Source organism: the organism of the source record quoted next, unplaced genomic scaffold (genome assembly GCF_019419815.1).
Source record: "Pyrus x bretschneideri cultivar Hongxiangsu unplaced genomic scaffold, Pyrus_bretschneideri_v1 Contig22, whole genome shotgun sequence".
Lineage (NCBI taxonomy): Eukaryota > Viridiplantae > Streptophyta > Magnoliopsida > Rosales > Rosaceae > Pyrus > Pyrus x bretschneideri.
Window position 1 is genome coordinate 6219755 of NW_025999524.1, and position 215246 is coordinate 6435000.

Genomic DNA, 215246 nt, shown 5'->3' on the forward strand with positions numbered 1-215246 from the left:
TTCTTCCTCCTCCTCCTCCTCCTTCTCCTTCTTGTTCTTCCGCAGGGGGTTGTTGGGTTTTCAAATTTTTTTTTATTTTTTTTATTTTTTTGGGTTTGCAGGTGGGGGGAAGAAAATGAAGATGGGGAGAAGAGAGAGGAGGGGGAGGGGGAGGGGAGGGACGAACTGATGGTTTTTTTTTTCTTTTTTTTCTCTCTGCTTTTTATTATTATTTTAATATTTTAAAAATATTAAATAATTGTTTTTTAGTTTTTAATAATTTTTTAATAGAAAGTATGTTCCGAATCAAGCCACGTCAGTACTTAACAGAAAAACTGACGAAGGTATGACATTGTCACAAATTCGTAAGATGCGGTATGACATTGTCAATTTCAAAAGATGAGGTATGAAATTGTCCTGATCCCAATAGTTGAGGTAGTTTTTTGTACTTTACCCCTTTTGTTTTTAATTTTACTTTTATTTATTATTTTAATATTTAAAAAATATTAAATATTTTTTTTAGTTTTTAATAATTTTTTAATAGAAAATGGTCCCCGTCTCTTGCCACGTCAGCATTTAACAGAAAAACTAACAGAAAAATTGACGGAGATATGACATTGTCACAAATTTGTAAGATGCGGTATGACATTGTCAATTTTAAAAGATGAGGTATGAAACTGTCGTGACCCCAATAGTTGAGGTAGTTTTTTGTACTTTACTCATTAATTAAAAAAAATCCATTTTAATGTGAGTGATTCTAATTTTATAAGAATCGGAACTTAAAATCTGTATTCACCAAAAAAGGTAGGTTTACTCAGCCGACAAAAAAAGAACTTCCAATTTAATGCGAGCGATTCTAATTTTATAAGAATCGGAACTTAAAAGTTGTGTTCACTGAGAAAGGTAGGTTTATTGACTTAGCCAGTCAGAGCATGTCCATGTTTATTGACTCATAATATGTACATATTTATCGACTGAGTATAAGATAAACAACCTTCCTATAGTTATTTAATGGACTCTCTAAACATCTCATTTAATCTACACGAGAAAACGAGGGATTCCCTCATGGAACTCTAAACTAAATCTGCAGTGATTAAATATAGATATGTGATAAGGCGTGCCTTTCATTTTCGTTATTTGCAACTAATTAATACCCAACATTTTTCAACAATCTAACCCAATCAAATACTTCATTTTCTTTTACTTTGCATCAATCTTCAAGCCAATGGAAAAATTGAAAGTGTTCTTGCTCTCATTTACTTGACACTTCCTTAAATATGTTAATTAGGTTAAAGCTAGTTCATATTGAATCATGCACAACTTAATTATTTGTGAAGTTTGCATGTTTGAAGATCTGAAGATGTAACAAGACTTTATCTAAGCGGCTGTTTGATAATCATTTATTTTTAGTTTTTACTAATTAATGTTGAAGTTGTTCATGGATTAATGAACTAGATATTAGATATACAGAGAGGCTGTAGTTGTAGTAGGTACCTGGTGTGGCATATTTTGCTTTGGAATTGAATATAAACGGCCCCAGCGAATTGATATTTTTGAGTTGCCGACTGCATTTATATATCAAGAGCTTGTGGCAGGAGTTAAGGGTGGCTCCACCTAAACGGGTTGATATAGATAGGTAACTAAGTTTGGGCTTGGACCGAAAATGTTTTTAAATAAAATATTTGTGAGTTTTAAAAGCACTTGAAATGATTTTTGCAACAAGGATCAGTTATGTGTTTCTAACCAAAATCGTTTTTATTCATTTTAAAGCAAAATTTTTATTTGAACCCATTTGTTTTATCTCTACACTCAACTTAACAACTTTGTCCAACAAACTCTCAAATTTGCCCTTAATAAATAAGAAAAAGAAAATAAAAATGGGTGTTTTTCTGTCTACACCCAATAGCCCTAAACCCACCTGATCATTATTTCCGGCGAATCCAAATCAAACTTATGCCAAAATTTATCCCCAAGTCATCAACAACTGTCAGCTCCTTCCATTCTTTTTCTTCTTTTTCCCTGCCTCCCTCGTATCACAACCGTGAGAAGAATATGAACCATCATTTCCTTTTGGTGCCATCGGTGGCATCGAACATGACTCCGCACTTCTCCGTCAACACTAATTCACACCCGCCTTTCTTTCCTGATTGATTAGACCCAAGTTCGCATAGAGAAACAAAAAAGAGATAAAAGGAGAGCATTAATTGGATTGTTGGAGCTTCAGTTGTGATTGCTGGAAAAAAGGGATGTCGTGGCTTGTCGGGGAGTGTGAAAGCCTCCCCTTGTTTCCCGATGGGGTTGGCTGGAGCATATACAGGTTCTAATTGTTTTGAAATTCTCTCTATTTATTTCAGGGCACATTTGGAATTTTATTAAATAAGTTTTTAAGTTGGGTGTAAAGATAAGATAAACGAGTTCAAATAAAATTTCTTTTTAAAAACACTTCCAAACAAGCCATTAATACATAGCTTGACCATCAAACACAAAGAATGTAGAAAATGCATGCATGCATTACATGGACATGAATTTGAACTTGAGTGAGTATAAAAGAGTACACTCCACTAACTAACACGAGTTCTGCTCTCTTAATGAAGGTCTTCATTTGAGAACCTGTGAGGACCAAATGCATATTAACCACAAAATTATATTAGTTTAGATCCAAAGGATTAAAATATTTGACAACTTAATAAAACAAAACCAACTTATATCCATAAACTATTGGAAAACTCATTTTGCTTGTTTTGTTTTATTAAGTTGTCAAATATTTTAAGTCTTTTAGATAGAGACTTATATAATCTTATAGCTAATATACACTTGGTCCTCCGTCCTCAAAATAAGAACCTTAAAAGAGCAAAACTGAACTAAAAACCACGTCAAAATTAAGTACTCAAAGCCAAATCATAAACATTTTTCATGCCGAGACTCTAGCATAATCTTTAGGAGTGATTGGCACATTCACATACAATGAATAATATTCAAGGGACACCGTATTACTCATTTCTTTTAATGATTGCGTGATATTATTTCTCTTTCTTCATCGTGTATATAAAAATTAATTCGATTAGAGACCATTTAATCTCTAATTAATATGAATAAAAAAATTTGAAGTGAAGGAAATTATAGTTACTGGCCTAATGCCACACAAGCATGTGGCAATTTTTTATTGGGGTGTGATATCCACACACTTCTTTTTACTTCTCATACACCTTTTTAATTTTCGGCCGTCAGATTAAATGAATTAAAGAAGATCAACGAATATAAATTAACAAAAAGTGTGTGAAAAGTGAAAAGGGGTGTGTGGATAGCACACCCCTTTTTTATTTTACATCTTATGCCTCATTATTTATTTGTAATTTTTATTTATGTTTTGTTTGAATTATTTTTAATTTAAGTTGTTTTATTTTAGGATCTTAATTAGGTTGAAATTTTAAATTAAGTTGTTTTATTTTCATTTCATCCCTTTCCGTTATTCACTCCATTATTCAGATTTTGTTTGTCTATAATTTTCACCTCCAAAATAACAGTTAATCTAGAAACAGCGACGGTGAGAAAGGCGAAGAAGCTGGTGGAGGAGGCCTTTATTAATCTATACTTTACTTTTCTTGGTCGACAGATAGAAGTGGCTGCACTTCTCCATGATATAGGTCAGTTAGGGTTAACAACCTAACTCTATAGCATATTTTGTGTGCTTGCTTATAAATGGATGCCGGTAGCCACCGATGCTTTAGGCATTTACATATGGGTGGATATGGATTTTAAGGGGAGGATTCATACTGCGAAACACAGCACCCGTTCTTTTTAAATGTCTACTTTTATCTTCTTGTTCCATGCATGTAACGTGCTGAAACATGCAGTAGTGCGTACTTCTATGTGGCTTTCATTCTATTTTTCTTCCTGCATCTTTTCAGCATTGCTTTTATTTTCTTATTCTGATTCGGTTGGAACGTAGAGATCCCTCAGAGGAAAAATTTGTTGAGAACTTTCTCGATGAGGAGGGCATAGAGGAGACCAAAAAAATCAAGATTATAATGTATCAAGGGAATGGGTGAGCAGGTCGCTGCTCCTCCTGCCACGTTATTTCTTCCCTGTTATGCTTGCATAAATTTCAATGCATTTGAGTTTGATGCTATAATCTGTCAGAACTTCATAATGCCGAGATGTACTTGCCATGTCTCTTTCCCACATAGGAAAATGTTGTATATTTCAACACATGCACTAATATGTGCAGCCTCTATTTTCTCCATTGACAGTTTATGCCACTTAATAACGCCTTTTTGAAATTTCATTCTGTGTTCAATATATATGCAGTTCCGATCTTTGTGCAGTCTCCTTGTAGACATTATTGTGGTTGTTAACCCTTTGCAACTGTTGAGCTCTGATATACAAGCACATAGTTTATAGTTAGCGAAGCTTTGATGAGTATTATATGACTTATTGCTAGGCTAAGTACTGAAGCCTAAGTAATCAATTTTATGAGAACAAGCTCTGCATTTAGGATTCTTTTCTACGATGAGATCTGTGGATGGAAGTTACGTCCTATACCAATTATATATCCACGGATGGTCAGAGTCAACTTTCAAACAGGAAAAGCTAAAAACGGAACAGAAAAACCGACTGCAAACCTGCAGGGATGGATGTTTAGGTCATGAGTTGCTCGCCAAACTTGCCTTTACTTTTGCGGTCGACCAGCGAAGCTTTAGTAATTGAAATGCCTTGGAAGTTGAGAAAATTGAAGAAATCCAGTAAGGGCTTGTTGAATTCAAGTGTTTATCAAATGCTTTACGAAACGACCAATAGATTTAGAATCTGTTCTTTTTTGCCCATTTATAAGTACCATACATTGGGGATGGGGTAGGGGCCATAGGGCCTAGGGGCAGCTTTGAGGCTAAAGAAGTTAAAATGATGCATAATAATATCTTTGTCATAGAATGGAGAGATTCTACCATGTAACTGCTATTTTATCACTTTATGTCTATCTCATACATCATGTGATTCACCTGTTTCACCTGGTATTTGCTTATATAACAAGGTTCATGGTCCGAACACAGCATGCATTGGAAAATCAAGTAAGATAGCATCTATGCATCAGAGTGGCTACTATATTTGTGCATGGAGTAGTAGTCATGTTTGCAAATTGGTGGTTAAGTATAGCTTTGGTTAGGTTAAAGAGAGAGAGAGTAACACATTGATTTTATGGATTATTAAAATATTGAAATACATATATGATGATAAAATCCAAATTATGAACAATCCAAGCTTACACAATTACTAGATCGATTATTCAAATGCATATAGATCCCTCCTAGCAGGCTAGCCCTACCAGCTCACTCTAAAGATTTTCAATCATCTTCCCATGTATTCATGTATGGCAATACCACCATTTATCTGTATACGACAACAATATCATAAACAACAAAAAAGAAGGCCAAACACACGATATATGTACTATATATTAATACCAAACTATATATTTAGCAATTTTTGACGCTCAGCACGGTCACGCTTTTGGAGAGTGACCTTCAACCCATGCTTCATGTACATCGTCAGTGCCAGCCTTGGCTCCACCGGATGGTTTTCGACCACCTTGACGCGGTAACGGTAGATGATGGAGGCAGCGACGAACTTCATTTGGTAATAAGCGAAGTCTTTGCCCAAGCACAGGCGAGGACCACCGTTGAAAGCCGTAAATTTGTATGCAGACTCACTCATGAAGCGGCCGTCCGATGATCGTAGCCATCTCTCGGGCTTGTACTCCCTGCAGTCCTTCCCCCAAATCGCCTCCATTCGCCCCATGCTGTAGATTGCGTATATCACTTTTGTTCCCTTCTTCAATATTGTTCCATCTGGAAATATATCATCTTCAACTGCCTACGTATATTCAATTGATCAGTTAAGTTCAACTCAATTAGAAAACTTAATTAATTACCAATCAAATTGTATATTTTATTTTTGGGATTATTATAGTTACAAAGTAGCTAGCTTAGACCTGGTTTGGTATTGAGGTGATTCTGAAAAAAGCTGGTATCAAAAAAAGCTAGGAGCTGTTTTTATGTTTGGTAAACATTCAGCTTCAGCTTTTTTTCACAGTTTTGGGTGAAAAAAAAAGCCAAAAACAAGAAGCTGCAAAACTCAGCTTTGAAAAACCGGCTTTTTTTCACATCTGTTTTACATAAAAGTTTACCAAACACTATAATACTACTTTTTTTTTTTTACAAAAGCACTTTTACAAATATCAAACACTCTGCTGCTTTATTTCACAGCTGCTTATTCTCCCAGCACAGCAGAAGCAGCTTTTTTTTAAAGCACAGCAATACCAAACCAGCCCTAGTCTCTGCAATCTTCCTAACACGCAACAATTGTTCCAATGAATATGTGTAGACAGAGTTGGCCAAGGGAATTGTTATTAGCACTTCAAAAATCTCATTTGGCACTCCAAACTTTCTATAATTAGAAAGAAAAATACATTTGTGAGGAGTGTAGAAGGAGATTTTTGGAATGCTAATAATAGTTCCCTTGGCCAATTAGGTAAACAAGAATCTCATAAATTAATTAAGACCCCTCTAGGTAGTCATTGCTGACCAAAATTACGAGTAATGCTATTTTTACACCACTCTAACGTAAGTATTGATATTCTCTAATATATGTGAGTTCCACATACATTTGTATTTCTTAAAAAGTATGTCAATTTTTTGCGTCAAAATAAAATTATTAGAAGTTACATATCAATACATTACAAGATTCATACGAATTGGAGAACAATTTTTATCCCACTATTATATCATGATAAGCTTATAATTATATGATTAGTTGATGAATGTGTGAGGCATGACAAGGCCCCATAACATGGCAGGCATGCATGCACTTAAAAATGGTTAATTTGAGTAAATTACTAATTATAAAACAGAAAATAAATAATTAAAGTGCATATGATTTAATAAACTGAACTTACCTCCTTGTGATCTAGTGGAACTGAAGGGTACAACCTTAGAGCCTCTGATAGAGCTGCATGAAGATACTCCATCTTCTTTATCTCTTCTGGCTTGAATACTACTGCTTCATCGTCGTCGCCATTATTTTTACTTTCATGATCATGATCGCGATCGGATGATGTTCTTCCGCCCACAATCCGGCATACTTCTTGAAGAATCTTGTGCTCCACCTCCGGATTCTGATGAAGCAGCCAGAAGAACCAGCTCATTGCCACCGATGACGTGTCTCGCCCTGCAAGTATGAAGTTGACGCATATATCCCTCAGGAACTTGTCCGAAAACGCCTCCCCCCTCTCGTCTTTCAAACCCATAAAAACCGTTAACAAGTCTGATCTAATATGCTTGTTCTTCTTATCATCATCATTAGAAGCATTAGAATTATTGGTGGAAGAAAGTAGTAGTGGGAGCTCTTTCTTCCTTGTCCGAATGACGTCATCCGCAAACTCATCCACTTCTCTTATGGACCTCTTGAGCTTCCTCTCTGCACCCAAGTTTAAGTACCTCATGGTCTTCCACAAGCACGTTGGGGTCACAAAGCGCAAAAGTGTTGCTTCTGTCGCGTCCTCAAAGGCCTGAGCAAATGGTATTTTGGGTAACCCGGGCTGCAAGCAACCAGGGTCGACCCCAAACGCGATCATGCAAACGTTGTCAAAAGTTAACCTCAAAAGAATGTCTTGGAGGTCGATTGCGGCCGAGTGTTTGATGGAGTCCTCCAAGACGGGCAAAAGCCTAGCGTGGACAAGTTCAAACAACGAATCGGTCGTCAGTTGCCGGAACTTAGCCGAGTGGAACTCGATGCTAGCCGTCTTCCTTTGTCGCTGCCATGTCGCGTCGTTTGCGTTGAATATGCCATCCCCGAGAAGATCTAGAAGTGAGTCTCGGAAATAAGGGCCTTTGGGGAAATTGGAGAACTTGGTCTTGAGAAGGTGCTCCAAGTTACGAGGGTCGGAAGTGATGACAGAAAAGAGGCTGCTAAACCAAGGGCCTTGGAATAGAAACGTGCCGTTTTGGCGGTAAAGAACTTGGGAAAGCCACTCATATAGGTTGGTTTGGAGCCCAAGTACGGCAAAAGAGAGAGAGGGTAGCATACCAAGCACCGGCCAAATGGGTAGGCCATGGTGCTTCTTCTGCCTCAACGAGTGTATGGTAATGAAAACACATAGAGCCAGAAAGAGCTCCAAGATTTGGATGTGGTGAAGGAAAAAGAGTTGCCGCGAATCAAAGATTTTGGCCACGAAAGTCTCGGAGAAGGAGGGGGAGAGGAGGGAGGTGAGATTATTGGTGGGATGAGGAGGGTGAGGAGGAGTGGTGATCATGTTGTTGGAATTAGAGGAGAGCCTATGTGATGAGAGTGTGTGGTTTATTAATATTGGTTTAATTAGGTTGAGGAGTGGCACGGTGGAGGTCATGTGTTATATGGGTGGAGGAAGGTCATGATTCATGATCTGTGTTTTCTTGGCGTGCATGTTTTCTACTTTTTTACCCAATAGGTTTCGGTTTGGTGAGCTGAAATGTATTCTGGGCATCAGACGTAGTTGCCACCCTTTCATTTGAGCCGATTTCCATTCAAGGAAAAAAAAAAATGTTCTTACCACATTTGTGTCATTTTTCTAATTGATATGGGATTCACATGTGTTGGCAGACTCTATCTCTATTAAATAAGTGATACAAATATAGTATAGAAAACGTGATAAGTGTAGCATTACTCTTTACGAAATATTCTTTTAGGGCGTTATACACAATGTATTTTGAAATCAAATCTTCTGCACCTATTATTGATTGACATGTATTAATAAACCTAACCCTCTTTAACTTTGTTGCAATGAACTTAACAGGTGTCAATCAATGATAGAAGACACAAAGATGTCACACACAAAATTGGTGCGTAAGGTTTGATCTCACGTATAGTAGTGATTCAAAAACTACATATCCACATTAGGAAATATGCAAAATTTCTATCTAGGTAGTGTGAATATAGATTTATTACTAGCTGGTGTGAATTTGGAGAATATGGTATATATCTCTCGTCTCTTGAAGACTTGAGGTTTAAAGCAAAGAATGTAGGTCGGTCTGTGTGTTTTGTTTATTTAGTGGGGTAAGAAATCAAATAAAAAGGTCGACGCGTTTCCAGTGCGGCCAAAGGGAAGATAACTTTTGGTTTTGGAGTGGAGATCATCCAGTGTGGAGGTTGAGAAGTGGATGCGGCAGATAACCTAAGATGCAACTATATCTAATTTTCTACAGTTTTCGTTTCTCAAGTCTCCTATTTTTTTATACTACGTAATTTCTAATTAATTAGTGGGAAAATTGCACACGCATACGTGGGGAAAGCAGACCACTTATATTTCAAAATTGTGTGTTGGCTCTGTTCGATGATGGGTTAGTTAACTTATAACTTAACCTAAATTAACATATATTTTGAAAACTAATTTTTATAGTTATAAACATAACTATTAAAACTGGGTTAGGGACTGGTTGATGTAGCTAGGTCGCTTCATCAACCTTAATCCTAAGAGTAGTTTTTTGTAAAGTTAAATTTCGTCTGTGGACACCATTTTGTTTAGAAGTAAAAAGGCCATTATACTCATATATAAAGTTGCCACAAAGAGCTTAGCAATTTTTAAGGAAAATAAATTTTTTTTTTTTTTAACACAAGTAGGATTTTGTAACAAAAAACGTGGTAACCAACGACTAAAGAATTTCGCGACTATTCAATTTCACTTTATCGTGCTCATCCAAATTTCACAACTGTTCCTCATATTGCTTTTGGTTATAGTCCAAATTTTACTTCATAAAATAAAGTCACACGTAGAACAAAAAATTATGCTATCAGCAGGAATTTCCAAATTGAAAAGAAAACCATTAAACAAGAAAAATGGGTGTAAAAGAATAAAATAAAAATGAATGTTTAGAGAACACTAATTAATCAATGGTGACACAGCAGTGGGCTTCAAGGCTAGGGTTTTCGTAACCCAAATGTAAGTGCGTATTTGGGTGGACACATAAATTTTGGGCTAAATACCATCACCAAGAAAATTTTGAGGCCCAACATATTGAATATTGCTAAGGAGCCCGAATAAATCCTAATACTCTCAAATGGTAGTTTTCCCAACCGACCATGATCATCTAGCTAATCAAGATCCGCCATATCATAAGGTAAATGTTTTTGGTCAATAGAGGTCAATCGGTTTCTCTATTAAACTAATGAAAATAATTTTAAAACTTTCACTTTTTAGTCAAAAACTTTGTTTGATGATAAGGACAAGCAAATCATAAAAAAAAAAAAAAAAAAAGAAAAAGAAACGTAAGCAAAAAGAGTGTGCAATTGCACCTATGTCGCTTCTGATCCGCAGCTAAGCTGCTTCCTTTGTTATTTGATCAAACGATACAAAGAATTTGCCGTCAAGTTCTTTTTCCGTGACCAATGACCCACCAAGCGTCTCATGCTATTCATGCGTAAAGAAAAAAATTGGTTCAAATATCCCTTTGCTAAAAACAAGTGCCGGTCCAGCGCGTCAGTTGTTTATTATTTTTTTTATTATATTGAACTTTTGTCTTTTTCACTAAAATTTTTGTATTTTTTATTAAATTTTAAGTCATTTTCATTAAATGAAGTTGTAGGATAGTTTTTTGTTAAAATAAACTTATCCCATACTATTTTCATCAAAGCTCCCTTCTTTAATTTGTGTGTATATAAGTCAATCTCCAAAAATTCTTTCGTATAGATAAGGCAAAGCTAAAAAATACCCGTAATTAATTGGTTTTTTTTCATCGTTTACAGTAAAATATTTATTTTACAGTCATTCCTACGTTCTTCAAGATTTTGATTAATTTGGTCGTGATTTTTGTAATCTTTCTGATATCACAATTACTTTGATTCCACGGTTTCTAAATTTCCATTAATTCAACGGGAAATCATATAGGGTATGGATAGCCTGGACTGGTCGCAAAAAAAGGTTCAATGTTGATTAACTAAGCCGCGTGCATTATTTGTGTAGAGGGTAGAGTTGTTCTTTACACAGAAATCAGAATAGTATGCATGAAGAGTTAGTCATGACTCGTAATAGAAATCAGCTGCTCCTCCGAGTTGGAGTTGTTGTTTGATGATCACGGCCATGTTTTAACAGGAAAAGCGGCGGCAGCAGCAAGCAGCATTTGGTCAAACAAAACCTAGTTGCTCGGATACATGTGGCAATCTTAGCATTCCTTACCCTTTTGGCGCAACTCTTGATTGTTCCTTCCACGAGTCGTTTCTTATTGCCTGCAACAACACTCAAACAACAAATACTAATGGTACTGATAATAATGAACGAAAATATGACTTCACTCTCTCATATTCAATTTAATTATTATGGTTAGTCATTGTTAGAAAAAAATAAATAAAACATTTAAATAAAGAAAAGAAAAAGGATATTGCAAAAACGAAAGGAAAAAGGGAACTAAAGAAAAGCACAAGTAGTGAGAAATCAAATGTAATTACCAAGATGGGATGTCCCCAAAGCCCGCCACCCCTTCCCCCAAGTCCCCCCACTTGATTGGCCCTTGGCCATTCCTTTTTAAATATATAAAAAGCTGTCTGTCTGATCGAACGGACACAAACTGCATTCTACTTTTTATCCCATTCAAGATTCAGCCCTCTCTCTCTTTCGGTCTTCCCCCCTCGGAGTCGGAGTCTCAATCACACAAAAAGCACCCAAATTAATTAGAACAATATTAATATATATACAATCAGTGGACAGCAGTAGTAGTTGCTAGCAGTCTCTGTCTCTGTGTGTCTGAGTGTGTTGTGCTGAGATTCTCCAATGGCTCTTAATCCTAATCTGTTGAACATAGTTATGATATTGTGTCTAGTACTACTCTTTCCTGTGATCAATGCTGTGAAACATGAAGAATTTGAAGTGCAGAGACTACTGGGAGAAGGTGACAGGGTCACCAACTTGCCCGGACAGCCGCCGGTTTCATTCCCGCACTACGCCGGCTACGTCCGACTTCCCAATTCGGGGAAGGCCTTGTTCTACTGGTTTTTTCAAGCCCAAGAGAATGCATCTCGAAAACCGCTCGTCCTTTGGCTTAATGGAGGTCTGTTCCCTCTCTTCCAATCAAATTTGTTTTTTATTTTGGATTTTGCTAGGGCCGATATACATTTCTGTATGAATATATGAGACACATTGATATTTTGAGCAGTTAGATTAAGATTGTCAAAACACAATAATACAAATTTAATCATCTAATGTACTTGTGCTATGCCTTATAGAATTTAAAAAAAATAAAATGATAAGATAGAGGATGTTTTAAAAATGTTTTTTCTTTTTAATATAATTATTTTTCATGTGCATTTCATTGGGTTGGATGAGGTTACACTTTTTCCTTTCATATTTTTTTCATTTGATTTTCTTTATCTTCTTTTTGAATTGTGTGTTGGCGTCTGTTGAGTTGAGAGGCACAATTTGTTCGTGTGCCAAATTACAAGAGTTTTAAGACAAAATAGGCGTAAGAAATCAGAAAAAAGCATTAGATTTTAGAATGGTGACTTTTTCCGTTATCCTTGACGGCGAGAGCCGGTTTGCCGTGATCTCTCTCCACTCTGAGTCTGAGCACACCAGACGGGCAAAGTACCATCTGTTCTGTCCAGTAACGGACTTGATTCTCTGGTCGTCTCTGGGTCTGGAGTCTCTGGAGTCTCTGGAGCATAGCAGAGCAGAGAACAGAACAGAGGGCAGGGAGCATCCCATCCCATCAAACTTCCAACAAAGTCAAAAACTTTTTACAGTAAGGAATACTTGCCGCCCCGCCGTTACCTTTAACGGCCGTCCTGCGAGTACCCAACCCAAGAAGTGCATTCCCCCGGGTCCTAATACGTGATAATTATACAGGAAGGAAGCAGTCTTTGGCCTCAATTTTCACTTGGGAAGATTTTAAGTAAAATCACATGGTTGAATCATGATAAATAGCGCAGTTACGCTAATATATATATATATATATATATATATATATTATTTTAGTGTATAACAAAATTATGCGTGTTAAACAGTAAAATTTAGCCATTCATAAAAAGCAGTGTCAACTGATTCACCGGTGTACCCTACGAAGAAGTTGTGAGTCTAGTCTTTATTTTATAAAAGAGCTGCCCTCTTGAAGCAGATAGAGATGCCCATCACATGTGGCTCTCAAATATTATTGGCAATGGCATGGCATGCAAATGGGATATTATTGCCTGGCCTGCCTGTGCCCATCACCGATTCACTGCCAGGCCTCTGCTCCTATTATTATTAAATGTTATATTTCTTTTGGCCGAAATTATTTTACAGAACCGAGAGAAATCTAATGTTTGGGTTTAATATAGTATATTAAAACAACATGTGATAAAAAATTTGTGTCATGCGAATTGCTCTGTAACTAATGAGTCGTGTTGGGAGCCCATTATTCTCCCGTGTGCTCTAATTCATCGTCCAATTTAATAGCAATATACCCTTTTTATTCATTATTCTTTCTTTTTCGGTTTCCACCCCCACCACCACTTCAATTTGTTTGTTTCTTTGTTACAGTGGCAAGCCTGGTTCTGGAAGGCTATGCGCATGCAAATGCAATACTCAATGCCCTATTTTAGTCATCTATCCCTACTCACCAGTCACTGCCGGACAATTTGATTCGTTTTACTAATTTCGGCATGCAATTAAAATTAAGATTATTAAAGTCCCCTCTTCTCTTTGTTTCTTCGCATTTTTGTGCTTTTACTGAAATTGAGAGAGAGCTAGGTCATCTAGCCTTTTGAATTTTAGGCAGTTTTTTACCCTTTTTGCTTGATTAATAATGGTCCATGACAATGATATATTGGTCCAATAATACTAATTTTGTAGTATAACTTATATTTACACACCTTGGTTCGTGTGTATTACAAACAGTGTATTGTGAGTGTGACGCCATCTTCCATCATCCAATTATCATCTATCTCTGATCTGTGTCAATGATTTATTTACCAGGAAAAAAAAATTAAGATATGCTCTAATTTAATTAATTATAATTATGTATATTTCAGGACCTGGGTGCTCATCTGTAGCTTATGGAGCTGCACAAGAACTGGGCCCCTTTCTTGTTCGAAGCAATGGAACCCTAATTCTTAACGATTTCTCCTGGAACAAAGGTTTATATTAATTAAATAATTAATGTCATCAAATTAATTAATATTGCATAATAAGCTTGATTTCTTGAATACTTATGATGGTGATGATCAGTTGCCAATGTGCTGTTCCTGGAGTCACCTGTTGGAGTAGGGTTTTCTTACACAAACAACTCCAAGGATCTGCGTACGCTGGGCGATGGAATCACAGCAGCTGATACGTATGCTTTCCTGGTGGAATGGTTTAAGAGGTTCCCAACCTTCAAACCCCACGATTTCTACATTTCTGGGGAGAGCTATGCTGGCCATTACGTTCCCCAGCTTGCTGACCTCATCTACGACCGAAACAATCGAACCACCAGATCATCATCCCCATCAGACTCCTCGTCTTTCATAAATCTCAAGGTTTCATGGTGAGCCAGCCTGCATGAACCCTAACCCTACATACATAGTTAACTCATTTCTTTATCTAGCTATAATTAATCATTCCATCGCATGATAACTAATTATTGAATTAGATTGGGAATGCTGTGATCAATGGACCGACAGACAACAGTGGGATGTTTGATTATGCATGGAGTCATGCCATAATCTCGGACACGCTATACGACAATTTAGTCAAGAAGTGTGATGTCGTACACGATGACAACCAAACAGAAGAGTGCAATGATCACGTTCGAGCCTTCTTACAAAATTATTCTCAAATTGACATCTACGGTATTTATGCACCCCTCTGCCTCACTGATCCATCTCCATCTACTACTACTTCTCCCAAACCAACAAGGATTAATAATTTCATGAAAAATGTTGCACCTCGGCTGCTTACTCAACATGTAAGTCATCAATCATTGTCGAACGAGTTTATCTAATCTATTCATTAGATAACCAGTAATTAGTGACACTAATAAATTAAATTGTTATGTAATTTTGGTGTGGTTAATTAATTATGTAAAATGTGTGTGTGTGTGTGTGTGTGTGTGTGTGTGTGTAGGAGCTTTGGCAGAGGCTACCATCAGGGTATGATCCCTGCATAGAGGATTACGTTGAGCAATATTTCAACAGAAAGGATGTTCAGAAGGCCCTACATGCAAATGTTACTAACCTTTCCTATCCTTACTCCCCGTGCAGGTAACTATTATCTACATATGTAATTTGATTCATGCATGTATGTATATACCATTTATCTTTCTCTCGATCCCTCTGGAATTTAGGGGGAGAGAGATCAGAGAGGTAGCTGAAAGTTAATTTCAAGAATTGACTAGAAGAAACATGCACGTTGAGAAATCAACGAACTGGAGCTTTCTTTCTGTTTCCACACTGCCACAAGGCCCGGATCATAATTAATGAAATATATCTTACATTAACATTTATCCTTTTGTTTTCTTTTCTCCCCAATAAAACACAAAAAATTAAAATATTTGATAAATATTAATAAGACAGATAGATATCTAGAAGATTACAAATTGTCGACACGTCGTTTTCAATTCCTTAACCATGGTTGTACCCTTCCCACCTAAAACCAGTCAGGCTAGCTGTTATGTTTTGCCTCCATATTTGTCTCTTTTATATATTAGTCAGAACAAATTAATCATCTGATACCAAAGCAAGAAAGCTGGTACCGGCACCGGTACTGGTAGGGATGTGTGCCTGTGGTGATAGTAATTTGTCAAAACTCTAAATAACAAACACAAAGTTGCATGCAGCCGGAGGACCCTCCTTTACAACTCTAGCTAGGGTGGGGATTGGTTTCCAGTATGGGATCGCAGTTATTATAACATTCTCGAATTTCACTTGCTTTTTTAATTTCCCACCTCAAATTAGGCATTGTTTATTCCCGCAACATATTGAGTGTTTGATATGTTATGCAAGAAACCCTAATACCTAAATTGTAGATAGATATGTGTGCATGTGGACAGGAACAGAGCTAGAAACTTTATCTAGTGGGAGCGACCTTAACCTTCAAACTTTAGAAAGAAAAAAAAATAATTATAGTAAAGTATATAATTTAAGTGTTTTACTTTTCTTGCCAACTTGTAGACATTTTTTCATAATAATAACTTATTATACATCTTATTTAAAAATTTCAACTAATAAGTATTTAAATATGATAAATTCGAATTCTTTATAAGCATCTTGATTTTTACACAAAAGTCAATGAGGCAATTTGCCTCCAGTGGGCCTTAACTGCCTAGCTCAGTCCTTGCATGTGGGGTAATTTTCTCAAGTTACCTTGAAAAATGCAATGCATTAGAAATTAAGATGATGCATGTTGAAGTAATTCTTTACGTAACATATAATATATGGTATCTAATTTGTTGCTTCTTGTGGCATGCAGTGGCGTCATAAAGGAATGGAAGGACTCGCCTGACACTGTACTGCCAATCATTCAGAAGCTCTTGAAAGCTGGCTTGCGTATTTGGATTTATAGGTAATGAACTTAATTAATGATAATTGCAGTAATAACTTGTGATTTGTGATAAATAATAATTAAAAACCTAATGAATTACATGCATGCAGCGGTGACACGGATGGGAGGGTGCCGGTAACATCAACGAGGTACAGCATAAAGAAGATGGGTTTAAGAGTAAAGCAACCATGGAAAGCATGGTTTGATAAGGGTCAAGTGGCCGGGTGGGCGGAGACGTACGAGGGCGGCCTGACATTTGCGACGGTGAGGGGCGCAGGGCACCAAGTCCCGGTGTTTGGACCTCGTCAGTCTCTTTCTCTATTTACCCATTTCCTCCATCCCAATCCCAACACTACCCACGGCCTCCCTTCTTCTCGCTTTTAGGCTTTGAGCTAAGAATAGGATGCTACTGGCTAGCTAGGGATCCTCGCATCTGCAGGTTTACAGCCAACAAGGTGTAATATGACTCATAATTAAGTTTATTAATAATACGTAGTGTGTTTTTCATCAAATGAATTATTAACTAAAGCCAATATATATACAGGTACAAGCAGTATATGTCTATCAATGTATCAAGGCTTTAATTTATACATGCATAATAAATTCACCAATTTAATTCATATATGAAATGTGTAAAGGGTAAAAGAATTATACATCTCCCTTTTTGCCAAGAACACGCACAGAAGGATCATATAACGCACACAACCTTATATGTGGTTCGACTCTCCCGAGATTGGAGATTTGTAAGCCGTCCTCCCGAGAACTTAACACAAGGAAAATAATTCAACCCCCCCTCCCCACAAGAAAAAAAGAACCGATCTAGTCTGTTTAATGTGGCCCATTCATTTGAAGAATTTTACACAGGAATCCTTGTCCAGTTCAATTTCCATTGGTTAATGTTAGCCCACCTTAATCTTATTCTTTAGGGCTGGCCCAGTTCAATTGAGTGTTCTTCTTCTTCTTTTTTTTTTTTTTTTTTTTTTTTTTTTTTCTTCTTCTTCTAGTACGTCGATATTTTTACACTAAGAGAGGAGGAAATTCTAACTAAGCTACACTAATAGGCAGCTTAATTTGGAATCGAATTCACCATCCATGAGATTCGAACCTAAGACCTCTCACTTCTAAACGAAGAGGATACCATCAGATCGTAACACTGAAGAACTCAATTTAGTGTTATTTGGTTTGGTTGGTTTTTTTGGTTTTGTTGGATCGAAATTAGGAGTTGGCAGCAGCTTCGGAGTTCGGAGCTTCCTTCCTCCGTCGTCTGGTCTGCTATGTGTCTGTCTACTAATGACTGACTTGTACTGAGAGTGGAAGTATTCATCCCAATCAATTCTATCCAAATGGCGTTCCTTTTCCTTACTAGTTGTTTGTTAAGGAACTAACTTTACGATTTGAGGTTCCTAACATCCCTTGTCAAGGAATGGCATTAGATATGCTCATGCCGAGGTCAGGTTGTCCCACAGAGGGTCTACAGTTGGATTTGCTGTCGGAATTTGGTCTCCATGGACTTCCAAATGGGCTACCGCACTCCGCCATGCTATATGTGAAAATTAACGCTGTGTTGTTTTTATTTTCAGGGTGTGAAAACTAGCTCTTGCTAAACAACCCATGTTTAATAGGAATCCAAGGCAACAGCAGTTTGAGGCAGATATGAATCGCCTCTTTCTATATTCCAGGTTGCTCTCACATTATCATCTTCCCATATGAAAACAAAACTACTAATTTTTGCTCCACTAAAGCCCTTCCGCTTCCAAAGAAATACATTTAGATTGACTTCTTGTTGGAGCTACCTTTCTCACTCGTATACTGTGCATGCTGCGCTACTTTTTGTTTTGAATATATTGGATGTTGCCAGCTACAATCGCTTGGGAAGGGATGCGGATGAGGCAGATGTGGACGAGATCATTGACATGGCTAATAAAGCCTCCATTGCTGATCAACAGATACAAGTCCAAGAAAACATTCGTCTCCAAATTAAAGACTTCTGCGCGTCTATGGATGAAGTTCTTTTCCCTGATGTTAAGAAGATAAATGAGGGAACCGAATCACCTAAACAATCAAATGCTGCTACTTGACGAAGTGGTCTTAGTTTTGCTATTGGTAGGAGTGGTCCACCAGTTAAACATCATGGTGAGCTTTTTTTTTTGGCTTCTTATTCCTCTGTTCTCAGCAATTTTTCGGAACATTGACTACTAGCTTAAACTTGCGTTTATGCTGATAGTTATGATTTTCAGTACAGAGGTGCCCGAGACATGGCCATTAGAGCGCACTGATGTTTCTCAAAAGTTGTAAGATCTCATTGGCTACACGCTTGGTATCAAGCCTTCTCAAATACCCCACAAGGAAGCCGGACAAGGGTTATTTCTAAATGGTGAATGTGATGTTGGTGCTGTGGTGGCCGTGTACCCTGGTGTAGTATATTCCCCAGCGTATTACCGCTACATTCCTGGATACCCAAGGGTTAATGCACAAAACTCATATTTGATCACAAGGTATGATGGAACTGTGATCAATGCTCAACCTTGGGGTTATGGGGTTGAAACCCGTGACTTTTGGGATGGTTTAACCGTACCAGAAACCAGGCCTAGTAAGCAGGGAGATGAGAAAGGTCGAGATTGGATCTGGAGAGTCCTAAGTAAGCCTTTGGATCAGAGGAAATTGGGAAAAAGTGGCGACGTAATAGAGCGGAGGAACCCATTAGCTTTGGCTCATTTTGCAACCATCCGGCAAAGGATATGTCTCCAAATGTTATGGTTTGCCCTTATGACTTCCCACTGAGCGAAAAAGAAATAAGGGTCTATATTCCAAATGTAATATTTGGAGATGCAGAAGAAGTAAAGATGAAAAGATGTGGAAGCTTATGGTTCAAGCTTGGAGGTTCGAAAAATAGCGGCTCAGATGTTCCTGTTTTGAAGAGTCTTGTCCTGGTGGCTACAAGGGCACTTTGTGATGAAGAAATGCTTCTGAACTATAGGTTGAGCAACTCTAACGTCGGCCAGAGTGGTATACTCCTGTTGATGAGGAGGAAGACAGAAGACGGTGGAGCTAAGTTTTGTTAAAGTTGGCATCTTGTGTTTTATGTATTGGGTTCAAAGGTTCTTTCCTGACCATGAGTGACTTTTGGTTCTTGCTTGGTATGGAAATTTTCTCTCTTTTGATATTAAAGATCTGATAGGCTGAAGGTTATCCAGACTTGCATAGTTGCATTACCTGATGAATATTACTTCTCTTATTTATTGAAATCATGATGCTCAAAGTTAAGGCTTTGGCTCCGTCAATTTCACCGCATGCTCACATGTGACAGGTCCAACCATACAAAGTGTTCGTTTATGTTTTGGTTGCGATGGTCTTTCCCATTTGTTTTCGTTTGATTTAGATGTGATGGTCTTTCTTTGAGTAAAAACCAAGCAAAACGATGTGAGCAGGTTGTTGAGCTTTTAGAACTGGTACTGTTTGCTTGTTTGGATGCAACACACGCTCGCACGCACAGAGACAATGTGGGCGGCTTCATCTGTATGTTTATGTGCATTCAACGATGAGAACAATAACATTGTAATTCCACCCCGAAAGTGTACATAACAAGCATCAATCTATTTGGGGTTCCGGAGACCTCAACAAGGTAAGCACTGAACAAGCTTGGCCTAAACATCACTGAGGATTGGACCCCATGGGACAACCATGGTCCATAGAGAGATAATTGATTTCTTTTATCGTAAAATGCCAAAAATGCCGATGAAGGAAGAAAAGGAAAGAACAAACGTGTAAGATAAATAAATAAATAGTTGGATTTATCTGAAATCAGTGTCTAAATTGAACGTCTAACTGTTTATATAAAAGGATTGGATAAAATAAAAGATCAAACCATTCAAAGGAAGAAATTTGTAAGCTTTATGATTTTTATTTGCTTTCCTTGGAATATTCCTAGGTCTACCTACTGCATATCTCTTTCCTTCTCTTTTTGGGTAAATTGTTCCTACTTCATATTATTTTCTTTGGATGAATCACACGCATTCGATAGGATAGAAAATTGGAAAATAAAGTTAAACGCATTAAAAGTCTAAAATAATATCAAACTTTTGATCACTAATTGGAGATTAGTTGGGTTACTAACAATGATTTAGAAATAACAAAATTGAATGTATGTAATATGGGGTAATGTTAAGGAGATCATTTAGTTAAACTATATTCTGTAAATCACATGACATAGTTGTTAATGATTGAATTATTATTTAAGTGTTGATTAACGTACTTATTTTCTATTAATGGCACATTGCATAATTTGTAAATATATTCTAAAATATTAGTTTATCCTGGTTGGATGATGGAGTATGGAGAATAAGGGGTTGACTTTCCTAACGATGAGAGGAGGAGGAGGCCATCAAAGTTCCCACACTTCATTTTCCTCCGAGGCGTTCTCTCCAGATCAGCATTTTTTGGCTAACCATAAGCTGCCATCTGTCGCATTTTGATACGCTCTGATATGCTCGTTGTGTATTGTGTTTAATTCTCTGATCGGTACAAGTGCAATTATGCATGGAGAGCCTTTTACTTTTGGAATTAGGAATCCTACATATTTGTCCAAATATATATTAAAATTTGAGCTAGCCAATGCAAGTTGCCAATTAACATTGCTACACCTAATTTGATTGTGAGATATATGTTAGTATGCCAATGCCATGCACAAATGTAATTACTTCGTCATCATTAAATTGAGGAAATCGGTTTATATAAAATAAAATTATAGTTAAATAAATAGACAAGTGATTGACGACATATTCAGTAGTCTCTAAACAAAACTCTTCACATACACCTCTAACATCAATAAATATAGAGATATAAAAACAAGTTTTCACAACTCACTTGGCCTCTATAAAATTGTTTGACCTCTATTATTCTTTTTCTCGTTATTTTTTCTTTTGAGAATAAATATAAATTTTAGTTCACCTTGAGCTCTTGGCCATTTGAATATTGCTACATTAATAGCTGTCGACTACGTAGGTCTCAAGTATATATGTACAGATAAATGTATTCATGAAACAAAACAATATACAGATAATATGTGATCTCAGGATCAGAAAATGAGGTTACAATTCAAAGCATTTGACTGAGGCAAACCGCAAATCTCTCCATCGTGATATACTAATATTGCACAGATCACATCAAGGACAGCAATATGGTGTCAAATTTGAACCTTGTATTTAGGAATAGCTTTTAGATTTTGTGCATGTAAAATAAAGGACATCTTCAACTTGAAGGTATATCCACGTGACGTTAATTCCTTTGAAATATTTGTGCGTTTAATACAAATGACAAGTTATATCACTTAGTATTACGGTCTAGTGATATTTCTCTTAATTAGTGAGAGGTTTTAGATTCGATTCTTGTCAAATGTGATTTTGAACTACATTATTGCTAGCCGATTGTGAGACTAAGTTCACTCTCTCACCTCTTTAGTGTAATTGTTTGTTCAAAAAAATATATATATGACAAGTCCCAAAGAGTCCCTTTGGTTTAAGTCTAAAAAAGCAAGCAAACAAAAAAAAAATAAAAAAAATCAAATACGCAATGACAATTTATACCATATATTATTAGTATATTAATGCATTGGCATACTCCCTCAAAGTTACGATACAATTGACATATATAATAATATCATAACTTGTTCCAGCCAAGAAAAAAAAAGCTCAATGCTAATAAATGATCATGAGAGATTATTTATAAAATGGCTCCATTGAGTCATGTATCGCTTATAGAAGCAATTTCCTATAAATATGAAAATTTTGGTTTGATAATTTTTAATGTAAGAAAGCTTCACTTGTAAAATAAATCATTTATTTAGACATCAGGTGAATCAAATAATTTATCATATTTTTCATAATTAATCAACTTCTAGATTGACTCATGCGATAGAGCCGAGATACTTTAATTTCTTATATCTTCAAAAACATATTTCATACGTAGTGTAGAATCATAGTAATTATAATTATTGAATATTAGAATTTATATGATTAATACTACTTACTCACAAAACTCTGCAAGGTAACTGTTGTATTATGACATGGTTATTCGGTGTTGTACTGCAACATAAGCCACTATAATAATAATGATTCTGTACACATTGCTTCTAATTCTAGCCCTTGATTTGTTCAATATCCAACGGTTAAATTACAATTTACATATAGTACTTCCAAGACACCTAGAGGTGAAGAAAAATGAAGTGTAAAAATCATTTGCCTAAAAATAATAATGCCAAATGAAATCATATTTTTGTTTTTGTAATTTCAATAGCAACAATAGGAAAGACTAGCATTCTTATCTGTCTTTGGACCACCCGGACTTACTATATAAACCACACGCCTAGACGATCTGGGTTTCATTCTATATGAATGAATGATCTGTACGTCTTGCCTTACCATTTTGGATTTTGGACTATTCCGACTCTTAGGATTACTACTAGTCTACTACCTACAATTGTGCTGTTGAAGCGCCTCATAAAAAGGATATTTCTGCAGATATTAGAGAGATAGATAGAGAGAAGCAAGTCTAAGTTCCAACTTAAATGGCTTTTTCTTCTTCATTTCGTTTGAATATTCTTCTTCTTTATTTGCTTGCCTTTAGCATATGTTGTGCTACTCAGACCCAAGGCGCTAGACTGCATCATCGTCATGATCCTCTGAGACAGCAAAAGGCAGACCAGGTGATTGAACTCCCCGGTCAGCCTCCAGTGAGCTTCAAGCATTACACGGGATATGTTACCGTCAACCACACTCACGGAAGAGCACTCTTCTATTGGTTCTTTGAAGCCACCAACAACCCTCAAGATAAACCCCTCCTCCTTTGGCTTAACGGAGGTACGTCGGTCACTGCCACTCATGACTTCATTTCCACACCACTCTTTCTTACCAGTTAACACACAATTCCTCCTTAAACAACTGTCGTAATTATTCTTCAAATGTTCACTCACAAATTTCTCTTTTTTGGTAGAAAATTTTCGCTCAAAAATATTTTCGCATACATATATATTTCTCATGATCACCTAGGTTATTAGTTTTAAAGTCCAACTTTATTCGTTTCTTGCCATTTATCACTAAAATATATATATGGTCATGCTAGCTAAAGAGAATATGACATTTTCATCCTTTTCTTGTGCATTCGATTGTCATCCATTCTCTCCCTGTCATCATTTTTATTTTCTTATTTTCCATATTTAAATATACTAGTGAGCTTAATTATGTTTTTGTTTCTATGGATGGGTTCAATTAGAAGGAGACTTTCAAATTAAAAAATTCTTCTAAATCTCATCTGAACGTGATTAAACACATAAAATATAATAGAGGCGGAGTTCTTAGGATGGATATATCATATATTAGAAAATCAGGATACCATGCATGCACATGAAAAGAATAATATATGTACAGGCATGCGTGTAACTTCCATATCCTCATCGGACCATCGGAGGAGCTGTCAAACCCTACAATGATGGATTACATATATTCCTAATTCCTTGAATAATATATATTTTCAAGTTTCAACCCCAAGTGTGATTTCTGAATTTGGTTATGGAGCTGTCTATATGTGTATTACTAAATACTGGTATTCTATCTGTCTTCTTTTACCTAATTGATAGTATCTGCAATTGCATCACAGATTTATTCATAGACTTAGAGAGGGAATTTTTCTTCTTATATTCTGTCAAGTGTATGTATTTATACGCAAGGAGTAGGGTTGGACCATATACCATATATCCCAGCCTAAAGCAATTGCCCATTTGGTTATGTTTAGCCTTCTAGCTATGTCATATATGCATTCTTCTTTCGCCGTTTGATATATTAATGAAAAATGAATGAACGCCCTAAAAGTTCTAATATGGACCGGGTAAATGAACGGCTGGATGTAGCTTTCGTCACATACTATACGCTCCAGTCTATACACAACAACACTAAACTGTCTATCTAGTCTTCAGCAATTAGATTAATTGATAAAATAAAATAAAAATTATGACGCGGATGCAGGGCCAGGATGTTCATCAATTGGATACGGTGCCACAGAGGAGTTAGGCCCTTTCTTCCCTCAAAATAGCACCGACCCCAAGCTCAAGTTCAACCCTTACACCTGGAACAATGGTAATTTAATTGCTCCCAACTTAACTGCAACTTTCGAATGAAAGACAATATTGCATTTAGATTTAGTAAAATTACAATCTATTGTTTTTGGAGTCTGAATGATTAACCATGCACGCGTATTGTTGTTCGTAATTCATTTCAGCTGCCAATCTGTTGTTTTTGGAGTCTCCCGTTGGAGTCGGATTTTCTTACACCAATACTAGTCAAGATATCGAGGAACTTGACGATAAAATTACAGGTATCTGATAGATTAATGCGTCTGTCTATCAATTTTTCATTTTCTTATGAATCTGCAAGTTATGACTCATCCATTTTCTTTCTTAAAATGCCTGCCAGCTGAGGATTCATACAATTTTCTTATCAACTGGTTTAAACGGTTTCCACAGTACAAGTCCCATGACTTCTACATTTCTGGAGAGAGCTATGCAGGTACATATACATACATATAAATAATAATATAATATATGTATGTGTCATCATGCATCTTTGATTAACTATATATCTTAGTCTTCTGTATGTGCATGTCCTTTTTACAGGGCATTATGCTCCACAGCTTTCTGAGCTCGTTTTTGACAGATCCAAGGAGAATCATATCAACCTCAAGGGATTCATGGTAGTTTTTATCTAGCTGCTTATTGCTCATCATATAAATATTTTGTTTAATCGATTTTCTGTGTCCCAATAACAAACTAACTATGCGTATATATGATGTGTTAGTGTTTTGTATGAATGGAAGAAGAAGAAAAGAAGGCACTGAGAATGAAAATGATTGCTATGCTCTCTGCAAGTCACAGAGGAAGCTTTCTTCTTTTCTGTAAAGTATATTTCTCACTCTGCACACACAATCGTGCAAAAGGAATAATTCTGTTAACAATGCTTAGCTGGATCTTTTCCTTCTAGATAAAACGATCACAGCCACTCATCTAGCAATAGCTAGGATCATCACACATGGCACTCATGGCCTTACATATTTAGATCTTACACTTGGCAATTTCTAAGCACAAGTGAATACACAATTAAAAACAGGATTATTCTCAAATACTAATCAGCTCATGGCTTATAGTTCAACACTCCCCTTTAAGCTTTGAGCTGATTTGACTCCAAGCAAACCTCTGAGATAGCTGAATCGATCCTTTGCCAGTGGTTTTGTGAAGATATCGGCTAACTGCTCTTTTGTAGGACAGTAAACTAGATCAATGATTCCTTCTTGCAGAGCATCTTTGATAAAATGATATCTTCGATCAATATGTTTAGTCTTCTGGTGAAACACTGGATTCTTTGTGATAGCAATTGCAGATGTGTTGTCACACTGTAATGGAGTGGCTTCAGTTTGAAGTTCCCCAAAGTCTTCCAGTACGAACCTCAGCCAGATTGCTTGTGCAGTTGCCTCTGAAGCACTGATGTATTCTGCTTCAGCAATTGAAAGTGCTACACATGTTTGTTTAACTGATGCCCAAGAGAAAATCCCACTGCCAAAAGAGAAGGCATATCCTGAAGTGCTCTTGCTATCATCCACTGATCCTCCCCAGTCACTGTCACAGAAGCCAATCACCATAGAGTTTGTACCTTTCACATACTCCAGACCATAGTCTAATGTGCCCTTAATGTATCTGAGCACCCTTTTGGCAGTTCCATAGTGTTTGTTTGTGGGAGAATGCATAAACCTGGCAAGTAAACTTGCTGCATACATTATGTCAGGTCTTGTAGCTGTAAGATACAGTAAGCTCCCCACAATCTTTCTGTACTGTTCTTCATTTGCTGGACCACTTCCATCATTCTTACTGAGTTTTTCAGCTGAAATCAGTGGTGTAGACACAGGCTTGCATTCATTCAACCCAAATTTATTCAACAAAGAAAAAGCATACTTCTTTTGATGAATAAAAATGCTGGAATTAGTTTGAATGACACCCATTCCCAGAAAATGATGGAGTAGACCCAGATCAGTCATCTCATATTTCATCATCATATCCTCTTTGAATTCGTCCAACATTTCATTGCTGCTACCTGTGTAGACAATATCATCTACATAGATAGACACAATTATAATATCCTTTTCTCCCCTTGACTTGATATAGTGTTGGTTCACTAAGACTTCTTTGAAAACCACACTGGGAGAAGTATGCATCAATTTCTCCATACCAGGCTCGAGGTGCCTGTTTCAGTCCATAGAGAGCTTTATGAAGCCTATACACTTTATCTTCCTTGCCTTGCACTGTGAATCCTTCTGGTTGGTCTACATATACTTCTTCCTGCAGTACACCATTCAGGAAAGCCGATTTAACATCGAGTTGGTACAATCTCCAGCTCTTTTGGGCAGCTAATGCAATGAGAGTTCTGATAGTGTCCAGTCTAGCCACTGGAGCATAGGTTTCGTTATAGTCAAAACCAGGTTTCTGAGCATAACCTTTGGCAACCAACCTTGCCTTATTTTTCAAGACTGTGCCATCCAGATTCAATTTAGTTTTATAGACCCATTTAACCCCAATGACAGGCTGCATTGTTGGTCTATCTACTAATTCCCATGTACCATTCTTCTCAATCATAGTCAACTCATCCTGCATTGCTTTTAACCATGATTCATCTTGAGCTGCATCTGCATATCTTTCAGGCTCCATAACACACAGATTACATTGAGCAAAAATATCATCAAGATTTCTCCATTTTAGAGGTGTGTGGTCAAAAGTTTCTGACAGCTTTCCAATTTCAGGAGTGCAACTTACTTGTTCTTGTGTATGAGAAGAAGAACTAGAACTGTGAGAACTTCCTTCAATCACACTCATCTCATATGAATTCACACCAACTACATTCTCAGGTTGATCCTGAATGTAAGTTGCAGCAGCTGAACTTTGTGAACTTTCTTTCCAATTCCAGGTCATAGATTCATCAAAAATCACATCTCTTGACAAGATTAACTTGTTAGTACACGGATCAAATATTCTATATCCCTTCTCACATGTAGCATAACCCACAAATACGCCTTTAACACTTTTAGCATCTAGCTTCTGTCTTGTCTCAGTAGGTATATGAACATAGCACAGGGAACCAAAAATCTTGAGATGTGCAAGACCTGGTTTTCTGCCACTATAGGCTTCAAAAGGAGTTGTATTTCCAAGTGCCTTCGTAGGACACCTATTTAGAATATATACAGCTGTGTGTACAGCTTCAGCCCAAAGAACATATGGCATACCTCTATCATGAAGCATAGTCTTTGCCATTTCAACCACAGTTCGATTTTTTCTCTCCACCACTCCATTCTGTTGAGGAGTATAAGCCATGGTGAGTTGCCTTTGAATGCCTTCAGTTTCACAGAATTTAGTAAACTCAGAAGATAGGAATTCCCCACCCCTGTCACTCCTTAGACTTTTAATTTTGAAACCACTTTGCAGCTCTACCATTAACTTGAATTTTTTGAAATAATTGAATGCATCAGATTTGTATCTGAGAAAGTACACCCAAATCATCCTTGTACAATCATCAATGAATAGCATGAAATATTTGTTTCCAGCCAGGGATGGATTCTGCATAGGACCACACAGATCAACATGGATAAGTTCCAGGGGACAGTTTGCCCTCCAGGATTGTTTCTTTGGAAACCAGTCTCTATGTTGCTTTCCAAACTGACATCCTTGACATACATCTTTGATTTCTTCTAGATATGGAAGACCATGCACCATATTTTTCTCACTGAGTTGTTGCAACCCTCTGAAGTTCAAATGACCTAGTCTTCTGTGCCAAGTCCGAGTAGAGTGTTCTATGCTTGCTTTCAGAACCAGCTGATTGTCAGGCAATAGGGAAAGAGGATAGCAACGATTTTCTTTCTTCTTGACCTTGATGACAAGATTGTCAAGTGAAGGTCCATCAAATACACTACACAAACCTCCTCCAAACACTAGATAGTAGCCATGCTCATCCATTTGACCTACACTCAACAAATTCTCCTTCAATCCTGGCAAGTGCATGACCTCTCTGATGTACTTCTTCCCTTTGTTAGTATCAATTTCCAATGAACCCATTCCAGCAACATCTACTAACACCCCAGTAGGCATTTGCACCTTTCCAGCAACATTTGTTCTTATATCGACAAGGAGATCAGCATTCCCTGTCATGTGGTTACTACAACCACTGTCAATGTACCAATTTCCATTGACATTTTTCTCTGAGATTGCACTATTAGCATAGAACAGATTTCCTGTCACTTCCACCTGATTTGCAGAATTTGCCTTTTGTACACTCTTCCCTACAGTGCATTCTCTAGCCCAGTGACCAAACCTATCACAATTATAACACTTAGGCTTCCCCTTATATCGACATTCACCAAAATGATACTTAGAACACACTCTACACAGTGGTTTGACAGTCTCTTGACTCATTGACTGTGACTGATATGAATTTGGTGCAGGACTAGTGAAAGGTTTCTGTTGGAATCGAGATTTCGAATCCCATTTCTTTCCCTTAGCATTCCAATTCTTTTGGAATTTTGATGAGCCAGATTGGACTCCACTTCTATTTTGCCCCTTTGGACTCACTGAGAATGATGCAAAAGCCTTCTCAGTGGTATCAACATTATGCAAGTCAAATCGTTGCTCTTGACTCTTCAGAATGGCAACCACTTCTTGCAGCTCAACAGACTCTAGACACTTTGTGTTTTCTATAACTAAACAGATGGAATCATAAGGTTTACTTAGACTAATCAGAACCTTCTGCACAAGTCTCTCATTAGAAAGGGATTCACCAAATGTTCTCATCTGATTAATTAAATCATTCAATCTTGTAAGATAACTAGATAAGGATTCATCATCTCGCATTCTAGCATACTCAAATTCTCTTCTAAGATTCTGAAGTTTTACAGATCTAACCTGATCACCTCCATGATATTCTCCATACAGTAGATCCCACGCCATCTTGGCTGAGTCTGCGTTTGCAATCCGAGGAAAAATCTGATCAGAGACTGCGTTTTGTATGATTCCCAGAGCCTTTGCATCTCTCATTAGCACGGTCATCATTTCATCATCGCGATCGACTTCCGATGACCCTTCAGCTTCCTTCTTCTTCGTCTTCGAGTCAGGTGTTGACACTCCCTTTTCTACCAGGTTCCATAACCCGAGAGATTTGAAGATTGTAACCATTTTGATTCTCCAGAACTCGTAGTTCTCACCGGAGAAGATTGGAGTCCTCACTTCCGAGCCTCCAGATCCAGACATAATTTTGATCTGAATCGACAACCTTCACAGATTTTCAGGGGAGCTCCGATTGAGCTCGATAGCTTCACAGATTTACGCCCAGATTGTTAAATCCAACCTGGCTCTGATACCATGTTAGTGTTTTGTATGAATGGAAGAAGAAGAAAAGAAGGCACTGAGAATGAAAATGATTGCTATGCTCTCTGCAAGTCACAGAGGAAGCTTTCTTCTTTTCTGTAAAGTATATTTCTCACTCTGCACACACAATCGTGCAAAAGGAATAATTCTGTTAACAATGCTTAGCTGGATCTTTTCCTTCTAGATAAAACGATCACAGCCACTCATCTAGCAATAGCTAGGATCATCACACATGGCACTCATGGCCTTACATATTTAGATCTTACACTTGGCAATTTCTAAGCACAAGTGAATACACAATTAAAAACAGGATTATTCTCAAATACTAATCAGCTCATGGCTTATAGTTCAACATGATGATGCAGATTGGTAACGCAGCAATAGATGATGAATCAGATCAGAAGGGATTGATTGATTACGCTTGGGATCACGCGGTGATCTCTGATCGCTTGTACCATGATATTCAGAAGGAATGCGACTTCGGCCAAAACATATCAGAACAGTGTAACACGCTGCTGGAAGAGTACTATAATGTGTACAATATCACAGACATGTACAGCTTGTACACCCCTATGTGCCTTAGTAACACCAGCAGCAGCGGGCAATCCCATACGATCCAAGGCGCTTCCACTCTGTTTTCCAGAACTGTAAGTAGTTCCCCACTAATTATAACGACTCATCATGTTATTAGAGCAAACAAAGTTGATTAAAATATTTGTGGTGCGCAGGATGTACGGCACAAGAGACCTGCAGGATATGACCCTTGTACATCAGATTACAGTTATGTGTATTTGAACAGGCCTGACGTTCAAAAGGCACTTCATGCCAATGTCACCAAAATCTCCTATCCATGGTCTCACTGCAAGTACCACCTCTAACCTATTACTTCTTAACTAACCAAATAAATTAACTAATGATGCAAGAACTATGTAGTCATATGTGTTTATATATATGAATGTGATTACTCATCAGGACAATGTATCGTCCAAATACAGCGATAACATCTTCTGGAATGCACCATCATCAATGCTTCCTGTAATTGGAAAGCTTGTAGCTGGGGGTCTTCGGGTTTGGATTTACAGGTACTTAAATAAATGATTCATTATTCATGAAATGATGGATAGCTAATTACCAAATCTTTTCAGTGGTTGAAGTTGTGCGATCATGACTACCCTCATTAACTGTATAGAACTGTTTTCTGACATGATATTGCAGCGGGGATACTGATGGGAGAGTTCCAGTAACATCAACTAGGTACGCGTTGAGAAAGCTCAGGTTGAAGATAAATGAAGATTGGACTCCTTGGTACAACAAGAAGCAGGTGCTCCCTCACCAGTCACTCCTTCTTAGTATCCTCTTAGAATTTATGATGTTATGTTGGGGTGGTTTGGTTGATCATCCTGTTTTTAATCAATTAATTAACTGTAAATTTGATATGATAGGTTGGCGGGTGGAGAGTTGTGTACGACGGGCTTATGTTTGTGACAATTAGAGCGGCAGGCCATGAAGTTCCGGTGTTTGCACCAAGGCAGTCGCTCCTCCTAGTTGAACACTTCTTGGCTAATCGGAAACTCCTTTCCAAACCTTTCTAGCATTCCCCGTCTTCTTCTTCTTCTCGATGTCAATAAGTAAATCAATTTTACGATTCTTTGGAATTTGTAAAGCTTCGTTAGTCTCTGGCATCAATTGTACCAGTCAGATTTCCAAGTCTTAATTGGTGGAATCTTTGCAACTTCGAAGCAGTTGCGCAAAAAGATTAAAAAAAAAAAACAGAGAAATTGTTTTTGGTGAACTTACACGGGTTTTGATTTCTGCAATCCCTGTGCACATATTTTTAGTGGATAACAAAAGAGAAAATAGCAAGCCTGATCCTGCCTCCTTGGAAGTCAATCATAGAGGAAAACTAACCGCGCGGATGTAAGATCAGGCGTCGCTATTTTTTCTACAGTTAATTTTCGTTTAATTGCATCCCTGATCAGGCAGCCATCATAAACGAAAACCAACTGTAGATCATAATAAACTACCATCCATTTCCAACCATTACAGAGAGAGAGAGAGAGAGAGAGTCGCAAAACCTTGGCTACTAAATGAACTGAGATGACAACAATCAAAGCCTATCGTGTGACTGAATTGTCTTCTAAATGCTAATATACAATCAATGAATCGACTATCCTTAAAAATGCAACAGACGCTCTTTCTAGCAACAAAAACAGAACAAATACTAATGTAACAAGTTACAACAGACAGCTCAAAGGCTGATAAATAAACTCATTGGTTGCAACCACCAAAATTTGCACGAGGAAGGGAGGCTGCATTAACTTCCGCAGCTTTCCCTATTAGTAAGGCTCACATTAAATACCGAAAAAACCTGGACCTGCACGTGACAGAAGTTCCTGGCCTGCATCCTTACCCATGTCGATCATATCTTGAGAAGCATATGGGCCTTTCCTAGAAGTTTCAAGTACTGAAAATAGACACACAGAAAACATAATTAGTGGCAAAGATTAATTACTTTTCTTTCCTTTTTAAGTTTACAGTGGAGAACCAGGAAATAAAACTGAATGAATATTCCTTAAGCTATGTTTGGATGTGGCTTTCCGAGTCCCAAGAGACTGATGCTAAGTTATGAAGTAATGGATCACAAAATGTTATATAGAATCCTCCACAAGGATTACAAAGGCATGTGAGAGGGACTTGTAGATGACACCTCCCAATTAGATATTAGCAAATCCCTCTCACATATCTATGTAATGCTCATAGAGGGTTTTTATTATCCCCTCTATGTTGCATTTTGCGGTCCATTCCTTAATTACTTGGCATCAATCCCTTGGAACTTGGACAACCTCATCCAAATATAGCCTTACAGTATGAGCATGAGCATACCACGGGTTCCATCAGGGGAAGCCACCAACCCTTTGAATATGCAATTACCATCCTCATCTTTGCTAGCATATCCAGCAATAGGAGTTCGACAAGACCCATCCAGGGTCAGAAGGAACGACCTCTCGCATGCAACTGCTAGTCTTGTTTCCTCATGATTCAATGAATCTATGTAATTAGCCTGCAAGGAAAAGACCAACCAAAAATTAAATAATATTTTGGAGAGGCAAAAGCAGAGCTTAGCAGTTAGCGGGCAACAACTTCTATATAAATATTACACAAGGTTTTTGTACTAACCCAGAAATAATGTGTGTGTGTGCGTGTGTGTGTCAATCACCTTAGGAAAGTTCAGAAGTATTCGCATTCACAAGTCCAGATGGATCTAAAGATCCAATTTTTTGCATAAATTTTACCGATGCATGATTTTCTAGCCACTAGCTCAAGCTAAAATAGCTTAGAATTGCTTCCCTTTAGCTATTGTAGAACACTCCTGCCAAATACCCAAGTGTGTGTTCATGGGGCCAATTCAATGATATCAACTAGTGCAAAAGTATAATATCATTCAATATGTTATCTTGCGAATGGAAATGTAAAGATTTAAACACACCATTTTATCGTCATTGGTTCGGCAGGCAATTCCAATCGCCCCTTGGGCAACTGCCGGAAGCATTTCATCTAGTGAAAGAATTGAAGTCACATTTTCTGTCATATCTAAGCGTTTGAGTCCAGCTAATGCTAATAAGGTTGCTTCGACCACCTTTTCATTAAGCTTTTTCAACCGTGTCTGGACGTTACCCCGAAAATTCTCCTGCACCTGCAAGATGAAATTAACCACAACATGAAACAAGCAACAGAACAATGTCAGAAATCTAAGAAATGGCACGCAATAGTGGTGGCAGGGAGAGAGTTACAAACACACAGGGATAGAGAGTTATAAAAAGGAAACAAGAAAAGAGTCATGCTTCAATCATATTCAGGAAGGGGCAGGCGCATCGCCCTATGAATTATTCTGACAAGCCACAATCAAAAGGCATGCATGTCATGGATATGAACATCTAGTGCCACTTCAAATCCAGCCTAAACATTTTCTCATAAAGACAATTGGCTAGGAAGGAACTAAAGTCACGATCATTTAGCCTTTTCATTCAGATAAACGAACATCTACAACTGATCTTCAACCCAACCCTACTTCACGCTAACACATACACAACTCATTCTAGAACAAGATTTTTCCACCGGGATACCATTGGAATGAAGTAAATGGACCAACGGATATCCGTTCAATGGCCCAGGCAAAATACAAACCCCATGACTTTTGAAATCTAACACATAGCTAGAAACAGTTGGCTCCCTCCAGACTCCATTAAATGATCCCAAAAGCCAATGCAAACTTTAAATTAAGCTATATCAAATGAACTAGCATACAATCTCCAACATATCGAACAAGCAAAAGTCAGATATACACGTGACACCAAAGAATATGGTAGCTTACATTGAGTGTTGGAAACCTATGGAGTATCTGTGACTTTCTTCTAAGTGAAGCAGTACCAACAGTGCTTCCAGCTGGCAGATCTGCAAGAGAAGATGCAGTTAAGGATATAAATGCATCTCGGACATCCTCTCGTGGAAGGTTGCAAGGCAGAACTGTCTGCTCGGGTAAGTAGGTAGGCACGTCTTTCATTGAGTGGACAGCAATGTCAATATCACCATTGATGAGTGCCTCATCTATTTCCTTGGTGAACAAACCCTTCCCGCCAATGTCAGCAAGGGGCTGACTCAGTATTTTATCACCGGTAGTTTTTATGATTACAATCTGAATTGCGCCCTCTTCAGCTAGCTCGGGGTGCGATGCCATGAGTTTCTCTCTTGTCTCGTAAGCCTGAGCAAGTGCTAATGGGCTATCCTATATCCAGAAAGAGTATCAATAACTCACGAAAAAAAGACATAAAATACAAGATTTTGAAAAGAAACCCATCATTATAATTCATCTAGGAATTCATAGATAATAGGGATAATTGGAGTAATGAGCTAAAATCAGATTACATTTTCAAATAGGAGGAAACCAAAAGTTAAAAATGGGGGGAAAACATGAAAAGAGTACCTTCCTCGGGTGCCAATTTTGATTAGGGCAACTTTGGACTTCTGGATCTGCTGCTCAACAGCGACGGAGGCCATTGGGATCCCAATTAGACTGTGTTTTCTGATGGAGTTGGGAAAAGCTCGAGTCTTGAGGGAGGGCATGGAGGAGCGGAGGACTGAGACGGAGCCAACTCCTGCTGCGAAGTTGATTGAAGAGCATGAAGGAAGCGCCTGCTTGGTCAAAAGAGACGAGGAGCAGGAAGAAGAAGAACAAAGGGCCTCCATTGCACTTGTAGAGAGAGATAGAGAGGGAGGGAGAGGAAGAAGTAGGAGACGGCGATTGGGAGTGTGGGAGTTTGAAGGGATTGTCTGAGGATGGATGTTGGATAGGATAATTTGGGATTGCAGTACAGGATATGGAAGGGTGCCTCCTCCAATACGCTTCTTCTTATCGTCCGGTTCCTTATCAACTTCACATGTTTGATCTCAGCTAAATCCAACTACTGCCTTGCCACGTTGGCTTTATTTTGTCACTTTTTTGTGGAACAGATCCTCTCCGGATTCGAACTATCCGGATCCTACGGACCTCCCTACCATCACTCACCTCCCCCTCATCCTCCCACTCGAATTCCCACTACAAATTTCCTCGACCTTCAACCCTTTTGCATTTTCTTTTTCTTCTTCTTCTTTCTTTCTTTCTCAATTATTTGATCATCGTCAAAGAAAAAGGCAACAATGTTAAGGAGAAAGAGAAAAGGTGAGAAAGTTGAAGAGGAAGAGTGATCTTATAGATCCATATGGTTTGGATTTGGAAATGATCATATTCTACTTTAGGAATTGGAACCCTCTCCAGCTCCGCTTTTACACAAACCAAATTTGGATCCTTTAATCTAACTTTATGCATAATTGTGGCCATGCTGCCATAGTTATGAGAATATAGCTTCGCTAACGTTGGCCTAAGTCTTAAACCTTCATGCTGGTTCTCTATACTTAAAAATGCTTCTTCTTTTTTTTTCCTATAATACATGCTATTTGGAATATGCAACTTCTTTTTTCTAATTATGCAGGAAGTCCAAATAATATTACTGAGATCTTTTTCAATAAAACTTTATACTCAGACTATTACTTCAACATGTTTTGGACTTCATTTATTGGGCTTGAATTTACTTTCTTAATTGAATTTTCTTAAAAATACTAACTTCATATTAAAATGTTAAAAAAAAAAAAAAGACTGAGTCTTTCAAAAGATGTGTTTACTCAAAGTGAAAAAGGTTTATCAAATTGTTTGGGCCCAAAACAATATTTTGGGCCGAGCTTAGAATTGTTCTCGACCCAGTAACATTGATCTAGAATCTTGTGATGGGCTGTCCAGTCAAGGTCGGCTAAATCATGTTGTGAGGATAATTAGTTTAGATAAGGGTGAAGTAGTCGAACCCTAGTGCAAAAAGGAATCTTAAAGCTGAAGACGCTTAGAATTAGTGGATGAATCTGGTTCGTTAAGGAGTTTGGTTCAAAGTCCTATAGGGGTTACAATTGGCCGAAACCTGATTAGATTAGGTTGATGAGTTCTAATTCGAGTACACTTCTAGTTCGGTCATAAGGGGGTTCGTTGCTATAAATAGAGAAGAAAGTGCATTATTCAAGGCCCCCTTCAAATTAACACACAAATTGCTCTACACAAAGCTTATCAACAACCTTGAAAATTTTTCCTTTCCCCATTTCTTCCTGCCAACACATCTTCAGTTTGGATAGAAAGCACTGTGAAGGCAACTAGTGACATCTTCAGTTTGGATAGACAGCACTGGAGCCGTAAAATCAGCCGATCGAGAAGCATCTTCAATTTGGATAGACAACACTGCTTCGAGATCAACTGGTTATTTATCCAAGTCTCAATCAACAAGGATTTATGAGTCCTTCTTGGTAGAGGTCATCTCATTAGCTTTCTCAGTGAAGTGAGGTGTTACCAGGTTACTAGGCTCGACACATTGAAAGTCGAGTTTTATTTTGTGATTGGATATTCACAAGTACATTTTAGAGTTCGGCATTCCGACGGTCGAATCACATTTAGGATCAAGACATTTATCTCTTTCGAGTATTTGTGTCCATATAGCTTGGTATTAGTTCGGTGTACTTATACTCTTACGAATATAATTGCTGAGATCGAACTCGGCGCTGGTGTTTTGTGAACTTCGAAGAAACTAGCAGCCTTGTTTTTTAGGTTATAAAACCTGAAGACCGAGACGTGTTCCTTCTTCGACCGCAGCTGCAAGATTGAGAAATCAATAGCACCCAATGCCACATCGACATATTTTACTCCCTGGCCGAACTCGACTGACGAGTTGGCACGCCCCACACACAACCTAATAACATAGTTAGCTTATTAGTTACTCGTCCTGCGCGCCACGTAGGCTTGGTAATTTTTAGGATCAACACAAATTGTAGTGCAAGCATAATTTTGATCAGATTGACTAGAGCAAATGTACTCTCTTATGAATATAAATTTGAATCCCAATTCCAACCGTTTTCGTTAACTTGAAGCACAATATTACTTGTATAAGAAAAACATAATTGAATGTAACAAATATGTGATCAAGGTTACTTGTACCATACTTCACTATCGTGCGAATTTCACAAACTTAAACACTTTATATTGTTTAAAAATCTCACTAATTTTGTACATGAACAAGGGTACATGCCCACCCTAAAGTTAGAGTGACTAAACAATATTTAATGTAATACGTACATGAACAAGGGTACATGCCCACCCTAAAGTTAGAGTGAATTTTCAACCATGAACTCGATTGCACCACTCTTGTTTTTAAATCCGGATTACTAAACAATATTTTATGCAATACGTACTGATAACTAAAACCGTATCCAACTAGATTGATTTAACATAAATAATACAAACTATTGCATTAGTAAATGTATGATACCACCTAGGTACCTAATTATTCCATGACCACAAAATACACATGAGAAAACAAGCTGCACTGCACAACACAAACAATAAGGCCTTTTACTAATTCAACCGCGAAAGGTTAATTTCTGATTATGTCCCCGGAAAAAAGGCCGTCCTCAAGCCTCTTGCAATCCACCAAGTAGGCAAACCCATAAGCCATGTTTTTCAAGGTCGCCTCATGCAGCTCCCGATCCGACGTCGCAGTCGCGTCCGTGGAGAAAAACACTCTATACCCCCTTATGAACGCTTCACGCGCCGTCGTTTCGCAGCACAGGTTGGTCATGACGCCGGTCACGATCACCTCCTCCACCCCCTTCTCCTTCAGGTATTCCTCGAGGCCCGTGTTCCTGAACGCGCTGTACGTGTTCTTGTCGAACACGCGGTCCTCGTCGGGTCCCCTCCGGTCGAGCTCCGGCATGAGCTGCGATTCGGGAGTGCCGTCGTAGACGAGATCGCCGTTCCACCACTCGTCCAGCATGCCGTAGTCGGAGGGAGACTTGTGGGCGTGGCGCGTGAAGATGACGGGGATGGAAGCCCGTCGGCAGAGGCGGATGGTGGTGAGGAGGTTTTGAAGGATGGGTCGGGCCATGGCGGAGAAGTAGTTCTGCACGTCGATGACTAGAAGGGCCGCCGCTTTTGGGTTCGGGTTTCGTTTCCTGATCTCGTATTTTGTGTATGAGGAGGAGAAGGAGGAGGCGGAGGCCATAGCCAAACGATTCAGAACTGAGATTGACTGATTGAGCAGTTCAGGATGAGGATTGGGGAGAGTGTGTCGGGTGATTCATTATCAATTGTCTCTATACGAAGGGAATATATATATCAGAGAACTTTAAAAAAAAGTTTTAGGTACTCATTGTTTAAAGAAATATCATATTTTTTTATTAAAAATTAATTTTAGTATTATTTATTTTACTTTTTATTTTGTTTTTATCGTTAAAATTTAAAATTTTCATTAATTTTCCTTATATATTAAGGAAGAAGGAAAAATCGGTGACTAATAAGTTTATTATCTTTTAAAAGGATAATGTTACACTATGTTTGGACGAGAGAAATAAACTTGAAATTTGGATAAAAATCAGAATTTATAAATTAACATGCACCAATTCTCTTGTTTGAATTCATAAACATACAAATTTACAATTTCCACGTAGAGAAAAAACATGGAATTTGGGTCCTCCAATTCCTAAGTTTAAATTTTATGTAAATAAGTGTCATTTCCCAATTTATATGATTGTGAATTTAAAAATAACAAATTATGCATTCAATTTCATTGTTCTTTTAAGTTAATTAAACAAGAAAATTCACAAATTTTAAAAAATAAAATCCCTTCACTTCAATTTTGGTCATTTTAAAAATACTTAATAATCTTAAATTTCTTCGTCCAAATACAATGTTAGGAAGATCAAATGATAATTGATAGTTGAATTATTTTGATTAATGTGCTTTTTTGTTTTTGTTTTTAGACACACGTTATCTAATTTATAAATTTAACTTACAAATTTAGCATACATAGCATTACTCTTTTTAAAATATTCTTATAAAAAACAATAACGACTAAGAGTTTGCTACCAGTTTGTAAGAAATTAAAGGCAATGTTAGAGAGAGTTTACTTCTATTTTATTGTTGTATATTTATGTGATAGTTTTAGCATTATCTTTAAAAGGCTCTTTGGCATCATAAGAATTGTCATCTTGACTTGATTTAGTTATGGTGTTTCATAATTTAGGAATACGTTTGAGAATTGCCACATGCGAGATGACCATTCTCAAACATTTGATAGTTATTTCATTTTTATTTTTTATTTTTTATTTTACACTTTTCAAAAACTGAAAATTTGGATAATAATTACTTCTAATTATAAAAAAAAAGTAATTAAAATTAAAAACAAACTTGTTATCAAACGGCTCATAATTATTTTGTGGTTGAATGTGACTAGTAGTCTCAGGCACATTCCAAGTTACAACAATTTTTTATTACTTGTTTTATGATTATTAAAAGAAAAAGGAGAAAGGTCAAGATCGTTCTGGAGGGTTCCTGAATCCTAAGAGCAACTCTAACGTTGGAGCCCTCCCCCCAGGCTATGCACTATTCAATCCACTTTTATGAACAGTAACTGTCATTAATGAACAGTAATAGCCCTGGCAATAGTATTTGCATATCCACCATTACACTTCAATAGCCCTGACAATAGGCAATAAAATATTATTATTTTATTTATTTATAAAATAATACAAAATAATTTTAATTGTAATTTCGGATAAGATTTTTAATCGTTCTCGTTGCGTCACGTGTCATTATCCCAAGTATTATTAAATAATACAAAATAATTTTATTTGTAATTTCGGATAAGATTTTAATCGTTGTCGTTGCACCACTTGTCATAAAATCCGAAAAGACAATTATTGGGGATGGATTTCTGATAAATTTTTTAATCGTACTCGTTATGCCACGTGTCATTATCCGAAAATACAATTATTGGTGATGGATTTCTGATAAGATTATTAACCAATCACGTCGCGCCACGTGTCATAATCTGTTTACAATCTTTGGGGATAGATTTCCATCAGATTTTTAACGAATGACGGCATGCCACGTGGCATTATGTACAACCTAATCCTTTCTGAATCCTCCATATAATCCACCATCCATCCTCACAAATTTCACACCAATTTTCTCAAGATCTTTATCATTATTCATAGTTTCTGCTTTCTTCTTCACAAAAATCTGTATCATTATTCATAGTTTCTGCTTCTTTCTTATAATGTCTTCTTCTTCTTCAAGGACGATGTGGGAACTCGATCACAAAGAGGAAGAATTGTTTAACCAATCAGAAGCAATGTTCAATCACCAGGGGGAAAAATGAGAGGGAAGAGGATGAGGAGCGTAGAAGGAGAGATGACGAAGTAAGAATGGGCAAGGCCTCACATTCTCGTCGAGTCATCCAAGCTGTGGCTTAGATCTGCAGGCCCAGCCGTTCCGGAAACCTTGATAGAAGCATGCAACGACGAGGTATGGAATTCTTGGATGATTATTTTGTCCCTAATAGTGCATTCCCTGATACGTACTTTAGACGTCGTTTTAGAATGGAACGACATTTGTTCAACAAAATCATGATTGCTGTTTGCAACCATGATTCTTACTCTGTGCAAAAGAATGATGCTTTTGGTGCTATGGGTCTCCTACCTGAGCAAAAAATTACTGCTACCTTGCGGATGCTTGCATATGGAGCATCTGCAGACCAAGTGGATGAGATAACGAGGATTAGGAAATCAACCATTCTTGAGTTCCTGATAAGGTTTTGCGAAGCAATCGAATCTATCTACACCGCTGAGTACCTTCGCAAACCTACAAACATGGACTTGGAACGGCTGTTGAAGAAGGCCGAGATGCGTGGTTTTCCTAGGATGATTGGAAGAATTGATTGTATGCACTGGACGTGGAAAAATTGTCAAGGCGCTTATGGGGACAAAAAATGAGCAAAAAGTATCATTCTGAAGGCGGTGGCATCTTTTGATACATGGATTTGACACGCCTTTTTTGGAGTCCCGGGAGCTCAAAATGACATCAACGTCCTTACCCAATCCCCAGTGTTCAACAATGTTCTGCAAGGAAAGGCACCAAAAGTCACGTATGAGGTCAACGGACGTATGTACGACGGGCCATACTACCTAGCTGACGACATTTACCCGCGATGATCAATATTTGTCAAAACAGTGCCACGTCTGCGAAGTGCAAAGGAAAAACATTTTGCAAGCTGTCAAGAGGGGTGCAGGAAGGATGTGGAGCGTTGTTTCAGTATCCTCCAAGCTCGCTGGGCGATCATCAGGGGTGCTGCCATATTGTTTGATGTAGAGTCGCTTCGATCCATCATGATGACGTGCATCATTCTTCACAACATGATTGTGGAAGATGAGTACGATTATGAAGCCGTTAATGAATATGAGCCAGGCACGATGAACAATTCAAGAACACGTATATATTGTGCTCATGACGCCACCGATGATGCCGTGCAACATGAGCCATTACAAAGGGATGGACGTTACAATGAAAGGCTCATTCAACGATATACTGCATTTCAAATGCCAGACATGCACAATGCCCATCAAATTGACTTGATAGAGCACTAGTGGGCATTGAAACAAACTGAAGATAATTAAGTTCATTTAGTGTGTTTTTTTGAATTTGGTATGTTTATGTTATTTTATTTGGTGTGTTTTATTATTTGGTATGTTTATGTAATTTTTTTAGTGAGTTTTTTATTATTTGGTATGCTTATGTAATTTTATTTGGTGTGTTTTTGTCATTTCAATAAATATTCTCTTAGTATAAATAACTTACCAAATTAATTTGAATAAATATTCAATAAATTGGAAACAACATAAATAATACAAACAATAAATAATAAATTACAGCCCAAAGTGATTGGAAAATTATGGGCTCCGATTACAAAAACTACTCTATTCATCATCACTTAACCAATTTGTGGTGCTAGGATGATCTTCTCTTGTGGTGCTAGGACCATATTGGCTTGCTCTCGCTTCTCTTACATGCCTCATTCGCACGTCCGCTTTCTTTGACTTCCAAAAAAATTTAGAATTTGGAAACTTCCCTTCTAAAGGCGTGTTCATAATCTCACGATCTCGTTGAGCCCGTCTTTCTTCTTTAACATGTTCCCTTTCTTGCCTAAGTAGCACTCTTTCTCTCTCATTAGCCTGAAATTCTCTCTCAATAGTTGCAGCTTTTGCATCCTCTATAGCCTTATCAGCCTCATATTTCGCCAGTTCCCTCGCCAAAGTCAATTCACCTTGGCGAGTAAGTTCTTCCATAAACTTTGCATAATCATTCTTAGAAGCACTCCCTTTTCTTTTTTGAAGCCTTCTTACCTTGAAACCTAATTGGATAACGGGTTGAACCAAACGCTTGTTCAGGGATGGGCGTTTCAGACACTTCTTCTGAATCATCTTCATGAACATGCGAGACATGATCGGGTGTAGAGTGTAGAGGGGTGTTGTTCATGTGCACTTTTGGACCGACTGGCACAACTCTAAATTTAGGACAATCTTTGACAATATTCCAACATTCTCACGGTTGAATGATTTATTTTTGCTTTTGGTTTTGGCAGCATACCAAGCTTGTGCTTGAAGTTCCTACACAATGCGGGAGAAGAAATAATTATAATGAAAATAAGTAACAAATAAATAATACAAACAACATAATTATAATGTAAAAGTAGGTAACAAATAAATAATGCAAACAAATAATTATAATGTAAGTAGGTAACAAATAAATAATACAAACAAATAATTATAATGTAAGTACGTAACAAATAAATAATACAAACAAATAATTATAATGTAAATTTGGGTATCGAATAAATAATATATTGTTACCTGATCCGAGTAATTTTCCCCACTTCGAATATTACTACTAGCTTGTGCCAATGCGTCTCTCCACGTACTAAACGATTGGCTAAGTAATTTCCAACGACTGGACATCGATTCTTTGGTTCTTTTCCCACCAATTTTCTCAAGATAATTGGTATGAATAAGACTTCACATTTCTCGCAACTGCATCTCATTACCCGTAAGCGAACTATGAGTAACTTCAACCCAGCTAGTACACAACGCAACATCTTCAAGAAGCGACCACTTCATACCTGCACCGGTGGTCATTTTGTTGAAAAAAAATGGATTGAAACTTTGAGACAAAGAAAGGAATGTGATTGAAAGTAGTTGAGAAAATATGAAATTGTTGTGTAAGGTAGATGATAATGAGAAGGTATTTATAGAAAAGTAAAAACAATTTTTTTTAAAAAAATTTCAGATTTTATTTTGAATTTTTTACAATTTTTTTTAATTTTTATTCAACTAATTAATCTCTGCCGTTGGATATAAAAAAATTTGAATTCCAACACTTCAGATTGTGCCACATGTCACAACGGTAACTTTTCTTAATTTTAAAACTATTTTTTCTTTTATTTTTTTATTTATAAAGCATATTAATATCCACTGTTGATCTCAGATCGAACGGTGGATATTAAATAAGACTTTTTTTTTTTACCGTTGAGATCGAACGGACCGTGGGAAGCCACATGGCTTCCTAACGGTAACTGAAAAAGCAAATTTTTTTTTATTTTGTGTCGGTGACGAGTCCCCACGTACGAGTGAGGTGCACGCGCCTGACAGAAAAAAATTAAAAAAAGCCTGATGCCAGGTTGATGTCAGCGCTGGCAATTCTCCACGGGCCCGGAGCTCGGGCCTCCACCTCTACTCGAGCTCTCTAACGCTGGAGCTGGTCCACAGGGCCTCGAACCCCTTTTCTCTCGCCCATCCCCCGAGCAACCAGCAATGCTGGGCTTGCTCTAACTAGTCAGTACCATTGATGACGCCATGTCATTTCCTGCGAATTATTATGCATTAGGAAATTTAGACGTGAGGCTGAGAGTGATCAGGATAAACAAGTTACTAGAAATCACAGTTTGAAATACAGAAGAAATTAATTAGATCCATCATCAATAATAATGTCCTACTTGCTACCGCACCTGCACTCGGGGTGGGCCGTCGACCAGGCCATTCTTGCCGAGGAAGAGCGCGTCGTCATCATCCGATGCGGCCATGACTGGGATGACACTTGCATGCAGGTAATTTTTCCATTTAATTAATTAATTGACTTTCTTTCGCCCTTTTTCTCTCTCTATTTATCAATACAATTGCTTCGTTCAAATTTCATAGCTTGATTTCATGTTTTATACGAGTCATGTTCGAGGTGGAGAAGATTCGAATTTACAATTTCAGATAATAAGGTTAAATGCTTTTAACCAATTGACACACGAGTTGTGGCGAGAACTGAATTCTTGTTTGTTTCAATATTGATTCACATCAATATTATTATCTCGAGTTCACCCGATTGCTGTTTTCTTTTTTATTTTTTTGATTTTGAAAAAATAAAATTGGACGAGAAACAAACAGTTGCAGAACCAAATCCAAGATGCTCGGAAACCGGGTTCCATTTCGGGCCAATACGGGTGCAGTCAGTTGGCTTTCTCAAGTTTTGATCTTGACCGTTCGTTTCATCCAACGGTCAAAAATATTACTCGTAAAAGTCCACCGACTACACGTTGTATATTTAGCGGGGGCGCATATTATCCATTTTTCTTTCATAAAAATTTGCTGATTAATTTTTAGACCTTTCTGAGAGCGAGGGAAAAGCTTGGGAGAGTGACGGGAAGAGGGTCGACGAAAAACGATGTCGTATCTGCTGCCGCACCTCCACTCAGGATGGGCCGTCGATCAAGCCATCCTCGCCGAGGAGGAGCGTCTTGTCCTCATTCGATTCGGCCACGATTGGGATGAGACCTGTATGCAGGTTCGAATTCCTTTTTGGCAACTTTTGTTAACCCTAAATCCTCAGTTCTTTAATTTCTTTTTTCCTTTCTGTTTCTTAATTTTGATTGAAAAAGTTGATTTGATTACATGCTAAAATCCTAATGTTTAAGAGAGAGACGACATCAGGAATTTCTGTTTAGCAACTGAGTAGGTGTGGCTGTGGCTGACTTTTTCTTGGGTTTTATTTCATTTATGCATATGGTAAGTGTCCTTAAAAGTTTTGGTGTATGTAAATCTGTCATATTTTGTAGTTCACATTTTTACTACACACACCTCTTCCAGTTCCGGCCTTCATCGAATGAATTGAAGAAGGTCAACGGCCACAATGAAGTTGCTTTAAACTAATGTAGGATAATATTACTAAGAAGCAGTTGTGAAATTTCACTAATCTCATATTTTGATATTCCAAACTGACTCTCAAGCAAGCCAAATTATCAACTAGTTTCATAGTGAATTGTGATTGTCACTCCAAGAATCTAATTGTGCTAATTTTCTTTCTAAATATAGAAACTTTGGAGTGCACAATTAGAGTTTTGGAGTGCCAATAATAGATCCCATTTTGTAGATTTTTGATCTTGTAAACCGTTTCCTGTGTTCTATGGAATTCGCTCGGCTTTACAGGGCCTGTTCCGTGTTCACTGTGGTGATTAGCTTTTGTGCATACGGATCATTTCTTTGTTGTATGTAAACCTTATAAGTTAGATGGCTGCGTGCATGAAAAGTAATACAAAAGATAATGAACTTTTCACCATGTATATGAAGCCTCTTAGCCCTATTTCATTTTATCAATGCTTTCTGTAGATTGAATATATTTATTAATCGCGATTTGAATGCTGCTGATTAACTTGTGGTCTGTTATTGTGTTCGATTTGCTAGATGGATGAGGTGCTGGCTTCTGTTGCTGAGACAATAAAAAACTTTGCTGTGATTTACCTCGTGGACATCACGGAGGTTCCTGATTTCAACACAATGTATGAGCTCTACGATCCATCAACGGTCATGTTCTTTTTCAGAAACAAGCACATTATGATTGATCTTGGCACGGGGAACAACAACAAGATCAACTGGGCTCTCAAGGACAAGCAAGAGTTCATTGACATTGTTGAGACAGTGTACCGCGGGGCAAGGAAGGGACGCGGTCTGGTCATTGCTCCCAAGGATTACTCCACCAAGTACCGCTACTAAGCCCTGCAGACATTGTAATTCATTTCGGGGGAATATCTTGTAATTTGGAATTGGATGGAGTTGCATTGAACTCTAGTAGTTGACTTGTAGACACAAAACAAGTTTTGTGTATGTAGATTGCAGAATGCATCTCAATTTGTTTCTTATGCAGCAGCATAAATGTGTGGAATTGCTTAATAACGTCTCGTGCTTGTGATTGCTTCTTATGGTTTGATTAAGCTTTGCTAACGAACAACTTTTAATCACTTTTTATGCCATGGCATCAAAGAAAGAAGAAAAAGATAAGAAAAAACATATCTAAAGCTTATCCTTCCTGTTGATTAAATGATGATTACACTTAATAGCATTTGGATATTCGTATTCGACACCTGTGAAGTTGGGTTCGTCTCCCTGAGAGAAGGGGTGGCGGCCAAGTCAATGGGTGTGTTATTATGGCGAAGGGAGATGGTCGCGATTGAGACACGGATGTGAGAAATTTAAAAAAGCGAGCTTGAGAAAAATGAGAAAAAGCAAGCTGCCCCCATGCAGGATCGAACTACAGACCTTCAGTTTACAAGACTGACGCTCTACCACTGAGCTATAGGGGCCACTTGACAGCAATGTTATGAAATTTTGATATTTATTTTATTAAAGAATCATGGTCTATACTCTCTAGTATAAACTGCAGTGTACAAGAGTAGGGAGAGAAGACAGGGCGGGGCATAGTCGCATAAGAGAATTTGTTTTGAGATTCGATCAGAAGAGAGAGAGAGATGGAGAAGGCCGTGAGCGTGAACGTGAAAGCGGAGATGGAGAAGCTGAGCCCTGAGCAGTTGAAGGCTGTCAAAGAACAAACCGATATGGAAGTCAATCTTCTCCAGGACTCCCTCAACAACATCCGCACTGCCACCGCCCGCCTCGAGGTCGCCTCCTCCGCCCTCCACGACCTCTCCCTCCGCCCTCAGGGAAAGAAGATGCTCGTCCCGCTTACGGCGTCGCTTTATGTCCCCGGAACCCTCCACGACGCCCACCAAGTCCTGGTCGACGTCGGCACCGGCTACTTCATCGAGAAAACCATGCCTCAGGCCAAAGATTACTGCGACCGTAAAATCAACTTGCTCAAATCTAATTTTGACCAACTTGTCGAGGTATGTTCAACTTTTTCATTTTTTGTTATTATTATTATTAGAGATTAATGAACTTGTAATTTTGCAAAAAGTTATATTTCAATCTTGATTAATTTCCATTGATTTTGGTAGTGCTAGCCTGCTAGGGTTTGGGGATTTATTCTGTTACGCATTGCGAACTCATAGTAGGAACAGTTTAGCTTGTTTGGATGATTTGACTGTGTATACTTGGTTTCACTTGTAATTTAGTTGAATAGCTCTTGTAGGAAGAAGGATGTTACCTTTGTGGATTGAGGAATGAATCGAATAAGGCGGAATATGAAAGGGGAAGTGATTTCCGCTTTGTGCACACTGCACACCTCCTGTTTGTTTCTAGCCTGAATAAATCAATGATAATTAATAGAAAAACAAGTAGGGTTTGTATAAAAGGAGAAACCGCTTGTGCGGAAATCATTTCCCTGAAGTAGAAAAGCCAATTTTATCTCTTACGTACTCATAAGGGATTGAATCCTTTGGTTGCAAAATTCTTCAACTTTGATTGCTAGTTTGCTGGAGATGATCCTTTGTTCTGCGTTTTGTATTGCTATTATCATCCATTTAAGAGAGAGAAATCTTGAATTCAATGTGATGTGCAGGTTGCTTCTAAGAAGAAAAGCATCGCAGATGAAGCCGGGGCAGTTTTGCAAGCCAAAGTGAAGCAGTTGGCTGCTACAACGTCATAGGGGTGGATGATTTCGCTTATGGTGGTTATGATATTATTCAAAGATGATGTTAAAATGTACTAGATTTCGAGTGCGAACGAGCGTTTGTTTTTTTGCCCATTTAGATTTCTAGGTTTGATTTCCCATATGCCATATGGGACTCTGAGAAACGCGAATGCTGTTGTGTAGCAGGACAGAACTACTTGATAATTGATTGTTTCAAATTTTATCAGATTTCAGCCGTTTGAGTTTAACTTGAAGGACGATAAGTGCTATCGTTCATCTTCTTTTTGTTCGGAGGAAAGCTTATAAATTAAACATTAAGCTTGTTCTAAACAATACGGTGATTTGCAGCCTAGTTGAGTGATCAACTCATTCAAGTTATCAAAACTAGAGAAAAATTTATCTAAAAAAGTTCAAAAGTTGATAAATATCATTGATATTCATTGTTTTTCTTAAATCTCGCCAATGTAGGATGAAGTTTATAATTTCATCCATTTTTTTCATATCGATCCGTGGTTTTTTGAATATTTCGATGATAATTTTGACAATAAAAGGACTTGAAAGAAATTTGGCTCAAACGTGGGGACGAGAACGTAATTTGATCGTATTAGAGTTGAGGAGTGAGGACTGACTCGAACGAGGGCTTTGATGGAAAGAAAAACCATACATGAAAAAAGCTTCTTCCTTGATCTTGAACTGGATTTGGTAAGCTCGCTCACCCACAACCACAAATTGAACACCACGGTGACTGTAGATCCCCTGCAAACGCAAACAGATTAGTACCTATCAGAATATCAGTATCAATTATCATCAGGTAATCTTTCTCTAACACTATTTTTTTTTTTTTTTTTTTTTTGTGGTAGTTGAATTGGAAATAATTAGAATGCCAATATATTCGAAATAATCCTCCTTTTGTTTTTAAGATTATATGCGTTTTTGTTTTTTTCAAATTTCATGGGTTTAATTAGATCTCAGGTTCGACGCTTTTTGCTAAGTTGCGGGTCGTAATTTGTTAGTCGTGAATTGAAATTAGAAATCAGAAAATTGGAATATTGAAATTTGATTGATTTTGTGTTTTAATTTCCATGTAAGTGGGCTGTCAGATTGTTTGTTGCATTTGTGTAATTGAAAAGAGAATGGTTTTCAAATTCTAGAGGGCTTGAACCAGTTGTTGGCCTAATTTAAAACTTACCTGGGACGAAAATCCAACTTTGATATTTAGTCTTCCGTAATTCTGTTGGGCGAGGGGAGTTTGCGGTTTCGCAGAGGGCTCTACTGGGAATAATTCGATGAGATTTGATTGTTTTGCTCAAAATCTGCACGTATGGTTTCATAGTTGATGTTCATTAAGATCTTTGGCATATCAGCATCCTAGTAATTTCCTGGAAATTTGAACTGTTCTCAACCTTCTTGATCTTGTTTTGTGCAGGATATGTCCGTGTTGAAGCATATTTGGGGTGATGTCAAAGGACATTTTTTGGCTTCAACATCATGTAGTGGTTCATCTTTTCCAGGTCTGAAGTAAACCCCATAACCTTTATTTATTTCTTCAATTAGAGATTTTGGACAAAGATTGCTACAACCTCATCCTCTTAGGTCTCACTACAGTAAATCAGAGCCAAATATTGATTCGCTCTATTGTACCAAACATGGCGCATCTCTTCAGTTACACGGCCTGCAGACAGTTGTCTCAGATGTTCCTGGCAGTAATCTTTTTTCATGGTTCTGAATACATTTTAGCGGTTGGCATTCACGGGAAATCAAACGTTACTCTTAAGTCTCTTCTGATCAGCAAAAGCTATCTTCTTGCCATGGTTTTTTCCTTGCTGGAGTACTGTGTTGAAATTATTTTGTTCCCTGGTCTGAAGGAACACTGGTGGGTCAGCAACTTAGGCCTTGCAATGGTCATAATAGGCGAAATCATACGGAAGATGGCAATAATTACGGCCTGGTCAGTCCTTCACACATCTTATAAGGACTCATCCCTCAGAGCATCACCGATTGATTACGAATGGAGTTTATAGAGTTGTTCGTCATCCTGGTTACTGTGGTTTCTTCATATGGTCGGTGGGTACTCAGATAATGCTCTGTAATCCCATATCAACAATTGCATTTGTACTTGTAGTTTGGCGCTTCTTTGCGCAAAGGATTCCGTATGAAGAGTATTTCTTGAGGCAGTTTTTTGGGTCGCAGTACGAGGAATATGGCCGACGGATTCCTTCCGGGGTGCCTTTTGTAAAGTGAAGATCCTAATCCTTGGTATTTAGGCATGGATGAGTTTCTCTTGCCACACTTGATCAAGAATAGTGTCGTCTTGTTGAACTGATAAATGGGTTACAAGGGAGACGGATTGCTTCATTGCCTCCTGCAGCTTAGTGGTTGCTTGGAGGCTTGGAGCGGCTCATATTCGGTGAAAGCATTGGTGAGAGAATGCATCCATCCCTGATTCCTGTTGTACCATTTATTTACAGAATTTATCAACCAATTTATAAGGCTTTAATTTGGAGGAAACGGAAAATTCCCAACTTTAGTAATTTGTCTATTTTTAAGCCAATCAGGTTTTGGAGATTATTAGGGCGGAATACATATAATCATAAGTCATTACATGACCTGAAACTGCATCATGCGACTAGTACAATAATCTCCAGTTGTAGTCAATATTATCTATATTAAGGGGTGATGGAGTGGGTTAAGCCTCATAATAGGCTAACAGTAATGTGGTTCTAATTGGCTTTTAGTGAGAATTGAACTTAAGATCTCTCATTTATAAGTGAAAAAGAATATCATTAGATTGCAATACTAAGTAACGAATGCTCCTTAGTTAAACAACAACAAAAAAAAAAAAAGGCACAATAAACCACTGTGGGCCAACTCAAGGCACCTTTTGGTAAGTGTAAAAGTTGAGCACTCGCATCACACATGGCCCAATCCCAAACCCAAGCCCAAATTGAGAAACATAAACAAAAAGCGACAGGGAGCATAGAGAGAGAGAGAGAGAGAGAAAGATCAGCAACGTCTCCATTCCATTGTCCGCCACAGGCTTCTTCTTTAGGTGAGGCACCGGCCACCAAACCATCTCCTCCTCCTCCTCCCTCCATCTCTTAATTTTATATTTAATTATTAAATTCATGTTTTGACGTCGACAGTGAATCTATATATTTAGTTGTTCGGAAAAGTTGATGACGGATTTCATCTGTTTTTTTGTATCTTGAGTTGCATTACTCTAATCGTAAGCAGATGTTCATGTTCAATTCAAACCAGTGATGCGTAATTGATTTTGTAAACTAGGTGGTTATGCTGTAAATGTTAATTGGGTGGCGTATTTTTCTCTTCATTTCATGCAATCGTGGCAGCAATTTAATAAGTGTTCTTGATGCATGCTCTATTTCCCCCTCCTCCTTTCTGTTCCTGAGCGATTTGGGGTGATTTACGAACCCAGGATGTTAAAGAATTCAAATCTCCCACTTGAATTAGGTTTGCTTGATAACTTGATATTCAATTGCTTAAACATCTATCTGAAATAAATTTGCAACCTTTTTCTCCCTCTTCTTTGCGCGGAGAGTTCCGTTTCTTGTCTTCTTAATGTCAAAATATAAAAAAATAAACTGTTATTTGTATATAAAGGATTTACCAACGAGAACAGATTTTGCATCAGTTACTCAATTCACAATAGGTTTTGTTTTTTTGGGACTGCCAAACATCGCAATTTTGGCACTTCATCTCTGACACTCTTGCAATTTATACACAGTGCCTGTTTTGGTAATAGGCACTTTATAAGTAATGTTATTTGAATATTTGGTAACCGTATAAAGTTCTCATGCTCTCCCTCTCGCTAATGGTTTCTGTTTACGGCCCTTTACTTCCTTACTTACTCTCTCTTTTGAATAATCAGTTGAATTAAGTACGTCAAAGTGCAGTCTGGCAACCCTACCTGATAATAAAATCTGTCTCAATACCCGAGTGGTGAGAATTTAGGGTGTTGCAATTAATGGCAAACCGGCCCCAGTCACTTTCATTAAATGTTCCATTCGGAGGTCCAAGCGTTTCAGCACCAAGCATTGCTGGAGCTCAAGCAAACAAAGATCGTAAAATGGCATCAGCAGAGCGCTTGGTGCTTGACTTGAGTAATCCTGATCTTCGAGAAAACGCGCTTCTTGAACTTTCAAAGGTAACTTTTGCAAGTTTTCATTGTCACTTCCTATATCAAGAGTGAAGCACCGAGTCATAGGCTTGTAATTTTGGATGTAATTGACTGTTATTTATGTCATTTCCTTATTTACTTGTCTCATTTTTATAACTAACAAGAGGAGGAAAAGTGCATTTATTTTCTGTAGCGAGAAACTCGATTCGGAAGCGTGACTGTTGCATCAGTATAAGTGGGCATTCAAAATTTTACCCTTTTCTTTATTACATAGGACCCATAAGCCACTTGGAGCATCTTGATAGATACACTATATGTTTTCAACAAATATATGTTATATGTTTATGATTACAGGGAAGCTTGCGTAGGTTTCTTTTACAGCAGATTTTATAGTTAATTATTTGTGCCTGTGACTTTTCCTATAGGTGGTTATGCAATGTATATTACAACACTGATATGCTTCTATATAAACTCTGTGTGCCTTTGGTTTCATTTTTTAGAACAAGGAATTATTTCAAGATTTGGCTCCTTTCGTGTGGAATTCTTTTGGTACTATTGCTGCACTCATCCAGGTACTTGTGTTTCCTTCTGTTTTTACTTTTAGACGAGAGAATTATTTCAAGATTTGGCTCCTGTATTGTGGAATTCTTTTGGTACTATTGCTGCACTTTTACAGGTACGTTGTTTAAGTGGGTAGCTTGGGATAGTACATGATGCATGGTTATCATACATTGTCCATCTCATTTTTTCAACTAAGTTCATTGAAGGAAGTTCCTTAACAGTTTTTCACTCATTGATGACTTTTTGCTACCTTGCTTTACTCACTTAGCACAACTTTTAGATTAAATTTAGGAGTGTGATTTTCATATGTTAAGGTTTTTTGACATTTCATTTTTTATGGATGCTTATTGGGACTATTCTCTGATGTCGGTTTCTTTTATATTTGCAGGAGATAGTTTCAATATACCCTGTTCTATCACCACCAAATCTGACTCCGGCACAATCCAATCGAGTTTGCAATGCTCTTGCTCTTCTTCAGGTCACATGCTTTCCTGTTTCAAGTATCAATTTTATGTTATATTACTAGCTGTATACTTATGTTATTTATTTATTTTTTTTTATACTTATGATTTTGTAAATCATCCGTATGAGAAGCACATTCTGACTTCTCTTTTACGGTTTCTTTTTTAACTAACTTGGGGACTGAGTTTTAAGCTTGAGTATTTGAATTCTGTTTAGAAGGCCCATGTTTACGATAAGAAAAGGGCCCGCATTTATGTCAATCAAAATCGGAGAAGTCGTGTTTATCTTTTGAAATTTGGATATGATGATTATGCAAATAGTTTTATTTTCTTTACCATGGATATTGCTTAGATTCAAAGATCAATTATGTTTTCCTTGGTAAATCGATTCTGATAATGTTGTGCTATGCTTTATATTTTCTTGCAGTGCGTAGCTTCCCACCCAGATACAAGAATGTTGTTCCTCAATGGTAATTTGTTCTTTTATTTTTATAGTATGTAAAGTAAAGTTACCTACCCGTTCAATATGATGCTATATAGCTTATATTGTTTTGCTTAAGAATGTTGTTCCTCAGTAACTGTTATTTTCTCTACAACATCTTCATTATAATGTTTTTGCAAGCTAAAAAATGGAAGTTTTTAATTCTTATGTTCTTAGAAGATTTGTTTTCCCCAAAGAAGTTCATGTCTACTTAGAAACATCAGTGTATTAAAAAGTTTGATTTATTCTCATGAAGCACGGATATGGATATGCAGTGTATGACAGCATAACACTGAATAAGATAATTTTAACCTAGATATAATATGGTACATATATCTTTGTTTAAAATTTGAAGTTCTGGTTGCAATCACTTTGATGCCTTGATTTCAGGTTGAATGTCACCTCCCTTGTTTTCTCTTATAGCCTTGTTATAAGTGTTTCTACCCTCTGAGCATGTTCTTCTTTGCTTGGTATGCATACCTTACAAACAAAGTATATGGTTGCATGGGTGTTGGTTGCTTGACATGGTATTAGGTACTTAATCACTACTGACCAAGCCCCATGATATAAAGGGAGGTGTCAAGTCCATCCACTGGCATTTCATTGTCTTTTTTTCTGATTTATGTTAGAAATTAATGTCTTCCCCTTTTTCTTTGTTGCTTAAGTGTGCATTTCATGATAAGTTGTTATGTTTGTCATGCGCTTTTTTGTGTAACTCTCCTTGTGCGTATTGCTTATGAAAAGGAATATTTATGGCTGGCAGCTTAATGCAGATGCTAATACTTACATTAACTTATTCACCTCTAAGTTATTCTTCCTATTGAACTTTTCTATTGCAGCTCATATACCTTTATATCTGTATCCTTTTCTCAATACATCAAGCAAGGCAAGACCATTTGAGTACTTAAGGCTTACGAGTTTAGGAGTCATTGGTGCCCTGGTGAAGGTACTTTTTATCGGATAACTTCTCTTGACCATTTTATTTATTGATGTTATAAACTTGAGTGCTCTGATGAATTTTTAATTAACACAAGGGAATAGCTGATTCCCTGTCATATTACTGTTACAACCACATTCTCCATCCCTCTTATGACATTAATAGTTTTATATTGTTATTTTTGTTTCATTTCTTCCCTTTTGCCAGGTTGATGATACTGAAGTTATTAGTTTCCTTCTGTCAACAGAAATAATTCCACTGTGCCTTCGCACTATGGAATTGGGCAGTGAACTCTCAAAAACAGTTGAGTGTCCTGATTATTTGATTAAATTTCTGTTTGGAATGCTTTCTATCTGATATCTAATTTTTTTGCAGAAGAACCGTATTCTTAAAGGATGTCATTTTCCTTTTTAGAAGGCCCCTCTCTCTGATGCATGGGGATGGTTTAAAAGTTCTTAGTTATCTGACAAGGGGTCTTGTTATGGCAGGTAGCCACATTTATAGTTCAGAAGATTTTGTTGGATGATATGGGCTTGGACTATATTTGTACTACAGCAGAACGGTTTTTTGCCGTAGGTCGAGTTTTGGGGACCATGGTTACAGCACTGGCTGATCAACCCTCATCACGCCTTTTGAAACACATCATTCGTTGCTATCTTCGATTGTCAGATAATCCAAGGTTGGATTATGCTATCTTTGATGCAATCATTTGATTCTTCTCCACAGCCTTGGCTTTTTCTCTTTCATTGGGTTGGGTTCATATTTTCATTAGTACTCTAAACTTGTTCTTTGGTCGTTTATTGTGCAGGGCTTGTGATGCTTTAAGAAGTTGCCTGCCAGATGTGTTACGAGAGGCTAGCTTTAACAATTTCCTTTGTGTAAGTATATCTGCTTTTGGATTCGTGTTGTTTCCTCATAAAATATTTTTTTGGATAGGGGCAATAGTTCTGGGATACATAATCCTTAGCATGAGCTTTATTAGTAATAGTGTCCTGTTTGAGGATTTTGCCGCCCGCTAGCCCATGAATTTATGGTTTCAAACTAGGTAGGCGGTTTTGTTAATTTAGCCTCTGTCTGTTTTGCTGATTTCATTTTGTTGATTGTATTATGCATACAGGAAGATCCAACTACTAGGAGGTGGCTGCAACAACTGCTGCAAAATGTTGGAGTGAGCCGGATTCCTGCACTGCAAGGTGGGGGAGGATTTGATCACGTGATGGTGAGTTGAGTGGAGAAGTGTACTTGCCTTTGGAGACGGGCACCTGTTGTATTGATGGAGATGTTGAGAGCAGAGACGCTGTTTTATTAGCTTATAAATGTTCATCTTATTCTCTTGTTGCCAAATGACATAAACGGAATTAGATTTTCTTTCTATCTAAAGATAGATTTACCGGGGCGGAGGACTCAGCAGTTCTTATACATACACATATGGTTATAGTAGAGGTAACCTCTGTTTTGGAGTAATTATTTTGTTTATAGGGTTTTGATGTAGATTATAGATTGCTATTGTTATAGTTAAATTATGAAATTGCAATACTTTCATTGGCTGTGCGCACTCTGTATTGTGATGGTCTGTCTTCCCCTCCCTCTCTTATGAGTAATGAGATGAGCCCACCAAACCAAAGCAGTGAGTGTTGTAATGCTCCAACCTCTTGCCAAATAAACGGGGGATTTAACTCTAAAACCTTAGGAAAACTACTGAAAATGGTTTGAAAACTTTAAGTTTTAACAATAAGGACAAAATAAAGGGTAAAGTGAATAGTACCAGGATTGACTTCTTAGTGTAAAAATGTGGTTTCTTAAAATTAAAACAAAAAGGGTGAATAATATCAGGAGTTTTTCGCTAAAGTTCCCTAAAACCTTTACCCTATAAGAAACCTTACTTTGATTGCCAATTTCTCTGTAAATTAACTAATAATTAACTAATAATTACTTTGGTGGCGTGTGCAACTTGTCTTGCAAAGCAAAGGTGCGCGTTCCTGAGGCTTCGGAAATGTGTATGGAAGGTGGAAAGAAAACTTTTTAACAAGTCTCTTTTCATAATTCATAGTTCATAATTCATAATTGATGGTCGTTCTCAACACGGAAAAAGGCATCCACTCTTCACCTTTATTTGGTATTATTTATGGTTACAAGTCGAGTCGAGCTCAAGCTAGCTTCTTTAATTATGGAAGGGCATGTGATAATGATATGCCAGGCTGACAGTCCTGCCCCCACCCGACCCGACCTAACCCGACCCGCCATCTTTATGTATTTATTTATTTGTTTGTTTGTTTTTCTCATTTGGATGATGGATCGATCCATTCGCTTTCTATCTGCTTCTGCTATATACATATCGATCAGTGTGGCTATCAGTTGGGAAGCTAATTGAGAAGTACAAACGAACACATGTATTATTGTTTAAACTTTGAAGATGGATGGATGGATGGATGGATGATGATGCGGGTACCTGTCAATTGTTGTGGACACTCCATCAATCGGCATTCCAATCTTCTCCTTCTTCTTCTTCCTCTTCCTATGAACACAGAACATATATCTTTACGTATTCTTCTTCTTATTCCTAGGCTACACCAACACACGACTTTTGGTCCCCACAGGTTCAGGGCCTATCCACTACTTAAGGGGAATGCATGAATAATCTCAATCCTACTGCTATTTGCTAGCTACCTTCCTACCTTCATCCAACTGATAGAAAAGAAGTGCACGATGACTTTCGTAGTTGTCAATTCACTTGTGACTTAGGACTTAGGAGAGGATAACCACTTCCACTCGACATCAATCCACCTTTAGCAAACATAATAACATGGCAGGCCTGCCCGGGCAGACCGTGCAAATAATTATATATGCTTCATTTTGGTTTCATGTATAATTATAATTCATTAAATTCCTACTTGACGTTTTGGACGAGTATTTTCAAAACCTCAGTTCCCTACCATTAAGAGAACTTCTTAGATCGCCGCTTTGAGTCTTAAGCCGATGGAAGGCAGTATATATAATTAAGCAACATGGCATGGCAAATTGGCAATGACAGGCCACACAAATTGGTTTCATCAATATACAGCCTTGTGTTTTAATATATAATTGTAAAACATATAATATTACACCTCCGAGTATGGACTTGATTAAGAAGATGATCGATGTTCATGCGAATGTTATAAGTTATATATATATAATAATCTAACGACAAGTTATTTGCTTTTCTGCTATGAGCATTGCCTCCCTCCCTTTTCCTTCCTTTTTTCGTATGAGTTTGTTTGTGTCCATGGAGATGGAGTGCACCATGATCGATGCATATATATACGCAAGTAGTGGGAAACAACCTTTTCAATTCTTTTTTGCTGCACCCAATCTCTCCTGTTGCACACGCACACCTCGATTGACCCATCTCCTAATAAATATTTAAATTAAAATTAAGAAAGAGTTAAAAGTTATAATAACTTCAGCCGTTGGATCAAATTTCAATAACACAGATTTTTGATTTGATGGATTAGGGGAAAGGATCAAGAGAGTATCCCTTTCCACAACAAGGTTAGGCTAATTCCTTAATTTTAGATGAGTAGTAACGGAAAAAGGCTAAAATAAAATTTCACAATATATATATATATATATATAATGTGCATGCATGCACGGGTTTTTTAGACCTAGACGTAACCACGTACGGATGAGTATATATACCGAACGTACGTACCGAATCAAATTAGGAATGCATGCCTGAAATTTTTTTGTCATGAGCATCTTCGTCTCATTAGATGACCGAATTTAATTAATTAGAGAGGAGCTTCTTGTACAAATTTGTAACCATTAATTTCTTTCTACTACTTGACTCGGCCTTCCCCCTTCCCAGATGAAATTAATGATACGCTGCTGGGTATTGGGACAATTTACATTACACCCAAACCAAACCTAATTATTCGTATTTGGTTGGTACGTGCTCGTGCTTCATCAGATGGATCTATGATATTAACATCCAACAATCTCACATATTTTCTTGTGGCAGAATTAAACAAACAAATTTGTTGATTAATCATGCAACAAAATTCTATCTTTTCGCATTAATTTCAGCTCAAGTTAGCTGCTGATTGCATATATATATATATAACAACGTTGGTACTTATACATTTTATATTCGCGCACGTTATATATTATATGTGCTTTGTAAATTATAAGCTCATTACAACCTATATCATATGATATCAAAAGCAAAGATAAAGTGTAATTTGGATTTGATCATTATTTTTTTTTTTTTGACAGAGAAAAAAACATTGGAGCTTTACGAATAATTTGGGTTTAATCTTAACTTCGCAATGCAAGTGAAGTGCTGTATATGTTGGTAAATTTCACCAAGACAAGAAACTACACTACAGTTTTCACCAAGATAGCCCAAAGATTTAATGAAACCAAATTTTCATTACTCTTTTAATTACTTTATAGGTGAAATTAAATACATTAGAAACACCAATATTTGACACAGACTATATATATATATATATAGATGGTACGTCCAACTCCATTATTTTCTCATCATCAAAAGCCACAGCAAAAATGTGGCTGGACCACTTAACATGTATAATTCCTGTTAATTTAGAAGAATTAAGGATACGGTTGGGTCGCTTTGAAAAAACAAGTGTATATTATTGGCTACTAACATTATCATTTTATATTTTTAACTTTGAAGTTCCTACACAATCCTTATGGTAATTTTCGTTTCATGCTCTCATTTGATTACCTCGTATGAGAACCAGTTTGTTTTTAAATTTTACTTTTCAGTGTAGTGATAAAGAAAAATTACATAAAAGAAATGATGGATAAAGAGTGGAGGAATAATAATGTGAGAAACTTATAAAAAGAATGTACAAGAAATAAAAAAAAAAAAAAAAAGCTATTTTAAATTATTTTCACTTTTAAAACTATTTAAAAAACGTATAAGATTTTTCGTATTTTCTGATCATCTATCTCGCATCATCATTCTCCAACACTGCTATACTTTCCTCCTTGCTAAACCATAGTTTTAGTGGAAATCTTAATTAGTTGAGTAAAATGTTTAAAATAAAGAAAAGAAAGACTTGAAGAAAGTGGATTGTGTGGCTAGTCAAGATCGAAGAGGGGGGACAGTAAGGTGAGGATCTGTCTAATGATTCTAATCTTAATCTAATCTAATGGTAATGTTTGCTTGTTGAGTATCGACTATTTCTTCTTTTGAAATTTGGAACAAAAATGTGTTTTTCTACGTGTGTGTTCATGTTCTCTAATCACATACTTTCACTCTCACATTAACATCAGCTCTCGTTGTCTCTTCGCCCTCCAATCCCTATTCCTTACCCAATTAGTAATCTAGTTGGTTTGAAGGGACTATTTACATCTTGAAAAGCACACCCCCAAAGCCCAAACTACATATATTTTTTAAATACAATCCACACACATTAACAGATCCTACTTCTATTTAAATAATGATATAAATAATAGTACAAGAACATGATAAGTGTAGCATTACTTATTTTTTTGTGCACATTCGAAAATCCACAATTTATTTTCTCTATCCCCTTAAAATTACGTATGTCAATCTATTACTTTAAAGATTTTAAAGCTAATCAATACATTAATAATAAACTCTTTACTCGTTCCAACAACCAGATTGCCCTCTCAACTCACCAGCGATCCCATCCATTCCATGACATTGACATTTTCTTTCTACTGTTCTCTCCTTTTTTTTCTTTCTTTTTTTTCTTTCCCTTTAAACAGAAATTCGCGCTCCGTTTGTAGACCTTGGTTTGAACAAAAAGAACCCTCTAATGGCAAACAAATTGTGGAATCTTCAGTTTTGGATTTCGTCGCCATTGTAGCAAATGAAAGGGCTAAGACCGTCAATTCACCTCCAAGTGCCCGAACCGTTAAAATCATGGTTTTTAAATTTGGTTGGTGCCAAACCCCCGAAACTTAAACACCATTAAAATAAAATTTTAATACCATTTAAAATTCAAATTTTAAAAATTCCGATTTTTCTTTTATCAGGGATTCATGTGGAGCAGTGAAAAACGAGCCAAAAAAGCTGCTTCCTCTCCAGTCTCCACAAGCCTTTGCATTGTCTCTCCTTTTCTCTTCTCACTTTCTCACAATCCAAACACATAATGTCGCCTCGCATTCGACAGTTTGCCCCCTCAAATTATTAGGGTTTTCCTGAAAGGAATCTATCTTCCTCCTCACATTCTCTCAAATTATTAGGCTTTTTGCCTTGAACTTTTGGCTGAGCTCTGAGTCTCTGACCACATTTTTAGGGTATTCGACGATTGATCGGAGGGTTTCGGTCGAATTCCCAAGTGGGTTCACTTTTTCGGCGAGGTAAGTGGATCAGTTCGAGTTTGAGTAATTCTGTGTGTTTTAAACTTGAATTTGGTGGTTACCTTCCTAGTAGATGAATGAAGTAAACAAAAGGGTAATCTTAGTTTCCTGTATGTTAAAATTTTGCTTCTTTGTGTTATTATTTGAAAGCTTGAATTCATTGAGTTGACTAAGTCAAGACGATTTGTTGCGACTCGACCATACTTTGTTATTTTATTCAATTTCTCAGCAACCAAACGGTGCATGGAAGAAAAGATCTGTTATTTCCTAAAAGGCATTGCTCCAAGATTCAGTTATTTATTTACAAAGTGTTGAAAGATGAGATTGTATTAGGGTTCTTCAGATAAACTCTGCTTAGATTAATTTTCTGGATATTTGGTACCATTATCAGTTTGAGTTTCTTTGAGGATCCTACCAAACATCATTTGGGTTGGACATGCGATTGGTGGCTGATAAGAGAAAAGTAGTGTAGTCTGTATCTTGGATTATGGTCCCCTCCATTGAGATCGTTGGATAAGTCATCCCGTGGGACCTTGCTAAAGTTCGATATGCCTATTTTCTTTGTTGAAAAAGTAAGCCTCTTGATCTCAGTATTATTTGGTTTTCAATCTTGAAGGTTGCAGAAACTCTATAGAGGAAATGTTGCAGAAAACCAGGGCCCCACCTTCCTTCCAGTCAATCAAATCATTGCCCGGAGATTTTAGGTTCTCAGGTCTACCAGCTTCTGATCGATTTGGAAAATCTGATGATGGGAAATTGGGAAATAGCAATGTCATCTCCTCAAGTATTCCAGAAAATGGTGGTTTTGAGGGGGTTGAAGGGAGTAGCGGGCCTTTTGGCGACTTGGAACAGGTAGATGATTCACCATATGGCAGGAACACAATCTCCATCGAAGACAGGCCCTTAAGGGGTGATGAAGACTTGGATTATGTTGCTCCATCTATGCCTTCAATATCTTCATCCCATAGGGAAAGTAGGTGGGGTGACGCCAATCCTTATGCTGTGAAGAAGGTATTTAGTCATGCACTTGAAATTCGAGCTAAATTTGCTTCTTGGTAGAATGAAAGAAAAAGAATCTTCACCTTCTTGCTCATATGCTGCAAAATCAGGGTTCTTATTTGCCCTTTTTCTTTTGTTAGTTTGCATATACTTTCTTATGGATATTCATATAATCATCTATGCATACACACAATCATGTAAATGCATATGTGCTGTATTATTATACCTATGTCCTTTAGTTTCTTATTTGAATGTCTGTATGTATATAGGAATTTATGGTGTGTGCCTGAAGGTGTAGAACAAACTAGTATCCCATTTGTATTGTAATTCATATTTCATTATTTCTGTATGTCCATGAAAGCATATGTAATTCTATTCTGAATCTGTTGACAGCATATAAGGCCATGGGATTATGAAAAATTAGCTGTAATTATTTGATAACGGTTTGAGTTGATTTTGATAGCTTATTACAATTTTTGTTTCAGAAGCTTCAATCTTGGTTCCAACTGCCAAATGGGAATTGGGAACTGGGGAGAATATTGTCGACCTCAGGCGTTCAATCTGTTATATCACTCCCTAACGATAAAGTAAGACACCTTTTGAAAACTATGGAAGTACGATGTGATACTAGTTTGATTTTTGAGTTAATTTAAAGTTTTCTTATTCACGTGTAGGTTGTAACAGTAAAAACTGAAGATTTGGTTTCAGCTAATCCAGATATCCTTGATGGTGTGGATGATCTCATGCAACTTAGTTACCTAAATGAGCCATCAGTGTTGTACAATCTTCAGTATAGATACAATCAAGATATGATTTATGTAAGTGTGTATATGGTATTTCTACTTTGAAATCTACTTCCGAGTTTTCCTTCTTTTAATAAATGCTTTTGTGGGTATACTTGTCTATTTCAGACAAAAGCGGGACCAGTGTTGGTTGCTGTCAATCCCTTTAGGAGAGTTTCTTTATATGGGAATGAATACATTGAAGCATACAAGCGTAAAGCCGTTGAAAATCCACATGTGTATGCCATTGCAGACACAGCCATTCGGGAAATGGTTCGAGGTGGATTTACTATTTCACAATTTATATGATGGAATTTTCAGCAGTTCAAAACACATTTGCTTAGTGTCATTAACTTGTAGATTCTAACCTTCTCTTATTTTTCTTTTAGATGAAGTAAATCAGTCTATAATCATAAGGTTAGTAAAGTGTGACATTTTCATTTCTGTATTCAATTGTTCCATTTAACATTGTATTTTAAATGAGTGAATTTGATCCAAACTACATGCTAGCTGCACCACAGTTAAGGACATCATAAGAAAAGACATATTAATGAAATCACTCCAACAAACATACAAAATAACACAAACAAATAAGGCAGTAAGAAGAATAAAATTGTCAAATGAATCAGATGGTTCAAGCACGGGCCTTTTATTGTTGACAGAATCATCAATTGTCTAAAATACAGCTTTCCTCATCTTGCTTAAGGTGTATAAAAGAACCTTTTGTTAGGAAATCAACTCTTATTCCCTTAAGTAATATCATTTTTAACATTCATGATGTAGCACCTGAGATATCTAATGTTACTGTGGCGTCCCTAATGAATTCTTTATCTCCATATATGATATGTATAGAAATTATGTATAGAATTGGCCTCTTTGACATCCAATCATCTATTTTTCATGTCCATACAGTGGGGAAAGTGGAGCAGGAAAAACTGAAACTGCAAAGATAGCAATGCAATATCTGGCTGCACTTGGAGGTGGAAGTGGAATAGAGCATGAAATTTTGAAAACTAATCCTATACTGGAAGCCTTTGGTAATGCGAAAACACTGAGAAATGACAACTCAAGTCGCTTTGTAAGCTCTCAGTTTTTCACATGAATGCTCTTTCTATTTGTTTCATTTCTTTCTACTTTTATTAATTAATAGAAAGAAATTAAATTAAGAAAAACGAACCCTTTCTAGTCTGGCCATGGTGCAGAGGAAAAACCTCCATGCCATGGCCATGGCCGGTGCAGCTGGGAGAGAGAAGTGGGAGGAGGAGAGGCAGGGAGAGGGGGATGAGGAGGAGAGATAGGGAGAAGGGACAAGGATGGAACGGCGGGAAGACAGATGTTTGGTGTATATTTAATTACCCTTCACATAGCAATACTGATAACTCTCAGCAAAAATGTTGCAGGGAAAATTGATTGAAATCCACTTCAGTGAAACTGGAAAAATTTCTGGTGCCAATATTCAAACTTGTAAGTTCAGTCATACTGCTAAGGTTCCGGAGTGAATTCTATTTGCGTATATGTTTCTTTTTTAAAACCATATCTGGACTGACTCTTTATTGTGTCTGTTTCCCCTGTATGACACAGTTTTGCTTGAAAAGGTAATCATTCCTTCCTCTGATCCTTGTTTGTAGCTTGTTCAGTTTTTCATACAAGTGCATTGTCTAATTGAAACTTTTAACAGTCTAGAGTGGTCCAATGCACTGAAGGAGAAAGGTCCTATCATATATTTTATCAGCTTTGTGCTGGAGCTCCACCTGCTCTTAGAGGTTAATAATTCTGATTACCTTTTCTATTTTCTTCATATATCACTTAACATTATACAAGATACGGTATAATATATTATATTAGAGGCAATTTTGTATTAACTCATATTGGCCATTATGTCTTCTTCTTATAGCTTCAGCTAAAACCTTATGGCTGATGACTCTCATGCGTGCTTTGTATATAAATGAGAATCACAAAGACCCCTCAACCCACAAACTCATAATGCTAATTGGGGTCTACGTATGTTTTGCTTGTGTGTGATTCAATATATTGTTTCTTTGGCTGTCTGTCACAGAGATGCTGAACTTGAAGAGTGCAGATGAGTATCAATATCTGAAGCAAAGCAATTGTTATTCCATTACTGGGGTTAATGATGCTGAAGAATTCAGTGTGGTGAAGGTACTATTTCCTATTTTATGCAACAAATACCTATTTGTAGTGTAGACATCTATTTTGTCATTTCACCATTATGAAATATCATGTGCACGTGAACTCACTATGGATCTTACCATTTTCAGGAAGCTCTAGATGTTGTCCATATAAACAAGGAAGACCAACAAAGTGTATTTGCAATGCTTGCTGCAGTTTTGTGGCTGGGAAACATCTCATTTAGTGTGATTGATAACGAAAATCATGTTGAACCTGTAGAAGATGAAGGTAACAATCTTCGAGCGAATAGAATGAAAGAAATATATGGCTTAGCTAAGTGTAATACTTGTGGTGTTATCATGAAGCATTGATATATGGCTTCAATATCCCTATCAATGCTTTGTGCTGTTATTTACATTTTAAAGGATTTTCAAGGCAGATTGCCTGGAAGTTTTGTGATTTGTTGTATTCTAGTGATTCCTTTTGAAAGAGAGGATTTTTATTTTTTTGTGCAATGAGAAAACTATTTGAGAGGTGTGAGAGATAAATATGGCTGTGGTTGTGATGTATTTTTTTCTGACTCTAGTTTATTTTGTCTTGGTTTTCATTGGTTCAATGAGTTTCATGAAGTCAATAATGATTCAAGTTTCATTTTCAGGTCTGTTCAATGTTGCAAAATTGATTGGATGTGGTGTGGATGAACTTAAGCTTGCTTTATCGACTCGAAAAATGAGAGTTGGTAATGACAGTATCGTCCAGAAGCTAACGCAATCACAGGTAAGAAATCTTTCAAAGAGAGTTAATACTTATCTTGTAGGTTGTATAAATCATACATACAACATAGGATTGGAGAGTCAATCCCTGAAGTAGGAAGAACTTAAATCACGACCTTCCTCTATATATGTCCTTCAAATGACATTTATTGTGATTGACCTATTGTAATTTAATTTTCCAATTGGATCATGGACCAGTTCCCTGAAAATAAAAAAGATCCCGAGCTAATTTACCGTCAATAGTTATCGACTTGTCAAGTTCTTTTTAAAATTATGTTCCAACCTGCTCAGGCAAACTTTTGGAAGAAAAATGACTCTCTTTCTCTCAGATCACTTGTACAAAAGAATTCAGATGATTAGTGTTTGGTTCCGTAATGACTGGGCAGGTTTCATTCATTGTTGACTAAACCATACTAAGCATAGTGATATAATTTTCATGTCCTCCCTTTAAATCCTGTCTTTGCATTTTTCAGGCCATCGACACAAGAGATGCTTTGTCAAAGTCAATTTATGCATGTTTGTTTGAGTGGTTGGTTGAACAAATTAACAAATCACTTGCAGTAGGAAAACGGCGTACTGGCAGATCTATCAGCATTCTTGATATCTATGGTTTTGAATCATTTGATGTATGTTTTCTTTATGCTTTAATTGGATCTCTTTTTGTGTATTATATTTTTTTAACTGAACATTTGTTCTTTTTTTTTTTCCCTGTAGAGAAATAGTTTTGAACAGTTCTGCATTAATTATGCAAATGAGAGATTGCAACAACACTTCAATCGTCACTTATTCAAGTTAGAGCAGGATGTAAGTTTCCCATTCTTATCATTCTAACTGTGAATTTAATAAAGACTTGTTTATTCTTTGCTTCCTCTGTTCCACAGGGTTTCATCAAGTTCTAATTAGATATTTATTGCTTCCACAGAATTTCATTAGACTAGAAAACCATGATTCGCAGTGCCAGTGCCTATTTAAAAGCAACCATGCCATCACAATTATATTTACCACTTTAGTTCATCAAGTAATAATTTAAAGCAAACAAGATATAGGGAGGTGAAGGAACCAAGATACGTTATTAAACCAATGATAAGTACATAATGCTTGCCCTGCGTGAACCAAATTCTTAAATGATTCCTAATTTATCGGTACATTTGTGCTTGGACTGAATTAATTGCATGAAGAGTTAATTAGAGCAGAACGCATGCTTTATTTATTGACTACTATCTATTCCTGTCAGGAATATATCCAAGACGGAATTGATTGGAGAAAAGTTGAATTTGAAGACAACCAAGATTGTCTTGGTCTTTTCGAAAAGGTACTGAGCCTTTTCCCTTTCCTTCTGTTTACAGTTGTCTCTTGTTTAATGATGATAACCAATAAAGTTAGTGATGCTTGGGACCCTTGTCCCAATTAGTATATAGAACTAAATTTACAGTATGTGTGTCCCTGAACTTCTTGTGACATAAATGCAGAGACCGTTGGGATTACTGTCTCTGTTAGATGAGGAGTCCACCTTCCCAAATGGTACTGATTTGACCTTTGCCAACAAGCTCAAGCAACATCTGAGCTCTAATTCTTGTTTCAAAGGAGAACGAGGCAAATTGTTTGCTGTCAGTCATTACGCAGGAGAGGTACTCCTTTTGATTAATTGATTTTCGTTGTTTTATATTCTCGTTAATTGCTAGAGTGCAATAATATTTTAATCTTTTTTCTTCATAATTTCTACTGATTATATTAAAGCACAACTGGTAAAGAAAATGTCAGTGTACATTTCCAAGCCCAACCCACCCCTTTAACTCTGAATCAAGGCTCGGGTGCTAACAATTCTTCTATGCATTATCTCATAGTACTGAAAAAAGAATAAAGTAAAAGCTTTCTATTTTAACTTTTTCTTGCTGGCCTGACTGTTGATTGTTCGACTTGCTCCTCCACTCAGGTTTCATATGACACAACAGGATTTTTGGAAAAGAACAGGGACTTGCTGCATTTAGATTCTATTCAGCTTCTTTCCTCATGCTCATGCCACCTTCCTCAGATATTTGCATCTAGTATGCTTAATCGACCTGAGAAGCCTTTAGTTGGTCCCTTGTATAAAGTAAGTGGTGGAGTAGACTCCCAGAAGCTGAGTGTTGCAACAAAATTTAAGGTATGCTGCTTTCCTGTTTTTAAGAACATGACTTTGAATTTAACAAAGATTATAATTGTGATAAGATACAGAAGTAACTATCTGCTAACTGTATTCTTTCAATTAACTTATTTGTGTTGGTATTTAGAGTCAATTGTTCCTATTGATGAAACGTCTAGAAAACACCACTCCACATTTCATACGTTGTATCAAGCCCAACAATCTTCAATCCCCTGGACTATATGAGCAAGGACTTGTACTGCAGCAGCTGAGATGTTGTGGAGTTCTAGAAGTGGTTCGAATATCAAGATCTGGCTTTCCTACCAGAATGTCACACCAGAAGTTTGCAAGAAGGCAACACAATATATCTTTACTTCTGTTTCGTCTTTCAAATACCTTATACCTGTCTCGAGTATCTTATCATTTTTGTTTGCTTTGTCATTGTTGAACCTTGCATCAGATATGGTTTTCTTCTGCTGGAGAATGTTGCATCGCAGGATCCTCTTAGTGTTTCAGTTGCTATTCTTCATCAGTTCAACATATTACCAGAGATGTATCAAGTGGGCTATACAAAGTTATTTTTCCGAACTGGACAGGTAAATTGATGTATTGCGTTTGAGGAAAGGAAAATGAATATGCTACCTGTTTGGGACAGTCAAACTAGTGCATTTGGGTAGAGATAAGACTATTGTATGGCTATGCTTTTATCATGCCTAGGTTCCAACACTTTTAATGCATATATTTGAATATTGTCCACTGTTAGACATTTTGATGTGTTTAAATCTACATACAAGATTTGACCAATCTAAAAACCTGACTAAAATCATTGGTTGTGTCAGCTGTTGGGAACATCTTTCATACATGTTAATCTTTACTGAGATCAAAGTGGTGGAAATTTGATGCAGATTGGGGTGCTTGAGGACACCAGAAACCGTACACTCCATGGTATTTTACGTGTTCAAAGCTGCTTTAGAGGACACCAAGCTCGGTGTTACCTCAAGGAGCTGAGGAGAGGAATCACCACTCTCCAGTCATGTATTAACCTGCTCATTGTTTATTTTGGTGAACTATCAAATTTTATCAAGAAGCATTTGGGTATTTATTGTAATTTACTTAATGCAGTTATCAGGGGACAGAAAACCAGGAAGGAGTACTCAATATTACTAGAGAGGCATAGAGCTGCTGTTGTCATACAAAAGCAGGTGAAAAGCAGGTTTGCAAGGAAGAAATTCAACAACATTTATGATGCATCAATCGTGATACAATCAGGTATAATAGCTTGGTTCTTCAATCCTGTTGAACTTGTGCAGACTTTGTGAACATGTTAAAGGTTAAGCAGTCCATACTACGCAACATCTATATATTTGATAATTTTGTCTAAGTTTAAGCTATCTTTGCAGTTCTTCGTGGCTGGTTGGTCAGAAGATGCTCAGGAAGTATAGGATTGTTGAAGCCCGGAAGCACGAAGGTAGTCCTATACACTTCTGTTTATTCTAGCTTCTCATTACCTCATTATGGCCTTTGCACCTACATTATAATGTTTGTATCTTTCAAATTTTTGGTATTGCCCATCTTATATGGATTTTATTTGCACGCTGTCCGGTAATGAGCCTCATAATAGCTTTCATCAGGTTCAATTACTGCTGTGTGGTGTGAGTGCCATAAATGTTGTTTGAGAATTTGTGTTGTTTGTGCAAGCACTATCACCAATTCGTACTATATTTTCTGTTTGATGGCACGGAATCCACCATTTGTTTATGGGAATAATTAACTGTTAGAATCTGAAACAGGCTAACGAGTCAGATGATGTGCTGGTAAAGGCATCTTTCCTTGCTGAATTACAGCGCCGCGTTCTTAAGGCTGAAGCTGGCCTGCGAGAGAAGGAAGAGGAGAATGACATCCTCCACCAACGTCTCCAACAGTATGAGAGCCGTTGGTCGGAATATGAGCTGAAAATGAAATCCATGGAAGAAGTATGGCAGAAACAAATGAGATCCCTACAATCCAGCCTCTCAATTGCAAAGAAGAGCTTAGCCATTGATGATTCCGAGAGAAATTCTGATGCATCAGTGAATGCAAGTGATGACCGTGAGTACAGTTGGGATACAGGAAGTAACCATAGAGGCCAAGATAGCAATGGGGTGAGACCAATGAGTGCAGGTTTGAGCGTCATAAGCCGGTTAACTGAAGAGTTTGATCAGAGGAGTCAAGTTTTTGGCGACGATGCCAAGTTCTTGGTGGAGGTAAAGTCTGGTCAAGTGGAAGCGAGTCTGAATCCAGACCGAGAGCTAAGAAGGTTGAAGCAGATGTTTGAGGCTTGGAAGAAGGATTACGGGACAAGACTAAGGGAGACAAAGGTGATTTTGCATAAGATTGGAAATGAAGAGGGAGGCAGTGCTGACAGGGTGAAAAAGAAGTGGTGGGGAAGGCGGAACAGCTCGAGGATTAATTAAGTAATAGAATTATTCTGTTGGTGTTGGGTTAGCTGTGTTGTTGTTTATGGTAAACCCCCTTCTTTTTTATCGGCGAGGAATGGGTTGCTGCATGGAAACTGTGACAAAGGTTTTGCTGTTGCAAGGGATTTGGTGCTTAGTTAATTTGTAGGGCTGGGCTGAGCTGCTAGTTACTCCAATATGTATGTTACGAGTATGTATATGTTTTCTTATTTATAGTGCAGGTTCGATTTTCTACATTAACGAACGAACGAATCGAATGAATTCAATCTTTGATATTGCCACAATGTATGGAATGTTGTTATTCTTATAGGAACTTTATATGGCAGACTATGTAAAGGCAATAGAGAGAGAGAGAGAGAGAGAGAGTGTTCCTTGCACTCTGGGATACCACTGGACCAATGATACAATGTTATGTGGGGAATTTAACACATTACATTGTTTCATTGGTTTGAATATCACAGTAGCATTCCAGGGTGTAGGAAAGTCTCCTCCCGAAAAGAGCAGGGACGGAGAGGCCATGGCTGGCTGCTAAAACCAAAGGAACTAGTCCAAATTTTGATGACAACGTACAGGTCGACAAAGTAAGTCTCCTTCCTTGCGTCTTGCTCCACTTCCTTACCAACAAACGCCACGTTTTCGTCCCAAGAAAATTAACCAGCGAATTCAGAAGAGGAGAGGAAATAAATTCAATTAGAACCTGACCGCAGGATTTTAATCAAACGGCCAAGATGACTTGGTCCGCAGGATCCTGAGACACAGATCCGGAGACGATCTGAATCCGGAAAGCCCAACACAAGTAACAAAGACAGAGGAGGCTTGTTTTGCGTGTGGGTGAGTTGTGAGGCTGCGTCGGCAAATAATGTTGAGTGGTGGTGGTGGCTGCTCTCGTCTTTCCACTCGACTTCGAGACTCCAACATCAACCGGCTCCACCTCAACCTCCACCGCCCGCAGCTTGGCTTCGGCTTCGGCTTCGTCTTTGTCTTGGGCTTAGGGTCTTACAACACCAGAATCGCCCACCGCCGCCGCTGCCCCTGCCCTCCACCTCTCAAACCCCTATCCTTATCGTCTGCCGTCCCTCACTCTCACTCTCACACACAGACTCACACAAGGGGGTTTCCTTTTTCCTCCATCCTTCCTTGTTCTAAGTTGTCCTCCTCCAACATTACCGCCCTCTCCCATTGTTTTAGGTACTCCACTCTCCTCAACTACTTGTCCCTCCCCTTTCCCGTTTGTTTTATTTCTCCTTTGGGTTTAGTTATAAATCCATTCAATTATGCAATTCAGCGTTCATTGTACTTGTGATTGAATTTGTCTTATTCCTTTATTTTCCATTTGATTGCCTTATCGTTTTCCTGCTACAACTTGATCGTATGTTAAAATCTTATATTGTCATCATTCATTTTGGTTTAGAATTACACTGCAGGAATTAACATGAGTGAATTGATTCAATTTTTCTTATGATGGTTTCAATGTTGATTACTTTAGCCAACGAGAAGATGAACGCGAGCTTCCCCACGAAGGATTGCCCTCTGTCGCAGGTTTCATCCCACCTCTACTCTCCCTTTTTTGCTTTCTCAGCAACATTTTCTTATCACGTTATATATACAAGCTTGTTCCTTAGTTTGGCATTTGTATGCAATATATAATTCTTTAATATCCATAAGAATTTTGTTAGCATCTTATGTGCCAGAATTCCTTTCAGCTGCTTCTTCAAGCACCAATGCGGTATATTGCGATTTGTGATTCTTCTACACTGTGACACGTCTTTTAGTGTATCTGGTGAGCTAGCTGCTTTAGAGATACCGATTTTCAAGAGGAGAGCAAACCTTCTAAGACAACCAGTCATTTAAACAACTTCTGAGCAAACTAGGGGAAAGAAACTGTCCACAAAATTGGAAAAGCTAATTTCCTATACTGACATTGAACACTTATAGTTTATAGTTTATGGATTAAGAAAACTTCCAAGTTCCTTTATTGGGTCTTCCCTCACAGGTTATGAATCTGTACCTTTAGTTGTTTTCTGCATATCACCTAGTATCCTCCTGCACAAGGCTTTCCGTTTGTTCTTTATATATTAACTTATTTGGTGCACTGTCTGTATTAATCTTAAGATACACAACTTAGTTCTCTTTTGTTATCATTCCCAGGAGGAATAGTCGCACTGGGAAAATTCGATGCCCTTCACATTGGTCATCGAGAACTTGCGATTCAAGCATCCAAAGTCGGACCTCCGTTCCTTTTGTCATTTGTTGGAATGGCTGAAGTACTGGGTTGGGAACCAAGGTATTGTCATTTGTTGTTGTGATATGAGCTGCACATTGGAACTCAATTTCCTTGTTTGGGTGGTTATAGTTTCAAATAGAAATTCAAGCTTTGTTAAATGAACCTAATTATATTCTTGTAAAAAAAACCAATTGAACAGAGCTCCCATAGTTGCGAAATGTGATCGCAAACGGGTTCTTTCCTCTTGGGCCCCGTACTGTGGTGACATGGCACCTGCAGAGTTTCAGATTGAATTTTCAAGTGTTCGACGTCTAACACCAAGGCAATTTGTTGAGAAATTAGTGAAAGAGCTTGGAGTGCGTGGGGTTGTTGCAGGTAAGTTAATTTAACGAAATCCATTATGTTTCTTGGTATGAGTCAAAAACACACCCTTGATCATATATTTTGAAGTTTGAAATGGATTTTGCAATGACTGATTGTGGCAGGTGAAAACTACCGATTTGGATACAAAGCTGCGGGTGATGCGACAGAGCTGGTGAGGTTGTGTGAAGAGTATGGCATTGAGGCATATATCATAAATTCTGTTATGGACAAGAACGAATACTCCATAAATATACAGTCGAGTGATTTGAAAGACAGAGGACAAGTCTCCTCTACTCGCGTTCGCCGTGCCCTAGCTGTGGGAGATATGAAGTATGTCTCACAACTGTTGGGTCGGCAGCATCGTCTGATAATGAGTACTGCAAAGGACCAGGAAGGATTTGCTGGCAGCAAACACAAGTTGTCAGTTCCAAAGTCTGGTTTGTTAAATCTGGCTCCAAAGGAGGGTCTATACGAGAAGTGTTATCTTTGTAGTGGGGAGGATGATGACCTAGCATCATCCTGCAGGGTGGTGGTTGACACGGGGTACGTCCATATAGAAATGGATGATGAGGTAGACGTAGGCGTATGTAATAGAGTTGGTACACAGGACTTGAGGCTCTTACGTATTGAATTTGGTGATTCGCAATCTTGAGTATGTTTAAATGATTTGATTTTCATTTCGTCTCTTTTAAAAGAAGTTGGCTGAAATATTTCATCCTTGTCCGAAAAAGAGTGAATGGCAAACACATGATGAGAGAGAATAATACGGGGATATATGTGCAGCTTTACAATGTATCATTTTTACGTTAAGGTATGGGGCTCGAGGTTGAGGATTGGGTACAGAAAGGTTTTACATTTCTGGTTGTGCTACATCATGATGGATTCATTGATGATGGGTGTACATGTGGTGCAACGAGAATGACTCGAATTTTGGCTTATAATGATTCTTATACAAATTCTCAAAATCAATTGGGAAATGTGGGTTATAACTCACAGCTTTTGTGAAAAGAAAAAAAAATTGAGATTTTTAGTTTTAGAAAATATTTTGCGTGGGAGTTAGGGGAAATATTGCAAGACTTTTGAAGGTTCAAATTAATTTTAAGTAACATATGATGCAACGAGAAGGACTCGAATTTTTGCTTACATGGGTTATAACTCACTTTTTGTGAAAAAATTGAAATTTTTAGTTTTAGGAAATATTTTGCGTGGAAATTAAGGAAAATATTGCAACACTTCTAAATGTGATTCTACCATATATCAGGGTCCGAAACTATTTTTTATTGATTCTTAAAGTCAAAAAAAAGAAAAATAAATATAATTTAATAGAGCGCCCCCACCCGAATATATTTTTATGTGTTTTGAATGTAGTAAAATTAATTTTAAGAAACATACAATGTGACAAGAAGGACTCGAATTTTCACTTATAATGATTCTTGTAAAAACTCCCAAATATATTGGAAAACGTGGGTTACAACTCACAATTTTTATGAAAAAATTAAAATTTTTAGTTTTAGGAAATATTTTTCGTGGAAGTTAAGGAAAATGTTGCAAGACGTTTGATTGTGATTCTACCATCATTTAGGTCCCGAAACTACTTTTTATTGATTTTAAAGCTAAAAAATTTAAAATTTAAAAATTTAAAACTAAAAATTTAAAATTTAAAATTAAATATAAACTAATAGAGCGCCCCCAGTTCCGAATATATTTTTTTGGGTCGACAATGTTAAGAATGTCCTAAAATTAATTTTAGGAAACATATTATGGGACTAGAATGTGATATCCCGTCCCGAAAATATCGAAACGTACATGTGAAATGACCACTTTGCCCCTTAGTTAGTTCGTTTATGTTATTGGTTGTTTGTATGCCTTGTTGGCATGTTTGGAATCACACACACACCCACAGCCATACACTCCACCTGCTCCTGTCCCTTTCCCTGTCTCTCTTTCTCCCGAGTCCTCTATCTTTCTTCTTCTTCCTTCACACTCGTACGGACACACACACAACTACAACAATCGTCACAGATCAAGGAAACCAAGGGCATAGTCGTGATCGTGAGGTCGAGGGGAACACGATCATAGCATTTTCAGGTGAGAAACCAGTCGTTTTCACGTCGATTTCGCAAGCTCCAATTTGAGCACTATTCATGCAAACTTATTCTAGCATGTTTTTGGACTTTTGAAGTTTGTAGATGTGTTGGTGAGGTCCCAAGGAGCTTGGGAGTGTATCGTTGGACGGAAGTGGACGTCAGAATAGCCTGGTTCGAGTTTGGCCGGTTATGGAATTTTCGGACAGGTATAATCTTATAGTTCTAGACCTTAAAACTTGTTGGGACATGTTCTACTAGTTCTAAGGTTTAATTTGGTGCAAGAAACGTGAAAAATGGTGGAAAAACGAGCGAGAAAACGTCGATTGCAGGTTTTCCAGTTTCCGGTGCCGGCGACGGCGCCGGAGATTGATCGGAGAAGGAGACGGAATATTCCGTCAATTCTGACGGAATATTCCTGACGCCGTTAACGGAATCTGTTAACTTTGACGGAATATTCCTGACGGCGTCAGTTGACGCCGTCAGCGTGCAAGGCACGTGCCTGCGCGTGGCCGGCGCGTGCGGCGGTGGAAATTTTTTCTAAAAATATGGTTGTGATCCTGAGATTGTGTAGAGCACGTGGGTATATTCAATTGTCCATTTTGAGCAATGTATGAGAAGTTATTTTGAACGGAAGGTTAGGTGCTTTAAAATTAACGTTTTTATAGTATTTTCGCATATATGTGACACGTATCCCGAGGACGAGCGTGCTCGCGCGAGGCAGGGGGGCTACGACCCTTCCACGTACCAGTGAGTGGGCTTTTGTTTTCCGTATATACCTATATACTTATAATTCCCAGAAATTTTATATAAATGCTTACCAGTTATATGCCATTCCTTTTACGTTATTGGTTGATATGCATGGTTAGTGGCATGTATGATGGTTTACATATTCATTCATATGTCATATATATATATATATTGGTGCTGTGGAGGCACAGGTAAGTGCCAGGTAAGTATTATTTAACATTTGCATTAAATAGTGATTAGAGGTGCTTAGAGAGCTCATAACTTACACCCCTGGTGTTAGTGCTCCCGCCCAGAGTAGGGCACAGTCCTTCACGTGTCGTTCACCTCCCGCACCATACACTCAGCTTGGATCCAAGTTAGGTGCACAGTCTTGTCGTACAGACCACTATAGGTGGTTCCGACTCGTAGGTGACTCGCGATTATTCGCACAGCCTTCACGTGATTGTAGCACTAGAACGTTTATATGTATTACACCCAGGCCTGTCGTACAGACCACTAAAGGTGGTTCCGACTCGTGGGCAGGTTGAGTTATTGAGATTGAGATTTGAGCTCTAAATGCAGCCGTACAGGTCACGTTAGGTGACTCCGGCTGCCAGACTATATATTATTGATACGGTTTATAACTGAGCACTTGCATATCGTTATGAGGTTCCGATATGGCATATTCTTAAGCATGATTGGCATATTTATACCTACGTACATATGTTTATTTTCTGGGAAGTATACAGGTTTTACGGCGAGGGGTTAGAATATTGTTTTTGAAAAGATTTTCGAAAAGCTTTGTTTTTGCCCACTCACACTTTTGTTTTGCGCCCCTCCAGGTTTTAGTGAGCTAGCAGGTTCGGTGGTTTCCCAGAGGGCTTTCCGGCGATTCTGACAGACACGCACCAATGTAGGGTCACCTCGGGTGCACTGTTATCGTATTATGTTAATTTGGACTGCTGTAGACTCAATGCTCTGAACTTAGCGGTTCACTCGCACTAGCACTCTTTACTTTGACCTTATGTATGCTGGTTTTTAATTAATCGTACTTTTATATCATTACCTTTTTAGCTTCCGCACTGTGCACATGGCTACGTCACTTGCACGTGACGGCCAGCACGCCCAGATCTCGGTCGGGGTGTGTCATAGAAAGACTCGAATTTTCACATATAATGACCCTTGTAAAAATTCTCAAATCGATTGGAAAACATGAGTTATAGGAAATATTTTGCATGGAAGTGAAGGAAAGCGTTGCATGATTTATGAATGTGATTCTACCATCAATAAGGCTCCAAAACTATTTTTTATTGATTTTAAAAGTTAAAAAATAGAAAAAATAAATATAGGTTGATAGACCACCCCTACCCCCCCCCCCCCAACTCCCCCCAAAAAAAAAACAAATATATTTGTATGTGTCGAAAATATTCTGAATGTCCTAAAATTAATTTTATGAAACATATGATGGGACAAAAATGACTCAAATTTTCACTTTGAATGATTCTTCGAAAAAAAATTCAAAATCTATTGGAGAACGTGGGCTCACAATGTTTGTGAAAAAAATTGAATTTTTTTGTTTTAGAAAATATTTTGTGTGGAAGTTAAGGAAAATGTCCAATACTTATAAATGTGATTCTACCATCTATCAAGATCCAAAACTATTTTTATTGATTTTTAAAGTTAAAAAATAGAAAAATGAATATAATTTAATAGAGCGCCCATGCTTGAATATATTTTTATGTATTGAAAATGTTCAAAATATACTAAAAGTAATTTTAAGAAACATAAAATCGACGAGAAAAACTTGAAATTTGATTTATAATGATTTTGTAAAAATTCCCAAATTGATTGGAACTCAGTTTTTGGAAATATTTTGTGTGGAAGTTAAGGAAAAAGTTGCAAGACTTTTGAATGTGATTCTACCACCTATTAAGTCCCGAAACTATAAAGTTAAAAAATTAAAAAATAAATATAAACTAATAGAGCGCCCCCCCACCCCGCCAAAAATATATTTTATGTGTCAAGAATGTTAAAAATGTCCTAAAATTAATTTTAGGAAATATATGATGCGACGAGAAGGACGTGAATTTTCACTTATAATGACTCTTGTAAAAATTCCCAAATCGATTGGAAAATGTGGGTTATAACTCCTTGTTTTTGTGAAAAAAAAAAAAAAGAAATTTTTAGTTTTAGGAAATATTTTGCATGGAAGTTAAGGAAAAAGTTGCAAGACTTATGAATGTGATTCGACCATATATCAAGGTTCGAAACTATTTTTTATTGATTTTCAAAGTTAAAAAATAATATATATATATATATATATATAATTCAATATAGTGCCCCCTCCCGAATATATGTTTATGTGTTGAAAATGTTCAGAATGTACTAAAATTAATTTTAAGAAACATATGATGCAAAGAGAAGGACTTGAATTTTCACTTATAGTGATTTTGTTAAAAATTCTCAAATCGATTGGAAAATGTGGGTTATAACTCACAATTTATGTGAAAAAATTGAAATTTTAGTTTTAGGAAATATTTTTCATGGAAGTTAAGGAAAATATTGCAATACTTTTGATTGCGATTCTACTATCTACTATGTCCCGAAACTATTTTTTATTGATTTTTAATGTTAAAAAAATGTATACATAAAAACTAATAGAGCACCCCTTTTCGAATATATTTTTATGTGTTGAAAATGTCCATAATATACTAAAATTAAATTTAGAAACATATGATGCGACGAGAATGACTCGAATTTTCACTTATGATGATTCTTGTAAAAATTCCTAAATATATTGGAAAAGTGGGTTATAACTCATACTTTTTGTGAAAAATTTGAAATTTTTAGTTATAGGAAATATTTTGCATGGAAGTTAAGGAAGTTGTTGCAAGACTTTTAATTGTGATCCTACCAGCCATAAGTCCCGAAACAATTTTTATTGAAATTTCAATTAAAAAAATATATAATAGAGTCCCCCATCTAAAAAGACACTTAGACACTTAAGTTAAAACGTGCAAGACTTTTGAATGTGATTCTACCACATATTAGTTTCGAAACTATTTTGTATTGATTTTTAAAGTTAAAAAAATTAAAAAATAAATATAAACTAATAGAGCACCCCCTCAAAATATATTTTTGTGTCAAAAATGTTTAAAATGTCCTAAAATTAATTTTAGGAAACATATGATGCGATGAGAAGGACGTGAATTTTCACTTATAATGACTCTTGTAAAAATTCTCAAATCGATTGGAAAACGTGGGTTATAACTCCCTGTTTTTGTGAAGAAAAAAAAAATTAGTTTTAGGAAATATTTTGCGTGGATGTTAAGGAAAATGTTGCAACACTTATGAATGTGATTCGACCATATATTAGGGTCATAAATTAATTTTTATTGATTTTCAAAGTTAAATTTTTTTTAAAAAAATTAATTCCCCTCCCGAATATATGTTTATGTGTCAAAAATGTTCAGAATGTACTAAAATTAATTTTAAGAAACATATGATGCAAAGAGAAGGGCTAGAATTTTCACTTATAATGATTATGTTAAAAATTCTCAAGTCTATTGGAAAATGTGGGTTATAACTCATAGTTTCTGTGAAAAAATTGAATTTTTGGCTTTAGGAAATATTTTGTGTGGAAGTTAAGGAAAATATTGCAAGACTTTTGATTGCGATTCTACTATATACTAGGTCCCAAAACTATTTTTTATTTATTTTTAAAGTTAAAAAAGTATAAACTAATAAAGCGCCCCTTCCCGAATATATTTTTTTGTGTCAAAAATGTCCATAGAGTACTAAAATTAAATTTAGGAAACATATGATGTGACGAGAAGGACTCAAATTTTCACTTATGATGATTCTAGTAAAAATACCCAAATCGATTGGAAAACGTATTGGTCTGCTGAGTTTCCTGTGTGGCTCGTCAAGAGCTGTTTGGGTTTGTTGTGCAAATTATCTGTTTTTTGAGTTTTTCTGGGTTCCTGGTTTTTTCGTTACAATCTTAGATGATTAGTGTTTGGATGAGTATGTTATCTAATTATTGACCTTGTGTAGGTCTGGGCTTCTGGTTTTTCTGCAGCCTTTCTGAAAAAGCGTAGTGTAGCGGCAAAAGGAACCGTAGACTCAAATGAGTCAGGGATGGATGCTTTGGTTGGCAGCAATATTGGAGTAGTGGCACCCAAACCTGCAGTAACTGAAGCAGCTTTGCTAGTAGTTTTGGAGAAGTTCTTTGGGGTGGTTTTGAAGCTTCCTACAGTGAACAGGTTGTCTATTTTCTTCATCCTCGCCCTTTTATTTTTGTAGAATTATCCGAGGTGGTTGTGAATCTTGTTGCACCTTCCTATGCTACACATTTCCCCTTATACTTGAATTCATTCACCTCACCTGTGTTTTATAATCCTAGAAGAACATTTGTAGAAGCAAGCAATATGTGAAATTAGTATTGGGAAGAGTTTTTCTCTCCTTGTATGAAAAGTAGTATTATATGGATCTTATTGTTGGTATTGTAGGAGGCTTTCTGATGTGTTGAGCCTATTGTCAGCGCGACAACCAAGTTGTCCGCAATTGTATATCTACAGCTCTGCAGACAGGGCGATTCCTGCCGGGTCGGTGGAATCATTTATAAAGGAGCAAAGGAGGGCTGGACATGGGGTAAGGGCTTGCAACTTTGTGTCGACGCCTCATGTTGATCATTTCAGAAACGACCCGAAACTGTACAGTTGTGAGCTAACCCAGTTTCTGGAGGACTGCGTGCTTACTTGTTACAAACAGTTGCGTTGATTGATGTAATGTTTTTAGTCGTGTGTTTACACAGCATATCTGATTAATTGATTGGTGTAGAGGTTGTTGGATGCAAGAGGGTTTTAGACCACTCATTTTTCTGTCGAAGGTTGTTGACATCACATGTTACGGACAAATATACAATCAGATTAGCCATATGTCAATGTGCATGGAAGACTTGCACGTGAAACAACCACCAAAACAAGGAGACAAAATTATGATCGAAACATGGTTAATCTCTCGTACTAAAGCTATTCTCTATTCGATGAGTGTTGTTAGGGTTGTAGGCATGGCTATTTCAGCAATGGTAAAAGGATGAATAAATTCCTAAATGAAAAAGTGAGTGTGTTTAGTTAAGTTTAAACTTGTGAGTATTTTTAATTTTAGTATGTAAATATTGAGTATGAAGTGAAATAATCATCGGGTGTGTTTTGTAATCGTCATATACCATTAAAATTTAAGAGAAAATTTTATAAAACGATAATAAGATCAACGATGCTTTACAAAATGTTGGACACATGCGAAAAATAGTGTAGTGAAGATAAGAATGCTTTGCTAAATGTGTGAGATAGGATTAAGAGGTAAATCTCAGTTTACTATCCTCAAATTTCGTGGTTTTCAACATTTAGTACATGAAGTTTTTGTGGTCCCAGAGTCAAACCTAAATGTTAATTTTGAAACAATCTTTCAAAAACTATTAAAATAATTAATTAAATAAAAGTGTAAAAAAACAAAAAAGAGCGCAGAACCCCTTCGTCTTCCCCATGTCCCCCACCGCCACCCTTAATTTCAACCTCAACCATCACGATGCTGTTGACCCCAACGAATCAGACTAGCTCCAGTTCCCAAGCAGCACACAGAGAAGTACTTCCTGCTCGGCAATGGCGACTTGGGCCTTTTGTTGAGTTTCGAGGACGACTCGGACCTCTTAGGGAGAGCTTAACCTGCGAAACGTACATCCACTGGACCAAGGAGAAGGCGGTGCTGATCACTGCGCATAGCGGAATCAAAATCTCCGCCCCGAGACCTGGGAGTATCGTTGCCCCCATAGCTTTGAGATCTCCGCCCCGAGATCTGAGAGTATCACCGCACACAGTTGATCACCGCTCCTTCGAGCTCATGGGGCCGTCGAAGAGGATGAGGGTTGAGTAGGTGGAGTCGAAGAGGGAGGGGGAAGGATGGATGTGCAGAGGTTGGGTAGGTGCAGAGGAGAGGAGAGGGAGGGGGGTCAGGGGTTTGAGGAAGAAGACTTTTTTTTTTTTTTTTTTTTACGTGGAACCTTTATTGACATGTGACGCTCAGTCAATGTCTATATAGGTGCGACTGAGACTTAACAGCCAGACTAACGAATGTATGAGATTGTTATAAAATTAACATTTTAGGCATGATTTTAGGATAAAAAAACTTTATGTACTAAATGTTAAAAACCGCAAAACTTAAGGATAGTAAATTAAAATTTACCCTACTACTATATTACATGTAGGTACTTATTATCAAATTTTAAAGCTGGTAAATTGAAAAGTCAATTTAAAATACTAACCCGGTCTAGAAAATCACTCAAATTCCACATTTTATTAATTAAAAGTAAATCAATAACAAAATATAATTAAAGAGGATTTTGATTTTGATTTTGATTTCGATTTCGATTTTTGTCTATACGAAAGAGGCCACGTGGTTTTCAAAGAAAAGAGAATTTTCTCATTAATCAGAAAGAAAGAAAGAGAACAATATTTATACATGGTTAGTTAACGGTCTTGAGCTCCTCCTCCCCCTCCTCCTCCTCCTCCTCTCCTAGCTTAATTTGCATAACTAATTACAACTTGATAACGTGTACGTAATTAGTTAAGCTTGAGATGAAATATTAATAGCCTGCTGGAGATATTTCAAAGTTTTCTGGTAATTCAAGAACCCCATAAACCAGAAGTCAAAATCATCCGCAGTAACTATTTCTACGTACTTTTGCGACGGCTTCTTCGTGTTCTCGCTCTGGTTGACCGCCTTGATCTTCTTCACTGGGATCACCACCTTGTAGTGGACTCTGCTGACCAGCTGTTGTCCGTCTGAATCTGACGATGGAAGTTTGATCGATCTCTCGCTGCAAAACGCAATCTTGTCGGTCGAGATGAAGAGGAGGCCTGCCATAGGACCCGCCGTGGTCGACAGATAACACTGGGATGCCTTGAGCAGCTTCTCTCCTGCCTTAACGCTGAATGCGTGCTTGAACACCTCTAACGTCCCTCCTGCTTTTACAATCTTAGCCCCCAGCCTCAGCTTCCCCTTCACTGTCTCTGTGATCTTGGGCCCTAGTCTCACTTCACAGTGAATCAAATAATAATAATTATGTGACTCAACTTCTCTTAATTTCTCAATTAGTATAAACAGCGAGGTGCAATAAAGTTATTTAGTGAAATTGAATCAGAAGTCGTCTGCGCTGCTCACCATGTTCTTTGACTCCATGGGCAAAACTGTCAGCCTTGTTGGTAAGCTTGTTCATCCTGTTAAGCACTGAATACAGTCTGCTTTGTCTGATAAGCTTTGAAGGTTCAGTAGCATCACTAGGAGCCGGTGCTGGAATATTATGATGATATTGGATAGCAGCACCATGATCTGCACTCTTAAACGCGTACGCAGCTGCGGAGTTGATTGGAATTCCTATAACTTGTCCTTGAAGTGAGGCCTTCATATTTGATGATGATGAGTAACTATCTAGCTAGGATTAATTGTAAGTCAATTAGAATAAGAAGAACAATTGATGAGCCTGCCTATGAGGAGATGGATGGAGACTTAATTGGTGATTCTTGTGGTTGTGTGAGCATTATATTATGTTATATATATAACGGGGTGGAAAATAGTAATAGGTGGGTGGGGGCTCGGGCCCTCGGGGTGGGGGTGAATGAATCTTTAACTTTTGGTTGCATGAGTCATGTATGGCTCATCAGTGAGAACAAAGGCACGACTACACGCACGCAGAGAGTCGACCGACTCTTTTTTAAAGATATAAATCATCTCTTCATTTTTAAAAGATAATGGCATTGGCATGTTATCTTCGATCGGCTGTTTGCTTTAAGAAAAGACATTTTAGCAATAAGATTAATATATATATATATATATATGTATGTATGTATGTTGTGCATACGACTCCAAAAAACTTGAAAGAAATAAGATTGTTTGTTGTCTGGTCCACCTTGTTTGTCTGAGTTGTTGTATATTTTGCTATATTTCCAAATCAGCACAAGCATTACAACAAGCAGGAAAAGGAAGACAGAGAAAGTGAGAAAGACTAAAGAATAAAAACAAGCATAGATTAACACGCATCTATCATCCATGCCCGATGCATTTGCCGTCGTTTTTAGTTATTTAACTTTGCTCAAATATGATATTAATATAATATTGTAACCAACTGTATGAGGAGGAAGAGGAATTCAGATGTGTCAATGAGACCTTTTGAGCTGGACCTTTAGCTTTCTAATGCCAATGCCATTGCCATTTGCCACCCCCACACCCTGATTTCCTTTCCTCTCCTCTCCTTTCCTCTTCTAATATACAAATACACTACCTACCTACTACTAATACTACTAATTAAGTTAAGATGACGAAAAAGAAGGAAAAAAGCATTAGACTCTTGGTCACCAAATATGTACATGAGCCAAATCACATGGTATAAGACCAAGACTAAGGGACAAGTTGTCTCTTTCTAAGGTGTGTGATTCTACTATTAGTGATCGATGTTGGAGAATAATTCATCACTTTGTCCCCATCTATTAGAGATTACATCAAACTATTTATGCAAACGCATTGACTAGGTCAGTTTGTTAAAACAATTTTCTCATAACAGATTCATCAAAACTACCTCTCAAACCCAATTTCCTCAACGTGTATGTGTGTTATTTTCATCCCAAACCCAAGGGAACTCACAAAAATTGCAGTTGCAAGAAGAAGGTGGCTGGCGGCAGTTGGATAAGAGAAGCAAGAGGACCATCCACGTTGCACATATTCCATATTTAGTCAAGCGTTTGACTTGTGTAAAAGAGATATACAATGTCATGTCACTCGGACTCTGCTGATCGTGTAGTATCACAAATCGCATCTCCATCGACATGACAACTACAACTGTATAGCTGTGCAAGTGCTTATCTGGACGGACTTTGATGAATCGTCATCACCACCATGGCCAATTTGACATTTCTTTTCCTTTTAATCTAATTCAAAGACACCTTTTTTTTTTAATTTAATTTAATTTTATTTATCTTTGAACCGAAGCTTCTAATTCATTGGTCAATTCCCAGCAAAAATAAATTAAATAAAATAAAAGAGAGAACCGTGTGCTAGCTAAGCAATGGTCCAATCCATCCCCCGTTAGCAAAACAGTGTCCGTGTGGCCTAGGGACAAGTGGTTACTCTACCTTTTGTGCTTGTGATCTAAATCCATCATAACAAAGAAAAAAGGGGATGCACACGTCAAACACACATCACCTCCCCTTCTCTTTCCCCACATGTCCATTCTACTCTCCACTTTGGACTTATTTATATTAACCTTTTTGCACGCGGTACCGCATGTGAGCATGTGAGAAATACTTTTTACCTAAATGGCATAACAAATCTAATTTTACTATCCAATTGCTACCTCTTTTGGAGATTATCTGACTCCCATTTCACAAACTTTGGGCAATCACCATCACTAATTTATTTATGAATCCGGATCCTTGCCGGATCCTCTTTATGAGGATTATGAGGATATGTAAATCATATCTGTTATCGTACATCGTGTGGTCAGAAATCATTTTAAATATTTTTATTTAAAATTAAATACAAACAATACGGGATAAAAATTAACCACACAATGTACGATGAACAGATATAATTTACAAATCTCTAAAATTCTTACCGAAAGGATGAGAGAATCCTGTTGGTTTATTCGCGTAGCCATATCTGGCGCGGGCAGGACGATCTTGAACACAGTAAAAAGAAGACATTAAATAAACAAGTTTTTATAACAAAGACAATGCTAACATGTAAAAAGGGTTGCTGCCTAGAATGCTAACTAACTATTTCCATCATCAAATGTTTATGACCGACTGACCGACTGACTACTACACTTGTAGCTGCCCAATTGCCGATAAATAAAAGAGCATTGCTTTGCTACATCTCTTTCAGAATTTGCCTGTACAGAGATTCATCTCATTCTTCCCCCATCAAATAAATGGCTTATTCCAACAAGTATGGACAAGTAAGGACGAACCATTCAACGACCACTTCAACTTGTGCTTTGCTAATAACTAAAACATTCAGCCTCGCAGCTATATCATCCTAATTTAACCCAACCAACAACACAATCTAAACGGTCTCTCTCCTCTTTGTACACCACATGATTCTGATTCCTGAAGCTGCTGCTGCTCGATATCACACTACCTATGCGAACTGTGAGGCATTGGATATGTCATTGGAACCATGTTCATTGGTGCACCAGGAACAACTCCAGGTACTGGGGCGCTCACACCATATGCCAAGTGCGGGGGAGCAGGGAGATTCACAGGGGTGCCAACAGCTGAGACAAGGGGTCCTCCAATTGGTTGCCCTATACTTAGTGCACTGCCGTACATTCCAACACCTGGGGCCCCAGCAGGAGATTGTTTGGTGGACTTACCAGAGGAACCTACTGCAGCACCATTTGCTTGACCAGTGATTGGCCCTTGAGCTGCCGAAATTTCTCCATTGTTGACACTGGTTATGTCATGAATGCTTGATCGCCTCCTGTCCTTGTTCATTGAATTCAAGCGTATGAAGTACTTTTGTGCATGGCTTGCCACTTGCGTAGGGGTTCTTGTTACCACAAAGTTCCGGGATATACTTCGCCAATCGCCTTTCCCATATTTTTCCAAACCAAGAAGAAATAGCCTGTCATGGTACAAAAACAGAAAGAAAAAACCATAAGCAATGGGCATTATTTTGAAATCTCACAAAAGCAGAGTCAGAGACATTGCAAGGTTGGTCTAAGATAACAGTACCTAGGACGTGTTAAAGGACCATAAAAACCTTGTAAGCAATGAATTCAACAGCCACCAAACTTCTAAACACAGACAACTTAGAACTATATAAAAGAAATGGTACTCCATAGGGACAATATGGTTTTGGGATTTGGAATCAGTTTGAGATTCTCTGCGTTGGAGGCTCACAAAATTGCAAAAAGCCCTCACCAAAAAACTAGTAAGTCGGTGATATTTAACCTAGACTAAGAACCCAGGTGACGACACAGGATGGATACTGCCAAAACGCCTACTCAAAGAATTAAGAAAAGAAAATCCATCAAACATACAAGAAAAGGAATATGATGTACATATAATTCAAGCATACACTGTTGGACAGATTCATTTAAAGAGAGATAAATGGCAGCTGGTATACAAGAACTTAATGCATACCAAACACTGTACTATCAAGCCACAAGTCTGATAACGTGATCAGCTGGTATCTTTTGTAAATATAAGAAATGACTATGAACAAAATTGGTCTTAAATTTTTTGTTACAGATGTTTCATGTTTTCTTAAAAACCTCACGTTTTGGAGTTCCCATAATCCTTTCCATCTTTGTCAGCTGAATGCAACTCTATAAGTACTATATGCAGATTATTAGAAACACTTCCGCATACTTTCAGTTGGCACCCCTTAACAGTAATACAGCAGGAATTTCCCTCACAATTTCATACAACCTGGTTCTATATCTAAAAGCAGAGTCTCTACTCTCTAGAAATAGGTTTTCACCATGGGATTGTTGACTGGGGGGCCTTACTAGTTCTTTCATGGTGACGAGACAGAGCTATTTCATGTCTCGTCATTTTGATCCACTTTCCTATAAAACGGTTATGTGCATGCTACATACCTTAGCTCTATTCTTCCATAAACAAACCAGTTTTCATGATAACAGTTACTGTTCAAATCTGCCTTACAAAAATACTGTTCAAATCTAAATCTACAGATCACATATATTCCTACTAAAACAATTACCAGCTAATCACAATTTGAGTAAAGCAGGTGTGGCAGTTCCCAGTTACTTCTTACCAGTGCCAAATTGAGAAACAAAGGTTTCTTAGCCCAATGCAGTAGTGCAGTATGCCAAAAGCTGAGGTAAGGCATATACCAAAATCATTATATCAGGATAGGGTGTTCCATGCGTAAACACCAAATCCCACAGAAAAATTACAATTAAGGAACCTAGATACATAACTAAAAGGCTCTCATTTCAGACAAACTATCCTAAAGGTTGTGCTACACTTCGATAGTTTCTCCTACAATGCCGTTTTCTTTCTTATCCAAATTTTCACGTTTTCAGATTTAACTAATAGTCTACGAGGGCAACCCGGTGACAAATATATCCATAAAGCCTTAACAGTCTTTCATACAAAAATAAAAGAACTATTCAAATGAAGCCTAACCAAATCGTGCATCAATATAGAAAAGTTGAATGAGGAGAAACCAACTGCCATGTTAGGAATGTGTTTAAATATGAAAATACCAAGTTTTCTTTACTTATTCCATTATAGTTCAACAATATTGTACAAAAGTATAACCCAAGGGCCATGAGCTTGATACTTAATAGAAACAACGTAAAAGGAATATTCTGGATATGGAAGTTCTTCAAAAGGTAAAGCTCGATATAGTTAATAGCTTAACCAACTATCATCACCCTAAGCTTTAGGGCCTAAAGCAACTTCATAAAACTTATTGTTGGACAAAAAAACTTAAGATCTTAAAGTTGAACCAGGGACAAAACTCCTGGTAAAAATTTGCTAAGAATAACCAATCTTTAGCTTTATTTAGATACTCCAACAAATGTCACCTATCATAAGGGCAAGAAAATCATTAAACTCAACCATAATATATACTAACCTGTGTTCATCCTCTGTCCAAGCAATTCCCTTTCGGCGTTCCTGATCTGCCCTTGAAGCCTTACTTCCATGATTAGATTCATTGCTATAGTTTCCAGAATGTCCCCCTTTCTTATTGGTTCCTTCATCACTGGCGTGGCTAGTTGAACCCTCTGAAGAAGAATTGTAGCAAGGCAGAGGCACAACACCAGCTTCGATCTGGGATATATCCTCAAGTAAGAGGTCATAATGATGTTTAATCTCCTCTAGGGTTTTCCCTTGTACATCAGCTGCAATTTTCTCCCACCGATCTGAAGAATCCTCAGGATAAATTGCGAGGGCATTCTCAAATGCCTTATCCTGCTCTCGAGTCCACAAGGAGCTACAGCCCGCTTCCTCCACAGTCATCTGTGTAATCTTTGTTTGACTCCACTATCCAAATATTTCACACTGGAAGAAGAGGAGAGTAATTTAGCAACCTGCTTGGCAATTTATGCTACACCAGGTCTGGGATTATCAAGTATCTAGAATTGTTCTTGGGAATTGGATCTAAATTATTTCAATAGTTGGTTACAACATATAGCTAACAACTTCTTGCGGGCTAAATTATGGGAAAAGGATGCTTAAGACCACAGAGGTAACTGAAGATTTCAGCGGCGATTAGCTCCACAATTCAAGAATTGGAGTCTTCTGAATTGCTGACCTATTGATGAACGAAAAGGCAACAAACTTCAGTTAGAGCATGAGAAACCTCTGAAAATCATAATATCAAAGATGCAACAAATGGCAGTTATAAAAAGGGAAATATCACTAATTACAAACATAAATTTAGTAAATTTAGTAGTAGAATGGTAATTAGGGTTTTACTCTGTGAAATATGAAAGAGACCACGAAATAACCAAACAGAGAAGAAAAAACCCCAAGCCTTTGAATTCTAAGGAAAAAAAATCCCAGTTTCAGAGCAGCTGCCCCACCCCATTCCCACCCCCACTGATAGGGATATCAACAGTTTTAACAGCGCAGGCCCACTCTTTTCACACTCAATTTTCACAGCTTCCTTATCCCACTAACACCATAATCCATATCCTCACTCATTCCCCAATCCCTAATCATATGCAGAATTCAAAATTGGGAGATTCAGACAAGAATTAAAATTTCAAAATTCGGCAAAAAAATAAAGAAAAACCTTACCCGCTGTGAATTCATTGCCCAACTAAACTACATATATGGAATGGAGGAGGAGAATCCCATCCAAAATTACCCACCTAAAGCAAAAAAAGATGAAAATTTTCAATCATTGTTAAGTAAATGCACCTACTTGTACATCCTTTTCCAATCATTGATCAACACACAACAGCGACTCTAGCAACCAACAAAATGCGGTTAAACCTAATCAGGGAGAGGGAGAGGGATTGAAGTAAACTATCAAATTATGGCAGTTTAATCAACAAGCAAAGGAGTTAACTTTGAGAAGCAGTAGTGTCACAACTCACAAGCAAGATTGTATTTTTAGGAAAGCAAAACCCAACCCTCGAGTACGCGAGACACCTAGCTTGCTTCACCTCCTCTCCTCCCCTTCTGTGCGTGCGTGTTTGCATTTGTCAGTATTTTACCAAAAAGTGAAAATTGACCAAAAAAGGTATACAAGGGGAAATTACTCTGATTGCATATTTTACTGCGGAGTTGACATCAGCATAGACAGAAATAGAAGAAGCCTAATAAAAACAAACAAACCGGAAGAGAGAGAGAGAAAGCATCAAGACCAGAAATTTAGATAAACCCAAAAGAGAAATAAAATAAAAGTTAAAACCATCAACCAGAAGAAAACAAAAGGTCAAAAAGGCCAGAAAAAGAGTTGGAATTTACAAAGCAATAAATAAAATAATGGATGATGTGGATGGATTACCCTGAATCGAAATATCCAGAGAGGCAACTGCAGGAGGAGGAATCCATCAGACTCAGAAGTCAGGATGGTCCACTCCACTGGGTCCCATCATCACCCAACATCTACTCTCTGATTACTTTACACATTCATCCACACCACACCACAGCTCGGATTGATAACTGATTGAAACGTACACATTTACATACAGACGATCTCAACTCTCCAACTCAACTTGCAATTTCACACACATACAATTCCCTATTTCCCATTCCCATTAATGCATCAGCTCGCACATAATAAAACCGCCACCATCAAACAAACAAACAAACAAAACCATTTGCAGTTGCAGAGCAAAACATAATATATACATAAATTGCAAAAAAGTGACATAAGAAGGATTAAGGAGGAGGGAGGAATTGGGTTTTTGAGATTGAAAGCAATAGGCTTCACCTGTATTCCTTGGAAAAGTGATCAAAGTTTCCTTCAATCTTTTGGTAACCTTCTCATTTCTTTGCACTTGCAGACTTGCACTTGTCAAGACTGACTCCTGTTTTGTTGCACACAACATCAACACCATCACAAGAGTCAAGTAGGCAGCCTATCCTATATTAATATCGGATTCGGAGGCACACTTCCTTCTTTTGGTTTTGGGTCCTACTTCCTACTCCCTACTACCCTAATTTGTTAATAATATCATTTTACAGATTTATCCTCTTTCTAATTTTTGGATAAATATCTCTCATCCCACAATCTAAGTTTCCTTTGATGGCAAAAAATCACCCAACTTTTTTTACCAAAAAAATAAAAATAAAAATCACCCAACTTTCCCTTTTTTCCCAACTTCACAATCGCTTAAAATGATATATTACTTTCGCTCTTTCCCTTTTTCTATTTTTTTTTGTGCCCCCTGTGACTCTGTCTGCTCCATCTGATTGGGATCTTGTTTTCCTTGTAGGAGAGATCGGCAAGCACATATACTACTACGGTAAAATACCATAGTAGACACAAGAAAACAGCTTGAAAGTTGAAAAGTTAAGCAAGCACATGATTTTAATTGAGACCCACCCAATGTGGCCCCTTGCTCTCAATTTTGCAAATCATAAATTGCGGCGGTTGTATAAAGCACAGCAGAGGACATCTTTGGCCCTGGCATGGCCCCCCGCTTCAACTTTGTGGTCAATTTTAGACAACAAATTGTTCAATTCTGCATTTTACGTAGATGTAGGTTTTCCCAAGAGAAATAATCTGACGCACGTATATATATACCTTCTTTTATTTTCTTTTGGTAAACAAACACTATCCAGATAGATACATGTGCAACGTATTGGGCCAAGTGTCATGGGGTGGGCCGTTAAGCATTTCCCACGGGAAAAAAAATAGAGAAATTGTCAAAAAATCAGAGCCATGAATGTGATATGGGTAGAAAACTTCCCCTAAGCATTTTGACTACAAAGAAGAATGTGATAAATTACACGTCACCAATTTGCTTTACAGGCCCAAAAATTGATAGCCAGTTTAGTTTAACTTCCCCTGCAACTAGTAGTAGGAGTAGGTGCACCTCCATCCTAAACAGAATGGCAGCTGTAAAACCAAAACAATCAAGTGAATATCATTACAAATCAATTAATACGAGTTGGCACCAATGATAACATGAACACCAGCCACCAAAATCTTCTCTCCGTATTTTGTGTAATTTACACCCCCGACGAAGGCGTCCGGTTTATCCTCTGTGCGCCCAATTTTGGAGCAGCAGGTTTCGCTCCTCGGCCTTTGGCTACTGATAGAGGCTTTGCCTTGGTAGAGGGTGGGGGAGCGGCAATCGCAGCCCATGGATCATCATCATCAACTGCTGCACTTGCTTTCACATTCATTGGTTTTGAAACTGTTCTTGGTGCAGGGGCGGCAATCGAGCCCCATGAATCATCATCTTCGTTTGTTCTTGGTGCCTTGGCTGTGTTTTTCGATCTCAAACTTGTTGCTACAAATTAATACAAAAACCTTCCAGTTAATTAACACCACAATTATATTACTGAATGAGCGATTAACGAAGACGGACTGCATACAAACTTAGATGAACTAGAAAAGGAAAAAACGTAAAAGCAATATTAAACTTCTACCAATGTTGACACTTTGTAGGCCATTGTGGAGGCATGCAATATAATCAGCAAATACTTCATTCTAAAAAAAGATATATGATTTATCCACCACAAGACAATTATCATCGGTTTAGGTACATTCGAAATTCAAAACAGTACACTGCATTTTTACTCTTTTATTGTAACCAGTAACTTTTACACATTTCTGCAATATTTTACATTCATTCAGATGTAAATGCATAACAGCAGAAGCTAAAAAAATGCCATTTTTGATACATAATTTCAATTACCTTGTTTAGGCTGCAAAGCAGCTTGTGAGACCGGCCGCTTTTGAGCTGCTTGAATACTCGCAAGAACAGGAGATGGTTTTGGCTCTTCCAGGGGTTCAACATCATCCCACCCATCCTTGTCACTTTCATTCTCTTCGTGGGTTCCATTTTCAAGTTCTCCCCAGCCATCTGTAGATGTTGGGGAATCAGGTATACGTTGATCGGCAAAATCTGTTGTCGAACTTATGTGGGCAGGGCGCCGTGCTTGGAGTATCCACCACTAGGATTTCAAGATAATAACAATGTAAGAAGTGGAACCCAAAAAAGTATTATTGGCCTGTCTATCCATTTTTTTAATAAGAAATTGTTCTGATCTCTTATGTAGTTGAGGTAGAAACAAAATAGATATGGAAACCAACAAACGAACACAATTCCCTCTCCTTCCACCCACACCCCCCTTTTATTATTGGATCTCCAGCATTCAACATTCTTAGCATGGTTGTTGATTCTCCAACAAGCTAAACACATTTAAAGAATCCAAGTTATCAATATGTGTACCTGAGCTTGCATTAGAAGTTGTTTTAGTAAGAGATGCACTGGTATTTACAGGAGCAAGTGGAGCTTGTTCAGAAGGTTTACCCTTGAGAGTCAAGGAGCTCATTGCCCATCTGCATGATAATTTAAACATACGTTAAGACTAAGCTCTCAGAAAGAACCTTTTTCTTTCTATTCAGCTTCATTTGGTTCAATCCCCATAAACTAATTGTAAATCATAATATGCTGAAAAGTTTCCTAAGCAACTCACCCCAGTAAACTAGCATTTCCTGGTAGTGATGAGATTCCAACACCGGCAGTATCTCCTGCATCAGTCTACATTGACCACAAAAGAGCACAAAAATTAACAGATTATCAATATGACACAGTATTGACAAACACGAAGATATGGAGCATCAGGCTTCTGAAACTTCCTCTGAGCCTTATCCTCTAATGATTCTGCTATCATACATACTTATTTGCCTTTGCAAATAATATTTATTCACTGATACAAATAAGCACCATGAAAACCACACAAGACGATGGCATACGATAACAAGTGATGAAATTATGATGGAACACCAAAAATTGTAGCAAGGTCAACATCACACACCACATGTTGGATCATATGTGGCATGTGAACAGAAAAATGATAACTCAATTCATGAGAAATTTGCAAACGTCATATACACAAGGTAATTCCAACACACCTTTTCATAGGATTGCTTCACTATTTGTAAAAATTGATCAACTGCTTGAAATGCCTTTGATCGAACATCACTGCACCAAAGGGAAAAAAAGGTATAATTCCTGTTACAAGGATTCCATTAATAAAGTATGACAGTACAAAATGCAATCTAAATTTCTCTTTTCCCCTCAAGCTTTTCCTTTTTTTTTTTGGCCCCTTAAGATTTATCAACAAAATTCTTGGTGATACACAAATATTCGGTGCACAATTGATCCCATCCCACTCTGAGTGCATCATATGCTGATCCAAGTGTTGTACAAGTGATATTGTAAACTTGTCTAAAAAGTCTACTTAGATCACACAACACACAGGCATTCACCCAAGCAATGACTAGACCCTGTAATTGGCTTAACAATAGGGAAGGAAAAGCAAAGTTTCTTAAGGAAATATCTCCTTGGTATTCCAATATATAGACAAATTATTACTTGCTACTCAAAAAAGTAATAGGAATATACAGTTATTCAGAACAAAAGACTAAAGAAACTGTCCAAAGATAATTATGAATACTAACATTAATAAGAAGATGACCTTAAAATATCTTTGTGACAAGAAACAGAATCTTACAAGATTCTGTTATAACTGCAAATGTTATTTCAATGTTTTTTAAATACAGCAAACGCCTACCTCAGAGTAGTTAAATGTGATTTCAAAACAACCCAGATCAAGAGAAGATTTTGTAAGGTACATATAAGGTATCAATATGTACAGACTGTTAGCATGCCATAGAACATGAAAACACCCTCAATAATAACATAAAGCATGCTTCAAAAAAATCCAGAGAGAGAAATAATGTACAAATCATCTGCAGCATACTTACTTATCAGGATCAATGGTAAGAATAACAACATTTGGGAGAATCCGAGTTGCAATCTCAGTGATATCATAATAAGAACTGGTAGCACACAAAGCCATTATACCTGCCACAATTTTCACATTGATCATAGAATCCAAGTGTTGACACATGTACAAAACAGAGGAAAAGAACAAGTTTAATATGAGGAAAAACTAAAACATGATTCAAAAAAGAATGTAGTAAAAAAAGGCATGGAAAAATTGAAAATTCTAGTACCTGCTCCTCGGGCAGGTGAGAAAGTATCACGTAATGCACGGGCAGTAAAAGCATTAATCAACACTCTTTTCCTTGTCTGCATTTAAATATGAACCCAATCATCTTAGGACAAGCAAATATTTTATCAAAATCTGTTGAAAAATTAGAAATTAACCAATAGGACCATTCTATCACTGAAGAGAAGAAAAAAAATTAGAAACAGTAAATGTGGCAAATAGATGACACTAACCCCATCATTCAGGTGGGATGCAATGTTCCCTAGTAATATAGTGGTGTTCGTTCTAATTGCTGGTTCTTCATCAACCTACAAAACAGGAAGAAATTAAAAGAATAAAATACTTAATGTCAGAGAATGGCTATATTCTACATTCTAAACACATGCACTCACAAAAATAATCTTCAAAATAATCGACTTGAAGAGACATAGTGTGAAAATAAACGCTGCAAACATTCATTTCAATGGCAAGTCAAGGTTATTAGTTCAGAAGTTAATACCTGTAACTTTGAAAGATACTTCAACAAGGACCCTGAAATGGTGCGTTGAGAAAGCTACAAAGTAGAAAGACAAACCGATTAGATGAGAATAATCACATAATTTGAAACTAGAATGACCTCTAAACCTAGGCTCCACACAAAGATTGACCTATATCTTTAAAATGGTATGGAGTAAACCATTCTATATAAAATACTAACACTTAAGCACCGTGTTTTTGAGATTCAAATCATATTAACAGTGGCTTTTGAGAATATAAATTATACAAAGTGAGAATCATACAACCATAAAATTAGGTGCACTAACCTTAGGAGCTAGAACAAGCATCGACTTCAAAGTCAGTTCCCGGAGAAAAGCAGATGTGTCAGTGAACCCAGTAGCAACGTGGGGGTAAACCTAATTTCAAGCATCACATGCAAATTTAGAACCTGCAAACTAGGAATGAATCAATCTAAATCTACCAGTCTTTAATAAAATCCAACTATCATTGACTGCATACTTGCTCATCAACAATTTGTGCTGATAATGATTCTCCAAACTGATCAATATGTTGCAAAAGTCCAACTCGAATAGCTCGGTCATTGGAAGCAAACAGCTTCACAATTGTTGGCAGCACCTAAATGTATAGGCAAGACATAAACCCAAGTCAGATGATTACAACTGTAAAAATAAAAACAACTAACAAAGGATAAACGAAGCTTCCACATTCAAGTAGAAATTTAAGTAAACAACATTCATGAAATATAGGTCAACGCAGAATACTGAAACAGTAACCTTCACACTGAATTCTTCGGTTGAAAGCCAGGAACCCATTTTCAACAAAGCCGTCAAAGCAGGTGCAGCAGCTGAACCAAATTCAAGGGCAGAAGCCAATAAAGGAAGCAACTGTAGAAACCAGAAGGTAGGATTATAATTTGATAACAAAAAGGTTTGTTATATATTTTGAAGTTCAAAATCATATAATAATTCGGAAAACACACCTTTTTCAGCACAATCTGGCGAGGTAGCTGCTCCGCTAAATTTGGAAGCTTGCGGAAGAAGGTATCCTTCTCAACACTATCTTTCAGATTTAGAATTTCCATGAAATGTATTGTATCCACTAGCTTATTTTGAAAATATTCTGCCAGTACATTTGTTGCAACAGTTAGTGAAATATACGTGAACAAAAACACTATGAGACATAAGATTGTTAAACCACCAATGTATAAACAATAGAAGGAGCAAAGATCATAGTTTCATAAATGCCAATCAGTCCTCAGACCACGAAGGAGACTGACATTCTCAAGAGTCAAGACTATAAATTCCCACAAACATTAAAAGAAATTAACTTGAGTTGAGAAAGAAAGATCACCACTATTTTCTACAAGCTTCGATGTATTCAACCTACGAGAAGGCGTGGAACTCAAGAGCCGCTGATAATCTGGAAGCAGAGACTGTGAGACAAGAAAATAGAGAGATGCAAATGAAAATGAATCTTCAAAAAGATTAAGCCCATGGAAACAAACAGATGTCAGGCACTTGCAAAATCTTTAGTTAACATGGTGGTGTTCATGAGAGATTGAAAAGATCAACCACATTTTACCCCTATGGTTTGGGGTTGTCTTCAAAATGGGCCATGACATTTCCGTTTTAGTAATTTATTTACAAATGATATTAAATTGATGATGTGGGAACTGCGTACCCCTTTTTGTGCTTTTAAAATACTTGTTTACTATATTTATTCCCCAGGTCTGCATAAAAATGGGTCCCAAAAGTGCCACATCACCAATTGAACGGAAAACAAACAGTTTTCCTGACAGGAAGTTTTAAAATGATGTCATTTTATAACTTCAGGGTGCAAATTGCCAAATTCATAACTCGTGGGCAGCCTTCTGGGCATCAATTAGTTACTTGTAAATAGATCTACTTGAGAGGTCTTAGCTAGTTTTGCTAGATGGTGGATTTCTTATCCACTTTTTTATAATTCATGTTATGCTTTAATCAAATTTTATCGTTCTTCTGAAAAGAAAAAAAAATTTGAAAACCACTACCAAACCTTAGGGGTTAAAATTAAGTTGATCCCTAAAAAGAATAAGGTCATCGTTGACTCATGCTGACAGTAGAAGACTACGAACCTTTGGAATAGAAGCCGTGTTGCGTAGTTCCTCTGTTTTGCTTAATTTCAGACCGGAGAAGAGCTCGTATATAAGGCAGCCTATCAGTTCAATTAAAGAATTTAGATTTTCAAGATTAGTGTATTCCACTGGCAGTTCAGCAACAAAACATCACATGATTCAACATATTTTACTATAAATATATTAACTATATTAAGATAAACCAACCAGCATTCACTGAAAATATAATCAAAGCCAATACACGAAAACATTAGCAGTACAACATCAGCAAATTAGAAAACAAAAAGCCTTCAAACTCTAATTGACTAAACATGTATCAGCCTTCCAATCCAAGTTAAGATAATAAGATGGAATATATCAAAATTCAATATATACCAAAGAAAATAAAAAGAGACAAAATTCCCCACGACAATCCACTTCCTTCCACCTTCTGCCAAAAAAAACCTCCCAATCGTTTCCAACTAAACAACCCAAAATATTGTCCTTTGGCAACACATTAAAAACCCACACTAGCCTTTTTCTCTCCACCAAAAGCACAAAATACCTCCATAAACAAAAATTCACAAGACCGAACTCGGCCTTGCTTTCCAGTACAATCCATACCTTATCGTCAAACAATGGGACAATGAAGAAAAACAAGGATGAACCTTCTACGAGGGGCTCAAATTCATTCTACATCCCCACGAAAGAATCAATTAAGTTCAACATTAAGAGGTCAAGTGGAACTAACAAACCAATAATCATGTTTTGAGAAACAGATAGCAGCAGACTTACCCAAGCCCCAAGAATCAATAGCCCATGGTGGAGACTTTCTGATTGCAGCCCAATCAGACTTAAGTAACTCCATGGGTTTGTATTGTGGTCCAACAAGCCAGGCAAATTGCTGACGGAAGATAAGAACTAATGAGAAACATATCGAACTTCTTACTATTCCTAAGAATTTTTTAGCACAAATATCCACAAGAAATTATCTTAGTGGAAACAAACACCATTTCATCCATAGCTATTCAAACAAGAAAAAAAGATATAACCAAAGTTTAAAAATGTAAGCCCTCCCATATCGGTGAAGCAGGTAAACTTTAAAACAATAGTTAAAGAAACAAAAGCGGGGAGAATTCAATAAAATTTAACAAGGAAATAAGTTGAATTAATCAGGCTCTACAATGATGAATCACAATGGAAGACATGCATACCAGCATTTGTCCGGCAGAAGCCTCATTGCCGCCATCAAACTCAGATAGTACATCAAAAGCATGTAGCTTCCAGTCCAAAGTTTGAGTTACAACGACACTGGCCAAGCAAACGTTGGCATGAACCTGTATTGTCCAAAAGCTAGTCAAACAGTATTACTACAACTGAAAATCATATATGAGAATTAGCTATATGGTGCACTCCACATTCAAAATACTAGTAATGCCAATTACAAAAACTTACAAGTTTACAATCATTATTCAAGAAACTGACAGCCTTCGCTATCTGGTGCAGTCCGCATGCGAAATACTCATCCCTAACATCAAGGAAAAAAATGATGAAGTGAATTCTAGCGACAATTTCAGCATCCATTTTCTATGATTTGCATCTGCAATAATGTAAAGAAATAAAAAGATTTTCGTAGTGAAACAAATTGAACAAGTAGACGGGAAAAAGAGCGGATAGATTATGTTTGGAAATACCTTTGGATACCTTGTAAATTGAGCTCCTTGATCTTATCAGAGAGGGGCATAACAGGCTCGGTAACGATATAGATAATTTGCTTGGTGGCAGAAGAAGCATCCACAGTTTCAGCCTCAATACTGTGAAGAAATGATAAGATGTTTGGGTGTCTGACCTGAAAGTAGACAAGCAAATCAGCAAAATGAAATGAACAATTGCTGCTGCATTTGCAATTTTGCATATGAAATTGTGAAGAGCAAAACGAAAGAGAAACTCACAGTGCGGAGACGCTTGACGCCATTGCGAGCAGCGGCCAAATGGCCATCCTGAGCATTACTTCCAGATATAGAGAATATGGAAACCGGAGACCCATCGTCCTGGACAGTTTACAACAAACAATTGGAAGAAAAAAAAAAAAATGATTTCATTCGAATTTCTTCGTCCCAAATAAACAATCACCCTCCCTCAGATCCAGTCATGACTCGTCCACATCCACCGTTGGAATCATGAAATTTTGTTTGTATATACACACACATAGAGAGAGAGAGAGAGAGAGAGAGAGAGGAGTGAGAGAAGCAGACCTTGGAGGTGCCTCGGAAGTGAGTCCAAGAGCCCCAAGCACAGGGGTAAGGATCGCCGATGTTGTAGGGCAGATCTTTGGGTCCAGTCCCCGATCCGCCCACCACTCCCTTCAAGAATTTCAGCATCCCTCCTTCCCTTCGCTCTTCGCTCTTCTTCTTTCGCTGCAACCAAACGGCGTCGATTAGACTCCACTAGTTTCCGTTAGATCCTCTCATTCCAAGCTTCCGTCACTTCCTCTCCTCCTCCTTTCTTGTCTTAAACTTATTTTTTTAATTTCTTTTCTTTTTGTTTAAAGAAAATAAAAAATAATAATAATGATCCCAGATCCCCAGTCGGAATTCTGCTGGGTTGGAATTGGATCTGTCTGGTTTGGGTTGGGCTTCATCGTCCAGGAACACCAGGAAATACTTATAGGCTTGGTTATATGAGTTTTATTAAAGTAAACAGTATCGCGAGTTTTCGTTAAAATTTCCTTATTAATAATTAAAATTGCAAGCGATCTTTTTACAAGGTAACGGAAAGATGTTGCGTGACGATTTTGTTTCAAACTCGATCGATTGCTAATTTAACACCTAATTTATTAACGCTATAACTTGATAAAATAAAATAAAATAATAATTAAAACTTCGAGTGGGAGGGATGGTAGGCTGGGTTGCGTGGCGGCAGACGGGCAGAGGCAGACCAGATCCGCAAGTTCATTCATTCATTTGAATAAATAATTAAATTGAATCAGTCTTGTCCTCCTCTTCTCCGATTCTCTTGTCTTCTCTCCAGATTCTTCTCCCAGTCTAGTCCATATGATATACTAGTCAGTCAAATTTCCAAATACTAGTGGTGCACTCACAGTGAGCGATTCGTTCCAATTTCACCGTCAGAGTTCCAATGGTGAGGGCGTCCGTCTCAGTAATCATATACATAGCAATTGCATTCCTTGTCCTCTTGCTCATCTCCCACTCCCCAAAGAAACCCGGCAACCACCGCCACCGCCGCCTCAAGCTCCGCTCCAACTTCACCTTTGCTCCCCCCCTCCACCACCATAACCCGATCCCCTTCGACCCCCTCGTCGCTGACATTGAGCGCCGCCGCGAGGACCGTAAGTGGGAGCAGCAGCACTTCGATCATGCCTTCAACGCCTCCCACGACTCCGCACCCGCCGCCGAGTCTCAGCCCGAGTGGGAAGACTACATGGACGCTGAGGATTACTTGAACAATGAGGACAGGTTCAACGTCACCAACAGGTTGCTTTTGTTGTTTCCAAAGGTTGATGTCGACCCGGCTGATGGATTCGTCACCGAGGACGAGTTGACTCAGTGGAACTTGAACCAGGCTCAGAGGGAAGTCTTGCATCGAACTCAGAGGGATATGGAGCTTCACGACAAGAATCGTGATGGCTTTGTTTCCTTTGCCGAGTATCAGCCCCCCAGTTGGGTTCAGAATGCAGGTTTTGTCTTTGCAAGTTGTTGCATATGTTTGGTTATTTCTCATATCTTGTTCTGTTACATTGGCTTTATTAATTGCTGAAAAGCGAAATTCAATCCATGGCTATGCTATATGGAATTTGTGGTTTTTGGTTTTCGGTAGAAACAGCTTGAATTTAAGTAAAACTAGTGTGTCATTCTGTAATGTGTTGGAATGTTGTTCAGTTCCTAGTACTAATGCTCCAACGGCGGTAATATGGGTGGGAAGAAGGAAAGTTGTATCTGGTGAAACAGGGTGGTCAATTGTTATCTAGGAGTAGGTCATCCTCAACTAGATATTTGTATGTTTTCATATTCTCCTTGTCACTGATTCAATTCATGTTCCATGCGCCAGATAACATCTCCTTTGGCTATGATATGGGTTGGTGGAAAGAGGAACATTTTAATGCATCCGATGCGAATGGAGATGGTCTTCTTAATATAACTGAGTTCAATGAGTGAGCTTCTACCTGTCTCTCAACTTCCTTGTACATAATATCCTTTCGAATACCTTCTTTAACTTGATGTTGGTGCTTTTTCTCTTCGTCCTTTTCTAGCTTTCTACACCCAGCTGATAGCAAAAACCCGAAGCTACTTAAGTGGTTGTGCAAGGAGGAAGTAAGGTAGTATTGATTTCCCATCTCTGAAATTCTGGTTGTCCATATCCATATGAGCAATATCTATTTCTAGGATATCAGTTTGTAGGTCAGAGGTAGGCACCCTGACAAGGAAGTTTGCAAGCAACGGACTGAAGTTTCTCTTACTTCGATTTTTATAATTTTGGGTTTCTCCTGGACTAAAATCATCTGATATCAGAACCAAAAAGAGAAAAAGAAACATCTACTGATGTGGGAAGTTAGGAACCAGGGACTGACTAGTTGAGATGGATGGTTCCTTTTTACCAGCTTTTTTTTTTTTTTTTTTATAGTATTTTATCATTTTCCCTTGCACATCATCTTATTTGTCATTGCGTGATGTCATTCTAACATGGTTGCTTAGCTTCTCTAGTTGTCTGAATGCTCCTTTACCTCCTTAGGGAAAGGGACACTGACAAAGATGAAAAGATTAACTTCAAAGAATTCTTCCATGGCCTCTTTGATTTGGTGAGGAACTATGATGAACAAAATCACAATTCCACCCATCAGTCTGATGATTTGGAGTCCCCAGCCAAAAATTTGTTTGCTCAGCTTGACAAAGATGGCGACGGGTACTTTTAAGCTGCTTTTATTTGTGTAATTATCAGAGGGTTTCCCTTTTCATGATGATTTTACTTGTTTCCATCTTGCATATCCACAGGTATTTGTCAGATGAGGAAATACTCCCTATTATTGGAAAGATACATCCATCAGAACATTACTATGCAAAACAACAAGCAGATTACATTATATCACAGGTATTCATTTTTACAATGAAAAGTATTTTCTTTTCTAGTTGCCCTCTTTTTGTGGAACCTGGTCTCCTCCCACCGTGTAGCAAGGGCTTCCTATTCCTTTCCTTGCCTAATAAGATGAGTTAATAATTTCAAAACAATAAATTAAGGTTTGTGAATTTATACATAACAGTGTTGAGAGCTGATCACTTTCTTTATTCTATCAGAGCATCTTCAAGTGTCAAAGTCTGTTGATTTATCTTGCACTAGAAGAGGCAATTTGGAGATCAACTTTTAAAATTGCTTGTAGATTATAGACTGGGCATGATCTCTATATGTTGGTATTCGGATTCTCTAGTCACGTATTGTCATCATGCTCGTAGAAATTTACCTTATAAGAGGGTGGAATTATCAGCCGATTAGCAAGTAGGCATTAATTTGCAATCTTGCCATTCTTCTGTCACTGAAGACATCAAATGAAGTTTGATAGTAAATATCTTGTGCTGCCCTTAATCGACAAATTTGTGAACTGCAGGCTGATACAGATAAAGACGGGCGACTAACGCTGGGAGAGATGATAGAGAACCCATATGTATTTTATAGCGCTATTTTCAATGACGATGAGGAAGAGGACTATTACCATGATGAGTTCCGTTAATCTCATTAGTGATTCTCTTGTCTTATTGTTTTAATAACATTATAGTTGCAGGATGCGGTAGAGTTCAAAATCTTCGTTGGTTTTGTTATTGTTTGTTGATATGATGGAGCTAGAGTATGAAAGAGACTGATTCAACCCAAACACGAGAAGGGGGGGGTGGGGGGTGGGGTGGGTTTGGGTGGGTGTGGTGTGGTGGGGTGGGTTTGGTGCCCTTCCAAAATATGAAAATACATTCCATAGTGCATGCTCCCGCGATCCCATGGCTGGCTCGGTTGGTTATCTGGAGCCATTTTGAAGGAGGATTTATTTATTTTATAGAGCTGCTTGACAATTAAACGCAAATGTAATGGACAGACTAGTGAAGGAAGACATTTTTATGATTGTTATTTTTTATTTTTTCCTTGTCTTTGGTACTTCACATACATCATTGTCTTTGTTGGTTTTGTCGATTACTGCTTTCTTTCACAAAGAAGAACAACGTCGTATCGCATGCACTAATGTCAGATTCGTATGTTTCATTTGCAACCAACAATGTTTCATTTATTCATACATATGTATGTATCAATTCAATTCAAACAGCGGACCAACACAAAACAAAAAATTTATTTACAAACGGGTCCTATCCGATTCCCCTTCCTATTGTTGCCGTCGCTGTCGGAGTCAGATTCAGACTTGTCCTGGTCGTCATCGGAATCAGAAGGTGGAGAAGGGTCGAGGCGAGCGGCGTCCTTGGCCCAACGCATCAACTTTTCAACTTCATCCTCCGGCGATGGTGGTACAGAAGGAGGAGGGCGTTGCAGGGGCCGTTGGCAATGAAGACTTGAGAGCGGCGTATCTGGCGGAAAGGTCGTCGCCGAGGACTGCCTTTAGTTCCTCATCCCCTTGAATGGAATTGGAATTGGTCCGATTAGATTTGGATTTGGATTTGGAGGCGGCAGCAACTCCACTGGTATTTTGAGTTTGAGGGCATGAAAGCGACATTGGATATCGTCGTCGAGAGAAACACGGCGGTGGGACATGTGAGAGTCGACGGACAGATTCAGGAGCAAATGGTCCTCTGCCGCTTGCAGCATCTCTTCAACTTCATCCTTCTCTGCTGCTGCTGTTGCTTTCTTCGCCTTGGTATTCCTGTAATTCCCCCGCTTCATCTCTCTCTCGCTCTCTCTCTCTTATACGTTCCAAGTTCCAACTCCAAGGCTGTTTGCTTTGATGCCCTCGATTTCTAATTAAAACTAAGCCCTTGCCCTTATAAATGCAGTGATGTACCAGTACCAAACGCACTCCGCCCTCCCAATTTTTTTATGTGACTAAATTGTACTTATTATTACGGTTAAGTACACTAATCTGTGCATTGAATTTACAAAGTTGCACCACTCTATAAGAAGAGGATGTAAATCAATTTGAAACAACTCGAGCTTATATCGGGTTTGACCTTTGTTTGGCTTAGACCATCTCCAACAATGGGCTAAATGCCAAATTTCCCCCCCAAACCATCTCCAACCCATGCTAAAACATTGGGCTAAATGCCAAATGTTAAAGTTGGGCCAAATTCCCCCCAGATTCCATCCCCCCCCCGCGCGACTAGACTCGCTGGCCCAAAGGCCAGTCTCGGCCCGCTCACTCTCGTACGCGCCCCACGCGGAGCGCTTGCAGACCGTGCCCGACAGGGTGGGCCCCGTTGTCAGCGGGTTGTCGGCCACCCAGCTGAAGTCCAACGGCTATTTTTGCAATCCAACGGTCCAAATTCAAATTTGATTTTTTAAAATATGTTATTTTAAAATACATTGAATCCAACGGCTGAAATCAAATATAATCAAATCTAACGGTAAAAAAAAGATCTAACGCCCCAAATTTAAATCTAACAGTTAAAATAATTAAAAAAAATTATTTAACTCAAAATTCACCCAAAAACTCTATAAATACCTATGTATTTGTTCAAACATCCACACAAAACTCAAATTTCTCTTACAATTCTTCCAATTTATCTTTCTACCATTTCTTTCCATTTCCAAATTGTTCAACATGGCAAGAGAGCATATTAGAGGTCGTAATTGGACTTGTGAGGAAGATGTTGCTCTATGCTTGGCATGGGTTTCTGTTAGCGAAGATGGTGCAGTTGGCACTAATCAAAATAAGAAGGTTTTGTGGGATAAAATCATTGCAAAGTTTCAAGAAAACTGCAATGGTAGCAGGCGGGATGGTGGTGGTGTTTATGATCGGTGGAAGACTATCAACAAAGCATGCACTTTATGGAAGGGAAGCTTGGAGAGAGCCGTGGTTGGCATGGCTAGTGGGAGGAGCGCCATAGAAATTGTGAGTTTTGTTCTTGATATTTTATTTGTCATGTACATAATATTATGTTGCAACTAATTATTTTTATGTATTTTTTGCATAGGGTGACAAAGCAATGGAAATTTACAAGACAAGAGTAACACCAAAAAATCAAGTTTTTAAGTTGCAACATGCTTGGGACATCCTCAAGGATTGTCCAAGGTGGGGAACCGATGCGGACCAACAATGGGGAAGATTATTTCAACGTGAAACTGCACAGACAAATGCCGGAGATGAAGGTGTTGCTGAAGGTGTCGATGAAATGACCCCATCTCCTTCTTTTGCAAGGCCCCCAGGAAGAGATAAGCAAAATGAAGCAAAGAGAAAAGGGAAGTCCCAAGATCTGATGAGTGGACACTTTGATACCGGAATGGCAAAATTGAACGAGACTCATAGCGCTCGCCAAGAAGAAGCGGCTCGAATGCGTTTGCAAATGAAGGAAATCTCGGATAGGGAGGAAAATAGGTTTGAAATTGAATTCATGATGAAGGACCTCAACCAATACACTCCATAGAGGAAGAAGTACTTACGTGGTAAGCAAAAGGAAATTATGCGAAAGTCTGCCTCAAGGAGTATGTTTCAAGATGATGAATCTTCTCAACCCTATATCCCAACATTTCAACGAAGTCCATCACCAAGTGAAGATAGTGGATATGATTGTTAAGTTTATGTAGTGTATGAATTATGTGCTTTATTAATTATGTGCTTTATTAATTAAGTTTATTAATCATGTGCTTTATTAATTAAGTTTATTAATTATGTACTTTATTAATTAAGTTTATTAATTGTGGTTTGTGAATTATAATTTATGTCTTATTAATTATCCAATAATTTATGTCTTATTATTCCCCACTTTGATGTAGAATAGATGCCTTCAATAATTCAACCTCCATTTTATCATTTATCCAACGTACTAGACAAAATACTTTGCACAAAAAGACACTTAAATTTATTACTAGAAAATAACAACATAGTACACTTAAAATTATTACATAAATGCATAACCAACATCATCAACGTTCACCTTCTCGGCGCCATACATGCTCAACCAAATCTTTACGGAGTGTGTCATGACATTGAGGAACTTGAATTCTATTTAAACGTCTCATATACTCACTCAAGGTGACCCTATCCTGTCGGGTCTCATATGTGGTTGGAGCGAGATATTCAACATCTCTTGCAATAGCTCTTGCATGTGTTGGTTGGTCATCATTCACATCTTCGTCTGAATCTTCTTCAATTTCAATGTACTCATCTTCCACAATCATGTTGTGCAAAATTATGCACGTCATCATGATTGAATGGAGGTCTTCGGACTGCCAAAATCGTGCAGGCCCTCTAACAATGGCCCATCGAGCTTGTTGAATCCCAAACGCTATCTCCACATCCTTCCTGTAAGACTCTTGCCTCTGCGAATATAATTTCTTCTTTGCACTATTGGGATGAGAAAAACTTTTGACAAAAGTAGACCAACTAGGATAAATACCATCAGTTAGGTAGTAACCTAGCTCATACCTATTACCATTTACCTTGTACCGAAATTCTGGTGCCCATCCATTGACAACATTATCGAATAAAGGAGAAGACCAAAGAACGTTGATATCGTTGTTTGATCCAAGATCGCCGAAGACAGCATGCCAAATCCATGTGTCGTAAGACGCCACAGCCTCGAGCACGATGGTTGGCTTGTCATGACGGCCCTTGAATTAACCAGCCCAACCAGTAGGACAATTCTTCCACTCCCAATGCATACAATCGAGACTTCCTATCATGCCAGGGAAGCCTCTTTTTTCTGCCTTGCGTAGAAGCCTCTTCAAGTCTGCACGATTTGGGTTGCGGAGGTATGTGGCTCCATATATGCCTTCAATTGCCTTATAGAAACGCTTCAGGTTCTCAATAGCAGTACTTTCTGCAAGGCGGCAATACTCGTCAGTTGAGTCTGCAGAGCATCCATTAGCTAGCATGCGAAAAGCAGATGTGAGCTTCTGATGAGGTGATAGACCTTGTCGGCCTGTGGCATCTACCCTCCGTTCAAAGTAGTGGTCATGATTGACAACTGCATTCAAGATGCTTTCAAAAAGCTCTCTCCTCATCCGAAACCGCCTCCGAAAATCATGAGCAGGAAATCTCGGACGCTCGATGAAATAATCTTTCATCATTCGATCATGACACTCTTCTCTATCACGCTGCACATATGAACACCCCGTGACAGAACCACGATGGCTAGATTCGCCATTGTGCTCAGATTGCATAAACGAGTTGAATAGTTCAACTTCAGCATTGAACAATTCTGCATCCTCAATCTCCATCCTTGCTTGGTATTGTGCCATCTGCATTGCCATACTACGCCTTCTTCTATCACCCATTGATGAGATATTGAGGATTTTTAGGAAACAAAAACTCTTTGAAAGTTGAAATATGAGTGAATATAAAGGATGATTGAAGGTTGAAAGGTTGTGTGATCAACAAATATTGGACATATGCTTATATAGAGGATGATTTCTGAAAGTTTGGTGGTGAATGGTTGGTTGAAAGTTTGGTGTTTATATAGTTGGTGAAAGTTGAAAGTGTGGTGTTCAACGGTTGGTGAATTGAAAATTTGGTGTTCAAAGTTTGGTGAATTGAAAGTTAGCCCAGGGTTAAAAGATTGGTAAAAGTTGACGGCTTGCTTTGTGGGAAATTTAGTGATTTTTCAATATTTATCGGAATTTAAATTTTTTTAGATTAAAATGTTCATAAAATTAATTTACGATAGTCTACATATTTATTTTTTTTAAAAAAATTAATTTAACAAAAAAAATAGCATAAGTTCATTCTTTAATAATCCCAGGCTAAAATTTTAGGCCAGAACGGTTGGAGCAGAAAAGTTGTTTCTGGGCTAAAAGCTAAATTTTCCGGGCTAAAAAATTTGGCTTTTAGCCCAACCATTGGAGATGGTCTTATAAGCTCAACTCATGAATACATAAGGCAAGATTATATTTATAAAGCAACTTCAGATAAACATTTTGAAATTTATAGTACACATCTTTGAAAGTATGATTCTCTTTCATCTCCCAAGTCAATATCATTTTGTGTGGACATTAAAAATCTATATGGACATTTATAACACTACCAATGTTTTTAATACTACATTCAACATTGTCAATATTTTCAACATTTCAATCATTTTAAAAACACAGCCCATAAAAAAATTTGCCTAAGTTTGAATGGAGACTCTCAGTAAAATTAGATAAAAAGAAAAAGAAAATTATATTTGGCGCAAAATGCAAAACGTCAAACGGCCCTTTCTTTCTTTCTCACGTAGATTGGGTTTTGGGAGCGAGCGAGCGACGAGCGAGCGACGAGCGAGCAGGCGAGTTGAAACCAAAACAATGAACTTGACCCCGGCTTACAGTAACGGCTACCACAACCAGCAGCAACAACAGCCACAGGGGATGAGCCAGAGGGATAGAGTCCGCCGGGGAACACGTGCCAGGTCACGTGAGCTCAGAGACAACTTCGGCAGTGGTGGTAATTTTGGCGGGCTTAGGGTTTCTGAGCCCAATAAGCAGCAACAGCAGGGAGTGCCTTCTACGGACTTCGACATGGCCTATTTCCACACTTACGCGCACGTCGACATCCACGAAGAAATGATCAAGGTGCATTATCCTGCACGTATGTGGTTGTTTTCTTGCTAGTTTTCCATCTGCTTTTTCAGAATCGATTGCGATTAAATGTCTCAAGTGTTAGTGTTTAGGTAGTCATTCTGTTTTTACTGCCGTTCGATTTTCCGGTGGCCGCCGAGGATATGAAATTAGCTTGGTGGGATGTTCCATTGTTGTTACTTGTATTGCTTTTCGTCTTTTAAAGGAAGCCATCTGAACTGGGAATGCGAATATGAATTTCAGAATATGAACCTGTGTAAATGATTTGGCCGTAACATCATTATGTGTTGTCTAAGGTTCCCTTTGTATTTTCAAATTTCAAGGTAATCGTTTATGCTCTATCGTGGAAATGCATTGCTATGGGTTTTCTTTTACAATTGGGTTGTCATAAAAATTATTGACTGACGTGGCAATCTGTCATCATTCAGGATCGTGTGCGCACTGAATCTTATAGGGTGGCAATCATGCAGCACCAGAGTTCTATAGCAGGCAAAGTAATGCAGCTACAATTGTAGTTAAGAAATGATGTGTTTTCTATTTGGTACTTCTTTCTGTAACTGTAAATACCTGCTCTGAAATATTTATAAGACATATCTTATGCATATGAACTTAACGTACTGGGGAATCATGTTCTCACATGTCCCGAACATGTCTACTCTACTCAGTTTGCAGGAGAAGGGTTGTTTCTGCAGTCAGTTGCTCATTTTTAATTCTTGATTGAACGATGCTTGCAGGTTGTAGTGGATATTGGCTGTGGCACAGGCATTCTTTCTATATTCTGTGCTCAGGCTGGTGCAAAACGTGTAAGCTGTTTTTTCAGTGATATTTTATAAATTTGCATATAAGATATTGAACAAATTGTATGTTTTTAGCTGCAATAATTATCCTTTTGACATGGGGAAAAGTGTTCTTTGGAAGGATGGTCTGCATTTTATTTAACTGCAGGTTTATGTAGTGTCAAATCACTACTTCCATCTAATGATTCAAAATATGACGCAGCCATCTTTGCTCGTTCTCTTCAGTGTGATATCTGATGAATAAAATTGGACATTCCTCCCCTGATTTTATTGTTTGTAGTTTGGTTAAGTTACTTCTATGTTGTGTCCCATCCTGGTGTTATTTTACATTCTGTATTGCATATTCTTGTGTGTTTTGTTACAACCTACCAGGTATATGCAGTTGATGCAAGTGACATTGCAGTGCAGGTAAGTTCTTGTAGTAATGCTGATTACTTTATCTGCATGTGATTTAATTCTGTATTCATTCTTCTCAGTGTCTTTGCTTGAATGTAAAATGTCTCATTCCCCTTAAGCTATGATTCAGGAAGTAGCTGAGTAAAAATTACCCTTGTGTATCTGTAGCTTGAACTTTTGTGCATGATGTATCTGGAAAAAAAAAAGTTCATTCTCATGAAGATGAAATATGTAAGAAGTGAAGCTTAGGATTGGGTTTGTAATTTTGATTAATCTTGTTCATTTTTAAGCAGGCAAATGAAGTTGTGAAAGCAAACAATCTATCCGAAACCATCATCATACTACATGGGTGAGTTGAGGTATGCTTGCACAACCAGGAGGTCCAAGACAAGTTGTTGACTTTTCTTTTGGTTATTATAACAATTATGCTTACAAATTAAGAAGCTAGCATGAGATTCCTATGTTTCTTACGGGATGGACGCATTTAGTTCTTTGGTTGTGGCCTGTGAGTATGTGTAACTAATTGCGGCACTTACAGAAGCTAGTCCAGGGGAAAATTTTCCAAGAACAGTGTCCATTCAGCAACTCTACTCCGCTTGGATAAAAACAAAGTAGTTTGGGCGGGCATTTGTATATGCCAGTCTTTGTGTGCGTTAGTGTGAGAGTGAAAACGTGTCAATACTGCATTAGTGCTCCATCATCCACTAGATCCCCCGAAAAAAACCAAAGAACCTTTTCTGTATTATCATATAAGCTTCCTTTCCCCTTGCACCAAATTATTGATCTGAAATACAAGTTACAAGCCAACCATATCTATTGCTAAAAATGATAGTTCTGCAGGATGTCAATATTGACGGGGAGGTTGATGTTATAATTTCAGAATGGATGGGCTACATGCTTCTGTATGAGGTAGCTGTTAACATATCTGTATTCATGATTGTATAGTTAAATATTGTATTTAGAATTGTACCTCAGAATACTTATACTCGTGCTGTTTTATTGTTTGCAGCTTTATGATATATCCATTTCTTTTGTTGGCATGCTTGCTTTTTTTGTTTTTTATTGTAGAGTATCCCGGGAAGTGTGATCACAGCAAGAGATTGCTGGCTAAAACCCGGAGGTCTAATACTTCCTTCAAGTGCGACAGTATCGTTTCTTTTTGTTTTTCTGTCTTTCAGTTACTGTCACATCTGTATCTTTAATTCTGAAATCTGTTACTCTGGTGCTGGCTTCATATCATTGAATTGTCTGTCATGCCATATTTATTATGTGCCAGCTACATATGTTGCCAACTTGAGTGTTATCAATTTGTGTGGTGGGGATGTAGCGTTATCAAGCTCAAGTTTGTACAATGTAGCAGCTGTTGATGAATGAATTTGTTTCTGTCGTGCTGATTTTTAGGTTGTATGATTGCAGTTGTACATGGCACCCATCACACATTCTAATGGATACAGTGAATGCATAGATTTCTGGCGCAATGTTTATGGAATTGACAGTGAGTATACATCATATATAATAACATGATCTCAATTGTCATCGCCCTATATTGGATTTGTACCACATTAGATTATTTGAACTTATAACACACGGTGCATGCCTTGCCCGGAATTGGTTATTTATTGGGTCGTTGAAGACAATGCTTAATGCCATTTAACACTTTTCAATTAGTATTTTCAACCTTAGTCAAATTTTACCAGCATCTATGGGATTGTTGCTAGGGCATAGTTAGTAGTGGCACCCATTCTAAAGAGGAGCTCTTGAAAATATGTGAATGTAAAATATGCTGTAGGTGCAACTCCTACACTCCAGTGCAGGAGTTTTTTCGGGGAGTGCGACCCTTCTCACAAAACTGAAAATTGACTATCAAGAAGCTCACTTAAACTTTATGTTTTTTCACATTTTTTTTAAGCTTATGTTAAAGATAATCCTTACTTGAGCTTAGTATCAGCATTTATTTAAATACCATTCCATTTGTATACTCTATAAAAGTTTATTGCTTGGGGGTCATAATTATTTTCTTCCATTGGACTGTTTGCAGTGTCTGCCATGTTGCCATTGGCAAAACAGTGTGCGTTTGAAGAGCCATCTGTTGAGACGATTGTGGGTGAGAATGTTTTGACATGGCCACATGTGGTGAGTTCTCTCAGTATAGTTCTTATGGGTTGTCTTGATTATAATAACCTTTGCCACCAAATGACCATTTCCTTCTCTGCTTTCTTGTTTGTTTTGTTTCTTTCTTTGCTACCAAATAGATCAATCTTGAGCTACTTCTTTGACGTTATTGGCAGAGAACTGTTGGTTCCCTCTTGTTATGGCTACTGGATTCATTTATGCATGCTCTCCTTTTATAGATTTATTTTCCCCAGTCAAACAAAAAGTTTGATTTTGCTTGTGGTCCAATATTATTTATGATGCATGACTTTCTTTCTTCATTACCACTTTAAATGGAGGGTTCAGAACCTACAAAAAATAGTTAGGCTATTTTGTTCTTCTGAACATACTTCAGGAAGTTTTCACCTTGGAAAGGTTAATGGCTTGTTTGTTTACAGTGTCCTTCCTTTTTGTTTTCTTTTCTTATCCAAAATTAATATTAGAAAACAGAAAACAAGCTTTGGTCTTTTAAATTTCTACATTGGATAAGTTTGGATAGGATGCAATAGTTAAAGCTTTAGGAAAATTGGAAGAGTATGAAGGAAGATGTATTTGATTACCATTTACAGGTACTGTGGTAGAAGTCATCAATTCTCAATGCATGCTTTCTTATCCTGGTGAATATGCTTCATTCGAACAGCTTCTTAGATGTCTGTTTTGGGAAGTTGAGGTCATTAAAGAGGTGCTTGAGGTATTCTGTTTAAGCGGCCTTGTACCTCCATTTGATGCCCTTTATACCATGATCCTGAATCATTGTCTTTTTTGTTTGTCTCTACTCTGTAGAAAGTATGTAATCTAAGGCATCATGCTGTTACTGATTGGTTGTAGGTTAAGCATGTGGACTGCCATACAGTTATGCATCATGAGTTAGAATCTGTTACGACAAACTACAAGTTCAAATCAATGATGCGAGGTCTCTCTCTCTCTCTCTCTCTCTCTCTCTCTCTCTCATATGTCTCGGTTCTTCTGTCTCGTTATTGTTTTCACTGCATATTTTTTGTAACGTTAAATTTTTTGTGAGCGGGCTTGTGCATTGAATGAACTTTTTATTTTTGTTAGAGGAGGAAGTTCTTATTGTATTAATTTCATTTACTTCAGTAGACGCTGTTGAGGTTGTAATTAGTTCTTGATTTACAGCTCCACTTCATGGGTTTGCATTTTGGTCTGATGTCGAATTCTGTGGACCTACATTAGCTCCTACAAATAATCAGGCTCCATCCTTGCTTATAAACAATCTTCCAGTGGAGGGTCAGCAGAGGAAGAAACAAGCAAATCCCAATGAAGCGTTGGTGCTGTCCACCGCACCTGAGGACCCTCCAACTCATTGGCAACAGGTACAGACTACAGTATCTTGAAAATTTTTGAACTCGCACCTTTTGGCTAGCTAGCTAGGTGATAACATGCCTAGTTAAGGTTTTTTATGCTTAAAACATTATCAGTATAAAAAGGCATTCAGTTTTTTTCCTGGAAACAGAAATCATTCAGTGTCATCATAACTTGATAAGTATTGTGTAGTTATCCCCTTGCTCAGATCTTTCATTCATATTTTAGTGTGAACTTTTCTTCGGTCCGTCTAATGAATTAGCATTACAGAATGTGCTATACTTTTATGAGCCTATAGAGCTGGAGCAAGATCAACTCATTGAAGGTTGTGTAAATTACGACTATGCACAATTTGTTTCTCTCCATTCATACAAGTTTTCGGAAGTTGTCATGCCCTCCACGTTTTCTTCTTCTTTTATCTTCTCTCCGGAATTCCCTTCGTTCGGAAAAAAAAATTCGGCGGCTCTCTGCTCCCAGAAAGTCGTTATGTGATCTCTCTCTATTTTTTGGTTGAATGTAGGTTTTATTGTACTTTCATGATATAGTTTTTTTCTGTTTTTGGTGGTCTTGTTAATATTATATTTTGTTATAATCCACAACAGACAAGTGTTATAACGTATATGTGATGCTTTCAATAAACCTCTCACTTTTCAAACGCAAATTTGCTTACTTTACAATTTTGCACTTAAAACACTACTATTTTCAATATTTTGTTATTTTCATGGGACCTAGTGCGTGAATTTCATAGGAAATTTGGAAACAAAAGTTTGCGAGGACTTTAGATACTACCAGTTCACTATTATTGTGGTGTTCTAGTTCAATAATAAGATGTCATGTGAAACTTTTTTTAATATTACATTGAATTATGAGATTGAAACGTCAAATGACGGTGAACGCATTTCATATAAGTTGCCCTCAAAGCATAAAACTTGTATATGGGTACAAAATACCTGTTTCGCACTATTAATTCCTATATAGCTGAAAATTTTATAACTTTGAATTCCTAAATGTTTTAGGATTCCAACCTGATTTTAATTTTTGAGTTCAAAATTCCGAGGGTTTGACTCTAATTTTTTTTTTTTTTTTTTTTAACAGATGATAGTGTTAGTGCATTAAATTGTTAGTGTAAGGGGGAGAGGGATCGAACATGCACTAAAGTATATATATACAAAATTGTTTTTCGCCACTGCGATAAGCGTCATTTGCGTTTGACTCTCTAATTTGATTACATTTTTTTTGTTGAACAAACGATACCATCTAAGAGAGGGATTTGATTACATTTTTTTTAAACAAATGATATCATCTACAGCAAGGGAGAGAGAGTGGGTTTAATTTCATAATGGGCTAGCAATTACTAGGCATATCTTATATTGGAATTTTTTTTTTATTATTGTTTATTTTGGGTTTACTACTAGGTTTAGGAGACTTGGAGAGTAAGGCATTAAGTACGATTGGAGGAAGACGATAAAGGGAAAAATAAAATCAAATAAATATAGAAAAAGGAACCAAATCCAATAAGGAAAGGATTCACCGAAATTAATTTGCGGTGTGATTTACAAGCAATTAGGAAGAATATATTGTGTAAATTGTGTGTGGATGGTACGGCTCTCTCCTTTGTGGGAGAATTAACCCTAATTTTCTCCTGCTACTGCTAGTCTTCTCTTTTCTTGTGTGCAAGCAAGGCTTCTTAATTATATACTCTTTCTTGCTAATCAAACCCGTCTTTCAATCCGTACTGGTGCTGCTGCAGTTGCGACCTCTATCCAGAGACTTCAGAAAAGGTTGCAAGGACTCCGTGCATATATATATTATTGCTTGTGGAATTTTCTTAATTTACCTTTATTTTGCGTTCTTGAAACTCTAATTGACCATCTCTATATAATATATAGACATATTTATGTCTGTTGATATATAACACCATGAGTTAGTATCAGACCCTGTTGATAAAACTGTAACATACAGATTTATATTGCCTAGGGGGTGGGTAGGATTCCTTATTTCATAAGTATTGTAATTATTTGTAATTTAGGTTTCTTTTCTTCCAAGGAATCCTAATCCTTGAAGCCCGAGATTCGCGATGTACATAAAAAGGGGTTTACCATATGAATTATATCAATCCATTCAATTCAGTATTTTGGCAGGGAACCAAGTGGTCTACCTGACCTAACTGTATATGCCTTGTATCAATATACATTGTTACAAGTTTTCAAATTTGATTTGAATCCTATTTAGTGTGCATGTTTGTATGCTTAATCTTTAGTCAGTTTCCATCACTTTTGATTCCGTGGTTGGTAATTTGATGTTTGTTAGTTAGCTCAATTTCCTACTGCTTGAGTTGCAGCAGAGGCAGAGCTCATCGCGCGATTCTAATGAAAACATTGATGGATCAAAGGGAGGAGGCGTTGAGCTATGGTGGGGTTGTACTGAGAAGGTCTGACTTGGATCTGCTTAAAGGCCCGCATTTTTTGAATGATTGCCTCATTGAATTCTACTTCAACTATCTTTCCAATAATTCCCACCACCAGTTAGGCGATGATAAGCATCACTCATCCTTGTCGAAAGATGACATCCTTCTGGTTCCGCCTACGCTGTCATTTTGGCTGGCAAATTCCGAGGATTCCGAGAGTTTGAAGGAGTTTGAGGAGTCTAATGAGGTGCTCAAAAAGCAAGTTGTCATCTTCACGGTCAATAACAATCGGAACGTGGGAGAGAATGACGGCGGAACTCACTGGAGCTTGCTGGTATTTTACAGAAAATCAAACACATTTGTGCATTACGACAGCTTGGGGAGTATGAATCGTTCTGATGCCTGGAAACTCTATAAAGCAGTTAAGAAACATGTTGGAATGATTGAAACACCAGATAGCGCCTCTGCCTCTGCCTCGGCCTCTTCTGCTTCCACTACTATTACTAGCGAAGATCATCCATCATCTACCAGTAGTTCTAGTACCACTAGTCCACCCCCAAAAATGGACAGCTGCTGCATGAGATTTAGAGATGAGAGTAAAGGTAGTAAGAGGGCTAGGATGCTGATGATGCACAGGTATCCATATTATCATTACAATCGTTGGTTTACCCCTCCCCCTCCTCCGCCTCCTCCAGCAGGCCACAGTGACGATGAAATGGAACCAACAGATGCCGATGACAAAAAGAAACCAGCAGACGACAAGGCGCTAGGCGATGATGAAATGAGGCCAGCAGATGACGATTACAAAAAGAAGCCAGAAGAAGACAATGGCGATGATGAAATGCGACCAGCAGACGACGATGACACAAAGAAGCCAGCAGAAGACAATGGCGATGATGAAATGAGATCAGCAAACGAGAATGACAAAAAGAAGCCACCAGACGACAATGACGATGATGAGCAAATGTTCCACAACCCTTGGGGGTTAAATAATGATGACTACCCTTGGGGGTTACATCATGATGAAATGTTTCACCACTACCCTTATCGTTGGGTACACCATGATCATCATCTTGACTACTACAGTCGTCGTCAACTCTACTTGAACCATCATGGCGCACATACTAATGATGACTCGTCATCATCGTCTAGGTCTAGATGGGGGGTTGATAATATGAATGATGACCCTTGTTTTAAACAATTGCCAACGCCACGGCAGACCAACTACTATGATTGTGGTTTATATGTCATGGCCGTTGCTAGAGTCATCTGCCAATGGTACTATTGTGCCGCCGCTGCCTCCTCCTCTAGCCCTACTACTGCTAGTACTAGTACTACTAGCAGTAACAGTGCAGATGAAGAAGATAAGGTTGTTGTTGATGACAAGGGTAGTGCAGATGATCAGATACAAAGAAATGATGACGGTGATCGATTTCCAGATATCATGAAGCATATTGATACTTCTTTGGAATCCACGATGCGTTCTGAGCTGCTGGCCCTCATTCAACAACTCACTTGCCATTCTACTGGTTTTGAAGATTTTGATCATCAACCCCAGCCTCAGCCGAACCCGAGCCCAAATCCCGGCAGCCCCAGCCGGAGCCCGAGCCCAAGTCCCAGCAGGCCCAGCCCAAACCAATCATCAAAGAGCTAGAAAACTGATTAAAGCGAGAAAGCGCGACGCTGATCTTAATTTATTCGATATAGTTCCGAAAAGGATATTTTTTAATTTATTTTATTCCCACAGCACTTAGTAGCTAGCACTGAAACTTTGTTGGTTTTCTTTCTCAGTTCCAACAACCAACCAGCTGTTTAATTTGATGCATATATAATTAAGCTTATAAAAAATCTCTGTCGACAAGCTACCCTAGCTGGATTTGACTCATTAATTGTTAATATACAGGAATTACATGATCAGTTTTTGGTTATAAGTGCGTGCGTGTTCTCATTAAGTTGTATCTCTGCATGTTGTTATGTTCATCTTCCATGAAAAATAAGAAATGGAACTCAGAATTCACTTCTTAATTCATTTATGTGTGTGTGTATGTTGCATGTCAGTTACATTACATGTATAGACGAACGAGAAAAAATACAAAATCATATGTATTGCGATGCCATCGTCAATTTTCCATCCACATTAATTACAGAAACAGAATGATAAGAATATTATGTGGAGCAAGTGCATGTCTACGTGTTTCATAATATCAAGTGAGTGAGAGTCAGAGAGAAAAGAGATATAAGAGACAGAGACTACTTAATTAAAGAATGATAGAGACTTGCATTAATTTATTAAAAATAAGAACCACTTTTAGGTGCTATAATTGTACAATTATTGGAATGTCCGTCCATGGTGCTCTCATACCTTTAAATAATCTACTCCCAACTCATTCATTTTTTTATTTTCTGTGACGTTCCCACTTATTTTTGTTTCCTAATTTTCTATGCTATCACTTTGGTTGGTCTTTGTCGTATTAATTCATTATTTTCATTTGAATATATAATTAACCCTCCATGTATGTATCTTAATCTCTTTGGGAATCCGCAACCTCCCTCTGGATGGCATGGGATGGGATGGATGAAGCTATGGAAGTGGGATATCATCGATATTAGCTAGTGGAGAAATGCTAGTCGCTTCTGTCATTTATTTTTATAACATTACGTTTTGATTATTTTTTTTGTGATTTTAAATAAAGCCATATTATTGCTCTATATCAAGATTGATCTGTTTGATCGATCGAGGTAGATCTTTACATCAAAATGTTGATTGTCAACATATCCAAATCCATTGGAATTTCTAGCTATAACTCCAAAAGCAATTGAATATAAAAAATGCTACTCTTATCATATATTTGTACCATCATTTGTATTATCTCTTATTATCTCTAATATAGATGGACCCACATGCGTTCGTGGGTTCTTTATTAGAGAAATGATACAAATGATGGTAGAAATAGATGGTAAGTCTAGCATTACTCATTGAATATACTTTACTCGGTTATGAAATTATTATTATTGATGCTAGATTGCCCCTGCTAGTTCGGTTATGAAATTATTATTATTGATGCTAGATTGCCCCTGCTAGGCAGCTATCATCGATTGATTTTCTTTTTAGAGCGATGGTAGAGAGATCATCTTTTTAAACTATATATTTATAGATTACATGATATAATTGTATTGCTTATTTAATGAATTAAAGAAAAAATCCAACTATCAACCATTACACTATATAATCTACAAAATATAATTTTTCTAGTATTTTTTTCATTCAATTTATTCAAGTCTTATTAGATGAAATCATAGACTAAAAAGTATTCATTTAGCAAATTCTGCCAAAAGAGTGAGCTCAGCCACCATTATAGGGACAAAAAATTGGATTATAAGCAATCTTTGCTTTTAAACTAACAATGCACTCATTGACGGAGAAAGGTGGTGGCGATTTTATATTAGTTTTCATACACTAATATTCTTTATCCTACGTTAATTTCACTTCAATTAAATGTTAAACCAATTGCTCCAAAAAAAAAAAAAAAAAAAAAAAAAAGCTCTACTTTTCTAAGGTACGTACGTACCTATTGATCGTACATGTATGCAAATAACAAAATTAAGCTGAGCTATTGAAAGTTGAAACTAAATGCCTTGTCAAGCTTGCATGCCGTTCAAATGAACCATATGTATTTGTCTGTGGGAATTAGGGTTTACGGTTGCATACAACTCTCTCTCTCTCTCTCTCTCTCTCTCTCTCTCTCTCTCTCTCTCAGAATCTACATTTTGGGGGTCCCAATATTAAATACAAATTTTTTAGATAGGAACAAAGCGCGAAACGAGTAAAAGAAAAATCTGTATATTTACTTGATAGGTTTGTTGTGTACATGTTAACAGATATCAACATATATATGTCAAAGTAATCTAATGAGTGATATAGAAAGAACTCATTGAGTGATGTTGACGTAAAATGTCTAGATATGCCTAGTATGCATTTCATCGAATATTGAATAAGCACAAAATAAACTCATACCAAATATTGACGCTCAAATGAATATTTTCCAGACTCAATTGATTATGGGACAACCTTGGTTCCTATTTCCCTCTGCCCCTGATTGTTTGTGCATCCATGCTTGTTAATTGTGCGATGGAAAAGTATATGGGTAGGCTTGTCCTTCTGTGCATGGGCCCTGGCCCTGTGGGATCTGGATGAAGTACTCAACAACGTACTCATGCGCGCATGTTGATCATGTTGTGCAATCATCTTATGCGCGCGCGCGCCCGCGCCCGCGCCCCCACACACACACAGATATGGGCAAACTGTCTGACAAATAATGTGCTCGGAATGCAAGTAGGGTATGCTATATGTTATTATATAAGTGAAGGAATTTTTTATTTTTTTTCAAGTCTTCCTCCATTTGTATAATGACATATGACGTATGTATCCGTGTTCAAGATAGATTGAAAATTCTCTCTCGTTTGTACCCTTGAACTATTATCACAGTTGAAAACGATCCCTGAACTATTTTTTGGAAAATTAACCTCTCAAACTATTTGAAAGTAGTCAATTAACCTATCACCGTTAGATTCGGTAAAACTTCATCTATTTTGCCGTCAAATATTAACATGGCTTTACATTCAAGAGTGAATCACTTTGATTCGATAAATACTAGCATGTCAGATTTGATAAATATTGTATTGTGGATGATAATGACTTCCTTTTAAAGCATGCGTCTAAAGTTTATAATCGAAAAGTGTTTGAAAGGTTGAAGGAAGAATGGATAAATGTCAAACGGGCTCAAAGTTGAAGAAAGGGGAAGTGACAATTAATTTCCTATGTATGTGGTCATGAAAAAAAATTGGTGATGTTGAGAGATTTTTAGTTAAGTTCAATCTACAAACCTATGAGGGCACATACGAGTGTCAAAAATTTTAGTTCGTTGGAACTCTTTGTCAACATATTATTAAAATTCTTATTCATCTAGACATTGATGTCATACAATCCCACTATAGAAAGATGGAAGCAAGGAGCAAACAAGTTTAGGGTTATGGTGGAACAAGCAGAGGCATTGAGACTTAGCCATATGTGTCGTAGAGCTATTAAATAAGCTTGTTGTGCATCGTCTTCAAATGAGGCATACACAATTTACATGGAAGCTTTAAATGAACACAAATTACATGACAATTCAAAAAACATGAACACAGAAACTTTCAATTCGGCTTTCTATAACCTACGATTCCATGCGCCAGCTTTAATCTTCCATCAAGAGTCGATACTAATTCTTCGACTGAGATGCAAAAACTTTACGCAAGAACAAAGTACATGGGTTTGGATTTCAGTTTATGATCATCTTGTTAAGGAAGTCAACTTTCTCAGAAAAGTATTCCATCAATTCATCCTTGGTTACCTAGACAAAATCCTCGCACTTCCCAATGCCAAACGTTGATTGCAATTGTAATCACTTCACACTTGAAAAAATTTCAAGAATTGTTGAAAAAATTGGGTGGGGGAAATGAAATTGTGATTAATACACATGATCGACAAGCAACGCCAAAATACATTTTAACATTTGTCGTGGGTTTCACTTTTTATTTTATTTTAAATACATTGCAAACTGGATTGTTGATAAATTTGTGGCTGTAGGAATCTCAAACAAGCTTGGCTTGATAGGGTTTTGCTATGGAGGTAGCGAAGTGTGAATGAGTTGCAGGAAGAATTTATATCCAAGGGGAATTGGAGACATCATCGGCAAAAGACGGGAAGTATTTTTTCAGGTTTTAGTTTATTTTTTTATGTTGGATATTCCAACATTTGATTTTTTTTTTCTTTTTTCTTTTTTGGTCCCTTAATCCTATTTCATTATAAGAGATAAGCTCTACATCACTCATAATCAAGACTATTGGATATTGTACTAGAACATGTATTCAGTGTTTGTGTTAAAAGAAAGAAACATAATATAATAGTGCCTACTTATTTTAACACTACTGAGTACATTATATATCATAGAAATTTTGTTGTTTATAATAATACACATTCTATCACACTTTTAAACCTCCAATGGTGTCTATCTAAAGCTTATGGAAAAGGCTAACTATATATATAAGGAAAATAAATATTTGTAGCAAGATACACTTAATTGTGATCATGCATCTTTGTTGTGAAAGTGTTATCTCTCGCAATACAATATTCTATTATTTGTCAAAAATAAAAAACAGAATTGTTTTCTCATTTAATTTTTAATTTTTTTTCCATCATTTTCCCTTCTTTTTCTGAAAAAATGTTTATATCTATATCTTATATGTGCGTGAATGATATCCGTCCAACATTATTGGCATAACATGGACACAAAATAAGCTAGAATATGTTAGTCTAATATGAAACTCTCAATAAATGAGAAAACTTGAGTCCATAGATGGAATGATATGATACAACTTTATATCACACTAAAGGTTGCTTATATAGGGCCCCTTAGCCACGCACCATTTACAAATAGGAAACAGATTAAAGAAGTAACAAAACACGGAAAACACTTAAAATTTTTAACGTCTCGTTTTGGACTAGTAAACAATGGAATTCGGCCAAAGTTGTCACTACATCATGACAAAACGGTGAGCCTTCTTTGCGTTGCCGTTCTCTTTGAAACGGTGGGTCACAAACCAAATCAAACACCGAAACCCAAATCTTTATATATACTACAATGCTTGAGCTTTGCTGTGGATTTTACGCATTCTTAAACTTCCATTCGATCGTCTCAGCCGTCTATTATACATCAATTACAACTTGATGGATGGCATCCTGTGGTGAAGCTGTCACTCAATTAATCCAAAAGGAAAAAGAACTGAGAAAGTAAAGTTGAAGAAACGTCGCTATAGCTACCAGCTAACCTAGAACATGAGTCAAGATAGTAGACTTCCCTCTCATGTCATCAATTAATCGAAAATGGAATATGAAAACAAAAGAGACCCGAGCCCATCGATCATGGGCAAATGGGGAATCACACAATTATTCCATCTCACCTTTTCGATCTCTCTCCCTCTATATATGCGATTGCATATACAAATCCCAAACCAAATAATCCTACAACCCATCTCCCAACTATTTCAAACCCAAATTGCAAGAAAGGAATAGCTTTTTATACTTAATACAGTACGTAGGAGTTAGGAGTAGGCTTAAAGACAAGCCATGGCAGCCGTACGCGTGAAAGCAGCAGTAACACTATTACTACTGCTAACGGTGGCCGCTCTCCTCCTCCTAATTAGCAGCTGCGCCGCCGCCGCCGCCGCCACCATCACCACCATCACCAATTCTACAACTGCTTACCCAACGTACCCTGATTTTCAAGAGCTGAACGTGAAAGAAACAGTCATGACGATTCAAATAAATAGCAGGGCACCTAGGGCTGCATACAACGTCACCAGAAGTACCACCACCGGCAGCAAATTAAATGATGATGATGATAAAGATGAATTAGATCATGAAGAAGAAGAAGAAGAAGAAGATGAAAGAAGGACTAATGGCGGATCCGGAGGAGAAAAATGGAAGTTGAAGGTGGTTCACAGAGATAAGATGTCGTCGCAATATTCAAACAGGAATGGGAATGGCGGCAGCCATACGTCTCATAGCCACCTTTTCCGTGCACGCATGAAAAGGGATGCCAAAAGGGTTGCTAGCCTCACGAGGCGCCTCCTCAACGACTCAAACTCAGAGTTAGAGTCGTTGGATTTTGGGTCGGGGGTGGTGTCGGGTATGGAGCAAGGGAGCGGAGAATACTTCGTGAGGATAGGAGTGGGGAGCCCGCCACGAAACCAATACATGGTTATTGACTCCGGCAGTGACATCGTGTGGGTTCAGTGCCAGCCTTGTACCGAGTGTTACCACCAGTCCGACCCTATCTTTGACCCCGCCCGCTCTGCTTCCTATTCTGGCGTCTCCTGCGACTCCTCCCTCTGCGGCCGCCTCCAGAACCCCGGTTGCCACTCCGGTCGATGCCGCTACGAGGCCTCCTACGGCGACGGATCCTACACCCAGGGCACGCTTGCCCTGGAAACTCTTACCTTGGGCCGCGCCCTCATCCGAAACGTCGCCATCGGCTGCGGCCACATGAATCGCGGCATGTTTGTGGGAGCTGCTGGTCTCTTGGGCCTTGGAGGCGGGCCCATGTCTTTTGTCGGTCAGCTCGCCGGCCTGACCGGAGGTGCCTTCACTTACTGTTTAGTCAGCCGTGGCGGCCGCTCTAGTACTACAAGTACTAACGTAGCCGGCGGAGGAGGAGGAGGGTCCCTGGAGTTCGGTCGTGGGGCGATGCCCGTGGGTGCTTCGTGGGTCCCGCTGATCCGGAACCCGCAGGCCCCGAGTTTCTATCTTGTGGGGCTGGCGGGTCTAGGAGTTGGAGGGATGCGGGTACCCATATCCGGAGATGTATTCGGCCAAACCGAGATGGGGTACGGAGGGGTTGTGATGGACACGGGTACCGCCGTGACGAGGTTCCCTACGTTGGCTTACGAGGCCTTCCGCGATACCTTTCTTCAGCAGACGGCCAGCCTCCCTCGGCTGTCGTCGGGAGTGTCCATTTTTGACACATGCTATGACCTGAACGGCTTCGTGTCGGTTAGGGTGCCGACCGTGTCGTTTTATTTTTCGGGTGGGCCCATCCTGACGCTTCCAGCGAGCAATTTTCTGATTCCGGTGGACGACAAAGGCACTTTTTGCTTTGCATTTGCTCCTTCGCCCTCCGGACTTTCCATAATAGGCAACATCCAGCAAGAGGGCATCCAAATTTCATTTGATGGAGCCAATGGTTTTGTAGGTTTTGGACCTAATGTCTGCTAAACTATCTATTTGTTATATTTGGTACCTAGCAGCTCCTTTTTCTCCTTTCTTTTTTTTTTTCCTTTTAATTTTGATGTTGTGCTAGAACATATGCTTAAATTCAAGTTCAACTATATAGTATTTGGACAAAACGTATATATATTGATTTCAATGAAGTGAGCTTTAGTAGATAGTCTTTTAGTTAATCTTGTCCTAAGAGGTTCTTAGGTGAAACTTTTTAAAATATGTTCGTGTGGCTTTTGTTCTTTTGAAGTGACTACATATAAAATATTGTAAATGGAGTAGTGTTTTTTTAGTGTTATTAATAAGCAAAAATGAGAGAATTTTTGCTAAAGATTGTAGTAGAACGAGATTAATGTATCGTTATGTTTATTTCTTTACTGATATTAGTCGAAAATGAGCATAGAAAAGATAGGCAATAATCTTGAGGAAAATAGTAGTCTTCTTTTCTTGTATTTATTTTTTATTTTTTATCATACATTGCATGCTCTTTATATAGAACTCTTAACGTGCAAAAGTCTACAATACAAATTAATGCATGGCAAAAGTTTACACACCAAAATTGTAAAAATCAAACTTCCACTATTTAAGCCATATAAGGCTTCTACTCTTTCATCTTTCATCTCCACACGCTTGTTTTATGTGGTCATCCACACCTATTTCATAGCACTCTCCTTGGATGCCCATATATCTATATCAGACTATCAATTACATGTTAAAACCTTGCTAGGAAAAATCTAGTAGGAAAAATCGTCGCGAAGGAAAAAGAGTACAACTTTGCTTGGATTATTGATATAGTGTTGATTATGCTTATGTTGACTCATTAAAACCTTGTCCGGAAAAAACCTATGTGAAAAATCCTTGTTGAAGGAAAAAGAGTACAGCATGTATGTGTCCTGGATGCTCCCCCTAATGTGTATCACCTCCTAATTTTGCATTCTTCACCTGGCTGATTAATAATTTGGCGCAATATGATACCATGAACTAGCTTCTGAAAGCTAGGTAACCGTATCAATTTCTCTCATTTTCTCTTTCATGTTTTTCTCTCAAATAAATAAACTTTTAATAACGAAATAGTTCTCGAGAAACAGTTGCTAAATAAATGAACAACCTCTTTAGCAACGAAAATTCGTTTAAAGGTTGTCAACAAAAAGTTTTAACGAGTCAAAATAAGCACGAATTAAAATTCTTTTGTTGCTAAATAAAAGGAACTTGAGATGACCGATGATATAAACGAATCAAACATTTCAAAAGTCAAGAAAATGAAGAGAGTCAAAAAAGAGGAAACTTCACGTTTGTGTGTCAAAAAAGAGGAAACTTCACGTTTTTGTGTGTGTGTGTGTGTAGTATGAACTAAACAAGTAAAGATGAGGAATAAATATAATAGACTATTAATAATGAGGAATGAGGATCTAAGAGACCAACAGGATCCTCTCCAGACCGTAAATCGTGTTTGTGATCAGTTTTTGTTAAGTTTTATTTGTATTTAATTTTAAATAAAAGTATCTAAAATAATTTTTTACTGCGCGATGTACGATGAACATATATAATTTACGGATCCCCAAATCCTTATAAAGAAAATCCGGATTCTCGAAGAGAAGCCCTCTTATAGTCAATATTCGCTGACCAAAAACATAGATGATCAATTGATCGTACATTTTCTAAAACATTGCCCCAATGCCAAAGGTAAAACAATAATTAACCAACAACACGACAGCTTTCTCATCCCTCTTTATCTCCTTTATCTCTTTTATCTCTCTCCCTCTTTCTCTTTGATTCAATCGATCGAGCAAGGCCGAGGCTGAGATGGAATCATGAGCTTACTTTGGCCTTTGGGAGGGAAGCAACCCCACCACCGTTTTCGTTTTGGACGTGCATGTCATGTGATACCAAGCCAACACACAGTAAGTAGTATTCACTGACTACTCACTCGAGGGTTTTCAGTTCTGGCCTACCCCACCCCAACCCAAGTTGGAGTGCATTCAAGCAATCACTTTTATAAAGGCATTCACTTTTTCATATTTTCTGTAGACATCTGAGACTCAATTACATCACTTTTGGCCCCCTTTCCCTCCTTTTTCATATTAGCAAGAAAATCACTTGTAACTATTTCGCTTTCAATTTTTGTTTTTATTTTCAGTTTTTAAAACAATGAAACTTAAATTTAGTAAAAACTAAAATGATAATCAAACAGACTTTTGATAATGTGTTTGAATACCATAAAGATTTAAGACTTACTGAATACAAGTAGTGATTTTGTTATTCTTGTTTTCTCTTTTAATTTATTCGATCAAGGTTAGAGATAAAAAAAGGAGTAGCGGAAGGCCCTAGTTTTATCAAGTATCAACAATCCTTGGGTTGGGAATGTATCATGATGACGACTTTTATAAAAAGTCGGAATTTGTTGGTGAAAATTGCGAAAAAAATATAAGGAATAGAGGTTTTACTTTAACATTGATTGGCAATATGAGGTTGTATAAACACATACAAATTTCTTTTCTTTTTCGAGGTGAGATTGGTACTATTAACACACCTCCTCACGTGTGGCTAATTTTCTAACCTAGCACAAACCGGGTAACATGGAGCACGTGTAGCAACTTGGCTTCATACGCGGGATAATGTGCTTTGATACCATGAAGAAAGTTGATGTTCCACCAAAAACTAATTAACAATATGAAAAATAGTCTAGTTACTTATAAGTTCATACAAAGTCAATTATTATTTTTATGTGAGATTGATGCTCTGAACATAATCAATAAAAGTAATATATGACTAAATGACTCACTCGTCGATTGTAAGTTTAGCTTAGCTTTGCTCGTTTGGGATATGCAATACAACTTTCAATTTTCCTTGCAGGTCGACCAGTACTGCTCAACATTTTACTGGAGACTGGAGAGTGGAATTAAAGAGCTCAAGACATCAACTTTTCCTCACTAGGACTAGGTTCTTCTTCTCATCATAATATTGTTAATTGAATGTGATGTATTTTGTATGTAACAGGAACTTTCTTGGATACTCTTGATATTTTAGCCATTATATCTTTATTTGATAATATACTTGAGTACTGGATACTCCGAAGCACCCAAGAATTTTTTATATAACCCATGTTCCTTTTGTTGCTTAATTCTTCAGATGTATAACAACCCAGAAACAAATAGTTACCCAAGTTCGGATAATAATACAATAATTGACTTCACACAAATCAAATAGCAAACACAAAATTAAAAGATTTTACCAGACTGTTTGGGCCCGAAATAATATTGTTGGGCCGAGCAGAAGGTTGTGCTCGCCCCAAGGCTATGTCAAATGCTATGAGCCGAATGATGAATTCCAGGCCGGTTAACAAGGTCGGTCGAGTCCTACCCTAAGAAGGAGTAGTCCAGTTGAACAGAGGGGGTCGAGGAAGTCCTGGTGCAACCAGGATATCCTGCCGGCAGAGAACAAAGCCTCAGAAAAGGGAAAAAATCAAAGTCCTAGTGGGAGTAGGTCTGTTCGAAGTAGAGTTGGAACGGGACAAGGACTCCCAATCCGGATAAGGGTGCGATTCGATCTCAAGGAATGGGGGCTATAAATACAAAAAAATCATGCAATACAGAGGACCTTCGATTCAACAGACAATTGCCCTGCGCAAAGCCTCTCATACTTCTTGAGATTTTTCCTTTTCTTTTTCACCAACACACCTTCAATTTGGATAAACAGCACTGTGGAGGCACCCGACGAACACCTTCAGTTTGGATAAACAACACTGTCACCGTAGAATCAACCGACCGAGGAGCATCTTCAGTTTGGATAAACAGCACTGCGTCGAAGCCGACTGGTTAGCTATCCAAGTCTCGGCCGAGAAGAGTTTTCGAATCCTTGTTGGCAGGGGTCACCTTGTTAGCTCTCTTGGCGTAGCAAGGTGTCACGAGTTCGTTATTCGGTGTGCTGGACGCCGAATGATTTTATGATTGGATACTCACAAGTGAGTTTCAGAGTTCGGCATTCTGATGGCCGAACTACATTCACCATCAAGACCTACATCACCTTTGAGTACTTGTGTCAATTCGACGTGCTTATACTCTTACGAATATAATCACAGTGATCGAATCGGGCGCCGACGATTTGTGAACTTCGCAGAACTGGCAGCCTTGTCTTCAGGCTCTAGAACCCAAAGACAAAGAGTGTTCCTTCCTCGGTCGCAGTCGCAAGATAAAGAACTCAACAACGCGCTCGACGCGACATCAACGAATTTTACTTCTCGACCGAGCTCGGCCGACGAGTTGACACGCCCCACATTCAACCGAAGGACGTAGTTAGCTTACAGGTTTTTGTAATTTTTAGGGTCAACACAGACTTAATAGAGTATTATGCTTCTGGTGTGAAACCAAGAGCTGCTACCAAATTCAGATTCCGGATATAGTCGCAAATATTATCACATAAAACAACATTTATCATGTTATTAACAAAAATAAAACGAAGGAAGGCATACTACTAGTACAGTCTTTTTGTATAATAAAATAGATTAGAAAATATTCACAGTCAGTCACCCTAGCCCTATGCTCGCTCGCTCCTCACCACTTAATGGGAACAAAAATGCCGTCTTCGGCCCGGGAAGTTAAAAAAAAAAAACAGATGCAGGTTCGGATGCAAATCATCCATTAGTCCCATAAGAGCCTACATTATCGGGCACTACTACTACAACTGCTACTGCTACAATTCTCAAAAACTTTGTTTCCTGATCAGCTTTTCTTTGAGACAGCAAAGATACCCAAGCCAAAAGCACGATTGTGAATCGCTTGGTTGTGTTCTAGACCATAAATAGGTACCTCAGATCCTCGACAGTCAGACGTGTAGCAGAGCCCCCACCATGATCTTCACCAAAAGCAGATGCCACCATTTTTCTCTTTTCTTCCTGCAAAACATGGTAGTCAATGACACAATATGACGACTTAGATCTGACATAAGTTCCGTTTGGATATTTCATGTGAGCCTAAAAGATACATATTTCCTAAATATAACAGAAAAAACAGTAACCTTTTCTCTTTACAAATCAGAACTAGGCGGAAAAGAAAACCAAAAGAAAAAGTACATCGGCACAGCAAATCGAATATGGAAGGCAGAAATAGTAAATGCAAGATCATACCTGTAAAGCTAATATCCTGTCCTCCACTGTATCCTTAATTGTGAAACGTGTTACAGTAACAGGTCGGGTCTGTCCAATTCTATGTGCCCGATCAATAGCTTGATCTTCAGTAGTTGGATTCCACCACAGGTCCAAAAGGATAACATGACATGCAGCAACCATGTTGAGACCAAGGTTTCCAGCCTTTAGTGACATGAGCATAACAATGATCTACAAAATATTTCAACCATTAAAGATGTTAAAATCAATGACCAGATTGAGGTAGGAAAAGGGTTAACCATGTAAAAATGAACAACTAAAGTAGAAGCAGTTCTGCATTATTTGAGCAATTTATCAAGACAAGGACCAAAACCTCAGGATCAGTGTTAAAATCTTTGACAGCCCTGTCTCTTGATGCCAGACTCATTGTACCATCAAGCCTTCTGTACTGTATACAATACTCGTTCAATGATGCCTCAACTAAATCCAACATGCCAGTCCACTGGGAGAAAATAATCGTTTTGATTGGTCCATTATTTGGTGAGCTTGAAAAGCCAGAATATATACTATCTGTGATTTCGGTTCCAAAAGCAGGGTCTCCATTGCTTCCAGTAGAGTTATGTTCCAAATGTGACTGCAAAATCTCAATAATAGCTCTGACTTTAGATGAACTATACTCATTTTGTAACACAATTGATTTCTCGCCCAACTCAGAATTCATCGGAGTACCATCAAGATTATTGGAGAGGCAACTTATGAGAGTGGATTTGGAGAAAACAACATCAGAACCAACTTGTTCTTTACATCCAGCATCAGGGCATGTACTGTCATCACCCGTCAAGTGTTCTGAAACACACTGATAGCAGAATACATGGCCACACATAGTAACAACAGGGCCTTCAGGTGGATCCTGCCAAAAGCATCAAATACTAGGAAGAATTAAAAAGGCCCACCCAATGTTCTTTTAATAATCTGACACTTACAATTCGCAAAGAGAATCTTCAGCACAAAAATTTCCTAGTTAAGTGCATCGAGATTCCTCCCAACTCCCCAAAACCAGTTTTTTTTTTTTTTTTTTTTTTTCTTTTTCTTTCAAACGTCCCAAAACCAGTTAAGCGTGACTATACTTTTCTTTCAACGTTTTAAAGTCATTTTGGCTTAAAACAATGTGTTAGACACACAAGAAAGACTTCTACAATTCAGGAGAGATAAATGCTTAAGTATATAATAATTAACAAGAGCTAAGAAAGGAAGTCAATGGTTTCAATCTTAAGCATCATGATGCAAAGGAATTATTTATTATAAGGTTTCATTGCAATCATGCACAGTATACTGGGAAAATTAGAAAAGGAGACACTGACCTTCTCTAGGTCCCGTGCTACTAACAGCTATAAAACCTAATTGTCTCAAATAACATATTTTCAGATAGGAGAAATAAATCGAGAAAATGACAAAAGAAAACAAATTGCTTTGCTTTAAACTAATCGAAATGCAGACACCAATTTCACATAGTAAGTACAAGCACTATATCTCCTACAATTGGCTGAGCCCTTAACTAAAAGCATATAGTATTTATACTATATCATAGCAGAACAAAGATTTATAGGAACTATCCTAAACAGGAAGTGCAAAGAGTAGAAACACTCTGCATTTAATATTGGAACAGGCAGTCATCAAAGCCTTCCACGTGTGCACGACGAAGCTGAACGGTTCCAAAACAGTTGTTTTCATATTAACTTAACATAATTTTTTTTTTTTTTAAGTCTACAAAGATTTACAAGCCTTTATAAGCTACAAGGGAAATATGTTGGGAAGGGTTTCAAGAAAGCTCACTTTGCATACACGACAAATGGCCAATGAAGTTTCCAGAAGATGCAAAAGATGGGAAATCATATCCTTTGGGAGTCGCCTTGCCATTTGCACAGAATCTTTCCCGACACAGTCAGAGTCATATGCTTTAACAAGCTGAGGGTGGTCACAAGCTTGCCGGAGGCGCAAAAGCATCAAAAGAATATTTGCATAGTTTTGATTCACTGTGCCAGCAGCGGCATATGCCTGCAAGACACTCACACAATACATATCAGCATACGAATATCTATAAACCCAAATTAAATCTTCATGAGATCACAAACGAATCTTCCTCAAAACTGCAGGTTTCCACAAACTGCAGGTTGTAAATATTATAGCATGGAATTCCTACCTGTACCAGTCTGCAATTTAATCTACCTCAAAAAATCCAACTAAGTAGCATGTATAGGGTCCATTAGAACAGCGCAGATCTATTTCCCATTAATAAATCCACCAGCAGTATTTGTCACTTACATCTCAAATTACTCAAAAGAAATATCAGATGTCTCAAGTAGAATAAAAAGAAAGAAACGGAATGCACCTTGAACTTAGTGCGTGAATCAGCTTCTAGCTTGGTATAGAAAGCACGCTCCTCAGATGAGAACTCCACTTTACTCAAGTTTATTGTTTTTGGTGGTAACTCAATTATAGGTTGCCCATCGATCAATGTTCCTGCATAAAATAAATAATTATGAAAAGCACCAATGAGTTTAAGTCAAAATTACTCCAAATTGTCAAACTAGACGAGCACAACCACAACTGCATTAGTTCACAGAGTCAAACAATAACAGACTTTATTAATAACCTACATACACGGTGACAAACAATTTCTAGTAACATGTTTGTCCAAACAGTATGTAAAGAACTAGAATAAATTGATCAGATAAACTACCACATCACAAAATAAACTTGAACAGAAATGCACAATAGTAAATCAGAACTAGTTAAGAATATTTTCATAAAAAAATAAACAACAAAATACCATAACGTAATTGGGCACACAACTGAAACAACTGAATAATGAAACAAAAGATGTTTTAAGCAAGTCCAAATTACAAAGCATGGCTTAAGACCATACTATTTTTGCCAATATTTCTCAGCCAGAAAATATCCCCTTTCTCAATATGGAATTCTGAAACTCACAGAAAGTGGTTGCCTAGTTCAATATGAGAAAGCAAAGCCTCATGTGTAAGACATCCAACTTGATGGATTAGTAAAAGTGCACAAATATAAACATCCACCAACTATCAAGCAAATCAAATAACCTGAACAGTATATTCACCTTTTGTTCGGCGCAACATTATAGCCCTCAGAACTGCCTGGAGCTTCTTATATCCTTGGATCGAATTTCTCGATATTGGAACCTTAATGGTACTGTAAAATGACTTATATACAGCATAGGGGTCATATCTAAGAAATCTAAAGTAACTGTATAAATCATCAATTGTATTTTGTATAGGAGTACCAGACAAACACCACCTTCTTTTTGCTCGAAGGCTACAACACGCTCTAGCCACTTGAGTTCTGTGATTCTTAATCGTCTGAGCTTCATCTAGTATCACCCTAAACCAACCCACTTTTGCAAGTGCACCAGAACCGCAATCAATAGATGAACTGTCAATTCCTTTTTTGCCCCTCTTTCTCTTCTTATTAACAACCGAAGCCTTTTTTCTCTTCTTATCACTTGAAAAATCGGAATGTACTCCATAAGTTTCCCCATTTTTCTCATCAGGTTCATCGTCATCAACTAAAGGTTGTTTTGGGACTTCATTGGTTACAATAGCATATGTTGTGAGAATCACGTCATAGCTAGCCAGTTCTTCAGGATTCTTCGTCCGGCTGCCTCCATGATAAATAAGGACACGCAGCTTTGCTTCCTCTGCAACCTTTTCATCCAGCTCCCTAGCCCACTGTCGAAGAACACTTGCTGGACACACAACCAATGTACCCGCTGCTGGCCTCTGCTTTCTGATTGACCGTGAAGATGTACTAACTTCTGGAATTGATCGAAGATGATCAGGTTGCTCAGTTTTATTCAATTTATCCAAACCACCGTTGGGATTGTCCTCATCGTCATCCAAATTTAAAGCTTCAGTTTTCTGATTGCCTAACTCTCTAGATTTTGATTTTGAATCCAAATACTTCTGCATTTGTATAAGGGAAATCATTGAAATGGTCTTACCAAGGCCCTGTAAGATAAAAGCATTATGAATACAAGTAGCGCATAAATATGTACATTAAGCTTAGATTTTGAGGTCAGAAGTTATTGAATAACCTGATCATCTGCTAAGATTCCACCTAGACAATGCAGACTTCTAGTTTCCTTTTGAAGCATCCATGCCAGAGCAATTTTCTATGGGCATAAACTTAACTTGAGTTCATGAAAATGATGAATTCAAGAGAATGATGAAAGCAATAATTATAAAAAGAGAGAAAAACCTGATGTCGTAGAAGAGGGACAGACAGAAGACCATCAGGTAAAGTAGCTTCAACTTTTGGTTGATTGAGATCCTGCAAGAACCAAACTTCCTTTAACGAGGATTCCTTGTTCTGCAAGATTGCAACTAAGACAACAATATCTAGGACCAATCCTGTTAAGATTTTAATTGCTACACCCTGGTACAATCGCAATTAATGAGATCTGTCTTACCCATAAATTCCTCAACAACTTTAAGAAATAGCATAAACCCACCATCTCTCTGTATAATTACGACAACATGGAAGGAAAGATGACGATAGATATTTTTTATTACTAGCACAACATGAGAAAGGGACATACTTGTTCCCTTTCAAACTGGTTTTGGCCCCAAAGATTCGTACCTTGAAATTAATTCTTTCTTACCAAAAGACTACTGAACAAAATTCATTTTGCACAATACATGGTTTTGGCCCCTTTTGGGTTTCTGATCGTGTTAAGGTTTCTTCACAAATGTTCAATCCCTGATAATTTTTCTTTTACTGAACCTCACAAAGAAATCAAGACTAAATTGCATACTGCACCAATAATAGCAATGGAACAATGTCAGAAATGGTACGGAAATACCTCTAATGCTGCTTGATATATCAGTCTCTCATCACTGCCAGCCACCCTATCGTCACCTGTCCCACCATGGTATGCAGGGTCACTTGAACTAGCAAACTGTGAAGTGGAAAATGACTTTCCATGCATGAAAGAGGGAGGCTGGCCCCTACTCCCACTGCTCTCAGACCTATTAAATTCATTGTCATAGCCCCTACTTGAATAGTCTCTCATAAGGCCCTTGCCATTAGTTGCATAAGTACTTGGTGCCGATAGCTGCATAGACGGCGGAAGGGTCCTCTTATGAGCTTCATAGTCCTTAACAGAAATATTATAAATTTGTGAATGATTACTTTGAGGCCGTTCTGCATAACCATTATGTGCTCGAGCAGCATGTCGATTTGAGGTTCTTATATCATCACTTGAACTGGGATTAAAATTCTGTTTCACCTGTGTGTGCTGATTAATATTAGGAGAGTTGCCATTAGAAGCATATGCTCTTCTAGGAGAAGGCACGTTTCTAGACTGCCCAAAATAATCTGCAAATTTCACCGATTGTCATGTAATTAATGGTACCTACAACTTATTCTAAACATAGGGAGGCCATTAAAATACAAAACCCAATCTAACCTCTACTCCTTGGATTTGAGCCAGGTCCAGATAGCGAGCTTGGAAGAACTCTGCTGTTGCCATATTCCCTTTCTTCTATCTCTAATTCACTATCCGATGAACTAATATCTATAAATTCCCTTTGAGCCATGGAGGTTGAAAATTGAGTTTCCCTTTCTTCAGCCAACTTAGAAAGTGAATTCCTTGCAGGTAACCAAATCTGAAATTGTGAAGTATTTTTAATATCTCTTGGTGCAGCAATATAAACAGAGGAGCAACAGGTTTTACTAAAATTTAAAAGTGACTCACCACGTCTGTGCAGTATTTTGAGATTAAACTGCCAATCCATCCACTTAAAAAAGAGCAATGCCTCCAAGTTGAATCAAAGAAATCATAAAGATGATCCGCATGACCAAACATCTAAGGAAAGGGCATCCCCCCTTCTTCAAAAAACACAAGATTTATAAGTTGAGCAGATTATTTTGAAGTGCACAAAAAAAAAGAGGCAAAAAGGAAGGTTCATAAACTTTTCTGGGAATTGAAATACATTTTATATATACAATAACTACAGTACAAAACAAAAGCATATAACAAAAGTAGGTTGATTTTTCTGATTAAGGATGAAAAAGATTTCACCGAACAATGCAAGCCAGTGAAAAAGAATTTATCGCTTGACTTCATATGGGTATAACGTATACCAAGGTATATGTGCTAGGACTTAGGCAGTCGACATGAGTAATTTGATTGACCCTTGATAATCATCGAGTTTAACTGATCATTTGATTGATCATCATAAAATTTAAGTAAATTTTTCAGCATTATCTCGGGGTGAAGTTTCCAAGCAGGAACTCAGCAAAAGAGGTGGTAGACTGCTCGCTAGCTAGGGAACCCTGATGTTAATAGTAAACCTAAACCAAAAGGATAAAGCTTTTCTATTGAAACTTGATGTTGCTAGTAAATCTAACCTCAAAAGCACAAAACTTTGGAATCGTATCATCACAATTCGCAAAGACCTGATTAACTTGACCCTGTCGTCTCCAAATAGGATTTTGCTTACAAAATTCTCATAACATCCTACCAAATTATAAAAAATAAATAAAAATCTCCATAGAAACCTTTGAAAATTTGAACGACTGGAACAAATTTGGAAGAGACGAAAGGTAGCCAACAAGAATATTTAAGTTAAACCCAGAAGAAAAGGACGAATTGCAAAGATGGAACATGCAGTGGGTGGCAGCTCCAGTGGGTCAATTCGTCATCAAGTTCAAAACTTTACTCATTAAAAGGAGAAATCGTACCTTCAAAAGCTACAATGGCCGATTGTCACTGCACTTGTCATACACTCGTTTATAGGGTTTGCAGCGCAGGCGAGGGGAGAATACGATAGGCGGAGACAGAGAGAGTAGTGTTGCGTCTAGAACAACGGACAATGGAAGAGATCTTGAATTAGAACTAGGAGAGTCTCAACCCCAAAATTAAAATGTAAATTAAAATAAAAGTAGGAAATTAATAAATTTAACTAATATAAAAAAGGAGGAATCTTCACTTCAACACATTTGCAAATTCATTTACTGTGGAGGATAATTAGCTTTGTATTCTTGTAACATCTCAATTTGTTTAATTAATTTTACAAGGACAAAGGGGTCATGGTATTCGATTAATAATTTTTAGTAACAAAAATTTAGTTGAACAACTGAAAACACGTGGAAGGAGAAGTTTTTGTCAGACTCGTTTTTAAAGTAAGTCTTACTAGCATTTCTCTGAGGATAATAAGTGGGGCATTTCTTGTGCTCTGGAATTTGGAGTAATTATCATGCAATGCCACCTTCTTTCTTCTTTCATCTCACTTCTTCTTGTACGAGTACGAGAGACGGTTGGATGGAGAGTGGACAAGTACAACCATGTTTGCTTGGTTCCTTCCTTGGAACAAGGAAATACATTGAGTCACAACACAACTAACACGAAACTGTCCACACGGTCGGATAAGCCTCAGAATTGGGCCAGGTCTTGGTTTCAATCGAAAGGCCCAGGCCAGCTTGCTTGGACTCCGATCCTGCCATTTGGGAGGATGGTCGAGCTCCGGTCGGGCTTAACTGCGGGCCAAACTGTGAGCCCAATATAAAAAGAGAATGGGCTGAATAAAGAAACCACTAATGAAGCTGAGAACACGGGGGTACATGTACTGATGTACATACATATCAGAAAGCACAAGAGACTCGACCAAAAAAAGAAGGCACAAGAGGCGTTAAATCTAGACCGTCAAAAATTGGGGAAAGTTACAGGGAACAAACATGGATGATAACGAAATCTGGCGGGCGGGGATTCTAAAATTTTCCCTCGTATTTTCATCAAAGTTCAAACTCAAACATTTTTATATGAATATATATTAGTATTCGTTCCGCTCAGTTCCTTTCATAATTTCATTTTATTTTCATAGAAGAAGAAAAATAAAAAGAAGAGAGAAATGGGAGGAGGGTCAATGAAATCGAACCCGACCAAGGCAAGGAAGAGAGTGGAGGCCACTGAGACTGAGGAGAACTCCTTGTCAATGTCAACAGCACCACCACCTTCTCTCGTTCGCGTCAAGGATGGCAGTGCCTTTGCCCGATGGTTTGCTACCCTGAACCCCTCCCCATCCTTCTGTTTTTTCTTTTTTCCTTTGTTAAATTCTTCTGGATTTAGGGTCTATCCATTAGTCGAATAGATGTGTAGTGTTTGTGTTGAATAATTGAGTTAAATGTGCGTGATAAATTGCAGCGATGAGTGCAACAAGGACGTGCCAGTGGCACTCATCACCATGCACAGCTGTAGCCTCGATGCCAAAATCAAGCTCAATCTCAGTGCGTAATTGGTTGCTGCTTTTTTTTTCTTTTTTTGCCTTGCTTATCTTGTGTAATTTCTATTCTACTTATTTTGAGAAATGAGAGTAGCATATCTGATTTTCCTTTGTTTGGGAATTGGGAATTGGGAAATGGGATGAATTTCCAGAGGCTCAAGTTGTGGAAAGGCCCCCTGAATTGAAAAAGAAGCCTCCCACTGAGACTGAGAGGTAATTACTTCTCATTCTCCTCTTCCGTTGCACTTGTCACTCTGTTGTGAGATTTATGTATCACATCTTTCTTTCAATTTTTTATATTTGCAGAAAGAGATCCACTACCGCCACATCACATCCAAAGATGTCAAAGAGAGCCAAGAAGGACAAAGATCCAAATGCACCCAAGCGCCCTCTCACTGCCTTCTTCCTCTTCCTGTATCTCTCCTCTCACCTGTTGTTTCTGTTTCTCTGACCTGTTATCAATGATGTAAAACTGCTGTATCTGCTGCGTATTTGAATGATGTCCGTTTTGTGTGAGATGCTGTTTGAGGTCAATTGGGGATTTTGTATGTTGCAGGGATGATTTCAGGAAATCCTACAAGGAAGCTAATCCTGATTCCAAAGGTGTTAAGACGGTCTATAGTGTTATCAACTTCAGCACTCCATTATTGTATAATATGCTATGATTTGATGAGTTTGTGCAACCTCGAATGCCGTAGCTTTAAAATGGAATTTCAGGTTACAAGGGAGGGTGGTGAGAAGTGGAAGTCTATGACTGATGAGGTTTGTATTTGCATTCATTTGTCTTTTCTTCTTTATGGTTTTGGTCGTGACCTTCAATCTAATCCTGTGGACAGGAAATGGTAATTAGACTCTGTCTGATCCTATTTTCTTCTTGTGTCTGATGTAAAATGTGTTCAGGAGAAGAAGCCCTATGTGGATAAAGCTGCTGAGCTTAAACAAGAGTACAAAAGAGCACTGGAGAGTGGCATTGCAGGAGATGGCGATGTAAGACTTATTCATTGTAGTTGTCGAATGTGTTATTATTATTGTTGTTATTTTAGCTCTTGCTAAATATTGGTTTTTCTTTGTGGTAATTCAGGGTGGAACAGCTGAAGGGGTTTTGGAGAAAGAAGTTTCAGAGAAGGAAGGGAAGGAAGAAATATCTGATGGTGATGAGGAGTAGTACTAGCGTACTAGTTTTAGTCTAGTTTGACAAACCTTTTCATAGAAAGTTGTATGTTCCTCTCTGTTTGGAGGGAATGAGTCTGATGCATGTTTCTAGATTCTTGTAAATTCTGAGGCTGGTTGTATCTGAGCTATCTACGGCTTTCCTGAAACTAGTTATAATATATATCGTTCTTCATTGATTCACGAGCATCCTTTTTTCTTGGTGGACTTGTGAATGCAAATCTAGTAGTTGAGCATTTCAATTCCATTTGTGTTTTTGTGTTATAATTGGTTGGCGTATGTTGAAACATGAATTGCCTAGTGCTTACTTGCAGTATCATTTCAAATTACAAAGTGCATTGAAAATAAGTCGGTTGTCATCATTTGATTCATTCCACTTCTTATTCTGCAATCTTGGTGGTCTCAATTCTTGTTTCCGTTGTGAGGCACTTTCTGAAGCAAATGATTCTCTGTAATTTGAATGTGTAAGCATAAGCTTGACATAGGAAAGAACGTACATTTTCTATTCTAGGTATGTAAATAGATGAGGCTTCTTAAGTTAAAAGTGAATATGATAAATAGATAATAAGTTACTATCTTTTATGGATCTTGGATGGATCTTGGCTCTTCCAGGAGATTGTCCTACGTGCTGTTTTGTATATTACATGTAATATCAATGAAAATGCTCATGTTTTCTCAAGTCTGAGTCAGCCTCTTACTGGCTCATCATATTTGCTTCTTGTTTCTTTCCCCTGCCCCTGCAAGGTGGCATTGGCTTGCCACATAAGCACAAATTGTGCACGTAAGCAGCTGCAGGGAAAATGTTGAATGGTCTCCCTTGTGGGATCTCTCCGCATAACCTGTTTGCCCTGAAGCTTGCGTGTCTGAGCCCTTCAATCCCCAATAGGCTATTTGGAATCCTTCCTGTGAGCCCATTGACGGACACGTCGAGCCATTTCAGTTTCACCAGCAACCCCAAACTTGTAGGGATGGTGCCTGTCATCTGGTTCCTTGATACATCAAACCTTTCAAGTTGAGTCAGGTTTGAAACTGAATTGGGGATGTGACCGGAAATCTTGTTGCCTCCCATGTGGAGCACTTTGAGCCTCAAGCCTGCCTTAAACTCTGGAATTTCACCTGAAATTTGGTTATGGGAGACATCCAAAAACTCCAAAAAACTGCTTGTCCTATCGTTTAAGATTCTTGAGAGAGATCCCACGAGCTGGTTTGAGTGCACATCAACGGAAGAAATTGCGTCAGGCAATTTGATTTCTGAAAGATTCGACTTCAATTGGTTGTTGGAGAGATTGAGGCTCTGCAAGCTTGTCACGTTGGTGAGGAGCTCTGAGATTCCACCGGTAAAATGATTGTGAGAGAGGTCAATAGAGGTCAAGGAATCAGGCATTGTAAATGTTGGGAGGGATCCTCTCAATTGACAGCCAGCAAGATGAACATCTCTGAGTTGTCTACTTCTGATCCAATATGGAACGCTGTCTAAACCGAGATTGTTGTAAGACAAATCTATGGACAAGAGAGAAGGAATGCCCCTGGCAAGGGTCTGAGGCAAAGCATCTGAAAACCCGTTCCTGGATAAATTGAGGTACCAAAGGTTGTTTAATCTTGAAATGGATACCGGAATACGTCCTGTAAGTCGATTGGCGCTCAACGAAAGAGTGGTGAGAGATTTGAGTCCGGCAACCTGAACAGGGATGATGCCAGTCAGTTGGTTGTGGTTCAAGGACAGGTCCAAAAGCTTGGACAAGCTGAAGAGGGAAATGGGCATCTGACCAGATAACTGGTTATTGGAGAGATCAATGTAAGTAAGGTTTTGCAGCTGGCGACCTACGAAATCTGGAATGGGGCCGGACAAGGCATTGAAGCTCAAATCAAGGTACTGCAGAGCATGGAAATTTAGAAAGGTGGGTGGGATAGGACCTGTGAGGGAGTTTCTTGCTAAACCTAGTTGGAGAAGATGGAGAAGATGGCCTAGGCTTGGGGGAATGTGGCCGCTGAAACGGTTGCCGCTGAGGGAGAGGCTCTGGAGGGAGGACAAACGGCCTAGACCGGAAGGAATGGGGCCAGAGAGGGAGTTGTCTTCGAGGGCGAGTTGGGTGAGGTGGATGAGATTGGAGAAGGTCTGAGGAATTGGACCTGTAATTAGTTTCAGCCCACTGATAACGAGTACCTCCAAGAAATTCAAGTTGGCAAGAGAAGGGGCGAGAGACCCCTTCATGTAATCAGGTCCGGAAGCTGGGCGCTGCAACTGCAAGACAGTAACCCTACCACCTGGGTTGCACTCAACACCTTCCCAGCCTCCGGCGCAGCAGTCTCTGCCCGTCCACGAAGACAGCATTTGTGTTGTGTCCTTGAAAATTCTGGATTTGAAGCTGAGAAGGGAGGCTCTATCTGCTTCTGAGCAAACAGCCGGAGATGACGACGACACTGAGGATGTAGAACACAGCAGGATTGATAAAAACATGAGCAATGATAGGTTGGAATTGGAAATACGAACCCATCTCCATCGCCATCTCCATGTGAGGAGGAGGAGGAGGAGGACCGGCATTCTCATTTTGGGGGGAGGAGGAGGAGGAGGTCTAAGTCAGAGCATAAAAAATGTGAACAATGATAAATATATTTAAAAGGAGAAAGTGAGAATAAGTGAAAGCTGGAAAGCAGGCAGTAGCAGCAGGAGAGGAGGGTGGAGGAGCTTGAGGAGGGGGACTTTGCCCTGCTTGCCGTAGACACTTAGACAGCAAGTATGTAATTAATTAATACTTAATAGCTAGCTAGGATGAATAACGAAAAAAATGGAATTACAAAAAGTGCGTGTGTGTGTGCGAGAGAGAGAGAGAGAGAGAATACGCATGTAATAATTTGGTTTGGAGGAGGAGGAGACATAATGCATGTCTGAAACTCTCAAGTGTCTGCGTCTCTTACTTATAGTAACCAAAACAAAAGAAAAGAGGTGAGGTCGGCTCTCGGGGAGTAAATGGAACTTGTATCTCGCTTCCTCACATGTAATGTGACCGTTTGATGATCACGAGGATCCTTCTCCAGTTTGAACGTTGGAGCGCACTAGATTCAAATTCCGCAACCAAATCAACCAGCTTTTTTTTCACTTTTACAAATTAACCCCTATATTAAAAAATAAAATAAAAATTAGGGAATTAAGTTAACCCCTCCCCTTCCCTTCCCTTGTATTTCGTGGCGCAATGCTCGTTATCGTTGCCATCCACAGGTCCCTCCCACAATCTTTTCTTGTGCCAAACAAAAGGCCTTATCATTTCTCCTCCTGTCTTTCCATTCCAATTGTAATTAATTGGTGTGGACTCTTCGAATATCACTTGTCACTTCTCAAGGCAAAGGACAATACTTAAGAGTTTTCTTAATGTAGTCCAATCCAATCACACGGGCTAATAATTACAACACAAGTTCTCTTTTTCTTTTCTTTTTTAAATCTTTAAGACTCACTCAATAACACGATACTACTATAACATTTTCTTTATTTTTCTTTTTAAACATGAGTAGTATGTGCCTTGAATTATTATTATTATTATTATTGAGGCAAAAAAACTAGCATGAGTTAACCAAACACTTTAGACGAGTGAACCCTATTTTTTTTGTAACGCTTCCAAGTCTAAGCTCGAATGCATTACAAGATTAACGTTGATCGATCAGGTTATCTTTCAGTATCAAGTCTCAATTAATTATTGCCAACTAAACTGGAGAAAGAAATTAACCACTCAATTGCATCTCTTTTAATTAAATAGTATGAAATGACAATCTTGAATATAATCAACATTAATCAAAATTAATTAGAAAAATAAAAAGGGTTCTGACTACTGATGATGATGATGGTGATAATATTAAAAAAAAAAGAGGATGAGTGGATGGTTCAGATTGAGCTAATTATATTAACTCCAAGAGCTTGCTTAATTGTTGATTGCTCATGATTATTCACTTTTCCTAATTTGGAAGGAAGACTATTGTAAATTTGCCGATCGGTTCCATATGTGATGCTTGTTTATACTACACTTACCATATTTTCATACCATATTTGTATTACCTCTCTAATAAAAGTAGAATTCACTAACATATGTAGGTTTCATCTCTATTAGAAAAGTTTACAACATATATAGTATAAAAGCAAGAATAGCATTTTTGGTCATGAAAATGCGTTTGCAAAATTTGTACTGAGACAAATGTTTTTTAGTAGCATGTCATGTACGTATATTTGTGTGTAATTTTGTAATATTAGTCAGAAAGTGGTTGAACATTCGGAGAAATTTGTCAAACTATCGTTCCTCAATTTTAACTTATTTTGTTCCCTTATATATATATATCAAAAGTGAATGATGAAACATCAGCTGGATTAGACAGGTTGCGTTAATTGCGCTAGCTTTAGAGTGAAATGATACATCAGACATTCAAAGAAGTGGGTAACCATTAGAGAATTAGACCATAAAATTAAAGTGCAGTAGTAATAAAGCAATCCGTATTCCTTAGTCCTTACTGGAAGTAATGGCTTGATTATATGGACTACCATCTTCCTTGTTGAGCAAGATCCTCAATCTCCCTATTTGCATGAAATCGCCTACCGACAAAGAGTTCCAAAACTGGCAGCGGGAATTCTTTTATTTAATTATTGAATATAGATTTAGCCGAAGTCCTCTTCCTCTTAGTGTAAAAATATCGATGTATTCAAAAAAAAAAATTATTGAATGTAGATATGCCGTGGTTAAGCTTGGCGATGGCGATGGATCCTCGGCCTACCTGACAAGGCCCAAGTTGACGATGCCCCAGGAAGTTTGTGGCCAGCTTCTGTCCTTTGCCTTCATGAGGAGCACCCTTGCCCAAGCAATCCATCCTTCCCAAGTCATCCTCTTGTCCCAAGCACTCCCCCATTCCAGCATCCGGGTTAGCCCTCTCTTTGCCTCCCTCTCCGCCTCCTCAAACCTTGCTTCTGTCAAATACACCTGACCCAACACCACATGCGGCTCCCCAAGGAAAGGGTTCTTCTCAACACACCTCAACAGCAACTCTTCAGCTCTGTCCTCTCCTTTCTTTCCCTGTTTTTGAGACACATCACATACAGCTTCCCAGTTCAATTCCCTTGCAGCCAAATGCTCTTCCGCATCCAGAACCCTTGTGCATTTGTCAAACACTGGTGGCACCACCTGCTCGATGTCTTCATCTCTACATTTGTCCGCCCCGGCATTCTCACCCCCTCCACTTCCAGCAGTAGCAGTACTAATAGTTTTCTTCTCTTGGATAAACATCTCCTCCTCTCTCACTATCAAATTGTATATTGCAGCCATCCTTGATATGGAATTCATCCAAAGCCCTGGCATGCCATCGCGGGGCCACAGAGCTCCCTAGTTGTTGCCCCTAAACTCGAGGCGGCCATCTTTGTTATCAAAGAGCTCGTCCTGGAAACCAAAGAGTTGATCACTGAAATCTGCCATGGTCATCAGGACAAACACTGCAACCACCCTCCTCGATACCAACACATCTTCCCCGGTCTTTATGTGCTTTACTGTATCCCCATTTGCTGGAACAAGACTCTGCAACTTGTTCCTCCAACTACAATTCGGGCTTGCGGCTTCCGATTGGTTCTGCAGCTGCTGCAGCGACATCTCTGATTGTTTGAGATGCTCCACGAGCTCCGCGTCGGTGAAGTGGCACAAAAGGTCGTCGTGGATGAGAGGCTGTCTGGGGACAATGCAGAACAAGTGAATCAAGCGTTCCGCAGCCTCCCCGACATGGGCACGAACGGCTTCGCGGCCTGTGGAAGGATCAAAGATGGCAAGGTTGACATAGGATAGGAATTGGAATAAGCGGAGTGAAAGAGGCCGCAGAGCAGAGGCAGACAGAGTCAGGGGCCTTCCATATCTTGAGAATGCGGTAGATGTCAACGAGGTGTTCGAGAAAGGTGCCGTGCTTGTGCCAGCACTCGCCAGCTCCAACTGAGCGCAGCACGGCCACCAGAGAAGGCAGATTTTTGTCAACGGACTCCAGCTCACCCCTGAGGAAGGGGCGGGTCGAGTTCAAGAGGCTTTGGAAGTAGGTGCCGCCGTGGCTGCTCTCCAACGACGGTGTTGGTGTCTGTCTTGGATGGCATCGATTTGATTGATTATAGCTGGCTGGCGGTGTTTGGTTTTTGTACCTAAAATCTAAATAGTAAACTCAAATATAAGAGAGAGAGGAGAAGGAACAAGAGATGGAGTAGGATTATCTTCCCCTTTTTTTCCCTCTCTTTCCTTCCTCTTATATTTACACTGTGAAGATTAAATCACGTCAATATATTAGATAAATTTTACATAGAAAGAGAAAGACAAAATAGTGAATGTGAGAGGAGGAAAGAAAATGGGATGAAAAAAGGAAGAGAAAGAATCCAAGTTGTGTGGTGTGGTGTGGGAGGGTAGTCCGTGCGAGAGTGCGATCGAAACTGACGAAACTAGTGGGTGGCAGTGGAGGAGAAGACGTAATCAACTGTGGTTATCAGCCTGATTCTGTTGCGAGGATGGAGACAAGGATTTATTTTGTTGGAAATTGTTATTAGTACTCTAAAAATCTTATTTACACTCAAAATTTTTTATATTAGGAAAGATAAATACATTTGTGAGAAGTGTAGAATAAGATTTTTGAAATGCCAATAACACTTCCCATTTTGTTTTGTTTTGTTTGTTATGTCGCAATCAGGATTTACGCAAAACGGTGTTGACATCCCATCCATCCATCCATCCATCCATCCATCCATCTCCAATGCCGATTTAAAGATAAAAACACCCAACTACCCCAAGCAAACCAAACCAATAATAAACAACTTGCAAGAAAAGAAACACAAAAAAGCCAACTCGAATAGAAACACTTTAAGTCAGAGAATCTCCGTATTCCTTACTAGGTTATTTCTACTGCAAATCTGAAATCAACACTAGTCTCGTTTTGTTATGGTTTTCCTCTAATTAAGTTGCACCAACATATTCACAAATTTGAATGGACTGAGGCCGACCAACCCACCTGCCTTCCAAGGTGGCAAGCAAGCGCCCAAACACTCATTTTCTTCTATTTAAGGCCGCTCTTGTGTTTTCTTTTCATGCTAAACAAGAAAACCTATTCATTTGTATTTTTCCGGGGCAAGTCTTACTCTATAATAATAAAACATAATAAAAACAAAAACAAAGAAAAAGCCTCTCATCATTTTGAAAGTGGTTTGCTCGTCTTGTTGGGCGTTGTTGATATTACAAACCCAGGAAAAAGAAAAGGTGTTGCTGATATCGTTTTTTATGTGAATGATATACTAGGTAACACAGTGGAGTCACACCACATCCTACCTGAAGCAGTATACTTAATTTCCCCCGAACCCTCTGGCAGGAACCATATCTAGAGTCTTCATTATGAAGGTATATATGAACGCATCTTCTTGAAGCTTCTCAAACCTGCGCCAAACAAGAATTATTACTTCATTACAGATAGTATGTGGAAATATTTCAGACTTCAACTATATCTCAAAGGCAATAAAGTTTTTCTGTCTATCTATATAAGTAAAACAAACGTAAAATAAAACTCTATTTACGGTGAAAAACAGACTCAGACTCTGTTTCAGAAACAATTTCCTTGGGAAAAACATGAATCTTTCGAAATGTTCAGAAACATTTACACCCCACACGGCAAAGCAATGCACACAAGTTAAGGGGTAGAGACCTAAAGGTTTATACAAATTAGTCGAATCCAATATAAGTTTAAAAGCTTAAGCTACATAGACATGGAATGGTTGATTAGTTGGCAACAGAGAACCTTAAGAAGAACGTAGATAATAATAAGAGTTTGACTAAACAAACCATGAACACGTGTGAGAAGGTATCTGAACTTAGTTCAAGATTGGGTAGAAGGGTTGTCATGTTCTAGCTCTTGTTACTCCTAGAAATATTTGGGAGTTTCTCTTTACAATAGCCTTGAAGGAGTCTCACTTTACATAAACCGCTATTACTAATCCCTCACCGTTTTATTTTTTAAAGAGGTTATTTTCATAGATGATATTCTTCAATTCTTGGGGTGAGGTGAGGTTTTAAATAAATAAATAAATAAAAACTTAAAAATTCGAGCACAAGTGAATAGCTTTACGCGTAATAACAGAAATAATATTACCTCCCTGACTTTGAAAAATGCCCAGCACCAAGTTCACATTTAAACATAATGATGTTTTTATCAGTCTTCTTATCCCTTAGATTTGCCACAAATTTAGCAGGTTCTGAGTACATAACCCGTGGATCTGTTGCAAAAAACCAGTGTTTCAATTGGAGAAATAATACGTCAGATATGATATTAGGCGAAGAATACATCTATTGGATATGAAAGTACAATTTGTATCCTTCCTATTATTTAAACTGATAATGAAGATATTGAAATTGCGGAAGCAAAAGTGTTATGATATTATGCCTACCATTTAGACCAGCAGTAACAAGAATGTTCGGATAATTTTGAGCCTTAACCTGTATAAAATAATGCCAAATATAGATTATTAGAGTAAACAAAATGTTTTGGAATGTACTACAATTCATGACCTAGTAATGCGTTTGGGATTTTAGAGAAAATACATGATTTAAGTTGCCTATTCATTTTTGTTGTTTGGATGGGTAGGAAAGAAGTGATGACTTTAATGATGCCAACTTATGGTTATTCTAGCTTAACTGTTATAAATATACTGATTAAAGTAGTACAGCATAGGTTATATTGTCATCTCACGTTATCAACAGGGGAATATGACTTCATGTAAAAGTAGAACTCCTCTTTACGTGGGTCACCCCATTCCTGCAAAAATAAAATTATATCAGTGAATGTAGTTGGTGTCTAAACCTACACCTTGGGAGAATATAGCAGCAACCTGACTGCAGTCGCCAAAAGTCAATTAAGATCGTAAAGACAGGGAAAACGGATATAACTAGGTAGATCTGTAAAACCAACAAATGTACAAAGAAATTTCAAGCAAAGAACCCCAGAACTTATACAGTGGAAAAAAAGAAAATGGCATTATCAGTAAACTGGTGTTGGAATTTTTTTTTGTAGATGTCTAGAATACAACAACCCAGGCTTATCTCACTACATGAATCCTAGAATGCCACTACACTTGGTTTTGCAAGATGTCTAGAATGATGTGAAAATTCAGACCAAAAAAAAATTATGCGATGATTAAATTATTATCCACCACAGTGAAAAATAGTAAATACCCAAGATGGGATGATTAAATTGCCGATGTCTAGAATGATGTCAATAAAACTAGATGTTTATCACATGCATTTGATTCATCCTGTTAAAACTTTCAGGGTCAGGATCTGATGAGGAAATGAAAATACCTCCCACTCTGAAGTTGTAAGGGGGATAGTTGGGTCAAGCATTGTAGTCAGAACATCAACAAAAGGCACTCCAGCAACAGCAGCCTTGAACAAATCAGGCCTCATATTAAGAACAGCACCAATAAGCAATCCCCCTGCACTCCTTCCATCAATGCATAATCTTTCTTTGGAGCAATATTTCTTTTCTATCAAATACTCAGCACAAGCAATAAAATCTGTAAACGTATTTTTCTTCTTCAGCAACTTTCCATTCTCGTACCACTGCCTCCCCATTTCACCACCCCCACGAATATGAGCTATAGCATATATAAAACCCCTATCCAGCAAAGACAGCCTTGAAGCTTGAAAGCTGGCATCTATACAGATCTATTGACATAATAAAACTCTTGAGTCACTGAGAGAGAAATGAAAACAAGCAACGAACAAAATAAGCCCTCTTCCAAATGGCTAAAAGGATATTGCCTCCTACAGTATTTTCAATTGTGAGGGCCACTGACTATGTCCAACATACTTGAACAATTTTACCAAATTGTGATTAGAATTAGCCATCATAGGCCAGAAACAAAATTCTATATTTTAATTACTAATCCAACTGGATGATACATAATGCATTAAACAGACAACCTATAAGGTAATAACAAGAAAACTTTCTTAAGATGTCAATTGATTCAGATATTGGAAAAGGAATATCCGCAGAGCAGTAACGTATCAAAAGCACAAAAGTTTCTTTTTTGATGGCTACATGTTTAAAAATGGATCTGGTCATATATTTTTAAGGGCTTCAGATTTCAGTGCTGTACCTTCTAATTGTCCAATTCAAAGCATCTCGCAAAATTTTCTACAAGAAATAAGCTTTTCAGTGTAATCATACGAATTCTTCTGTTACCTCATAAGAGCCATAGCCGTAGAGTAGCAATGGATCATATCCATCAAGTTTTACAATATCCTTCCTATAAACAATTGATATTGGAATCTGAGTACCATCTAGAGCACTAGCCCACTTCCTTTCTGTAACATAATCTGATGCTTCAAAACCTCCCAAAACCTGAGAAACATAAATGACAACACCACCTATCACAAATACACATACACAGGAACCCAAGGCGAGGTAGAGATGGTAAATGGAATAACCGCAAAGCTTACTTTCAAAAAAGTAAAAATTAAATCATTACTATTGCAACAATAAACATGTACATGACAAGAGAGTTAAAAGGACAAGTATACTAAGGGTTAGGCTCCTAAAATTTAGTATTTGAAGTAATAATAAATACAACTTACTGTTTCAATCTTCTTCAAAACAGAAACACCTGTCTTCATATCATAATCGTACACAGAGGGAGGTGTTTTCATGGAGCTATAAGAAAATCGTAAGATGCCGGAAGAAAATTCTGATTCTGATGGATCCACAGAGTATGTGGGATCCAAAAATTTAACAGCTTGACCACCATGAAGGGTTTTAAGTGGTTGTCCAACATCTGGAAGTTGATAGATAGTGACTTTTGGTAGACCCTCTTCACGCTCATATACAACAAGGTGATCACTAAAAAGATGTATATCCTGAATTTTCACACTGAAGAAATTTCTAAATTAGTATGCCTAAACTAACAAAGAAAACATGCCTGCTAAGAATAGTGAAGGTAAAAAAATATCAGGCCCTGAGAAAAAGTTATAGAAAAGTACGCAAATCCATACACAACAATTGGACCAGGTGGCATGGAGTAGTGAACAACACATCTAACTCATTCCATTGTCAGTTCTCTCTTATTCACAGTTAAGACGGTGCATATGTGAGAAAAAAAGCTAGTGAATGGCTCAAGGAAAATTTCCAGTTTCATTTCTGGAAAATGCACTGCAAATCACATGTCGATATATAATTTTTTAATTATCTATATACTTAATTTCACCCGGGAAAATTAGACGTAATATTGAGAAAACATAAATCACGTGCGTGCATGATTTTAAAAATTAAAAAAGACAATCCATTCATGAACATTATTAAGGTCCTGCATGCGGAGTAAGGATATAAAAATTTAGTTATCACCTTTCCCTGTGTGGAAGAAGAACTGTAGTTTCAGATGTATTTTCCAATGGACAAGCAATTACTTCAGAATTAAAAAACTGGTCACTCCTCCTCTTTATAAAAAAATGATTTCCTCGATGGCTAACAAATGTATCAATGCCATCTAGGCGAGGTGTCAGAACCATAAGCCCATCTTCAGGCTTTGAATGATCAAGGTAAAAGTTGAATCTTGTAGTTTTACTTTCGGATGCAACAAACAAGAACTTTTTGCTCTCAGAAGCTTGAAGAGCAATTGAAAACATATCATCCTGTTCATGATAGAGGCAGGAGTCACTTGACCGTTCTGTCCCCAACTTATGTAACCATGCCTATTAAAGAGAAAGCAGGATGTCAGACTAAGCAGTTTACTCACACAAATAAGCAATGGAACAGAATGTATGCACTAATTTTTCCTCCGTGAGGCTGTGAGCCAGACAGGGTTCAAGGTATGACCTCTTGGCTCACTGCATCTGCAGTAAGACAACCAACAAGAAAACAGAATCGAATTCTACAGAGATATAGGAGGATACATCCACGTTATATTCAGCACTTATCAAGATAAACAATGTCATAAAATGAATTCTCATGGAAAAGCATGGGAATGTGGTCATAGGAGACAATATTGAAACAAAATATCAATGTAAATTATAACAGGTAAACACAGCAGGCAAGCCTCCCAGATAGGATATACACAACTGGGGTAAGTTGCTCAGTTCTAAATTTCACCGAAACATGAAAAAATTTCAAAATTCAGAAATTGGCTAAATATTTTATCTGGCATGCCAGTCCTTGAGTAATGACACCTCAAAAATCTACCCACAATTATGTTGCAGAACAATTGAAAAAGCAAGTTAAGAATGTGTGTGAAACATAGCATGACATGAGGAAACAGAGGGCTTAAAGCAGCAGTATCAAACCTTGTCAGGGCGGAGGGTCTCGTCCATTGTAATGTAAACTAATGCCTCATTGCCGGCCCATTCAAGATAGGATGTTGTACCAACAAGAGGCAGACCCACAGGAGCACCTGTCTCGGCATCAATGACATAAACTGTATAGATTTCATTGCCTTTGGTGTCTTCTGCATATGCCACCAAATTGTTGTTTGGGCTAACCTGAAGAAGGATTAAGAAATGAACATGAAAACACTCCATAAACTGTATTGAGATCGTCATCATATAAACACACTGTCATGTTGTTGTATATTGGAGTAGGTAGATACCTTAAAAGCAGCAATGCTATAATAGGCATGATTTTTAGCCATAACATTCTCATCCAAGATTACATGCTCCGGAGGAGCATCAGGTCCGGTGGGCATGGTATCATACACAGATACTGGGGGGTCCGCATCACCCTCGCTGCTTTTGGTTTTGGGTATTAAGCGGCGACAATGCTGAACGTACTCCATACCTTTGAGAGTCCTTTGATAGTAATAGTAGGGGCCTTTTCGTTCAGGTGCAGATACATCATCCTCCTTGATCCTTCCCCTAATCTCAGAGTAGAGTTGATCTTCGAATTTCTTATTTCCTAATGTAAGCCAATTAAATTTTAAATTAAAATGGAGAATTGTAGTTATAGTTGAGAAACAAGCAATTAGAGAAGAAACGACAAATTGCATCTGCTAGTTAAGTTTAAAGGTGTGCTGCTGAATGAATTGAATATCAAATCAAAAATTGAAAATAATCAAATAAAGAAGGAAAAATGCTGGATGCGATAGGGGAAAGGCAAGCAGTGCAATACTAGTTTAGTTGATACCAGACATGAGGAATTGAGTGTAATCGTTTTCTTGTTGAAGGTAAGAGAGGACTTGGGGGTCGGAGCGAGAGTCGTCGCGGAGCCAATAGTAGTTATCCACTCTGACGTCGCCGAACATCTCCATCTTATGCTCCACCTTCTTCGCCACCGGAGGCCGCTGCATCTTACTCTCACTCATCCTCACTCTTGATGTGGGTTCTGATGACGTGGACGCTCGGACGGAGAAACCTAGAGAGGAACCGGCGCCACCACCACACGACGACAATACGACCACTGGAAGGTAGACAAGCGGAAGTAGGTTTCCTCTGCGCCACTGCCACTGCCACTGCTTATGCATTCTCATTCCCATTCCCATCTTTCCTATATATATTTTTCTCGACTAAGATTTTTTTTTTTTTTTTTCACACCTTTTTAGTAAACTAATTATTATCTACTTCTGCCCAATATTTCACAAATTCTCATAAACTCACAAAAAAATGTAGGTATAATAATGCAGACATTGAATTTGCAATTGTTGTTGTTGTTGTGTGCAATAATGCATAGCAATTTGCAAGATCTTTTGATTTGTTTTGAGTTTGATTTTTCAGCACACGTTGAATTTACAAAACAAGAAAATAAAAGAGAAAGCTGGGCCTCAAATTCGTCTCCTCCTCAATTAATTGATTTGGTGATTAAATGTTATTCATTGTAGAGGTTCACGTCCTCGTTGAGTTTACATCAAGCTGGATGACCCATACTTTTCATGCGAAAAAAAATCTAACCAAAATCAACTACAGACTAAAGAGCCCTTTTTTTTCAGTTTTTATTTTTTTGTTTTTAAACTACAAATTTATTTAATAACAAATTTCAATTTTAATAAAAGAAATAAAAACTAATAACTACTTTCTTAAATTTTCAATTTTTTTCCGACCTAAAAGTAATTACCAAAAATTAAAAACGAAATAATTATCAACCGCCTCTTAAGAACATATCAGCGCTTTCAATTTGGCAGATTATTTATATCATTTCAAAAGCAGAGCTCAAAAGTGAACAAAACTGTCGAATGTGAATTTTCATTCGTCAAAGCATAACGGTTAAAATGTGTATCCATTCCTAGAAACAAAAATGTAGCTGCTAGAGAATTATTTATTAAAAGACTACTTCATCCTCCAGAGGAAATTCACGTCAAGAATAAATGTAAGATGCGAATTGAAACGGGGCAAACATAGGCATCATAAATATTACATTAACAAAAAACTAGTTGTAATTTGCACATTTCTGCATAATACATTAGACATGAATTGCAAAACAGGGCAGACAAGAAACATAACGAAATGTATCGGGCATGGATTAAGAATTGAATAACAATTTGCGACCTAATAAGTAATACACAACCCATGAACCTAAAATAGTGTGGCTGCCAGACAGACCAGATGGAAAACCTACAGTCAAGCAGAAAGGAGATCCACCGCACAGCAACTGACCGACATACTCAAGATTCTTCTCTGTTCCAGTACTCTCAACACCTATACCAAGACTTAAAATGATTATACAAATGATGCAGGTAATCACTCCAAACGATCATAAGAAATAAGGTACTCCTGTCCTCGGTCCTCTCATCTGGTTGTTCTCCTCTGTTTCAGTGAAGAACTTCACCTCCCTCTCCTGTTTCAAACGACAGAACACCAACCATCGTGCACGCAATGGTTTTAAATTCATGTCCAGCCATAAATTCTACTTGATGTAAAAAAATAAAAAAAATAAAAACTAAAAACCGTTATTTTCAGGTGCACGCAACAGCAATTAGACATGGACAGACCCATTATGTTGGTAAATGGGTTTTAATGGGTTATGGACCATTATTTGTCCTTTAGTTGGTGGGTTATAGACCATTTTTTGGCCCAATGCCCATCCCTAGTAACTTACTGATTGCACTTTCCAACAAATATTACAAATAATCAAAAAGCGAAAAACTTTGAGACCAAAATGAAGAGAGCCATATAGCACAACTAATACAATATGCAATAAATGTCTAAAAAGTAGGCCCTCAAAACTAACATGCCCTTAGTTTCAAGCTGAATATTGGATATTAAAAACTAATCTTCACTCCTCTCCATCACCAAAACAAAAAGCAGCATGGTGCATGGCTTAGAGTTATTTTCATGCCAGAATAACATGAATATGGACTTTTTATTTTTACTTTTAGAACTTGGACATAACTTATAAATATGTTTGACTGTGAGTTTATAACCTCGCCAAAGTAGGCATTGATATCCCGGGCCAAGTATGGCTACTTCAAAAGTTCATATGTTCAATGTCTAAAAGTTGAGAGATTCTAGAAAATGGCAAATGTCAGCTCTTGGATGTTGGAAAGTCTCTAAGAACCAAGTGTTTCAGACACTAGAAACAATCAATTTAATTATGCGATGCATATAGTTAAGCTGTGAAGGTGACAGAAAGATACCCTAAGTACACATATCATAAAAGTCTGAATCTAAAAGTTTCCATTAAGAAAAAGGCCGTAGGCAAGCCAGTAATCTTTACCATATTGTCATTAAAACTCAAGATAGAAGCCACATTCCCACAGCGATAACAGTAATTTGGTGCAGACCAGACCTGCAAAATTCAATAACCTAACTATTCAATAAAACTTCTACAATATTACGAAAAAAAAAAATCAACAAAAGAGGTTTGGCATCTCACAGTTACAAGGCCTTTATCTTGAAACATGTACTTAAGACCTTCTTGAACAAGTTGGTGTGCTCGACAAACCAGATCTAGATTATTTATGTGGTTGAACTGCAGAAAACAAAATTCTTAAGCTTTAGCATGTGTGTGATCTGCGTGCGCATGCGCACGTGTGTGCGCGAGAGAGAGAGAGAGAGAGAGAGCAAGCAGGGAGAATCCTACTTAATTAGTAAGATCTTAATACCTCAGAAGTGACTCTGGATCCAAACAGCCAACCTGCTCCACGTGGACTTACTGCCCATGTTTCAATATCTTCAGGATCGCTCCACATGAGATCACAAAATGGCCCCTCATGTGGAATTTCACAATTTCGCTCAATGACCCGTATCTGTTAAAGGAAAAGGTATGTACGGTGATGATGATGATGATGATTCATCCAAATGGAAAACCAAAAATAAACAGAACTTCTTTGAAAGCAAGGTCGTAGACATGTAGTTCACGCATGAAAAATATAAATGCTTATATATATGATATGAACAAAAATAATACAAAAAAAAATTACCTGATCAATTGTTCGGATGTCAGGAGAAAGTCCACCATGGACACATAACACCTGGGAAGACAAACCACATAAACATGTTTACTATCAAAAAGTACGCAATCAAAGTCACAAATAGTAATATGCAGAGAGACAGAGATAAGAGATATATGATACTAACACATACATATATATACATAGACAAGAGGAGGGGGAGAGGGAGAGAAGGTTACAGTTCCATCTATAATTGCTGATAGTGTCAGATAGTCAAAAACATCTGTACAATACCGCCAGGCATTAGCATTTCCATACTTCCTCTGGCATTCGTCATAAAAGCCATATACCTAGCAGAGAAAAACTTTAATTGATAAGGATTCAACCGACAATGCCAGCAACAAAACTCCATGCACAGACAGTTAAATAAATACTGCTATGGCAGTAACCTCCTAATCAGGTCCCTCTACTGAACATTAGGATCTAAATTATACATATGCACCTGGACCTCCTATATATTCTGGGAATAACAAAAATGGAAACACTAATATCTCGGATTTCTTACTCAGATTCATGCAATTCATTTATCAACTCAACCTTTAGCACACAACTCTTGCAATCGACTCCATTATATTAAGCCCCCATTACATGCCAAACCAACAAGTCTATTACACTGCAATATTTGAGTATGGTCGGCACAAAAAGTGCTCTAAAGTACCTCTGAATACACTGAACTGTAATTTCATTCCAGCCACCAACAGCTTTAACACAATAATATTCAAAAGAACAAAATGCAAACAAATAAAAACAGCATTGAAACCCTTGCTCCCAATTTTGGTATTCAACAAAACACTAGAGGGTGTCGTTAATAATTGTCTCTTCCAAAACACTATACAATCTATATAATATCATACCTGAGTAAGTTGCCTGCTTTCATGATTACCACGCAAAAGGGTAATATTAGCTGGATATCTATAGCCACAAGTAAAAGAAGACTACATTAGCTACGAGAAGAAAAAAATAAACATCTCATAAAAATTGAGATTGTCAATGAAGAGAAGTTGAAAGTTAAAGCAATCTCGTATTCCATTCATCATCTCCTAATGTAGATAATTATTAAGAGCTCGTTTGGATGTGCTTTTAAAATGATTGAAAGTGCTTTTGGTGAAAATGTTTTAGAACCAATCCTTAGTAAAAATGCAAGTAAATCCTGGAAGTGTTTTTTCTAGAAGAAGCACATAATTGGTGCTTCTTGCAAAAAGCACTTTAAGTGCTTTTGGAACCCAAAAATATTTTCTCTAAAAGCACTTTCAGTCATTTTAACAGCACATCCAAACGGGCCCTAAAGCTGTCTAATTTTTATAAGAACAAAACAACAGTAAAAAGAACGCTTCCAAAACTCTTAAGAAGACAAAGATCTAGAAAGAAATGGACCATGAACCTAAAAACATAAGCAAAGAAACAGGAACCATTAATAAAGAGCTGCATTCTGATTTAAAAAATAAAAAAATAAGTAACGCAAAAGAAAAGCCATCCCTAAACTCTTAAGAGATCAAAACCCATACAGATGTTTAGAAGCAAACCCTCTCCCCCAACTAATCCACATCATCACCCACACATTGTCAAATATCCTTCTATTCTTCTCCCCCCAAATTACCCAAAAAACAGCCATCACCGCACATCTTCTCAGACCTATACCCTTCTTCCTCCCACCAAAGAAGCAAGATGATAACCCGAGAGAGAGAGAAGAGAGAAGAGAGGAGAGAGAGGAGAAAGAGGAGAGATTAGAAAGAAAAGAAAAGAGAGAGAATTAAAAAGGTAGAATGCATACAACAATTTAGCCTTTCATAACCAAACAGACCAACATTTCAGAGTGGGTACCTTGGTGCAATGCACCCAACTGTAAACTCCAAATTGTATTCGTTCTACCGGTTAAATTTATAAAACATAATCCCGTAAGTGATAGCTTCCAAGACTCTTTCTTATTACTGAAATTATCCACTTAGTACTGACCCAAATGATAACTAAACCATACATGGCATATCATAGGGCTGCAATACACATCAAAGGCATAATGATATGTTGCACAAGCACCAAACGGTAAGTAGTGTGCATGACTGCAAATACTAATTTGAAAAGTAAAGACCTCATTATTACAACACATTCTTCCAAACAAAAGTCTAAAATATTTGTACCTCGCCTTAAGAAGCAAAAGGATAGTGAAAACTTCAAGGCTATTGTATCCTCGATCAACAAAATCGCCCTGCAAACAAGCTAGGAATATTAAACACCACCAGAAGACAACCAAACAATATTTTTAAGATGACGTGCAGAGATTTTATCAAATTTAATAACAAAAAAATACAAATCATACCATAAATATGTAATTTGTCTCTGGTACATGGCCTCCAGTCTGGAAAAGTTTCATTAGGTCATGGAATTGGCCATGAATATCGCCACAAACAGTGACCGGACTGTTTACAGGTTGCACATTGGACTCCTCAATAAGAATCTCTTTTACCTGTGATAGTTACAATGACAAACAAGGGCAACAAAAATTACAAAACTCCTCTAGGTAAGGAAAACCTGAAACTACTACTCATGGGACAATTAGAAAAGAGCAAAGTAAATAACCTACACAGCCACAGGAATGTTTCTACATGGCACTTTGAAGAATAATGCTGCGCTAACCATTTTCCATAACTAGCTTAACATGCACATGCCAATATTATTGTATGAGCCCGTCGTAAGTTACCTCCCTCTCAGGACAATTGTGTGGGACCCACTGTTATATGGTGAGACTAGCACGACGTGAGAGGGAAGTCAGAATTGACAGGCTCAAATGAAACTTCACGGTTTTGCTGGGTGCAGGCAAAAGTAATACACTCTCCAACCGCTGCACATATTTATGTATCAGACAGTCCCGTACAAAATTTTGAAAAACCAACTATATCTACTGAGTGAATATCACAAGTAACACTAGACTTCCAAACCAGGTATTTCAGGTTTTGGATTCGGTAGCCAAAAGCAGTTCTTTTTGCCAATCAAGTAATCGACGTGTAATGAAAAAAAGATTGAGTAAACTTTGGTGAGCATGATCAAGAGTGTTGATAACATTAAACATTGTGTAATGAACTGTAACATACTCTCTGTGACAAACAAGGGCAACCCTAAACATATACAGGCAGTGAATAAGGGGAGAACCAAAAAAAAGAAAGAGAAAGAAAGATGCTTTCTTTCTACTTTTAATCAAAGGGGTATGTATTGAATCTTGAAGCCCATCAGTCTATTAGCTACTCAAGCTCAATCACCGGTTAGTCAAAGATCGTTTGTGAACAAAAATTGAGTGAACAAGCTACATTCAATGGTCAAATTTTTAAGGAATCAATATAGAAATCCGATTCCCAAATTGATCGAGAAATCAAACGTATTAGACAAAGCGATTACAAAAACCAATTTGAATTTAACAGCGACCAACAGGCTCAGATATGTGTAAAAACCCTAGATGTAGAAATGTAGATAAAGGAAAGAAAGAGATAGAGATACGGACGTATTCGCATAGGAGTTGAAGCTCGTCCTCCAGAAGATGCTGTCCTTCCTTCACCTTTGAGATCCACTGGTCCAAATCCATCTCTCTTCTTCTTCTTCTTCTTCTTCTCTCTGTTTAGGGTTTTCAAACCCAAACGAGAGACGAAAACTACGAAATTGCACGTGCTGCGCCTGCGTGTGTTGCCAGTTAAGCATTTACCAAATCGGATGGGATCTGTCCTTTTAAAAATAAAAAATAAAAGTTTTCGGCTTACCACTCTAATCTATATTGTATACCCACTATATATTCTGATACGCCTATTCATTGTCATTTTTAGTTAAATTTTTTTTAAATTCTAAAAGTAACATTAATGTGAGAGTTAATTAGACTTAGGTTAAAAACACATGGTAAATGATTAAACGTGGTCAGCAAAATTCTCCCAAAAAAATAATGTTTTATACTTCAATCTTTTTTGGTTAAACTTTTAATCCGAAATTATTAAAGAATAAATTTAGAATAATTTTTAAGGTTAAAAATTTAGATTTTAATCCATAAATAATTTTTTTACTTCAACTCTTCTTACTTAAACTTTTAGCCTGATATTATTAGAAAATAAATTTACGATAATGTTTTTCTTAAAGTAACTTCAAAAAAATAAAAAATTATGTAGTCTATCCTAATTAATTTTATGAACATTTGAATCTAAACTCAAGGAACATTAAAGAATATGATGAAATAAATTTTTTTTTTCAATTTTTTTTTAATTTGGACTGTTATAAATATAAAATTAAAAAAAATACACATATATGATCTACCAACCCACAAACCCATGGGAATTCTGGCTTAAATTTGTCAAAAATGAGTTTTGGGTTAAAATTCATACTTGCCCCAAGTGTTGCAACAAGTTGGAATAGATTTAGAACCTAAAATTTGAGTTTTAATTTGACACTATGTTTGGATCAAGGAAATAAACTTGGATTTTAGGTGCAATCAGAATTTATAAATTGACATACACTAATTCTCTTGTTTAGATTCATAGACATAGAAATTTAGAATTTCCGCATGGAGAAAATACTTGGAATTTGAGACCTCCAATTCCCAAGTTTAAATTTCATGTAAATAGATGTCATTTCCCAATTTATATGATTGACAGTTTAAAAATAACAAATTTCATATTCAATTCAATTGTATTTTTAGGTCTACCAAACAATAAAATTCACAAATTATAGAAAATAAAATCTTTTCATTTTAATTTCTGTCATTTTAAAATTCCTTATTAATCTTAAACAAATTTTTAAGGAGAACTATTATTGGTACTCCAAAAATTTTATTTAGTACTCATCATAAGTGTATTTTACTTTCTAATATATAGAAAGTTTGGAATGCTAATAACAACTCACTTTTTAAAATCCCTTCGCAAATTCACTCGTTCTCACGTCAATACTTGTTTCTGGAACTACTGCACTGGTTCAACAAATTTTTCCATATTCTGGTTGTGCAGGAATGACGGTATACTTGTCGCCCATTCAAGATCATATTTAGCAGCTAGGGAAGGGAGAAACGGCTCTCTTTTTCCTCAGCAATGAAGAAGAAAGCAAAAGCTATCTACGTCACTAACTAAAAGCACTGCAAATTGATTCATTCTTAAAAGGAATTTTCAGATGTTTCTATGCACTTTTGTCAACTTCACTAATTTGTAAGAATGGTAAGATTTATATTGGCGTGGAAAACCCAATTTAACAAGTGAAGTTGAATATTAACCTTCATTATTGCAATATTTGTATCAATTCCATCCACTTCACTTGTTCCCACTGTTGCCTGTGCAGCTTCAGCCCTCCCTGTGTCCAGTACTGACTGCTTCACTGCCATTTCCAAGGGATTAATCTCACCAACACAAACATCTCCCACTATTATTGCTTTTCCATCAAGATCTACATCTTTTTGTAATAAAAATCCAAGTTGAGTAAGTGCTATAAGTGAAACTGGAGAAATTTTTGGCTGCCGTTTTGCATGTGGACTACCAGAAACTGTAAGATTATGAGTATGAATATGAAACTGACTATGGTGTTTAAGATTGATATAGAAAAGTCCTAATCTTTAAGCTATTATGTATTAGTATTTCTGCAGGAAAAGTACATTGAGGTTCTGCATAAACCTTGTGGGATTGGAACTCAGTACCAGAATTAGTTTCGGACTAGTGTTTCGGTATTAGTAGTTAAGTCTGAATCCTAAACCTATTCTGATAGGGAATGGTTAAGGGAGTACTACATAAGACTTGAGCCACTGCCCTTACGGGAATGCGGTTCATTGAGATCTCAAGTCCTGTTGATTGAGAGAGCCATTGTGTCTTGTTAGAGGGTAGAAGGTTTCGAGTTTATCTTGCTGCAATGGCATCATCATCTGGAGCAAGTTCTGCAGGTCAGTTTCATGCTTACAAATTTACAGTTTTCTTATCTTGATCTTTTGAGAATTGTGATTCAATTGATTGAATCTCTATCCTTGTAATGTTATTCTTACAGAAACATCACGTAGGATAGCACTGGAATTCAAAAGAAGCAAGCGACTCGACAAAGTCTTCAAAATCAAGTCCCCCCCCCCCCCCCCACGGAAGACTTTCAGCAAGGTTAAAAAAGCAAGTAAGGTTTTATAACGGGATGAAAAGAAGTGGGAGGCGTCTCTAACTGCACGATATCGGATGATGCCAAGAATAGCTCTTGCCAGTACTACTAATTTCTTAGTCTCTTTAAGATCATTTTTCCGAATGAAATTGTATGCACGCAAGATCTCAGGACAAATGTCCCGGCGAGAATTGCCTTTAAACTCAGGAGACTCCAAATAAACTGGCTCAGCTCTGGAAATAATTTATAAAAGAATCAAATAAAATAATTGAGTCAGCTCGCGATCATAGAGTAAAACAAGTTCCATATAGGCTACATGAGGTGTATCGCCTTTGCTTCATTTCTGTTGCCAGATTGTACTTAACAGCTTTTTCATACGAACCAACTCCCAATGATTCAAAGTACAGTGCAGAATTGGTCACTGTCAACCGTCCTCGATAAACAAAAAATTGGATGAGTCACACCTTGCAGTTTTATAATGCAATTTAATTTTGATATATAACAAAACGAAGCCTTCGATAATTGAGATCATGATCTGAATTAGTGATGCCTGTTTGGATCCTTTTCTTGGGGATCATAGGAATCTCACGATCGTAACCGTTTATCGTATATTGTGCGGTCAATTTTCGTTAAATACTATTTATATTTAATTTTAAATTTTAAATTTCGTTAGATACATCGTGCAATGTGATGAACGATCACAAAGATCCTCAGGATCCTCAGGAAAAGATCCGGCAGTTTTCAGGAGCATAAAGCATCTGCTTAAAATATTTACAAGTTTAAAATTGGGAAAGCAGAAAGATAAAGATAAAGATGAAAAAAAAAATTAAAACTGGCCTTGGCCATGAGGGGTTGTAGCAAAATCACTCGAAGAAAATCCTCCCTCCAATAATATTTATAGGATTTCCAGAAGGTTCTTGTCTCATCATATAATTAGTAGACCATCCAGAAGGTTCTTGTCTTATCATATAATTAGTAGACCATTCTCCAAATTGTATTCAAATTGTATTAGCTCTAAAGTTTTGGCAAAAACTGAATTTACTAATGCAAGATCCACCTTCCCGAATACAATCACCGAACAGGCCACAAAGACATGCCTATATGTTGCAGCACTTGGCTGAGTGGGAACTGTACCATCAACATCAGGGACAATTTCTCCTTGTGTAAGCTGAAGGTTTCCAATGGATGAGTTCAGTGCATTTTTTGAAGCCTTAATAACGAGAAATTTTTTATTGTGACAGGAATACGGATGGTATACTACGTGTTTTTATATAAATGGTGAAAATTTTTTAGTTTTTAAGTTAATAACATTTTAACACACATATCCCACCATTTGTATATTGACACGTGATGCACAACCTCGTATGATGATTACACTGAAAAATCTCTCCTTAATAACCCTGCAGAAGAGCCATAATAGACAAAATTGATATCAAGTGCTGCATGTAAGGTTAAACGAAAAGAAACAATAACAAGGCACACACATGCACACATTTTTACTTGTATCTGATGCTGCATCCAACACACTGTATGCATTTTCACTAGATCTCACAACCATAACCACTGGATCCGAGTGCACATCTGCACGCGCATGTGTATGTGTGTGCTTTCGACTAACCTAACGATCTAACCAAAGCTAGAATTATCATAGAGGAGAAATGGGATCTTTTCTCTTCTAAAATAGTGGAATACTTGTCCACTTTACCGTGCAGTCACTATTATGAAACAAAATTACATCTTTTAATTAAAAGGAAATCGCAGAGGAGAAATGGATAATGCATTTCTTACTATCCAAGTACACACCAAATTCATATCATCACACCAGGTGAACTGCATGCATGGGCCGACCCCAATGATTGCAACACAGGATATGTATCAGTTTGTGCAGACATATTTTCTAAACCGTTTACGTGTATAGCATTTTTCTTTCATAAAAGTATTAACACACATGGGCGAGGCAGCAACAGCGGATCGTTACTTTGTTGTACACATCAATGTCTATTTTTATCTTTGCATTTAAGAGACATTTAATGAAAAAATTATCTTTGGACTAAATTTGATAACGGACCACACGAGTTTAAATCTTAACTCTTTTACCACTAGAGTTATTTTCCAATTACCTTACCATACCGATTATCCGATGAGGGCGAAAAAAAAAAAAAAAAAAATCAGCTTGTTAAACTAAAAAAAAAATGAAAAATCACTTTGACCGCAACCACCACGGCCAGAGTTGCAATTTTCGAAAGAATAAGGTTGCGGGCCTGGCTCCGAGCGGCAAGCGAAGTGAGGTGAAGGGACTTGCTCATGGCTTTTGCTTCTGCGACTTGCTTTTCCTCCCTACTTCAACTGAAACTGCTTCCCCGCGGCCTTGCCGCCAACAGTCCCCTATCGGTATTTCCTTCTTCTTATAATAGTCGTCGTTTCAGACCTCTCAGTCCGACACTCAAAGCAAGCAGACCCTTTTCCGGCGTTGTATCGGCTGCGGCGAAGGGTAATTCGCATTCGAATTCAAATTCCGTTGGAATCAAAACCAGTAAAGCAGCAGCGGAAGAAGAGGAAGTAGTGGAAGAGGTGGAAGAGGATTTACCGTGGATTCAGGAGAAGGCCTTGGACGTGGTAGAGTTCACGGGCTCCGTCACACAGGCGATTCCTGGACCCAGAGTGGGCACCAGCTCTCTCCCTTGGATTCTGGCTCTCCCTCTCACCTATGCCGGTCTCACTTTCGTCATTGCCCTTGTCAAGACCGTCAAAAAGTTTTCTTCCCCTCGACATAAACGCAAGAAACTGGTCAATTGTCTTCTTCGTCTTCTTTATCTTCTTATTATTTTCCTGTCCACTGGTTATTGGGGTTTAGGAAGTAAATTAATGGTGGTTAATTTGGTATTTTCTAAGTTCTTTCGTCTTGATTGATTCATTGTCTTGTGATGACAAACAAACAGGTGAATAAAAATGCTATGCTATGCAAATCAATAGACGAATTGTTTCAGAGTGGTGCAGATCAAGTCAAACCCGATGCCTTGCACCAGCTTGTGCAGAAGGTGACATATCTTCTACTATTACATATGCAATTCAGATGCAGTGTCATAATTTGCCATATCATTATTACACTTTTGTCGACTGCTGAACCAAGCAATTGCGTTTGTTGTCTTATTCTTCAAAATTATTTATTCATTCAATTCGATTGATGGTTTTTCTGGGGAAGCACTTTCAAGTTCAGCTGTATATTTCTTCTTACATTGATAAATTGTTTATCCAATGAATGAGTACTGCGTCCTTGTATTAATTTTCATTTGTGTTACACTTTGCTACTTTGAGTTTGATAACAACTGCTTATTAATTTTTAGACTGGTTTTAGCATGGAGGAAATTTTGCGAAAGTACATTCGGTATACTTTGAATGAAAAACAATTCAACCCAGCCGTGGTTTCCAACTTAATTCAGCTCAGAAGAGCTTCCATGTTCGATGATTCTCAAGTTGCTGAAATTCTGAATGAAATTTCAAGAAGATTTGTACGAGACAAGGGTAAGCTGACTCATCGAAGATCTAATTGCATAATATCGCCTTTTCCATGGGAAAATATATAATCTGATGAGGAAATGTTGGGAAAGTATACCACTCCCTCCTACCTATGAGTTACCAAAGATGGATGCTCCTAGTGCGCTCCGATAGCGCTCTTTCTACCAGTACTACTCTATTGATGACATTATCTCTTTGCCATTTTATCTTCTTTATTTGTTGTTGTTGTCCATCTTGTTAGTGTCGTCTGGTTTTTTTTCATTCATGGATTTCCAAAATACATTAAACTAATTGACTGTTTAACCTTTTAACAAAATCATACCATAAAAAGTTGGAGAAATTCCTTCCAAGACTTTGCTATCAGTTGCTGACAACGTGTTTTCAACTTCCAGGCCCAGTTGTAATGGACGTTTCAGGCTACACTGAAAGAGGTTTCAAGAGAAAATTAGCTGTTCAATCCCTTTTTGGAAAGGTTTTCTATCTGTCAGAGGTAAGGGACTGAACACCCAAAATTATGAGTTTGACATACTCTTTGTATGTTTCAGTTTTTCTCACCTTTTCTTTTTTCTTTTTGTCTCTAGAAATCTTACTCGTATAGTCACATGATAGTCATATTGTGGTAATCTTCCAGTTATGGTTATGTCCAGTCAGACATCGTGGAAACCTACCTCGTGATAAGAGAAAAATATTGCACTTATTTTGTTTAAGTTCCCAAATACGGCCTTTACCAATTTTCGCACATTGGAGAAATTCTTGTATTCAAAGGATATTTATGCCCCCTCTTATTCCCCTTTTCATGTTCTGGTAGCGTGACCGGTATATTGTGATGAGAAGGCTGTCTGGAAAAATTTTCTGCCCTCAAATGCTCCTTGGAGTGGTCAAACATGTTTTGTCAGAAGCATGAGGATGGCTGAAACATGTGACACTGCTCTAGTGATTGAATATGAATTGTGGGCACAGAAATGGGTCATTTTGGTACCATAGCCTCAAGATTCTGAACTTTTGCTGAAGCATGATGTGAGTTAGAGTGGCCTGGAAATTTATAGATTAAATTGGCTGCATCAGTAGAACTCAAATTTATACAAGGGCAGAAAAGTTTTCTGAGAAATCTGCGGATAATCACAAAAAAAGCTCCATTGTTCTTGAGGCATTTTATGATGATTTTGTTTGTTACATCTTGGTTATTTTGTAAATTATCTACCCTTAGTTTGGTATGTTAATTATTTTCATGGAAATGAGGGTTTTTAGAGTTTAGTATGTCAATAACCTTCATGGGAAATTTTTGCAGCTTCCAGAGTTCTGTTCGAGGGATAGCTCCTTAATTGTCAAAGAAATATTTGGCGTTACAGAGTAGGCCTCTATCCCTAATCTTCAGCTCTTTGAATTCTTGTAAAAGAATGAGGGAAAAGGAAATGTCTATTCCATTGTGATCCGAACAAAACTTTACGATTGCTGTTCTCAGCGCTCATAACTAATGTTTTTTCTCTTTTTATTTTCTCTTGTTCCCAGTGAAGATGCGGATAAGTTACGGATACATATGCATTCTGAAGCAGGGGATATAGATTCGTTAGAAAAGATGGTTGATGGTTCAGATTCAGATGATTCTGGTCACGGCTCTACTTAATTCACATGCACCGTATCCACGTCGTTTGGCACGGAAAAGAAAAGTTGTGAAGGAGGAGGACGGAGCCACAAGGCGTGCCTTATAAACGTAAATCTCTTTGGTTTCATGAGCATGTCGAATTTAAAATCCAAATTTTGTCACAGAGTTATGTTTGAACTTCACTTTTAAATACGATACTATTGGATTTATGTACTTGGAAATTACTTATATATGTGGGGACGGAGTAATATAAGGTGGCGATGTACAAGTTGCTTGGGCACACCGTCTGTTGTGTTGTTCCATGACCAGGACAGTTGTTGCCTTTTTCACATTATAATTTTGAGACTAGACGGCATAATCGACCTGCAGTCCAACTTCGTCCAGTACCGTAATCTCTACCATCCATAATGGCTGATAGGAGTCCATCTGTGAAAGACAAAGAAAATGCCTTGCAATACCAGTGAAGCCGAACGTTAAGGCTTCGATGGTGGATATATCTCTTACCTGCAATGTATCAAACAAGTTTGAAGGTCATTTGGGTTAAATGAACTTTCACTTTCTATTCTTTTTTGTTACATTTCAAGTTTCGAATCATGGACTAGCCTATTGATATTCTTCTTATTCTTACCCACCTATGTTACTAGGCTAACTCAGACTCAGTAACTCCTAATAAGTCCATGCTAGCTACATTCAAATATTGGTAATTTTTAGATTTTGTTTGCCGTGTGGTTGTAAATTTGATGATTAGGGGCTCATAGTTTCCTGACCAATGAAAGGGAGGCTCGTAGTTTACTCAAATTTCCACTTTAGGCCTTTTTTATTGGTTTGTATAATATGGATTTTCATATTGTACGTGTATAATTTATATCTATAACTTCTCTATATATAAAGAGAGAAGACAAATTTAATGAAATATTCATAATACCAAAAAATCTTCCTCCCCTTTTACAACTATTAAAATGAACAATTTTATTAAATAAGAGAAAATTAGTAAAAGAGTTGAAACAAAACAACACCACATAAAGGGAGTTACTAACCATTTATTTTTAACTTTTTTTATAATCATAAATTGTAAAATTAAGGTTTTTCTTCAAATAAAATCAAAATATCCAAAAAATAATAAAGTTAAATTAAAAAAGAGAAAATTAATAAAGTTATATTATTAAGCCACAAGATTTATGGATAATTTTCTTATAATGACAAAATTTCGGGACCTTTGCTTACAAAGCTATGAAAAAACAAAAAGTATTTATACCGATGACAAGATAGTAAATTAGATACGTCAAGTGAATTACGAACTTTCTTTTATTTTTTATATAACAATATATATTTGCACATCACAACTGGAAATAATTAGTAGGAATAACAAGTGTAACAGCCCCTACGAAACCAAATGGACACATGACGGAAGTTACAAGGGGGAGCAAGGGTACAAGAACATTGGACTGGAACGCGCCTTGAGGTACTAACAAGCTCTCCCTCCTCCTTCACAGTTCACACCTTCACCCTCGCACCTGGGTCCTTGTATTTGCAGTTGCAATTGCAGTTGCAGAGTAGTAAGTCCAAACTCCTAAACCCCTGGATTGGATTGGATTGGATTGGATTGGATTGGTGGGTTGTAGAAATCTACATATTCTAGACAGGAAATTGAGGAAGAATTGAAGACGACGATGATTCAGCTGCAATCCCAAGTTTCATCATCATCATCATCTTGGCCAGTGGGCCCAATCTCATTTGAGGCTCCGAAAGGCCGGATGTCTGCCTTGAATGTACGATCAGGAGGACGACGACGAGGAATACGATGTAAGGCGGTGGCGGTGGGAATGGGGATGGGAATGGGGCCTTACACGGGGAGAGACCCAGATGTGAAGAAGGCGGAATGGCTAAGGCAGAAAGCCCCCCAGGGACACATGTACAGGGAGGTCAAGGAGTCCTTGTCCCGTCTGAATCTCAAGACGGTGTGCGAGGAGGCCCAGTGCCCTAACATCGGCGAATGTTGGAATGGAGGTGGCGACGGCATTTCCACTGCCACCATCATGCTCCTCGGAGACACCTGCACCCGCGGCTGTCGCTTCTGTGCCGTCAAGACCAGCCGGACTCCTCCACCTCCCGATCCCATGGAGCCTCTCCACACTGCCACCGCCGTTGCCAGCTGGGGCGTCGATTATATTGTTTTAACCAGTGTCGATCGCGATGACCTGGCCGATGGTGGAAGCGGACATTTTGCTCGCACCGTCCAAGCCCTCAAGGTTGGTTGGTTTGCTAACTAATCAGCTTGCTTGCTTCAGTTTCACTACTTTGATTGGTTGGATGCATTATATGTCTGATGATCTAGCTTTTAACGTAAGACTCTCATAAGAGCATAGAGTAATGCGAAACAGACAACTTCTTTCTTTTAGAATAACAATAATAATAATCATCTCTCAAGGTTGGTTGATTGACTTATTGATTGTTGTACTTCTTCTACATTCATCAATACAATATACAATACAAGGTTTACATACTCTTTTCGCTCTGTAGACTCTCAAGCCTGACATCATGGTTGAGTGTTTAACTTCCGACTTTCGCGGTGACATGACGGCTGTACACACTCTGCTTTACTCTGGACTTGATGTTTTTGCACACAACATTGAGACCGTCAAACGCCTCCAGCGAATTGTCAGAGACCCTCGCGCTGGGTAAGCTAGCTGCACTCCCCCTTATCTTCGTTTATCTCTTTTCCCAAAGTCTTTCGGTTATGTATTTCGTAATTTGTAGTGAAGTGCACGCGTTGTCCGACTTGGATGGTTGCACCATATGACATGCTTTTGTGCGAACATATAATATAAGGGTAATGCATACCATCTTTCCCTCCTAAAATCATGTTTGGAACTATGGCTTGACACATATGGGCTATGCATGCTCCAAGTTTAAGATAACATTCAACGATAGAAAATGCACCTAGGGTTAAACTTTCATGTACTTTAGGTAACAGTTCCATATCAAAAAGGTAAGTCACACAAATGATAGCCAAAAAGGACCATAACAAATACTTGTCAAGGCTTCGTGTGTATTTGTTGTATACTAGGAAATGAAGTCAATGGCCTGGAGAAGTTTGCTTAATGTGGTGATGCAGGTATGAGCAAAGCTTATCTGTTCTAAGACATGCAAAACAAAGCAAGAAGGGGATGATAACAAAAACTTCTATAATGTTGGGCCTGGGAGAAACAGACAATGAGTTGAAGGAAACCATGGCTGATTTAAGGGCTATAGATGTTGATATATTGACACTTGGACAATATTTACAGGTTGGTTAAACCAGCATAGCTTTCATGTATTTAGCTTTGGCTATTTTCATGCAAATACGTTGGAACTTACAGACTGTAAGGCTGGTGTCATTGTGTTTGAGTGTCCAAGGTTGGACTTGGATTTTTGACAGTCTATTCTTGTTGTATGCTTGAAAAAGGGCTGTAATCTGGCCCATGGTAATTTTTATTTTCCATAAGCAATCCGCTTCTACTGTTTCTGAGGCAATCATCAGATGAGACTAAGTTACATTCCAGTAGAATTTTGTGATAAAGATTTTGATTTTAAATTGCTTAAATTGTTGCAGCCAACTCCATTACATTTGACTGTCAAAGAATATGTCGCCCCTGAGAAATTTGTTTTCTGGAAGGAATATGGGGAGTCTATTGGATTTCGTTATGTAGCCAGTGGCCCCTTGGTAAGATGTTCATTAACGTCAGGTTTATAGATATTGTGGATTATCTTTCGTTACTGTTCTTGATTGAATGCAGTTATTTAGTTTACCATTCTTCATGAAAAAAATCTTTGCATCCATTAATTTTTCAGGTCCGGACCTCATATAGGGCAGGGGAACTGTTTGTTAAAACAATGGTCAGGGAAATGGCTAACAGCTCTACTGGTTTACCTCAGTAACTTGTGGACTTCAATATGGATGGCTACTAAAACGGCAATAATTTGGTAGCTGCGTGAACAGCTGAAAATAGGGCAAAGTTATAGTTGCAATGAGCTGATGACCATAAATTGTTAGAGGGTCTGAATTTCCAAGGTTTGCCATATATATAAATTTTGGTTCAATTGAGCATGTTGATGTGCCGCAATCATTTGTTTATTAATCATAGTTTACTTTGGCATTCCAGTTGCGAACACGGTTGGTGTCGGAATGAGGATTTTCCCATCTTTCTGTTAACATTTCAATTCAGATTAGGAGAGGAAATAGAGTTACGTTGGTTGCAAACTTGCAATTTCAAGTGGATGGACGAGTACGATGGTAGCTGCTTTGATGAACATTTGCAGTTGCCTTTGCTTAAATAAATATGGATAATACTCAATCAATGATAGGTTTTTGGGCCAATGATCTGCTTGTTATTTTTTCAAAATGTTTGATTGAAAACCTTATTTTCTTCGAGTGGAGCTTATATTTATGAGTCAAGGGCAAGACATGATGAGAGCAACAAAGCAACCTAACCTTTTCGATTTTTTTGATTAGCAGTAGCAAATTTTTTCTTTCTGAACCAAAAGGAGAAGGCGAGACACATTTGATTTGAGTCATCCGTCTTGTTGTATCATGACATGTTGTCTAAGAATTTGATAAATAAAGAACTTAACTTAATAAATTACAAGTACATAGGAGCACACCGTTACGATAATTAAAAATATGTATTAAGTTTTATTAGTAAGACATGTTATGTTGCGGCTTTGTGTCCTATTTTCTTGTTTTGGACAAAATATACACTGTTTTGAAATGAAAGGATTAAACAATTTTTTGGGGTGTTTCAAAGTAATCAGTAGTTGCTTTTTTTAACCATTTAAAAATTAAGATGTAACAATTGCAATCCCTGAGCACCTCAAAAATCTTTGCGTGTCCATGGGACGGTGTCTTTTTGGGAGGGGGATTGTTTGCTCTTCTATTTTCATACTTTCTTCATGTCCTCTTATGATGTGTGATTACGATTAAGTTATATCAACATTTTATATTAATTTTTTATAGAAATAATAAAATAAAAAATAATAAGAATATAAAATATTGACGTGGCTTAATTGTGATCACATAAACAAGAAGGTACGAAAATAGTATAAAAATTGGAGGGCAAACAATCCACGGTGGTGAGTGACTGTTGGATTTTAAAGTCCTGTCCATCTATTTTGCCTGCGTGCTGTCTGCCTCCCTATCTGCCAATTGCCAAAAGCTGATTATTTGTAAACTTATTTATTTTTAATTTTTGGTTAAAATATAAAAAAAAATTACAGCCTAGATATCAATAACAACAATAATAATATTGAATATCTCTTGGTTAAAAGAGGAAGAACGTTACTATGTAATACTTAGAAAATAGTAACAAATCCAAGCAATAATTTCTTTATTTTTTTTGTCAAACATATCGCCCTTTATGTTAAATTTAATAGACCTTTATCTTAAAAATAATTCGAAAGAAAGTGCAACTCTTGTTTTGAATACTATAATTTATATTTCTACTTCAGAAAAAATAATAGTTTGATAAGTAGTATACTAACTGTGTTTTATTTTTTAACCAATTATATTATCTAAATTAAAAAAATAAGGATGAATAAGCTTTCATCTACGACGATAATCGAAGTCTTATTTTAGATATACTACAAAATCTTTGTTGTTTAACGATGAGTGCTTTTATTCAATGAGAAAAAAAAGTGAAAAAGAGAAGGAAAAAGAAAGATGCTGGTAATACTCTCATATTTCTCATGGTGAGACCGATCTGATGGGTTGAATATTTTTACTTTTACTTTTACTTTTAGCCTTGTTAGTTAAACAGTAAAAGGAAGAGCGCAGTGGGGTGGTAGGTGGTTCCCAAGTTCCTACCAGGTATCAGCGTCTAGTCCAGGCTAGTCCACTGGTTTCTTACTGCTACTCTCTAGTGTCTAGGTTAATACCAAGCACACCAGCTGCTCCCGCTGCCAGGTCGCCGCCACGAGCAACGCTTGATAAGTAAGTTGGTAAGCTACTTCTCTCTTTCTTCTCATTTTTATATGAATTTGAAGACTAACATCTGCGAGAGAAGGGCTACGTTTGTTTAGTTTCAAATTTCTAATTTCTAATCAATCTCAGCTCAGAATCAAATCGAATCGGAAGATCAATCATCATCATCATCACCGATCAAGGATCTATCTATCTGATCTAGCCGATAACAGAAGAAAAGAAAATCAATCAAATTCAAGTTTCAAAGAATGGCCAACATAGACATAGAAGGAATACTCAAGGAGCTCCCCAACGACGGCCGCATCCCCAAGACCAAGATCGTCTGCACCCTCGGCCCCTCTTCCCGCTCGGTCCCCATGGTCGAGAAGCTTCTCAGGGCTGGCATGAACGTCGCCCGCTTCAACTTCTCTCATGGCACCCACGACTACCACCAGGAGACCCTCGACAATCTCCGCACTGCCATGCACAACACTCAGATCCTCTGCGCCGTGATGCTCGATACAAAGGTCCCTATATATCCCTCTTTTTCCTCATTAATTTCTCAATTTCTCTTTCCTATACATACATACTTCTGCAGCTACACAAAAACACACACACACACACACACACACACACACACACACACACACACACCCTCACTTTCCTTTGTAATTTTCATCCTACTCTTGTTCTTTTTATTTTTATTTTTTTTATTTTTTATTTTTTTTGGTTTTGGTTTTCCTGCTTTGCTTTTTAGCGAATTACTTGAATGAATGAAGGAATAAGTAAATAAGTAGTTTTGTCTTATTGTCTCTGTCTTTGTTATTCACCATTAGTCTTAATTATCGTCGTCTTAGCTATTAGCCAATGCAACTCTTGTGTTTGTCCTATTTATTATATGGTACTTTTTTCATAAATCAAATAATATGAATATGGTCAAATGGATTATCCAAACTAGGGTGTATTCTTGTAAATTGTCTCATACATGACTTTTATCAAGAGGACAAGTAGTACATTTCCTATTAACTAGGAGAGATATGTTCCTGTAAATTGCCCCATACATGAATATGAATATGAATAATTATCACCTGAGCCTCTGTCCCATGTTTCTGAGAGAAATAACACTGGGAATAGTCTTGGTCATTATTACAACAGAAAGACTTGCTACAAGATGAAGTTCACGTCTCTACTGAAATATATATAACCGTTAGAAAGCAAACTACTACATTATGGTATCGGAGCATGAGATCCTAAGTTCAATTTCTTGCAATCACAATCCTCTCAATATTAAGTTGAGTCCACATGCTGGCTCTACCGGTGGAAGGAGCCTACATATGACAGGAAGTGTAAGAATATTAAAATTGTTAATCAACATTCTAACAAACTCTAACAACAATTAAAGATGGTCTGGTCTACAATAATATTCCACTTTCCTATTATTGAACCGCATGCTTGTTACTTCCATTTCTTTCCTACCATGCTGGTAGTTACAATAATGTTACACTCTAATCAGATAATGCAATTTGAACTCAAGGGATGATTTCATGATATTGTTTGCAAAACATTCTCTTTTTGTTATGCGACTTATGAACATGGCTACTAATACTAGAATTGTTTACCCATGAAAGTTCCATTTCCTTTTTGTAGGGGCCTGAGATTCGGACTGGATTCCTCAAGGGTGGAAAACCGATTCAACTTAAGGAAGGGCAGGAAATTACTATTACTACTGATTACAGCATCAAGGGGGATGCAGAGATGATTTCCATGAGCTACAAGAAGCTTGCTGTGGATTTGAAGCCTAGAAATACCATTTTATGTGCAGATGGCACCATTACTCTCACTGTATTATCTTGTGATCCAGCAGCTGGTACAGTTAGGTGCCGCTGTGAGAACACTGCAATGCTGGGTGAAAGAAAAAATGTCAATCTTCCTGGTGTTGTGGTGGATCTTCCCACACTGACGGAGAAGGATAAGGAAGATATTCTCGAATGGGGCGTGCCCAACAATATTGATATGATTGCTCTTTCATTTGTACGCAAGGGATCAGATCTTGTTAATGTCCGTAAAGTTCTTGGACCCCATGCCAAGAACATACAATTGATGTCAAAGGTATGCACCAGTACCCTCGCTTTCAATATTTGATCGTACCAGCATTGATGTCGTAAAATGATTCATGGCTTTACTTTTTTGGTTTTGATGTTTAATTGTTTTTTTTTTCATTAATTAACCAGTTAAAGTTTGCTGTGGTTTCTATAGGTTGAGAACCAGGAGGGAGTTATCAACTTTGACGAGATATTGCGAGAGACAGATTCATTCATGGTTGCCCGTGGTGATCTTGGAATGGAAATCCCAGTTGAGAAAATTTTTCTGGCACAAAAGATGATGATATATAAGTGTAATCTTGTGGGCAAGCCTGTGGTCACTGCCACTCAGATGCTTGAATCCATGATCAAGTCTCCTCGGCCAACCCGTGCTGAAGCCACAGATGTAGCTAATGCTGTCCTTGATGGCACTGATTGTGTCATGCTTAGTGGTGAGAGTGCAGCTGGGTCCTATCCAGAACTCGCTGTGAAAATTATGGCTCGTATATGTATTGAGGCAGAATCTTCCCTTGATTACAGGGCAATCTTTAAGGAGATGATAAAGTCGACACCCCTTCCAATGAGCCCCTTGGAGAGTCTTGCATCCTCTGCTGTCAGAACAGCCAACAAGGCCAGAGCCAAACTCATTGTTGTGTTGACACGTGGTGGGAGCACAGCCAAATTGGTGGCGAAGTACCGGCCTGCTGTTCCAATCTTGTCGGTGGTGGTTCCAGTTCTGACCACAGACTCGTTTGATTGGACCTGCAGTGATGAGACTCCGGCAAGGCATAGCCTGATCTACAGGGGGTTGATTCCTCTATTGGCTGAAGGATCTGCCAAAGCTACTGATGCAGAATCCACAGAGGTGATCCTGGAAGCTGCTCTGAAGTCAGCAACAGAGAGGGGATTGTGCACGCCTGGGGATGCTGTGGTGGCACTTCATCGTATTGGAGTCGCCTCTGTTATTAAGATCTGCGTGGTAAAGTGAAACTGAGGTTTGCAGAATACCAACATTTGCACGGTAAGGCAATGTAGCCGAGATGGAGTAATTGCGTTTTGCTTTCTAGCACCTTATTATGTTTTAGCGAGCACAGCACTGAAAAGTGTCGTTGTTATTTTTCTTTTCTGAACTATGTGAAAAGGTATGGTACCTCTAGATTTTTATTGCTTTATGCCGCACAGGCTATGAGCTATTATGGGAGTATGCTTGATTTTGCCCGGGTATAGAAATAAGGCTCGGGAAACCTTTACCACTATGATTGGACGAGTGACTTTTAAAATACCAAAGAAGTTTAGTCCTCAAATCAATCGTGAAAACACTACAAGAACACTAGAAAACATAAAATGGGATTTGGACCGACACATTTCCACGAGTCATTTCGAAGATTACCTAAAGTCCCTCACCCAAGTGTGCCGTTTAGTTTTTTTCTGGTTGTGGTTGGTCTTGATCATGTTAGGTGTTGGGCCTGTTGGCACATTCTCTCCTGATTGCTGAATAGTCATGTAAACAGATCAATGCTGCAAATTAAAGATAAGCGACTTTACATTATTAAGCAAGAGAGATTCCCTTCAAAGCCAAATCCGAAGCCGAAGATTGTTCAAATTTTCTACACCAAAAATGAATGGCCTCTCAGAGGCTTTTATAATTTCGTGACATATGTTCACCCACTTAGTAGTGTTAAGTAGTTGTTATCTCGCGTAAATTTCTGAACAAAAAAAACCCAAGCTTCCGTTCCCGAGCATCACTCTCTCCCCCGATCAGAGGGATGCCAACAACAGCAATTTCCCTTTATGATGGCCGATGTTTTTTTTGGATTGTTTCTGATGTTTGTTTGGACACTTGGAATTTTTTGTTTAATGCCACAATCAGTGTGCAAGAGAAAATAAAAGAGATAAGAGTGTACTCCATGTTCTTGTTCTTTCAGGTTTCTTGTCAAGTCTTAATCTTAGAGGCTTAATAAGGTTATCCATCGGACTCATTATTGATATAGTGAAAGATTATTGTTGGTACCTCATAGACGTAGGCACATCTAGGCGAACCACGTTAATTCTTAGTATTGTTGAACTTGGCTATTTTGTTTTTGTTTTTTTCCAATATTGTTCAATTGTTCCCATTCTTAATGCGATAACCACAACAACTTGTATCAAAGCCTGGTTATCTGATATCTGTTTAGAATGGTGGCTTCGATTAGTACCAAGATGAAACTCACCTCGCTCCAATTAGGTTATGGGGAAATCAAGAATGGAGGATATGTTTTATTGAAGGTGTTAAGAGCAAGTCAACAAGTATGTTCGATGCTTATTGGACCAAAATGAAGATGAGGGATGTTTTATGGCAAAGAAATTTATAATTGCCTTTGCCAATGAAGATGGGTACTTCGATCAGGGGGAGCCTGGTCAAAATAAGTCTTATCAAGAGGATCTTGGTCACATAGGCGTTCGATCAATGGGATCGGTCATGAGTAGTTCAATTAGGGGGAGCTCATTATGAGTAATTCGATAAAGGAGATGGTCATGAGTAATTCAATTAGGGGAAGTTTGGTTATGATTAGTTTGATCAGGGGATTATGGTCATGACTAGTTTAATTAGGAGGAGCCTGGTTATGAGAAGTTCGATCAATGAGAGTTTGATCAAGAGGAGCAATCCTATTTTGGTATACCTTCCTCATTGTTTAGGGGGGAGACTGTTCGGTTTTTCCATCCCATGATGAGTTGTCCTAAGTCTATAAGAATTATAGTCTTAGGATTGAATTGTTTACCCAATTGTTGTTGTTTTCCAATTGACCAATTGGAGTTGTTTCCTCAATTGAATTTACCCAATTTGAATTGTTAACTAGTTTAAGTTGTTTTCTCAATTGGAGTTAGCTTCTCAATTGGAGAAGCATTCACAACTAGATTCCAATTAGGATCAGTATTCCTTAATGAAGAAGGCCTTTATTATGTTTATATAAATTGGAGCAAAACAATAAGTTATATATCGTTTAAGGAGTTAGACTGAGAGAAGGGCAAAGTGTGTGTCCAAGAAAAGAAAAGAGATAAGAGTGTATTTCTCGTTCTTATTCTTTCAGGTTTTTCGTTAAGTCTGAACGTAGAGGCTTGACAAAATTATTTGTTGTACTCATTATTGATATAGAGAAACATTGATGTTGTTGCCATGTGGACGTTGGTACATATAACTGAACGACGTTAATTCTTGGTGTTATTTATCTTGGTTATTTGTTTTTGATTTCTCACTTCATTATGTTTTTTCCATTCCTAAATGCGAAGTTCACAACACATTGGAAATTAAGTAACTTGTGCTTGTCTCATTTCTTTGAGTCGTTGTATATATGGTTGTTGGCCTTCCGCGATTCCGTTGAGTGATGGTCCGGATTTGTGTCTATTCGGATTCCGTTAAGAGATGGTCCGGAATCCCTCCTACTCCGCGATTTTGTTGAGTGATGGTCCGGAATCGTATCTACTCAGATTCTGTTGAGAGTGGTCCGGAATCCCTCCTACTCCGCAATTCCGTTGAGTGATGGTCCGGAATCGTATCCACTCAGATTCTGTTGAGAGTGGTCCGGAGTATCCACTCGGATTCCGTTGAGAGATGGTCCGGAATCCTTCCTACTCCCTGATTCCGTTGAGTGATGGTCCGGGATCATATCCACCTTGGGTTTCATTGAGTTTGGATTGAGATAGCTTCAAAGATATAGGCTTCGGCCGAACTACGTCCCTCTAGCCCTAGCTTTTAATGTACATATGAACGATGGATTTTGAGAATTTTGTGCTTTCAATTAGAAAAGTCGTTGGATGTATGGGTGGCTCCTTCAAAGTTGTTAATGACTTGATTATGATTTCATAAAGCATGATTATATATTTGATGTTTATAGATTGTGATCGATGACACTAATTTTACATGCGAGAAACTGATTGATAGTTTTGGATTCCATTGAGTGGTCCGGAATTCTTACTCTTTCTCATTTCTATAAGTTAGACTTGTACCCTGGATTCGAATGAATGAGAATTACCCACAATAAATCTTGTGAATATAAATTAGAATTATCAAGTTATTGCTTGAAATCTAGGCAGGGAATTATATAGAAGTCCTTTATTAATTTTGAGCATTGAGATGTGATCTGATTGACTGATTAACATAAGTAAATGTTAATATCGTGCCTCCTTGATATCATGGAATGGGTTACTTGAGATGATTGTGGAAGGATGTTGAATATGATTGTTATTAAAATGATTAGATCAGTGATCAATGCGACTAGAGGATACTATTGTGCTTTATTGATTCTTTGATATATTACATGATATGAATAGCGATTTTATGTTGAAGCATAATGATTTATATGATGGATGAATTAGAAACCTTGACTGTCTTGCGGGTTGTTATGTAGTTTGAATCGAATAATTCATGCTTGTCAAGTTCAAATGTTTGATTGAGGAATGTTATGCATTTTGGCTTAAACAGACTGTGTTATATGTCGAGCTTTAGCAATGGTGAACTACGAATGGCTTGATCCTTAATGAGGGTACGTAGGCAGTCTAACGAGGAGGTTAGATACAGTCATAAAGTATACGGAAAAATTACTATAAGATTTGATTCTCGAGTTGTGATTTGCCATATCCCGGAGATGGGTATGTTAGATATACGAGTATTTGGTGACGTCGCGTGTTGATCCGGAACGTATGTCGGGATCGGGGCGTGACAAAGTAAGCACATAAAAACATTAACCCCTAAACCCTAAACCCTTCACTCACAAACATAACAAAAATCTAAACTAAGGGCATTAAAATGTATGCAATATTGGTCGTATCACACCCCATCCCAATACAAATATATGCCGCATGTATAGTTGCTCTTGAATGATGATATATACATAAACTACAACTAAACAAATAGTACATTCACTTATACTTTGCAGGTACTTCACTTACAGCAAGACCATGCCTGGTTCACTTGGCCACGAAGAACAAGATGCCAAAACATTTGCTGCTTGGGTATGATATATATGTTGTAATCATTTCACTCAATCAACATCTCCAATGATGATATGTTGTCACAGAATCTTGAAATGCTCGTGCACTTTCTTTGCAGGGAATTGATTATTTGAAGTATGATAACTGTAATAATGATGACTCCAAGCCAACTGTTAGGTAATATACCTAGAATTTCTATGGTGATACAGCACAAACTTTCCTGCCTTCACTTAATTCTCCCGGGATAAGGTCTGCATATGATATACATATTGATAAACATTTCAACTCTTCTTGTAGGTACCCTGTAATGACCCAAGCTCTAATGAAAGCAGGTTGTCTTATATTCTTTTCACTTTGTGAATGGTAATGGTCCTGTTTGCCTATACTCAAAAACCATGTATTTTTTGGTTTCCTTAGTAAGAGGCTTAATTTGTAGTTTTGTATTCTATTTCATTTTTTAGGGGAGATATGCACCCTGCTCAATGGGGTGCTAAAGAAGGAAATAGCTGGAGAACTAATAATGACATTTCTGATACATGGGAAAGGTAGAAACATGCACGTGCTTCCATTAACTCTCAAATTGGTCTCATGTTTTTGGGGTCTCACATATAATGCCGTTTTCTGGCATTTTGGTTGGCAGTATGCTCTCTAGAGCAGACATGAATGAAGTTTATGCTGATTTTGCCAGACCTGGTGGCTGGAATGGTGAATATTTCGCTAATGCAACCAAAAACTGGGTTTTACATATACTGTCATTTGGGTTGGGGACACTGTTGAGTGCTGATGTTTCACAAAGAGGTTAATCTTATTTATCTGCTGAAAATTTGAACAGATCCCGACATGTTAGAAGTGGGGAATGGAGGAATGATAAAAGATGAATATGTAGTCCATTTTAGCATATGGGCCATTTCTAAGGCACCATAAACGTTTAATTTGCTAGATGCTCTTCTTTATATGAAATGTGCAATTTTAGGTCATCTGTTTGGTTACACATGAGCTGTTCTACAGGCTCCCCTTCTTCTTGGTTGCGATGTGAGGAATATCACAAAAGATACCATGGAGATCATTGAAAATAAAGAGGTTATCTCTGTAAACCAAGGTAACTACAAGCTTCAGACAAGCACCAATTTTCCTTCCTAGTGAGTGAACATCAAGTTTACACTAAAACAACTTGGAATTGTGATTCTTGATGGTTAACTGTAACAGGTCCACTTGGCGTCCAAGCTAAAAAGGTCAGATCAGAAGGGGATCTTGAGGTAAAAATGAAAATGCCAGAAAATCTTTTTTGATATGTATACGTAAGAATTCTGTCATTGTGTAACTCTGAAATTTGAATGAACAGATTTGGGCGGGGCCCTTGTCAGGATACAGAGTAGTTTTACTCCTTATCAACCGAGGACCTTGGAAAACTTCGGTCACAGCTCACTGGGATGACGTTGAGATCCCCACAGACAGTGTTGTTGAAGCGAGAGACCTCTGGGAGGTATAATAATCCTTGTATAATCAGTCATCTGTTCTTTCTCAATTCTTGCTACTTTTGGCAGCTGTATTGTAATTTTTGAGAGAGAATTACTGATATCTTGCTCGCTGTCATGCAGCACAAGACATTGAAGGCATGATTTGTCGGAAACTAGACAGGCCACTGTGGACTCTCATGCATGCAAAATGTATGTCTTGAAGCCAGTGTCTTAACCATGCATGAGTTGAGTTCAGTTGGATCAGAATGTTAATGGTGTTGATGAGTGATCTCTCTCATTAGCGTTCATGATTTACAATCTACGAGTTCCTATTTAGCATTTGCCAAAACTTGATTTCCAATCAATAACAATCTGGAGGAAGCAAATTTGTTCCTCTTCTCCGTTGATTTGTGTGTGTGCGCGCTTGTGTTTTGTGGCGGAAGGGCCTCCCCTCCAGGGAATGAGTGAAACTTGTGAAATCTCATCCGTTTCAATGGTGGTGTGTCTATGACCTACCTCCATGTTAGCTCAGCAGTTAGCATGACTGTTGCTTTAGGAAAAAGATTCAGCATCTGCATTACTGATTCAGTAGAATCAGTACAACATCTAACCTCACAATTAATACTACAAAAATAGAACAAATAAATATCATGCAGATTGCAGCAAATTTGAATTTGATAATAATAAATTTGAAGTTGAAGCCACTATAACTAAATCCAAATGTGACGTTGCCTTGTCTATTCCAACTTCCAAGAGAAACCAAACTCTCTTCAATTTATCACATGAGAGAAACGTCCCAACTCCCTCCCTATTCATTCAAAACCCCAAGTAGCAGTTCCAAGAGAAGAGAGTCCTTTCGCATCATAAATTACTTAATTAAGCGCTTTTTTTTTTTTTTTTTTTTTTTGAGTACATTGATAATTTTATACTAAGAAAAAGGAGCCACACAATGGGTAGTCTAATTTAGTATTGAATTTGCCATCCACGAGATTTAAATTTAAGACCTCTTATTTCTAAGTAGAGAGGAATACCAATAGACTATAGTAATGGAGAAATTTTCCAGGTTCCGGTCACATATGACATCTGGTGTTCCAAGGAATGAAAGTTAGACACGTGGCTATTCCATGTTTCAATTAAACTGCATTCTGATAATTTCTGAGATAGCGGGCCCCGCAAACTAGAAAAGAGAAACTTCGCTAAACTCCGTCAAACTCCGTCTTTATCTCTGCCGTCTTAAAAAGAGGAAAAGCGAATTCAAATCATCCAGATTGCTGCGATGTGCAATGGCCTCCTCCATCATCCAGATTGCTGCAACGTGCAATGGCCTCCTCCTCCTCCATCGTTAATTTCTCAGTTCTCTGAAGCTTCTTTGAGTAATTTCTTATTCTTTTATAGGTATCTATGGGTTTTTATTTTTCTTCTTCTGGTTTTCATATTCTGATTTTCATGAAATCAAATAAGGAGCATTGAATGATTTGGCTTGACAAGGCATGAATGGCGGCCTATTTGCATTGATCTGTCTGTAAAATGAGGTTTTCATCTAATTTCATAAAAGGGCCAAAATAACCCAACCAAGGAAAATGACAGTACAACTCAAAGAAACTGTCTGAAACTAAATCTGGAGCAATTGTTGATAAACTGCAGTAGATTGGCTTATCCGTATGACGGCAGGGAAGACCATCAGAACTAAGGACGAGAACCAGAGTAGGGGTTCGTTTAAATGTTATTAACGGCAATGGAAGTTTGACAGACTTTCTTGTCTCTTTGGTTTTTCAAGAATGCAATTTAATTGAAACATGGAATAGACACGTGTCTAATTTTCATTCGTTGGAACACCAGGTGTCATACGAGAGCGGAACCTGGAAAAATTTCTCATAGTAGTGAATGACTACTTAATTAATCTACACTTAGCAAAGAATTTTGATTTCAAAAGCAAAATAAAGTAGATATCAGTTGGACTAGTGGGTCACAGGGCACGTACGCCCACAATGCACCGAAGTTCAACTCGGCACAAATAGATTCTGAGGTGGGCCTTAAGATTTTGAAGTTTTGGGCTTTGGTAAATGGATGATGGGCTTTGCAGTTGGAATAATCTCTCATTGCGGCCGCAGGAGATAAATGACAAAGAAAAGAAATGATGGAATTTAGATGGGATGAGGTGAGCTGAGGATTGAGAAATGATGGCGGCCTTAGTCACAGGAGGAGCCAAGCTGGAGGGTTCAGGCTTAATCTCACTACAGAATTTTAATTACAACAATACACGAGGAAGAAGAAGAAGAAACGAAGAATCCAACTGTCGACCTCATCCAACTCCACCACCTCGGCTCCTATCACTAGTAGTATGCCAGGCCGAGGCGGCCAAAGGGTCAGGTACCACCGCCAGAGGACGCAGACTTGTTAAAATTCGTGAAGAGAAGAGGAAGCGCGAGTACGACTGCCTTCACAAGTATCCTGCCTGGGCCAAAGTGTTGGAAGACGCCTGCAAGGACGATGGTGAGCTGCGAGCGGTTCTTGGAGACAGCATTGGGAACCCTGAGCTCATGAGGAAAAGGGTCGAAGAAAGAATCCGCCAGAAGGGCAGGGACTTCACCAAATCCAAAACCGGTTCTGTCCTTGCCTTCAAAGTCAATTTCAGAGAGTGAGTGAACTGTCTTCTCATTTGTCTATCTTATACTTGTTTACACTTTTATTTCCTTTAATCAGTAACTATGTTTTATACCTGACAGCTTCAATCCTCTTGATTCCCACATATGGTTTGAATTCTATGGATCCCCATCTGATCGCGATGTCGATCTCTTCGGCAGTGTATGTCCGTCCACCTGCTTCCTTTCTGTGTTTTCAACATCCAACATTAAACGCTCTTCCATTATTCCTACTAATCTACAGGTTTATTGTGATATTTGTGCAGGTTATTCAATCATGGTATGTCATGGGACGCTTGGGTGCCTTTAATTCTACTAATCTGCAGGTTGGCTAATTCCATTGTTATATATCTCTGCAGCCTTACATTCTTACAGCTTTACTCCATTTTCAAAATGCTATATAGTCCTGAGTAATTTTGCCGAATTGGTGATCTTAAATACATACGGGCAGTAATTGGGTAATTGTGTCGTATACAAAGATTTTCTTAGAAAGTCAACAACCTCAAGTGTATTCAAGATATGAAGGTATGGTGCAATTATTCAATTCAATATGCGAGACAATGTTTGGACTCTAGAGTTAAATTTCCTAATGTGAGAGGCAATCCTTTTCTTTTATAAAACATACACTGAATGTTTATGCATCTTCACATTGTTATTGAGCCTAATCAATCCTTTTAGTAATAGTTGTTGTTATGTGTAAAAAGATTGAAATATGCTAATATAGTATGGTACCGAACTACTGATGGCAGCTGGCAAATTCTTCTATGGAGTACAATCCCCTTTATGATGTGGATAAGGGTTTCAAAGTGATGCCATCTTCATTTCATGATATCAGCGACGTTGAGTTTCAGGATAACTGGGGTCGTGTTTGGTATGCATTGTAGAACTTAGCTGAATTTTTATATTGCAGTTCTTTGCAATTTTTTTCCACATGGGATTTAAAACTTGAAAAATCTTATACATACATGCACAACAGGGTAGACCTTGGTACAGCTGACTATTTTGCTGTGGATGTACTCCTCAACTGCTTGACAGTCTTGAGTACAGAGTAAGTTTGAATAATCTAAAGTAAAACTAACAAGAGAGTTATCGAGTCTGGACGGAGATTGACTACGTTGGCATTGTTTCCTTGCTTTCTTGGTGGCAGATATCTGGGCATTCAACAGATAGTTTTTGGTGGCCGTAACATGGGTGATTGGGAAGAGGGGATGACCAACACAGAGTATGGATACAAGTACTTCAAGATCTGAAACCCATAATCATTCGCTTGTGGATGTTTATAAAAGTTGTGGTGTTTGGAGGGCTTGGGTTGACAAGTTCATAATATGTTTTCAACGCCATCCTCCCTTCAATTTACTAGCCAGCTACGATCTACAGTTAAGGAAGTTGGGGCGGGGAGTATTTCGTTTATACATGTTTTTAGTAGTATGAACTTCTATTTTGTTTTTTTTTTTTGGTGAACACTTCTATCTTGTTTTGTTTGCTTTGGACGTAAGTAAAATTTGTGGATGAATAATGTATATTACTATTTGGTACAATCATACAACAAGGACTCAATTATCTATCACCTTCTAGCACTCTTTCTTTTGTTTCTTTTTTATTAGGATTGATCTCCTAGAACCTCCAAAAGTTTTAAAATTTAGCTTTTCAGTAACTATTTTTATTTGCATTGTATCTTTGGTCCAAGTTCAATACATAACATCTCTAATTGAATTTTTTAACAAAGTGTCAAAGGTATGTGATCATGTTAATAGTGGCTCCCACATGATATATATATACACAAACACAAAATGTATGAGAATTAGTCGATACAAAAAATGAAAAACATATTAAAAACCCAAATCAAAAAGAAGAAAAAAAAAAAAAATGAAGAAAAGGAAACGAGAATTCGTCCCAAAAAGAAAAGAAAAAAAGGAAACGATAAAAGGTAGAGAGTTGAGGAAGGTGAGTGATGGGTGGCCAGTCCCTTTAATTTTGATTTGGGAAGGAAGGAGAAACAGCATGTACAATGGTCCTTTTACTCACCCACTCATTATCTATTCACCACTCATTATCTTCTTGAACACTTTAGATCTCTAATAAAATTTATCTAATTTAAAGATTATTTAATCGTTCATATGAATAGAATAAATTGATGAATAATCACAAAAATATTATTACTTATCGTAATTATTGATTTGTTCAACATATATAAATAACTAAATGGTTTTCAAATTAATGAATTTCTCTAAACATATCTAATATAATAATAAAGAGGATAAACAATTAGAATATAATAAAATATAGTCAAACGTTGATAAAAAGAATAAACAATTCGAATATAATAAAATATAGACACATGTTATATCAGGCAAAAGAAGTATAATGATTAATTAGAGAGAAAAATATTGTATCAATACAATAGCATTAAACTAAACGAAAGACAAAAGTACAACAATCAGTGAGAGATTTTAAGTTGAAAACCAACTAATTCTCCCACTGTGTTTAGTGTTGTATATATACCCAAGTCGTGAAAGGAAAGCGGCTCATCCTCGCGTGCGTCTGCGTGCACTGACTCAATTATAGATTGGCATCCGCTACAGCGGCCACTGGCTCGCCGATGCCTTTTTATTTGAACAATCTGGTCTGGTCTGGGGAATGAATGAATGAATGAAATTGGAGTTGGAAGCAGAGGAATACTCGCTGAGTCGCTGTCGCCCGTGGTAAGAGTAACTTGTACCTCCAACTTTAATTACCTTTTAAGAATACTCCATACTCTAATTACTAATTGCTACTCTCTAATCCACGGTACCCCTTTCTTTCGTCTCTCTGGTACATTTTCATTTTCAATTTTGACAAGAAATGTAATTTTAGATTTTGTGACAACTTTGAGAGTGTGAAGAAGAAGCAGCAGCAGCGATAAACGAAAGAAACCTCCAACCCAATCCAATCTTCATTCTTTCCCTTCAGTTTCACAATGTAATGTACCGCTGTATTCTTTTCTTCATCTTTCCTATCGCTCTCATCTCCCGATCTAATCTCTTTTATCCCTAAATTTGTTCTGTATTTGAATTTTCAATTTTGACGTTACGGAGCAGAACGGAGTGCATTCTTCGAGATCCGGAATGGAACCACAATCATCACCCTTCTCATCATATTCAGCAGCACTTTGACATCGAGATTTGAGATTTGATTTCAGTGCGTGGACTACTTCGGACTGGTGTGGTCAGAGCTGCTGCTATATTTACCTAGGGCGGCTAGGGTTTCTCTTTTCTTCTTCTTCCCCCATGACTACTAAACGCGCTTACAAGCTACGTATCCTCTTCTTGGTTTATTTATTTCATTATGCCCTACAGTTTCCCTCCGTCATTGGCAGATTGCACACACACAATCTATGGTTCTCTTTTTTTCTTTAAACACACTTTTCTGTGTGTGTGTATGTTTGTATGTACGGGTATCAGATTCAGAATAATATCTCCCGTATTTTTATCCTTAACCTGGGTTGTGCCTCAGAGGAATTTGTAGCACATTCTGCAGCTGTGAATTGCCTCAAGATTGGCAGAAAATCTTCTAGAGTTCTTGTCACCGGCGGAGAAGATCACAAGGTCAATCTCTGGGCCATTGGGAAACCCAATGCCTTACTGGTAACCTACGCGCTCCCTCTCTCCTTGTGAGGTTAATATTGATGCTGCTGCAAATTTTCCAGAGAAATTGTATAGTTATCAACTTGGAACAAGTTTTGTTATTTCATTGAATCTAATCTTCTCGACATCCCTTCATGCCCAGAGTTTGTCTGGACACACCAGTGGAATTGATTCAGTAAGCTTTGATTCTTCAGAGGTCTTAGTAGCTGCAGGAGCTGCAAGTGGTACAATTAAGCTTTGGGATTTAGAGGAGGCAAAGAGTATGCGGTTTATTTATTTTATTTTATATTTTTTCTGCAATATCTTCCTTTAAATTCTGCCAAACAAGAGACTACCCCCTAACGAAACTGCACTGGGAGCTTTTTTAGATTTCTATTTTATGCTGTCAAATTGTCTTATATATATATATATTTTTTGGTTTTGGTATGTGATTTTTTGTGTAGTTGTTCGCACACTTACCGGTCACAGATCCAATTGTATATCTGTGGATTTTCATCCTTTTGGGGAGTTCTTTGCATCTGGCTCCTTAGATACAAATCTCAAAATATGGGATATCAGGAAGAAGGGGTGTATTCACACATACAAAGGCCATACTCGAGGGGTCAATGCTATCAGATTTACCCCAGATGGACGTTGGGTTGTTTCTGGTGGAGAGGACAACACTGTGAAGGTTACTATTTCTTTCCCCTTGCAAAGTAATTAATTCTATTTTCTTTGGCCATTATTATGGATGTTGATACATGTAATCTTTAGACAAATTATGCCATTTGATGTTTTTTCAGACAACAAATAAACTAAAATCTAATATTTCACAGTTGTGGGACCTGACCGCTGGAAAGCTGCTGCATGACTTCAAGTGTCATGAGGGCCAGGTTCAGTGCATAGACTTTCATCCCCACGAGTTTCTGCTAGCAACAGGTTGGTATCTTCTTTTGTACTCATCAGTAATGAGTTGAGCTGGTGTTATTAGCTGTATATTGCAGTGCATTGTTTCCTCGGGCAAATGAAAATGGGTGTCAATGTCCTTGGTATGTTCTGATAGTCCCGCGGATTATTGTTTATATATTGAGGTGCCATTTTGTCATCCTACAGCTCAAGATAGGCCATTGCTTCATTGTAGGCTGCTTCTTCCTTGCTATAGATAGTAGTTTTATCCACTGTTTTCATTTCTTATTGAAATTGGTTTTCCTATTATCTGGTTCTTAACTGCATCAGTTTGACCATTAGATATCCTGGTGTCTGGTGCTTTGTGTTGTTTAATGGGGCAGGAAAATCTATAAAGCATCTAGATATAAGTTGGAATATGCATATCTTTCCGAGACATTAGAAAAATTCTTTTACTAACTCTGACAGTAAAAGCTTACAAAGTAGTCCCCTTTATAGGCTAATTGGGTGGGACATGAGTCTGGAAAGATCCACATAATATACTTACAAATTCTAGTGACTAATTTGCGACACTTAAACACATTAATTTTGTAACTTAGAGAGACTTTAAGACACTAAACCTGCCGACTACATGTGTAAACTGCATTATTACATAAGAAGCTAGAGGGACTCTAGTTTATTGAATTTTGAACTTGGCTTCTGCATCCGTTAACTTAGTCCTCAACTAGTTTTCAACTATTAGTGTTAATATTTTGGTAAAAGAACGTAGGTGAGATTTTCCTATTCGTGACACATTGTCCCTTTCCAAACATAGATTTGAATGTCCAAAATTTCCGTATCAGGGCTTTACATGATCTATAAAGCTGGAGGCACTTGATTTCAATTAGTTCAGAACTTTTTCAGTGCTAATTTCAATTTATTGATCACCTTATACTCTACCCATTGAAAAGTCATGTGGATACATATTCTACCATGTTCTGACCTTTACGTCTTCGAGATTCCCCAAATAACCAAAGAATGACTAGTGAGTTTTCGTGTGTGTATCCGTTTTTAGTGGGAACTTGACGAGTCTATCTGTCTACAGTAGCTGTTTCATTTCTTAAAGTGGCTCTTTACCAGCTGTAAATTTTGGCGACGGAAAGTAACAATAATAGTGGCATTTCAAAATTGTGTGGTTGTTTCGAATATCAATAAAGTGTATAACATGCTGCTTCCAAGAGTGCTTATTACTTCTTTTATTCCAGGATATAAACAACCGTAAACTCTGGTAATCTGCATTCATTTACACTGCACCTGTTCTTGCATAGTATTTCACATATATTGCTTTCTTTATCCCCTCCTCACCTCCTTTTCAGGTTCAGCAGATAGAACTGTCAAATTTTGGGACCTTGAAACCTTCGAGCTAATTGGCTCTGCTGGACCTGAGGTGCTGTATACCTCTTGAATACATCTCTTGGCTCTTAATTTGTAAAAGTATTGGTCCATAATATCGCCAAGAAATTAAGATTTTCATGATTTTCTTTCTATTAAGGAGATTATCTATCTAATTTCTAGTTTCTAACAGACAACTGGAGTGCGTTCTTTGACTTTTAGCCCTGATGGGAGAGCCCTACTCTGTGGATTGCATGAAAGTTTAAAGGCAAGCTCATATAATCCTTCATAATAATCAGGATTATCAGATACGCATACTTAATAGTTTTACTGCATAGGTTTTCTCGTGGGAGCCAATAAGGTGCCATGATGCTGTGGAGGTGGGATGGTCTCGATTGTCAGATCTTAATGTTCATGAGGGAAAGCTTCTTGGATGCTCTTACAATCAGAGTTGTGTTGGAGTGTGGGTTGTAGACATCTCGGTATTATTCAGTTTATCTTTGTTCTTGGAGTGTTTTCTTGGTTTCTAGCCCTGGTGGTATTAACTATTGATTTAAAACTTATCTGTTGCTTGGTTAGCGCATTGAACCGTATGCAATTGGTAATGCCAGCAGATTGAGTGGGCATTCAGAATCTAAATCATTGTCTGGTGGGAATCTCTCTGTGCTCAATGAGATCGCTGCTAAATCTAGTTTGGGCCGGTTGTCTGTTTCACAAAATTCAGATTCTTTAGTGAAGGAAACAAAATCTCTTGGAAGGTTATCAGTTTCTCAGAATTCAGATCTCGTTAAGGAGCCAAAAATTATTGCATGTAGGCAAATTATTAGCCTTTTTTTAAATTTAATTTTTGCTGTGTTGCTGGGATTCTCAGATTTGTTTTATCACAGATCTTATCTTAGCTTTTTCACATTTCTTTATGTTATTACTTCATTCTGATGTTGACTGTTTAATGCCTGATTATCCTCTGAATGAAGCCACAGGAATTGTTCCTGGTGCTCCTCAAAGGATCAATATGAATTCCAGTCCAAAAACTATTGTGGCTAGTTCAGTGGCAGTTCCTAATGCATCAACCCTGAAGAGGAGTTCTACTAAGACCCATTCAACAGCTAATATTCCAACTTTTAACAAGTCTGATGTCATACCTGTAATTGTGCCAAGAACTAGTATGAGGTCAGAGCTGTCATCTGAGTCTAGAAAAGAGGTTAGCGTTGCTGGAAGACCACTGGCATTTTCTTTGCAGTCAAAGGCAACTGATTTCCGGAAGTTGTCCAATAGCAGAGAAGAAGTGGATAAGCCAGCTGTCTCTTCGGTGTCTGAATCCCCTGCTTCTAAGGCTATTGAATTAAGCAGTGCTGCAGATAAGAATGGCTTCTCAACAGTTTTAAGTTCAACTCAGGGAATACATGCTGAAAAGAACACAAAAGATGATATATATTTTGGACCTGGGAAGCATGAAACTAGTTCAATGATGGTGCCAACTGCAAGTTACCAGCATGAAAGTTGTATGTATCTAATCTTTAGTAGAACGCTTTCCCCTCATCCAATATATTCAATATATCGCCATTTAGTCTAATTTTGGATCTTGATTCTTGGGGTGGTTGTCAATTTTGGTATATATCTTATCTCAGTTTACTTATGCTTTTGAAGATGTTTATACATCAATGACGTGTCTATACGTGAGCCATAATATTGTAAGTCTGATGGATTTTCTAGTCTCTGCTACACAAGCCTTGGATATGTTAACACTTGAGATTATATTGATATTTTAAATATCTTTATTGGCAGAATATTTTAAATATTAGATTTATAATATCAGCTGCTCAAGCCTTCATGTGTGTGTGAGTTGGGGAGGTCGCCCTCCCCTCTGCCTGACCCCCTACTTGAATAATCGCTTTGTTGTACCAAAGTAATGTTGTGGCCATTTAAGTTTCTTGCATTATTTTGGAAATAAACAGTTTTCATATCAGTTGCAAAGGTTGTACAAGGCTGGTTGAATGAACCAATCATACAGTAGAACCACAAGCCATCTTATCTCCTTAAATCATCGGTAATCATTATTCCACATAGGTATTTATCAGATAGTCACCCAAGGAAGGCCTTCTCACTAGTGTGAAATCAAAGCAGATGGAGGTGTGATCATGAAAACCATAGTAAGAAATTAACCCTCTGAGGATGGTATTGCCAACCAAGGGAATGGGAAAATTCCTTACTCTGAAAATGGATTCTCTGGCGCATTTCTAATGGCTGTTATCAGAACATTTGTATGTTTTGCATATTCATTGCTGTCATTTGCCATGTGTTTTAATTTGGTCTCTCTATTGTATAGTATTGTATTCTATATTATCTTTAATGTTTTCTTTAATGATTGATGGCCTTTTACATGTGGGTTTGTCTATCTTTTATATACCCTTGAGACTGAGTGTCATATTGTCAAACCTTAAGCTACTATTTCTTTTTTCACCTTTCTTTCTTTTTTTTTGTTATTAAGATGAGGCTCCAGGGCACAAGGTGAGCAGAGAAGCATTTTCTGCTGAAGGTCAAAGAGGAGGTATAGGTCTTTTGCTTGTGTGTCATTTATATGACTAGTCTAGTGAAGTATGACCCAAGCTCTATATGGTATATCTAGGGAGATTGCACTCAATTGCTGTAAATTGGGAGAAAAGAGATAGATATTCTAACTACGAGGGACCTACTTCCAATGGTACCCTGGGAACAGCGTCTGCACCAAATATTATCCCTTTAAATGCGGTATGGCTACATCTTTGTTCTGCCTTTTTGTGCCATCTTTCTTTCTTGATACGCATCACAAATTGCACTTAAGAAAATGACATGGGAATACTCTGTCATTTTAAAAAAAAATGGCATTCAAGTTTTTAACCATGAGTTACACTTAATTGCAAATTGTGCCCAATTCTCAATGTACTTTTCTTTCCCCATAATGTCATGACATGAGGACTGACTGGAACCATGGATAGATCACTGTAGTAAAGACCATGGAACTGTATAAGATTTATTATTTTCTCATGTTAACTACTGGATGGTGTTTCATTTTGGTGGGCAAAAATTGTAACCAATACCATCTTCTTTTGGTTTGAAGTTTAAGCAGCGAGGTTATCCTACATCTACTGAAAAAGAAACAGTGTCTGCTAGTGATGAGGATGCTATTGCAGATCTCCTGGAAAAACACGATAAATTTGTTGGCTCCATGCAATCTCGTGTTGCCAAATTACAGGTTATATTTATTGGTTTTTGGACTCTTTTTAAGTTTTTATGTGGTGCTATTGTGTTCTATATGCATCTTTTCTTCCTTTACATGAATTTCGAGCATCATTAAGTTGATGGGAGCTCAATGCTTGTTAATTGGGGTTGCCAATAATGCTTAGGTCGACTATCTTTCAATAATTCATTGCATCCCATTTGTCTTCATAGAATTTCTTGAGCTTTTTTTCTTTCTGTTTGCATCTTAGTAGCCACAAAATGCAAGATTTTTTTAATGTTTTTTTGTAGCAGTTCTATCAGTGGTTTTTTTTTTTTTTTTTTTTTTTTTTTTTTTTTTGTGTGTTAGCAGTGTTTGGAATGGCAGATAAGGTTGGGGATAGATAGGGGCCCAGGATTTGGGTTAGGTTCCAAAATCATGGTTCCAAGTAGGAAGTTATATAAGAACTGCTGAGCTGCAAGCCTGCAATGAGGAACTACCAATCAGTGCTCAGTTACAATAATAAGACAATATTCGGGCGAATACTTTTAACTATCAACCAATAAGTTGATGAATGTTGTTGGTCTTTGCAGGTAGTCTATAGATATTGGGAAAGGAATGATGTTAAGGGGGTCCTTGGTGCAATGGAGAAGATGGCTGATCATGCTGTAAGTATATCCTGCAGTACTGTCTTAATTTAGTTTTTCTTGAGCCCTTAGTTTCTAGATACTATTGAACGTGGAGCACATCCCTTATAGTTATTTTATAGAACTACAGTTTATGTGTAATGTTTTTGCTTTTAATCCAGGTCATTGCGGATGTAGTCAGCATTATGACACAAAAAATTGATATTGTCACACTGGATATATGCACTTACCTTCTGCCACTCCTCACTGGCCTTCTAGAAAGTAACATGGATAGGTAAGAAGTTTTAGCAGTATCTTCCTTTTAAACAGCTTCTAGACACTTTACTTTGTATATTCATTTTGAGTTTTAGTTCTAGAAAGTAACTGTTCATATAATCTGAGCCATCTTAAAACAATAAAATTTGCCTGTTGTCATTTTCTATTGTTCTATCGCATAAGGAGGCTCACCATATCATAGATGTCCTCTGCTCCCCCAATATTTTCTCAACGCTATGCATACACAGAAGTATCATCCATTCATTTGTTTAGTTATAATTTGCTGTGGATTTCTGAGCATGCCGCACTTTTGGGTTTGAAATTGGAAAAGCTGTTGCAAGTTCTGTATGGGAAACCAGTCTCATATTTCTTTTAACTTAATATGCTTTGTGCCTTTGAAGTGATATATTTTCAATCATTTCTTTTAGGAGTGAGGCTTTGCCACTACATTAGCCTTGTTTTTCCTTAATATGGAAGGCCATGTGGATTTCTGGTGCACTATGGGCACCATATTCACAGGTTGGATATGAATGAAATGTGTGACATGCCATCTGTTGCCCATAAAATTTCACTAACGAGAACAATTGTTAGGAAATCAAGAAAAAAAGGCGGGGTAGGGTGTTGGTGGCTGTGAAAGAGTGGCCTCCAATAGCAATTTTCCGGTGTTGGATGGATGTTACCTGGGTGAAGTATATTTTATGACCCTAGATCCGGTTGCTTCGTGGTAGAATGACACACCCCTTGTGGTAGTCAAGCAGAATTTGATATGCAATAATAACATTCGTGATTAGCAAATAAAATAGCAACGTCCTTACTAGGTTTTGTGATTGGGATCTTTCATCTGCAATTTCGATGCTCATTATTTGACGGGCCTGATCTTTATTCAGGCATTTAGGCATTTCTTTGGAAATGCTGCTCAAGCTGGTTAGAGTGTTTGGTTCTGTGATCTATTCAGCAATATCTGCGTCGTCATCTGTTGGTGTTGATATTGAAGCCGAGAAAAGGTATGCTTTTTATTGTTCTGATATACATTTTTCTTTACCTTATATCTTAAGATTTAAGCATGATCAGATTTGAGGTGGCTATGTATTTTGAAATGGTTGCCCTAGGCTGGAGCGCTGCAACATCTGTTTTGTGGAGCTTGAAAAGGTCAAATGCTGTTTGCCGGCTCTAACCAGGTGCCTTTTTTTCTTTAGTTTACTTCAATCGGGGTCTTTTTCTGTCTCCTCATTTTAATTAATTATGTCGGAGATGCCAATATCCTTTTGTTCATTCATTTTTAACCATAGAAGAGGAGGATCAATTGCAAAGGCTGCACAGGAGTTGAATTTAGCTCTTCAGGAAGTTTCATGACGGAAAAAGTGTGCATAGTGAAAGTGCAGTTTGGAGGGAGTTTGTGCATTTTGGAGTAATGAACCCCTCCTCTTCTTGCAACACCGCTATGATGGTTCAATGCTCTCTGTGTTGTGTGGCCTGGCCGACTCGGGCAGTCCCTGGTTGTACATTAGTGCTAAGTGGAGATATTAACTACAAGCTAATTCTATACTATTCGCTAAAACGAGAGGCTAATTGTCGACATGTCGCTCTACGTCCTGTTTGCACAGTTTTGGGAACTTCCAATCCATTTCTGCTCAGCGAAAGAGATCACTGCTCCACTCCGTTCACCATTTACCATGTTCTGCTCAGCGAAAGAGATCACTGCTCCACTCCGTTTCACTATTAACCCAACATGGTAGCATCAAATTGGTTCTTCTTTTTTTTCGTTAATCTGATGATCAAATTGTATCCTTTGGCTGCATTAACAATTATTTAAGCGTATGTTATATTTTGCACCTTCAAATTTGGGTGCAATGACAATCTCATACCTTATCTTTACAAGATTGCAATGTCATACACAAACTTGTGTTTTAGTTATAGTCTCATATCTGTTAATCAATTTGCCAATTTGACAGTTAAATAATGTGTCAACTAGGAATCTCAAATTTTTATTGATATAAATATCAAATTTGTTCCACATAAAAAAAAAAAAAATCAATTAAAATCATTTGGCCCATTTGGTTGAACTAATCATTCCCACTGCAGTCGACGACACCGTGGTGTTGGGTTTTTCGAACCCATGATGAGTTTTAGATCTATTAGGAATTATAGATAGGATTTAGTGGGTTTCCCAATTGGAGTTGTTTTTCCAATTGGATTGGTTTTTCCAATTGAAGTTGTTTCCCCACCTAAGCTTGAACCTAACTGGAGTGTTCTCCCCCCTTAGCAATCATTAGTTCATTCTATCAGGAAAACTAAGGCAAACGATTGAAGAAGAAAAATAGTCTCTGTGCCCATGAAAACAAGGAGGCAAAACAATTTGTTTCGAGATTTGTTGTTGTATTATTTCATTCGTACCAAACCTTTGTCAGCTGCATCAACGCGAATGCGACTCTATCTAGCAGGAGGTTAGGCAGGCTAACCAACAAGAAAACTCTACCGCATATTGCTCAATGCTCAAGAGAAATAATAATATTAGATTGATCCATGTAAATGTGATTAAATACATACATTCAAGTGCAGTTGCAGTTTATTTGAAGCCAGATGAATCAACATCTTTTATAATTTTTATTTGATATATAATGTGTGAGGTGAGAGAGAGATTGATATATATGGATCGAACTAACCGAAATTGATCAAAGATATTCGAACTCATCCTCCTTGAGATGGGCGAAGAACTTAACGGCGCCACGGCCTTGAACATCGACGACGAACTGCACCTTATAAGGGAGATTGGCCGAAATCCGCTTGCCCTTCCACAGCCCAACGTACTGCTTGAGCTCACCTTCCATGCCAGTAATGTCCACCTCCGGAACTCTGGGCACGTGGTACACCTTCAGAGGCACCTTCACCCTAACCCTAGCTCCTATTTTGGAGAAGGCGGTGGCGGCGGGTTCATCTGATGATGTTGATGGAGAGACATCGGCGGCAGCAACCTCGCAAATAACCCTTCTACTTAATTTCCTCCTCCACGGGCAGTGGGTGAGAGCGGTGGGAGTGAGTTTGTGATGTGGAAATGAAACTGCCCAACAAGAAGGGAAAGAGAACGAGAACGATTTCAGCTGTCCCGCATCTGCTGCTGCCCTTAGGGATGAATTGAGGGATGAAGAGGCGGCAGCTGCTGCCACTGTTGCTATACCCATCGCTCCTGTGTCCGTCTGTCTATCTTTCCCTTATCTAATAAATCCCTCTCGGTGAACGCACACCCAGTCTTTATTTTCTTAGGGCTATCTCTCAACTCAATCTCCAAACCCCATATGCCCCACACCAAAATTCTTGGAATTTGGCCAAAAGTGGACCCTTCTGTCAAGACCAATCTGATATAACCACAACTATTGAGTAATTGCAAAAAAAGCTCCTCATTTAAGGTCAATCTGCAATTTACCAAAAACGCTTCTCTCTGCAACTACGCATATCAACCCTTCCAACTACCAGAGACCACGCTAGCCACCGGCCACCCCATCAAACTACTCTCATTATTCGAGTCATCACACCCGCCTTCAACCCACAGACCAAACCTAGCAAGAAATTCTAGTTGAAATTGCTCAGCTTCCCTTTGTCCATTGTGTTGTATGGTTTGTAAAAGTTGTGTTTGATTATATGCGCATCAAACTATCAATCAGGTGGGTCAATTTAGTTAATTACACTAACACCTCATTAGAATTATTGAGTTTTTACAAAAAAAACCATCACATTTGAGATATTATAATAATGCCCCCATCAGATCCAATCCCATAGCTTACCCGACTCGATTCATATGTTTTCCAGCTTTGCAGCTAAATTGGTATATTGGTTGAAAGTTTTTTAGTTTGGTTTGAGACCACATTTTTTAAAATTTTTTTTTTTTTTTTTTTTTTAGCGACTCTCCTCTAGCTACCTTGTATTATACATCTCTTACCACCAGTCATTCTCCACCTCCACGCCCATGCTCTTCACTGCTGCAAGCATTCGTTGCTCCCCTTATTCAACTATGCAGCATCTCGACGCCTAGGGATGGATCCATAAATTTAGTCTTGGACTCTAGAAGCTTTATTTGATGGAGACACATGTCGCATTGTAATTGATCTCCTGGTTGGAGAAAAACTGTCATGCTTCGGTAGGGGCGCCTCAACACGAATCCTTTAGTGAGTTTCTAAAAGTATATAATTGATTGGTGCTCGCCAGTTTCGAGATTGGTGAAGTAAAGTACAAACACAATTAACCACTCACAATTCAAAAACACATAAGATGACACGCCCCAACCCTAATATCCTCACATACCAGGGTAGGCATGTGCTGACCGACACCTGAGTATCACGAAGCCATTTTAAACACACATATAACTAAAAGATGTATAATTAGAACGATTATACCAAAGCAGGAACGTGTTGAGGTGCCCCTATCGAAGAATTACTATAAAAAAGATACGAAAATGGGAATGATACCTACACTAAGAAGACTCGAGGATGCCTATGCCGTAGTGTCCTGACATCGGGATCATGTGCCTCGATCCTAACTCCTAAGGGGGCGCAAAAACAGAAAAGATGAGTGGACCATAATTTATAATAATAGTAATAGTACGAAAACCAATTTTTTTTAGAATATACTAACCCCTTGTTTTGAAAACACATATATAATACTACATAATAGGTTTTATAAAAACCCTAGCATGCCATGTAAAACATTCGTCAAACATGTACATCTAAAACCATGCTTATTAATGCTGAAAACAGTATTGCCTGAAGGCAAATCCGTGAATCTCATCGATGATGTACTCAACTAGGGGTATCATAGTCGCCTGAAGGCAAGTACCTATCCATCACCCGAAGGTGAAGCTGAATAACCTGTCCATCACCTAAAGGTGTAGCTGAATAACCTGTCCATAACCTGAAGGTGAAGCTGTATAAAATAGCATACATCCACACCGACACTAGCTGTGGCTAGTGAAGCTATCTGACACTGCTTTCAGCAGTGAAGCTATGAGTTATATAATATATCATATCTCACTCCTCCATCATCTGTGTCTTATGGCCATATACATCTATACTCGTGGTGTGCGAATGTGCCGTATGATAACCCACTAGGTAAGTACCAAAAACATATCTCAAAATTTCATGTCAAAACCAAAGCTCATCAAAACTTAAAGCGTCATTTCATGAATCCATAATATAAATCATGATCGATAGCCACATAATTTGTATATGTAAATCCATAATTCATCACCTTTAGTGAAATGTAGGTTCAATAAATAATAACCTTCGTAAAAATAATTTAAATAATTCTTAATTTCTCTTAAACCATAAATATAGAAATCTATAGAGGCATAATATAAATCCATAATATAAATCACATTCAAATCGTGAAATAGATCATGCATGCTAGGCTAATATTTATAAAACATATAGTTTAAGAAGGGGTCCACTCACAGTTTTTATTGCCTGAGACGAGAACCGCTTGAACTAGCAAGGATGACGTCGCTTCCCGCCAACGTGCCTAAACACAATTAGGGACCATTTAGTAAAACTTTACTAAAACATTATAATTTTGGAAAATGGACGGCAGATTTGGATTCGGCATGTCGAAAAACCTAAGGAGGGACATCAGGTTTCTCCCCCACGCGATGCCTCACGTGGCGGCCGACCGCTTTTATTCGCCAGAAAATCGAACAACTCCAAAAATTTCAAAATTTTACAGGAATGAAGATCTCAATAAGAGGAACAACTTTCATACTTGTGACTAAGGCCAATTTGGCTGGAAAAAACTCCAATTTCCCTCGAACCAGCCGGAAACCTTAGAAATGGGTGGCTTCGATTCGTCACCTCCGGTGCTCCACCACCCCTACAATTGTTTGGGCTTTGTTCCTGGCCTCTAGAGGAGTGTTTTGGTGGTGGTAATTGAAGGAGTTAGCTTCAGAATTTAAGGAATCGTTGCATGAACTCGTCACACCCACCAATAGTTCTTCACCAATTTACAACCAAATTTCTTCTAATTTTGGGTGGAAATAGAAAAGGGAAGGCTAGGGAGTTGTTTCCAGGTGGAGATTTGCCTCGATTGGCCGTGAAACGTCATGACTGGCGTTGGGTTTGCATACCACTGTCGGGTTGAGTCGATGGCTACCTGGTTCTCATATTTTCTTCTTCTCTCATTTCCCCTCCTTTCTCTTTTCTAATTGGTCACTTTCTTTCCTTTCCCCTCTTCTGATTGGTCGAGCCCTCTCCCCTCTTCTCCTTTTCTTTTTCTCTCTTCCGTTCATCTCTCTTATTTCTCTCATTTACTCATCATTACAATCGTCCACGTGGCTCAATCAGATTGCTTCAGAAAATTTAGAGCCTTATAGAGTGAAGGTTAAATTTACTAAAATACCCCTGACTTTAAACGTTAATAACTCCTTCGTTATAACTCCAAATTACATTCTGTTTGCTCATACGCATTCATAGTGACGAGTATTACGAGGATGCACCAAGAAAATAGTTCTTACATGACACGATAAAGTGGTCAATAAAAGTGTATTTGCCTCGAAGGGTATTTTCATAATTTCACATTTTAAAATTATAAAAATCGTAATAATTGGGAACGGGTCGTTACATAAAACTCATATTCAATTATAAAAAAAATTGAAATACATACCCAAACAATGTGATTAAGGATTGAAATTGAAAATACATACTTATTCTTGTTTATATTTTCTTGTTGGTGGGTAGATCTTGGTAATGGTAGTGTAAAAAGGATTGAGAAAGGTAGTGGAGATGGATAATTTTGAGCGTGGATAAAGTGAAATATTGTTTAAATGGAGGAAATAAGGGAAGAATTGTCACACTTTGATCCCAACATACGTCTAGGATCAACGTATGATGTTGATTGTAGGGGTGTGAGGAAATACAACGAAAAAATTTAATGGAATACTGAAATTGAAACTCACAATGATTACAACAATTGTACAACAAAATGTTAATAACCCTCAATAGGGCCAAGATATGCCTGTAAGCTCCCAAAATAAAGTCTCAAAAGAAATACAGGGAAAGATAGCAGGGTAACCTAAGCACTCTAGGCTCTTTGAACTTTAACTGATACCCCAGAAGTTCCTCGTATCAACTAATACCTGTCACTGGCATAATCACCCATACACCATAGGAATGGTGCATAAGGAAAAGTAACAAACTGGGATACACTGTGAAGCTCGTGTGAGTAACAATAATTCGACGTATGTGATAATCATAAAACCAATCTATCAATCACACTTTATAAACAGTATTCATAAAATCATACTTTATAAAATCATAATCAAACTATTGAAAATCCCAAATGAGTCACACGTACATCCATCGGCCTATCTAAATCAAACCACAAAGGTTCTTAATATTCGTTCATAAATGCTCTGAAAACTAGGGATAAATTGACACAATTCGGCCTAAGCCTGCATCTCCTAAGCTTCCACATTCTAGACTAATTCCAAGGAATCAACGAACCAACAAAGATAAGGGATGCAATTTCGGACCACTCAACGAAATTCAACAAAGAGTGGGTTCCGGACCACTAAACGGAATCGAATACAAAGAGAGAATCCGAACATGATACAATTCAGGACCGCTTAACGTAATGGCGGAGTATGAGAGATTCTTGACCAGTCAACGGAATCTAAACGAAGACAGATAAATGAAATCCATACCACTCAACAAAATCCAGACCACTAAACGGAATCCAGATAGAGCAGGGCACCAGACCACTCAACTGAACCTCAGTGGAACCCGTTTTCAGACCACTCTACGGAACCGAGCAAAATAAAAGAAAACATAGTTTGAAAAGGCTTAACGAGGCAAGACATGACAATTTCTATGTGACAACACCCATAATAATAGGTTAATGATCCTCTACTAGCCCTAACGTTTGGCAAACATTTCAAATCACATTTCATAAAAATAAATTGATGGTATAATTTAAAAGTAACAATTTAATAATAAAACAAATTTTATAAAAAAATTCCGTATCCACAAAGTATACTATCATAAGGATTTTTGGGGTAATCACTGATACCACATATATTAAAGGCACTCACCCAGAGTCCATGCTATGGCTCCTAGTACAAATATTGAGGCGTCCATGTACGATCGTCGCCTAGAACAAATCACAAGTCTCGTCTAAGAACTTTAGCTATAAAACACATAATTTTAGGTCGTACACATCCTTTAGGACATTCTAGAAGGATTCGAGACACGTTGACCAAAAGTCAACCCTTGGCCAATGGTCAACGATAGGGTTAACAACACTACGTAACTTGATCCGAAAGATTTGCACATCGGGTTGTTGATCTGTAACTTCCTAAAGGTTTCATTAAGTTTCTAGAATAACATACTTAAACTTCATTATGATCTAACGGTCGAATCTCTACCAATTGCAAATTTAAGTGGCGGTCAATTGTGAAACTAGGCTAAAACATTGGAATTTCACTAAAGGAATGCTAAAAACGAAATTAGGGTATCAAAATTAGCTAAGAATGACATTTTGGGTTTTTGGCCTTGGGTAGCCACCACGCGCCGTCAGCAGGCCACGCACCTTATGCGCGGCCTTAGGCTTGGTGGAAATATTTTGTTCTCGGATCAAATATCTTGCTAAAGCTAACGAAAGATTCCAATATGTACCTTAATGGCATCACGGAATATTCCAGAGGTTAATGAAATATTCCCTTTCTTTTCCCTCAGTCTGGTTGCCAGTGCCGTCCGCCGCTGCAAATCTCGTCAGATTCTGCATATTTCGTTGATTTTTGGAAAATTTTCAAAATGCTATAACTTTCCCATTTTTCACCCAAATTCTACAATCCAACTGCCCAAATGAAGCTAGAAAAGAGTAGAACATGATTTTACCTCTTTGAAGTTCAAAATTTGGCTGGAAACTGTCTGAAATTTACAAGAAAAGCACGACGTCCCAAGACTCGTATAATCTTCATTATAACTCCGAATTACGTTCCGTTTGCACCCATATGTTTGTAACGTCACGTACTTTGTGCCAAAAAGTGGGAAAAATTATGAAAGGATCAAATATGTCCACGTTGTATCTTTGATTATTGATAACATGTTATAATTTAATTGCGTGTTACATGACACTGAATTTAATTTTGTCAATTTATGTTCATGTCCATATTGATTTTCTTTAAGGTATGTGTATATTGAGTTGTTAAAGTTCACCACTCCATCGTTTTGCAAGTTTATAAACTAGACAATAAAGATGATAGGAATAATGAAATCGAGCTAGATGTGAGAATAGAACTATTTATTTATTTTAAAAATATATGAGTTGTTTGAGTACTTGGAGTTAACGGAAGACTTGATGCAAAATCGAGCACAATGACATTTTAGAATTTATACATGCGATCCCACTTGGTGGAATAAAACTTGATTGTTGTTGTTGTTTAAAGAAATACGAGTTGTTTTTATAAGAGAAATTTATTTTACCTTATTTTAGCTTGCTTTTAATTATTTAATTAACTCGTGCTTCATATTTATGAATTTTTACTAACATCAGGCTTTGGGTGTGACATTTAAATTAAAAGCTAATCAATTAGTAAGTTAATACAACTTTAATTGTTCATTTGGACCACTCCGCAACGTCTAAATGATCACCCTTACATAAGGATTAACCAAATTAAACAACTTTATGGTCATTTAACTAATCAAACAAATTGAAGATGACTATGTTTCTTAAAAAAAAAAATGAAAAATTTTCCAAGAGAATTCAAGTAGTTTTGCCTCTCTCTAGTTTGTTTGCTATTGAAATCAAATTCGCGCACCACCTTAAGTAAATGAGATGTACAAACTCGTTTAATATGTAAATGAACACACAACAGTAAGCGACCCAGGACCAGAGGTGGTGTCGGTCAAAGGCTTTCTGACGGTCAGTCAGTAAGTAAATATATGAGACTCAAGCAGTAGGTAAGAGAACAAGTGTGCGATAATTACATTACCAAAGGTGAACCCTAGAAGAATGTATTTATACTAGTTGAGATACAAACCTTTTAGGATATGAAATCTGTAAAAGTTCTAAAGAATATCCAGGAGAAGGTATTGCATCCACTTAGAGTGTGATTATTTGTGGCGTAAGCCAATTCATAAATTGTAAGGATTTCAGGAATATAGGAAACCTAACTATTTCCTTACTAGATCAGTATGTGTAGCTTTGCTACCAAAGCTATTGAGTCTGTAATGAGATTTATGAGTTATTCGTATTCTGATTCGTTTTATTTCGACTATGAAAAATCATCATCCCACATTTTCCATTTCTTCCAACCTCTCATTGTATCATAGAGAGAAATACTAGTATTTAGTGGCAAATGTTGTTAATTTCTTATTTGGCTTCTATTTTTTTTTTAATTTCAAGAAAGTGGTTTTTTTCTATATGGCACCAAATTATTAGTTATATGTGGTGTACATGTGCCATGTTAACAGTCCAACAGAAAACTTTACTGAGTTTTATGGCAGAGATTAAATTGATGTGTGATAGTCCGGGCTGATTTTGATTGATTTTTAAGTTAAGAGACCAAATGACGAGTTAGGCCACTTTTATGGATAATTTGTGTAATTTTTAATTTTTTTCCTTTCTAAAATTTGAATTCAATTTGTGTGACAAAGAAAGTTCTATTAACGTTGTTAAAAAGAAGAAGAAGAAATCTCTTTTATCCTCTATCTTTTTCTCTCCTTCCGTGAGATAGCTTCTCTCCTTTGTGAGAGTTCTCCCCCCACCTCTCCTCATCTTCATCCTCCTCCTCCTCCGGTGCGGGTTTCATTCTTGACCATATTTTTTGGCGCTGACTCTAGCTTCGGCTGGAGTCGGTTGCCATTTTTTCCTTTCCTTTGTTTTCTCCACTTTTTCCCTTCTCTGTTGCTTTTTCCCCTCATCTTCATCTTGGTTTGCCTCTTCTTCTTCCATTGCTGTCATCCCTCTTCCTCCTTCATTTGCGTTTCGATCTTTAGCCACAGTGTTCGAGTTGGTGCTACGAGTTTCGGCGTTTCGACCGACTCAGGTGTTCCTAACACCACCACCTTCTCTTTGTTGTCTGCCAGATCTGGCAGTGTTGCTCATGGTGTTCCATGGGCTTCCTTTGATGGATAACCAACTAATTTTCTTCAGTTTTTGGTTGTCCTTACTTTATGGTTGTGCTTAGGGAGTAGATCGGTGTTGGATGATATGATCGGAGATGCGATATTTGGTGGTGGGCATGGATTTCTGCAAGTTGAGATGCATTGTTCTGGCGGAGGCGGTAGTAGCTGACTTCTCGACATTTGTTTGTTTTTTCTGTTTGTGGGCCTTAGCTGTTTGGTTGGGTTTTTTGTTTGTTTGGGGTTCGCCCTGTGTTTCTCTGTCTTCCCGTTTTGGTCCTTTTTGGTTTGTGTTTTTGTGTGTGGGCCTGTAGTTTGTAAATTTGTGTTGTGTGCTTAATAATGTTTCCTGGTGATCCTTTTGGATCCCACTTGTCCAAAAAAAAAAAAAAAAAAAAAAAAACAAAAGAAGAAGAAGAAGAAAGTGCTATTAAAAAAAGGGGTGTGCTATCCACGCACTATTTTTTACTTTTAATACATTCCTTGTTAATTTCTGTCATTTAATTTTTTTTAATTCAATTAATCCGACAATGACAAATTAAGATGTTATGTATGGTGAGTGTGTGGATATCACACTTTAAAAAAATATAATTATTATATCAAAAGAAAAAGTACCAAAAAAAAAAAAAAGAAATTGCACCACCAAACACCAACTGGTCCAAATAGAACGACTCCCTAAAAAAATAGGGGAGCTAGCTCCGTGTCACTTCCTGTCCTTTCCCCGGTGAATGAAAAAAAAGGAGAAAGAGGAAAAACTGATAATTGAAGGTCGACCCCGACACCGACACCGACCCCGACCCCGACGGAAGAAGAGGAAAACGGGCTGTTTTTCCTTTCAGGTCTGATTGAGTGCGCGACTTGGTATTCCGAAGGATCGCCATCTACACCTCGGCTGAGCAACAAGACGGACCTGCGGCTCAGCTCAGCTCGTAAGTCGCATCCCTTCTTCCTTTTCCTCAATTTCAGCGGAGTGAGTGTCGATTATTTTTTATATCCTATACGTTGTAATTGTAATTGTAATTGTAATTTTAATAGGAATGTAATTAATCTTCGACTTGTTGAGAATTCCGGTCCCAGTTGTAGAAATGGCGATTTGTGCTCAATGAATTCATTTTTTAACCTCTAATTCGAACCAATAAATCTGCAGGCTGGTTGATCTAGTCATTTTATGCCGCAGTTACCGTGTAATCAATGTTTCACTATTAGAATTGGGATTGAAACCTCCTCTCCAGCTGCTGCCGCTCGTCTATCCCTACCAACAACACATCCTTCGTCTGTTTTTTCGATCTCCCCTTTGCAATTCATAAGATTAATAATAGTTCTGGTTTTACAAGGAAAGTAAGAAGAAAAGAAAGATAGCAATACTATGCAGAAGAGTGGGAGTGTTTCCAAGAATAGTTTGAGAGTGACGACACCTCAGCAGTCTCTCAGGCGACTGGGATTGTGCTCCCAAATAGCTACTGCAACTGGGGGTCAACACTCCTCCCCAATTGTTTTCCCTGAGAAACAGAAACGACACAAGATCAAGGCTTCCAAGACTCCAACCCCTGCCTCTATTGATGATCCCAACACACTAAAGACCTTTGAGCACAGGATTGACATTCCGGCTTCTGCTGCTGGAGATGAAAAGTCTGACCTGTTGGGTTATGTTGTTTTTGCCGGAAAATTAGTGTTGGACAAAAGAAACACCAGCAGTATAAACACTAATTCTTCTACTGATGTACACCAAACAACCTCCTCTTCTGATATTCCCAACCAGGAAGCTGTTGATGCCAAGCTTACCAGTAAGGCTTTAATTTGGGGTTCTCACATGCTGCATCTTGATGATGTCATCTCAGTAAGAACTTCCTCCTCTAGCTGCATGTTACAACATTTACAAATCACAAGGCTGCCTTTTCCTCTTTGGAATGAAGTAGGAAACAGTAATCTTTTTGTTTTCTTGCACAGGTTTCATACAACGTTGGTCTCAGACATTTCACTGTGCATTCTTATCCCTTGAAAAAGGGTTCTTGTGGCCTTTCATGTCTTATGAAACCTCGCAGAAGCCGTAAGGACTTTCGATTCTCGGCTTCTAGCATAGAAGAGGCAGTTCAGTGGGTCGGTGGGTTTGCTGATCAGCAGTGTTATGTGAATTGCTTGCCTCATCCATTGCTATCTTCTAAGAAGCAGGCTTCTTCAGAATTACTTCCAATTGATACTCCTCCTGAGTTAATTTTCAAATGTAAGAGTCCGCCAAAAATACTTGTAATATTAAATCCACGATCTGGACGTGGCCGTTCAAGTAAGGTTTTTCACGTCGTGGAACCTATATTTAAGGTATATCCTGTTACCTTTCCCTATCTGTTAATTAGACTGCCTTTTGTCATTCAGGATATGCATTATTTTTATTTGATGGATACAACTCCTAAACTGAACTGCTGTATGTCACCCATTGATGTAGCTATCTAATAGGAAATAAATATTTGTAATTCCTCTTTGTATATTTGAACTCGGTGGTTGAGTTGGCTTGCTTCTCTATTCTTGATAGTTTTGATGCTCTCTTTCAGAGCTTGTGGTCATATTCATATTCATATTGGAGCTGTGAACTGTGACAGCTTGCAGGTTTCAAAGTGGAGGTAGTCAAAACAACATCTGCAGGTCATGCTAGGAAACTTGCCTCTACTGTTGACATTAGCACTTGTCCTGATGGTACTACTACATAATGCAATATCTAATGAAATTGCTTATTTTTGGTTTTCCTTATGCATTCTGATTTACTTTATCATCTTTACAGCTTTTGTCCATTTATAATTTTTTTTAATTTTCAGGAATCATTTGTGTTGGGGGTGATGGAATTATTAATGAGGTAAATCCTTTGCTACTTCGATGTTTCCAAGTATGGTACATAGCCATGATTAGTATTATTCTGTCTGTCTCTCTGTCTCTGTCTCTGTCTCTGTCTCTCTCTCTCTCTCCCTCCCTCCCTCCAACATGTGTGTCTTTATAAGGTTCTATGCCCCCGAACATGTGTGTGTCTTTATAGTTTATACATATATATACATATATATATATATCTGGGAATTGAATGCAACCCTTATTTTGACCATTGAAATGGTCCAGTGCCTTAAAAAAATGAAAGCTTGCATTGATTATAGGACCACCATATATGTGAAAATATCTTCCATAAACTGTCATTTACTATCATGGGGGCTCAGTTGCCAGATTTTGAAAAAGGAGCAACGACGAAAGGGCGTGTGGCTACAATAAGGGAATGCAGTTGATGGACAAGGAAAGAGGATTGATATTCAGGCCCTAGGGCAGAATTATCTGAAGATTTTACCAAAGATTCAAACGAGGAGTTGGCCAATCAATAAGAGTTCATAGGTTTGGAAATGGCTTAGGGATTGGGAAATTGAAATATAGATTTGGTAACTGAAACCGAGGATGATGAAAGATTCCTTCCGGTGTGGTGCATTGACAGAGGAAGATGGCTCTTTGGATGAAGCTGAAAAACCAGACATGGAAGGGGATGATTTGACAGAGGTCTTAGGTGAAAGTCACTGTTGTTGGGACCGTTGACAGCAACAAATTGTAGGGGACAAACAATATGTAGGGAAATCAGATATTTAGAAGCATGAATAGATGTTGGGAGATTGGAGTGCAGTGGGGATCTAGTTTGTATAAAAGAAGAGAAGCTGTGGTAGGATCTGGAGTGGATCAAGCTGAAGGCTGAAGATAATTGCAAAAGATCATAATGCCCTGGAGAAGTTGGGAGATTTGATGAGCAAGTTGGACATTTTGTTGTTTCCACTTGGGAGAAAAAGAAGCATTCAGAGGATTGAGTTGAAGCTGGGAGGTTAATAAGAAGGGAAGAGAGCTAAAAGTTTAAAGTTTGAGTTGAGTAACCTGAGTTGTGCAAAAAGAAAATAGGAAGAAGGGGTATGGAAATATAATTAATGAGGACTGACAGTTTGAGCTGGCTAAATGGGTGGTGACGAAAGTGAAAGAAAGGGGAAGTCCAGGTGCTGTGGAGAGAGCCTGGTGAAGAGAAATAAAGCTTTACTTGGGAAATAGTTATGGGGATCTCCAGTGGAGGCTGATTTTTTGGTATGATGTCATTAAGAGTAAATACGGGCCACATGAGAATGGCTGGGATTCTAATGTCATTACTAGAGATTCAATTTGACCAGAAAAAAAAAAACTAGAGCTTTAAGTCTTTGTTTCTGAATATTTGGATTAGGGAATGGGAAAGGGTGAGGTGTTGGGAAGGAAGGGGGAAAATATTTTTATTCTCTGTTTCTTCTTTTATATAGATTATCAAGATCTTTCAATGCTTATATTGTTAGTTGTGTTTGAGCCCTCTGATTTTGGGTTTTGAAGGAGCTTGAATGACTTGGAGTTAGGAGAGTGACTGAGTTGCTTTTTGTTTTGGGAAACCCGATTGAGTTGGGGGGGCAAATTCTAGGTGAGAAGCCAGAGTTTTGGGAGAGAGGAAAATGGCTTGGTGCTGTGGAGGCAATACTTTGGGGTTGCTTGGATATAGAGAAATAAAAGATCTTTTATTGGTGCTAGGGGAAGGATTGTGAATCATTTCTGGGACACTTTTTGTTTGTTGAACGTCCTTATGGGCTTCAGTTTCCTCAGAATTTGAGGTTTGGTTCTTTCGTGCTATTGGAGCGCTGTTGCATATGGGTTCTTCTGTTCTGTTTTGTTGTTCTCTAGTCAGCTGTCGTTTTAGGGAACATCTTGTCCTGTGTTGCAGTTTATTTTTTCTTTTTAATAAATATCTTACATCTTTTAATAACAAAAATGAAAAATCAGCCCTCTCATTTATACTTTTGGAGTTTGACAGCTAAGAAATTTGAAAAATAAAAAAGATTGCCATGTTCTAAATTAAAAATCAACCCTCTCATTTATGTTTTCTTCTTTTATTTTGGCTTGGTTGACTTCAATGCATTAATACTTTTGGCATTTTCGTTATTTATACATTTACATTAATTTTATTTGTGTACAGGTTCTAAATGGTTTACTAAGTAGAGACAACCAAAAAGAAGGAATTTCGATACCAATTGGGATTATACCTGCTGGTTCTGATAATTCATTAGTTTGGACTGTCCTTGGAGTTAGAGATCCAGTTTCTGCTGCAATGGCCATTGTCAAGGTAATGTGTATAGGGTTCATCATGTTTATTAAATTAATTAGATTACATTCAGTTGTACTACAGAGTAGAATTTTCCATCAATGAGACTGACTTCCCATTTTAGAGCAACATCAAATAGATGCTCGCATTAACTGAAAAACTACCCTGCATGCAAGCCAAGATTGCAATCACATCTTAAGTCATAGATCTGTGTATCTCACTTTTTCTTTCTTTTCCGTGTTGCCATGACTCAAAACTTACTCTGAAATATCAGCCTATCATCCCCAAAATCTTAAAATGGGCAAAAAGAGTTAAAAGGCGATTTCCTTCTAAATAGTAGGCGTGGAGGACTTGGCAGCTGCAAATTTAATAGAGTTCAAACTCACATTCAAGCTTAAACTTATTCTGATTGTACAAAGGGAGATCGCAGAGCCACTGAATGAAGTCCTCTGTTTCTTTCGGAGTTGCTGACCCACAGCGAGGCAGAGATGACTGACATATGGAAGATGGCGAGGACAACAACATATTGTAGAAGTAGATAGAAGGTGGAGCCAACGGCCCACTAAGATGGGATGATGAGACTCATGCCTCTTAAAAGTAATTTGCTTTTTTGTTTTTGGGATTTGCTATGGACTCTAAGAAAAGACTTAGAGTACTTCGATCTAATGGAAGACGTGGCACATAACCGACTAGGATTCATACAGCCGACCCCACTTAGTGGTAAAAGGCTTTGTTGTTGTTGGGATTTGCTATCCAGATTCTTAGAGCCGGCTAGATAACTAGAGATGATTGTTTAGGGATTCCTAGTTTCCCACAAGGAGGTGGATTGGCATCTGGTGACTGATGCTCATGGAGTTATGCGTAATTATCTCTTGAGATAGTAGTTGATTGAGCTTCAATTGCTTCATAAGTGTCCAGTACTAGAAGCCACTTCTGTATCTTTCTGTAAAGAGGAAGTGAGTCTTTATTGTTGATATACAGTGGGCTTAAATGTCTGTCTGTGCGTGTTAAGAGTTGGGTCATTTTAGTTCAACAACCTTTTTATTGCCATAGGATAGTTAGAATAGTTTTTTCTTGTTTAGGTACCGAAAGCAGGGGAGAAGGAATCAGTTTGAGCTATAAAATATCCAGAATTCGAACTGCCCAACCATCCAGTTGGACACACAAACATGTTTTTTTAGCAAACACAATTGTGACCGAGGCATGATTTGCTTGGCAAGCACACAGTTGACTGCTTGGCGATCACAGAATTGTGATCGAGTCATGTTGTACCTTTTTTTTTTTTTCCTCTTTCAAATGTATGAATTGAATTCTGGTTAGAGTTTAGCATCTAGGCTTAAGAGTTGAAGGCTTGAAGCCCAAATATCCTTAACATGACAATATACAGAAGTTTTATAAACGTATTAATAGAAAACTAATACTTCTACAATGAAAAAGAAAGTTTCGTTTGGTACCTTATCCAAATTTTGTATAGTTATTTGGTAATCAACCTCTTACCAACTAGGTCTTTACCTCACTTTCTTATGTGTGCATGGGGAAGCTCTCTAAGTTGGCTGCAATCAGTTTCTCATCAACTAGCTGATTAAATAGACTCTTCAACCTTCTGTACCTTTGCCAATAGGCATGAAACGGATACGGGATGGCTATTCGACACCCCAAATACATGGAAAGGAAGACAGTCAAACTCAACACTAGTGAACACCTAACAATGATTCCAGCTAACTAATTATCAGCTGCATTGCATAAACTTTTATGATCTCATTATTTGTCATCCATTTTTTGAGTTACGAAAGTACCTATCAACTACATTCATCTGTAAGGTTCTTGATACATTTGAAAACTAAAAAGTATTGATTGAAGTAGAAATTATGTGCTGTTTTCTTGGTTTCAGGGGGGTCTTACAGCTACAGATGTTTTTGCTGTTGAGTGGGTTCAGACTGGCGTTATTCACTTTGGGATGACAGTCTCGTATTATGGTTTTGTGAGTGATGGTAATTCCTAATGCCTATGATTAAATTTCAACTGGATCTTGATTTGTAATGTGATTAAGTTCCATCTAGATCTTAAGTGATGGTAATTCTGAATCCGAATGCATATTTTATTAGCAAACTTGGTGGCTAAAGTCTGTTAATGTGATACTTTGTCTGACTGATTCTCATGATTAATTAGTCGCTGTTTGGATTTAGCAAAACTACTTTAATTGGATCAAATGTTTTGGGGTTTTCTAAGTATATATTATTTGTCTTATATGTTGATTATCGCTTCAGATCCATAGTAAAAATTGTCGAGCCGTCTCTTTTTGTTCCCCTGCCTCCCTCCTTCAATCGTTATGACCGTTTCTTTAAATTGCATGATATTAAAGTATTTAAAGTTGTTATTTTTGGCATAAATCCCAACACCTCCCTTTTTTTGTGACACTTGATTCTCTTTTGATTTATTCAATCTTATGTTTCAATCGTGTGCAGTCCTATATAAAGATGTTTCAATCATGTGCATAATGTTTGCGAAGTTTTTATAACAATTATTTTGTGTTGCGGTAGTTGTATTTTAAAATTTCTCTCATCTGAATCGTACTGTATGCATATACATATAAATAAGTTAAGGGAAATATTCCTGTAAATCTGGTTTGCAAATCAAGCTGGCTTGCCTGAATGTGTGTTCCACATTTACAATCTGTTAAGAGACCATTGTCCTATATACGTACGTATTTATATATATATATATATGTATGTATATATATATGTATGTATGTATAGGTGGATATATATGTTAAGACATTCATTGAAGATAAATCACTTTGTTTTATAACTATTGTTTAAAAAACAAGTTATATCTCACATTTTCTCTAATTAAATAATTATCACCAAAAAGCCATTTAGTTTTTCGTCTACTTATTGATAAATGAATTTACTGTAGTTACGGTTGGGTGTGTGTAAAAATTGTCTATTTTCCGACAGCCTGGTTGTTAAATAATGTTGTTTAGATTATTTGATAGCATTTTTATCAATTGGTGCATTGATAGATGAGTTGGAACTCTGGGAACAGTATTTCTTAATTTTGGACCACTTGTAATAATCTAAATAAGTCTGTATGTTAGAATGTTAATTCATCTTGAACTGGTTGCAGTGTTGGAGCTCTCTGAGAAATACCAAAAGCGCTTTGGTCCTCTTCGTTATTTTGTTGCTGGATTTCTCAAATTCTTGTGCCTACCAAAGTACAGCTATGAAGTTGAGTATCTTCCAGCATTAAAAGAGGACGTAGAAGGAAAACTCTCAGAAAGGGAAGTAGTTGACATGTCAGAACTATACACAGACATTATGAGGAGATCAAACACAGATGGGATTCCAAGAGCCTCTAGTTTGTCAAGTATTGACTCCATCATGACTCCTACTCGAATGTCTGGTGGAGACTTGGATACAACCTGCAGTAGCAATCATGCTAGCATTGAACCATCTGAGTACGTACGTGGCTTAGATCCGAAATCAAAACGACTTTCAATGGGAAGGAGCAATGTAACTGCAGAGCCAGAAGTTATTCATCCTCAGCTTCCTCTGTCAACAACTCCAAATTGGCCAAGGACCCGCTCTAAGTCGAGAGCTGATAAAGGATGGACTGGATTGACAGCCACACATGATGCCTCCAGATCTTCTTGGTGCAATGCTGGAACAAACGATAAAGAGGATATATCATCAACTCTGTCTGATCCAGGTCCAATTTGGGATGCGGAACCCAAGTGGGACAGTGAACCTAATTGGGATGTGGAAAATCCTATCGAATTACCAGGGCCATCAGATGATGCGGAAGCAGGAAGAAAGGAAGTTGTTCCTAGGTATGAAGATAAATGGGTTGTTACTAAGGGTCAATTCCTTGGTATTCTGGTTTGCAATCATGCTTGCAGAACTGTTCAGAGTTCCCAAGTGGTGGCGCCAAAAGCTGAGCATGATGATAACACCTTGGATTTGATCCTAGTTCATGGAAGTGGGCGGTTAAGGCTGTTGAGATTTTTCATGCTACTGCAGATGGGTAGACACCTTTCACTGCCATACGTGGAAAATGTCAAGGTATAGGCATTTATTTTAGTAATGTCCTTGCACTTAGTTTGATGAACTGCATTTATTGAACCACAAAACTTCACAATTTTTGGTACATTTCTAATTGAAGCAAACAGTTAGTGGTTATGTTGTTGATTGGAATTTCTGTTAGAACTTTTCCCCTGTGTTGGAGTTTAGGGATGGGAGGGCATGGGAGTTTTAATTCCTGTTTCTTGTGCTGGTTCTTGATAAATAAGAAACTACAGTAAGTTGTATAGGGGATTCTAATTTTATCTCTCATTGTAGGTGAAGTCAGTGAAGATTAAGGTGTCAGGAAAGCACACCCACAATGGTTGTGGTATTGATGGAGAGCTTTTTCCACTCAACGGGCAAGTCATTTCTTCTTTGCTTCCAGAACAGTGCAGACTTATTGGCCACTCCCTTACAGTTAACCCTCATGTCTGAATACCGTGTATCTTCTTTTGGACCTCTGTA

General features: G+C 37.8%; 32 protein-coding genes, 2 long non-coding RNA genes, 1 other non-coding gene and 2 pseudogenes across 85 annotated transcripts in view; 21 read left to right on the forward strand and 16 right to left on the reverse strand.

The window, feature by feature from the left end:
* Window positions 1-5157: 5157 nt before the first annotated feature.
* LOC103943216 (cytochrome P450 86B1) lies at window positions 5158-8352 on the reverse strand. The gene is made up of 2 exons (XM_009353454.3): window positions 6929-8352; window positions 5158-5847 (listed from the first exon to the last, which is right to left on the reverse strand). The coding sequence occupies exons 1-2, from the start codon at window positions 8282-8284 to the stop codon at window positions 5443-5445; spliced, it is 1761 nt and encodes a 586-aa protein (XP_009351729.2). The 5' UTR covers window positions 8285-8352; the 3' UTR covers window positions 5158-5442.
* Window positions 8353-11118: 2766 nt separating this feature from the next.
* Window positions 11119-17004, forward strand: LOC103943217 (serine carboxypeptidase-like 35). Its single transcript, XM_048584675.1, has 7 exons — window positions 11119-12047; window positions 14005-14109; window positions 14201-14490; window positions 14604-14918; window positions 15077-15213; window positions 16421-16513; window positions 16603-17004. Exons 1-7 carry the CDS (start codon window positions 11771-11773, stop codon window positions 16874-16876), a joined length of 1491 nt encoding a protein of 496 aa, XP_048440632.1. The 5' UTR covers window positions 11119-11770; the 3' UTR covers window positions 16877-17004.
* A 1714-nt stretch (window positions 17005-18718) lies between these two features.
* LOC125477758 lies at window positions 18719-19639 on the forward strand (annotated as a pseudogene).
* Window positions 19640-23044: 3405 nt separating this feature from the next.
* Window positions 23045-31744, forward strand: LOC125477767 (serine carboxypeptidase-like 34). The gene is made up of 10 exons (XM_048585206.1): window positions 23045-23346; window positions 24508-24618; window positions 24761-24856; window positions 24955-25047; window positions 25155-25231; window positions 30302-30619; window positions 30665-30801; window positions 30932-31018; window positions 31152-31257; window positions 31379-31744. The coding sequence occupies exons 1-10, from the start codon at window positions 23055-23057 to the stop codon at window positions 31526-31528; spliced, it is 1467 nt and encodes a 488-aa protein (XP_048441163.1). The 5' UTR covers window positions 23045-23054; the 3' UTR covers window positions 31529-31744.
* Window positions 31745-31999: 255 nt separating this feature from the next.
* Window positions 32000-35346, reverse strand: LOC103943220 (porphobilinogen deaminase, chloroplastic). The gene is made up of 5 exons (XM_009353459.3): window positions 34918-35346; window positions 34309-34714; window positions 33424-33630; window positions 32820-32997; window positions 32000-32400 (listed from the first exon to the last, which is right to left on the reverse strand). Exons 1-5 carry the CDS (start codon window positions 35178-35180, stop codon window positions 32288-32290), a joined length of 1167 nt encoding a protein of 388 aa, XP_009351734.1. The 5' UTR covers window positions 35181-35346; the 3' UTR covers window positions 32000-32287.
* A 2408-nt stretch (window positions 35347-37754) lies between these two features.
* Window positions 37755-38659, reverse strand: LOC103943221 (nicotinamidase 2-like). The gene has a single exon (XM_009353460.2). It carries the CDS (start codon window positions 38561-38563, stop codon window positions 37937-37939), a length of 627 nt encoding a protein of 208 aa, XP_009351735.1. The 5' UTR covers window positions 38564-38659; the 3' UTR covers window positions 37755-37936.
* Window positions 38660-45015: 6356 nt separating this feature from the next.
* On the forward strand, window positions 45016-46604 carry LOC103943226 (thioredoxin-like protein YLS8). Its single transcript, XM_009353468.3, has 2 exons — window positions 45016-45222; window positions 46119-46604. Exons 1-2 carry the CDS (start codon window positions 45103-45105, stop codon window positions 46425-46427), a joined length of 429 nt encoding a protein of 142 aa, XP_009351743.1. The 5' UTR covers window positions 45016-45102; the 3' UTR covers window positions 46428-46604.
* A 338-nt stretch (window positions 46605-46942) lies between these two features.
* On the reverse strand, window positions 46943-47014 carry TRNAT-UGU. Its single transcript has one exon. It is a non-coding gene; the product is annotated as a tRNA-Thr (tRNA).
* A 150-nt stretch (window positions 47015-47164) lies between these two features.
* LOC125477580 (probable prefoldin subunit 5) lies at window positions 47165-48488 on the forward strand. The gene is made up of 2 exons (XM_048584848.1): window positions 47165-47554; window positions 48169-48488. The coding sequence occupies exons 1-2, from the start codon at window positions 47180-47182 to the stop codon at window positions 48253-48255; spliced, it is 462 nt and encodes a 153-aa protein (XP_048440805.1). The 5' UTR covers window positions 47165-47179; the 3' UTR covers window positions 48256-48488.
* A 122-nt stretch (window positions 48489-48610) lies between these two features.
* On the forward strand, window positions 48611-50767 carry LOC103943223 (protein-S-isoprenylcysteine O-methyltransferase A). The gene is given in 4 exon segments (XM_009353466.3): window positions 48611-49051; window positions 49667-49751; window positions 49834-50186; window positions 50188-50767. Coding segments are annotated over 3 exon segments (729 nt in total). The 5' UTR covers window positions 48611-49051; window positions 49667-49669; the 3' UTR covers window positions 50482-50767.
* A 384-nt stretch (window positions 50768-51151) lies between these two features.
* On the forward strand, window positions 51152-56360 carry LOC103943222 (CCR4-NOT transcription complex subunit 9). 3 transcript variants are annotated; one of them, XM_009353463.3, is made up of 10 exons: window positions 51152-51289; window positions 52130-52405; window positions 52983-53054; window positions 53328-53417; window positions 53828-53870; window positions 54721-54827; window positions 55026-55121; window positions 55307-55497; window positions 55627-55696; window positions 55936-56360. In XM_009353463.3, the coding sequence occupies exons 2-10, from the start codon at window positions 52226-52228 to the stop codon at window positions 56044-56046; spliced, it is 960 nt and encodes a 319-aa protein (XP_009351738.2). In that variant the 5' UTR covers window positions 51152-51289; window positions 52130-52225; the 3' UTR covers window positions 56047-56360. The 3 variants fall into 3 exon arrangements, with proteins under 3 accessions (XP_009351738.2, XP_009351736.2, XP_048440804.1); XM_009353461.3 differs by lacking the exon at window positions 52983-53054 and adding an exon at window positions 52879-52950 and having other exon boundaries at window positions 51153-51289; XM_048584847.1 differs by lacking the exons at window positions 51152-51289; window positions 52983-53054 and adding exons at window positions 51389-51711; window positions 52879-52950.
* Window positions 56361-60810: 4450 nt separating this feature from the next.
* On the forward strand, window positions 60811-70700 carry LOC125467913 (myosin-1-like). Its single transcript, XM_048584801.1, has 24 exons — window positions 60811-61154; window positions 61771-62165; window positions 62639-62740; window positions 62828-62971; window positions 63065-63215; window positions 63325-63352; window positions 63848-64013; window positions 64336-64399; window positions 64517-64530; window positions 64614-64698; window positions 64992-65095; window positions 65215-65353; window positions 65724-65842; window positions 66312-66464; window positions 66553-66642; window positions 67073-67150; window positions 67308-67466; window positions 67772-67981; window positions 68109-68314; window positions 68421-68556; window positions 68866-68995; window positions 69083-69229; window positions 69361-69428; window positions 69751-70700. The coding sequence occupies exons 2-24, from the start codon at window positions 61794-61796 to the stop codon at window positions 70411-70413; spliced, it is 3528 nt and encodes a 1175-aa protein (XP_048440758.1). The 5' UTR covers window positions 60811-61154; window positions 61771-61793; the 3' UTR covers window positions 70414-70700.
* Window positions 70701-71217: 517 nt separating this feature from the next.
* On the forward strand, window positions 71218-73680 carry LOC103943227 (FAD synthetase 2, chloroplastic). Its single transcript, XM_009353471.2, has 5 exons — window positions 71218-71604; window positions 71903-71955; window positions 72565-72700; window positions 72840-73015; window positions 73126-73680. Exons 1-5 carry the CDS (start codon window positions 71276-71278, stop codon window positions 73653-73655), a joined length of 1224 nt encoding a protein of 407 aa, XP_009351746.2. The 5' UTR covers window positions 71218-71275; the 3' UTR covers window positions 73656-73680.
* A 6047-nt stretch (window positions 73681-79727) lies between these two features.
* On the forward strand, window positions 79728-80738 carry LOC103943229 (transmembrane protein 53-like). The gene is made up of 2 exons (XM_009353476.3): window positions 79728-80081; window positions 80328-80738. Exons 1-2 carry the CDS (start codon window positions 79957-79959, stop codon window positions 80596-80598), a joined length of 396 nt encoding a protein of 131 aa, XP_009351751.1. The 5' UTR covers window positions 79728-79956; the 3' UTR covers window positions 80599-80738.
* A 1413-nt stretch (window positions 80739-82151) lies between these two features.
* Window positions 82152-83433, reverse strand: LOC103943230 (GEM-like protein 6). Its single transcript, XM_009353477.3, has 2 exons — window positions 83038-83433; window positions 82152-82910 (listed from the first exon to the last, which is right to left on the reverse strand). Exons 1-2 carry the CDS (start codon window positions 83279-83281, stop codon window positions 82441-82443), a joined length of 714 nt encoding a protein of 237 aa, XP_009351752.2. The 5' UTR covers window positions 83282-83433; the 3' UTR covers window positions 82152-82440.
* Window positions 83434-85570: 2137 nt separating this feature from the next.
* LOC125467914 (transcription factor SRM1-like) lies at window positions 85571-89031 on the reverse strand. The gene is made up of 2 exons (XM_048585087.1): window positions 88480-89031; window positions 85571-86493 (listed from the first exon to the last, which is right to left on the reverse strand). The coding sequence occupies exons 1-2, from the start codon at window positions 88863-88865 to the stop codon at window positions 86004-86006; spliced, it is 876 nt and encodes a 291-aa protein (XP_048441044.1). The 5' UTR covers window positions 88866-89031; the 3' UTR covers window positions 85571-86003.
* On the reverse strand, window positions 89032-90784 carry LOC125477685. Its single transcript, XR_007258701.1, has 4 exons — window positions 90364-90784; window positions 90116-90172; window positions 89923-90035; window positions 89032-89160 (listed from the first exon to the last, which is right to left on the reverse strand). It is a non-coding gene; the product is annotated as an uncharacterized LOC125477685 (long non-coding RNA).
* Window positions 90785-91751: 967 nt separating this feature from the next.
* On the reverse strand, window positions 91752-100260 carry LOC103943233 (probable inactive serine/threonine-protein kinase scy1). Its single transcript, XM_009353479.3, is given in 22 exon segments — window positions 91752-92320; window positions 92729-92963; window positions 92965-92987; window positions 93266-93375; window positions 93513-93577; window positions 93952-94021; window positions 94807-94906; window positions 95059-95134; window positions 95288-95362; window positions 95554-95607; window positions 95858-95947; window positions 96051-96167; window positions 96326-96436; window positions 96532-96671; window positions 96903-96984; window positions 97666-97745; window positions 98440-98548; window positions 98859-98981; window positions 99100-99172; window positions 99339-99493; window positions 99597-99695; window positions 99900-100260. Coding segments are annotated over 22 exon segments (2397 nt in total). The 5' UTR covers window positions 100026-100260; the 3' UTR covers window positions 91752-92036.
* A 288-nt stretch (window positions 100261-100548) lies between these two features.
* LOC103943234 (calumenin) lies at window positions 100549-103777 on the forward strand. 2 transcript variants are annotated; one of them, XM_048584713.1, is made up of 6 exons: window positions 100549-101341; window positions 101713-101815; window positions 101915-101980; window positions 102394-102564; window positions 102654-102750; window positions 102954-103230. In XM_048584713.1, the coding sequence occupies exons 1-6, from the start codon at window positions 100783-100785 to the stop codon at window positions 103041-103043; spliced, it is 1086 nt and encodes a 361-aa protein (XP_048440670.1). In that variant the 5' UTR covers window positions 100549-100782; the 3' UTR covers window positions 103044-103230. The 2 variants fall into 2 exon arrangements, with proteins under 2 accessions (XP_048440670.1, XP_009351755.1); XM_009353480.3 differs by lacking the exon at window positions 102954-103230 and adding an exon at window positions 103262-103777 and having other exon boundaries at window positions 100554-101341.
* Window positions 103778-103869: 92 nt separating this feature from the next.
* LOC103943274 lies at window positions 103870-104740 on the reverse strand. Its single transcript, XM_009353523.3, is given in 1 exon segment — window positions 103870-104740. A coding segment is annotated over 1 exon segment (546 nt). The 5' UTR covers window positions 104533-104740; the 3' UTR covers window positions 103870-103986.
* Window positions 104741-107053: 2313 nt separating this feature from the next.
* On the reverse strand, window positions 107054-108057 carry LOC103943275. The gene is made up of 3 exons (XM_009353524.3): window positions 107512-108057; window positions 107245-107415; window positions 107054-107149 (listed from the first exon to the last, which is right to left on the reverse strand). The coding sequence occupies exons 1-3, from the start codon at window positions 108055-108057 to the stop codon at window positions 107054-107056; spliced, it is 813 nt and encodes a 270-aa protein (XP_009351799.3).
* A 946-nt stretch (window positions 108058-109003) lies between these two features.
* Window positions 109004-118350, forward strand: LOC103943235 (probable protein arginine N-methyltransferase 6). Of its 30 annotated transcripts, XM_048584839.1 has the most exons (13): window positions 109215-109353; window positions 109452-109682; window positions 109788-109900; window positions 110094-110162; window positions 110529-110564; window positions 110846-110911; window positions 111393-111461; window positions 111621-111698; window positions 111969-112047; window positions 112591-112685; window positions 113532-113616; window positions 113841-114037; window positions 114297-114687. In XM_048584839.1, exons 7-13 carry the CDS (start codon window positions 111438-111440, stop codon window positions 114516-114518), a joined length of 780 nt encoding a protein of 259 aa, XP_048440796.1. In that variant the 5' UTR covers window positions 109215-109353; window positions 109452-109682; window positions 109788-109900; window positions 110094-110162; window positions 110529-110564; window positions 110846-110911; window positions 111393-111437; the 3' UTR covers window positions 114519-114687. The 30 variants fall into 30 exon arrangements, 25 of the variants coding, with proteins under 25 accessions (XP_048440779.1, XP_048440782.1, XP_048440780.1 ...); XM_048584834.1 differs by lacking the exon at window positions 114297-114687 and adding exons at window positions 113273-113394; window positions 116368-118350 and having other exon boundaries at window positions 109788-109853; window positions 110094-110911; window positions 111562-111672; XM_048584840.1 differs by lacking the exon at window positions 110529-110564.
* Window positions 118351-123576: 5226 nt separating this feature from the next.
* On the forward strand, window positions 123577-125400 carry LOC125477529 (protein ASPARTIC PROTEASE IN GUARD CELL 2-like). Its single transcript, XM_048584702.1, has one exon. The coding sequence runs from the start codon at window positions 123599-123601 to the stop codon at window positions 125243-125245; it is 1647 nt and encodes a 548-aa protein (XP_048440659.1). The 5' UTR covers window positions 123577-123598; the 3' UTR covers window positions 125246-125400.
* A 4313-nt stretch (window positions 125401-129713) lies between these two features.
* LOC103943238 (helicase-like transcription factor CHR28) lies at window positions 129714-137743 on the reverse strand. 7 transcript variants are annotated; one of them, XM_048584916.1, is made up of 13 exons: window positions 137576-137743; window positions 137124-137239; window positions 136135-136265; window positions 135847-136045; window positions 135241-135755; window positions 134637-134708; window positions 134473-134550; window positions 133480-134386; window positions 132739-132869; window positions 132183-132404; window positions 130723-131259; window positions 130371-130580; window positions 129714-130139 (listed from the first exon to the last, which is right to left on the reverse strand). In XM_048584916.1, exons 3-13 carry the CDS (start codon window positions 136243-136245, stop codon window positions 130035-130037), a joined length of 3087 nt encoding a protein of 1028 aa, XP_048440873.1. In that variant the 5' UTR covers window positions 136246-136265; window positions 137124-137239; window positions 137576-137743; the 3' UTR covers window positions 129714-130034. The 7 variants fall into 7 exon arrangements, with proteins under 7 accessions (XP_048440873.1, XP_048440872.1, XP_048440875.1 ...); XM_048584915.1 differs by having other exon boundaries at window positions 136135-136268; XM_048584918.1 differs by lacking the exon at window positions 137576-137743 and having other exon boundaries at window positions 135241-135492; window positions 135667-135755; window positions 136135-136268; window positions 137124-137340.
* A 389-nt stretch (window positions 137744-138132) lies between these two features.
* LOC103943237 (high mobility group B protein 7-like) lies at window positions 138133-140012 on the forward strand. Its single transcript, XM_009353486.3, has 8 exons — window positions 138133-138435; window positions 138583-138665; window positions 138814-138874; window positions 138968-139075; window positions 139218-139275; window positions 139379-139423; window positions 139562-139648; window positions 139743-140012. The coding sequence occupies exons 1-8, from the start codon at window positions 138290-138292 to the stop codon at window positions 139824-139826; spliced, it is 672 nt and encodes a 223-aa protein (XP_009351761.1). The 5' UTR covers window positions 138133-138289; the 3' UTR covers window positions 139827-140012.
* Window positions 140013-140182: 170 nt separating this feature from the next.
* LOC125477764 (DNA damage-repair/toleration protein DRT100-like) lies at window positions 140183-142765 on the reverse strand. Its single transcript, XM_048585202.1, has one exon. It carries the CDS (start codon window positions 142377-142379, stop codon window positions 140526-140528), a length of 1854 nt encoding a protein of 617 aa, XP_048441159.1. The 5' UTR covers window positions 142380-142765; the 3' UTR covers window positions 140183-140525.
* Window positions 142766-144418: 1653 nt separating this feature from the next.
* LOC125477765 lies at window positions 144419-145996 on the reverse strand (annotated as a pseudogene).
* A 995-nt stretch (window positions 145997-146991) lies between these two features.
* LOC103943243 (protease 2) lies at window positions 146992-153570 on the reverse strand. The gene is made up of 11 exons (XM_009353493.3): window positions 152975-153570; window positions 152442-152746; window positions 152140-152334; window positions 151205-151551; window positions 150442-150733; window positions 150050-150208; window positions 149164-149529; window positions 148556-148621; window positions 148254-148302; window positions 147959-148082; window positions 146992-147249 (listed from the first exon to the last, which is right to left on the reverse strand). The coding sequence occupies exons 1-11, from the start codon at window positions 153327-153329 to the stop codon at window positions 147159-147161; spliced, it is 2349 nt and encodes a 782-aa protein (XP_009351768.1). The 5' UTR covers window positions 153330-153570; the 3' UTR covers window positions 146992-147158.
* Window positions 153571-154162: 592 nt separating this feature from the next.
* Window positions 154163-159901, reverse strand: LOC103943242 (phytochrome-associated serine/threonine-protein phosphatase). 2 transcript variants are annotated; one of them, XM_048585203.1, is made up of 10 exons: window positions 159724-159901; window positions 158548-158694; window positions 158369-158436; window positions 157088-157145; window positions 156413-156523; window positions 156204-156254; window positions 155886-156029; window positions 155657-155752; window positions 155498-155569; window positions 154163-154479 (listed from the first exon to the last, which is right to left on the reverse strand). In XM_048585203.1, exons 1-10 carry the CDS (start codon window positions 159802-159804, stop codon window positions 154402-154404), a joined length of 906 nt encoding a protein of 301 aa, XP_048441160.1. In that variant the 5' UTR covers window positions 159805-159901; the 3' UTR covers window positions 154163-154401. The 2 variants fall into 2 exon arrangements, with proteins under 2 accessions (XP_048441160.1, XP_009351767.1); XM_009353492.3 differs by having other exon boundaries at window positions 154460-154618; window positions 159724-159883.
* A 4703-nt stretch (window positions 159902-164604) lies between these two features.
* Window positions 164605-168001, forward strand: LOC103943278. Its single transcript, XM_018646467.2, has 6 exons — window positions 164605-165107; window positions 165260-165358; window positions 165665-165842; window positions 166229-166326; window positions 167125-167186; window positions 167346-168001. Exons 1-6 carry the CDS (start codon window positions 164625-164627, stop codon window positions 167458-167460), a joined length of 1035 nt encoding a protein of 344 aa, XP_018501983.2. The 5' UTR covers window positions 164605-164624; the 3' UTR covers window positions 167461-168001.
* Window positions 168002-168804: 803 nt separating this feature from the next.
* Window positions 168805-171796, forward strand: LOC103943248 (lipoyl synthase, chloroplastic-like). Of its 2 annotated transcripts, XR_001952859.2 has the most exons (6): window positions 168805-169688; window positions 169960-170117; window positions 170555-170726; window positions 171032-171142; window positions 171271-171490; window positions 171582-171796. XR_001952859.2 is itself a non-coding variant. In XM_048585359.1 (5 exons), exons 1-5 carry the CDS (start codon window positions 169110-169112, stop codon window positions 171355-171357), a joined length of 1107 nt encoding a protein of 368 aa, XP_048441316.1. In that variant the 5' UTR covers window positions 168805-169109; the 3' UTR covers window positions 171358-171796. The 2 variants fall into 2 exon arrangements, 1 of the variants encoding a protein (XP_048441316.1); XM_048585359.1 differs by having other exon boundaries at window positions 171271-171796.
* Window positions 171797-173241: 1445 nt separating this feature from the next.
* LOC103943246 (pyruvate kinase, cytosolic isozyme) lies at window positions 173242-176648 on the forward strand. 4 transcript variants are annotated; one of them, XM_009353502.3, is made up of 4 exons: window positions 173242-173412; window positions 173525-173901; window positions 175022-175483; window positions 175631-176648. In XM_009353502.3, exons 2-4 carry the CDS (start codon window positions 173644-173646, stop codon window positions 176441-176443), a joined length of 1533 nt encoding a protein of 510 aa, XP_009351777.1. In that variant the 5' UTR covers window positions 173242-173412; window positions 173525-173643; the 3' UTR covers window positions 176444-176648. The 4 variants fall into 4 exon arrangements, with proteins under 4 accessions (XP_009351777.1, XP_009351778.1, XP_048440973.1 ...); XM_009353503.3 differs by having other exon boundaries at window positions 173530-173901; XM_048585016.1 differs by having other exon boundaries at window positions 173244-173404.
* A 4244-nt stretch (window positions 176649-180892) lies between these two features.
* Window positions 180893-181363, forward strand: LOC125477508. Its single transcript, XR_007258558.1, has 3 exons — window positions 180893-180968; window positions 181064-181128; window positions 181256-181363. It is a non-coding gene; the product is annotated as an uncharacterized LOC125477508 (long non-coding RNA).
* A 2646-nt stretch (window positions 181364-184009) lies between these two features.
* LOC103943245 lies at window positions 184010-186086 on the forward strand. The gene is made up of 6 exons (XM_009353501.3): window positions 184010-184518; window positions 184607-184685; window positions 184789-184848; window positions 185272-185393; window positions 185499-185570; window positions 185670-186086. Exons 1-6 carry the CDS (start codon window positions 184058-184060, stop codon window positions 185770-185772), a joined length of 897 nt encoding a protein of 298 aa, XP_009351776.1. The 5' UTR covers window positions 184010-184057; the 3' UTR covers window positions 185773-186086.
* A 931-nt stretch (window positions 186087-187017) lies between these two features.
* Window positions 187018-196409, forward strand: LOC103943244 (katanin p80 WD40 repeat-containing subunit B1 homolog KTN80.4). 6 transcript variants are annotated; one of them, XM_048584683.1, is made up of 20 exons: window positions 187018-187224; window positions 187376-187480; window positions 187600-187816; window positions 188015-188145; window positions 188288-188405; window positions 188589-188815; window positions 188961-189063; window positions 190386-190456; window positions 190595-190669; window positions 190740-190883; window positions 190981-191212; window positions 191376-191903; window positions 192890-192949; window positions 193028-193149; window positions 193499-193633; window positions 194191-194265; window positions 194406-194518; window positions 195387-195503; window positions 195571-195677; window positions 195789-196409. In XM_048584683.1, the coding sequence occupies exons 3-19, from the start codon at window positions 187789-187791 to the stop codon at window positions 195671-195673; spliced, it is 2382 nt and encodes a 793-aa protein (XP_048440640.1). In that variant the 5' UTR covers window positions 187018-187224; window positions 187376-187480; window positions 187600-187788; the 3' UTR covers window positions 195674-195677; window positions 195789-196409. The 6 variants fall into 6 exon arrangements, with proteins under 6 accessions (XP_048440640.1, XP_048440641.1, XP_009351774.1 ...); XM_048584684.1 differs by having other exon boundaries at window positions 195792-196409; XM_009353499.3 differs by having other exon boundaries at window positions 187019-187224; window positions 195609-195677; window positions 195792-196409.
* Window positions 196410-196992: 583 nt separating this feature from the next.
* Window positions 196993-197681, reverse strand: LOC125477523 (ferredoxin-thioredoxin reductase, variable chain-like). The gene has a single exon (XM_048584685.1). It carries the CDS (start codon window positions 197676-197678, stop codon window positions 197172-197174), a length of 507 nt encoding a protein of 168 aa, XP_048440642.1. The 5' UTR covers window positions 197679-197681; the 3' UTR covers window positions 196993-197171.
* Window positions 197682-206108: 8427 nt separating this feature from the next.
* LOC103943250 (sphingoid long-chain bases kinase 1) overlaps window positions 206109-215246 on the forward strand; it is a 9247-nt gene continuing 109 nt past the window's right edge. Inside the window, exons 1-9 of one of the 3 annotated variants that reach the window (XM_048584776.1) lie at window positions 206109-206530; window positions 206941-207438; window positions 207549-207917; window positions 208196-208289; window positions 208409-208446; window positions 210595-210741; window positions 212612-212711; window positions 213847-214781; window positions 215058-215246. The exon at window positions 215058-215246 is cut by the window's right edge and continues 109 nt beyond it. In XM_048584776.1, the coding sequence (XP_048440733.1) occupies window positions 206968-207438; window positions 207549-207917; window positions 208196-208289; window positions 208409-208446; window positions 210595-210741; window positions 212612-212711; window positions 213847-214781; window positions 215058-215216 (2313 nt within the window). In that variant the 5' untranslated portion in view covers window positions 206109-206530; window positions 206941-206967 and the 3' untranslated portion in view covers window positions 215217-215246. Of the gene's footprint in view, window positions 206531-206748; window positions 207439-207548; window positions 207918-208195; window positions 208290-208408; window positions 208447-210594; window positions 210742-212611; window positions 212712-213846; window positions 214782-215057 lie in introns of all 3 variants that reach the window. The other 2 variants (XM_009353507.3, XM_048584775.1) reach the window with 2 other exon arrangements.

Excerpts from the sequence above, each read along its gene's own strand:
- LOC103943216 (XM_009353454.3), bottom strand. The coding sequence starts at position 8,284 with ATGATCACCACTCCTCCTCACCCTCCTCATCCCACCAATAATCTCACC. Across the intron at positions 5,848-6,928 it reads TTCCACTAGATCACAAGGAG|GCAGTTGAAGATGATATATT; the intron begins GTAAGTTCAGTT and ends GAATATACGTAG.
- LOC103943217 (XM_048584675.1), top strand. The coding sequence starts at position 11,771 with ATGGCTCTTAATCCTAATCTGTTGAACATAGTTATGATATTGTGTCTA. Across the intron at positions 12,048-14,004 it reads CGTCCTTTGGCTTAATGGAG|GACCTGGGTGCTCATCTGTA; the intron begins GTCTGTTCCCTC and ends TGTATATTTCAG. Across the intron at positions 15,214-16,420 it reads TATCCTTACTCCCCGTGCAG|TGGCGTCATAAAGGAATGGA; the intron begins GTAACTATTATC and ends TGTGGCATGCAG.
- LOC125477767 (XM_048585206.1), top strand. The coding sequence starts at position 23,055 with ATGGCTTTTTCTTCTTCATTTCGTTTGAATATTCTTCTTCTTTATTTG. Across the intron at positions 30,620-30,664 it reads TAATTATAACGACTCATCAT|GATGTACGGCACAAGAGACC; the intron begins GTTATTAGAGCA and ends TGTGGTGCGCAG. Across the intron at positions 31,258-31,378 it reads CTTGGTACAACAAGAAGCAG|GTTGGCGGGTGGAGAGTTGT; the intron begins GTGCTCCCTCAC and ends TTGATATGATAG.
- LOC103943220 (XM_009353459.3), bottom strand. The coding sequence starts at position 35,180 with ATGGAGGCCCTTTGTTCTTCTTCTTCCTGCTCCTCGTCTCTTTTGACC. Across the intron at positions 32,998-33,423 it reads GAACCAATGACGATAAAATG|GCTAATTACATAGATTCATT; the intron begins GTGTGTTTAAAT and ends TTTTCCTTGCAG. Across the intron at positions 32,401-32,819 it reads TTCCCCTGATGGAACCCGTG|TACTTGAAACTTCTAGGAAA; the intron begins GTATGCTCATGC and ends GTCTATTTTCAG.
- LOC103943221 (XM_009353460.2), bottom strand. The coding sequence starts at position 38,563 with ATGGCCTCCGCCTCCTCCTTCTCCTCCTCATACACAAAATACGAGATC.
- LOC103943226 (XM_009353468.3), top strand. The coding sequence starts at position 45,103 with ATGTCGTATCTGCTGCCGCACCTCCACTCAGGATGGGCCGTCGATCAA. Across the intron at positions 45,223-46,118 it reads GGGATGAGACCTGTATGCAG|ATGGATGAGGTGCTGGCTTC; the intron begins GTTCGAATTCCT and ends TCGATTTGCTAG.
- LOC125477580 (XM_048584848.1), top strand. The coding sequence starts at position 47,180 with ATGGAGAAGGCCGTGAGCGTGAACGTGAAAGCGGAGATGGAGAAGCTG. Across the intron at positions 47,555-48,168 it reads ATTTTGACCAACTTGTCGAG|GTTGCTTCTAAGAAGAAAAG; the intron begins GTATGTTCAACT and ends TGTGATGTGCAG.
- LOC103943222 (XM_009353463.3), top strand. The coding sequence starts at position 52,226 with ATGGCAAACCGGCCCCAGTCACTTTCATTAAATGTTCCATTCGGAGGT. Across the intron at positions 53,055-53,327 it reads CTATTGCTGCACTTTTACAG|GAGATAGTTTCAATATACCC; the intron begins GTACGTTGTTTA and ends TTATATTTGCAG. Across the intron at positions 55,122-55,306 it reads GCAGTGAACTCTCAAAAACA|GTAGCCACATTTATAGTTCA; the intron begins GTTGAGTGTCCT and ends TTGTTATGGCAG.
- LOC125467913 (XM_048584801.1), top strand. The coding sequence starts at position 61,794 with ATGTTGCAGAAAACCAGGGCCCCACCTTCCTTCCAGTCAATCAAATCA. Across the intron at positions 64,699-64,991 it reads AGCTCCACCTGCTCTTAGAG|AGATGCTGAACTTGAAGAGT; the intron begins GTTAATAATTCT and ends TGTCTGTCACAG. Across the intron at positions 66,465-66,552 it reads ATGGTTTTGAATCATTTGAT|AGAAATAGTTTTGAACAGTT; the intron begins GTATGTTTTCTT and ends TTTTCCCTGTAG.
- LOC103943227 (XM_009353471.2), top strand. The coding sequence starts at position 71,276 with ATGTTGAGTGGTGGTGGTGGCTGCTCTCGTCTTTCCACTCGACTTCGA. Across the intron at positions 72,701-72,839 it reads GTACTGGGTTGGGAACCAAG|AGCTCCCATAGTTGCGAAAT; the intron begins GTATTGTCATTT and ends CCAATTGAACAG. Across the intron at positions 73,016-73,125 it reads AGTGCGTGGGGTTGTTGCAG|GTGAAAACTACCGATTTGGA; the intron begins GTAAGTTAATTT and ends TGATTGTGGCAG.
- LOC103943229 (XM_009353476.3), top strand. The coding sequence starts at position 79,957 with ATGGATGCTTTGGTTGGCAGCAATATTGGAGTAGTGGCACCCAAACCT. Across the intron at positions 80,082-80,327 it reads AAGCTTCCTACAGTGAACAG|GAGGCTTTCTGATGTGTTGA; the intron begins GTTGTCTATTTT and ends TTGGTATTGTAG.
- LOC103943230 (XM_009353477.3), bottom strand. The coding sequence starts at position 83,281 with ATGAAGGCCTCACTTCAAGGACAAGTTATAGGAATTCCAATCAACTCC. Across the intron at positions 82,911-83,037 it reads CCATGGAGTCAAAGAACATG|TGAGACTAGGGCCCAAGATC; the intron begins GTGAGCAGCGCA and ends TTCACTGTGAAG.
- LOC125467914 (XM_048585087.1), bottom strand. The coding sequence starts at position 88,865 with ATGACTGTGGAGGAAGCGGGCTGTAGCTCCTTGTGGACTCGAGAGCAG. Across the intron at positions 86,494-88,479 it reads TGGACAGAGGATGAACACAG|GCTATTTCTTCTTGGTTTGG; the intron begins GTTAGTATATAT and ends GTACCATGACAG.
- LOC103943234 (XM_009353480.3), top strand. The coding sequence starts at position 100,783 with ATGGTGAGGGCGTCCGTCTCAGTAATCATATACATAGCAATTGCATTC. Across the intron at positions 101,981-102,393 it reads TTGTGCAAGGAGGAAGTAAG|GGAAAGGGACACTGACAAAG; the intron begins GTAGTATTGATT and ends TTACCTCCTTAG. Across the intron at positions 102,751-103,261 it reads CAGATTACATTATATCACAG|GCTGATACAGATAAAGACGG; the intron begins GTATTCATTTTT and ends TGTGAACTGCAG.
- LOC103943275 (XM_009353524.3), bottom strand. The coding sequence starts at position 108,057 with ATGGCAATGCAGATGGCACAATACCAAGCAAGGATGGAGATTGAGGAT. Across the intron at positions 107,416-107,511 it reads TGAAGAGGCTTCTACGCAAG|GGCCGTCATGACAAGCCAAC; the intron begins GCAGAAAAAAGA and ends GGTTAATTCAAG. Across the intron at positions 107,150-107,244 it reads CACCAGAATTTCGGTACAAG|TGCAAAGAAGAAATTATATT; the intron begins GTAAATGGTAAT and ends TCATCCCAATAG.
- LOC103943235 (XM_048584822.1), top strand. The coding sequence starts at position 113,982 with ATGAAGCGTTGGTGCTGTCCACCGCACCTGAGGACCCTCCAACTCATT. Across the intron at positions 114,038-116,367 it reads CTCCAACTCATTGGCAACAG|CAGAGGCAGAGCTCATCGCG; the intron begins GTACAGACTACA and ends CTTGAGTTGCAG.
- LOC125477529 (XM_048584702.1), top strand. The coding sequence starts at position 123,599 with ATGGCAGCCGTACGCGTGAAAGCAGCAGTAACACTATTACTACTGCTA.
- LOC103943238 (XM_048584916.1), bottom strand. The coding sequence starts at position 136,245 with ATGTTTGGTCATGCGGATCATCTTTATGATTTCTTTGATTCAACTTGG. Across the intron at positions 134,551-134,636 it reads TCCCTCTTCTACGACATCAG|AAAATTGCTCTGGCATGGAT; the intron begins GTTTTTCTCTCT and ends TTATGCCCATAG. Across the intron at positions 130,140-130,370 it reads ACAGGATATTAGCTTTACAG|GAAGAAAAGAGAAAAATGGT; the intron begins GTATGATCTTGC and ends CATGTTTTGCAG.
- LOC103943237 (XM_009353486.3), top strand. The coding sequence starts at position 138,290 with ATGGGAGGAGGGTCAATGAAATCGAACCCGACCAAGGCAAGGAAGAGA. Across the intron at positions 138,666-138,813 it reads CAAAATCAAGCTCAATCTCA|AGGCTCAAGTTGTGGAAAGG; the intron begins GTGCGTAATTGG and ends ATGAATTTCCAG. Across the intron at positions 139,276-139,378 it reads ATTCCAAAGGTGTTAAGACG|GTTACAAGGGAGGGTGGTGA; the intron begins GTCTATAGTGTT and ends ATGGAATTTCAG.
- LOC125477764 (XM_048585202.1), bottom strand. The coding sequence starts at position 142,379 with ATGAGAATGCCGGTCCTCCTCCTCCTCCTCCTCACATGGAGATGGCGA.
- LOC103943243 (XM_009353493.3), bottom strand. The coding sequence starts at position 153,329 with ATGGGAATGGGAATGAGAATGCATAAGCAGTGGCAGTGGCAGTGGCGC. Across the intron at positions 150,734-151,204 it reads CTTCTTCCACACAGGGAAAG|TGTGAAAATTCAGGATATAC; the intron begins GTGATAACTAAA and ends AAATTTCTTCAG. Across the intron at positions 148,083-148,253 it reads TGTTACTGCTGGTCTAAATG|ATCCACGGGTTATGTACTCA; the intron begins GTAGGCATAATA and ends TTTTTGCAACAG.
- LOC103943242 (XM_009353492.3), bottom strand. The coding sequence starts at position 159,804 with ATGGATTTGGACCAGTGGATCTCAAAGGTGAAGGAAGGACAGCATCTT. Across the intron at positions 158,695-159,723 it reads TTCAACTCCTATGCGAATAC|GTAAAAGAGATTCTTATTGA; the intron begins GTCCGTATCTCT and ends TAACTATCACAG. Across the intron at positions 156,030-156,203 it reads ACATCCGAACAATTGATCAG|ATACGGGTCATTGAGCGAAA; the intron begins GTAATTTTTTTT and ends TTCCTTTAACAG.
- LOC103943278 (XM_018646467.2), top strand. The coding sequence starts at position 164,625 with ATGGCTTTTGCTTCTGCGACTTGCTTTTCCTCCCTACTTCAACTGAAA. Across the intron at positions 165,843-166,228 it reads AAGATTTGTACGAGACAAGG|GCCCAGTTGTAATGGACGTT; the intron begins GTAAGCTGACTC and ends TTCAACTTCCAG. Across the intron at positions 166,327-167,124 it reads AGGTTTTCTATCTGTCAGAG|CTTCCAGAGTTCTGTTCGAG; the intron begins GTAAGGGACTGA and ends AAATTTTTGCAG.
- LOC103943248 (XM_048585359.1), top strand. The coding sequence starts at position 169,110 with ATGATTCAGCTGCAATCCCAAGTTTCATCATCATCATCATCTTGGCCA. Across the intron at positions 170,727-171,031 it reads CACTTGGACAATATTTACAG|CCAACTCCATTACATTTGAC; the intron begins GTTGGTTAAACC and ends AAATTGTTGCAG. Across the intron at positions 171,143-171,270 it reads ATGTAGCCAGTGGCCCCTTG|GTCCGGACCTCATATAGGGC; the intron begins GTAAGATGTTCA and ends TTAATTTTTCAG.
- LOC103943246 (XM_009353502.3), top strand. The coding sequence starts at position 173,644 with ATGGCCAACATAGACATAGAAGGAATACTCAAGGAGCTCCCCAACGAC. Across the intron at positions 173,902-175,021 it reads CCGTGATGCTCGATACAAAG|GGGCCTGAGATTCGGACTGG; the intron begins GTCCCTATATAT and ends TCCTTTTTGTAG. Across the intron at positions 175,484-175,630 it reads ACATACAATTGATGTCAAAG|GTTGAGAACCAGGAGGGAGT; the intron begins GTATGCACCAGT and ends TGGTTTCTATAG.
- LOC103943245 (XM_009353501.3), top strand. The coding sequence starts at position 184,058 with ATGATGGCGGCCTTAGTCACAGGAGGAGCCAAGCTGGAGGGTTCAGGC. Across the intron at positions 184,519-184,606 it reads TTCAAAGTCAATTTCAGAGA|CTTCAATCCTCTTGATTCCC; the intron begins GTGAGTGAACTG and ends TATACCTGACAG. Across the intron at positions 184,849-185,271 it reads TTAATTCTACTAATCTGCAG|CTGGCAAATTCTTCTATGGA; the intron begins GTTGGCTAATTC and ends TACTGATGGCAG.
- LOC103943244 (XM_009353495.3), top strand. The coding sequence starts at position 187,789 with ATGACTACTAAACGCGCTTACAAGCTAC. Across the intron at positions 191,213-191,375 it reads GGAGCCAAAAATTATTGCAT|CCACAGGAATTGTTCCTGGT; the intron begins GTAGGCAAATTA and ends CTCTGAATGAAG. Across the intron at positions 193,150-193,498 it reads ATATTATCCCTTTAAATGCG|TTTAAGCAGCGAGGTTATCC; the intron begins GTATGGCTACAT and ends TTTGGTTTGAAG.
- LOC125477523 (XM_048584685.1), bottom strand. The coding sequence starts at position 197,678 with ATGGGTATAGCAACAGTGGCAGCAGCTGCCGCCTCTTCATCCCTCAAT.